General features: G+C 37.7%; 7 protein-coding genes across 12 annotated transcripts in view; 5 read left to right on the plus strand and 2 right to left on the minus strand.

The window, feature by feature from the left end:
- Positions 1–5,679, plus strand: part of LOC118699397 (programmed cell death 1 ligand 2-like) — an 8,456-nt gene extending 2,777 nt beyond the window's left edge. The window contains exons 4-7 of the mRNA XM_036403394.1: positions 610–891; positions 2,209–2,349; positions 3,110–3,151; positions 5,248–5,679. Of these exons, the coding sequence (XP_036259287.1) occupies positions 610–891; positions 2,209–2,349; positions 3,110–3,151; positions 5,248–5,273 (491 nt within the window). The 3' untranslated portion in view covers positions 5,274–5,679. The remainder of the gene's footprint in view (positions 1–609; positions 892–2,208; positions 2,350–3,109; positions 3,152–5,247) is intronic.
- An 18,779-nt stretch (positions 5,680–24,458) lies between these two features.
- RIC1 (RIC1 homolog, RAB6A GEF complex partner 1) lies at positions 24,459–71,165 on the plus strand. 5 transcript variants are annotated; one of them, XM_036403222.1, is made up of 26 exons: positions 24,459–25,002; positions 34,396–34,503; positions 38,633–38,709; positions 49,066–49,173; positions 50,236–50,378; positions 50,617–50,753; positions 51,678–51,769; positions 52,846–52,934; positions 53,784–53,928; positions 54,404–54,452; positions 55,577–55,729; positions 56,091–56,294; positions 57,725–57,763; positions 58,019–58,129; positions 58,723–58,812; positions 59,443–59,603; positions 60,606–60,744; positions 61,801–61,917; positions 62,690–63,418; positions 63,743–63,901; positions 64,012–64,145; positions 65,122–65,408; positions 66,195–66,389; positions 68,151–68,340; positions 68,470–68,658; positions 68,957–71,165. In XM_036403222.1, the coding sequence occupies exons 1-26, from the start codon at positions 24,862–24,864 to the stop codon at positions 69,240–69,242; spliced, it is 4,272 nt and encodes a 1,423-aa protein (XP_036259115.1). In that variant the 5' UTR covers positions 24,459–24,861; the 3' UTR covers positions 69,243–71,165. The 5 variants fall into 5 exon arrangements, with proteins under 5 accessions (XP_036259115.1, XP_036259118.1, XP_036259117.1 ...); XM_036403225.1 differs by having other exon boundaries at positions 68,163–68,340; XM_036403224.1 differs by having other exon boundaries at positions 51,681–51,769.
- Positions 71,166–75,092: 3,927 nt separating this feature from the next.
- Positions 75,093–136,704, minus strand: ERMP1 (endoplasmic reticulum metallopeptidase 1). Of its 2 annotated transcripts, XM_054517826.1 has the most exons (16): positions 136,627–136,704; positions 122,259–122,305; positions 94,916–95,217; positions 91,381–91,508; positions 90,949–91,054; positions 89,924–90,070; positions 88,236–88,328; positions 86,660–86,872; positions 85,283–85,503; positions 82,383–82,557; positions 81,656–81,846; positions 80,835–80,987; positions 80,143–80,345; positions 79,365–79,480; positions 78,665–78,828; positions 75,093–77,349 (listed from the first exon to the last, which is right to left on the minus strand). In XM_054517826.1, the coding sequence occupies exons 2-16, from the start codon at positions 122,273–122,275 to the stop codon at positions 77,185–77,187; spliced, it is 2,394 nt and encodes a 797-aa protein (XP_054373801.1). In that variant the 5' UTR covers positions 122,276–122,305; positions 136,627–136,704; the 3' UTR covers positions 75,093–77,184. The 2 variants fall into 2 exon arrangements, with proteins under 2 accessions (XP_054373801.1, XP_036259642.1); XM_036403749.2 differs by lacking the exons at positions 122,259–122,305; positions 136,627–136,704 and adding an exon at positions 95,821–96,101.
- Positions 108,684–116,681, plus strand: LOC118699654 (monocarboxylate transporter 13-like). The gene is made up of 4 exons (XM_036403750.1): positions 108,684–108,885; positions 112,525–112,668; positions 113,796–114,602; positions 116,455–116,681. Exons 1-4 carry the CDS (start codon positions 108,684–108,686, stop codon positions 116,679–116,681), a joined length of 1,380 nt encoding a protein of 459 aa, XP_036259643.1.
- MLANA (melan-A) lies at positions 125,979–131,575 on the plus strand. The gene is made up of 4 exons (XM_036402774.1): positions 125,979–126,052; positions 128,250–128,346; positions 130,423–130,524; positions 131,475–131,575. The coding sequence occupies exons 1-4, from the start codon at positions 125,979–125,981 to the stop codon at positions 131,541–131,543; spliced, it is 342 nt and encodes a 113-aa protein (XP_036258667.1). The 3' UTR covers positions 131,544–131,575.
- A 1,872-nt stretch (positions 136,705–138,576) lies between the features above and the next one.
- Positions 138,577–188,145, minus strand: KIAA2026 (KIAA2026 ortholog). The gene is made up of 8 exons (XM_036402773.2): positions 187,558–188,145; positions 185,083–185,283; positions 180,656–182,085; positions 173,569–173,645; positions 168,129–168,218; positions 156,086–156,201; positions 149,497–149,684; positions 138,577–147,338 (listed from the first exon to the last, which is right to left on the minus strand). Exons 1-8 carry the CDS (start codon positions 188,106–188,108, stop codon positions 143,728–143,730), a joined length of 6,264 nt encoding a protein of 2,087 aa, XP_036258666.1. The 5' UTR covers positions 188,109–188,145; the 3' UTR covers positions 138,577–143,727.
- Positions 188,146–200,766: 12,621 nt separating this feature from the next.
- Positions 200,767–221,622, plus strand: LOC118699838 (uncharacterized). The gene is made up of 7 exons (XM_036404031.1): positions 200,767–200,793; positions 203,774–203,941; positions 205,443–205,565; positions 207,602–207,643; positions 210,001–210,089; positions 211,913–212,005; positions 219,259–221,622. The coding sequence occupies exons 2-7, from the start codon at positions 203,833–203,835 to the stop codon at positions 219,445–219,447; spliced, it is 645 nt and encodes a 214-aa protein (XP_036259924.1). The 5' UTR covers positions 200,767–200,793; positions 203,774–203,832; the 3' UTR covers positions 219,448–221,622.
- Positions 221,623–254,535: the final 32,913 nt, after the last annotated feature.

Raw genomic sequence — 254,535 nt, forward strand, 5'->3', positions numbered from 1 at the left:
CCATTGAAGCCAAATGGGCATTAGTAATAAACGTATATGTTAATGGAAAGTAAGACAGTCTAGATCTTTGAAAGATTTTTGGTGTTTCCCACTAGTTGCATGTCTGTGTGATGCAAGGCAGCATTCATTTCCCACCCAGATATTTAAATAAAAATATTTATCAAATGCAAAAATGGACACAGACATTCTTAAGACCCACATTAGTTCCTATGAAAAGTCAATTCTTTTTCTAATATGATGAAAACATTACACTGTTTATAAGCTACGGTAAAACAAACATGAAATCAGGCTTTCTGGAAGTGGCATATTCTAAAAGTGAAAATAAGTCCCATAAGATTCCACTTGTCTCTTCTGTCTTAATAAATCATAAATTTAGTGTCAACTGTTGCCCTGCATAAACACACTGAAGTGTGTTCTTTTGCTGTAGGCATGGTAAGGATTGAATAATTCATTTTGCATTGTTCTACAAAACATCCTTCATAATTTTAAATAAGTGTTCCACAGATATAGCCAGAGACAATGCATAGGATTAAAAGGAAGCAGGGAAAGTGAAGTGGGAAAATGACTGTTGTTGCATACAACAATTTCACTCAAAAACTTCTCATGCAGCATCTTACAAGAGAATAAATACTCAAGTAATGAGAATACCAGGTGAAGACAAGTTTGTTTTTATGTGCCAGTCAGAAGGCTTTCCTCTGGCAGAGGTTTTCTGGCAAAATGAGAACTTCAATCTCAGCGGATCTGCAAATACCACCTATACACTGACTGCAGATGGTCTCTACAATGTCACCAGCATCCTGACATTCAAACCAAATATGAGTGAGAACTACACGTGTGTCTTCTGGAATAAAGAACTGAATGGAGAAACTTCAGGTCACTTTTCCACTTTGGGTTCGTATGACCTTGAACTTGTACATGGCAGTGTTCATACATATATCATGTGCTATGCTCTATCACTGGAGTTCAGTTCTAGAAATCAGTGTAATATTGATTCTTGTTTAACTGAACAAGCCAGTATTATTTGTGTCTTTGAAGTCTCAGCTAGCTTCCACTCCAACAAACCAGTCTGTATTTTTCTGTATATTTTAATTTTAGAGTAGCTTTCCTTATTTTCCTGCCAATACAGAGGGAATTTTTTCAGCTGCATGGGCATCTTCCTTGATAGTCTCCTACTTAATTGTTCTATCTAGCTGTCTACCTTGACTTCAGCAAGGCTTTTGACACTGTCACCCCTAATATCCTCATGGCTAAGCTCAGGAAATATGGGTTAGATGAACAGGATCAAGAACTGGTAAATTACAGAGTCCACAAGGTCGTGATCAGAGGAATAGAATCCAGATGGAAGCCTGTTGTAGGTGGCATTCCCTAAGGATCAGTACTGGGTCCAGTCTTATTCAATTTATCAACAACCCAGACAAAGGAATCAAAAGCACTCTCCACAGGTTTGCTGGTGACACTAAACTGTGTGCAGTGACTGATCCACCTGAAGGCATGGACCTTGATAAGCCGGAGGGCTGGGCAGAGAGAAATCTAGTGAGGTTGAACGGAGTCTAAGGTCCTGCACCTGGGGAGGAATTGCCTCGTGTGCTGTGCCAGCACAGGCTGGAGCTGACATCTGTGAAGTGGATGGAAGGACCTAGGAATCCTGGCAGACAAAAAGCTCTCCATGAGGCAGCCAAGAAAGCTAATGGTATCCTGGGGCACATTAGGAAGGACATTGCCAGCAGGTTGAGGCAGATGATCCTGCTCCTTTACTCAGCAGTAGTGAGGCCACATCTGGAGTGCTGTGCCCAGTTCTGGGCTCCTCAGGACACGAGAGAGAGGAGGTACTGGAGTGGGTTCAGCAACGGCCACAGGGATGATGAGGGGACTGAAGCATCTCTCTTATGAGGAGACACTGTTTAGTTTGGAGAAGACTGAGAGGAGGTCTCATCAATATATAGAAATATTTCAAAGGCAGATGCCAATAGGATGGTGACAAACTTAAATCCCATACAAATGAAAGATTTGACTGGCTTTTTTAAAGGCTTTTCACAGTAATAATTCAGAACAAATTATTCATAATATGAGTGTAAATCACTATGTTGATAAATTTTACAAATCCTTTGTTTAGTCAGAGCAAGACTTTGGAGGAACAGAACCAATAACTTGAGAAACAATGCCTGTTTTGTAAGTTATAAATTTACTCTCCTTTAATGTTTTTAACAGCTTTAATGAGTACACAGTATAGTGGACAAAAATTCCTGATCTCTTTAATCATCCCCACATGTGTGACTGTAGCTGTCCTACTCTCTGCACTAATAATATTTCAGAAGAGAAAATCATTCAAGAATGAGCAACCCAAAAAAGGTACATTTTACTTCACATAGTGAAACTTTTCACTATTTCTTTACTTTTTCCTGTGAACAACCTTGAGGAAATTTTAATAAGGCACACTTGCATGACTTCAGTCACATTTTATTTCTAGATGACAAGAGGGTAGAATATGAGATCTTGGATAATTTTAATTGGGTTTTATTTTCCTCACTGTGTTACTTATGTGAGACAAGGTGTATGGAAAGATACATTTTTAAAGCTGACCAGTTAGTATTCTGTACAGAGCACAAACTTTGCCTTGCATGAAGACTGTAAAAGCATAGTTTGAACAGTGTTTTCTTTATAGCTACAAAGACACTGTGGCTACAATATATTACACAGATTTTTTATTTTTCAACTCCATTATGCCTCTACAACTAAAATGGTGTGATACAGGACTATTGCAGTATTTCCTTCCTTGTTTGCATGTGCAGTAGTACAAAACTAATAAAGCTAGTATTTTCTTGCACATGAACAGACTCCAGTAAACCAGACTATATGTATTTATAGTCATGAAAGGAGAGTCTTAACATTATGACTTCAGAATTTGATTCAAGTTTTGTAAAGTTTTTGATTCAAGTTTTGTAAAATAAAAGAAATGGAGAGAAGTTTATTTATTTGATATTATTTAATAAAACAACTGTACTTATAGCTCAGTTTAATCTAAAGATTTGTTGAATAGTTATAGTTACAATATAGTTTCTTTCAAATCTAGAAATGTTTATGCTAAATTTGTATATATTTACTTTAACAGACAGGAAAAGAAAACTGAACCCTAATGCAAAGGATGAGAACAGTAAGTCATAGGCAATTTTTAAAATTTACATTTACAGATTTTTCCTTCTTACATCTAAAATCTTAAAAAATATGTAGATTGAAACCTAAATAATGTTACATCAGAATAGAGGGTAGTTTTGAGTTTTAAGTTTTGAGTTAAAAACTCTTTTATTCTTGAGTTTTTAAAAAATGACGTTTCTAAAGTTTTGACTTTCTCTTGGGCAATGCAAAAAATTATAAATATTGGTTCCCTTTCACTGAGGTACCAATACCTTTCATATACAACTCAGCATACACCTCTGTATACTAGCTGGGGTTCTAGTAGTCTTGGCTGAGAAGGATACTCACAGAAAGCTGGTTGTTTTGGATAGCACCAAGATTTTTGTGGCAATAGTCTGTTATACTTTTAGCTCAGGCTACAGGTTTTAACAACAAATAAAATGATACCTCATTTATCTGGAATATTATATCATCTCCTAGGCTACTTCTTGTCTTATGAGAATCTGACTTGCCGAGACATCCAGAAATTTTTATGTTTCAGAGGGAAGACAATACCTAAAAAACTGTCAGGATGCATCTAACTGTTCCATACTAAAACTGAACTGAAAAAAAAAAATGATATGACCATAGAAAACCATAAATCAATCTGACAAGAAAAGTCTTAATATACCTACTGACATAAATCAATTCTGTTACCTAGAGATAACAGTTTGACAGGCTAATGCACTGTGAGGTGAGAGGCTGTGGCCAGTGTTAGGTACAGAGGTGCTTGGTTCAGCCATAATTCCCTTGGTGTCCAAGCAGACCCTCACATAGTGAATTGAGGTCAGCCCTGAGGCTGCCAAGGAGGACAAATGGAGTAATACTGTGATGCAGCTAACCAAGTGAACACAGAGACAACTCAGGGCTTTTCCAAGGACAGGATTTTTTTGAGAATCCACCCATATTTCTCACTGCTAAAAAAATACATGAAAAAGTCACCAGCTTAAAAAATAAATTTTGTAGGTGAAAGCTAGAGATTGGATGAAGAGAGCATGAATTCGCTGATTTCCAAATCACCTCAGGTTGTCATGTTTGCATCTTAACTGTGTTTGATCCACTGCCATCAGTAGATATTACAATTGAAACAACACTTTCAGAAAGACACTTCCACCTTCCAGAAACCTTGCTGCAGGCAAAGTCTCATTCTTATTTTTCATGTGACAGTGTGAAACTTCAGTGGCATCATGCCATGCATTGTTGAATGAACACAAGCTCAAGGCAAGCAGCATTCTGGAGAACAGCGTTAGTGCATGTCCAGACATCATTCCATGGCATATTGTCCGAGCATAGCTTGGCTTCCCCTGGCTTTTTGTATTACTTTTGTATTTTTCCACTTTGTAGCCTCTTCTGTGCACTTAGTGAAATGAAGAAATTAAAGGAGACAAGGCCATTCTTTGTGGTTTTACTTCTTCATTTTAATGACAAAAAAACTTTGTCTTACTTGCAACATGCAGTAAGTCAGATGACAAACATTTATATTTCTCAGCATTGGATGTTTTTAAGAAACCCTGGAAAGAACCTTTTTTCCATGATGAGTAGGTAGTTGAAGCATAAAGCCACAGATAATTTACCACAGTGCCTTGGAAATGACCCATACAGTCCTGGTTACAGTAACAAGGACTGTTAATGTTACCAGTTTTAACTTACAGCTCGAGCTGTATCAGAACCGAATATATAGGACACTTAAACTCATCGCTGAAGTCCCAGTTCTGCACACTTTTAATCACATGCACATATTTACTGACAATCATTACCATGGATGCTCTCTAAACAGATTTCAGTTTTGTTATTTCATTTATATGGCTGAAAATGAGTGATAGCTTTGTTGTAATAGAAAATTCAGACTTTGGACTACAGATGAAAGAGGTAATTCTTTCCTGGGAAAAGATCCCAGCAGATGTTCTTTTAAATTATAACAGCTTTAAGGAGCCATGGTAACTTCAGCATGATAGTCTCCTGATAACCAGGAGACTGAGCTTTCACTCTTTACGACTCAGTTGTTAAAATCAGGCTTTTTATACTTAAATCACTGCAGATTTTTAAACTAATACTATTGCATTTTCTTTCTTTAAGGTGATGATTTTAACTCTCAGACTTAGGCTTTATACTTGTCAACTGCCACAGCTTCAAGAGACAGTGGGAGTGTGAGTCCGTGAAAATTCTTCATCTACATGCCACAATTTGCACTTTTTCCATCAGTTTTTGGGGACTTCAAAAGAAAATTACAGCACTTTAGCCTTAGGATAAAAAGTGGACACATGGGGATGTATTTACACTGCAGTGATGGAAAGATATGCCTCCTCAGATACCGTATCTTCTTGAAGTTACTGAGAACCATGCTGTCATGAAATGTGGTTTACCACTGTGGAGAGGTCAGCTGAGAGCATTTGATACACTTTACTTTTGGACTTACTGTTGCTCAAGGGATTTTTCTTTAAGAATGCCTTTATCAACTGTTCCAGTATCAGGAATGGTGCTTGGAGTAAAAAATCTTGTGGAATTTGAATAAAAGCTGTAAATGCTATCTTATGTCAATTATCTTTCTGTTGGAAGCATCATTACATGCCCATATCCCATTTCCAAATTTTCTAACACATTAAACTGCGTATTACCAGAAGTACCCTCTCGCATCAGTGTATGCACTTGTATAACTTGTATCATTGCAACAGCTGGAAGATATTTCATATCAAGAGCAATAAGAGGTTGAAATTAAATAAAATGACAGACAAAAAAAAAAAAAAACCAACCCAATACTAGCAATAAGTCAACATTATGTTGCATAAGAGAATTTTAATGTCTATATAAAACCTCACAAGTAAGTCAGGTAAAAAAACATGAACTGTGATATTATGCTACGTAAAAAGTTTCAAATTTGAACTGATTATTCAACAGAATTTTCTTTAGGAGGAATTTGGAAGCAAAAGTGAAAATGAAGCTCAGATAGATTTCTGCACTGGTTATTTTTAAACAGTAATTTTGCCTTTGTTCAGATGAAGAAGTGAGTCTTTTCCATGCCAGGCTGCTTTGCTTCCTAATACTGGAATGCCAGATTTGGGAAAACATCCAAAATGAAACACCTTTTCCTCTTAGTCAGTCATGAGATAGTGAAGTAAGGGCACTCGGTAAGATCTGTCATATTGTTTTGAAAGACCAGTGGCTTTGGTAAGCTGTGTTTTCTACTAAAATAGATGTAACAAGATTGAAGAAAGGTGTTCACATGGAAGCTACTTCTGTTATGACCTTGCTCTTAGAAGAGTTCCACTGATTGAAGTTTTTGCATAGTAGTTACTCTGAATTTGGATGGGAACTGGTTCTCCAGTGTCACTTTGCAGCTATTTATTCCAGCAAAAAGTGGACCTACAGTGCTGCTAGGAGACCAGAACATCAGCATTCACCCTCTCTTGTTTCACCAGGACAGGTGGTTTTAAAAAGCAGGACTGCCATTGATTTTTCTTTGGAGGAGAAAAACTAATCTCTCTCTGACATCATCTGTAATTTAATATCTATGTATTGCACCTTTAATTACCCATTTGTAGCCACTGGATTCAGCTGAGACAAATCCACACTAGGCTTGCTATGTCCTATGTCCTTGCTGACATGGCAAATCTGGCACATGTCAGAGAATCAGAGGCAGCTTCTTAAAGCATTGGTTAGCTTAATATGGAATAGCAGCTTGGGAACTGCCCTGGCTTGCACCATTTAGCAATACTTAAGGGTCAGTACATAAGGTCAAGCAATTTCTCTCTGTTCCAGATTTGTACTCTGCTGGGAACTATGAGCCCTTGCTCTTCTGTCAGCTGGGGTGAAATCTAACCCACTGTATTTCTGGAAAGAGTTAATTTTGCATTTTTCTGTTTTTTTCCTCATGAAAATGAAATCGAAGTAATAAAAATGAATTTATGTGGATGGACATAAATAGTACACTGCAGTCTTTGCAATTAGGTTATAGTGATTATCATTGTTCCTTGCTGAAATGGAAGTCATCTTGTCATTACTTTATACTGGTGAGTAAATGCTGCCTTGGTGTGAGCAATGCAGAACAAGTGTGGGTAGCATTTCCTGCCCATTTTACAGGCAAGGCAAACACCCTGCTTTCCCTCTTACTGGATTGTACACTGAAAGGTTTCACCTGGCATCCCTAGGCAGAGGCAGCTCAGCTTTCCACAACACTCCTATGACCTGTCCACTCTATTTCATTATGAATGGAACAATAGCACTGTTTACTGCAATAACTGTAAGAATACCTAGAAAAGCCAAAAGCTCATGAGTTTCTATTTTCACCAGCTCTTGCTCGATGCTTATGAAGCTGACTGTCACATCTGAGTATGTGAAAGGTAGCTTGTCAGCAGCTTGGCAGTCTATATATGTCTATGAATTCATGCAAGACTTGTCTTTTACTGTAAACCACTGAGCACATGATACACGTGTGACATGATGAGTCTCTGTTCTTTCTGCTTCACCTACTGTTTTACATGCTGTGATCTCCAAACAGCTGAAGTGAGTTCTCACATACACACTGCCTGCAAAATGTTTGAAGGGTTTGTGTTCTGTTTGTCTGTGGTGCTCTCTCTGTGTTTTTTGTTGTTGTTGTTTTGTTTGTTTGCTGGGTTTTTAAAAAAAATTGGGTTGTTGGGGGTTTTTGTTTGTTTGGTGTTGTTGTTTTTTCTTTGTTTTTTTTATAGTTTTGAACTTGATGGTGAGTCATGATGATGTTAGACCATAAAACTATTAGGTATTTTTAAAATTTGACTTAATTGTACTGTCATCTGACATTTTTGAATGGCAGAGAGGATACCTTGCATAAAAAGATACTGTTACTCTTTCTGATATGTACTGCCTCTATTCATCTCCATACATTTGTCTCAACTAGGTCCATGTCATAAGCAGCAGCATCTTAGTGTACTGGAAAAAAGTAGGGATTCAACTGAAGTTGGTGGAATGTTTGTGAAAACATGTGCAATGAATATACTCAGTGGTTTATAGTCACCTAAAACATAGTTCACTGAACTTTCATGATGACCATTTTTCACAAGCAAGTAGAGAGTTTGTTTTCAGTATTGAATTTTTCTGGTATGGCTAAGGAAAATCTACTTTTCCAATCCACTGACCTGCTTTACTATGTATGAGTGAGGTACATGCCATTTTAGCACAGGAGCAACTGGCAAATAGGGTGATTAGTCTTTCTGTTAATTCCTCACCTCTGCTATCAACCAGAGATTTTAAGGGCTTACAGTAGGTTTATTTCAGCTTTTCTACAACTGCAACATTTTCAGTAGCTGTGAACTGCAGCTTGGTCTGTGATTAAGAGCATAGAGCAGAATAAGATTAGCTGTTTGTACCAAGTTCACTTTCATACTGGTAGCAGCCTAAACCCATACTATTTTCTTGATTCCCATTACCATAGACACGTCTGAAAGCAACTGCTAACATCAAGAAGGTTAATATCTCTGGAAGAAGACTGAAGCAGAAGAGATATTCCTAACAGCCAATTGAAATGCCTTATAAGACTAAGTCGGCATACTAGAAAACCAGCAGCTGATTCTGACTATGGGAGCAATTGGAAATGCCTTTTAGAATTTTGGACATCAAGAAACCTCTATTCTTCCTTAAGAAATACTGCAGTCATCTTTTCTTAGAGAATTTCTTTCATCTGACAGAACCATACGGTTTACCACCAAAACTGATACCTACCTACTCCACAAAATAGTTACAGAGATAGTTTTACAAACCATCTCTATACAGTGAGGGTCACAGTTACAGGAATAAGTCTAACTTGTCTTTTCCTTCTGTGGGGATGGGGATCAACTAAGCAATCTTAGAAGTCCCTTCTAACCCAAAATGATCTTTGACTGTAAACCTGTTGTTCAAATTAACTTCCATATCCTTTGTAATTATCTGATTTTTCTTTTACTCTGATGAACACGTGGCCTTAAAGTATAGCCTTAGATCAATGACTACGATGTGGTTCAACAAGATATCCTGGTTTTCCTCACCATATGTCAAGCATGCTGTGTAATACTTTTTTATAGCCAGTGCTTGTTAATATTTCACTCAAACTCAATACACAGCCATAAGGTAAAAAGTAGCTGAAACAGGTAAGTGCACTGTACAAATATTGTTAAAAGCTGACTTTAATGAACTACTGAGTTCACTTCTGCATTTATTTTCAATGCAATTTTCAGCAGCTAATGTTTGTTTACTCACAAGCACATTTCCTTAATGGGCTTTTCCAAGTGAGAAGTGAAACATCTTTCATGTAAAGTCTATGTTAGAAACCATTTTACATAAAGAATGATGCAGTAGAAATTTGCACAGTGGGCTTAAGCTCATTCCTTAGAGGTGTTTTTCAGGCAGTAGGGTGAGATGATTGCCTGAGTCTCTGCTGGTGAAGGTGGTACTTTCACTAGTGAGGGGAGGAACCTACCTAGTCAGAAATTTGGGGTTCTAATCACAACATTGCTAGCAAGAGGACTTCTGTGCTACTGGACAACAGTATTTGTGTAGGAAGTCAACCTTTTTCAGGTGATAGGACAAACATAATCCTTACAGAAGAATAATAGATAATTGTCAGTCTTAACTATGCAAACCTGGTGAAACAGAGGCTAGGCATCAGTGAATAGATGTATAAACTTGAGAAAATCACTAAGAAAGGAGAAGCTGTTGGTGAGAATAGGGAACAGGAGAAGGTCAACATTTTTTTTTCAAGAGGGACACAGAATGTTTGTGAAACTAATAAAGTCAGATGAAGCACTGTGAGTTCAAAGGACTTCCCAGTTCATATAAGAAGTTATAACTGCTGAGCCATGCTTCTGTACAACCCCAAAATATTGTGGTCCTAGTGCACAGATCTCCCTCAGACTGGTATGAAAACTGAGAAAGCAAGACAGCTTTCTGAAAAATTTATAGAGCAGAAGCAATATTTTAGACCTCCAAGCAAAGTCTTTGATTTTCTCTATGTTTGCCATGCATGTACTTTATGCTCCTAAAGAGTTGTGAAGTAAAATGCAAGAGAGTAGACCTTGCTGAGATACTGGGGAAGATGTCAGGGGTTAGAGTCTGCTTCCGGTCTAGTTAAATGCCCAAAACCAGGTACAGAATCTAATTCACCAAACCTAAGAGATGGTGAATCTGGTGAATTCCCATCTGTGAAGCTTATTTAAATGAAATTTCACAGAGATGGATGAAAATTAGTATATGTGGTGAATGAATGATTTCTACTGTCCCATACATTCTTCTCTTAATATAGGTTTAACTTCAGAAGAGACTACTCACTCCATTGTTTTAATTGCCACTATCTTAGGTGTATGAAGAACTGTTTGTGTCCTTTATAAAAAGTCTCAAACTTCTTTTCTACAGAGTTGTTCAGTTTTCCAAAACTAAAAATGCTTATGACCACTGCTGTAAGAGGACAGAAGGTTAGAGCCCCTGTCCTCCTAGAACCTCCACTGGAAGAAGCTGGGTTGGATACTCCCAGTATTTCCACAATGCTGAGTTGTACAATTGTATCCGAGACTGCAGAGAGATGGGTGAAAACTGTCCAAGGCTGGCAAGCATTTTCTTTCTTCAGCCAAGGCAGACTTGAACAAGACATACTGTGGAAGCCAGTTGGGCACAAGCCAACTCTGCTCAGTTAGTCACTGCTGACTATCTGGTCTCTAATACTGCAGACACCACTATTCTGGAAGCCAAACTGTGCACTAGGATAATGTAACACTCCTAGTGCTTCAAGGTGACTGATTATTGTCTAAAACCAGTTTAGTTGTGAATTTGGCCTGACAGGAGAATTGATAATGGGTAGAAGCTAAAAGTTTCTTGACTCAAATATGGAAAGCTGTGAAGAATGATAGGAAGTGATTACAAAAATCAACTAGACAGACAGGATCCCAGGACCATGCAGAAAAGGCCAAGGATATTCTCCAGTCAAAGGTCATCATCTATGCATGTGCTGTGTGCTGGGTATTGATACAAGTCATGCATCTTTTGTTGATATGCATGTTTTGAGCTTCATTCATTAACTGATATGCCTCAGGTACTGCAGCAGAATGCTCTATATTGGGTACTGTCCACTCTGTCCTAGAGTGGACAGTACCCAGCTTGAATAATACCCTATTTGAAAAACCCACCAGCAATGGACAGAGGAGAGGGTGCACACTGCTTTTGGTATTGCAGAATGCTGAAACTAGCCTGACTCATCAATTCTGAACTTTAAACATTCTGGGGAAAAATAATGTTTCCTGGCAAACTGGCTACAGTGATACAAGGCTCCTAATAAAGGAATCAGTGATATTACTGGTAACTTATCTAAAGTTGCCGACTTGACACAGCTGGCCTAGAGACATTTGACTGATAGTCACTTTACCCTATAAAACCCAGTCTGCTTTCATAAAGTGTCTGCCCAAGAGCAGGCCATACAGCCTACCATCACAGTACTATATTTATTTGAACTTTGGGAAACAGTTGCAGGTAAAAGTAGCAGGAAAATAGCTGACTATGTTTCTGAAAAAGAGAGTAATTACATTGAGAACTCAGATGACTGCTTTCAGAAGGAATAAGGTTTGGCCCCATTTTCTATCTTTGGTGTGAGTTCTCCTAAGAAGACTTGAGAAAGGGACTACTTTTTTGTACTGAATCTTGCTATTTGTCATCTGATCTATTTCACAAGAAGTAAGAATTTCCTTAGAAAGGGATTCAATTAGCTGACTGCGTGTTTCTTAATTGAAGCAGCAATATCTCCTATCTGATAATCTAGAAATGTTTTCCAAATGTATTTTACTGATGGAGAAGGTAAGTATGTACCTTAATAAAAGCAGACAGAAGGAGATCAAAGAAATAAAAGTAATCTCTGAAGTTTCATTACAATCTTCATGTAACTAGTTTTACAGTCCTTGCAAGATAAACTGCCAGTGAGCTTCAAGAGCAGGGCTGCCCCATGAGGGGCTATGAGCCAGGAACAGATAGCAACCTCAGCACCACATCCTCCCCAGCAAAGCTTAACACCAAGGTTAAGTAGGAAAAGGGTTGGTAACACATCTCTAAACAAACCCTTTTCAGTCAAGGTGATTGTGTCAAGTTCAAAACCCACCCAGGAGTCCTGACTGGGCACAGCCAGCCACGCCTGGACACAGGACAATCTACAACAGCATGCACCAATGGCCCAGTCAGGAAAAGCAGCAAGTCAGGATGCCAGGGACAGAGCTGGGCACAGACCTACCTACAGCTTGGCTCCGGCAATGTTTGGGTGCCTGACATGAATTTAAAGAGGGTTTGTGGGCCCATGGGCAGAGGATGCACTGGCGGGGTCACCATTGAGTCTGGCCAGGGTAGCTAGGGTAGCTAAAGCCCTCTGTTAGACATAGCCACCCAACAAGGAGGAGTCCATTGCGTTCTATAACACATCTTGTGTTCAATATTCCTAGTTTTAATAGCAATCATCTTTCTGTTAGAGTAGGATGACTCCTATAAGTCCTATTTTTCGAGCAGCCACTTCTGGAGTAATCATGTGCCTTCTGCTTTAACTGTATTATTTAACCACTGCCCTGCATGTTGCCATTTTTAAATATTAAAGGGCTTGGAGTTTCTTTTGCAATAAAGAAACCCATATGCTCATATATATTTATTCATACTTACATCTAAATGTCTGTTGACAAAAGTTAAGTCAGTAAATTCTTCATTGCATGGCAGCGCTACTTCTTTCCTTTCTCAAACAGTTCTTTCAGAACTGTTTGAGATCTCAGCAGAGCTTTGGAAAACTCTGAGCAGAAATTTAGCTGACACGATCCCTGCACCCACTCTAGATTTTTTTTTTCTGAAAGTATTAATCAAGGAAAAAACCTTGTTCCAGCTTCTCTTACCGCTAAGTTCTGCTGAACTGACCACAATGCTGCTGACAGATCTTATCTCAAGTTAGGAGGATTGGTTACATGCTTTAGTGACCTATTCTCTCTTTTTCAAAAGAAACTTGGTTATATTTAAGGAAATGTCATCTGACATCTGCTTCTGACAGACACATAGTGTGACTTTGCAATTTTGCTGCTTCTCACAAGTCAGCAGACCAAAAGACTGGTAGGGCTGATAATGCAATATCAAGTGCTAGAGATCTTCTTTGCAGCAGTTCTGCCTTTACAGAATAATCATGTTCAGAAAAGGCCTTTAAATTAAAAGATAGTGTTATACAAGGTATCACAGAGTACAGAGCCAAGTGATTTTCAGCTGAATAAATCATCAGCACAGTTGACCACAGACAGACCTATTACCAAGCAGAGTAATGGAGAATTACAACAAATATCTCATAATAAGATCTCACCAACTAAAGAAAAGAAAACAAACCACAAAATGCAAGAACAAAGCAAGTACTATTAAAAAAAAGAAAATGATGAAAATAACTGATACTTTCCTGCATCATCTCCACCACCCCAACAGGGAATACACTGCTAAAAATCTGAAACAAGTTTGGCTAAAGCAGCCCTGAGGATGTGAAAAGAAAATAGTTAAATAGCTAAGCAAACTGTGCTCATATGCAGTTATTTAACTGCTGTGCTGGCATACTGTGTGCCTCAAACAGACAAAGGATTCTAATGGGGATCTTTAATCAGGAATTTGATAGTTAAATTAGTAAAGGTTTTTTGTATGCTACCCTAATGATTTTCAGTCCTATTTGCTGTCTGGTCCTTCTCCTCTCCTGCTGCCCTCCTCTGCATATTTCATATTTCAAATTTCTCTTGAGCACTATGTGCTAATAGCCACAAGAAAAGGAAAAAAAAAAAAAAGAAATGACAACATATTTGTTAACATTTTTATCTATATAACTTGCACCAAGTCAGAGCACCGCTGTCTGGCTGATGTTTCAAATAATCCCTTTCTTGCCAGTAAGTCTCTAAAGACTTTATTTTACTAATACAGAGATCTGAATATTTTATGCTGTTTGACTACGATGCCATTTCAAGTCAGAATTTTAAATACAAACAGACAAGCTGTCTGATGCCCAAGCACTGTGCTCTGTACATGGATGTTGTAGGCATGTGAGGGCGGTTTCTGTATGCCATGAGAAATACAGCTCAAGTTGCTTCTCATAGGAAACAGTGAGGTAAAACAACAATTATCACTGAGAAATCTGGTTATCTTTCTTCTACTTTCAAAAAAAATTCTTGCTGTGTTTTTACTCTTTTGAAGAATATTTGCTGTGCACTAGCAGCAATGTGTGCATGCTAGTATGTATTTTGTAACAAGAGAACTTTGGAATCTAGGTCTGGCGTTCCTACATTTTTAGTGAACACCTAGCCCTGGTCAAAGAGGCCAAACAGTGCTATCAACATGAGAGAGGTTTCTGTTTTACCTGTCATTTACATCTTGAAACCCCAGATTGCTAGTATTTTCACTGGGTTTGTCAATATTGAAATTATAATGTTCTCTTCTTGTGCAAAAACCTGTATTACTGCACCTCCATTATTCTACCGGCAGAAGCTGAATTTTCAGCTCCTTAATTCTAATTTGCATGTCACATTTGGAAATTTCTCTTGAGACCTTTACAGCAAAATACAGGACTTTGCCTGTAACATGGGAATTTTAGTTTGCTGCCTCAGCAAGAGGAACATTATTTTGGAATTTACTTCTTAGTGGGAGTAGAAGAAAGGAGGAATGAAATCTCAGTATTTCAAGGACTACATAAAAGTCTCACATGTCACCTGATTCAAGACAAGACTTCTTTTAAATACAACATTTCTTCAGATTTTGAATAGCAATGGCATACCTGCTTTTCTCATGTTTACACAGAGGTAAATCCTGAGGTGTGCTGAGCTGTCACAAGTATCTACGTTAAACAGCAGCTCCAAAACTGAACAGTTGCAGGACTAGATCTATAAACCTAATTTTTCTACTGACTTCAGTTATCAATGTCCTGTGCTTGCTTACAAGCCTTGCAAGTTGGTAAATTCTTCCAGCTGATAAAGCAAGGTTGTAAGAATAGTTTTGCCTGTATGCCGTCTTATAAGCTCTCAGATGTCCATCAGAGGAAATTAAAAAAAAAAAATTTTGCAAATCCATCCATTAAAAATAATTTGTAATTGGTGAGTCACTGAGGTTCTGTTTTTTTAATGCCAACAGAGATTAACTAGAAATCTATTTGTACAAGGTTTCAAAATGGATACTCTATCAAAGAATAAAACATGCCCTTTTGAAATGTGTTGCCTGAGTGAAAGCTGAAGGAAGATCATTGGACACTGTGATTGAAGGGTTAAAGTTTTACCCCATTTAATACTGGGGAATGCTTGTGAATTATGTGCATTCCAAATGGAAGCAACACAGGAATGACAGTGATTTTCATTCTGGGCATTATGATTTTTCACCTTTAGGCAATCTTGTTCATCCTTACCAAGTAACAATACATACTGGCTGATGAACTGATTTTGGAAAAAAATCATAAAATGGTGAGAAAACACATACCTGCAATGGAACAGCCTACTCAAGAAGTGAACACACCAAATTTGCCCTTCTGCTCATTTAGTACCTAACCAAATGTAAATTTCACTGGATACTTCCTAGGTTCTTATACTGGAAAGGACAGTGAATACCAGTCCTTGCTCATATCATTGAGTATGACAGATTTTCCAATGTTTCTCCCTCATCTCTTCCTTCTGTGTCTCACATGCAAACAGAAACTGAACTCACATAAGCATGGACACACAGGTGGCCTGATTCTGTTCCTCCTCTCTGGCTGATCAACATATATGCAGGCCCTCTCTCACATACGTCAAAGCTACATTCACCTTTGCAGTCCTTCTCATGTCATTTACAATATTTTTTCACATTTCTTTTCAATGAATTTAACCCTTGGTCATATCCTACTCAGCAGCCTGCAGTTCTGATGCCTTTAATCATTTCTTGTTGCCCTTGTTGACATCAAAAGGTGAAAACAGCCCACTGTGTTCATGTGACAAGACCATTTTGAGCTTACTGACAAAATAATGTTCTTATTACTATCAGTAAAGTAATATTGAGCTGGCATTTGTTAGGGCAAAACATCAGTTACTAAAAAAGTATTTAAAGGCTGATATTAGCCGTGCATTAGAAGTATGCTCCAGTGATTTTTAACTTATAAATACGAACCTCTCTCTTATCAGTACAGTATGTAGTACTTTCACACTAAAAAGTATAGCTAAACAGTTGAATCTATTTACATACTACTGAAGTCAATGTGAGTTGCCAAGGCACTCAAAGCACCTGCTTGCTAAATGAGTCTTCTGACTAAACATCTTCCTGCCTGCATCTCCATTTCCATTACATTTCCATCTACATTTCCATCACAGAGATATTTTCAATATGTTCAGGGTTGGTCAAAAATTTTCCCTGACCTAAATAAGTAAAAGATAAAAATAACATTTAATATGGCAGTATAATATTCTTAATAAAATCTGGTAGATACTCTTAATAAGACTGTAATCCAGTCACTCCAGGACCTGTGTTCCCCAAGATTATTTAAGAACAATTGGGGCTATGTTTCACCACAGGATGCCTAAAGAGATGAGTAATGGGAAGTTTTCTGCGTGTTCTTATTTATTTACTATAACTAAGTAATAAACCAAGTCAAAAAGCAGTATCCAAGCTGAAAAATGGATTGCTGGCATCCAATGATAAATTAACAGTTTTCAAAACCAGTAAGCCTTAGTGTACAGAACTGTATTTTCTTCTGCCAGCAATTCAGCCAATTTGCTTCCCATTTCATATTTTTGTGGGTATGGTCTACAAAAGCTGAAATGCTCCTCTTTTTTTTTATTAACTGCAAATGAGAGCTTTGATTACAATTAGGAAAATATCTATTTAACTCTGTCAAGGAACTGCTAAAAGGTTGGCATGATTCAGTGACTGAAAAAATGTGATTACTGCAGTATAGCCTAAAAGCAGAAGTTCATGTAGCACTTCTCCTTTCACTTCGCTGTTTTGATGCAAATTTAAATCTGCTGAAGAACAAGCTCTACAGCTCCACACAGTGTTGACTTACCAACGTCAAACCTCTGAACAGGCTACAGAATACCTACAGATTTTTCTAAATGTGGATAAAGTCAACCAGCTTTCTATAATTTTTCAAGTGCATTCTTATTTAATGGTTGTATTTTTACTTTAGGTTATTGAATATTTGTCAGGTCTATCTAAGAATATAACAGCATTCATGTTTGCTGTGTGTAATTTTAGCTAGTCCTGATGTCACACCTTTGCCACTTCAGATCTCCAGTTTCTGCTGAAGTATGAGCTTCTGCTTGACAAAAGCTTCCAATCTGTCTCCTTAAATAACTGACACACTTAAGTGTGGTGATACACATATTCTTAGTAAGATTTTAGCAACAAAAACTTTGATGATATCCTAGAGACCACAAAGATGTCCCTGCACAGTCTCAGACTAGAAGACAGAACTCTTGGCTTGTAACTGTCCTCATTGTTCTGAGCCTCATAATTAGAAAACATATTTTGTTTAATGTGCAGGGCACAGTCAGGAATGAGAACAATTTACTAATAAATACACTAATGAAAAGGCTCTATTTTATGTGATGATATTTTTGCACTCAAAGGGTTACCATTTAATCAATGATGATTTGGAATGAGCAATCCATTTTTATGTAATTTACCAAGAGAGGAATTATTTCCAAGTTCTGTCCTGCAACTGGAAAGTACATTAGGCCACAATACATAGATTATTAACAAATAGGTAAAAAAAGATTTGTATATAATTTCTTTTACATTGGACTTCTACAGAAAACAGCTCAAAATATGATGCCGTCTCCGACACTGTCAATTTCCATTGTATTCGCCATTGTATTTTAGAGAAGTTTGAACAGTTCTCTTTCAGTATCAACTTAGCTGAGAGGGACAAAAGACCTTTAAAAAAAAGTTGATTTTTTTTTTTTCAGTGTAATCATTGTTCACGAAGAACTAAAAGCTGAATTGATCACCTTTTTTTTAGACATAGCCAGGTCAGTACAGACAGACATAAGCTTCCCCTAGACATAAGCTCTAGGGGAAAGACAGGGGAGTTGGAATTCCTGTTGCTCAGAACTATATGGTTATAATACAAAAACTAATAAGAAACCAGGCTCTTGAAACAAGCATGTAATTTATGTGCCATTTCATGAATCACTTACAGCACTCTGCGTATTTTTCCAAGCAGCTTGGGAATAAAATTCCAAAGTTCAGGTGATGATCAGCCAGGAAAATATTTTAAAAGAACCTGCTCAACCACGACAAACACATAATCAAGACAGAGTGGAGCTACTACATCTCTCTCTAACCACCAAGAAAAAAGCCTGCAGAGGGCATTGCTAAACACTGGCATCTTAACATACTTTTAGAGGTTATTTAATACACATCTCAGTCCAAATAAGTGCCTACAATGAGGAGACATAGAAGACAAGGTTAAGATCCACAAAGATTATATAAGAAAATCCCAGTGTTTTCTTTCTTGTTTTGACTTGTTCCTTATATCTGCTCAAGAGGAAATCTGTGGATGTGTTTTACATCTTGTCACCTGAAAGTCAGGGCCCTTCCTCTTGGATATAGACTGTGTTCCAAGCTGCAGAGGATGTTCAACACACCACCAGATCAGACTCCTGCCTCCAGCATCTGTTGTCCTTTACTGTTCACCTTCAGACCAAAAACATTCAAATTCATCAGCAGAGTTGAGGCATGATCTATTACACGTAACACTGTATTACACGTGTCACGGATAACATGTATGGCTGTGTTATGTACAGCAATATAATTCAAGTGCACTTCCTTTGAATTTCAGATTATACAGATTATACAATAAAGCAGATGTTCACAAAATTTCAGAAACACCTAGTAAAAAATAGTAATTTAAACGTATAATACATGGCAAGTCTAGGCCATCCTATCTACCAACGCTTCCATATACAAGAGCTACTACCTCTCCAACTCTTTTGTCTGCTACTCCCATATCCATCTAATACACTCTAACCCTACTGTGCAGCCTGTAGTTCATGTAGGTGGTGTTACCTAGTAAAAACATGCAGTTATCACCCCAAAAAAGTTTCATTAATTTCCTCTACACACAGCAGCTTGCATGGTTCTTCAGTCAGTTTATTTACAGTGAACATAAACTGTCTTTCCAGCACTGGTTCATACTGAAAATTATGTTAGTAAATGCACACCTGAGTCAGTTAGCTCCTTCTACAATCCCTTTTTCCTCTTGCAAAGTCATATATAGTTTATACACAGACTCTTTATTGAGCAGCAGTGACCTAATGCAATTAAATGATCTGCAGTTCATTATGTCAGTGCTTGCATAGGAGGCAGCACTGTGTGTTCCACAATCTAAAATAATTTAATTATTTTCTAAAGTTGAGATTTCAAAAATGATCTGTGATTCTGGATGTTTCGTCTTCCAGGCATCAAATATTAAAGGAATGCAGCTCAGAAACCACAATGGCTTTTGGCAAAGTAATTGTGTACACAAAGCAAATACTTCAGTGGTAAGCTATTCACGAAACCAAGAGCATATTCACCAGTCACTGAAACCCAGATAATGAAGTCTGAAAGAACAGACTGTATTTCTAGGGATATTTTTACTGATGCAGAAGACTTTCTTTTTTTTAATACCCTCCACTGAACTTATAGCAGTTATGAAAACCAAACTGAATTCCTCAGAGCTATATAATGTGAAGAACCTTGATTTTCAGCAAATGTTGTGCTAGCTATGTTAAATCTGATAGACCATGGTTTTGGCATTCAAAAACTTTGAAATATTTGTCTCCCTTTTTGTCTGGTTTTATATATTGGTATGGTTGTTAATGCATAACCTCTGTCATGATTTCCTTTTCTATTTTCTCAGAGATAAGTAAACAAAAGAAAGTATTTTGAGCCCAAATTTATTTGATTTCTAACTAAATCATAACCATAACTTTATCCACTCTAAAATTCACTAGTAAGCTTGAAAATTTTAGCTTTGGGCTCTTGAATGCTTGGTGAAAGCCACTTTTCAATACTATATAAATTTAAGAAATTTAGAATACAACTTTATCAGTTGTTTGGTTTATCCACTGGAAAGAAAAAAAAACCCAAACCAAAACATTACTGCAATACACTGCTGAAAAACTCAGGAAAGTGGGTTCTAATGCTACTGTTTTATACTGCTGGTGACATAAATTGTTCAGTCAAAAACTGAAATGGTACTGTGTGATGTCTACAAAATACACTATAAAATGGATGGCAGCATATCACATATAATCAGAGAATGATCTCAAACCAATCATTATTAATTGCATTAATTTATAAATTATCAAAAGGTAAATAAATTTGTGACCATTTGTGAGTGACTACTAGAAAAATCAGCTAGAATTTCTCTAATTGATTTTATTAGTTGCATTTTCTTAGCTCAAAATTAGCTTTTTACTGTATTTAAATGTAGCTGGATATAGTAAACAACTTTGAAAAATTGTCAGAAAGTAAATCTAAACATTAGGATTAAGAACTGTACTGTATTCTGCACCGGAATTATTGGTTTTTGTCCCAGTACTTCAGGTCATCTACTGTACCTAAGCACAAATTACTACTCAATTGCTGCATTGAGTAGTAACAATATAATAAACTGTTCTTCCCCTTCTTCCTAACAGTTTCTTCACAGGAATACTCCTTCCAGCTCTCTCAGCTGATTTCAGAAATTGTCTCAAATAATCACAGTGATTTTCCTCTTTACTAATTGCAACTGACTAGCCTTAGCATCTAACCCACTGTTTGTTTGGTTTTCTTCCTTTTACTTTTAAAATATGCAAGATTTTCTTGTGGTGTTACAAGAAATCACTTCCCTTTTACTGGGTTGGTTTTGGAGTGTTTGGGTTTTTTAAAAATTTCTGGTATTATTATTTTGATACTTTAGATTTCATCTTTAAGGATGATAACAACCATTATAACTCACCCTCTGAGAACACCTCTGTGGATGGTCTGTGGGAAAATGGTTTGGATATTTGTCCTACCTCATCCGGTTTATCTGGAACTGTTTTCAACATAAACGTCCATTTAGTGGATCAGTGGATGACTAACAACATGGGCAGTTTAATTAACAGGCTAATCTATGGCAATCTTCACATTCCATCAGCAGAAATCTGCAAGGTAAAAAACTCATTTGTTCCACAACCAGTTTAAGTGAAGATGACTAAATGAAGACATTTTTATGTACATAACACAGATGCTCACTCAGTGTCACACATTTAGTGTGTTTTATATGACACAATGCCTGCATGTGTAAGCAGCATGGCAAAAACTTTATGACACTGACTCTGATCATGCCTCAGTCTTTTTGAGTTTTCTTCTTTTACTCTGAGTTATATTGCTAGCAGTGACAATAGCAGGGGGAGGAGTAATTGTTTTTTTTTAATTTAACATGCAGGAACTAATACTGTTACTGCTCATGCAAGAGCTGCAAACACATTAGGTGAGAGCTAGCTGCACAATCTAAGGAACAGCTCAGGCCAACACCTGCACATCTTAACAGAGGCAACTACACAGAACAGCTATCCTCATCCAACATTTTCATTCCAGACCTGCTTTGTCACCAGCAGTATCTCCTCCTTCCTTTCACTAGCCTGCTAATATCCAAACTTATGACAGTTCAATGTCCCTGCATGTTCCCACAGCTCTGCATGAGCTCTTCCTTACCAGGACACAATCACCTCAGGAGCGTGGTTTCCAAAACCACATGACTGTCACTAAATAGGCAGCTGCAATCAAGACTTATTTTCAACTTGAAGTTGATGACAACTGACAAGTGGACCTTTGTGTATAAAGGGCTTTCACAATTCCCTTGAGCTTTGTTATCCTAGTGTTGCCACTATCTCCTGTAATTGCGCCTTGGTATCCACTGCCGGAGCTGTTCAAGAAACTCTCTGAGCTTGGCCCACTGCACACATTTAATTTCTACACAACTTTTGCATCCTTGAGTATTTTGAGTTACACTCCCATACCGCAAGACTCATAAATGCTTTTCTAGCCAACTAGAAACAGACTATTATAAGAAAAAGTTGATCACTGCTGATTTACCATCCTAGGCATCTAGATCTGGTTTTGATTCAGTCTACAAAAAAGTACCAAAACCATTACATACTTTGGATCACAATTGTATTATTGGTATGAGGATTTCAGTAGTCACACTTTTAACAACATAGAGCAATCTTCATGACTTCTAACTTCATTTCTTGTGTCTTTCCACAGAGAAAAGAACAATAGCAGCAATCCAAAAATTGCAAAGGCTTCAGTCTCTACTTTTTGCCCAAAACCTGTAGTTTTTGTACAGTTACCACAAAATCCTACCATGTAGTGACTACTAAAAGCAGTAGCTGTTTTCTTCATTAATACTGGTCTTGGCACACAGCATGAACAGCACGATCTGAAGTATGTTTGCTTCTTACACAGCCATGTTAGGATGCTGCAGCATTAACTAAGGAAGCTATAAACAAGTATGAGGAACATGCAGGTCTCTTACTAACTGCTTAATGGAATTTCTTTGACAAATCTCTCCTTACTTTCAAGTAAAATGAACTTGGCTAAATGCAATTAATCCAGAAGGGTGATTCTATACTTGTAACTATTCCTCAGTGTGTATTTTGTACCATTTATTTCATAACCTGAATAACAGGAGAGACAGTAAAATGAGATGATGCCACATTCCTAACATAACTTCTATTTCCTAATTTAAAAGGCTAGCAGTCAAAAACACAGATCAAAAAGATTCTGAGAAAAGACTAAAGCAAGGAGGGTATTTGTAGCATAAAGCACTGGTTGGCATATATTTGAGAGTGGTGAATTTGATTTTAAGGCATTTCCAACTACCCTACTTAAAAGCCTAAGGTATGAAACATCTGGGTATTTTGTTCCATTACTACTATTTTTTTCCAAGTTATATTATGGCTTTGTTAGGATTCTAATATATGTGTTCTCTTAACTCACTTCTCTTTTTGTGCTTGTGTTCAGATGAAAATACTTCAGCTGGAAAATGGTACTCAGATGGTAACAAAAATTCATATGGTAATGTAACCAGGAAGCTGCAGGGAGAGAGAAGGCCTTAGGTGTGCAGATAACCTATGTTCTTTGAAGAGCACTGGGTAATTTGTGCAGTAAGACCAGTTACCAGACAGCTCAGTCCAGACAAACTTCTCTAACAGGCAGTGCAAGGGGACTGATTCATAAAACTCTTCTGATTATTTCTACCAATAGCCATTTCTTTCCAACAGAGGCACCGCCCCTGCAATGGCATGAAGAGCTTACCTTTAGTTCTCTTCTATTTCCTTTTATCTTCCAGTTATAGAAAAAGACTAACAAGCCTCATTTACTACCTCTAAAGCTACAGCTCTCTAATTTCCATTCTTCATACCACATGCTCCTGCTCTCTCCACAGTGTGTGAATAAAAGCATCTGGGCAATGATGGAAATAAGATTAACAAACCGGTCTTGGGTAAAAATAACACAGTGTGGATGCTCAGTCCAACACATCAGCTGGGAGAGAAGTTTGTGGTAGCACCTGTCAGAAGCCTGACGCCAAACCCAAGATGCAGCACACTCACTGTGTGAGCAACTGTGCCCTGCACTCATCCTTGTCCCCAAAACCACCTCAGTGGCAACGTTCACACCGGACACTCACAAGGCTGTCTCAGGTGGACTTCATCACAGAACCACAGAATGGCTAGGTAGGAAAGAATTTCAAAGGTCATCTAGTTCCAAGCCCCCTGCCACGAGGCCAGGTCGCTCAGACCCCCATCCAGCCTGGCCTTGAACACTTCCAGGGACGGGGCATCCACAGCTTCGCGGGGCAACCTGTGCCAGGGCCTCATCCCCCTCACAGCAAATAACTTCCTCCTCAGATCTACTCCAAAGCCACCCTCTTTAAGTTTGAACCCACTCCTCCTTATCCTGCCACCTCTGGCTCTGATTCTCTGTCCCCCCCGCCGCTCCCCTCCCTTCCGTCCCCGCACTCAGCCCCAACGCCAGGGGCGCCTTTTCCGCCCGGACCAGTGACGCGGCAGCTCTATGACGTCACTTCCTCCCGCTCGGGCCCGCCCCGGGCCCGCCTCCCCCCGTGCCGCTACCGCTCCTCGGGGCCTCGGACACCGGAGCGAGGGGAGGAGGGGGAGAAGAAGAAGGAGAAGAAGCAGGAGCAGAAAGAAGAGGAGGAGGAAAAGGAAAAGCGAGAAAACGAGAAGACGGAGGGGGAGGAGCGGAAAAAAGAGGAGGAGCGGAAGAAGGAGGAGTAGGAAGAGGAGCGGAAGCGGAAGGGGGAGGAGATGGCGGCGGGGGCCTCGGCGACGGCGACGACACCGATCCGGAGCGCGGGCGGGCAAGACACCCGCGGGAGGGCGGAGCCGCCGCTGCCGCCGCCGCAGCGACCCGACGCCTGCTCGGAGCAGTGACTGCCCGGCCGCGTCCCCCTCGCCGCCGCCTCCCGCAGGCCGCTCGGCCCTTGCCCAGCCCGCATCCTCCTCCGCCCCCGGCGGCTACGGCGCTCTCTCGTCCCTGCGCCGGGGAGATCTCAGCCCCCCGTCCCCAGTGGTGCTGAGCCCAGGGGTCCCGTCGGTGTGCCGGTGATTATGCGTGGCTTGCCGCGGACGCTGTATCTCTCCTTCCGCTGATGTCCCCGCTGTTCCCCCGCCTAGGCTAGAGCAGGCTGAGCGCCAGCTCCTCTGGAAATCTTCAGCCATGTATTTCCTCAGCGGCTGGCCCAAGAGGCTCTTGTGTCCTCTGGAGTCCCTGGAGCGACCGCTTCACATCCAGACGGATCCCCAGAGAGCTTTCTTCGCCGTTTTGTTCCCATCGCAGCTAAGCATCTGGTACTGCAGAGTGAGTATCCATCATTTTATAAGCTCTCGGACGCTGCTCTACCAGCTGAAAAGCCCCGTCGTCTGCTAATTTTTTTTCTTCCAGAAACGGTTGTAAAATTTGATGCTAACTTCACAGGATATTCACAGGTATTTGTGAAGCTGAGGGGTTATCCACGGTGTTTAGTGATAGCAGTATAGTCTTAAGGAAATATGCAACACCTATCTGCTTACAGTTAACACTGGTTTTTCCTAAAAAATTAAACTTCCAAGCAACTTTCTTTTTGAGACTGTACATTCTGCTTGTGCTTAATATAAAGAGTATTTGTAGCAGTGTAGGGTTTTTTGCATATATGTTTCATGTCTTTTGCCTTTGTATTTTCTGTGTTTTATATAAACGAACCTATGAATATAGAACATATGAAGCATTCTTTGTAAAACATGGAAGAAACGCTATCATTACCCCGAATGTGGTAGCACAGAAGTTCACTAAGTTTTCTTTTTATGGAAAGTTTGAAAGTTTTGTGGCTCTAAAAGAAGACTTGTCATGGCTTTTCCGTGGAAAGTGCTGGTTTAGCTAAATCTAGTTGGAAACTGTGTGAATAATTGACATTAATCACCTTGCTTTTAATTCACATTGTATTAGTCTGATAGCAAAAATGCTATTTGTCAGTTTGATTTGATGCAGTCAATGAAAACTGTGATACTGACTTTAAATTTTGATGCTGGATCCTTTTAAATACTGCCTAGATTAGACCCTAAATCTGTCTATAAATATCTCTAGATCCAGGTGGTTTATAGAGTTCATCTCAGATTACCAGGGAAAACCAACAATCCAGTTTTAGAAAGATGATACTGAAAGATGTCAAATGACAGTCATAGCCTTAAAATCTTGTTTTAAGTTATGCAGCAATTTCATCACGTTATGTTTTATTGTGCTCAGTAAGGCTGTTCACTAGTTCCTGGCTGGGGTGCTCATGCTGTTTTTTGAACCTAGACAGGTATCCAGCCAGCACATGGATTTCTTCGGTTTGTGGCACACAGTGTATATAAAGTGTACACTTCTTAGTTTTTGCCAGTTGTTGAACCTTTAGTTGTAGTCTGTCAGCACAGCAGAACTGATCTTTTTTGTGGAAAGACATAGAAAACAACGGGCTCATGAAATGCTTCACAAGATGTGCCCTGTTGTCTAGAATGTAGTTTACTTTATGGTCTGTTTTCAAGGACGAGGTTCATTAGCTTGCATGCTTAGACTTGTTTTGAAACGTTAAACATTGTAAGACTTGCTACAAACAGCACTAGAAGAATTCACTTGGTGCAGAAGAGTTGACTAAACTTACAGGCCATTAATATTTTTTAAATAGGTTTTGATTCTGTTTGTAATGGGTGCTTTTGAGGAAGGTGCCGACAGGCACCAGGCCTGACCCGCTGACTGATCCTAAACTGAAAAATATGTTACAGTCTCATGGCCTCTGTGGAAAACTGCCTGTTATCAGAAACCTGGAAGAATAAATGTTTTGGTCAAGGTCATTTTAAAAGAGAATTTCTTGCATTATGTTTAGCTGGGGTCCTGAATGTGGTTTGTTGGTTTTTTTTCCCCCAGGCTTTTCTTTTTTTCAATTTAATTATTGCATTCTAGAAGATGTTTTCATTGGTCAGAAGTACAGTTTTTGGAACAAGGATAAACCTGCCAGGTTGCACTAACTTGATTTCTTGTCACAGAAAAGCCTTCTGGCTGGTATTCTTGTTTAGACTTGTTACTATCTCAGCTATGTATCAAAGGTTTCATTTAAGAATGAGGTGATGAGACTGGGAAAAGTTCTGTTTTGAAATTTTCAGAAACAGCTCTTTGAAGTGCTTCCAGGTGTGTGAGTTTACATTCAGTATGTGTATTTTTAAGGTGGCATAGTCATGTTTAAAACTCCTTTTCACCTACTGTGGACTAAGAACTAGTGGAACTAAGGAAAGTTGATCCCAAAGTGTGGATTGTTTCCTGTTTTGGAATCATTGTAGGTATTAAGACTCAAAACAGGGTAACTGGTGTTGAAAAAAAACAGATGGAATTCTGCTAGTGTTTTTGAACCAAAAAGTTCTTGACTTTTTACATGTAAGGAGAGATTGGGTTGTAGACAGAGAAGACCACTCTGGTGAATGATTTTGATCATGAACCAGTATTGGTGAAAGGTTGTTGAGCACAGCCCCCAGATATGTTGACATTTATTTATGAATTATATGCCTGTGCTACTGTACTGGTATACACATTATCAAGCATACACAATGTAGTCTGTACACAAACTACATTTTGTATGCTTGATAATGTGTATACCAGTACAGTAGCACATGCATATAATTTTTAGTCTGTTTAGAAGGGAGCTACATTGGTCACCTAGTCCAACTGCCTGACCAATTCTGGGCGACCAGAAGTTAAATCGTGTTATTAAGAACATTATTCAAATGCTCTTATACACTAGTAGTCTCTGGGCATCAACCATGTCTCTTGGATGCCTCTTCCAGAGTTTGAAAAGGAAAAAGAAAGAATGGGGTAATACCAAAATGAACACATTTTAAAATTTTTACTTTATTTTATTTTTTAGTGGTATAAAAAAATCCTTTCTTGCTCCCCATTGGATTCTGTTAAATACACCCCATTGTGGAGACCTCTGCTCCAAACATTTTCCTTACATCAGAAGTTTTAGGTCTACTGTAAATAATACCTTGACACTTAAGGGCCAGCTTAACTATTTTCATTGATAGCATGGAAAAGCTTGTCAAACATTTTCATTCTGGTAGTTTAAGTAGTTGGATGCTTGAAATTAGAAACATCAGCAAGTTATAGAACCTTTCTGAAATGGTATAATGAGATAATTGCTGTTTGATAGATTGACTTGGGAACTGAAGATGAGGTTTCACAAGGCAGCTGTGCAGTCCTGTGTGTCATCATCTTTCCTGCTTGTGCCTCTATTTTAATGGAGCTTGTGATGGACTAGTGATGTTGTTTTACAGGGCTGTTAAGCCTTATGAACAAATAGAAACCTGTTTATTTAGTTGATGAAAGAATGAAAGGAACATTATAGTTGGCCCTTTGAAAGTGTTACTCCTTTGACAGTTGTGGCTTTAATTTTAAATTGGTTTAGTTACCTTTTGAATTCTGGAAATTCACCCATAGGGCTCTAGGTATTAAGAGACAAGATAATGTAGCTAAGGAAGAAGGTGTCATAGATGAGTGGAGTTCCCTGCCTAACTCTTGACAAGTGAGTTGTGTACAGCAAGAATAGTCTGCTGATGTAGTTGTACATATAAATATCATTCAGCGTTTCCTTTCTTTAGTGTTAACAAACTTGTGACAATGACAGGAATAAGTACTGGCCTTCAATATTTAATGAAATCTCCTGTAGGTTGTTGGGAATATCTGCTATGACTCTCATCAGTCAAAGCCAGTTTTGTGAGCCCTTTCAAGCTAAGAGTAGTTTGTCCCATCTGCTCATTCAGAGGAGAATTCTTGATTACCTATATACTTCTCCACTTATGATTTACATTTACTCTTGTTTTTCTTCCTTTTTTGGTTTCTTTTTTTCTAATGATCTGATACTGAGTCTGAGCACCTAAATGAACTATAATAGGCTTTTGAGAAAGCATGCATGTCAGAATCCTAAGTTGTCAAATAGTTGGTATTAATTTCAAGTGCTTTGTAAGTTGATGTTCAGACAGCTCTCACAGCTCTGTCAAATGTGCTCTTCAGTCTCTAGCTGTTGCCGTATTAGAGTTGAAGTCAATGTGTGCTTTAAATCTAAGCATACAATAGGCTAAAACAGAGCTTCTGTTGAGGAGGTGATCTCTGTAACCTGGAATTTTGCCACACTATAAAGGGAGTTACTTGTGACACAGTGCATGAAGTTCATAAGATATATTAATAAATGCATTAAAATTGTCTGCAGTTGTTTCTGTAGTGTTTTTTTACTTATGAGGGCTGTTAAAAAGAAATGTTTTTGCTATGCTTTCAAGTTTGTTTTCATCTCAGAACTGTAAGCAGAATAATTTACAGAATTATTGTGTGTGGCTTTTTCTTAATAGAATTGGATGCAGCCTCTGGAGGCTTTTCATTAGAATTTGACTGCAGAATGGGACAAAGATGTCTTGATATAAGTGGTTGTGTTGGCTGTGTATTGTGAACGATATGATACAGATAGCATCAGTGCAAGTTAAGATATCCTACCCCTTTACTGTGTTTTCTTCCTTAGTAGTTTAACCCCCAAAATGCTGATCTCTTATTTAGGCCCTTTAGACACTTGTCTGAGAAGGGGATTTCTTTTTATTTGTCAGCAACAGCAACAGTTGTGCTGTTGCTTCTATTAAAAAGATAAACTTGTTGTTACATAAGGAAAAAAATGTTGTATTGATGAATTTATCTGATGAAATCCAAAATTGTCATGTGGTTATTTAGTAGGATTTACAGGCTTTCAGTGTCTCCTGTGTTATAAAATAGATGACCCCTGAAAACGGTGTCATAATTACATGCATGATGGGAAAATGCATTTTCAGTTATGATTTTTCAGTGTCCAGTTAGTTGCATGTAAGAGAAAACCAAAGATGTATAGAATGCGCCTTTGCTTTTTGGCAGCATTTTTGGGAAGTAGGTTAACTGAAAACTTTCATTTGGGAGAGGTAGTGGTTGACAATTCTGCACTTTGTTTTTCTGAATTATTTCACAATAGCCATGGAACACACGATTGGAAGCTGTGTCTGCTCTGTTGGGTGGGTCTTCCCTTGATTCTAAGCTTTCCAAATACTTTCAAAATTAAATTAAAGGAGTTATGATTTTATAATTAACATTGCTTTTAGAAATTCGTCACCTCCATTTGTCAGTTACCATTCTGTTACTGACAAAATGGCCTTTTGTGGTCTATAGAAATTTTTCTGTTTCTTATGTGCACATGTTTGCTTTTCTCCATATAACCTTTCTGTTTTATTAGTTTGTAATTTTACAAAGCTTCAGCATTTAAAGCAAAGCACAGACCATATAGTGACAAAATAAATTGCACAGTGTCACCAGACTTTCATTCTGTTCTGTGTTGTTGTTTTCTCCCAGCCTTATCTTTGTCACTTAGATCATAAGCTCTTCTGAACAGCATTTTTGATTTTTGTGTCATGCCTACAGCCTAATGAAGCGTTAAAGCATTTGCCATATAAAACTAAACAGGACAGGTGTTTGTCAAAGAAATGGCTTCTTTATCCTCGGTGGGACGGATTTTTGATATCTAGAGTAATACATAGTCAGGAGATGAGAATACTAGGTTTGAACAATTATTCACAGTCATGCAGGTTCTTGGATTGAAGTTACATTAAGAAACCCGAACTTATACATAAGACCATGTTGCATATGTGCTGTCAGGTCATGTGTTTGCTTTTCAGACTTAGTAGTTTTCTACTGTATTTGCCAACCTACTTGTAAAATCAACAATACACACAGTTTGTCGTGAACCTGCAGTCAAACCAGAGAATCTGGTTTAAGGAAACTAAATTTTTTCATTATTTTATATTCTGTCAAATGATTGTATCTTTTTCCAGTTGGTTAATGTCAGTTTGATTTGCATTTTCATCAAATGTTGTAGAAAGCTTGTGTTAAGGTAAGTTAATTGGTAATTTCCCATATCTAAGCTTGCTGAGAGAATTTGCTGCAGGGTTTGTATACCTTAATAGATTTTTTAATAAAAATTATGTTATACATGGCTAAGTGTTCTGACATAGGTTATGTTGCTAATACTTGGTAAGTGAGCAAGTTGCTGTACTAGGTCAGGTAGAATTAAGTTAAACAGTAACAATTAGGGATTATTTCATCATGGGTTTGGCTGTGGTGTTTTATGTTGCAGTTTTTTTGATTGTTTGCATAGGTATTTTGTCCAGATGTTGATACAGATCTTGTATTTCATAGTGGAAAGTCCAGAGGGATTCTTAATGTACAACTGACAATGAAGCACCTGTGAGTTTTTAGGTAGTTTGAATTTAGGTGGCTTTGTGGATGGAGCTTTCTTGCTACCTTGCTGTTTTACTAAATAGTGCAATTAATTTCTGGTAATGTAAACCAGATTTGCTTTCATGTTATAATCTCACACCAGTAAAAAAGAGGCATGTTTAATTCTAGAAAAACCTTGTTGTGAAGCATAAAAACTTCTGAGTAACAACTGTGGAACATGTTCTTTTTCACAGCTGATTGATGGAAGGAGATAAAGTTTAGCTATGAGAACAAGTTCTTTTTCTTTTCAGTACTTTTAATTAGTGTACTGGAGAGTTTGTTTACACGTTAGTAATAGTAGTGCTATTGTTTTTAAGGTTGCATTTCTTATTTTTCTTTTCACCATTTTCTTATCCTGTAAACATCCACTGCCACAGTTCCTTTTGTAAATGAGTGGCAGCTTCTGTTTTGCCTGACCTTACATTCCTTCTGAGAGACAAAAGTACCATAACAAAATGCTAGAATTTCTTTGCAGCAGATTAAAAAATGCTAGATATTCTTCTTATCTATTTTGGGGAGCTTTTTTAATGTTAAATTGCAATTGTGACTTGCTTACTGACTTCTTTCTTCCTTAACAACTGAAGGTGTTTGCTTCTTCCTCTAAATAAATTTTTTACTTCTTTTTAAACAAGTCTTTATTTTGCTATGTTTCTGGAATCCAGTTTTTCCCAAAGCTGTGGCTCTACCATTAATATTTCAGCAAGTGGATTTTAAGTATTTTAAAGAAGAAGGATTAATATATTGTTTTTTTTGTGACAGTGGGCATAATTTGTTAGTTGAGCTTAACCTGCGTAGGTTCATAATGTTAGTAGCTGCATGCAGAAGTGAGAAGAGTAAAAGACTTGGAATTGTAATGAAGCTTATATGGAGGTATGGGGTTTCTTAACAGAAAAAAAGGTAAAGATTTAGGAAAAATTCTAATTAATAGAATCTAAACCCCTACTATTTCTATACAGGGTATGAATTAAATATATAAAACTAAAAAGAGGAGAGTATCTAACTAACTAGCCTTCCCCCCGACACTTTTGGTGGTTTTTGGTGGGTGGTTTTGTTTTGGTGTTTGGTTTTGATTTTTTGTTTGCTTTGGTTTTATTTGTTAAAATGAATGTTCAGTAGCTTGCTGTGCTTGAGTCAAGTAGTTAGGTGGACACATATTCCTGTTCACAGAAATATTCCTGTGCCAATATATGTTTTCAGTCACTTTAGATATAATAAATGACTTCAGATGTAAAATTACTGTTTCTCATGCATAAGAAGAGCAGGGTCTTGAGCTCTCCTTCTATCTTTGTTAATCCAGACCATTCACACATCTGTGGAAAGCTTTTAAACGGGGTTAGGGTTTTCTTCATGTCTGAATTCATGCTTTTGAGTTCTGGAGTATGTGGAAATTATTAGTATCAGTGCAATATTTCCTTATTTGACATCTCGCTAGGTAACATTTGTGACCTATTTAATTCGAAGTGGGTCTGCTTTCTAATAAGAAGCTACTTAAACTACAGAAAGATAACAGTTTGAATGCAAGCAATAATTTTTAACTGCTTAAGTCCTCATCTGTGAGTCACAAAGCCTAAAAATAAATTTGTATAAATCTTGTAGCTGATGTGTACATAGAATGTTCTTCCATCTTCAAAGATGTAATAGCAGCTTTATGTGAATCGGTGTCACATGAATTCTACACTATAAATACTGTAATTATATTCTGTAAAAATAGTAATATAGAAAGAAAATTGTGTATTACTGAGTTTCTAATTTTGCCAGCAGCTAAAATGCTTCAGGCATGGAAGTGCTTAAAAATGATCTCCAGGTTTGCAGTAATGATGCAGATTACCAAGACACTGCTTTTTCTCAGTATATCTAAGGCAGTTAGGGTGGTTCTAAGCCAATCAGTGAAAGGCTGTGTGGTTCATTGAGAACAATCAACTAGAATCTGCTAGTAATAATAATTAGTTATCTATTTAATGTTAAATAATTTGATGCAAAATAAGCCATTCAAGTTGAAAAAGCTGGTTCACATAGTTCTTAGGGTAAAGATTAATGTGCTTGTTATACTTCATAAATGTTTGACTTTATTTTTGATAATTCAGTTCTGTGTGGGTGTGAAATTTAAAGAATAATGCCATTAGCTGCACACCGAGTCATGCTGTGAATTTACAAAGCTAAGACTTCCCATCTGACACTAATTCAGCTGAAAGGAAACTGAAAGAAGTGATTCCAAATAGGATGGAATTCTAACTAGGATTACTAAATTCTGGAGTGATGGACACTCACAAGATTTGTGGATAGAATTAATGTCTTATATTTATTGTACTGATTCTCCTGGTCCATCAAGTAAGCAAAGAACAGTATTAAACTTCTGTCACCTGTGGTTGTTGTGGGGAGCTTTGCCTAGTGGTATTGTGGTTAATTTCAGTTAAATGAGTGGTTACTCTGTACCCTCTTGGTTCCCTTTCAGTGTGCTTTTTTTGGTACAATGTTTGATGATCCAAATCTGAATGACAACTGAAATTGATAAAGTTAGGTATGAAGATGAGGGGTAACTTCTTTGACAAAACAAAAAGTATGTCCTGCTTAATTTAACTTTTGTGTCCTTTAAGTGTTGGAGGATAATGGAAGGAGAAATACCCATCTAAGCTGAAAACTATTATTCATCCAAGAACAAGAAAATAGAAACAGATGTGCAATATATTTAAGGAGAATTAACATTTCTAAGCACTAGAGCAAGGAAGGGCAACTTTGCATTAGGTTTTTGTGTTGCAGCTCTCTACTGCATTCATGAAAGGGAATGAAGGCTTAGTGCCCATGGTAGCTTTGTCTGGTCTTCCATCACCCCAAAGCTTTTCTCCCTTCCCAGAAGGAAAGGAGCTAATGGGGGCACCTCATTACTTGCAAAATCCTTCCAGCTAACTCTAGAGGTGGATTTTCAGCAGGTTCTGACAACCTGTTCTAGAAAACAAATTTCCTGATTATCATTCTCTTTAATACAACAGCCTGCTCATTTAGTAGAAACTAAGCAAATTGTCTGTACCAAATATTCTATAGAATATTTCATCCTAATTCATTTGACAGTCCTTGTCATTATAGGAGCCTGTTTGAGGTGTGTCTGTTCATCTTAAGCATCAGTTACCCTTTATCTAAATTGAAACTATTTCTGTATTCTGTAATGACTCCTTACTGTGCTGTAATTAAGTATTTTATTCAAACATCCTGGATTTGAAAGAGATTAGGGAATGACAGTGTGGCAACAGTTCTCCATGAAGTTTCTTTAAAGTTCATTTTTAACCTCCTTCAAGGGAAACATGTTGTAGGTGTTTAAGGAGACATAGTTCTTAACAGGTATAGCACAACATATAAAGCATTTCATTCCTACTAGATATGAGATATAATGATTTATATTTTTTCCCCCAGCCAAGTGTATTAATCGTAAGCTACAAGGAACTTTCAAAAGCAGCTTCTCAGTTTGGACCTTACAAACAAGCAGAATGGCGGCCTGACAGCACAATGATAGCTGTTTCGGTAAGTAGAATTTTTCCTTCTTACTCTGGTTAAACTATTGCAAACAAAAGTTTGTTTTACCAATTTCTGTGCTTATAGAACCTTGCAGACTGTAAATACATTTAATTGATACTTGTCTTGTGAAAATATATAATGATACCAAGGACTTTTTAGACAATAGAAGCTTTCTTTTGTTAAAATTCATTAATTTTTCCCTGTGAGAATGAACTGCAGTTCTTTGTCTTAAAACAGTGGTTAGATGTATAGGCAGGGGGTGATACAACATCTCATTACTTTAGTAATCTGGTAACAAATAATACGGTAATGTAAAGTTATGTGAATGAAAGAAATAGTTGTGGACTTAGGTAACATAATTATGTTTAACTTGATAAATAGAGTTTAAAGGTGAGTCTTAAGAGATGAAACTGTGGTCTTATTACTGGCTTTTGGTGGTTAAAAAATATTGCAAGTCACTGAGAACACAGAAACAAGGGCAGTGATAAGTGATATGTGAACTCTTCTGTTTGGAATCTTAGAGATGAGATCTTGTCTCACATGGAAATAAAGTCTTGTTTCATAGCTGGTGCTGTGTTCACAGTACTTTGGACTATTTCAGCAGCAGTATTTGAAGTCTGAGGTGCAAGGTGAACACAAGAAAGGTGGAAGTACAGTTTTATAAGAGTTGCAATATGGGATAATCCTCTTGATGTCTTTTGGTCAGGTCTTAACATTATGGCCAGATCTTAAATTAGATATTGTTATCTTAGTGGAAAACACTAGATGATTTATGGAGGAGTTATTCTCTCTAGCAATATCATGATAATCATAAATCAGCTAAGCTTCCCATGGTCTGGTTTTCTTTTGCATAATGCAAGTTAATGCAAGTAAATAATTAGTCTAAAGTATTAAAATGGCCTAGAATATCTGATGAAATCAATGAAGTTAAGTATTTCTGTTAGTGCCAGATTATATTCTCAGTGAGTACTAATAATTATCAATAAAATCAGAAAGATCTCTGTAATTTTTGTTGTGGATCAAAAAGAGTTCTTCAATTTTATATTGCACCAAACACATTTTAATTAAACCTTTAAGTAGTAGTTCAGAGGAAATTTGAATTTTTATATTTAATTACTTTGCATATTGTGGGAGTTTTTTTTCTGAGATGTTGTGATCCATTTGCTCAAGAGACCTTGTGGTTCAGCTGACAGATTAGCTTTAGTTTTTGCCACTTCAGTACTGAACTTTAAAGTTTTTCTGCAACTAAATGTACAGTGCTCTTTTTGGCAGATAGTGTCAGAATGTAAATGCCCATAAAGTCTCATTTTGTAAGCTAAAGTTCTGTGAATTAAAATTCTAAATGATCATCATTTATAAAATAATGACTGTAATAAGATTTCTAATATTCTTTGTGTTTCATAGGATGGTATTTCATCCCTAGGTGTATGTATACAAATGATATAGTCAAGCATGCTAGTTATGGTGGTTTTAACATAAGCTGTTTTGCAGTATACTTTAAAAAAAAGATATAGTTTAATTTGGAACAGTTACTGAGTCCTACTGAAAGACCGCATTTACAGTATTGCTGGTTTTGTTGTAGTGAGACAGGGCAGAAAGTCAGTTTTTGGAGCTTTAATGAAGAAGGTGTTTCTGCAGATGTGTGATACTCTCAGCCCAAGAAGAATTCTGTCCAAGTGAATAGTTTTCTCTTTTTTCTTAACTAACACATTCAAATGAAGGAGCGATGACAAAGCAAGTTTTTAATGAAAAACCCAGTGATTTTGAACTGAGTTAGCATCACTTAATTACTGAAGTCCTGTGCAACACTTGAACATTTCAGTTTGAAAGCTGAGTTAGGTGATGTTTATCACCTATTACTACCTGTGCTCATGAGTACTTGGTTGTAGTAATTTTCTGTAGTAAGTCTTTGTTTTTAAGAAGGTGAAGATAAGGCTTAGTACGTACTTATTAATGAAGTGGTACATTCTTTTTTTTTTTCCTTTTTTTTTTAATGACATCATCATATGGAATGTAGTCTGAATTTTATGTTCACCATACCAGTGATACACCATGTTTTTTGTTTCTGACAGCCCAAATATTCAAAGTGTCTTTATGAAAACACATCACTTAACTGCATATGCTTTGAGGTAAATATTATTTGTACTGCAGGCAGACTTTGGGCCAGTATATCAAGCTTTATAACGTACCTCAAGTAACTGTAAAGGTATGCAGTTAAACAAGCTTAAGCAATTTTCAGTGTCACCATCCCCTACAAATTCTAACTTCTTTTTCCACTAGTATCTTCTGTTGTTAAACTGTTGGCACATTTCCTAGACAGATCTTATTTTTACCCCTTATATTTTGTGGTTTCTTTTTTCATATTGCTGCCTTTGTGATTTTTCCAGTGTTACTGGGAAATACTTTTTCTTGTTTAGATTAGTACATACATCCAGGTAGCTAATTCTAGTAGTAAATCAAACTTAGGAATTGGGTCAAGATGCTTCATTATGGAGAAATGTAGAAGGCATTTTGGTCCTTCCCACGTTACAGGCAGTCCTTCAATACAGGCTGCTCTTCAGCGTGCATTCCCATAGCTAAGGCAGAGCTTTATTAAACATGGTATCAAGAAACCATGTTATGAAATCCCTGGCAAGATTCTCAGTGTTTGTACTTCTGACTGTCAAAGATTAGAATGATCAGGGAATGGATGACAGTGATGGTTACTTAGTAAGTTTCACTCAAATGTTTTTAAAGCAATGAAACCTCTGTAAATGAATATGATCAATTTGCCAGAAGTCTGTGCTTGAATGCTTCTACACTTCATCCCCCTCTTCATGGAATTTGAGGCTCTATTTAGAAATGAACCTGTAACAATAGCAACTTTGTGCTTTGGATAGTGTTCAGTAAGGCCCTTTGTACCTTATTATCAGTATAAAGGTACTTCACAGTATTGTTTTACTCTTCTTTCCAGGATAAGGTAACTTAGGGGTTAAATATTTAATGATGTAATGGAATGAACCTGTAAAGATGTTAGAAATGAAGACGGTTCTTTACCACATAATACCTGAACATGATATTACAGCACACAGAAAGGCTTCCATTTATTGTCACCCTGTCTCAAGCTCACCATTATTATTCAGATTTTATTCTTGCTTGAAAAAGATACTCGCTTTGAATGAGAATAACAGTGTTTCTTGGAATTCAAAGCCAAAGCACAAATTTTCTAAAGCGAAATGTTTGACTGAAATGTGAATATCATCTATGAAATGATACATTAAGCTAACAAGAGTGTTGCTTTATTCAAAGAAAAGGAAACCAATCTTGCAAAGAAATGTGAAACCGTTCATTTCAGTGCTTTTTGTCTCCAGTGCTTTGGATACATGCCCAGCCCATATTAAAATAATTGGATGGAAATGCTATTTAACCAAAATGCATTTACCAATTTGCCCATAAAATAAATTCATGCTGTAAACAAATGACACTGCTTTGAACACATAACATTATTGGTCATCTACTTGTTTCAAGCTTATGCAAGCAGCTTCTAGGTATGACTGGAACATCAGGTAACTAAATGATTTGTATTTGTTCCCTGTATATAGTATGAAGTCATTCTTCCAGAATGACAGAACATGGCTTGGGATTGAATTTTTACAGGTTTTGTGGTAGCTAAAGATAAGTGATGTGAGGATTTTTGGTAATTACCTGGATGACCAACACTGAGAGGCAGTACTGAACTCTTTGCATTCAGTAGTGTCCGTTTGTGTTCAAACACTTGGAGAGTTTATTCAGGTACTTCCCACCTTCTACTTTGTTTTCTACATAATTCATGTAGTTGATAGGAATTATTTAGAAATATTCAGATATTTCTACATATCTGAAATAGTTGTCAGGTTTTATAGGTTTGTATGAGTTGGAGGAAAATTTCTGATGGACTGGTGCATAAACAGGATTGTTTTTCCGTTTTTCAATTCACTTGACTTTAAGGGTGGGTATGGATTTTATCTGGAATTAATATAAACACACAGTATTTTAAATGTCTGAATTAATGTATATTTGAGTTCAATATATGAGACATACATAGAAATCACATAAGATTAGCAGATTTTACTCATGCTGAGACTAGATATTTATCTTACCAGTATTTCTCTTTCAGACTGCAAATGGATACATCTTATTTTTTGAAATCCCATCAGCAAGAGACAAGTATCTTTATGAGCCAATATATCCTAAGTAAGTATTTTAAACTTTGGGTCCTCACAGTGTGAAAAAATATGACTAGACAACTTCTAAGCAGTTTTTATGACAAAAGATACTTCATTACAGAGTATGTTTTAACATTGATGAGTATATGAACCATCATTCCTATGAGTTAGAGTTAGTGTAGGGTAGAGTCAGTTAGAGTCAGTTCAAGTAGATTGCTGTGTGCTGGTGTGATTCCTTAGGTCCTTCTTACCAGCTCTCAAAAGCTTAATAGCAGGTAAAGTCTAATTTTATAATTTGAGGTAGTCTGTTGTGTTCATGATCTGCAACAAGATTTAATGATGCCTTTTGAATAACTCAGTTGAAAAAATCACGTCTTAGGAACTGTTAAGGTACAATTCAAAAATAGATCCTGTCCCTGATGTTTTCATAACTTAGAGGGTCTTTTTAAAAGAAATGGGGAATAACATCCCAGTATTTTTGAAAGCAAATAGATACTTTTTAGTAAGAATGGTTATGTTGTCGGCTTCATCTTATTTTCCATATTGTGAATGACAGAATACATCTTACACATTTAAATTGCGACTGTATTTTGGGTGTGTTTGTGGTTGATTTTGGATTAGTTGATTTTGGATTTTACGAAATTGGGAAATGCCCAGGACAAACTAAAACTTCAAGGAGTTTATGTGTACGTGTCTGTGTGTTTAGATAGACAGAATCTGTAGTCATGGGTTGGATTGAATTTGTCCATGCACATAATAGCACACTCTCAATTTCTAATTGGCTAGAAACTTTTTCTTTTTTTTTAATATATCTCTCTATATATCTTCATCATTATGATAGTACTAGTCAGTTTATTTTTTTTTCACATTCATAAAAAGAGTTAAAGTTGAATCATGGATCTCTCCACATGGGCATCTCTGAGGAGTATTGGATTACCTAAGATGTCATGTAAGAGGAAGATATTTTGAGTTCTTTTTCTTTTCAGTGTAACTGTTAAACCATGAACATTAAAAGAAAATAAAGGGAGTTTTCAAAAATATTTAAATTCAAAATCTGTCTTCTTTCACAAATATGTGTAGGAAGAAATTACTTAGCAGGTAGTAAATGATTTAAAACTGAATTTTCCTTTATTGACTAGAAAATTTTTTGTCTGTTATGGCTATAATCCATCTTTTGACCTGTGAAATAGCCCTCAAAGCTCTGGAATTAACTGGAATTTATTGTTGCAATTTACTTTTCTTTTTTCTAGAAACTTAAGACTAATGTAGACAAGTTATATTACTTTACTTGCCTCATTGGAGAACTGAATAGCAGTTTTCAAGCTGACTCTTCACATGTGGCTTACTGTCATCAGGGGAAGAGGCAGACAGCCTGCTGCTGCAACTTGTCCAAATAAATAAAGGGATAGTAGATCCTTGTCTGTACATTACATAATGCAGAAAACTAAGCAGTAGTTTATTACGAGTTTTTCTTGTTCTTTTTGAAAAGTTTGGGGGGTGTTTTAATTGGCAAAATCTGAACACTTATGGAAATATATATAAAACACAAAATAAAAGTTGAAAAAGAAGCTTTGTCAAGTTTGCTTAGAATATCACTTGTACGAAGGCTTGAAAATACCTATTAAGCCATCAGTGACTAACCAGTCTAACTTTGTAAACTTATATAAAACTTTTATAAAAGTTTAGTAATTGATATGAATTGTTGACCTGAAAATGCATGTTTTAGTTGTTAGTTGTGTGTTGAACAATCAGGGTTTTAAAATACATTTGTATAGCCCAAAAAGGACTATAATGCAAATTCCGTAGAGTAGGACAAGGTGTTTGTGTGTTTATAATAGGTTCCTCACAGTCTCCTAAGACTATTGTGTGTGCTTACCTTTAAGAAGATGAATGATCTCACTGAATTCACTGGGATGACTAGCTTGTCTATACTTAGCCCTCAATTTTGAAAACCTAAATAAAATTACTACTGTTCTGATTACATTAGATCAAAAGAAACACAGGTATTTGTGGATGAATTGTGCCTCCTGTGATTAATGTCAAATGATTCTTTAAGTTATTAAAATGGAATGAACTTCTTTTGCAGGTGCAGATACAGTGTGCTGCCTGTAGGCAGTCTCACTAATTTACATTGTAGAGCAAATACTTGGCAGAGGTTAATCAAACAAAAACCCTCCAATCTAAAATGAACAAACTGACAAATGAGACCAAAAGCTAGAATTGAAACTTTTATCTTTCTTTTGGCATATATTAATTTTCCAAAGGCATTATTTCATTGAAATGGTCGGATTTCACTTCTGCTGGGCTGAACAATACCAAATTAGTTTTCTTCACTCTGAAGCCATTACAGATCAGTGAAAGGCCTTGTATGTGACTTGCCTCATGCTTGAAAGGGGACATCTTAATGTTTTCTCCCCCTGTAACAGTGTGTTCTTGGCTCCTTCCTCTGTGTTGGCAGCAGTGATTATGCAGCTGTGCCTTAAGTGAAGTCGGGTTGTTGACCTGATGGGGAAACTAAACCTACCTATCTCCCTTTTTTAACTCTCCCTGTCCCCTGTCCTGGATTCTAGTAGCTTATTTTGCAAGTTGGCATTTAATAAAAGGCTGGCATTAGAAAATGGTGACTTTGAAGTGGTACTGAGTAGCTACACTGGAAGTTGAAAAGCATGAAGTGACTGTTCAGTGATACTTGTATAAATCTTATGGTTCATGGTAAAGCATTTGCTTGGAACATTTTTGCAGTCATGGTGATATTAATTAGGACTCTTCCAGCTCTGTCTTTTGTGGTTATTTACCTATGCTGGGCAAAGTGCGAGAGAGGGCGATGACTTTTGGAAAAAGTATGAGGAAATCCTTGCATTAGTGAAGTGACATCTGCTGGAAACTAGTTAGTAAAAACTGAGATGAATGTACAGTCATGTTTTACTTTATTATTACTAATTGTTGATGTTTATTAAGTGCCCATATCTACTAACTTTTTGTAAGTAGAATGAAGCCTGTTCTTTAGTAGCCTTTCTTTAAATAATAGTGGCCAGTTCTGGCAGAAATACAAAACTCAATGTCATGACTACAATGAGAAAGGGAAACCCTCTTAATACAACTTCTTCTTGAACAGATTTCTTAAGTTGTGCATATCAATATAACAAGATGGTCATGTGCTGGGAATACACACCAGTAAAATCCTCAGCTGCTCCACAGTACTGGTCTAGTACAAAATTTCCTAGTTTATTCAGTATCCTGAAATTGAAATTGCAGCTAGGTTTGTTAACATGCAGGTGAAAATACTGAGAATGGTTGTGTTTAGATCCTTTTGTCAGCTTAGCTCTCGTTTAAACAAACTGTGCATATTTTACCATAAATGAAAGAAAAAGTAGGTAGTCAGAAAAGCAGGTACTAGGTATATGGTAGATAATTTCTTGACTTCAGTAATTTTTTGCAGTCTTCAAGATTGGATTGGGACACTGAAGTAAAGTAACTTCATGTGGTATTGGTATATTTTAAATAACTGCTTTAAAATTTGCTTGATAATGGTTTAGCTTTGATTTGAAGAAAAGGATCAAATGACTTCCTGAAAGTCAAAATTGCATGTCAGTTGTCCGGGGGAGGGATGTTTGTGGAGAAAATGTTCCTCCAATTGATAGTTACTTTTATACAGAATTGTTACTATATGTAGCCTTTGAGCAACACCGACCAGAAGAGCTTGCCTGTATCTGGTGTTTTAACAGCTATTCTAGCATGCAGCTGTTGTGAAAACTGTAATTGCACTTATGAAAGTTTTTTATTGGTCCAGCTCAAACAAAATGCTTCAATGTGGAAAGCGAAACAAAACTGTATGAGAAGCAACAGAAATACTTGGGCTGTTTGTAGCTTAGTATGCATTCTAGCATATCTAATCGCAGCATGATTTTTTTTCAGGGCCAAGTCTCTCTTTTTTTCTCAATCTAATCAGCACACATTTAGTAAGAGAGCTAAAGTGTGAATTGAGGCTAAGATGCCATCCTGTTTGAATGCCAGAGTCTTTGCTTTTCCTTATCTTTCAGTATTATGAAATAGAGAGATTTTGGAAAGTAAGGTTGAGTGATCTTCTCTTGCACCCTGCTATTGTTTGTATTAAACCAGATGGAATCAGAGCCTAGGAAAATTGATTTCCTGTTTAAAAATGCACATTTCACATGATTGTCTCCTTTTCATATAATCCAGTTGTAATGGTCTTTATATTCTGAAATCCAGTGTTTTAATGGAAGTACTAAAATCCAAAATTAAAATTTGTTGCTGGAGCCCACAAATCTGTTGAAGCTTGTTGTATTAGTAACTGAGGACATAGCTCTTACAAAATTTAGAACATGTTAAATACTGAAAGAAAGTTTAGTGGGAAATGCTTCTTAAACACTATTTTATACCTTTAGAGATTTAATCTATATGAAATCTACTCATGTAGGTATGGTAAGAGTTAGGCAACTAACTTGTTCAGTATTATGCATATTATATGTAAAAACCTGTTACTAGACTTCTATGATGAAACAAATGCTCATGCTGTAAGTGCAACATATGAATATTTATGTATAAAAAAGGAAACTTTTCATTTTTCTTGCTGGAATCTATTGGGGTTTTTTTTTGTCATATTGTGATATTTTAGGAATGTAGTTTTTCTGTCAAAGAAAATTTTTCTGGCACTGTTGATATTTGGCTAGGAATTGCCAGTCTGTTCTTGGAGTGAACTGTCATTCATGCTTAATGAAAACTTACAGTATCCTGCTTAATTTGTGAGACTAAAAACAGGGGGAAGAAAGCAGTAATTGTATGGTGTTTAGTTTATTAAAATTGTGCCAGAGTACCGTGCAGTTTTATTCCAGCTCTTGGATGCTTTGCCCCAGTTCAGAGCAGATTTGGAAGAGAATCAGTATTGGCCATTAGCCCACATTCTGGGATATTTTCCTACAGTGAGCACAAGTACAAAGTCCTGCTTCAATTAGTTTGGTCTGGTTTTACCACCCAATTCCTAAAGTAACTACAAGACAAAACATGAAAAATAATGTATGTAAGGTAAGATTGTAGCATTTTAAAATAAAATTTATCTCTGCCTTCGATTGCTTAAGGAAAGTGACAGTGCATAAAAGCAAATTTTCAGCTTTGTAAGCTGCGGCAAGGTACACTGGAAACTTTTTGAGGATTTTCCAAATGAATTTGTATAGCTATTCTTATGCTTGACAGTAAAGAGGTGAGTAACACCATCAGAGGCTTCTCTGTACTGATCTGGTTGTTGTTTCTGTTTAGAGGTTTGCCAAGGAGAGTAACTGAAGTTTTTTTGCTTGAAGAGCATGTGTGACTTAGTGCTGAGGATATTTTTGCCTTTCAAAAAAGACAAAATCTAAAAATTTTACACGGCTAATTAACTAAATGTGGTAATTGGAGAGTCTTTTTTGTCAGGTTTCTTCATATCCTCAAGTGGAGCCTGCATTTGGAGAATGATAAGGATGTTGTGTAAATTTAGAATAAGACCTCAGTGGTGTAGGTTATTAAGTCTCTGAAAATGCTTTGAAAATCAGTTGTAATCTAAACAGTATGAATTTTTGAAGAAACTAGTTCATAAGATGGTTTTCAAAGCTGTATTGTTGCTTATATACCTGGTTACTCTATTCATGTCTTTCTGGCATTTTTAAAAGCTATCTATCTCCTTTTCTATAGCCTGATGGTTTATAGGTGCCATAAATTACCTCATCAGTGGACATTTTCTTCCTGATTCAATGACTGAAGATTACTATGTACAAAGGTTTTGAACTTCAAACTCTGCAAGGGTAATAAATGAGGTGTACGGTGAATTAACTTACTAGGTAATTTGTGCTCAGCATTAAGCTTCTGCTGAACTTTACCATTGTGGTTTTCCCTGTAAGATTTTAGGATTGTTTGAAAAATATATTTTTCAAACTAGATTAGCTGAAGAACTGTTATTAACCATTATGGCACTTTTATTAACCATTGGAACCGTATGGAACTTTTATTAACCATTATGGCACTTGCAAACTCTTGATGGTGGTTCAAGATGTTTTAACCTTTTAATTAAAGGGAAACACAAGTTGGATATCAGGAAAAACTTTTTTTACAGAAAGAGTGATAAAGTACTGGAATGGTCTGCCCAGGGAGGTGGTGGAGTCACCATTCCTGGATGCGTTGAAAAAAGATGTGGCACTCAATGCCATGGTTTAGTTAGGGCATGGATTGGATTCAATGACCTTAAAGGTCTCTTCCAACCCAGTGATTTTGTGGTTCTGTAACTGTTGTCAAGAAATCTTTGCAACTGAAATAATCATTTAGTAAACCATTTAGCCTTTTTATATGTATAGTTGATCAATGCTAGCTAGCTGTTTCTTAAACTGCAGAAATGTGCTACTACCTAATTGTGTTGTAAAGGCTATATATACTAAGAACTACTTTTCTAAGCACTTATTCTTCACAGTTGTTACCATAAACTCACTTTAATTTTGTTGGTGCAGCTGTTGCCAATCTGTATGAATACATCTCTGCATCCAGTCAGATGTATTTAATCCTCACCTGGTGGCTGCCTGGAGTGTGTGGTGGAGAGATGCAGGTTTAAGGAGTGAAAAGATGCTAGATGCATGAAAACCAAATCTCACAGGTGATGATACAGGCTTTTTGAATCAGGTATAAAAAAATGAAGTCCTCAGCTTTTCAGTGTGAACGTTAACTGAACTGTTCACATGAACCATTGTAAAATGGTTAGGAAAAATTGTGTAATTGTGCTAATGCCAAGATAATGGCTGTTGTCAGTTTTTTTCCTTCTTGACTTCAAGAAGAACAACTTGTTGATGATGTAAATTGTTTTAGAAACATTGCCCTGCTTTTGTCATATAAATATTGCAATTAATAGCTGAAGCATCATGATTTTTAATCTTCTTCTTGTCCCTTCCTTCCCACTCTAAGTACTACTGAAGAAGTAATTTTATCAGGAACAGCTAAGAAGATCATAGCCCAAAAGTAGTATAAAAATATTTTACCTTGTTTGTATCAAACAATTGTTCTAGAAATAATTTTAAGTGTCTGCAGTCTTTCTTATTTTTTTCAGTGAAATGTCTCCATTGCTTCTCATTACTTGCGTGGTTTAGCTAGTGAGAATGGATGCTACTGCCTTGTTTGTTGTTTGGTTGGTTTTTTAAGTAATACATTGTTTGCCATTAGCCACAGTATTTTTTGAAGTACTGTATTTTTTTACTGTGAGAGCATTTCTGAATTTTTCTAAACTATTATCCAACAATATCTGCCAACTATATTACTATGATTACCCCAAATAGTACAGTGGAAACTTAAATATGAATTTAATGCTAATTCTGTCTCCAAGCTAGAATTCTCCATTACTAAGCAGAAAGCAGTGGACATTATTTTAAAGTACTAAAACAGACTTAAATATAATATGTGTTGTGTATCTTAATTGCAATTATAAAGAAACTCCCTAATTACAGGCTTTCAGATTCTGCTATAATTAACTTCTTAAGTTTTCTTAGATACTTTTGGTAGCAGTGACAAATTTGTCTGTGCATCATGTTGTATGACTTCTGTGCAGTTAGTGGAGGCCATAAATGTAGTATTGTGCACCTAGAAAAATTAGCTGGCTGGTGTCCTGTTTCCTCCCTGGACTTCCCACCATTTCAGATAACAAATTCTTCCTACCAGAAGAGGCTGTCTGACTCTGCTTTTGCATGGTGCTGCCTCTTTCTTGAATTTAGGATGCTTTAAAGTTTGGTGTGTTGGGGCTTTTAAAAACCGCATCCCTAATCTTTCCATGTTTCAGTTTTTCTTGGGTTGCAGATTTTCCTCAGTTCTGAGTTTTAAGAGATTTATTCACAGGCTTTGTTACATTAACAGATGCTATGCAAATAGCAATGATTATATTTGATTTAACATGCAGCCGGTCAGTCGCTGGAATGTATTCCTCTCAATTCTTGTGCAAAACTTCAAGTTTGGCTGTAGCCATAGCAGATGCTGATGTGGCAACCCAGACCAAACATTCTTTCCTGCTTCAGTCATCTGTGTGCATTCTTCGTTTAAAGGTCAAAGGAACTCAGCCAGTAAGGCTGACTCATGCAGATGTGGACTGTATGAACACGGTGTACTTTTGGTAGCACCTCCTTTGCACCCCTACTAGGGGTTTCTTTTTGAATTGATAAATTAGACAAAATCATAGGCAATGAGTTGAAATAGTGGCATTTTTGGAATTTCAGTCAAGGTGATGTACCTCAACTCTGTGTGGATTGTCCTTTTGCAAGGTGGATAAAAGAAGCCTTTTTGGGACAGTAATGATAGTGCCCCAGTGGAAAAGATAAAGTACCACAGATGGTGACCAATTCACTAAAACTAGCTTATGAAACTGAAAATATTCAAATATTCTTGCAGGCTATTTTTTTATCAAAGGTGTTGAAGGGAAAGAAAGCCAGCCTACGTGGAGACTTGAAATTTTTCTTCCTGGAAAACATGTCTTTTAAACCATGTTGTTACCATTCTGGCTTTGTAGTTTGTGCTGTGTAGAAACATTGAGTTTACTCTTGGTTATGTACTTCAGTCAGTTAAAACAGACATGTTAAGTTGTGTCTTATACCTACCTAACAGCAACATTTCTGCATTACTCAACCCTTTCATCTCAGTTTTAGTCACTTGCTTGCACAATTCAGTTGTACCACTGATTGTTGATAAACCAGAGTAATTTCATCTAGTTTGGGAGTATACTCTCTGGAACTGTATGTTCACATGTGTTGAAAAGCCTATCTCCAAACATCTGGGGTTTTGTACATTTTTAAAAATACCACAACAACCCCACCATGCTAGTATTATTAAAAAAAGAAATTACTGCTTTTTTCAGGGTTCCTGTCAGTCCATGACAGCTAGCTTACATGAAGGCCTAGATCTTTCCTAAGACAGCTGCCTTCTACAATTAATTTTTGTTCAAAATGCAAACCAAACATTCTAATTATTAAAATTTATACAAGTTGCAAATCTTTTGGTGGTAGATAACTAACCTTAAAATAATTTTTTCTCATTTTTCGATGTAATTCTTCACAGCCACCATAGTTTTGTTCTGAAAAAATGATACTACTTCCATCTGCTAAATCCAGATTGACAAAAGTTACCTTGGTCTTACCTTAGCTGGCATATATCTTTGTCCTTGCTACACAAGGAAAGGTATAGTGCCCATCGAAGAATAACAGATATGAATATAGCATTGCTATAAAATGGTAATGAATTAAGGAACTTGATATCTACTGAGATAAACAAGACAGGGAAGAGATTGATGCATCCTTGTGCTGTCAAACTTCTCTAAAGCTGCATCTGCTTTGGTTTCTGCCATGTCTTAGGCAGTTACACTTGCTACACTGATGTAAATTAAAATAAATGTTCTGTCAATTAAAATACAGATAAAGATTACATGAATCTCTGTGCTTCTCTATTGTTTCTGACTATTGAAGTTACTACAGATTCTAATTCTACTAATTCTTGTCTGCAATGCCTGCTGCATTCATAGTTTGCTTTGCTTACTAGCATAATGCTCATTAGATAAATAAGCTGAATGACATGATACTTATGACTGTAGGTCAGTTTTCATTAAAAAAAAGTTTAAAAAGCACATGGCATGTCTGATAACACAGATAAATAAGGAATACTTTAATGCTGTGTAGTAATGTATAATGATGTTGTGACATAATCAATGGAATGTGAAATTTAAAATGAGGAAGACAAAAATAAGATGCTTTCTACATCTAGAAGTTGATACTTTGTAATGGTTTGTTTAAAGGGATGGAATCAGTGTTCAGTCAACTCTTCTTAGTAGGTCTTAGGTTAAAAACTAGTTAATTTGCTTCAGGGAGAAATATTCCTATGAAATACTGTGATAGATGTCTACTTGTATTATGCATACTGAATTTATATTATAAACATTCATCTGGCAAAAGGAATGGAAGAAACCTAAACATTTTGAAGTCTGTAATTTTGAAGTCTGTAATGCATCTTGAAAAATAATAAATTGGAGATACTTAAGAATTCAGGAATTTAATTACTGTAAATAGTTGAGTAACAATTTATTAAATCAGATTTTTCACTGATACATATCCCTTATTTTAGGAGTATTAAGGCAGGCCACACAGCTATTGTAATGTTCATTCTCTATTCATTGTCTTATTTTGTCTATGTATTAGACTAAGCTTTTAGCATCAGACTTACATCCTAGATATTCAGTGCTGCTTGTGGGGGTGTGGGTGTATACATATATACACACACATATAAATATGGGGAAAAAAAGACCACAGGAATGTAAGTCTGTAACTCTTGCGTCTTTTGAAGGACAACCTGTTTCAATTAAAACATTTCTCTTGTATTTTAGAGGAAGCCCTCACCTGAAGGGAACCCCACATTATAAGGAAGAGCAATGTGCTCCTTCATTAAATCTAGAAATGAAGAAAGTGCTGGACTTGCAAGCCTCTATCACAAGGTATGCTCATTAATTGGGTCTTGAGAATTTTTCCATATGTATCAATGCTTTTTAAAAAGTGAAGGGAAAACTGGATGGAAGAAAAGGCTTCTAGTAAGTTTTTACGCTTATTAATACTAATGACTAGTATTAGTAAGTTACTATTAGCAGCTAGTAAGTCTGAGGAGGTGAAAAAGTCAATTGCTGTTTAAGAATTCTTTCTGTGCTTGGCTATACTGATATTTCCAGCATACAGAAGTATATAGTATGCTCAGTATTACTGTGTATTACTATAAATGAGTTTGTCCTTCAGCTCCAAGTGTGTATTAGAGATTTCATGGAGGCATTGGTCAGTTAGAGAAAAACTGTATGCAGGATTTCAGCATTTCTCCAGATGCCTGCAGAGGGTCCACATTTGTCCTTTTTCTTTACCTCTTGCTTTTTTGTGGTGATGGCCTGTCCTATAAAGAAATTTTGAACATGATAAATAAGTATGCGTGAAAAGTTGCTGAAACTTCATAGCGTTGGAGGAGGGGAAAAGTAACAAAGTGAAGTTTGGGAAGAGGCTCCTTAGGACAAAATGGCTGTTGGAAGACATGCAGTATATACTGGAAAAAGCTTTGTATGCAAGTAGATTAACAGTAGTTGTCGGGAGTTTGGAAATGTTTAAGAAAGGATTTAGAAGGAGTCTAATTTCCTTCACCAGTTCATTCCAACCACAGATTAAAATGTATTGGGAGTTATTTACAGCCTAGGCAGTATTGTTAATTTTCTGGGATAGATGAATAATTAATTGTTGTCAGCAATGTCTTATGGTTAGTCAAAAGTATTGAAAAGATCTTCAGCAGTTAGTATCCCAGTTAAGCAATTACTCTAACAGTACAGACCTGTTCATGAACAGTGATTGCTGGAGAGAAGTTGAGGTGTATACCATATTTTGTCAGCCTGGTAAATGTTTGTAACTTTACAATGCAGTTGCTGGTACAAGAGGCAGTAATACAGTGTTCATGATATTAATTGATACTTCTGTGACATTGATTTAATATGAAGTGTTTTTAGGGATTAACAAATATCTTTTATTAGTTTGCAGTCCATGTTAGAAGATCTACTTGTGGCTACTGCTGATGGATTTCTCCATCTCATTCACTGGGATGGGATGACCAATGGGAGGAAGGCCATCAACCTATGTACAGTTCCATTTTCTGTAGATCTGCAGTCTTCCCGAGGTAGGTTTTAGGGATTCTATTGGTTATAACAGTTACCTCTTAGTGACATACCATCTGACATAAAATATTTTCTCTGTTCTTAAGCAGAGATGGGAAAATTTTGCCATTTGTAAATGGGAATGAAATAGCCTGTTTAAATCAGGTTTTCTCATTGAAGTAATAAGTAAATATCTGAAATGTCTGTTAGTTTGCAATATTTCTGTGTTCACTTATTTTTAAATTGCTCATACTTTCTCAGCAGGTTCACTTATGGGATTTGAAGATGTTTACATCAGAGATATGGAATACTGTGCCACGCTTGATGGCTTTGCTGTTGTTTTTAATGATGGCAGAGTTGGTTTCATTACACCGATGTCAAGTAGATTCACTGCTGAGGTATATTTCCTTTAGCATTTCTACCATGCACAATAACTGTGTTTTCCTTGGTTTCTGCATTTCAGTCAGCTTTTTACTTTACATTCTGTTCAGCTACAAAGAAACTAAAATTTAACATCTGCTTAAGAGATGACATAAGAACAAGGCTGCATTTTGTAGCATAATTTGAGCTAGATTTTTATAGAGTTGGTACCAGTGGGAGGCCATAATTGATAATAACTTCCATTTATTCATTGAAATTGTCGTTACAGACTGTGTCTTATTGTGTCAGACCAACAGCCTTCCTGTTAGAAGTTACAAGTGGGATGACAGGAAGTGGTATCTCCTAAGTACTATGTCTAGGACTTAGTTCTTATCAAGTCTGTCTCTTTCTCATAGTGACAAGCATACTTCAGAATTTCTTTTACAGGAATCTTTTCCAAGTTTTCTCACCTGTAATTCAGCCTAAAAACTATTACATTTTGTTGTTAAATATCTGTGTTTTAGCTACAGAATACTGAAAAGAATAGATCTATATCAGATTCCTTTACCCACTTAAAACACTTGTGATCTCAGCTGTTGCAGATGGAAACTTACTTTTATGTTTTTCTTTCTTTCTTCATTCTTAGTACCATCTACCATTTTTTTTCCCTAGACAGTGTTAGGAACTTTTTTGCCTTACAGGTATTGACTTATTTTGTTATTAATAAGTTTTTCTTACATACTGTTATCTCTCTCTAATTTATATTAAAAAGAATGAAACCAGTTTTGCATTTACTGGATTTTATTTGTTTGAGCCATGTCATTTGGTCTCGACATGAATAGAAATGTTGAGATCATAAAGGTCAACTTGCAGATGTGTAATATGGTGGACATGGATAGAAGCTGACTGCTATTAATAAAAGCACTGTTTAACAAAAATCTTCTGAATTCCTTTCTCTACAGCAGCTCCATGGTGTTTGGGCACAAGATGTAGTTGATGGAACTTGTGTGGCAGTGAATAATAAATACAGGCTAATGGCGTTTGGATGTGCCAAGTAAGTTTTTTAAGGCTGGTTCAGAGCAGGGGGAGATTGTTTCATTATAAATCTGAATTAGTAGTTACTTCTTACTAAGTTGGGTTGCAAGAACTGTAAAGATGAAAATAATCAGTCTGCCTGGAGATAACATAATGTGCTGTCAAGGAGTCAGGAGAGAGGTGGAAAGAAATGGTTGCTTGGTTGAACTACAATTGAGATTCATGTTTGCTGTTCACGTCTGGGGAAAAAAAATTGAAAGATGGCTTGACCAGTAGCAAGGATTGGAAAGTGCTGCAATCCCAGCTAATCTCAAAGCGGGATTATAAAGTGAGTTTTAAGTAGTTAGTCATAGTAATATTGGACAAGAATCAGCACTTGGCACTCAACTGAGAAGATGCTCTGTGCAGTTATGATTTGGTCAAGAAAAATATTGCCTGTTAGAGTAACTGTGAATATTTGTAAATTAAATCTTGCAGAAGTGCTTTTAGTTGTGGTATTTTGCATACTGCTCCTTCAGGTCCCCCCTGTGTAATACTGCTTAAGATGGCCTTGGAGTGCAGCCTTTTATTTTCTTTGATTGTATTTTACTTAGGTTTCGTTTTATAACATTTTTAAAAATCTGTTTTATTTTTCATCTGTCCTCTTAAGAACCAGTACTCTTGTTTGTAGTAACAATACAGTGTGTTGGTGTTTTCTCAGAAACAGGAATAGTTACTTTGATTAACTGATCATAGTATGCCTTAGTACATCCCTGATGAAACTTTGGCACTGAGTAACTACTGCCTTCCCTCATGGATTGTCTGGCAGTTGGAAGCCATAAATGTATGTGGACTGTATGTACATATGTATCTTAGGAGAATGAAGTCTTTCCAGTACATGAATTATTCTAGGGCTGGTGGTTTGGGTCCTCTGATGCCTTCTGGAAAACATCTTAGAAATTTGTTTCACAAAGTTCTTTGACTATAATTTGATTCAACATCTCTGTTCTAGATAAATTTGTTACTGGTGAGAGAAATAGCATCTTTTCTTAGCCTCTTGAAACTGGTAAGAAATCCAAATGGTCCGTAGTCTAAAGCATGTGTAATGTCTTCCAGTGGCTCTGTGCAGGTTTATACAATAGATACCACCACTGGCGCCATGCAGTTTTCTCATAAATTGGAACTGACACCAAAACAATATCCTGGTGAGCTACTTTTATTGCTAGAATTTTCCAGCTGCTTTTAGGGTATACTCTATTTTTTATCATTGGCTAGTTAACCTCTGTTTGTTTGCATAATCACTGATGTGAATAGTATTTACTCCTGTCTGTTTATAGTAATTAACTCTTGTGTCTTTGCACTTTTAGCGGCTTGCTTTTTAATTAACTCTTGGATGTGTTTTGTGTATGTGAGGGTTTGGGTGGGTGGTTTGTGTTTTTGTGGGGTTTTTAACTAATTCTTAGTCTTAAAATTAATTTTCAATAACCTCAGGAAATTAAAGGTTATTGCCAAAACTGATAATGAGTATAATAGAACTGTGAATTAATTTGAAGTGACTGATATACAGAGTACAGAAAAAATACTGAGTACTGCAGCTTTCTTCCTGCACTGCAGTGTATTTTTTCATGTAGTATTCTGTGCTTGAGAGTAAGGAGCATATGAAGTAGGTAAATTGCATCCTCAACTGAAAATGTGTGTGTCTATTGGTTTTCAGTTAAAAAACAAATCCATAAATAAGTTTTACAGTTGTGTTAAGTGCCTCTATTGTCTGAAAAATTACTTTATTAGAATTGTGGTTCTGTGGTTGTCTTATAGCAGTGTACTTCTGGCATGTTTTCCTGTATTATTAGTTTCTTATGAAACCAAGCATGCATTGGAAAGAAACTGTTTTTTGTTTGCTACTTATTCACTTTGAGAGGGTCAGTTTGATAAATGCATCAGTTAATTGAAAAATTAAATATTTACTTCCATATATTTTTGTTTATACTTTTCCAGTGAAACCAGTTGAAGGACTTTCACTGTTTTCACTTACTTTGTTGTCTACTTTTAAACAGATATTTGGAATAAAACAGGACCCGTTAAACTAATCAGATGGTCACCTGATAGCTGTGTTGTGATGGTGACCTGGGAATGTGGAGGTTTGTCCTTATGGAGTGTTTTTGGTGCTCAGCTTATCTGTACTTTAGGAGGCGATTTTGCGTGAGTATTTTTAATGACATTGTAAAGAGATTATTAGAAGTGTTTGTTTTTATAATTAAAAGAATTTAAGTAGAAATTAAATTACCGAATTAGCTTTTTAAAATTCTCTTTTTCCTTTATGATTTCTTAGATATTGAGATATCTTGGAAAATATTTAGGAGGCGATCATTTAAATATAAAGAAAAATATATTATTTTTATTTTATAATGGTCTTTTTGTCTGTAAAAGAAAATTACCCTAGAAGTAAGCTTGGGCCAAGCAAATATTAAAATTCCCTCAGTGCCTGTATTTCAAATAGTTTATGCTAGACATCTGACAGTTGCATTGCCTTTTCTGTAGTGTCGTGGATCAAACAAGCTGTACCATTTGAGATGAGGTTCAATGTAGAACCATATGAAAACACAAGATAGGAATTTAATTTATTATTCTGATGAAGTCATTTGCAAACTCAGACTTGTTCTGTTCTGTTTTTAAGGTATCAATCTGATGGTGCCAAAAAGGACCCTCTAAAAATCCGTTCCATGGTAAGCAGGAATGTAAAAACACTGTAGTAGGATGACTCTTAATGTTTTTAATTGTTTTTAGTATAACAGATTTTCAGAAAATCAAACTTTCTTTTGCCTAATTAGTTTTCATAGTATGATGAAATGTTTTATTGAAGGACAAAAGGACAACTGATGAATTTTTTTCATGAAGTATGCATGACATGCCTTTTCTTGACTTTGCTTTTAATATTAAGAATGAACACTTGTGATTTTTTTCTTAATTTTGCTTTTTTATCTGGTCTGTATTTCAAAGTGCAGTCAGACACAGATCAACATTAATTGTAGACTTCCTTATTTCTCTAAATTTACTAGCTGGCCTTTGACACTTAAAGTAACTTCACTAAGATTATTAATTCCAGAGAAACTGAACTGTTTTTTTTAATACAAACTAGTTAACATTAAATCCAATCCTGCTAGTCTGTAAAATCAATAAATAAATAGAATAAATTGCAGTAAATTTTAAATTAGAACAAATTTCAGACACAGTCTACAAGGCCTCATACAAACCATGATGAATTTTTTGTAGTATTTCTAAAACAATTTGGTTTATTCATCATGACATAGTTGCTATGAAGATTGGCATAGTTGCTATGAAGATGCATCCCAAGTGAAGGTACATATATGCAATGACAGTACCTTTTAAATTTACCTCTTAAAAAATTTCAAAAATTGAAATTCTGATATAATTGAATTTGATGAGCAGCAGCCATTGTAATTTTGGAAATCAGGATTGTTTCATACCTGGCTCTTTGTTTGAATTTTTTTTTTTGTTGCCCTAAACGGCGAACTAAGCAGTCTTCATTACTTATGTGGGTGTCTTTGCACAGTTACGCTTCATTTAATCATTACTTTTTTAACATAAGACAAGAAATTATTCAAGCTAGATTCTTACTGTACCTTGTGAATTTTACTGTTTGATTCTTATAATAATATGGTTTAGAACAACAAAATGTGTGGATTTTTTCCAGGCTCATGTATATCATAAGATCAGTTGCAATCAGTTTCTGTAGTTCTTGTTTTATGAGAATATATAGTATTACATTTATATATGTGTATGTAGTGTTGGGCTGGTAATTTTATTATTGTTATTCTTTTACCTTCAGACCTGGGGATCAGAAGGGTATCATCTCTGGGTTATTGATGGGAGTTCTTCTTCAAACATGAAACTTGAAAGAAATGCAAATAATGAAGCTCAGCAGTTTGGTATTCTGCAGTTTCAGTTCATCAAGAGTGCACTCACTGTTAATCCTTGTATGGTAAGTTTTTTTGTTGATAAATATATCCTTGTTTTAGATCATACTTCCAGTTTTGGGTGACCTCTGAGTTGTTCTCTCAGGTTTAAGTCTGTTCTGCAGCCATTAGAGTTGTCTTTCTTTTTTGTCATAGAGCCTTTAAAATGGTACTGTGAAAATATTGCTATGCAATATTTCATATTGTTTACCTAGAATCTCTTAATATATTCATCATGTAAATATAAATACATAATTATATGTATTTTTACATTTATATGTATTTATAATACATACAAATACATACAAATAAACCTTTGTTTTCTGTATGTGGAATTCAAAGTTGCTTTTTTTTCTTTTGTTTTGTTTTTGTTTGGTTTTAATATAGAGTAACCAGGAGCAAGTCCTCCTTCAAGGAGAAGATCGCTTATATTTGAACTGTGGAGATGCAGCACAGACTCAGAGTCCCAGAAATACTTTGGCACACTCTGAACATAACCACACCAGGGAAAGAGGCCCATTTTCAGATGGCAGTTTAGATTCTCAGGGTTTAAGCACTTTACTAGGACACCGGCATTGGCATGTTGTACAGGTAATTGATCCTGGTTGCCCGTATGTGCTTCGTGCTTGCAAGAGTTTGTAGGAATAGAATATGCAGCTGATCTCCTCACTCTCTGCCGGACCTTTTTACTCTGGTATGAGATCATTGCCTTTTTATTGTCGCTGGGGGTTTGCCATGGTGCAGCTTTTTCTCATTGACAAAAGGTAAAACAGTGTTGGTCCTATCAGCCTTGTGAGTATGAGTTTGCCTCCTAGCCAATAAATACAGTCTTAAAAGCTTTTATGACTTTGGGAAGGAGTAGTTAATTACTTTCCTGGGCTTTGAAAGAGAGAATAAGTGCAACACACAAGAAATAATTTAGGTGTTTGTTTTTTTATTTATGCAAAATGCTTTAAAATATATTCAGCTGATGTATATAGTCTTCTGACTCCATCTGTATTTTCAAACATAAAAAATGGCATCTATTTAAGCATATAACTAAAACTTCACAATATCAGACTTTCAAAGAGGAAATTGTTTCCAGGGTAGTAATGGGACTTCTATTTTTACTGTAATATAAATAAAAAGATAAATATCTTTTAATCTGTAATTCTAATGTGTATTCTTTGATGGTTGAATTGGTGACACTTTTAAAACAGATTTCTGAAGGATCCCCAGTATTTTGTTCTTCACATAGCACATGAATCAGTAGTATTAAAAAGTATTTGATTCTAGGCATATCAGGCAGGTTCTAGATACTGTTGAATTTCCACTTTAGCTGGCCAAGTAGCTCTTCTGTCTTCTAAAACTGGTATAGGAAGGAGATATCTTTGTTCTGTGGTAAAAGTAAAGCTGAAACAATTAGAATTACGGTGCAGAGCAGCATATCCATGAAAAAGGACAGTGCCTTGGTCTCAAGAGTACCTACCTTCCTTGTGTCAGATTGGAGAATGGAGTTCTAGGCTGATTTTGTATCATCCCATGTGACGTGAAGAATACCAAATTGAGATTGATCTGATGTATTCCAGTAAGGTCCTCTCATAGGAAGGCTTTTGGATATGCTGGTGTGTATTTGTGACAGGATTAGAAATTTCATCCCTATACTGAAAGTCCTCTCTGAAGACTGTATTTATCAAAATCTTTATGTTCCTTTGAAATATTCTCTTAGAGAGGGAAGTAGCTGGGAGGAGAGCTGAGCAAATTGTGACTATTAATCTGTAATATATTATTAATTGGTGTGTGTTGCTAATGCATTTTGATGTTTTGTGTATTCAAAACAGGGTAGCATTTAGGCATCAATAACTTTTGGTGTGTGGGCTGTAATTGTATTTAAAAACAAATTTCCAACATTAAATACCTTCATGATAGTGTTTTGAAAAGAAACCGACATTGTCCAAATTGCTGTAGGATGTGGCAATTAATCGGTACTTTAATGGTAGTTGGTGTAGTCATGTGGTTTTCATTTTCTTTTTTTTTTTTAGATTCATAGTACATATCTAGAGAGCAACTGGCCTATAAGGGTGAGTTATTTTAAGAATATGTTCATGCTTATTTAAAAATATTGGAGGGTTATCCTTAGGATTGGCTGAACTCTGAAAATGAAATAATTAATTTACATTACAGAGAGAAAACTGTGTTAGTAAAGTATGAAACGTGAAGATACTTTACACGTTTTGAGTCTGATGTTGTTGCCTTGTGGTGCATATTTGGATAGGATATGTAGTTTAAATAAGTTCCCATCTGAGGTTCTGGCGGCTTTTATTTCTTTTTTACAGTTTTCAGCTATTGACAAGCTTGGACAGAATGTAGCTGTTGTTGGCAAGTTTGGTTTTGCACATTATTCTTTACTCACCAAAAAATGGAAGCTGTTTGGAAACATTACCCAGGTGAGAGGTTATGGAATTTTATTCTGGTGCACAGGGAAGATGTTATTTGTTGGGATGTGAGACTTGGAGAAAATTAAAGAGTATCATTTTCAAGTAAACAGCCTGTATACACACTTGGGATTAGGGTTGCTGGTTATACATGTGTTTCTCATAAAGTGTCTGAAACACAGGTCTTGTGGTTTTGACACACTTAATTTGTGTCTGAATATTAGCAGAGTGTTCCAATTTTGCATGCATATAGTCAGTCACTTAATTCCATTTGTTTTATCTGAGAGTTCATGTGATGTAGCTTTGGATGTAAAGCTTATAAATTCAGGCTAGAAACACAATTGAGAGAGTCCAGGGATGCCAGTAGCATGAAGAACTGTGGAACTATATTTTGTAGGATGAGGTTTGTCCTTCACATACTACTCTTTAGTACTTTGGTTATTTTAAACATTAAGAACTTCTTATTCATAGTCTTGCCACTAAGCATAAAGCTTACAGAGATCATGCATGACTTTAAGAAATTACCCATATAATGTATATGTCTGTGTGTGTAAGTGTATAAAAATACATACCTATATGTCATCTGCTTGCTTTTTTCTTTTCAGGAGCAAACTATGATGGTAACAGGTGGCTTAGCATGGTGGAATGACTTCATTGTTCTTGCATGTTATAATTTAAATGATCACCAGGAAGAGGTGAGATACTTTTCTTCAAAGTAAACATATAATGATTAAAATATCTGATCTGTATGACAGTAGTATTATAAACATGAAATTTATTGTGATATTGTGAACATGTTTATACATGATAAACTTCGGTGGCTTTTGGTTATATTCAGAGTTTATATATTAATATATAAGTAATTCTTTGCAGAAAATTTTTGTTGTTGTTATTAAAAACTGTTTACTGCTGACTACAGTGAATCTACTCGTTGTTCTGAAAACTTTGTGACACTTTTGCATATTAGCATGAAGTGTGTTCTGAGATACCTGTTTACAGTATTTTGGGAGAATTTTGCAAGCTTTTAAACTATATGGGCAGAGGAGATTTACTTACTCTTTGCTTTTTAAAACTGGTGAATAAGGTTCCTTCCTTATGATTGTGTTCAGTATTTCAGCTTTGGCTGTACTGTGCTTTAACTGCTTTGGTTATAATAATAGAATGGATGCAAAGGATAAAATACTTGGTGAAACAAAAACTCAGTAGTGTGTCTTGGTAAAAATTCTTGACAACCATTCCACAATAAAGAAAATAATCAAAAGTGGAATTACTATTACCTTCCTGGTAAACAGAACATGTTTACAAACTACTCCTTTTCCTTTTAGCTGAGAATCTACCTGCGAACGTCTAACCTTGACAACGCGTTTGCTCACATCACCAAAGTGCAGGCAAACACGTTACTACTGAGTGTCTTCCGGGACATTGTGATATTGTTCAGAGCAGATTGTTCCATTTGCCTTTACAGTATTGAGAGACGGTCTGAGGGGTGAGTGTCACTATTTGAATGCTTTTGCAGTAAGGTACCTGTAGACCTGCTCTCAGTCTGAGTAAAATCCTACAGTAATACAAAGGTATTTGATAACTGGTGGAGTCAGATTTTTAAAATATGGAGTGGTGTTATCTTTATGCACAAGTTCATGAGTGTTTTCATTTGCACGCATACTGATAGGCCCATGCAAGGTAGAGGTAGGTAGTGGCTGATGTATGCACATTTCCAGCTGTCTGAACAAACATGTTCATAAATTGTAGGAACTTGAAAACTGAATATGAATAGGAAAAAAAGGGACTAAAAGACACCCACATATTTGAATATTTTAAAATAAAAACATGTTTCTAATATTAGAAGCACTAATTAGTGAAGGGAAGGTGGTAGCAGGCTTGCAAAGATGAAAAGGTTTGGTCTTGGTGAGGTGTTGAGGAATTGTTTTAGTACAAAAGGAGTAGCAATGTGAAATATGCCAGGTGCTTTCAGACAATTAAGATTAGTGAATCTAAGGAGGAGATAAAGATTCAGAGATGGGGGGTTTAAGTCCCTATGTAGGTGATTTTTCTTACAGTAATGGTATCTTCTTTTTAGCAAGAGGGGACCTTTTTGTGGTAGAAAAAAGCAAGTTGTTGATGAACTTCAGAGAAAAATATTTTTAATGCTTTTAAAAAAGCTCCCAATGGAACCTGAACCTGGAAACTGTCTCATTGAAGAGTCAATAGAGTCATATTCTGAAGTATCTGATGTTGTCTTCTATCAATGCATAGCTGTATTTCCCAAAGTATCAAGATCAGTAACCCATTTTAGGTTTGTTTGGTAACTTTATATAGAGTAGATATGTGGGCATTTCTACTTATTCCTGATTAAAGGAATGTCATTTGTTTCATAGAGTAAATTGTTTGCTAAGGGTAAGTTGCTTATTTTTGTTAGGTTTACTTCAAGGTAGTTATTTCATGTTAAGTACTGTTGTAAAATTTCTAAGTGTAGTCATTTTCCTTTCAGTCTTAATCCTACTGCCAGTATCCAAATTCTTCAAGAAGTATCCATGTCTCGGTACATTCCTCATCCTTTTCTTGTAGTGTCTGTTACCTTGACATCAGTGAGAACAGAGACTGGCATCACCTTGAAGATGCCTCAGCAGGTAACAGATCTCGAAATTTGATAGAATTGGTGCCTGAATTTGTTAGCTTACTCCTTAAAGATTACCTGGCTGATAAATCAGTCATGAATCAGTGACTCTTCTATATGGTAAAATCCAGAATGTGCTTTTTCTGATGTTCACTATATTGACATGTTATGTGGGAATTGGGGATGAGGGGGTGGATAGAGACCTAAGAGTTTAGATTTTATTTCGTACCTTCTCTTCTTAACTTGAAAAGTTTGAGACCAAGTCTTGGTGAACAAATTAAATTTAACTCTATCAAGGGTATGTTGCTCTATCATGTATTAACCGTCAAAATCCAGAACAATCCATGGCATTAGGAATTACCTTTCTTGCAACAACATATCCATTACTCAAAGAATAAATAGAAAAAATTAAAAGATGGCATATTGACCCTATGAGGCACTCTTTGTAAATTCTGCAACAGCCAAACAATGACTTAAGATGTGAAGATCCCTGTCTTAACCTTCAGAATTTTGTCAGGGCACTGAAAGCACATGCGAAGAGAACTTGGATTTTTGTCGTAAATCAAAATGGGAGTAGACTTAACTGAGCAGAATAGTTTGCTTTCTTGACACACCTTAAACAATTTTTCTCTAACTGCAGCTAAATCAAAGTTCAAGATGCTGTACAAGTGTGGCTCAGCTCTTTTTGGCTCAGCTCTTGGGTTGTGTACCAATGTTGTCTTTGGAGTCAGATACTGGCAATCATACTGTGATGATACTGATAAGAATACAGACTTTCATTTTTCTTGGAATGCTGGTGGATTGCCCATTTTAAGACACATGGTTGGAAAAAGTCCATATTAAACACATGGAATGAGTTTGCTGAATAAGAAACCTTCCAGTATTTACTCCTTTGCACAAGAACTTGTTCTTGATTTTTCTGAGTCCTTCTATATTGAATTCAGCTGTTAGTCATCTCTGTAAAGTGGGACATTTAATTTACATTTTTTCTGGGTTTTTAATGTGGTTATGAGTAAAATTATAATTCAAAAAGCTTAAATAATTTGCATAATATTCTTTCTATCCTTAGGCTTGTGAAGCTGAAAGTATTATGCTTAACTTAGCAGGACAACTTATCATGTTGCAAAGGGATCGATCTGGACCCCAGATACGAGATAAAGATAATAATCCTAATCAAAGAAAGCATGTGAGTAAATGTATGTGGAGTACTGTGTATGGCTTCAAAGATGGCAGTGATGGAAGAAGCTGTGCAAGAGAGTGGTCCAGACATAAAGAAAATAAGACCATCAGCAAGGCAGTATTTGTGCTTACTGACAGAATTGTTGGCTGGAAGTATATGAGCATTTGCTTGTGTTCGCTAGTTATATTGAAATAAAATAGACAAGTTTTAAGATTAAAGATACTGCCCAAAATTTCATATGCACCAATAACAGAAAATCTCTAGTCTGTCCAGAACAGTTTTGTATGTTTATGGAACATTATCATTTTTTGCAGAGTACATTTACAGAGTTCTTGGCAATAACAACAATACAAATCAATTACTGAACTTTCAATTCTTCTGAGCTGACGAAAACCAATTCTATGTGAAACAAGCACATTGGGAGACTGAAATTTGGAAAATTCAGATAAAGATTTGTCAATTCTAGGTTGGACTTGGGGGCTAACTGAAGAAGCAGAGAACAGGTTTTTATTTTTCACCTTTATTCTTATATCTCTGCTTCCTGACTAACTATTAAGGAGGTTACAAAAAGAAATGTCTTGAGTTAATAGTTATAGGTGTTAAGTGGTGTTTTGTCACATGCTAGGATGCAGATAAGAGAGAAGCAGATTTGTTTCTTCTATGTTAGAAGAATAACATGTTTGAAGACAATACTTAGCTGAAAAATTGAGTTCTTTTGAATAGGGTAAAAATAAAAGGAATAATGGATACTGATTTTTTTTTTTTTCATTTTAAATAGCTGCCTTTTTGTGCTCCAGTTGTCCTAGCCCAGTCTGTTGAAAATGTATGGACTACTTGCAGGATTAACAAACAGAAACGCCACTTACTGGAGGCTCTGTGGCTCAGCTGTGGTGGGGCAGGTATGAAAGTCTGGCTTCCCCTGTTTCCCAGAGATCATCGAAAACCGCATTCCTTTCTGTCAAGACGGATCATGCTGCCTTTCCACATCAACATATACCCATTGGCTGTTTTGTTTGAAGATGCCTTGGTTCTTGGTGCTGTTAATGACACTGTGCTCTATGACTGTTTATACACTCAAACCAGTGCTAGAGAACACTTAGAGGTTCTCTTTCCGTTCTCCATTGTTGAGAGAACCTCTCAGATCTACCTCCATCACATTTTACGCCAGCTCTTGGTTAGGAACCTCGGTGAACAAGCCTTGCTTTTGGCCCACTCCTGTGCCACATTACCATACTTCCCTCATGTACTAGAACTGATGCTTCATGAAGTGCTGGAAGAAGAAGCTACCTCGCGGGAACCCATTCCCGACCCTCTCCTTCCCACTGTGGCGAAGTTCATTACAGAATTCCCCCTCTTCCTGCAGACAGTTGTTCATTGTGCTAGGAAGACAGAATATGCCCTGTGGAATTACCTTTTTGCTGCTGTTGGAAACCCGAAGGACTTATTTGAAGAGTGCTTAATGGCCCAGGACTTGGACACAGCTGCCTCTTACCTTATTATCCTACAGGTAACAGCACCAGATATATTGCAAGAGTACTGATATTTACTAATATTGCAGTATTTTTAAAAAAAAGTAATATCAAAGTTGTGCATGTTCAACAGATCTTTAATGTGACAGTTTTCTGTTGATATTATATCCAGTTATGAATGGTGGTAAGATCATGCAGTGTAAGTAGTTAGTTTACTGTTTTAAATGGGAAAATTATAGCATGAAATTTATTGTTTATAATCTTTGGTATACTCGAATGTGAAGTAGTGTGGCTTGACTTAATAGAACTTCAGATCTTCTATAGTAAAACTAAATCACTTAATTATGCTTTGTTTCTTGCAGAATATGGAAGTTCCAGCAGTTAGCAGACAACACGCTACTCTCCTATTTAATACTGCCTTAGAGCAGGGAAAGTGGGATCTCTGTCGTCATATGATTAGATTTCTTAAAGCCATTGGCTCTGGAGAAACAGAAACACCCCCAACTACACCAACAACTCAGGTTTGTGATGAGAAGAGTAAATACTGAGCATCATGCCTTGTATGATTAATCTTCATATTATATATAATGTTTGGTACTTTCAGTGTATGTTTTGGTTTTCTTGCTTTTAGGAACCTAGTTCAAGTAGTGGTTTTGAATTCTTCAGGCACCGCAGCATTAGTTTATCCCAATCAGCGGAGAATCTCCATAGCAAATTTAATCTGACAAAGACTCTGAGTATGCCCTCTGGCCCGTCTGGAAAAAGGTAATGTCTTCTCATTCCCCACTTTATTAGGTAGAGGACTAACTTCTTACTAATTTAAGTTATAGAAATAAATTATTTGATAGATTTGTCATAATCTCCTTCCACATTTTTTGCATTTATAATTTCACAACTTTTGTACTGTTTGTGTCTCATAACATTCTTGGGAAAATATATTCTCACATGTGTAAATACATGTATGTATGTTTGTATGTATGCACAGGTATGCTTACATAGATATTGCTGACCCAAAGACTCTGAAACCACTGGATGTGGTACATATTACATGTGTAGTAATTTAAGTAGCTAGTGAGATCACGTGCCTCATATTTAAAGGACCTGTTTTTCTGAAAAATGCATTTTGAACTGCTCACAGTTCACAGTGTACTGCTCTGCTACCGTGCACATCTTGATCTGGCACTGTGTTTCCAAGCTACAGATAGAACCTTTTATGCCTTGGGGTGAACTCCTCTAAAGCTGCTGTGTACCGACTTGATATTGATAGGTATTACAGTTCAGAAGTAGGATTGAACTGAAATTATTATCTTTGCTTTGGCGTTTTTCCCCATCCTGATTTCTAAAACCATCCTAGTATAAATTCTGAATTTAGGAATTTTTAATAGAGAGTACTGTCTTAAAGGTTTGGATAGGAAGGGCTGTGGGCCAATACTTGACTATTTCTCTAAACTTTGCAATGTCATCTGCCTTTTATCTCCTACTTTACTTTTTTCTGCATTGCTAATAGTTTAATGTTCTATAAAAACTGCTGCTGTTGTAACTTAAATCCTTTTTTTCACCTACCTGTTGAGGCAGTGGGATCTTTTAGAGAATATAAACAGCAAGGAACTAGGGAAACTGCTTCTGCTGTTATATAGAAAGCTCCCCTTTTACTACTCTGGTGACTTGATGTTCTGCAGTTGTGGCCTTTGTGACTCAGCTTTATCAGTGTTCACTTGGCTGTTCTGTGCTGTGTGTGTAGGTGGAGTAAAGACAGTGACTGTGCTGAGAACATGTATATTGACATGATGCTCTGGCGGCATGCTCGGCGTCTGCTGGAGGAAATCAAGCTGAAAGACCTTGGCTGCTTTGCTGCACAGTTGGGCTTTGAGCTGATCGGCTGGTTGTGCAAGGAGCGAGCCAGAGCTGCCCGTGTGGAGGATTTTGTGTGTGCTTTGAAAAAGCTACACAAGGATTTCCTCTGGCCATTTCCAGTTATACCAGCTTCATCCATTAATTCACCTTTCAAGAATGGAAAGTACAAGACAGGTACAGTAGCATCTGAGTTTGATATATTTCAAACTCAGATTTCCCTCCTGCAATGCTACATCTGTGAATCTCTGTTCTGGTCTGTTCTGCCTCTGTTTAGCCAAGATAAGAACAGGCTGAGGCTTGCCACCTGCACAGCTTTCTCACAGAGAGTGTATTTTTTTAAGAGATTCTGTTTAGCATAGACAGTACCTCTCCTGCTTTCTCAGGTGTACTGAATTGGACATCACTGTAGATGTTGAACTCAACATGGACATTGCTTCAGTGTAAATTCTGCTGCAGAAAATAACTAAAATCAATATTCTTTTGTAGTCTCTTGATGAGCTTTTAACTTCTTAAAAAATAAATAGTAATGTTCCTAATGTTTGAAATTTACTTTGTTAGACAGTAAGAACTTAGAAGACTTCTAAGCCTCCTTTATGTTACTGATCTCTCAGTTCACTACCTTACCTCCTTACGGCAAAGTTGACATTTGCTACCTTATCTCCATATGGCAAGGCTGACATTGCTGCCAAGTCTTCCTCTTTTTAGTAACAGCATCATTATTTACTTCTGTTGATGCTAACACTTTATTACATCATGCTTCTTTTATGCCAGTGCTCTCATAAAAAGCTAGTTAGAAATTCCTGAAATGCCTAAACTTGCTGCATTCCCTTGAATTTCATTGGTCCCCTTAATATTGACTTAGATGCAAATTTTAGCTTCCTGAAATGCCAGGAGAGAACTGTCTAAATTTCCTTCTGGATACTTGCATGATTTTTCTATGGTGTGTTTTGATTTTTCTAGCTGTGGGGGAACAACTACTAAAATCTCAGTCTACAGACACCTTTGTAAACATGGAAATGGACACAGGGATTTCAAACACACCTCGCAGTCGTAGCTGGCTTGGTACTATCAGCTCTTCTCAGAGAGAGATTGATACTGTTTCATCCCATGGACCACACATGCAAGATGCATTCCTTTCTCCTTTGCTAAGTAAAGGTTAGTCACTCTTCCTTCTATCTGCTCATTGGAAGAATGTGAAGTGTGTGCTTATATTTTGATATTTGTGTGTCACTGTTGTATTGTCCCTTCTCAACTACTGATAAGAAAAATTCAGGAAAAAAAAAGGACTTATTGAAAAGTGAATCAAATTTTTTACAGCAGAAAGGTAATGCCCATGTTGTACATCTCTAAGGACATGAAGTTGAATATGGAATATTTGCTGAAGTTTCTATCTGTGGTGATAACTTGAAGTTCAATATTTTTTCAGTCTGGATAGGAAGAGTGTCCTACGTTGTGGTTTTTTGTTTCCTTGTCTCTTGCATAAATCAGCCTCTTGCAGGTGTTGGAACAGCTCTAATTGCATGAACTTTGTGCTTTTGGGTTTCCTAAGAATGATATTAGATATATCACTTATTGAGGAAGTTGAGGAAATTAGAGATCCATATAGTTGTATTTTTTCCTAAGGCTTTATGTAAATTGCTTTATAAAAGGTGCAATGTATGACGAGCTTACTAAAATAGAAATTGTACTTTGTATGTATTTTTTCTGAATACAGAAGGATATGGGAAAAGTTTGTCAGACCATTGTATTCTTTTTAAAATTTTGTATACTTCTTCTTGTCCTTGAGCATAGAGCGTTTTCAACAGTATCTAAATCATGTGATTTCCACTCCATTAGGGCAAAGATCTAAGTACATAGTGTGAGCTACAGTTTTTTTTCTTAATTTTTACAACTGTAGAGCCTTCTCTTCTGTGAGATTCAGAGCATTTGGAGATGTTTTCTGTCTGCTTGAGCACGGTCTCATTTTATTTTCACTCCTGTTTCTCTTGTTTTTTAAATCTGGAGACTGCAAGAAAATAGTTACCTCTTTTCATTGCATTGACTTTACTGCTGTCTGCCACTACTGGTCTTTATATAAATAGGTATATGTGGGGGTTTTTTTCTGAGCTGGATGAAGACCTTTGAGTTCAATGGACTTTGCTACACAGTTTGAAGCAGTTTATTTCTAAAGAAACGAAATTAATAGCCTTCAAAACATTGCAAGCTGAATTCTAATAAAAATTTCATAAATTACTAATCCAGCACTGGTATTTATGGGCAAGAATATAATCAAATAACCTTTTGACTTCCTAAACTTTTTCCAAGAAAAGATGCATATGCTTTAATATGGAAATAGTTCTCAAGAGTAGGTGCCTTCATGACTCACCACTGTAATGTTTTTAGCTTTGTTACTGTTCCTCTGAAAATTCTGTTACTGCATGTGCTCTTCATGTTTTTACTGGAAATACTTCTTTTTGTATTTTGTGCTGGTAAATATTTACATTACAAAACGTGAAATCTTCATGGTTTTGTATGAAGAAAATAATTTTCTATTGAAACTTCATTTTAACAAAATTTAAAGTTAAATAAGCAGAATTTTAGACAGACTGTAACCCTTCCTGGACTTAATTCTATGACTATAGTATGCAAGATGCTGTATTGGTGCTTTTATGATGATTGCCAGCAGATACTAGGATGCCTTACTGATAATAATTCTCCTGAATTATTTTTACTGGATAGAAAAGCTATTGCATTCCTGCAACATTAGTTCTACCATCCAGTGTGACAAGAAGAATGCTGAAGCGGGATGGACAATATGCCTGAAGTAACTGTGATGCACTGTAAAGCATTACTGTTTGTCAATTTTTATAGGAAGTAGTTCAGAAATTCTGAGTCTTACTAAAGTAAGTAGTTTCTTTTTTCCCTTATGTTTCTGAGTGTTTTTGATAGGTGATGAATGCAGCATTGGTTCAGCAACGGACCTGACTGAAACAAGTTCTATGGTGGATGGAGACTGGACCATGGTGGATGAAAACTTCTCCAGTCTAAGTTTAACTCAGTCAGAGCTTGAGCAGCTCTCTCTAGAGCTGGCCAGTAAAGGGCCACACAAGTCACAGGTGCAGCTGCGGTAAGTAATGACACCTTTGAGACTGAGAATTGCTGGCTTGCGGCATTTGGAGAAAGAAACAATCTGCACAATCACACTGCAATTTTTGTCTTGGGAGTAGAAAAATAAACAGCCTTTCTCTCCATATAGGTATTTGCTACATATCTTCATGGAAGCAGGATGTCTGGATTGGTGTGTTGTCATAGGCCTTATTCTCAGAGAATCTTCAGTTATCAGCCAGGTTTTCAGTATCATGCAGTCCTCTGATATTGATGGAGAAATCTGTCAGAATATTAAGACTGGCCTAGATGCTGTTGACAAGTGGGCTTCTACAGATTGGTAAGTGTTACTTTCTATCTTCATTTTCATTTGAGCTGTAGATATTTTGTTACCTAAAAAGTAACAAAAGTTATTATCTTTTCCTTATCTCAAACCTCACTTTAGAGAGTTGTGATCAAACTGGGAAAAAAAACCCCAAAACACAAACCAAACCAAAACAAACCCAGAGCTTTCCAACTTTTATTGTTTGATCAGGGTTGCCTTTTTCTCTTTATTTATAAACATTTCTGATTTCAGGTACATGACAGAAGTACTAATTTTAATTCATTTATGGTGTTTCATCCCATTCTCTTCCTAGCCCTGGGTACAAGCCATTTCTAAGTATCATCAAACCACAGATCCAGAAACTAAATGAAATAGTAGAAGAGCAAGTACAACCAGAAGCATTTCAGCCAGTGAATCCTTCTAAGGTTCCTGAACAAGCGAACCCAAGAGCTGAGGAAAGCAGGACTTCATCTAGCCATGGCACTAATCCTCAGAGTGATGCTGGAAGCAGCAATGCAAGCAGACATGAAGAGGACAAGGCTAAGACAGAGGATGAGGATTCATTCCAAGAAGGCAGTTATGACTGTGTTGTGTCTTAAATGGAAGGTGAACAACTTCCATTTGTTCAGGTGTGAAAGGAAGCAAACCAGCTCTTAGATCTGCTTCTGTGTTTTGGATTTGAACTCTCTTTTTAATTTTGTTTGTTTGTTTTGGTTTTTTAATATTTCAGTCTTTGAAATTTTTAGTGGGGATAACTAAACACCAGTTTCATCAAATAATTTCAAAAGGAGGCATGACTCTTTTTTGATGCAACGGCCAGACTGCAGCTTTACATTTTGATACTTTAAATAGTGTTGGAGAGTGAACACACATGGAGACAGATTCAGCCTGTGTTCATCAGTACCTTTACGTCACCAACACGTTCTGAAGAAACTACTTATATCTTGCTTGAGTTTAAAAGGCGAACAGGGGATTAAATATAAAAACTGTTTTCTTTGCAGCTTGCCTGCCTAATAAATGTCTGATCAATGCAGTTCAGATTGGTTTGATACCGATATTTTGTATTAAAGGACTGTAAAATATATTGTATGTTTTTGTGAATAATCTTGTACAAATACTCAAGACTGTACCATATTTGGAGGTACCTATGTGTGTTTGCATGTTTCTAGATGACTAGCAAAGTTAAAGCAGAGTTGCACTTCTTTCTGGATGAGGCATACTTTACTGACCTAACACTGACACAAGGTGGCTTACCTGTTTTTTTACTGCCACTTAACAGATCTTGTAGTTGGGTTAAGGGACTGCTGAAGGTTATTTATTTAATTGTAAATTCTTTTCTGATAAATGGATTTTTAAAATGTAAATAATCATCATATACTCTTGCTATGGAAAACTAGTTTAACAGCTCATACTTAAACATTTTTCAAACATTTTATAATATGCATACTTCTAACTAAGACATATTTAACTTTCATACAATGTTATGAAAACCTGGCTGCAGAAGTCTGTTGCTTTGAGGTACTTATTTTTTCTAGCTGCTGTCCCTATGTAATAACTACCTGTAACAGTATTAATTTAGATATTAGCTTGTTTGTACTGTGCAATCTGAACAAAAATGCAACATTACTCATTTTATACACGATAAACTAGTTTATTTTTTATAACATCATTTGATTACTGACATGGACCAAACTAGTCATCCTATGGTAGTTACAGCATCTGTTGCTTTTCTAGTGTAGTTACTAAATGCACATCCATTTAAACTCTGAAATTAAGACTATTCACAATTAAGTTTTAAATGAATTGTGGTTTCATCATCTTTATTTCCTTTGTAGATAAGATCAAGTGCTTTAAAATGTACAGATATTAAACTGTTGCTTTAGAATGGCTTTTCTAAGCCAATACAACCAGTACAAGTGCAATAATTGCGAGTATTACGTGGAAAGCTGGAGCTATTAATGAATGCAACTTGAACTTCATTTTAAGAGTTGAAACTTGAGACTGAAGTTAGAGGAAAGAAACTCAGTCTGAGTCCCAGCATTAAGCTTATTCTGCATTGTAGCTACTGGTTACAGATAATGTCTATCATACCTACAAGCCTCTTGTGACCTGACGTCAAAATTCATTATTGTTTTAAGGGGATAATACTTAAAGCTTTTTTTATGATAAAGAAACCTGCTTAATCTATGTTAAAAGAAATAAAAACTGTGCTTCAAGTTAATATTTTTCTGTGGTTCTGTGGTAATGATGTAAGCCAAGCCCATCCTGGTCAGCGTTCTGCTGTTCAGGTTTTGGATCTGTGCAAGTAAAACATACATTAACTGATATATTAACATTCTTAATATTCATATCTTACTACTGTGCTACTGTTGTTTAGCAGGTAAATCTTTTTAGTTGTGAAATTTTAGAAGTTTGTACTTCTTTAGTAGTAATTATCTCTATGCAAATCTTACATGCTAATTTTGTATTTTGATTTCACTGCTGTTATACTTGTAATTAAAAGACAAATATATTCAACTTTACTTGAAGTTACTCCTGTGAAAAAGAACTATTTCTGACTGCAAGCCATTCAGGTAGGCCATCTTAGAGAGACAAAGCTCTCAGAGAAACCACCTGATGAAATTGTTTTTTATACTCCTGCAGCTTTTTTTTTACAGGATGAAGGAATCAAGCCTTTGCCTTATTAGTGCATCTTTGAAGTTACATCCACCTGCTGCTGTGAAAAGAGATGTAGTGCGTTTAGGTGGCAAGGGTGTGGTGGCAAGGGAGGCCTGTGTCAGACAGAGCCAGTTCCAACAAACATAAGCTGGTACCTCCTCTCTGTAATGTATTTAACAAGGAGTAAAAAATGCTGTGGAATATGAGTGAGGAAGAGTCCTGCACAGGCAGCCAGGCCCATAATGGAGGAGCAGGTGGAGGTAGTCCAGGCACTGGAATAGAGATTCCCTGGAGCCTGTGGCTCAATGCAAGTAAATACACACATTAAATTATATAGTCTTGCTAATCAGCCTCTTACTGCTGTGGTACTGCTCAGCAGCTCAGTCCTTTAAATGATGAGGAAGAGGCTCTACACCTGCAGCCCACTGTGGAGCACGCTGGAGCAGATACCCACAGTGGCAGCCTTGGAGCACCCACACTAAGCAGGTGGATGGATGAGCCCTGAAGGAAGCTGCAGCCCAAAAAGCCCACACAGGAGCAGATTTCTGGCAGCAACTGTGGCCCACAGGGATCCATGCTGGAACAGTCTCTTCCTGAAGGACCACCCCAGCAAGAGGAGAATGAGAATCCACTTTGAAGCAGTTTATGAGAGACGGTATCCCATGGAGCGGACCCCATGCTGGAGCAGGGCAATAGTGAGGAAAGGAAGGAAGCAGAGAGGAAATTGTATGGACTGACCATGACCTGACTCTTAACTGACTATCCCCAGTTCTTCTACACCATGGTGAGAGAGAAGGCAGAAGAATGAATCTGGGAAGGAAGGGGAGGTAGGGGAAAGTGTTTGGTAATCATATTTTAATTGGTAATAAAATAATTTTCCCAAGGCCAGTTTCTTTCATCTGTTGTGGGTACCAGTGAGTAATGTCCCTGTCTCAACCCATGAATTTTTCTCATCCCCTTTTCTCCTCCTGGTTTGCTGAGGGGAGGGTCAGCTGTTTGATAGGTACCCATCAGCTACCCAGGGTTAACCCTCCACAAAAGGTCTAGTCATCCACAAATATGCACTATTTAACTAAAGATAGGAAAAATGGGCCACTTAACCAGATGAGGATAAACATCTTTTTATGAAATCCCAACATGTTGACACTCTTTTCACTTCGTGTATCCAGCTCACATAAAACTGGCTGATGTAAGATTTCCTCCTTCACAACAATTTGCACATCATCAAGTTTTCTTGATCTGTTTCTCATCCTGTGCAAAACTGTTCCAGAAAAACAGGAATACTCTGTATTATTTGCTATTAGATCCTTTCACACCAGGTATACCTACAAAACTGCTTGAATCAAATTGCATTTCTGAAGGTACTTTTTCACTATCACTTTTGTCAACCCAAGTAAACTAATTTTTCCTCAGCATGTTTTAGGTCAAAGAAACCAGTTCAAATGGTTTTCAAGCCAAAGTGTCTCTAAGCTACAGGTTTGAGACCCACTGTAAGCAGAAACACCTGAATTCATAATCTAGCCAGAACCTGTACAACGGAGGTCCTTTTCATAATAAACTGAGGGGAGAAGTTGTGTGGGGCGATAATGATATTATAAAAGATGATGGGTAACTTGCTGAGGGTGGTAAGCTGGGTTCAACTGGAGGATGGATTTCCCACAGTAAGAGGGAACATAAAGGCAACCGACACAATCTACTGTTTCAGCTTCGTCTCCTGTCCTAGAGCTGAACACTGCTGAAGTACTCTAGTAGGCAGGGACAGGAATGGCAGCACAGGGTGAGTGGTGGAAGTCATCCCAGTGTTTAAACAGAGAAAAGAGAGATACAAACTTGAGTGTTCTGTTTATCATGTGGCCCCTGAAATGGGAAATTCCTTGGGTTTACTTATTCAGAGAGCACTGAGAGAAGGCTTTAAGAGTCCAGAGCTGGAGCCTAAAGCTACTACATAGCAGACACAAAGCACCTAACTACTCTTTCCTTTTTTATCCAAAAAACTCCACACCCCCAAAAAAACCCAACAAATACAAAAGAATAAAACAAAAAAATCCTGCCCGAACAATACAAAACAAAAACCTCAAAACAAAACCACCCAAACAGAACAAGCCACCACCTTCTCCCTTGAAAAAACCATCTCCAAATAAACTCTGCATGGGCAGCCTTCTAAGATGGTTACTTAAATTCACCTGTCCACTTATTGGCTTTGAAGCTTCTATTTGTTCCATTCTCAGAACAGATTGAAAGAACTATTCCATTTTAGATGAATCACTGCTAGTTTTTAAGACTGATTCTTTAATCTTTCTGCAACTGAATTTTTTTAAAAACATGTTTGCTGAGGAACATTGATACTTGACACCCTGCTTGAAATACAGATCTCCCTAAACTGGCTTATACTTCCTGCTCAAGACTCTGCTTTAATGCTTAGCATGTTCTTAAGCTGCACCCACAGTTTTGACAGAACCATGAAGAGTTGCAGCCCAACAGAACCTCTTTCACAGTGAACAAGAGAGCCTGGCTAATTTCTAGGATCAATTTATTCCCCCGAGACTGAAAGGGATTTACATGAAGGTTGAGAATGAATGTTCTGTGTTCAAAACGGAAGCCAGTTACATAAATTAACAGTAACCACAGAACGTAGGTTGACTGATCTTGCATGTCTTTCTACCATTCTCCACCAAGACCACATACCAAGTTCTAAAATGGGTCATCCTGCAGGTCCCTTCCAGACAATTATCAAAAGTCAGATTATGTTAGCCCTCAAGGGAGAAAAGTATGGAACAGCTTTGCCATGCAGACAAACTGTTCTTCAGCTACATCCCACCTGCTACAACTACCTCTGTATAGACTTGTCAGATCTTATCTATTTGATTGGTGTTTCTCCAGGAGAACTGCAATCCAACACAGACTGACAGACATCAAAGACAGGTCTTACTAGCACAGAACAGCCCCACTCAGCTCAACAGTTTGTGTATGATAGCTGAAATTTTCCTGTTCATTGCACCTATCCCAACACTTCTTTCTTCAAATGCATGCTTCTACTTGAAAGACAATCTTGAAGGTATGGTGACACACTGTAAGGATGCACTAGATTGCATAACAACAACATGTAGGTAGGGGTCTCCTTTGCTTAAATTGATAAAATGCTTAGTACTCAGCTTCAGAAATACATATTTTAATAGAAAACATAGTAGATTCTCAAAGCCATCAAAATGAGGGGAAAACCATAAGAAAGCAATTGAGAAAATGCTGTGGATGTAAATTGTTTCCAATGAGCACAAGGTAATTTTAACCAACTGTTTACTGCCTCTACTAAGAATAAATAATGTTTCTACTCTATGCCCTTGTATCCTTAAAGTTACTAGCTGCTTGCATTTCATACATTTCAGAGAGTAAATCACACATAGCTTTTCTTAGGAGAAATAGTAACCCACAGTAGCAGAAGACTCATCTGCTTGTACTTGAATAGGGAAGCAGATGGACACAAACAGAGAATTTTTCCATCCTCTTTTTTTGTCTTAGATTAACAATAAAACTGGTCTCAAACATCAATTTTGCAAAGAGCACTTAGCTTGGCTACCAGTGACTCCTCTGTATCACATCTTTTTCAAAAACCACCCTCCTCTCCAGGAAACCAACCAGAATTCCCATTTTGACTTTTCTCAGCTCAGATGATTTTTGCATTCTTTGGCCAAGCTTATCTTCCACACAGCTCTAACACCAGCTGTCAGACCCAGCAGTATTATACTGCTCTTAGCAGTATTTCTACCCCAAGTTCAAGTAAAACATTACTGCAATGAATGGAAACGCAAATATATAGCCTTTAATCATGCTAAAAATCAAGTGTCACTAATCAAGTTTTGCTTTTATTTACAAAGACAGAAACTTGCAACAAACCAGATATACCTCATAATAAATTTATTTAACAAGGATTAAATCCTGAGACAGCAGAAGTTATTGCTTCACTTAAAGTTTCAGAAATTGCCAACAGGCATTTTTATATTTTTGGCTCCCCATATGAATTCTTCACACAGCACTTCCAAAGCTTTAAATCATAAGGAAAACACAAAACTCAAAACTGAGAAAGATGGTAAATATCAGTGCAGCTTTAGTTAACTAGCTGTGCATCAGCTAGAGTACAGTACAACACATTCGTTGAGATTCAAGACACAGGAGTTTATTAGTTTATAACTCTGATTTTCAAATCATTAATAGCACTTTTAAATAATATAGGGATTGTACTTTCAAATCAGATACAATCAAGTGATGATTAATGCACATTAATGTATAAACCCCCAGGTTTTAAGATACTGATGGCCAGTTCATTATGATTACAGTAATTAAACCTCTTACCCTAGTCCATGAGTTAGTTGACAATCTTTGTTAATGTCCCTTGACCAACCAATGAAACTGGTTCTTTCCACTATTACACACTACTACAGAACAATCTAAAGGAAAAATACCTGACTGAAGATCTGTTATCCATCACAGCTCACACAAATTAACTGTCACACAATTTTCTTTCATGTGCTCTGCAAACTTATCAGTACTAGCATGTTTCTACTCAAAATGATGCCTGCACAAAATCTGCTCTGCATGACATTAGGCAATACTCATGAGATTAACTATTTAAATTTGTAGTGTGATATTGATATAGCCAAATGTTTTATATATAATTTGGAAAAAACCATTAAGTTCCTTCAGATATAGCAAGTTCTTTGAATTTTAAAAATTACCCTTAACTATTAACCACTGCACTAAAAAACCCCAAAAAGATGGTAAGTATAAAAAAGAGGTCAGTAGCTTCTGGTTTCAAAGCTTGCCAATTAAAATTGGAAGATACTCTAAAACACAGACATTTATAAAAATCCATCCTATGAAAATAAAATAAGAGCAATCCAGAATATTAGACATCTTTTCAAGATTACTCTTTTAGGTGCTTTTCCTTAAGGAAAGGAAACTTTATTTTAAGAAATAGTAAAATGTATTAGCAAGTGCAATACCGACACACTACCAAAAGTTTCTCCAGAGGAGATACCAAAATTAGCCAATTCTAATAAATTGGAAGGAAACTAAAAATTTAGAGTAGGTTAATTATAAGACATCCACTTAAAGGAGTAAGGACTTAGCACTCTTATGTATGAGAGAGCAAGTCACATGCTCATGTGCTGATAGTGAAAGATCCCAACAGGAACAAAACCACAAGATGGTAGTTAGGTTGAACTTAGCCACTCATGCTGTAACACCAGAAAGACAGGAAAAGGGGTAGGACTAAGTTTTTTAACAGAAACATACAATTTGGATAAACAATTACCATGTCCCATCATAATATTGATTTCTCTGCATTGTGCATTTGCCAAGGACTCAATGCAACCAACATGAGTACCACAGCTATCAGTGACTTCATCCAGTGACAAAAGTAATGCCTGGGACTTTGCCACCTCTGCCGTGCTTCCACAGGAACAAACACCTTCTAGCTGGAGATCAGACTTGAATAGGACGGATAGGATTGGTAGGTGATACTCCATGTATCAGTCAAGTACAGTTGTATTTTACACAGTATCAAAATAATTCCATTAAGTCCTCCCATTACAATTGCCACTATTTATTATGCTAATATTACCTCGTCAAGTGTAGTTTTCATTTTAAGAAACCCACTAGCCAAACTGCCACTTCAGTGGAAGAGCCAAGGTGAACTGCATTCAGAAAAGTATCATTATATCCCCAAGATAGCAGTAGTCTTTAAACAGTCAAACTGCCAAAGAAACGCATTTGCTGAAGTATTTTAAATTCTTGCTGAAGTCTCTGGCATCTTGTTAGAAAGTGCTTGCCATAAGGGCGTGCTGCATCAGAGATAACCCTATCAGCCCTGCAGCATTGCTGTCAAAATTAAAAGACAAAAAGATCATAGGTACAGGACCAGCCAGAAGAAAACGTCCAGTTTGGAAACCTCTCCAGTAAGGCATAGAGTTGAGGTGACTTTTGATCTTCCCCAAAAAAGTAATGTGCTGCTATGGCAAGGGAGACTATTCCATCAGAATGCTTCTCTGGGGCCTGAAAATGAGAAAAGGACAACACAATCTTTATGATTGCTCCTGACACTTCAATATACATCAATTCAGATGTAGTTTTCTATAGACAGTATCTGTCCTGCAGTTCTTTGTCCATCCTGCAGCTCTTTGTCTTCTATGTTAAAACACTCCCTATCTTCAACATATCAGTCTGATTACATGACGAGTTCAATTTGAAAGGAACTGGCAACCAGATGTTTAGATCACAGTGCCTCTGATGTGTTACACAGCTTCCACATGCTCCTGCTTCAGTGTTTGTCTGTTTTGCTGACAAATCAAGACATGGACTCCAACACAGTGTTTACACTGATCCTTCTACAGCAAATCCCCTTCTGCCTAGCTTTGCCTCTATTTGGCTCGTGAGGCTTGTCACACTTGAGACTCCAATCTACCTTATTGAGTACCCTTTGAGGATTATTTGTGTTTAGACTGCCTGGTGCAGGAAGGAAAAATGGGCTTTCTGACCTTTCAAAGATACTTGTAATATTTACTCAAAGGATAAGTGCTAAACCTATAGTAAAAACATACATACAACAACATACCGCTAAACCTATATTAAAAACATACAGGTCTGCAAAAAATTATTCCTTTGCAAGTTAGAAGGGTGGGGAGGCAGATAGATAATAGATGGACAGTACTATGCTCTCTAAACATGGTAGGGCTGAGATTAGGTGGGTTCAGTGGAAGGCTAGGCCTGGGCTGCTTAGGGCAAAGGCTGAGTAGAAGCTTAGGTGGAAGCAGGACATAAAGTTATAGAGTGAGAGGGTTATGTTGAGTCGAATCCCACTCAAACAGGAAGGCTGGAAGCCTTGCTTCCAGCTGAAAATAAGGCAAAAGAAAATTTAGGAAACAAAGCTTTTACAGCTCTCTTCAGCTTCAGGACAGGTACATTTTCCACCAAGGATTCTATAATTCCCCAAAACCAAGCAAACAAGAGAAAAGAAAGGGAAAGAGAACTACTCATAATAATAAAAAACAACTTTGAAATAACAGTAGTAAAGGTAAAACTTCAGGAACTGTGAGGGGAAGATCAGAGAAATCAAAACTTATAATCAAAGACCATGCAGACAAGAAAAGTATTTTTCCCTTGAGTGTTTACAAGCTGGTGGACTATCATGGGAAATACATGGGAGCTGATGTATAAAGCTGACCTATCAAAAGAAGGATACTAGAATTAAGATCTACCAAATAAACCAAAGCATTAGGAAGTTACAGTGACACTTTTCACACAGGAATGCAGCCGTGGTGGGAAGAGGGTGGACCAAGGCATCACCAGTTTCCAGCAGTGCCGCACTCACCGTCAGTTCCACCCAGAAGTGCCAGGGAGCTGCATGCAGCCCATGGGAGTAGAACACAAAGTAGTCTCCCCCCAGGCTGGCGACCGGCATTCCATCCCCGAGGGACCAGCGGGACAGCGCGGAGCCCACGCGCGGCCGCACGTACAGGGACATGTGGCTCGGGCCTGCAGGGACAGAGATGTGTCCACAGGGATCAACAGGCAGAGGCAGAGTAACCACCTGCTTTCCCTTGGAACAGCAGGGCATCCTTGAGCTACTATTCATGTCTTCCAAAGCACGACAGAAATGTCTTCTATACAGAAGATGCTCCAATTTTTCCTAAGCACTGGGATAAGTGTGATGTTAAGGTAACAGAGGAACACAGAACATTTTATAATAATAAATATAAAAAAGACTTATACATACTAACATATAAAATACTACAAGATCCAGCTTAGAAAGGACCTTCTGTAAAATCAAGACTTACTCAAGACAGATGAAGTTACCAGTCACAGAAATAAGAACTGCAAGACTTATTTCTCTTCTTATAAAACTACTCACAGTTTCTAGTATGCTATGAAACTGAATTAATTCATGCTAATCTGAGAAAGCTCGCTATCTTGGGAACTGCACTAGAACCTGCAGTACTGGAGTCAAAGCCTGATTTATTATGGGCATAAAAATAAACACAAATCATAAACCAGAAGCTTCAGTCACTCACCAGATACTTCAAAGCTTAACCTCACAGAATTCCAAGGCATCAGCTTCTTGGACAGAAGTTTAAACTGAATGGGGCTTCTTGGCAAAATTTCTGGAGCAGGAAGATACCAGTTTTTCCTGTGGAGAAAAAAAAGTTTCATGTTATTCTCAATGCAACACCCTGAGGTCAGAAGACAAGAAGTTTCTCCATAGTAAAGCTGACTGTGCTGCTGCTACATGAAATATTCAAAAGATGTTGATTCTAGCAGAAGACAGGTAAAATCAGCTTTTGGCCAGACAAATATTTAAAGGTCATATTAATAGAAAAATTGTCACTAGTGTGTCAATTAATTACCTTCATCTGCCTTAAATTACAAAACAAACAAGTGAGAACATTTTCACCTTCAAACAGATAAACTTTTGCTCTCAAGATTCTTGTGGTGTGAGAAATAGCCACAGCAGCTGGTTTCCTTCTGTAGAGACCTGCTACTGTAAACATCCTCTGCTGTCAGCTGCAGTGAAGGAAGGGAACAAGGGAGAAGACATATATCCTCCTCCTCTGAACTGCCCTTTAGGAGGCCCCCCCTTCACCTTTTTCTCCTCTGGTGCCTACATCTAATTTCCACACATTCACTTCTACAGCTCCTGCAGCAGACCCACGGCAGAAGACACAGACGAAGGATTATTTACTTTTAGACCAAGATTATCCTTAGTTTTTCCTCCCTTATGTAAGTGAAATTGCATAAATGACCCCTGTACTTTGCAGTAAAGTGCTCAAATGAGGCAGAGTTCACACAAACCGGAACATGAAATGGACTGGCAGAATCCAAGGAAGGCCACAGAAGGGAGCCTGCTCCTCACATGGAGTTCTAATGGTGTCATTGATTTCAGGTACATGGGGAGTTATGTGAGATATTCCATTATAATCAAACCCATTGATCCATATACCAGAGTCACTTTTAACCACATTTCCATCTAGATCATGAAATCTTCTGCTCGTATGCTAGAAGGAAAAAAAAGAACAAACACAGAAAGATAATGGAGCCTCTGGAGTTTGCAAGAGCCAGAGGTGATTCTGAAATATCCTTAAGGTCTGAAATACCTTAAGGTCTACTGCATTTTCAGTAGGCTTTTCAGCACTGAACATGTATCTGAGTATTTATGAATGTAAATGCAAGAATTACTCAGATAAAAAACATATCATAAAAACACTATCAGAAGATGACTGTTTTAGCCCACCTCAAACTATATTCACTTTTTAAATTACCATTTGTTATACAATTCACCTACTTAAACCCCCCTAAAACACCCTGCTCTTCTGACAAAGGTGAGCTGAACACAGAGTGAACAAGAGAAACATTATCAATTGTTTCAAAACCAAGAATAATCATTAGAGCTTTTAAACCAAGAAAGAAAGGGGATATTAAGCCTTGAAAAAACTAAACATTCTTGCAACCAAAAGAGGTCATACAACATGCAAACATTTTCTTACCTGGAGAAAGACTCGCTTAGGCTTTGGATTAGCTGCATCAGAACTGTAAGGAAAGAAGATTCCACTACAAACGAGAATCAGAGTGACTACAAACACAGTAGTTAAAGTTACTAGCGTCGTTTTTGTACTTTTGACAAGGTAAATGAAGTTAATCTAGAGAATAAAAAAAATAGTCCAGTTATAAAACTGCAACATATAAATATAAAACACTACTTGCATAATTCTAAAATTCAATTATCGAACTGAAGGTACATTAAAAAGAAGTGTCTTTGTGAGGTGATACTTGCAATTATGTCTTTTTAATCTCAGTATTTAGAACTAGTATTTTTAAGATGATTTCTTTTTTAAAAAGAAATAAAGTGAGTAGTTCCTGGAACTTTCAAAATTTTCTTGTTTTTAAAACATCTGCCAACAAAAAAAAACCAAAAACCAACCAACAAACCAATTTTTCCAGGTCCTATGGCAGCAGAAAAAACCCACAAATCTGAGTATTCTTTTTGAAGTTTGTATACGTATTGTTCAGTCATATATTACACCTAAATCAAATTTCTACTCAATCTCTACTCAAAATTTAGCATTACATTTCATATTTTATATCAGCCTGTACTACATCACCATAGAGCAATATAAGCTCCTCTTCAATGATCTTTCTTTGACTAACACAAACTGTGGAATCTTTGACATATGTTCTAGAAATTCCCTGTAATGTTTAAGACACTGTCAAACTATCACTAACTTCCAGTATTAATTAAAAAGCACATCTTACTCTAAACTATAGAGAAAGCTCAAGGGTTTTAAACAACATTTGCAAATTTACTTACAAAATAGGAAGACAGGATTACAGTGAAGATCACAATAAATCCTGCCAACACCATATCTGGTGGAATTTCTGAACCACTTCGTCCCATGACAGGTGTAAACATTTCAAACACAGTCCAACTAAGATACAGCATATACAGATAGGGAACAAACATCCCCAGCATGTACATCGCAATAAACTTTATTGTGGCACCTGTACAGAACAGGAAAAAACAAAAGACGAAAAAATAAAACCTTAGGACATAAACACACAACTTTATTGAAATATCCACAAGGATATACTGCTGCAAGTCCCAATACACAATTCTGGTCCTCATCCCTAACATGGATATGGGACGATCTCATTTTGCACAGGTAACACCAGTATAATTTTCAAAATCACCACAAAATTAATCTTGTATTACAAAAAAAATTTGAAACGTTTACTGTCCCAAGCATCATTTAAATATTATTATATTTTTATGAACCTTACTATTCATCAAAATTCTGATCACTTATTAATATAGTCACATAATGTTCTTACAGCCTGAGACCTGGGATGTTTTTCAGTGTATTTTTTTAAAGCTTCTCACACTTTCAAACTGTCTTTAGTTCAAGAACACTTTTTTCATGACAAAAATGTGACTTAGTTAATTTGATTACTCAAAGTCAATGTTTCGATTTCTTTTGCTTAAATAAGAGTAGGGGTACAAGTTTAGAAACATAATATCTACCCGTCAAAATCCATACCCTTTTGGCTGAATTCCTTGTGGATCATCAGCTTAGTGAGTAAAGGAAACGCTACCCACAATGTACAAATGAATGCTGAACAAAGGCCCATGTGAGTCATCACAGCCAATGCTATGGACCAAATCATCAATGAGGCATCGAAAAAAACATCTCCCAGGAACTGCTCATTCACATTCTGTAACAAAAAGAAGTAAAAACATTCCATAGGTCCCATCTCATGAGAACACATAAAAAAATCCACATTCTTTGTATACAATTGTTTTCCTTGGGCAAAACAATTTTGAATAGCACCATCTCACCATCCTCTTACCATAAAGAATTATCCATGACAGTATAAGTTTTTTATTAATTTTCTAAATCTGCTGAAATAACTTGAAAAAGATATTACACAGGCTGGGGAAGAAGGAGGAAGGCGATGTACAAATGACAATACCAAAGAATACACAAGGCTAGTGTTTCAGGCAAATAGAGCCTTTTTTAAAAAAAGTAACACAGCATATTAAAAAACTGTGTAATACTTAAGGGTGAAAAATTATCTGGACCTCCTGAGAATGTAAACTTGTTTTTGAACAACTATTAAAAGACTTATTACACAAGCACTGTTATTAATGCACAAATATTATATTGGTCCCTCTTTAGGTCATGCCACAAGCTGTCACTTCAGAGGTCTGTTTATTAAAATATGTTACTTGTTTTGAATAAAAGACATAATATGTGAGACAACAGCAGATATGTTTCAGGGGGCGGGGGGGGTGGGGAGAAGAAATTTAACCATCAAAAATATGATTTGCTTTGGGTTTGGTTTTTTTTAAAATTACATGGGCAATTCTGCAGTGTTTGCATGGCATGATTCCTAACTGCAAATCCTGCTAGTAGCACAAGGGACTGCTTGCATGAACAATGGTTATCAGAAAGCACCTACTTCAGTTTCGGGGTTAGAAGGAAAAAAAAGAGGAGAGTGAAGAAACATAAAAGTTGCCAAACCTATTTCAAAACATAAAGCTTATCAACTCACAAGTTGTTGAGCCATGAATCTGCTTCTGATAGTTAAGGAAGAAACTGGCTTCCAAATTTTTTATGCAACTTTTAAGTCAAATGCAAGCAACGTTAACTGTACAGTCTAGTGCAAGCTACAGCATGCAGCACTTCTGATTTTCAGATGGCTGATCTGATGATTAGGCAATCAGTAGCCATGAAGTAGATCCAGAGCCTGAAATGTCTTAACAGCTAATGAAAGTAACAACCAGCTCATCCAGACAACTGAAAAACGGTAACATTGCATCTATTTTATAAATGGCTCATCTTTTCCACAAAGGGAAAACACAAAATAAATACATTTAGTAAGATATGTGTACCACTTAACACTCCCCTTCCCCAAAAACTTTCAAAAAACCTACTTCCAGAGAAAGACACAATGGATCCACTCAGAATTTTTCATACAATCAAATGGCATGAAGTTCTTAAAACTTTTTCAAACATTTGTATTTGGATGACAACTAAGGCTTCCTAAATTCCCTTGCCCAAAACCTACCCAAATGGCCGAGACAATATTAGTAACAGCAAGCTGAATGACTAAATATTACTGCACCTAAAACCTCAACCTAGCAGGCCTGAGTAGTCAACTTCTGCCCTGGAGGAGTGTCATCTATCAGATACCTCAAGATTATTCGTATTTAACACAAAACCATATGAGACTGTTATAATCCATAATTATGAAATTATTACACACATTAAATCACATTGGTTAGTCCATAAAAAAGAATCCTAAGCAAAACAGGTAAACAGACAGTACTCATGACAAATGACAGCAATGGAAAAGTAACACACCAAATCTTCACTGAGCTTTGCAGGGGCCTAAATGACTTTTACCTATTGCAGAGAAGAACACAGACAGAGCTCTGTTACATCTCCAGCTGTGGTCAAAACAACCATAAATCAGAATAATCACAGAATTGTTTAAGTTGGAAAATACCTTTGAGATCATTTGATCTAAGCCTTGCACTGCCAAGACCACTGGTAAACCATGTCCCTAAGTGCCACATCTTTTAAATACCTCCAAGGATGGTGACCCAACCCTTTCCCTGGGCAGCCTGTTTCAGAGCATGATAATCCTTTCCATAAAGAAATGTCTCTTAATATCTAATCTGAATCTCCCCTGGCATAACTTTACATTTCTTCTTGTCCTGGTCCTGGTTGTCTGGGAGATGAGACCAAACCCCATCTGGCTATACCCTCCCTTCAGGCAGTTGTAGAGAGTGAGAAGGTCCCCCCTGAGCCTCCTTTTCACCAGCCTAAACAACTCCAGCTCCCTCAACTGCTCCTCACAGAACTTGTGCTCCAGACCCTTCCCCAGCTCCACTGCCCTTCTCTGGACATGCTCCAGCACTTCCATGTCTTTCTTGGAGTGAGGGGCCCAAAACTGAGCACAGGATTTGAGGTGTGGCCTCACCAGTGCCCAGTACAGGGGGACAATCCCTGCCCTGCTCCTGCTGGCCACACCATTGCTGGCACAGGCCAGGATGCCATTGGCCTTCTTGGCCACCTGGGCACTGCTGGCTCATGTTCAGCTGCTGTCACCAGCACCCCCAGGGCCTTTTCCTGTGGCAGCTTTGCAGCCACTCTGCCCCAGCCTGTGGCACTGCCTGGGGTTGCTGTGACCTAAGTCACAAAGGCTCCTGTCTTTTTTATGAAACATCTCCTAAAGGTCAAAGCTGCTTTAAATCACATAGCTCTTACCTCTCTGATTTAGCAGAACAATCTCTATGTTTAGATGAAGCAATTTTTCACAGTGACACTTTAAATACTAAAAACTTTTTGCTTTTTTTTTAGCAGCTCAAATTTATCTTCCACAGATTAAACACCTCATTGCCCTTCAACAATAACAACAAAGCCTTGCCTACCTTGTAGAAGAACTTCTTGGCTAGCATGTGCACAAGAATGAGCTTAGCTGCAGCTGCAGTGCCATAGAGAGACACAGAAACATAGAAATGGGTGTACCAAGAAAGAGCCCGTCCAATGAAGGAGACAAACATTGCTACCATAAGGACTGCCACCAGTGTGCACACCCAGCTTGTCAGGGTTAAGCTGAATGCAGTCAGTAACTTCTTCAGGTTATGAACAGCTATGAAGAAGAAAAAAGAAGTCTCATTCAATACTTGTGCATTCTACTGCAGACTATCATCAAAATTTTAATTACCCCATAGTGTAACTACTTTAATGACCGAAATAAAGGGATCCCCTGTGAAGGTATCTCAACAGCATAGTTTGCATCACTTAGCCTAATTCTTTGCATGTCTGTTTGCAACATCCCTGCTGCAATGTTTATTCCCAGAATACTGGTGTATTTTGCAGATTACAGCTTTCTTAATTTTCTAGCAAAAATTTTACTAGGGGGCCAGTGGAGCCATGGTTCCACTTTTAAGTATACAGAAAAGCCCAACAAGAAACCCAACAAAAAATGAACCAAAAAACTCCAAACCAAAATAAAAACTCTCCCCTGAAAAAATACAAAACCAAACCAAACCAACAAACCACCAAAAAAACCCACAAGTCCCTCTCCTCATTTCCCCCAAGAACAACAAAAAATTTGAGTTGCTTTTCTTGTAACATTTTCTTACTCCAAAAATGTATTCTGGATGTTGAGGAGAAGATGGGGTGATTTCTTAAGCCTTATTTCTTTTAAATAAACATGTTCCTACACATACTAAGAAGGTCTAACTAGATTTAAGTTGGTTTACACTATTAAATTTTGCTGTCATTTTCCCTATTTTTTCCTTACTCGGTCCTGTCTACAGACAAGTGATGAAGAAACATGGTTCTGACACCATATCTGAATTAACAAAAAAAACCCCATAATATGGATACTTGGCTTTTTTTTTTCAATTTCCAAATCTTTAAAAGATTAGATTTTAACCTTCATGAAATGATAATAGACAAAATCATGATTCATAAATGCTAGACATCTAGGCCTATCATATTCTTTCACCATTATTAATATTCAGATATTAATATTAAGATTTAAACACAAAGCAACCCCTATGGCATGCTGCACACCTAAAATTTATTTCTGAAGTTCAACTAATCAGATGCTGTAATGGCCTGAACACTTTTTCACCTGCGCTTTTGCATCTTGTAATTACTATTTATTGATGAATAATGCAATTAAAAAAACAAAAAAAGCAAAAAAATAACCGACGAAAAAAAAACAAACAAAAACACACCCAAAAAAAACCCCAAATACAAACAAACAAACAAAACCCAAAATCACCTAGACTTACCTCTGGGTTTTGGCTGTAATACTTTTTTGCTTAAATAAAAAAAAGCAATTGCTGATGTAATATAGTTCATAATTGTGCCAACACGAGCAGGATAAGCCAGGACAAATAAACCAAGTATATCAAAGAACACAACATTTCCATGTCGATACTCAAAAGATTTAGCCAACTTTTCTGATGTAGCTAGGTATTTTAGGACAGCCAGAATATTGTCACCTATTAAAGGAGCAGAGGCACAGTATAATTATATCAAGGTTAATAAATTACCACACAGCATTTTTAATATAACCATTCTGAAAGATTGTATAGAAATATCCTCAACAAAGGCATGAATACACAAATGATTATACTCAAACAGGTATTTGACAATATACAAATATTATCTTCATGAGTTATTCTATCCAGCTGTCAAAATAAGTATACCCGGGAAGTCTCATGCACTTAGACATGACCTCAGTGAAGGCAACAGTCAAGCTTTCGGCCCACAAACTCTTCTTCACTTCTGATATTTAGCACTGGACTTGAAGGCTAACCCAGAGAAGAATTTATAATTTCCTAATCTTCATCCTTTCCTAACTACTAAGCAATCCCTCCAGGTTTCCATGACTATGAATTACCTGCCTTTCCTTCCCTATATGACTGTAAAGACAAGACCACTATTTTACTCTGTAGCCTCCAGGAACCAATCATCTTTTGCTTTTACACAGCACAGCCAAATGAGAGCAATCATTCTAAACTTTGATTTTGCTTTTTTAGACCATTAAAAGTGCTTACCGGCTGTAAAGTTTGTCTTTTTTTCTTTTTAATCTGTCATATATTTAATGGGACAAGTTCTACATATAACCATCATGACCAGTAAAATCACCTTTCCAACAGGAATTTAAAAGCATTATTTTCTGTCCTGCAGCTAAATTGGTGCAAGGAAGTGTTTAAAACCATAATTCATGGTGGTCATCTAAGCTGGCTTCTGTATGAACTTGAAGAGTAAATAGTCAAAATCCTGGAGACATTTAGGATTATGCTAGCTTTTCCTGGGAAATTAAAGTTCTTCATAATTTTCTTTACTGCATTCTGTCAAATAGCCTGCTATGAGCACAACCTGTTGTAGAAAATAAATCCTGTTTACACAGTCTGCGTGCTACCACATAAGTTTGCCTGAGGTCCATTCTAATCCAAAAATCTCTGTTGATAGATCAGTCTCTATTCCACCAAACTACTCAAAAGCTTCTGATGAAAAACATTAACCAATAATGGGACTTAGTGAGATAAAAGGAACAGAGAATGCTGAATAATCAGGTATCAATGGAGAGACAATAACTTTGATTTGAAAGCAACCGTGGAATCTAATGTCACTGGATGCTGGTAAAGTTTATCTTCCCAAGCTGACCAACTATATTTCTTTTTTATTTAAAATGTATGTATTCAGTTAATTCTTTCTTTGTGTTCTTGAGAACACAAACAACATGTATTAAATGTGTCATTAAAATTATTAATTTATGCTACAGCAGTCTTACAGCAAAATGAAAAAGCAGCTACAATACTACTCTTTGGTAAATTATTGAATCCTTAAAATACCAACCTGCTCTCTGAATGGAATCTGTCAAAATTCTGTCTGATGTGTCATATTTTGTATGGTAAATGTAGCCATTTTCAATAAAAGCCAAATCTATTCCTACAAAAAGAAAAGCAGCATTTTTAAAATCTATACAATCCTAAAACCCCAAAACAAATACGTGAAATCCTCCCATATACTTTACAGAAAATGCTGCTCTACTTTGTAACCCAGTCATTATCCTTAGAGATGAACAAAGTAGTCTTCTTTACAGAAGGAAAACTAACTGGACTTCCAGTGTCTTTAAAAGAGAACAGCTTTAAAATAATTTAATGTATCTGTCCTTTTGCATGCACCCATTCCCAGGACATCTGTACCTAACTGGAGAAACACATGAAAACACCAGATCATCTCAGTCTCATGTACAAGATGTACAAGGTGCTTGCCAAATGCTTACTTGCAACACTTCAATAAATGTTCATGCTGAAAAGTAATAAAAAGCAGCACTGTGAAACTACAGAGCACCTTCTCAAAATACCAGGTGCGCTCTTTGTACTTCTAATGTGCAAACAAAAGTATTTACCAAAACCCAAAGGTTAAACCCTCTGCTTGATAAGTTATACATTCGGTGTATCCCATTCACCTGTTCAGCTGCATATGCAAAAAGCTGCTACCTGCAATCTGAATTCTCACGATTTTTAGCAAATTAGGTCTCAATTCTGAGAAACAAACCAGTTGTTAAACTTAATTATTTTTTATCGGTTTATAAAAGAAACCCCAGAGGTCAGTGAGAAATCATTTACCATCCAGGTATGATTCTGAACAAAGAACACATTGTACAAAATCAGCTACTTTATTTTCAGACGAGAAGCGTACTTCAGAACAGTACAGAATATGTCAGAACAACTGCTTTGTACCAATAATCAATTAAAAAACATCACTTTTCTTGAAAGTGACTCCAATGACAACCTGTCCTGGACAACAAGGACTTTACAGAAATTTACAGTCTTTTGAACTGTGTTCATTGAGTGAACATTTCACATTTCTTTCCCATGGTTCATTCTCCACAGAAAGGACAGCAAGCTGTACACAGATTAACAAAACTAAAAAGCTTCTGTCCAGTCCTTGATTATGGAAAAAAACAAACAAAACCCACCAAAACCCCCTAAAAACCAACAGCCAAATCCCCCCCAAAAAACACCACCACCAGTAAGGGAAAAAACCTACCCACGACAACCAAACAAAAACAACAAAACAAAAAAACAACAACAATAAAAATCCCCAACCAAACAAAACCCAAGGAAAATGAAAATGCATTAATGACTATGTCACTATCTCTAAAGAAGATGAATTTGCTTTATCTATTAGGTACAGACATTTCATTTTCATTCCTGCAAGCAGGTTATTAACATCATGTACCAAAATATTTCAAACCAGAATATTTAATAGAGTACTGTTAATTCCTGGAGTATTTTCCTGATTTTCAAGAAACTTTTCTACCAGGAAGCTTCTTTCTGGAAAACACCAGTCATCTAAAAACATCCCTAGCAAACTATATGACAAACTCAATCTAAAAACTCTTTCCTTAGGAAAGGAACAGGGAAATTCCCTCCCACTGTGACAGATCAAATTTGAGGATGTTCAATAGTCAACCAGAGATGAGTGTCCTTGTTATAAAAATGTAATGTATATTGACATGCCTTTTGATAACATACCTGGAACATTGCCAAAATCCCTGTAGATACGGAAGTCAGTATCTGCTGGGATAATGCCACTCTGAAATATTTCCTGTGCCACCACAGAGGCAAAGGGATGTTTGGCTGCAACTACATACGCTTGTACCAACCAAGGATTCTCAGGTCCTAACAAAAGATGAGCAGAAAATTCACAGCAAATATATTTTGAACTTCAGTTAGGATATGCATTCTCACGGTAACAAATAACACAAAGTAACTCACTGGAGATTTAACACTCTTGCCCCGCAGAGCATATAGTAAGCACAATTGTGTTGGATGAATGACTCACACTTGAGAGAAAGAATTAGCTACACCTGAGGGGAAAAAAACTAAGCCACTGTTGCCTCCCGTGCTGGAGAGCAACAATGGCAGAGCAGAGAAGCCATGTCCCAAAAAGACCTAGCATTAATGAAGAAGTCACAACCTTTAGCCAAGCTTCTAATCCATCATGTATCACACATCAGTACTGCTGTTTAGAAAAAAGTCTGTCCCCCTAAAGCATTCAGTGCAAGTAAACACCTAAGGGCTTCATCAGGACAAGAATGTCCGCAGTCCAGCTAGGATGGGGCACAGGTCTAACCGCAGCCTACAAAACACAGAAGTTTTGCTGCTTCCTGAGCATGAGATGGAGTTCTAATGCCAACATCTTCCTGATTTTACAAGAACTTCTGTGAAAAATAAATAGAACATGTGAAAGTATGAGTGTTAAGATATATGTACTACCAAAACACTTTTCTCCTTTTTATCCTAAAGTGAAAGGGAAACCCAATTCTGTTATTCTGCCCTCCACAGGCTTCCCACCTATGAAGCAACTTCTGTGGTAGAGCTTTAGCCTATAACTATCTAAAGACTAAGAACAATTTAAATGGTGCACAGGACCAGGAAAAAGGCACAGATGTTCTCTTGTCTTTTGCTTATGAGTAATTTTCAATATTCCTTCAAGTCTGCATAATTTATTATCAAATTATCCTAGTGTAGAAATTGGACACAATGCAAGCTCATACCTGTTTGAAAAACAAGTTCTTTTCCTCCTACACCTGCTGCCTCCAGGTTAATAAAAGCTCTGATTGACTTGGCCCACTCATGTTGTGTAATGAAGCCATGACTAGCCTTGATGGGGAAACAAAAAATATAGGTCAAACATCTACCAGACAAGCCTAAATGTTATTTTCCATCATTCAAGACTGCATATAACTCAAGGCAAAAGGCAGAAAACACAAAGAGATGCAGAAAATGCAGGTCTTCTATTTAAACTAATATATACAATACCCTTAATCCAACTGCATGCTTTCCTTTGAAATTATACACATTCTACTCAGAAAAGACAGGTAATCAATGAATATTTCAAGAGATTAAACACAAGCTACATCTTTCATTTGTTAAGAGCTTTAATATACTGCTTTGATGTATAATTTTTAATTCTGGCACATTCTCACCTGTAAAATATTTTCTTCTGCACCATTAAACAAGAATATGACAGCATGCTGCAGGGACTGCGATGATTTTGAAAGTGTGTTAAGTATTTCAAGCATCACTGCACAGCTAACAGCATCATCGCTGGCACCTTAAAATAATCAGCAAAATAATAAGGCTTACAACAAACACACAGATTTGTAACAAAAACGAGAGAGAAAATGGTTTATGCTATTGCAGTTTTAATATAACTGCAGTACAATTGTGTTAAGCTTTAGTATATTTTTTGGTGCTGCTTGTACCCTCTGTCTATACCAGTTGAAAGCAACAGATGAAAGAAAAAATAAATTCAGAAGTTGGGCAAGTGAATGACAAGACATCAGATTCAACACTACTGTTCCAGAGAAACAGACTAACCAGGCTACTAGGAAAGCAATGTGATAATTATCTATTTTCCTAAATACAACATGAACAAATAAGGATATAATTTTCATTGACAGCACTCAAATTTTAAGAAATATACATTCCCACAAAAGTCACCCTGAAGTGCTCTACACTGTTACAATGCATTCAATTAGGAGGACAAAACCTCAAAGTAACATAAAGCTAAGACTGCAAAATAAAGCTAAGGAAATACCAGAATTCACACCTTTAAAAGTCTCCATAAGGTAAACATTATATAAAAGATTTTCATGATCAGATGCTTTTCATTGCCCTTCTTTCTTTGCAGAAACCCCTTTCACTCTAATCTCTGTTGTCTTTGAGTTTCTCATCCAACTACAATCTCACACCTCCCACGCCCCACTGGTTTTTTATCTTGATTAAGCAGCCATCTTTGAGTCAAGGCCTCCCATTTTCCCACTTCCCTCACTTTGGTGCAAGCTGTAGCACCTCCCTATCCTGCTCTAATAAATAAAATCTGGGAGAAAACAGAAATTTAAACCTCATTCCTGTGGGCCTGGGTTGCATGGATGTTGCTGACATGCACTGAGATGCCAACAAGTTCAACACTCCTCAAGTTCAGGAGTCAGCACGCTATTTAGGTACACTTGTTAGCTGCTCAAAATGTTCAATTTACACATTAAAGAAAAAAAAGAGCAGCTTTTCCAAAGCTTGTCACCAGGCAAAACTTAAGAAGTATCTGCTACGAAAACAACATATTCCTAATATAAACAAACATAAATCTTAGTCTAGGTTTTAGCTTTAGTTTATTGCATAGAATAAGTAAATTTGAAATCCTTCCAATACACAATTCTCTATCCTATTTCTCAGAAATTATGGCCTTGTTCTGACAAAAGCTTTCCATAGATCACCACCCAAATACCTGATTTAAAGCCCTGATTGTCACAGGTTTTCACTAATTTCACAAAAACCACAGAACATTCTGAGTTGAAAGGGACCTTAACTGCTACCCCAGTTTATCAGGAATCTGCTCTTAGCCACATCTAATTATTTTATTTAAAATGCTGTATTGAAAACTCAGCAGATGCATATAGTTTACAGTGAGGTTAGTCATTTACCTGCCTTGCTGTGAGGCTAAGAAAAACAAAAGTTACTGGCTTCAAGAGATATACATCTGACAAAAGCAGCCATGCTGCCATAGACTATTACACAAACTTGCAGAGAAAACATACCCCAATACCTCATACACAACAAAACTGACAGGAGGTTGTCACAGATTTTACAGCAGATATCGTTAAACTAAGAAAACCACATCATGTCTGCAATGATAATTTCAAGAACGTTTTTGCTGTCAAGTTTATCAGAAAATAATCAAATAGGCCATATAAACTAAAGAGTAGTAGAATCAGAACAAGAGACATATTTTAGGACTTCAGAGTTTATGTTTTTTTCTTCACAAGGAACACAAGCTTTCTATTTTTTAAAATAAATTATTTACTGAGATTTGCTTCACACATTTTGTGTCTATAAGCACCACAAGCAGATTATATTTTATTATCTGATTTTCAAATGTATTACTCGCTGATCTTTGAGTCATGCTGATTCTGGTTAAAAGCCCACCTTTCTGGTAATGAAAAAAAGGGCTGTAAGCAAATAGCTAAGAGAACACGGGAGAAGAGAACAAAAGACTCTTGCTTAGGTAATGTGCAAGTGGCATACTAAGAAAACAAAAGGCAGAGCAACTCCTTGCTGCTGTAAAGGGCTAGGCTGCTTTGTGATTAAGAACAAGCACACAGGATGATTTCTGGCTCCTCTGCAGTTTTCTCTAAAATCCTATACAAACCACTCCTATGTTTTTGGCACTTCCGAGCAAGGTTGGTGAAATATTTTAGTGTCTGAGTAACTGTAAAGAAAATAACTGATGTAAACATAATCCTGTTTTATAATCCACAGAAATCAACACACAATTTACATAGGACATCAATTTGAAAACAATTTTTAATTATCATAGTACTATGCTTGTGAAATACTCTAAGTCTTGGTAGACATACACAGACTATACATGCAGTAATTAGCATCTCTGCAGTTCCTCAGTCACAGAGCATGTATAGTAATCATGCATTTATTAAGCTAAATTTAGAAGCTCATGTTGTACAAATACAATTGAGAAAGAGACGTTCAATACACAATTTATGTTCAGAAAAAAGGCAGGAGTCCAGCAAAAGCTTTGTTTCTCTAGCTAACACTCAACTGTTTCCTTAATAATGAAGACTAGTCACATGTGCTACAAAACAGAAGGCTTGCCACCAAAAAAATAAAATATTGTGTGGGATGTAAATGAAGAAACTCCAGTAAAAGCTGTACCATTGGTGAGTGCCATCTGTGGGTGTTTTTTAACTGTAATAACAGGCACACACCTGTGGCTGAGTGTTACAACAGATTTCGTGTTTTAGATCCATACCTTCCTAGCTTTGTTAAACCCACAAATTTACAAAGCAGTTTACACCCTTGCTGCAATAACAATTTTAAAGGATTAGATTTTAAAAATATAGAGGAACAAGAATAAGAGAGTACGCAAAAGTGACAATCAAACTAGCAGGTAAAATATATTCACACTATCAAGGTAATAGTACTCCAGCCTTTGATGACTACAGTCTTTTGAGATAGAAGCTTTGAATATGGAAAGAAAAAAAAACAACTGGCGTATCTTAAGCATATCAGACTGAAAATCTGAGATACCAGTAGGAGGGGAAAACAGACTCGTTAATGCGTGTGGGCATAATCTCTGGCACAAAGCATCCTGTGAAAGGAAAACCAGGATTAAATCAGTACAGAAGTATGAAAAGACCTGGACGATGGGTGGAAACAGCACATAAAAAATATGCATAAGCAGTGAAGTACAAGAAAGGCAGATACATCCAAACTTCCCAGAAATCCAGATAAGCATCTGTAAATCACTGCCTACCAGAAAATGAGAGTGAAATCCTGAGTTTAACAGGATCAACCTGTCACTCTAAACAATGAGTTTCACTGAGACCAAGCTGACTAGTTGGCACGTGCATTATTCTAGTGTGGCTACTTGGTAGGAGAAATCCATGAGCCAAGCCCTGCAGCTCATGTCACACACAGAAACATGGAACAAACACACGGACCCACCTGGGGTATTTGGTACGGAATCAAAGTGACAATTGGATAACACTGCATGCTCAGCTCCATTGCGAGGTTCCAGCTTTACTACCACATTGGTTATGTTTGCATAGTAACTAGTAAAGCCCCCTAAAAAGTCAATGCTGAAGGAGCCTGTGGGCCTCTGTATGTCTACAGATATCTTGTGAGCATCCGTGCTTTCTCTTTCTATTCCCCTGATTTGTTCTAAGAGGTAGTTAACTGCAAGAACTTCATTTTCTGGACTTCCAACTGTTCTGGGCCCAATTGCTGTAATGTTGTCAAGATATCCCCTGTAAGACATAAATTAAAACTTAAGCATCAATACATTTAGTATGTAACTTATCTACAACTGTAACATTTTTGTAGATGGTTCTATTTCAAAACTCAAGGTAGGCAGAAGAGGCTACAGCCAGTTAGATGGTAACTTGTAATAGGAATATAGGCCTGATTAGGACTTCTTCTTTTTAACTATTTACCATGATAGTAAGCCATGGTATTGGTTTTCTGATCTGAACATATCAATTTAAAAAGAAGCAGAAGGGTGAATGGAGAAGCTAAAGATTTTACCTTTAGCGAGGTTCTGTATATGCGTATATGTCTTTTTCTGAATGTCGGAAAAAGCACACTTTTATCAAGACATACACCTGATGCTAACACTCCAAAACTGAAATTCAAGTGACAGTTTTAGTCTTCCCGACGTCTCGGTGACATAACAACTGAAAACTTGAAGCTTTCCCAGACACTGAGCACTACACGAGACTACTGGAACTGAACTATGGGGGAGGCGCTGCTCCATCAGCTCCGAGCACTCGCCAGGGCACAGCGCTACACGACCCCTCTGCCAGGGACCGCCACCCACCCCGGCCGCCTCCCGCCCGGCGTCCCCGCCGTACCTGGCGCGGGAGGCGCTGAAGTCGCGGGGTCCGGCGGCGGCGGGCGGGCGGCTCAGCAGCTGCCGGTGCGACACCTGCGCCAGCGCCCGCAGCCCCAGCAGGTACAGCAGCACCAGCGGCGCCCCCCGCGCCTCGGGCAGCGGCAGCAGCGGCCGCCGCCCGCCCCGCTTCTTGCCGCCCGCGCCGGGGTCGCCGTCCTCTCGCGGCGGCGGCCGGCGGCGGTCGCGCTGTGCGGCGGTGGCGCGGAGCCGCCACCCGGCCGTGTCGCCGCCGCGCTCCATGGCCGTGCCGTCCGCCCTCCCGCCGCGCAGCCGCCGTACGGGCACGGGCGAGGGTCAGAGCGCGGCCCGGCCCGGCCCCGCCCGCCGCTCACGTGGCCCGGCACAGGCCCCGGCGGTGGCGCTGGCTCTGCAGCTCTCGCACCGCCGGTGGGACGGTCGGGTTAGAGGGCAACGGCAAGTCACCTGGTCCAGCCTCCCTGCTCAAGCAGGGTGATCCCAGACACATGGCGCAGGATTTGTCCATACTGTTCTTGAATATCCCCAATGAGGGAAAGTCCACAGCCTCTCTGAGCAATCTGTTCCAGTGCTCAGTCACCTGCACCTTAAAGATAAAGGTTTCTTCCTCGTGCTCAGGTGGAACCTCCTGTGCATAATTTTCTGCCCATTGTCGTCTTGTCTTCTGCCCTCTTGTCCTGTTGCTCAGAGCTGCTAAGAAGAGCCAGGTCCATCCTCTTGGCACCCTCCCTTCAGAGACTTACACTGAGAATGCCATCTCACAGACATATTTTTTTGAGGCTGACCAAGCCTAACTCTCTCAGCCTTTCCTCATAAAAGAGATGCTCCAATTCTTTAGCCACCTTTGTTTCTCTCTGTCAGACCTGCTCCAGGAGCTCCATGTCGCTGTTGTCCTCAGGGGCCTGTAACTGGGCACAGCCAGTGCAGCTGGGCCTGGTTTGGCTGCACACTGAGGCAGGGAAGCCCTCAGCAGTGACTGTCCATGGAAGTGGTGGCCTGACAGAGGTGAAGCCCTGGGCCCTCTGTGCAGCCACAGCTCCAGGGGGAGCATCCACCTGACCCTGCACCTGACCAAAGACTGCCCCATGTGATATGTGCTTGCTCACAAAGGTGTTCAAGGCTTTCCCTGGTTTCTTGCTTCTTTTAGTTGTTTTCAGTGGTTGGTTGGTTTTGTTTTTGTTAAAGCAGAAAGGAAAGTTCACAGTTCACAGAAGTAACAGTGGTGCCATGTAGGGGAGCGGCAAAGTGCCTCAACCCTAACCCCCACCCTAAAAAAACGTAACAGCACTGATGGTTCTTGCAGGGTTTCACCCTCCACTGCATTATATCTTTGGCATTTCATAGTTGTAGCAGTGCCCAGGCTGGAGCTCAGGTAGGCTGGGGTGCAGAGCAATAGTGCCAGGAGGTGCTAGTGAATAGTGGCTTCTAGTGAACTTATGCTAAGGAGAGCACCTGCGAGGATGAGGCCCGAGCAGTGACAAGGACCGTCACTCATGCAGCACTCCACATGGTTCTCCTTGGGAGAGAACACTTCCTCCTGCTCTCACACTGCCTTTGAATGATGGCACAGAAGATGACCACTTTTTGTGGTCATTTTCCCTATGTTTTTCATACTGCTTTCCAGTGTTCTTCACCATTTTTGAAGATATCCTAAAAGATACCTACTTTTTGCTGCTTTGTGATGTAATCTGGAAACAAAATATGTAATGATCTAAAGAAATGGCAGTTTCAATAAATCCAGTGGTGCAGATAAACACTGAACACCGCTCCTTTCTACCCTGCCCTTATTGGCATATGAACACTAATAGGATTTGCAATACTCTTTGGAATTAAAAAGTCTGAAAAAAGTGGTGCACTGAAAGGTGATGACTATGCTCTTTGCACACCCCAGGTTCTTTAGGAAATTTCCATACTCAGGCTTAGCAAGTTTTCTGATTTGCTTCACTGCATCCTCAGTACAGACAACATTATTAGTGATGATTTATGATTTGCAACTCCCAATTACGCTATGACCCAGTAACACAGTTCTAGGCTGAGAGTCTTGGTTTATTCTGTTTTGTTCAGTTTTTCTTCCTTTCTGCTTTTGTCTCACTTACCTATGTTACCTCTCCCTTCACAAGCAGACAAACATTCCTACAGGTTACATTCTCAAAAGTAGATGTTACATTAGAAACTACTATGAAAAATTCCAATATAATTTTTTTAAAAAATTTTCAAATATTTTTTAAAAATACCAGTGCAGAATTAGTCCAGTGAAAGATTTGCAACACAAATAACAAAATAAACAAAACAAATCAAATGTGACCCCCCCCAAATATGTCATGGAATGGAAACTGCCCTTTGACAATGTCATATTAATAACCTGTATGAATATACTTAAGTATATTCATACAGGTTATTAATACTTTTTAAGTATGAATATACTTAAGAAAACATGGTTTTAAAGAAAGACAGGCTTGCTATTGAATGTAGGTCTCTATTTCTCCTTTGAAATTCTTGTGTAGGTCTTGAAGTTATATAGAGAAGACAATCAAGGAATCAAATACAGACTTTCATCTCTTATTTTGATTTAAAGCATAATATCATCAGTGTTAAAATACTGGGGGGCCACCACTCCCAAAAGACTTACCTAAGCAGCTTTAGGCAGGGCCAGTAGCTCTCCAGCAACATATTTTGTTTCGCATCAGTTTTACTATGTCTACATTATTGATCTGAAGCATTATGCACACTTTGAGAAGTAGGAGCTACATGTCATTTGTTAATGTGTAGCTTTCTTTTGGCTCTAGGTCTACATGAGGATTGGAACTCTAGAAAAATTTCATTGTTTTCCTTATAATTCTCCTTTTATTTTTTGGGCAATATTTGAACATTAAACCACCCCTTGTTAAGAAAACGTCTTGAACATACTAATTTTTGTCACAGTCATATTCTTACAGATCAAAACAATTTTAAAAATTCTGCCAATTCAAAATTCGGAAGTAATTTCCTGCTTTCGATCAGAAAGACTTTGTATGCCTGAAAGAGCAACAGCCCTTTTATCTTCTGTTCTGAGCACAGCATTTGGGAGGGCACTGCGGGGTATGAATTAGACTGGAATTATAGTGCTTACATGTTTTGACATGACTGTAATTTCAGGGTCAAATTTATCAACAATCACAGTGCCCTTTATTGCTCTGTTAGTCTGGAATGACCAATTTAAGATAATTGGATCTGATTTCCAATCAAATTATTCAGCATAAATTCAGTTTGACTTTTTGTCAAGAAGGCTGGTGTTTAACCTAGTATCTTGCAATCCAAGCTGGCTTTTTTTTGTCAGCTCACAAAATAGGAAAAACCCATGTTCACTGAGCATTAATTATACTTGTAAACCTTGTTTTAATCAGAAAAAGTAAAAAGACAATTCCTTATTGATAAGGACTATGGGTTGGATTTATTTTCTAGTTTAGTAGCAAAACTAAGTTAAGTCATAGCAAGTTAGCATTCTTGCTTTACAGAAAAGTACAGATATAAATGTTTTATATGCTAAGGCCACCATCAGCTACTTAGGGCAATAGAACTAGAACACTATCTTCAGAAGAACATTCAGTTTTGACTAAAAATAAGCAGTGATGAAATAGCAGGTAAATTGTTCCCATTGTCACCTTTCTTATTCAAATGTGACTTACTGTGGTATTAATTTCTTAGCTTCCATTTTCTATCCGTCGAATCTTCATACATCATTGACCAATAAATTGAAAATCCCTTTGTTACAAGTTGTCTAGTCTAGTGTAGGTGTTAATACATCATGATCAAGACCCCTCTTACATTCATCTTCAAGCTTAAGTTTTATCAACTGGTGATTTTCCAGCCCTTTCACATGCTCCTGCTAACCATTCTGATGATTTCAAGTTTTCTAGTAACTTACCTGCATTGCTAAACCAACAGAAGTAGCATTGCAGCACCTACACCAGTGACACATACAAAGGTAAGATCATTGCTACTCTGCAGGGAGGCAGAGATCTTTATTTGCTTTAACATAAGTATGTTGCCACAGCTTTGAAGTGACAGTTCTGTCTGGCTGTCTTGGGAATCTGGTTCTGTCACTGCAGCATGTTCCAGCCATCCACTCAGTGTCCCACAGTTTCTCTGACAGACCAGCTTTCAATGAAATTTGGACTCAGCAGAAAACTCTGTGAGGAAGAAGAATCAGATTTTACATTCTGAGTTTCCAGGACCTATTATGTCAGCCTTTCCTTAGTGTCAGATGCGGGCTTGGAAAAATCTTGCTTCCCTGCACAGAAGGTGGTGTTGGATCACTGAGCCTTGCTGCTGCAATAGAGCTAGATCTTTATTCCTCCCTCAGGCACAGATCTTTCATCTCTTCAACCATACATCCAGCAGTTACCTCACTCCTGTAACCACAATGTTATAACTAGAAGCTCATACTAAACCAATTTTCTGCCCTGTCTTCAAGGTGGATGTTTTGGGCACTACTACCAACAGTCCAGTTGCCGTCCCTTAATTGTGGCCTGGTTCTTATTCTGTGTACTGCAAATGTTTGCCTTGCAAATTTTGTAAGTGTTCAGTATTGCTCTGAGACAACACACAATCTTCATTATCTGTTGCCATCCTAGTTTTAAAAATGAAACTAGGAAGAATATTTTCAAGAATATTGAAATTTCAATAATCCATCCTTATAGAAATACAGGGCAGCCTTGTGTAGCCTTGTATTCAGTTCAATACAAGCTGATGTCCATTCTCAGAACTCTTCTATACAGGCACACTTCATGCTGTCAAGGAAACTGGCACTTCTTCTTTTTGGACTTTATTTCCTCACTTTATCATCTTTCCACAATACAGCACCTAGCCATGGATAGCACAGTGTGTCACAGGTTGGTTTAAGAAAATAGGACAGGAAGTCTAATGAGCTTATATCCCTTAATGTCTGTGCTCTCAGCTGAATCCTTGCAAAAATCTTTCCCAGACATCAATGGTGGGACATTTAGGGCTAATTTAGCCAAACACATCCATCTGTTTCCTAAGCTATGAAGACAGAAAATGCCTTATTGACACTCCAGATATACCCAAGAATTGGGCATTTTCACCTTCATGCTATAATTAAAGCAGAATGATTAGACCCTGGTCACTCTTTTCAGAACAGGAAGTGGGAGAAGCCACCCACAGATGCTGCTAGATTGATAGGGCACAGAGAGACTCTTGTTTGCATCAGCACTGTACTTGACCATTTTGATTTGGTAAGCAGTGCATTACCCTCTTCCCTGTTTAGCAGTACTCATTTCCTGTGTCCCCTCCTCTTCTTACCCTATAATTTTGTAATGGAAGCTATAATGACAACCAAGAATTACACAGAGAAAATGAGCTGATTCTTGCTTGTTGAAAAACAAAACAACCTTTGTTCAGATAAATATACCCTCCACTTGCAGCCAAGTCAGGCTCTATGTCACCCTCTTCCCTGTAGATACTCTGCCCCCCATTCCATGCAGGCTGAGCATTTCCTTTGTTATAAAGGGAGGCCAGGGATTGATGTTTCCCTGGGGAAGGGAGCAATCAGCACACGTGACTGTAATTTCAGGACAGCTTTTTCTTCATTTGCTCCCAGCCTGTAAAACTTCAGTCAATCTTAAACTAATAAGAATTTGTTTAACTGGTAATCAGATAACCAGAACCCAGTCCAAAACCAAGCCACTTATTCTTCTTTTATTTGTTAAATAGCTTGCTTTTTACAGTCTGACAACTTCTAACAAACCCTAATCACTCACTTGCTTATTTGCTACCTCTTTCTGCTCTTTAGCCCCTCTGATATCTGCCAGCTATCCTGTCTCCACAAAACACACCTCTTTTGTAATCCTAACTTTATGCAACTGAATCACCACCCTGGTTCTTCTTCTCTAATCATATCAAGATTAATTTTTTCCTTCAAGACTTTAAGTACGTCTGTATTCATCCACATTAATTACGCAGGTTCATTTATCATTCCATTTCAGCTATTTTGGCAGTGATGTCACCATGTTTATTTCTTACATAACAGTTTTCCAATCTTTTCATATGCTATCTCTCCTGCACACAGTTCTCTGAATATTTATGTTCAGGCTACCTCTATTACATTAGTAATCACTTAACACCACAAATCAAACAAAGTCATTTTGATTCAGTCATTTCAATCAATATTCTCTTAGCTGATGGATCATATGACCTGGGAGTGTTTTATCTTGGCTTACTATCTGTTTATCAATGCTGTCAGAAGGCTTTGGTCAAAAAAAAAAAAAAGAATATGTATGGGATAAGAGCAGGTAGTTCCAAGCAGACGGACAAGCATGATCACTACGAAAGACTGATGAATGCAGGAGGCATGGTTTCAATAAGCTCTCTGCTTTCCATCTGAGCACAGCTGACTATGAGGAGACTTTATGCAAGGCTGGCTTTCAACATTTGTGCAGTTTTTTAAATAAGAACTTCATTTCAGAGACTTTTTTACCATATTTTATATATACTGCAATAATAACAATTAAGAGGCAATAGGTAGGTATGTTGTGTCTTCTTCAAAGACAGCCCTGTTCCCATTGAGAAATCAATGAAGAAATTCTCTGGTGGTGAAAGGAGTGAAGTAAAAGTATTTTGAAATCAGTGGAGATGAAATTATTTACAGCAGCCGAGAACACAATCACTACTTTCAGTTTCAACAATACTGAGAAAAAGGCGTTTTAGAAATACATACATATCGAGCCTCTGTTCCAACCATTGACAATTTCATTCTATGAGCCTAGTAATAAAAGCCAAGACACACTAACTCCTGAATGGTTCAATATATTCTTTATGACTTGACAGACAGCATTTAAGCATAATCTCTTCATAATCATGAATCACTGTTATTGAAGTACAGATGTTCCAGGGAGATTCTCATTTCACTCTACACCAAATATTTCATGGAGCAGTCTACCTGTGAATGTATTTCGTGCTTACTCAAGCACTTAACTTGGAAGCTAACTTGGAACTAGTGAAAACTGAGCTGACAAAATAGATCTGAGGAGAAGTGACTCTTCTTGCCACCTGGAATAAACTTTTTTCCTCCAGTGTATGAATGGAAACATGAAAGTTCTTGTAAGAGTTTTCTAAGATGCTTAAATGTTGAACAACAAATAATGTAAGCAGTTTAATAGAAGTGCAGTCTACAATTTTTTTTCTTACTTTTTAAGTAGAAATAAAAGATAATTAAATTTTATTTGTAAATTTAACATGTGGAGAAAACCAATAGATGATTAAGGAGAAGTACTGTACACAGGTATAGCATAAAATTTCTTCTGTATGGTAACAGAAAATTGTGAAAATATTTTAGCCTGATCAAATGAGCAAAATGTACTGTGGTCTTAATGCATAATAGTAGTTCTGGATAACCCAAACTACATAGTATGAGTAAAGACTAAATGTATTTAGTAGGAAGGACTGTAGAAAATGAACATTCAGTGTAGTACCGCTAAGACCATTCTGGTTTTAAGAGAGAGTCATGACAGGCCATGACAATATTCCTTTGCACATAATCCCCAGTAATATCAGTGAATATAATGTTAAAAATAACCTGATGGAGTGATCAGTGAAATATTCCAGACTTCATTATTTTGTCCATAGACTTGAATTCCCATAACTGTAATACAATATTCAAGGCCCACCTATTACAAGCATCCTGACAATGAGGAAGTCAGGCAGAAACACCAGGAGGCTCACTGGGTGAGCCGTGGGTTCTGAGGGATTGGGCAGAGGAAGTGACTGAGCCACAATGTCACATCTGAGAAGTAAGTCATGGCAGTGAAGCTGGTGGAGCTGTCAATGACTGGCAAAGGGGAACCATAACTACTGTTTTTAGTGAAGCAATAAGGAGCCAGTGGAACTGCAGGCGAATCAGTCACACCCCTGTGCCCAGCAACATCATGGGTCAGAATGTGGTGGGCTCAAGGGGCATGTGAATACATTGGTTGTATACAACCACCATGTGAATTTTGCCTCTGGATTAAGCATCTGTCAAGTTTCATTCCTGGCTACTTTTTTTTTCCTGCCTTCTGCATTGTAAAAGCACACAATTAATTTTGCCAAATTGGGAAACTGCACCAGTGTAGCGAACAGCAGGGTCAGTTCACCAGTCTAGTTCACTGCATGAAAACTCACATGGTAGTGAGAAGGTGAAGTAGGAGTGGCAGCAACTTTTTTATCAAGACTGCACACTAATTCAACTTCAAAAACTACCCCATAATTTTCCTTTGCCATATTTTTGTCTTCTCCAGCCCTAAAACATACTCTAAATAATTTTCCCAGCAAAAGAAAATTAGAATGTCATGTTGCAAACTTGCTGGCTTCGCATTCAAATATGCCAAAATATGAAATATATCTGTTTCTCTAGTTATGCAGGTCAACTGCATATTTATACTTCCCTTAGCACACACAAACTACACAGATTATTAATCAAGTAATGAAGTAAGTATACGAACATGTAAATAAAAATACTACAAAATGGAACAAGCTACTGCCCACCCTGCCCCCCCCCCCCCCAACAATTACAATAGCAGTGTGGCCACTACAACCTTAGTGCAAGGTAAATTGGTAGGAAAGGGAATAAGTTCCAATAAACCAACAGTGACAGCTGTGAGAGAAAAGTTTTACAAGGACCAGCAGTATTTAACTGGGGGCTCTAAAATCACACAAGTAAAGGACTGCTCTGGTGTGGTGAAAGGTTCAAATATGCATATATCATGCTCAGGAGAGCACATTCAAGCTTCCTGTAACTTCTGTAGTTGCTGCAGGCTATGTGATGCTCACTGCAGCCAACATCTGCTCAACAGCACAAGCAGAGGGGAAGCCACAAATGAATTTCAAATTTGATAAACATTTGCAGTAAATGCCCCAGAACACAGGGGAGTCTGAAGCCAGCTGACACATCTGAACTTTCTGGTTGGTCCCATAGTTGAGTTCAGTAGAAAACATGGACAGCAGTCCAAGGCTAGTGTAAGTATAGTGCAGATAAATAACAAAATCTGCATTCCTCTTGTAAGTTTCCTCCACCCATTCCTAATTTTGTTTCTCTGATCTCTAGTCAGGACAGAACTTTGTTTTTCTGCGTATAGGTGGAGTCAAATGATTTTTGAGGAGGGGAGGAGGGGATTCTTATAAAATCCAATGCTTACACATCCTGAAGGAGACAAATTGGTTTGTTCAGCTAGCCAGATGGTAGTTCAGATGAGAGAGATGACCTGGTAGTTTTCAGCACAACTCAAGAACTTACATACAACTGGAAGGTGAAGGAAGAGTTTCATATCCCATACAAGCCTTGGCTGAATAAGGTAATTTCTTGATACTACACTTGATTTTTGTTACTTCTAACTGGTTGCTCATAGCATTCAGCCCCTCTTTACCATCCTAGTATGCTTTATCTATAAATTGCTATAGATCATACTCATTAGACTGACTCCTAAAATGATGCTGTGAAGTTAGAAAGGAAAATTTAATGAAGAATTCCTCCTGTATTTGTGTCTGAGGAGAAGTAACTAGTACGACCCTACTGTAGTTGAAGCTCTAGTGACAAGTGAGCATCAGCAGAGCCAGTCTGAGTGTTAGATGAAAATTATAAGGTATCTGAATGTGACAAACATAGCCTGATCCTTGCCTGTGTACCAAGTCACATGTGTAGAGGAAGTTTCAGCATAAATTACAATTGATTTCTTTGTTTCTTTCCATCTTTCTTCTAATACAACCAATAAAACACAACTATTTAATTAATCTGTTGTTAATTTATTAAAGCTATATTTTGTACTTAGTTTTACATAGCTCCTGTTTCATGGTATCAGCCTTTGGTAAAAGTACTTTTGTGTCTATGTATATTAAGTATGTTTTTCTTCCTTTTCTCTTTTTTTTTTTTTTCCTAAGTCCAAATTCAAGGTAATAGTACAATATTTGCACTGGAAACCCAAACCAAAAACCCATTACAAAGTCACATTTTTTATCTAAGTGTGGAAAAACTTAATACTTGCCCTTTTTTGTCTTCTTGGGGGACCTATATCTGTAAAGTATCACCAGCTCACAAGGAGCCCACTCAGCCTCCATTCAGAGACAGTGAATACATGGGAGTGTTAAGTATGAGTTGCCTGAAAACAACAAGCTTAGGATTCATACTAACAAGAGTTTTTTCTTGATTCCACCACCATGTTGTTTTGCAATGTGCAGCAAAAGTATTCAACTAATTTGCTCTTTTGTAAAAAGCAAATTAGAACATGGAGCACAAGATAACCAAGTAGAACAAGTATCCATCTTCACAAGTTTATGTGGCACCCTAAAATGCAAGCAATGAGATAAGCATTTTATAATTTATTTTTATTATTGTCTGATAAGCTTTTTGAATAATTGGCATGAATCAAAACAGAAATAGCTTGGAGAACTTGTAGAGCATTAATAGAGGAACAGCCCCAGTGCCTCAGAAAGTGTCTTTGTAGCTATCCAGGTGCAAAGATAAAGGTTGCACTCTTGCCTGTGTGTTCTTGCTGGCAAAATTTGCCATGAGCATAATAACACTACTAACAGAGCTGTCTGCTCTTGCTGATGCAGACACCAAGCACAGGCTTTCCTGATTTAAGTCCATGTCTCACAGGACATCTGTTCCAGCTGCCATGAGAAATTTTGGAGGTAGGAGTCAGTGGGATGCTAGATAGAATGCTTATGCTTCCAGGCACAGCTTTACATTTTTGAGGCACCTTGTGTATGACCAGGCACAACAGAAGGAGCAGTACCCTACAGGTACTCCTTTTTATTTAGAAGGTTAACTCCAGGGACAAAATGAGTAAGTGAGGATATTAATACCTTACTGTTTACCATTACTCAATAGTTAAGAGCAAAAGGAGATCCTATGTGGCTTTTTTCAGCTTAGGGTGTTTGCAATTACATAATCTTATAATAAACTTTCTCTTGCAAGTGAAGGAGGAAGAAAGCAAAGTGTGGTGTCAGAAACATGTTCCCTTATTGTAATATCTATGCTTTCTTCTACCCTGTTCAGGCATTCCAGCAATTCCCTATAGGATGTAGCTGCACTGCTTTCAAATCCATAGCGCTGCTGGAAAATAACTACCTTATTAATTAATAATGGAACTGAAATAATAATTTTATTTGGGAGTTACATGTAACACTGTGATCATTAAAAGGAACTGGAAGATGAATTCTGAGCTGTGACATAAAAGATATATTTGTCGTAAGGAAACATGCTGTTCATTTAAGCATAAATTGGGCCTTACTGTGTGCAGTAAGGCCCAATTTATTCTCCTCCTGGGACAGAGTTTGCCTAATGAAAGTGAAGGGTGCTGGGTGGTGTCATGCAGATTTTATCATGCCTGTTTTAGTCTGGGTGTTGCCTGGTAAGCAGCAGGATTTCTTCTATCTGTCTTGTGGCCCAAATTATAATCCCTTGCCCAGGCATGTCTTTGCAGAATGCAGAAATATCAGTATCACTCTCCCTAGGCAGGCTCATTTAGCTTGAGTGTTGTGTCCTTTTTGTGTTCTTCCAAGCCTCAAACAAAATTATGACCATGCTACTTGAGCTCAGCATTGTCAGAATGCTACAGCTACAGCTTGATATAATTTCTGTATTTTCTTATAGTAAACTGAGCACTAATACAAGTATTAATGCGTCCAACTTTACAAAATTTATGACCTTTGAAAGTATTAGCTACAATTGACAACTGAGAAAACAGGCACAGCAAGATCTGACAACTTGCTTAAGATGACCCCAGAAACTGTGGGTATGAAAACCTGATTCTTTCGTACAGACCTCAACACAAGGCAGTCTCTCCCTCTCTTGTGGCTGTTCTAAGATTTTTTAAGATGTGCAAATGAGTCCAGTGCCTTGTCAGTCTAGATATGGGGCAGTAGAATGATTTTGTTTCTGATCCCTACAAGGCTCTGATGGCTTCTTCTCCCCACCCTGCTGCAGTGATTCAGATCCTCCTGAGATCATGCACCTCAAGGGAGCAAATCACAGGACTAGTGACTGCTTCTTTGTACTGGATAACTTCAAGTGGTGCGGGTTCCCTCATGCAGCTCATTTTTTCCCAGGTGCACAGAGGGTAGAGAATTTTAAGTATAGTATATCTTCAGCTATCTCAAGTTTCCCATTCTCCTCCTGAGACAGGTATTTTTTGGTCTTCTGTATCTTGTACAATATCCCTGCTCAGCATTTAGTGTCCATGAAGAAATCAGAAAAATGTATGAATGTTTCTCTCCCTCCAGCCAGATCCCAGGTCCTCCATGCACTGCATGATTGCTGCATGTTTGCACAAAACTTTTAAAGGGAAATATGCTTTTTCAGTTTTGTGCTTAATAAGATATTCTTGCCTATGAATATATCTTTGCAAGGATGGATGTGCACCATTTTGGCAAAAATGCTTGGCATTACAGGAATGATTAATATTTATAAATGCTAAAATGTTGAGGACCCTAAAATTCTTCTATCTTTGAAAATCTTCATGTCTGAATATCTTCCCATTATCTTCTCTCCTTGGTTCACATCTGCATACTTCTTTTGTTTTCTTAACTCTGTACTTGAATTTTTTTTAAAATTTCTTTATTCAGTCTTCTGTGTCTTCAGACCTCTGTTACTCAGGTAATATTTTCAGTCAAACCACTGTAATGAATGTTGTATTTTAACTTGATAATTACTTGTGTAAGCCATTACTAGAATATTTTAATTAATTTCTTTAACCATGGGCCTTCTACCAATTTGCAGATCTGTTAAAAAACCTCATCACCATCACTACCACTCCAGAAAAAAAAAAGGAAAAAACAACCCAAACACCAGAGAAGAACTAAGAATTAGAAAAGATGCAGGCTAAAGACAGCAATCCACCAGACGGTGGCTATGGATGGGTTGTGGTAGTGTCAGCCTTCATGGTGATGGGCCTCACTGCTGCTGTCCTCAAGACTTTTGGTCTGTTCTTTGTTGAAATCCAGCAGCACTTTGATGAACTTGCAAGCACCACTTCTTGGATCACATCAGTAACCATTACAGTCTTTCATTTAGGAGGTAGGTAGTAGTACTCCTCTAGCATTTTATTTTAATATTAATCACCTGAGAAAGTTTGGAAGTCTTCCTTAAAAAAACCCCAATCCCAGCAACATATAAGGTCTAGATTTCCTTCAGAAGTCTCTACAGAAAATACAGAAAAATTTCAGAAAATTGGCATTTACTGCCTCATATTTGGAATGGGTTAATAACAAAACTCTATAAACATAGGAATCTGATTGCTTGAAAAACATCATTTACCTAAACTCATGATTAAGTTTTGCTACAGGCTTTGAGTTAAACTCACTAGGAATAATAGCCACAGAGCTAGTTGAATCAAGCTCTTAAAACAGTTTGTGCAAGCTCACTGATCTCAGTGTGACTGTCTGAAGTACTTTTTCAAAGTACTTCAGAATACAAGGATTGTGACCCCATCCATCAGGTAAGCCATCTGCTACCAAAATTATTCTCAGTCCTGCTTTTTCCCACTTCTTTTTATATTCACCAAGATCCCCTTTCTTTGCATGTATTACCAACTCTATGTCTTCTTCACCCCTCTTACTATGATTCCAAGTTACTGATCTACCAGAAAACTCACAGGGTTAAAAAGAAAAAAACAATCTATTCACACAGAGAGAACTCAATAAAGACATGGCCATGCAAGCAGAGAGTAGAGGAAGATAGAGTGAAATATCCCAGTCAAAGGCAGTGAGGTCAAATACCACATGACATCAAATGAAGGAGGGAAAAATAAGAAACATACTGCATTTGACTCAGCTTGGTTGTTTAGAGAGTCCTTAGTGCCCTGCAAACTGCATGATCCTTCACATGATGTGAGGATTCCAAACATGTGCAGGCTTGAACTGTACAGAATTTGTGAAATCTGCTCTGCATATTCTCATAGAGATATATGGTTGCTATAGGTAAATATCCTTACATAATAAATGCTATCATAATTTTCTTTCCGAAGACACTTCTTTGCATAGACACCGTATAATTACATGCATCCTACTCAGTCCACACCTATCAGTATTATTGCTTGGAACTCCAGTATTTCCAAACATCAAGAGCAACTGATCCTTCTTTGAAAAATGTATTCAGTAGGAAAAAAGAGTAACCCAAAGTCAAAGTAAAAAGATAAAATAAGTCATGAGTTGAAAAGATTTTATCAGTTCCATAAACTATTATCCTTGATGCCTGCTTGGCAGTGACAGATATAATTAACTGAAAAAAAAATTTGAAAAACCTGCTTCACAGACCGCAGAAATTAATAAATGGTAATCTATCAATTTGGTTAACAAAATAGATGTATCACTGACATATTGTGATACTATTGTGTCATTCAGGCATTTGAAGTTCATGAGAAGAAAAACGCAGCACAGGATGGAAAAACTTAACAGTCCTGTTTTGGTTAGGTTTTGTTTTGTTATAGCATATATTTACATTGTATAGGAATGTATGAAGGAATAGAGCATTTAACACAATAATATCAAGTATAAACCAGAAAAATAATATATTTGCCTAGCCACATGGGAGGCCAGCCTACTTCAAGGAAGGCAGCTATAATTTTCAGCAGAAGTTGCTTTTCATCCTTTGAAATCCATTGAAAATAATCCTCTTTCAGTGAATAAAGCTTGGTGGTCAAACATTCCAAACCCCCTCTATATAGTAGTTTATAAATGTCTCAGGTCAATACATAATTGTCCTCATCTTCTTCTGCCTTGCTTCATTTATAGGGACCACAAACTTCCTGATGAAAATCACCTGAGCCTCCAGTTCTTTGAGCATGTTTCCCGGCCTGCTTAGTCTTTCTTAATGTCTCTCTCTGGGAAACCTTAAGTGTCACTTGGCTCAGTAGAAGGATGATCACTGAATTATTTTTTCCTATTTGAATCCTTTCAACAGCAGGTCTGTTTCTTGTGTTGAAGGAGAGCATGTGCTTCCACTCCCAAGGTCTGCACTTGCAACAGGCTGTTCAGTTTACCACAGTAAGGATTCTCCCCATCACCTTCACCAGCCTTCTCTGGCTACTGATGTACACCTCCCAACACCTTTCTCTTTGTACTCTTGTTGTCATCCCTTTCCATTGCTTGTGCATTTTCTGTGTGTTGCCCTTGTCCTTTCAAACTCTGGAGTCAAGCTATTTTACCCATTTCCAGTTCTGTGGCTAGCTTCTTTCTTTCTCTTGCTACTCCATGTTTAATTTCAGCCTGTTTATTCTTCTTATTTACTATTTAAGAATTGAGATTTAGTAATATTTCTGCTCCAGCTGCAGTTCTTTTTCTTGTCTTCAAGAACTTTCATGGATGTTACCCTGTGTCAACTTTTCTCTTCTTTTTTTCATCATATTTTATGATTCACCAACTGCATGTACTTTATCATGTCTCATGTACTACATAGTAAGATAATGACTGAATTTCAGTATCATTTTAACATGTTTATAAAATTATCAGATTTTTGCTGTAAAACCTGATGAGACATTTGAAGTTTATGTAACTCCTGCCAGGTCTTTCTGCTGTCAGGCAATGTACATGCTGAAGATTTTGCAACAACTAGTACTCTGTCAGGTTTATTTCACTCATCCTAGCTACCAAATTCTCTTAATTCTTATTAGCACAGGTTAATGTACAACAACCTGCCCCTACAAAGTACTGTGAAACCTTACTTGCCGGCTGCTCTCTTTTAATAATTGTCTTCCTACTTATTTATATTTAGAAGCGTGGTCCCTGTTAACTGAATTCGGTTTTATGCATGAACTCCAGTTCCCAGGATATTTAACAGATTTTAGGGAGCTGGTTCATGCCAGGTGGTACTTGGGAACCCCCTAGTGGCCACGGCCATTTAAAGAAATCCTATGGCTTTGACCTCGACTCTTGTGATGCTGATGGAAAAAACCAGCCAGGCAGTAAAACTATCCGTAATTAAGCAAAAATATCTCTGACATTTCAGGTGTTTCCAGACAGTGACTAGAGACCAAAGCAGCTGCTGCACCATCAGATCTGTACCACCTGCACCTTTGCCCTTGTGTTGAAGAGCCCCTGCACTCTGTTGTGAGAAACTGTACAACTAAATAAAGATTTAAGAAATGAACTGCCAATTTTCTGTAAAAAGTATTACCACAAAATAAACCCTAATTTTTGGTCCTTTATAAACTTTTAAAATTCCATTAAGGGTTGATTTTTGCAAAATTCTAGAAAACAAAAGTTAGTTTTCTTCAGAAAGTTTTCATGCCAGACATATCAATAACACATTCTCAATAGTACAGTTTTTATAGATGAACCTATAGATTCCGTGGCTGAATCTTCATCTTCTGCTAAAACAGTCTGTGAGGTTCTGTCTTGTTGGTAGCTGTATCCTTACACGAAAGTCAGTAGAACTGTCCTACTACAAGGAAGGCACTAAAATGCTCTTTCCCTTTAAAAGAGTCCACATATGTTGAATATATTTTCAAATCTGTGCCTCAGGAACAGTAATTTCTCTATCAGCAAGGATAAAATTTTGAAATTTTGATTGACCTCCTATCCCATCCAGCAGAATTAAGGCTGTTTGTGTCAAGCATTATAAGGGTAGTCACCGTCAAAATGTTTTATTTATTTGGCCATGTTGATCAGATTAATGTTCAAATGTATTTTTCTTTCTCCGATTTTTCTGCTTATCTAGCCCCTGTTGCCAGTTCACTGTGTGTACAATATACCCATCGGACAGTTGTGATCACTGGAGGACTTCTGGCTTTTTCAGGAATGGCATTGGGATTTTTTGGACTCAACATGGTCTGGTTGTATGCAACAACTGGCTTCCTACAGGGTATGAATTTATGGCTTCATGGCTTTCTTCCACCAGCAACGTATTTGAGGGTGCTAGTGGTAGGAGTTTTAAAATCTGCTATCTATTTTGACTTTATGAGCAGCCAGAACAAGCAATGTTCTTTAAAAGTGATTTCCCTCCCATTTCACTCTGGAAATAAGAGTTTGTACAGGAAATCTGCATCAACAAAGAAGACAAATATTTAGATGCCAATAATTTACACTTGCAAATTATATGCAAGCAGAAAATTAAATGTTTTGTTTTTCATTCAGAGATAAGAGCTTTGTGAAGGTTTAAAAAAACTTCATAAAGGGAACTGAAGTAAAAAGACAGGGAGATCCCAAATTCTATACTTTGTATCAGCTTATCTTATGGTTTGAACAGAGTCCCAGGCTTTCATTTTATTCCAATCCTTTCCTTTACTTCAGGCAAAACCAGGCCAGAAAGTTGTCTCCAACAGCTAGCAGACTTTCCTGGAACAGGAAGCAAAGCTAGCAGGGAATAAAATAAACCATTCTGAATTCTGCACTGGATGCCTGAGAAAATGTCTGGAATTTGAACCCTTTGGCAGTCCTGGGCTGCCAAAGAGTCTAGGGAGCCATCAAAATAACTCTAAGTTAGAGCAGGTTTTAAATTTGCTCAAAGCAGTTGAGCAAGAAAATGAAGAGCAAATAGAGGCAATACACCAACTTCCCTCATGTCCCACCTCACTCATGTCTACCCTGAACACAGCTCAGCTTAACCAGCTGGTCTGACCTAGTACCAGCCTTAACACACACAGCATGGACACTGGGATCTGCCTAGCTTCAACCCCATGACCATGGGATTTCTCATGCACTGGCAGAGCTGTGAAACCAAATTCTTTTTTTTTAAGTGCAAATGTAATAATGTATATACTTCATGTTCTGCTTTTTCACTTGAATATATACAATGTACAGAATATAATATAGCCACAAGTATACCCTTACACCTACTCCAGCTAAGCTCATGCTTCTTCTGGGCAAAAATGTTTTCTTTCTAACACTTTTCAACTTTGCAAATGTAGAAGCACTGACTGCTTTAATTTCTACCTTCACAAAATACCTCAATAGTGTCTAACCTATGCTATTTCTATTGATGTTTTTCAGGTCTTGGCATTTCTTTTTCGTGGACACCAGCCATTAGCATTGTTAGCCACTATTTCTCCAAGAAAAGGGCTTTGGCCAATGCTATTGCCAGTGCTGGAGAATGTGCCTTTGCATTCATCTTTGGGCCATTTTTCCAGTGGTTGATTGGTCAATATGGATGGAAAGGTGCCCTCTTGATCATAGGTGGCATCCAACTCAATATTTGTGTCTGTGGAGTACTGATGCGACCCCTGGCAAGCAGCTGCTTCCTTGAGGCCAGCCATCATGAAACTGAAACACCACCTGGCAATGGTGCATCCAGGACAGACAAAGAAGATCAGTCTACCATCAGGCCCAAAACCTTCAACTGGATGCTTGTGAGGCGACCAGAATTTGTACTTTATGCCATTTTTGGTATATTAGCTGCTATGAGTTTTTTTGTTCCTCCATTATTTTTAGTTCCACTTAGCTACAGCCTGGGAATAGATGAATCATGGACTGCATCCCTCCTATCCATTTTGGCTATGGTGGACTTTGGAGGCAGATTGCTGTGTGGCTGGTATGCCAACCTCCACGTTACCAAAAGCATTCATTTGCTGGCAATGGCGATTACATTGATCAGTACTTCCCTGATGCTCTTGCCACTGGCTAACAATTACCTTTCCCTGGCAATATTCACTGGCTTCTATGGATTCTTCTTTGGTACAACGGTCGCCATTCACATTACAGTGCTAGTAGATGTTGTAGGCATGCCAGAATTTGACAGTGCCCTAGGACTTTTCATGCTTATTCGAAGCACTGGAGGTTTTGTGGGGCCTCCTCTTGCGGGTAAGTTAAGACAACTCACTGCCAAATACAGTTTAAAAGAGGAAAGGGGAGTGGTAATCTGAACTGAAAAGATCTGGATCTGCACTCAACTTCCCCCCTTTTTTAGCTCAGGGGCATCTGAGCCAAGAAGTACATAAAAACAAATAGTCAGTTTAAATCCTCTTCAAAATACACTGCTCCCTCTCTTCTGTGTGATTTTGGAGATGCCTTCACACAAGAAAGGAGGGATGAAAGCTAGGGTTCACATGGTGGTCCTGCTTCCTGAATCCCACATAATGCCACTTGATGGCCTCCAACTATCTAGCTAAGAAAGTGCGCCTTTGGGACAAGCAGCAGACACACACTTTCAGAGAAGAAACTGAAATTTGAGAACACTGATGTTGCACAAATGTTGGTATTGTTGGGAGGGTTTCTACAGAAGTTCAAATTGAACAGCCTGAAACCTTAGGCTATGCAAACCTCAAGGAAATATTCAGAGAAATGCCTGCTGGTTTTAGACAGCATTTGAGCCAGCTAGTATAATAAACAGGGAAGGCAGCACATAAGAACAGTGGGAAGAGGGAGCAGACAATGAGACAGCACATGGATTTATGGGCTGGCAAAAAGATATAGTCATCTTGGAAAAATGCAAGACAAATGAACCGCAAGATGTAGAGGCTTTGAAAAGTGATATGGCAAAAAAAAAAAAAAAAAGACCAGTGTGACTTGTACAATGCAGATCTGAGTCCTCATCCAAAGACCATTGTTCACTCACTACAAGTGACTTTTGTGGTAATGACATTGCTAATGGGTTGCAAATGAGTCCAACTGAATACTGGAATATTTTAATTCACTTTTGAAATACAGGAACCAGAAGATTTGTAGAGGGTTTGAAACAGAACAGTATCGAAAATGTGTTGGAAAGATCTGAATAAAATACAGTGTATAGTGGCTGGTCACTAGTACTAATTATCCGGGAATCAGTGCGACCCCTTTTTGTATACTTAGTGAACTACAAAGAAGATATGGAAGAGCAGGGAACCCTAAGTGCCTCTCAAGCTCTCCTCTCCTCCTTTGAGTGTAAAATCTAAAAGATTTGAGTTCATGGTTCCTGTGCCTATATAGGGCTGATCTTAATTTAGAATAAGGGCGAGGAAGTACCCTAAACATGGACAAACTTCCCAAAAGCAAGCAACCTTCATCAGCCCACAAAGGAATGTGCCATCATACCCACAGGACAGCTGACACACTGCTGCAGTGCTACTACTGTACTACTGTACTGTAGAGATTTTTCAGTATAATACACAATGGCATCATATATTTTGGTTGGTTTCAATGTCCCTGAAAACCAAGGTCTTTTTGTTAGCTTCCGTGACTCTTTGTAAAATGATGGACTGGAAACCCATAACACGTCAGACAAATTCTCCAATTTTGTCTCCAGCAGATGAATCTCCTTCCCTTCTTTAAACTCGCTCATGCTGTAGTTGTGGTCCAAATTACAGCAACTGGTGACAGCTACCCCACAGAACATTGAGTTGCTCACATACACAGCTGCACAGTCTGTCTTTCTGCCAGTACCTGCACTGTCTGCCACACTTTTGGTTGGAAAGTACTTAAAACTGTCTAATATATTGTTTCACTAGCAATTCACAAATGAAAAACAATGAGACATTAATTGTGTTTCAAAACACAAAAATGAAAAATGAAAAATGCTATACTGGGGTGATATTCCTTGTGCTTACGGTGTAGAAATCTGCCAGACAAGTATGTAGCCAGTACACTGCCTTTGTAAGAGGATATATTCACAATGCTGAGCTAATTTACATTCATCTGTTCTCCATCAATCATATTCCTGTCATTTGTTTCTCTCCAGGTCTGATTGTGGACATGGCTGGAGATTACAGAGCAGGCTTCTACATGGCAGGAGCCATTCTTGTCCTATCAGCTGGATTTTTAATTATTTTAGATCGACTCCAACAGAGAAAAATAAGAGGAAGCAAGATTAGAAACAAACCAGAAAAGTCAACGTTACCTTACCCCTCCCTCCATATCCCGAAGCATCAAACCAGAAGGTATGGAGAGCACAATGTAGTGGTGTGACTACATGAGACCTCTGACAGCCTCTCAAGGACACATGGAAGTGTTTTGTTTTTGCCAAACTCACTATTATTAGCATTTAGAAGAACAGAAATTTTGGGTACAACTGTTTGAAACAAAAGAAGAAAGTAATTAATTTACATGCAAAGTAGAGCAGTAACCATTACCATATTATTTTGATATTGAAGTTGCATTTTGACTACGCAAGCCTTCAGTAGAGTCCCAGAGGGCTGTGCTAAATGAAATAGGCAAACCATAGCCTAAATTAAATTGCCATGAAGCATGTGTGCAGCAGATACAAACTCTACCCTCAATCACAGACTGCAGCTATTGCTAAAAAAAAGGAAGAGGCATCAGCTCACAAATGCTTACTTGGGGAAGTGGTGCCCAGTATTTTCAGTAAACAAGTTGTATCTGAAAGCACAAGTAAATGAATACAGTTTTGAGCTGAAGGATTTGCAGGTACTCTACAGAGCAGTGCTGGAATAAGATAAATAAATAAACAAACCTGGTAAAAGGTAAAAGTTATATGAGTAACAGAATACAGTAGAGAGAAATGCAGTCCTAGATATCAGAAGTAAAAAGCAAAATACACCCACACAAAATGGAGAAGGATTAATGAGTAGTATAGGAAGAACTAAGGCTACAGTGGACTTCAAACTGAGTAGAGAATCTCAAATGCAACCCTGTATTTAAAATAGCAAATGTCTTTCTGTGTTATGATAATATAGAGGAGATAACAATGGTAATGCAGAGGAGATAATGCTTGCAAAACAGAGTTAACTGGAAGAAGTACATGAGTTGCAAAGAATTAAGTTCAACATAAATGAGACAATTAAGAAATTAAGGGAAAAGTATAAGAAATAAAGTTTGCCTGATTTAGAAGAAAAAATTTTTATAGGGCATGAGAACAGCATTCAAATCCATAATAGTCTGAGATGGAAAAAACGTGATTAATTCCTTTTCTTGTTAAAACAACTGGTAATTTATATCATTCCCAGAAAGGCAGTTATGTAATATGGGAAAAGCTTCATTGTTGTCTGTTCAGATACAATGCAGGATATGAATGCAGAATATGAAAATACAGAGACATCAGAGAATAGGTAACACATAATCAAGGATATAAATATATGTGTTTCAGAGTACTAGAATGGGCTAGATGACTTCCTGATGTCCCCTTCAGTCCCACATTCCAATTTTCCTAAGGCAAATACTTTGACTAAAGTCTTTATTTATAAGAATAAAAAAGACTCTGTATCCAAACAACTGGGTTTTTTTGTAATTTTACTGTATTAGGGAAAGACAGAATTTAAGGGAGAAAAGGTTGAATAACATCTAGAAAGAAACACTGAAAGGAAAAATATGTAGTACTTTAAAGCCTTCAAACTATTATGAATATCATATCTGCCCTACTTAAAAACTTCAGAAATTTTCACCATTGAAACACTTCCTCTGTGAAGTTGAATTTACTTAAATCTCTCATCTGAAAGAATTACTTCTTGTCTCATAAGAACTAAAATTTAATTTAACTTACAGGGAATCAGACGAACCATTAATAAATCAACTACCTGTGGGGGCTTGACTGAAGAACACACATTGGAAGGAGAGCAACTGAGTGTGCAAAGTCTTGTAGTAAGGCTCTGACACACCTGACAAAAATCCTTTTTAAACTTATCAGTTGAAAATTTTAGATTTTTCTGAGTATTATTCTACAGTCTTCTGCAGCGTTCCACTACTTAAAATAACTCTTCATTTTATAAAGTGGAGGTGGTATTGCTGGAGGTGGGAAGAATGGGGAAATGTTTAATAGATGCAGTTTCCAGCTCTGGCACTCTGTTAAAATTCTGTATTTTATTTACAAGCCCTGTCACCAATTTATTTTGATATAGGCAGCAAAGAAGGCACTTAGTGGCACACTGTGCTGGAAGAACAGGGGCACAAGGAGTAGGTCAAGGGAGGGGATTGTTCCCCTCTGCTCCATGGTTGTGCATGCATTTTGGAGCAGCAAAGCACAGGAAAGAAGTTGACAAAGATGACTGGGTTCAGGAGAGGATCACTGAGAGGCTGTGGAACCTCTGGTTCAGCCTCTGTGAACCTCTGTGGGCCGGTTCAGCCAGGGGAGCAGCAGCTTTGGGGGTAACAAACAGCATCCCTGGCACCAAGAGGAGGAATAGAGGAGATGCAGCTGGGCTGTTCACAGCAGTGCATGGTATGAGGGTGAGGCAGCAGCAAAGCTGAAACAGAGAGAGCTCAGGCTGAAGCTATGAGGAGAGCCTGGCAGCACGGACATAGTCCGGCATAGTTGGGCTGATAACATCCTTGGGGCTTTCATGGCCTGAATGGCTGAAGTCCTGAGCAGCCCAGTCTGAGCTCAGAACTAGCTTTGTCAAGGCTCAGGCTGGAGATTTCCCCTGGTTCCCACCAGGCTGAACAGTATCTTCTGAGAAATACTTTAATTTTTTTGGCTAAATGCACTAAATAATATTAGTCCCTTGGACACACTGTCAATCTTGTTGCTATGTATCTGTCTAATGGCACAAAAGAAGTCAAATCATAGAATCATGGGATACACTGAATTGGAACGGGTCAATCAGGATCATTGAAGTTCAACTCCTGACCATCCCACGAATCACACCATGTGCCTGAGAACATTGTCCAAATGCTTCTTGAACTCTGTCAGGCTTGGTGCTCTGACCACTTCCTTGGGGAGCCTCTTCCAGTGCCCAACTACCTTCCGGGTGAAGAACCTTTTCCTGATATCCAGCCTAAACCTCCCCTGACACAGCTTCAGGCCATTCCCTCGGGTTCTCTCACTGTCACCACAGAGAAGAGATCAGTGCCTGCCCCTCCTCTTCCCCTCATGAGGATGCTGAAGACCCCAATGAGATCTCCCCTCAGTCACACTGAACAGACCAAGTGACCTCAGCCACTGCTCACATGGCTTCCCCTCCAGACACCTCATCCTCCTCATCACCCTCCTTTGGGCAGGAGGCCTCCTCATTACCCTCTTTTACTCTGGCACCCAGAGCTGCCCCCAGCACTCAAGGTGAGGCTGTCCCAGAGCAGAGCATAGCAGGACAATCCCCTCCTTTACCTGGCTGGAGATGCTGTCCCTGATACCCCCAGGACATGGTGGCCCTGACTCATGTTCAACTTTCCACAGACCAGGACCCTGATGTCCCTTCCTGCAGTGCTGCTCTTCAGCCTCATTCCCTAGTCTATACACACATCCGGGGTTGTCTCATCTCAGGGCCAGAATCTGACACCTTCCCTTGTTAAACTTCATTTGTTTGGTGACCTGCAATTTGTCAAGGTAGCCCTGCAAGGCCTCTCTGCCTTCAAAGAAGTGAACAGCTCCTCTCAATTTAATGTCTTCAGCAAACTTAGTGTTCAAGTCCTGCGTCCAAATCATTAAGATGTTGAAGAGCACCTAAGCCGTAAGGTGGAGCCCTGTGGAACCCCACTAGTGACAGGTCACCAGCCTGATGCCACCCCATTCACTGCAACTCTTTGTGCAGCCCATCAGTCAGTTGATCACCCATCACATGATGTGTTTACCCAGCTGTGGGCTGGACATTTTGTACAATTTCAGGATCATGGGAGCTGATCATTCTCATAGCCAGGGTACTCCAGCTCCAGGCAGTGGGATCCCCTTTGTCCCTTACTGGTGTTGAAAGTAGAGACAAAGAAGTGTTGAACATCTCTGCCTTGTCCATGTCACTGTTTTTGAGATGATCATCCTCATCCTGTAACAGGCTGATGTTATTTCTACATTGCCTTTTGCCATTAATATATTTGAAAAAGCTTTTTACTGTTTCAGCATGACAAATTTTCTCTCTGCAGTGGTGAGCAGCATCTCTGTAATCCTCCCATGTCATCTGACCTTGCTTCTGCTGAGCCTACACCTTCTTTTCTTGCCTCTACCTCCCAAAGAAGATTCCTGCTCAGCCAAGCCATCTTCTGCCTCCCCTGCTTGACTTCTGGCATTTGGGAATTGCCTCTTCCTATGCCCTTAGAAGATGGTGGTTAAAATGTGACCAGCATTGACAGACTCCAGCACCTGCAAAAGCAGGTATCTTTCCAGGGTATCTAACTCACTAATTCCCTGAGCAGCCTGAAGTCAGCTCCCCTCATATCCAGAGCTCAAGTACTGAGTGTTTGTATTTATTTTGGAACTGCTTTTACTTCAGCTGCAGCTCCAAGTAAAATTAATTAATATTCCAATTTAAATTTCACTGGACTCTTAATACAGGGATTACTTAGAATCACAGAATCACCAATGTTGGAAGAGACCTTTAAGATCATCAAGTCCAACCATCCACCCAGCACTGACACTGTCACCTCTAAATCCAAACCACATTGTCCAGTGCACATGCCTCTGAAACATCTTCAGGGATGGTGACTCTACCACCTCCCTGAGCAACCTATTGCAAAGGACTCTTTTGATCCAAGTTCTAAGAATGTAGTCAGTGTTGACTATACTAACTTTCTTCAATAGATGGCCTCAGAGGCCTAAATCAGCAGCCCACCTGTAAGGAGTTTCTCACCCCAAAAGTTAGCAAAGTTAGTTTCAGTGGAAACAGGGTCATGAGGCTTTGGAAAGCACTACCATTCTCTTGAATCCAGGTATGTCCTTCTGAAATTAGATGCAAGGGAAACAATTCAACCTCACCTTGATAGCATCCAACTGCATCCAAAAGTTTTTCACCTATGGCTGATCATTCTGCATCGCACGGAGAAAGCCCCACAAATCTGAACAATGCCCTTGTCCAGTTTACCACAGACAAAATAGGCTCAAAGGAAAACTGCCAGAAAGCTGTTCAGACATTTTTCTTTAGAAAAACATGGTAGAGTAACAAAGGCACCACTGTAATCACGACATTCTCTTGGCACAGCTTCTACGGGATTAAGACTACCATTCCTTCTTTTACTGTAAGATTTAGAGGTGGAGCAGAGGGAGATGGGTCTGACAGTAAGGACCACAGCTTCATTTGGAAATTACTTGAGGAGGAAGTTTCTGTCATGAACCAGGCTTTCAGGATGAACATATTTATGGTGCTTGTGCAAGGCAGTTGCACAGGACATGTTGCTCCCTGGAGGGGCCTGCAGTCAAGGTAGAAGCAAGTTGAGGAATAGCTTCTTTTCAAAAAGCTTCAAATCCAGCCTATAGTGGAGTTCTTCAGTATGGAAGCCAGACAACACCTCCTTCAAAGTAAATCCCCAAACCATGGACAGACAAGGATCCTCAGGACAAACTGAAAGGATATAATTCCTTATTTTCTCTTACTGTACTGTGTTACTGGTAATGTAGATTTAGCAGTGAAATACCTGTGAGTTTCCCATAAAATTCAAAACTAAATCAGGTTGTACTTGTTTTTCTTTGCTCTATGTGCTGTAGGAAGCCTCAAATATCAGAGAAAAATAATTATCAGTTAAAGGAAGTAAATTAATAAAAATCCCAGAATCTTGTCCTAGAAAGATGGGATCGTAATGTCAACAGCACAAAACCATCTAACAGCTATTCTTTTTCAAAGGTCAAGCCTGTTATTTATAGTTACACCAGAAGCATTCATTTCCTACCTTTCACCAAGATTCATCAGAGCGTCCTGGATTTGCCACAGGTTTGGCTGTAAGAAAAAAGCTGGGTTACTCTGGGGTTTCTCTAAAGTACTCCTCTTCCATCCTCTACTCCTGAAAAGTTATCTTTGAAAACAAAACACCTTTGGAATCCATGTGTCAACCCTAGTGACTTTACACTGATGGAGTTAGCAGCACTGTATCAGAGAAATAACATTTTGTAAAAAGATTGAGATCAAAAGCAGGATGTGGTGTTTCGTTTCTTCATCCATCCAAATCCTCAATAGCAGCATTCTGCATTTACATTGCAGAGGGCACCACAGATCCATGACAAAACTGTTTGTTTTTTTTTTTTTTTCCCTTTCCTGTTATACTATTAACAAGAGATTCATTCAGAACACATAATACTCAAGCAGTTGACATTTTACCCTACACGTCACTTGAGGGAAGTAAGGGTCAGAGACTGGTTTTGCTACATGAAGAAATCACGTGGATTTTCTTTATTAATGTTTTGATTCTCACAAGATCAAGCAGCTTGATCAAGCAAGCTTTAGTTATCATCCTCTTCCAGAAGTGAAGCTTTTCTTCAGGAAAACACATGATTTGATAAGGAACTTTACAACATTTCAGAGTGCACAAGGGCTGGCATGTCTCTTAGGAACTTGACAGACTGTAATAGCGTCCACTTACAGTTTTACATACATGGATATTTACAGAAACTTCCCTTCTTTCACCTTTGAAATTCCTATTGAGTTCATCTGAGTTAACTTGCCCAAATTAGCAAATTTATGCTCCTCACTGTTCATTCTTCCTGTACCCCTTGTTTTCCCCTCTGCAAAAACCGTGTTGCTTCAAACTTTTACCGGGTCTAGCAAAACCAACTAGATCTGGCATTAATAACAGAATGACAGAGTTTGGAAGGCACCTCTAGAGGTCCTGTGGTCTAACCCCTGCTGCAGCAGAGCCATTTGGAGCTGGTTGCCCATGACTGTGCCCAAATGGCTTTTGCAGATCTCCAGTGGGGGAGACTCGACAAACTCTCTGGGCAACCTGTGCCAGTGCCCAGTCATCCTCACAGAAAAAAGGGTTTCCTGATGTTCAGAGAGCACAGCCTGTGTTTCAGACTGTGGTCACTGCCTCTGGTCCAGTCTCTAGGCACTACCATGAAAAAATATATAGACAGGTCAGGTTTTTACCATAATTAGGAAAAATACAAGAATCAGCCCCATCCTAGCTAAAAAATACTGATGTTAATACTTTTTATCTGACTTCCTAATGAAATGAATGTTGGTCAATCACACTGTCTGTTCTTTCCTGTGGAAACCTTGGGAATATTTCTCTGTCTGCTCTGGGGTGCCCTGACCCCCAGGGGAGCACTGACTTTGACCCTCATTCATGGAGAAAGCTTCCTAGACTTCAAGATAGACTAGAATCCTCAAAAGTATGAAATAGATTATAGAGAGTAGTGTACGTGTATTACTTGGTGAGAAATTTAGGTTTTGGGATTTTTAGCATGTTGTGGATGGAAGCAAGATGGAGGGCACAGGGTGTCATCCTGGGTTTCTTCTTCATGCTTCTTCTTCCTTCTTCTCCATGTGTTTGGGTGGCAGTTTGTAATTGGGCAGAAATTATGCGCTGCGGGCTCTTTGGGATCAGTTATTGGGTCAAAAGGGAAAATAATCCAGGTGTCAGTTCTTAATTGGATAGTTTAGTCTTAAAAGACCTTGTAACAAGACATTGTTAGCCATTTGGTGCCTTCTAATGAAAAGCTGCCAAACTCAGAGAAGTGAGACTGTTTTACTGATAAGAAATAATAAACACTTGAGTCCAAACACGAATTACTGTCTCAAGTGCCTTCAATGCAGACCCACAAACACCAATGACTGGTATTCCCACAACTGGTGCCCTGTGTGAGGAATTTTCTCTTGAGTCTGTCAGCCATTTTTACTATATTTAGAACCCTGTGCACAGCTTCAAAGACAAGTAAAACCTTAAAAAGGTTTAATCCTTCAAACTTAAAAAAAAATTTTAGAGGGACAGAGAGGCTCAGATTAATGATTCATTAGGACAAATGACAAGCAGAAGATGGCTCTTTTATCTCCTTGCTCTTTTGGCTGTAACTAACTGCTGGTATATCACAGTACCCAGACCTTTGAATCAATCACAGGCTGCCATTTCTTGCCTGACCTTGTTAATGGAATTACTACAGCGTTAACAAAGGCAAAAGCCCGGCTTCATTAGTTCTGCAGCCCATGGGATGTACCCTCTTTTTGTTGCAGTATTTGCTTCTCAGTATAGAATTAAACTCTACTTACCTTAATCAAAGACACTTCTGTCACAGGGTAATGAGTTTTGGTCTACATATACTATATTGCACAGTGTTAAAATGGTGCAAAAAGACTGCACAAACAAAGCTATAGTAAATACATGCAAAAATATCAGTCCTCTCTAATAATATAAGCAGCCTTAGATGAAAACATGTTTGAATCTAGAAACAGTCTGCCCACTCTAGGAGCTTGTGCTTATTGGGCAGGTAAAAAGGTGTTGGGCTGTCTCTCAGAGCACATGTAATTAATCAAGAAATAACAGATTTTTCTGCTGCTTTTTAAGAGGGAAGGATGCAGAATAAAATGAGAAGTTGTCTCCTTGCCCCTTTCATGCTAATTAATGCATTCAGAAGCTGAACTGAAAGGAATTTAAACTCGTGATAGTCATAAGAGGACAGATCAAAGGAGAAAAAAACAGACCAAGTAAAAGAAAGCTGCATATGCCTTCAGTTAACAGACAGAATACAGGTCTGAAGAAGGTAAGATTTATATTTTTTGTTTTACACAAAGTTTTCAGCTTTGTTTAAAAATTATGCTTTAGAAGAGGCTTGACTGTCTCTAAGTGAACTCAATATGCTTTATTTCCTTGGCTAGAATTATCTTCAGTAAAGCCATTGTGTTTTCTAATTTACTTGTATAGGGTGGGTAGATTAGTGGGATACAATCAAGTAAGGATCTGTTGTTGTGCTCTTCACATTACAGAAACATGATTACTTGAGGATTTCTTCTTCACTACATTTGATGGAATAGATTTTTAACTGTTCAGACAGCTGTGATTACCACCTTAAGACTGGGAATGAAGATTGTAATATAAATTACAATTTTATTTACAATAAAATTAATTACTACACATCTGAGTTTAGATTGTCAGCAGACATGAATCAGTATTCCCATCTGAAATTCAACAGATCTCTGAGAGCATCCAGTGACTGAAAACCTATCCCCTGAGTGTTTACAGGGAATTACAGAATAGAAAAACAACTATTGTTAAGATCAGTATTATTTTTTCTTCTAAATAGTTTTTCTTGTCCAGGAAAATTGCCTTTTTTTCTATATTCTCAATTTTGCTTTAGAAATCTGCCATCGCTTGGTACCTAAACAGACCACATCAAATTCTGCAAACTCTGTTACACTCAGTTGCAAACACCTTGATGTCAGTGATGATACTAATATGTAGACTTATAGTTATGGTTTTGAGCTTTATCCTAAATTGGGATTTAGTTGTGTGTATAGGAATCTACTTGATTCTGAAAATATCAGATTATCCTGCCTCTCTAAAATGCTCACATTAAAACAAAGAAGCTGAAAATATTAAGCTTCAATGGTAACAAATTATTTATCACACTGACACACTGTGTTTCTACCCTGTAGGTTTGAGCAGGACCAATCTCACAAAATGCCCAGAAGATATAACCACCTGGACAGCAACCACTTTAGAGGGAAAGGACATGTCTATTTTGCAGTGGAAGAGTAAGTGTAAATGAAAACCTATGTTAGCATGTAAGCTGGTGAAAGAATTTGTATTGAAAGAAAACCAGAAAATTGTATCCAAAAAATTCACTGTTGTATATAGATGGAGTGCCTTTTAACTATCTTATAGGTCTCTCTAATGTTTGTCAAGGGGCAACCTTAGAGAGCCATCAATGATATGAAAAATCAGAAATGCAGAATTCAAGAATCTAGAGTTAAATAATATGATCACAAGTCATCATCCTTTACCAGGTTTATTGAGGTTTATTTAGAATTTACTTCTAAGGCTGTTGCAAGGTGATCTGTACCCTAAATCTCTAGATTCACAGACCTCTCTTAGGAACCTCAAAGAGACATTGTCTCACCCTAAAGAATGGCGAAAACCCCCCGGAGAAATGGTTAAAAAAAAGAGCAAAAGACTTCAGTGCCATACAAACATGACTCCTAAATTGTTTCTGCCAAATATTTTTTATCTTTGAATTACAATAAAATATGTTTGGTCTGGGATTATTAGAGACACCACCCAACTGCTCATGTTTTACTACATAAGGCAAGTAATTCCAGTGTGCTTGGAATATCTGTATGTGAATTGTGTTAGTACTGGCTTACTGGGCCCCAAACTATGACTTGTTGCAAACACTCATACTGTAAGATAGCTGCTCTTCCATCAGCCCTGGTGGAAAGAATAAACAAAGGGGAAAGCTCTCTAATAGTCCATCCAAAGCAGTTCAGTTCTTATAAAAAAAAAAAAAGAAAAAAAAAAAAAAGGCTGGCTAGTCATGTTTCAGCACTTGAGACTAGGCATGCTCACCTCTAACTGCTGTGAATTCTTGTGGCTGCATCTGTAAGTAGTTTTTCTAGATATGTGACTCTCTCCTTCCAGTACCAAAAGTGACCTTCTCCTTCCAGTACCAGAAGTATTCTAGATATGAGCCCTAGATTCTTAGCAGCAGAACTTCAGCTTTAACTGGAATGGCAAGAAATTGCATACACACTTTCCATACTATCCTGTGAGTAGTTAGGGAAGGAGTTAGATGGCAAATGTGCAGTCAGAAGTACCAGCTCCAGAAACACATCCTGGGTTTTCTCCTAAATTTGCCCTAAACCAGGACAAGGGCATACAGGCTAATGGACAGCTAAAACAACACAACATGTGACAAGCAAGAAGTCTAAAAATGTAGGGAGGGCACCAGTTGCCTGGAGAAGTAGTCCCTCCAAGTTTCAACTGTGCTGGCGAGAGTAGGAAAACCAGTGGAGCCATCTCACAACTTTGGCTGCATCAGAAAGTGACTGCTGTGAACTCTGTGTATGTTAGAATGGGTTTATCCTGATTCACACAGCAATTTTTCCCCATACTCTTTTCCCTTTAATCATTTCATATATTCTTCTGTTCCTGAACAGGGAAAGAACAAAAAATTGGGGAATGAATTCAGTATTTCTCAACAGGGAGGATATTAAAACTAAAAGAAGGCTTTTTGTGACTAGGAAATTTGAAATTACTTTGTCAGCTTGCTTTTTGATGTAAAGTGGAAATGTGCTGCTTCTGCCAAGTCCTCAGCAAGCAGTGAGGGAAGGGTGTTTTACAGCACAATTTGCAAAACATATTTTCCCTAAAATGACCCAGTGATGCCAACAATGTGCCTGGTATGTCATGCAAGAACTAAATCCTTATAGAACTCTTTATGAATAATTCAAAGTTTCTTACTCATGTTTTAAGGTTGCAATGTGTTTTATGCATCAAAAAAAACTTCCTTCATTAAAAGTTGTTGCAATATGATGCAATTATGATACATTTTAAATACTTGCTGCCCAAAGAAATTTAGCAAAGAAACATGAGCTGCATCATTGCAGATGTGGCATTTAATTTAATTCACATTCACTTGCAATATCACAATGCTGTGATTTGAGAGACTTACAGACAGGTATGATTTTGGAATTAGTAGTCACTGGTAGATAATTATTTTCAAATAAATATATTTTTAAAATGTTTATAAGAACTTGGTAGAGAAATTAGCTAACAGGTAAATCTACAGAAACTAAATGAAGTTATTGATACTTTGCCTATTTTCTGAAGTAAATTCTGCTCCATGGCTTCCTCTGACAAAAAGTTGCTGACACAAACTTTTGGTCTAACCATACTTGCTCCTGGGAGGATGCATTTAGTTGTGGTGCAAATTTTGTTTTGCTTTCCCAACAGAGCTCTGGGTATTGGACTTTTCATTTTGGTGCTGGCAATTTTACTTGCCTTCGGCTGCTGGTATTACAAAAGACGTAGTGGCTACAAAAGTCTGCAGGTAAGTGTGGCAGCTCATTTTCTCTCATGCTATTATTTTGACAACAAATTACCTTGATTTGCATAACAATAATGCAGAGAACATAAAATCTGTAACAAGACATCACTATCTCAAGCAGTATTTACACTGACATATGTCACAGACAAAACCACATATGAAACACAACCTGCCCCAAAGAACATGCAAGTCAGACAAAGGGGTAAGAAGAACCAGAAGCAAAGGGACATGAAACCAGTTGCCCAACTCTGCACAACATATCAGTAAAAAAATTTATCTGTAAATTTTGTAAGATCAGTAAAAAAAATTATTTGTAGAAAGCATTCTATTTATATTTACACAAAATGAAGAGACATTCAGTGTCCTTTCATTTAAATAAAAGTAATATATTCACTGTTCATAAGATTTACCCCTAAATAAGGGGTAAATTAGAGTAAATCCAGGAAGAAGAGAAGGTAAATACGCTCACCTATGGATGATGTGAGATTCATCCATGCAAAATTTGACTTGCAATTTTAAGATTTACAAAAAAGTGGACAGGTTTGAGATTTGTTTTCTAAAGACTACTTTAAAAATATTTTCATCTGTGTCTTCTTAGAAGCTATTTTAAAAATAAGGTACAATCTCTCTCATAACAACTGCTGTTAGAAGTTCCAAAACTTTATTTTTTAAGTTTTGCTCCGTCTTCTATGAAAGGGAGGTCTTTTTTAATTCTTTCAAGTGAAAGCTTGTTATGGTTTAACCCCAGACAGCAATTAATCACTGTGTGGACACTTGCTTATTTCCCACTGCCACCCTGGTGTGGAGGAGAATAGGAAAGAAAAGGTGAACTTCAGGGGTTAAATTAGAACAGCTCAGTAATTGAAACAAAATATATTCATCTACTACTAATGATCATCATAAAAAAGGTGAGAAAGAGAGGACTAAAACCCCAAAGGAACAAATGATGCCCAAAACAGTTTCTCACCACCCCTAACTGATGTCCATCTCATTCCTGAGCAGCAATCAACTCCTCCCAGCCAAATCCCTTATTTTTACACTGAGCGTGATGTTCTCCAGTGTGGAATGTCCCTTTGACTAGTCCAGGTCAGGTGTCCCAGCCACGAGCCCTCCCTGTTTCTTGTGCATCCTCTCAATGGCAAAGCATGAGCGACTGAAAAGTCTCTGACTTAGAGCAAGAGCTACTGAACAAAAACCAAATAATCATTGTGTTACCAGCATTAGTCTCATAATGAATCCAAAACAAAGCACTGTACCAGCTGTTTAAAAGAAAATGAACTCTACTCCAGCTGAAACCAAGGCAAAGCTTTGGGCAAATACGTGTTTTACAGTATCTTTTAGTTAACCTAATATTTTGAAGAAGATATAAGTAACTGTTTGTGACTAAAAAACCCAGCAAAGGTCTCATCTAAGTCAGCAACTCCATTTCCTTGCTGTTTCTGGTCACTTTGTCTCAGTCTCTTTCTATCCAATTATCCAGTTATCTATCCAATACATATATCAACTGGCAGAATACCTGAAAGCTGAACTTTCTTAGTGAAATGTTGCAAAAAATGAAGACTCAAGACTCAAAAAAACCCTTCAAAAATCAAACCAAATGTCTGTTTTGCATGTCCTGGCAAAAAGCATAATCTGTTTTTTGATTCCATCTCGTGAGAGATTTCTACTTTCTGGTTTTGAAAATCAATTTTTTCTTAGGCTATTTCTGGCTAGGGGAGAATTGGTACAGAATGTGTACAAAAGAAATGCTGAAAAAATGGAAAACAAAAAAGTTCGGGATTAAGGAAAAAAATAGCTGGCATAAAAAATAGGAGGCATTTGGGTACATGAGATGTCATTTCCTGCATCAGTCTGAAAAATGCAGTACTTATTTTTCTGTCAATGTAGCTGGATTACACAGGAGAGAGAGCATATGTCTCAGCAGACAGCAAAAAGTGTTAGGTGAGGTATCTTTCTTACTTGCATTGTGTCTAATCCCAGATTCTAATACATACTGTATATGTGCTGTCAAGTTTTGCTCCAACTTCACAATCTCTTCTTCCTTTCACCTCCCCCATATTTCTTTATGATCTGTCACAGAGCAAAAGCTCTAGTGTGAGCACAATACGAAACGTGGTAGGTGAGGGAGAAATACTGGACTGCAAAATGGCTCTGCAGGACTACAGAGACTTTAATTCTGTGGTAAGTTGCAAGTCAAGACCTCACTTAAAACTGAGTAAGACATGGTGAGATAATATTGTTAAACAGACACTTGATGATTTCTCCCATGGTGTATTCCCTCCTACTTTGAGTCTTCAGTGCTTCAATATCAACTTAGAAAGTAGTATTTGGAAAAATTTGTACTGTGAAAAACTAAAGAAAAATATTACATCTACTATTTAAAATGCTTACTTTAAAACTATTGTCTTCAATTTATATTTATTCTTAAGCTGTATGATCATTTTGCAATCTATTAGAATGATGCAACACCTGAATGCTGAAAAATACTGAAAAACCCCAAACATCTCCCTAACTGATTTTCTACCATTCAGACAAACAACAAAATTGTGTCTGTACACACTATACTCTGATAAGCATTATCAGAGTATATTATAAAACTTCAATGTGTTAGCTCTTCTAATTACAGAAAGATGATTGTATTTAAGATTTCAATTTTCAAAAAGGTAAATTAAGTGATAAGTATATATAAATGGGTGTGTTTAAATTGCTTTAGAATTGAGAAGAGGCTAACCTCAAACATTTAAAATATGCTGCTCAAATTTTTACCACTAGAAATACGACAATATGCCTGCATCAAGACTCTTAAAACCTTCAATATTTGTCTGAATTATCAATCTAAAACCACCCCATATATATCAGAAAATTATTCCTGCCTTTTTAACATTGAAAATTCTCTCTTTGGATGAACAAGAGCAATAAAGTGAATCTGATGCAAAACCAGAAAACATACTACCAAAAAGTAACCTTAAAAAATAGACACAATGAAGGAGCTTGGCTTCTTTAAGTCATAGAACTGTATCTAATATGGTGGTAAATAGCTTGCTGTGTGTTTAAGGTCATTTTCTTGTCATTTTCCTTATAATTCAATTGGGATATTTTTTGATCTTTCATACCCATTTTCCTTACCACAGGTACCTGATGCTCCACCAGCTTATGACAAAATTGCTGCAGATCAGTCACCACCACCTTATTCACCATGATAAGATGAAATTTGAAACCATCAACATACTGATTCCATTCACTCATGCTCGCTCTTTATTTCCTGTATATGCTTATATTTCCTGTATAACTTGCTTAAAGCTACAATCATACAAAAGAAAAAAACACGTCTTCATTAGCAGTTGCTGAAAAGTATTCCTGCCTAATTTACAGAACTGGTCCTTGAAATGCCTTAATAAATCTGAATGTGCTTTTGTTTTAAGCTTTTCACTTCTTGCAGTCAGATTAATACATTATGGTCTAGTCATCTTGAATCCTTCACAGGTCTACATAGATCTGTAGTGACACACTGTTCAGTATCAATTAGCGTAAAAAGTGACAGCACCTTTGTCTTCATCTTTCCCTTTCTTTAAAAAAATAACAAAAAGCCCCAAAAAACCAAAACAACAACAGACACACAAACAAAAAAAAAAAAACCACAAAAAAAACCCCCCAAAAAACCCCAAACAACTATTCCTTAGAATGTAATGTAAAAGAATCTGTCACAAAATGAACCAAACAATTTTGACTACCTGTCCTTTTACAAACTGTTTTCCTCACCAGCAGTTTTAAAATCTACTTCCAAAAAGTGACTATGTTTTACAACACACTTTAACCTCACATTACTTGTTTATGTACCTGTAATGAATTAATTCCTTATAAAACATGATCAATCCAGGCAACTTGGAGTCCATATTATTTCATACTGCAATGGATATAATGACATCCTCTTTCATTTCCTTGTGGCAGTCATGTGAGAGAGCAAAAGAACTTTGTAAATTTAAAGACTTACATGTAATTTCTTTCTAATATGATGAAACTATATAAGAAAATGCACAAAAAACATGTTTCTTGAAGAATACAGAATACAGCAGACTCCTAGATGTTAATTTCCCAAGCTTGTCAGAACACTAGCAGTAATACAAAACTAAGGATTTTGATTTGCATAAACTAGCTACATACATTTGATAGTTACTGTTTACTCAACCTTTTTGTTATTGCTTGCTTGCCAGATTATTACTTAAGATTATATGCAGATCAGTAAATTTATACACAAGGCGTAATATCTCACAGGAGACAGCTAGAATGGTACAACATTCATTAAAATCAAAAGTAGTTAAAGAAGAAAACTGATTTCATAAAGCAATTATTAACTGATATTAGTAAAGAATCTAGTTCTTTGTCATGAAATACACAAACACATTAAAACAAAGTAAGTTTTCAACACAAGGCACGGGTTACTTGCCTAACATAAACTCCATTTATGTTGACAAATAATAAAGATGGGTTTTTTGAAATGTTTCTTCTGTAATAAAAATGTTTATATAGATTAAAATTGTTGGAAGGTAATAAATATCAGTAATTGCTGTGAAAGGTTATAATCCATCCATATGTCTTTATAAACTTAGTTTATATATTTATTTAAAAACTTAGAGACATATTTTTGAATTTTAACCTAAAAAGCTGCTTACCTGTGTCATTTCCAATATCCGCCTCTCAGGAAAAAATTGTGGAATTATTTAGCAACAGGAAGAAGAATACACAGGAAAACATAAAAAACGCCATCTTATAGCTAGTAAGCACTAGAGATGTAGAACACAATGGCCGACTAATTTTCTTGCAGGACTGGTAAGATAAAACTCGGTGCTGATATCTTTAGCAGCTCAGCACTCAGCATTTCTCTACTCTAGGGCAGCTGCCTTTCAAAAGACTGTAGCACTACAGTGGAATAGAACTGACATATGCAGTCATTTTCTCATGTCTGAGAAAAAAAATCAATTAAAAATTAATAGAGATTACTTACTATGAAGAAGTGCTTAGAGTTCAAAAAGCTTTACTTGATTGCACACATTTTCAGTAGTGTCAGAATTAAATATATTACCAGATGTTGCAAAAGCTCATGAAGAAGTTAATACTGATGAAGTAGAAATGTGGAACTATGTAAGGCTAAATTGTTAAAACTCTTCAGCAGCCAGAACTGGGACAATTAAACTTTGAGCTGAATTTATAGATACTTAAAGAATAGATAAGCCCTCCTGGTAACGTATCCTTAGTTTTCAGAAAGTCGTCTCCTTTTTTCTTATGGTGAAAGTAGTATTTTTACTTGATAGACACAGTCAAACAGTGGTCTCAGATTTAAGTGCATTAAAATAAGAGCATAAAATAGAGCTTCACAGAGCACTCAAATAGTTGTAAACTTCATTAGTCGTGCTGAATGCCATTCTAAGTTCCATTTTTCAAATCTGGCTCTATACCCAGTGATGGTACCTGGCAGAGTCTGGCTGCTGACTCATTAAAACAAAGAAACACTGATACAAGACAGGTCAGACCTTGAAAAAAAGGGACCTGTAATTGCCAAAGTTGCATGATGCAAGAACTGGTACTTTCTGTATTGCACTCAATAACACTGCACTTTACCAAAGACTAGTTAAAACATTCCAGGACATCTGCTCCTTTAAAGAGAAATGGACAGAAGTGTTTTAACTACTGTACATGGAGAACATGGTATAGGGTGGGTGTTCAACCTTCCTGGAAAGTGTTTCAGATTAGACAGTTATATGACCCCAGCAACTGGTCACCAAAATTTAGATTCATAATTTCTTTAGTTTGGTCATGTATGTAATAGAGAGGACATAAAAGTCAAAGACCTTCTGTTCCTCTGGTTTTCACCCGCTTTGCAATCAGGCTGCTATCAGATGCCTTGTATTACAACTATAATTTTGAACAAACATGATATTTGTGCTTCATTTTCTGCCATCAAAAAAAGCTAATGAAGAAATTCATGGGCAATTTGAGTTTTTCCCCAGAATGCTGATGAAGAGGTGGCTGGTCATAGCTGGAGAATGATGCTCTGCTTGCTGCTTATCTGCACTATCAGAGCAGCAGACACACTGTTATTACAGCTTATCTGTACAAGAGGATCTTAGGAACTTCTCCATAGCCATGCATGGAACCCTGACGTAGATGCAGAAACACTTCAAAAACAGACCCCTTCCTAATATAGTGTGTTTTGGTTAGATTGGTAAATTAGAATGGCAATAGTAGTTACACTGTCTGTGTTTGGATTCCTGGTATGAGCCTGTTGGAGCATCTACTTTCTAATGCAGTTACAAGCCTTAATGTAGCCTTCAAAGATATTGAAGAAAGGTAAAATGCAGCAAGTCCCAGGAGTTCAATCTTCCTGGCATACTGCACCATGCAGGCAAACATCCTCTTGAGCAAAGAGTCGAACGGTACAGTCTATACATGTCAGAAAGTTATCATAAAAAAAAGTATCATGAACCTTCCTTAGGAAGTGCTTGCTTTTTTAGAGTCTCACTAGTCTAGTGTAAATGACTGGCATTTGGAGCTGTTTGCTAGGAGAATCCAGTGACATTCACCTCAGCAATGTCCTTTGACTTAACTTCTGCTACAGCTGGAGATGTATGTATATTATCTTGGCTCTAAGAACTGGATTCGTATTAGCCATATTGCTTGTAATTTTTCAGTGATATATTTTGCTTCATTTTTATGTCTAACATTGGTAGAATATCCATTACTTTGTTGGTGTTATGTCCATGTACTCACATGACATAAGAGTACATTTTTTGCCTTAAAAAGCAACCTTCTTTTCACTTCTTATGTAAAGGAAAAATGTTAATGAATTTCTTTGTCTTTGAGAAGTAGCATTTCTGCACTTGTACTTTTCTGTTGACTATGTACTAAACTGTGCAACAAGGCTGAAAGGTTGTTGTGTGTTCATGCCATTTCATTAAACATATTTTACAGCCCATTAGAGCTGAACAGTGCTTGAAATTTCCAGTGTTATCTTTTGGACATAGGTCTGCACTGGACTTGACATGCAGTAATAGAGGCAAACTAGCAGCAATACAAAGTTTAAAAGGCTATCTACCAGTATTATCTAAACATCCCATATATGCTGCCAGCTAAAATCCAGCACTTGTGCACTTTTTGGAATTAACTCTCTATATTTTGCATCCTTAGAGAACCTCAAATTTTTACATTACTTATTTTATACAAAAAGTATTTGACTCAAAGGCAGCAGTCTTAGATTTCTAATGAACAGAATGCTTCCATTGCTGCCAAAATCTAGCTCTTCTAGATGTTTTGTCCACATAGATTTTACTCTTGTGCCAACACAAAAGACATTTTGGGGATAGTGGTGTTCCGAACTGCCTCGTGCTTACAGCAATATGAAGAAGAAAGGCTCATCCATCTTACCCTCACCCACCATGAACCATCTCTCAAATCCCACTGGGTCACAACTCACAGTGGAACAGATTGCCCAGAGAGGTTGTGGAGTCTCCCTCACTGGAAATATTCAAGGACCATCTGGAGCAATCCTGTGCAATGCGCTCTGGCATGATCCTGCTTGAGCAGGGAGACTGGATGAGGTTATCTGCTGCGGTGCCTTCCAACCTCACCCATTCTCTGCTTCTGTGATTCTATGACATTTATTCATCAAAAAAGAACCAGAGACTACTGGGCCATATTTAACTAGAGAAAAAAGGACAGAATTTATAATCCATTGTGACAACACTATTGACATTAAATGTCACAGTTACTGCCTCCTCTTGTTTCCCCAGAAAGCTCTTTGCATGGGATAGCTGCAAACTCCAGTCTTGGTGGATTAACATGGGTGAAAATCTGAACAGTGCTTAAGCAGCACATGTGCTTTCACATTTCCAAACCATTTTAGTACAGCCTCAATTGGATGTTTGGACCACAAGCTTTATTTGCTCCTTTCCTGAGAGATACATTACATGAGTTAAAATCAGTACAAAAAAAAGAGTGATGGCCTAATATAAATACTTCAGTCTTTCAATACTAGTTTTGTGAAGTTTTTTCAACTCCACTACCTTCCATCTCTGGATGGGAGAAACAGAATTCTCTGCTGCACGTTTGCTATGTTCTCTGCATACACAGAAAAGCAGCCTTCTTTCTTCACAGTTCTTTTTTTTCACTTACCTTACCATCATCTTGTAGCTATAAGGGGAAAGATCTGACTCATTTTTGTTGAAAATAAGTTTCTTAAGAAAAAAGTATCATCTTCCAAGTTCTATCAATTTGTCCTTTCCCACTCACCTTGGCAAAAGTAATTGACTTCTATTTCTCCATAGCACCATGTACGCCTCAAGTAACTTACTGCTTCTGACATTCTGGAGCAAAAGAGTGGCCCTTTTTAGACATAGTTCAGTGCTAGATTTGATTCTGCAAGAAGAATTTTAGGATGGTTATCTGGAAACTATAAAAAAGAAAAACCTTAGAACTGCTTCAGAATTTGCATTAAAACAAAAAAAAAACCAAAAAACATATGGTAAGTATGACTATTCCCTGACATTAATATCCTGTAGAGAAATCCTTGCAAGGATTAAAAGGTGTCAGGTGTCTACCTTGTTATAAATTACTCCTATTTCTCTATCTCCAGGAAACTCAACCTGAACATTTTTGGTATCAACACAGATTTAAGGAGCTTGTCTTTCTTACATTCATAATTCCCAGGATATGCAGCCCACACGATCTTCACTCCCTGGATTTTGGCCCCATTAACAACTTCAGTCAACTCCTCATTCAAACCTTCTGCCATCAAACACAATTCATGCATCGCTCCTTACAATAGATAAGCAGTTTTATGCTTTTATATCGCTATTACTGCTGCTCTGCCTCTCTGAATTACTGCTCACATTTTTGTAGTACCTGATTTTTTGGCTGCAAAATCTGCCCTTTCATGTCAAGACAAGCTCAGGCTGAGTTCACACAGTTTTGCTGGAATTATTGTTGGCACTGTGTATACATACTGGGAAAACTAACTCATACTTGATCTATTTCTTAATTTTTTCCACTAAGCATTGCCTACTGGCCACTACAGCAAGTGAAACACCCAGTCCAAGGTGCAGCTAATACAAGGACAGGTGTGCTGCACCAGCCACATCACTTGCATTTCATTTGCCTAACTAAAACATTCACTTTCAGACATGGGCTCTCTTTTAAAAAATGTATTGGTTTTCCATTAATTTCTTAGGCCATGGAGGAGGGAAATACTTCAGATAGGCCTCTCCCACTTTTTGTCCTTCTATGATCACATTGCAAAAAGCACTCTACTGGCAAGAACAATATTTTGAAGGCATAACGTAGTTGAACTGTAGAATACTGTCCAGACAAGCCTCAAACAAATTACTGCAATTTTAGTATTGCTGTGTTGCTAATACGAATTGTAAATGTTCTTTAAAAATACATGCACACAATTCCTCCTTCTCAGTAGTAAAAATTTATTATAATTTTAAATTTTTAAATTTATTAAAAATACCAGCTTTTAATATTATGTAAATGGAATCCATCATGATACTATCCTTCCTTTATTATAAGGAAGACACCTTGTGACTACACAGTAATACCAGTCACTAATTCCTCTGTTATTCAATTTCACTGCTGCATGTGATTAAAAAAAAGAATGAGCAATGATTCCATAAATAGCAGTATGTTATGAAGGCAGATCTCAATGTGTATGTTGGTACCAGATGGCAATGACCAATTGACAGCTGAAATAGTCTTATTTTATCCTTATTTATTCATTCTTGTGTATTTATACTTGAGATGGAATCAATATGAACAACTAGTTAAATAAGTATATTGTCTTCTCTTTATGACATTGGCATTGAAAAGCAAAGTTCTAAAGCCTGAAGACAATCAAAAAAATCACAATTGTTTCTTTACTATCTTACTTCTCTTTGCTATTTAATTTTTATAAATGCTATTTTTCAATGTTCCTCACATTCCTGAAATAATTGCATTTTCCAAATATTTTCTTCATTGTAAAAAGTGAGAATAGGGGAAGATAAAGCAGTAATCTAGGTGTCTAACCTTTAGTTATGGATGGGATGCTGGAAGGAGTCAGGGGACCAAGGATTCTATTCCCAGTTTCTCCATGTTGCTATGAGAACTCAGAACTTCATTGTCTTCATCTGCAAAAGGTTGGAAATCATATTTATGCATATTTTAATGGACCTTCTGAGTAACAAACAATTTCAAGAAATATTATAAGCAATAAATTATATTTCCTTTGCATTACCTTTACATACCATTTTCATTAAATGTGCTTAGTTCAGCTGAGATTGTAATAAAAGACTGTAAGGACACCAAATTTCTGAAGAATTCCTGGACCAGTCACATATGAAACAATGAACTATCCTGATTTCCAAGTTTACTCAAGACATTCAGGTGTGATTACTGACTAGACAATTCCATAGTTTGACAAAATAGGAAAATAGACCAAGAATTATCAAGATTTTTAAGTTTGCTTTTATGCCACTGTAGTTTCAAGGAAATTTTTTTAAATAACATTGCTCTTTGTCACATTTAGAAAGTGGCTTCTTGAAGAACTAAAAAATCCTTATATGGATGCCCATCTGGTATGGTATAAAATGACCATATACAGATTTTATCTTATATCCTATGCACAAAAACAATGAGATTTTAAAAGCATCATGTTGAAAATCATTACAGCAGTTTGCCCTTTTACATCTTCAAGAGACATAAAATCAAGAAAAATAGGAACAGAGAGTGCCAGACTTGCAGTGGTTTCAATAACCTGTTTTAAAGATCATGTCTTTACAGCTAAAATATTCTGCAAGTGGTATAGATTTATTGGATGAATTAAATGGACACTGATGTGAAGTTGGTTTACAATTCATATATCTATGAAAAAGTTAGTACAAGGCTAAATAATAGTCAGAAACCAACCCACAAAGACTGAAATAATTATTATGAAGAAAACTCATCAACACACTGCTGAATAGCTCATAGGACCTTTAGAACATGCACTCTTCTGATAGCACATCTCAAGGATACGGTAAAATTGAAAAGGTATACACAGCAATGACAGCAACTGATTACTTCCATGAAAGAAATAATTGAATTCACAACTTCTCTTTATTCTGGAAAAGAGACAATCAACATGGCAAAGGTCTACATAGGCCATATGGGAAAATAGCAAAGAGCAAAGGCTCATTTTATCTTACAATATAAATATTATTTGCATCAAATTAAACTAGCAGGTGCCAGGTTTGAAAACCAGAAAGGAGATTTATTTACTAACTCTTTACCACTGGATGCTGTGGATAGTAATAGTCTTTTTATATACTTCCATGAATTCTTGAAAGGATTGGTGTATTTCATCAAGAGAAATACACTGAAAGCTATTAAATAGGAAAAAAAAAATCACAGCTGTGTGAGGAATACTCTGGCTCACAGATAAGTGGATACTAAAAGAGTATTCAGACCTGGTTTTGTGCTCTTTTGGAATGCTACTGTCAAGTGCTTCAGGAGACTAGCTGATGCTGGGATTGATGGCCATCATAATAGGATAGATGGATCTTAATTCTGATGCAGTATTATTAATCTTATTTTTCTTACTATTTTGAGTCAGTGAACTCATCCGAGGTGCAGCTTACAGAGAGCAGTCTACATAAATTAAGTTTTTGTGAGCACCTCTGGCCATTCTATTCAAAGGAAACACTCCTAACATAAGAAACATTCATGCTTCAATAAAAATTATTAATTTACTTTAAAATTAATTTGGGCTACTAAAGTTCTGCACTACCACAAAGTATAAGCAAAACCAACTATGAACCACACACACTGTGGCAGCTATGGATGCCCTACAAATGCTACCTTTTAGTATTTTTCTGACCTACTCCCATGAGACATATTAGTTTCTCTTCACTCACCAGGAGAATTTTTGCTTCCCTTTTCACATTAAACCCTTTGCCATGTTACACAGTGAAATCAGCACAGGTTTGAATGACTTGGCAGAAACACTTGGTTTGAATAGGTACTTCTATGACCTCTAAGACTTGTCAAATATTAATTGCTTCTAAGGTGGCAGAATCCCTATGAGAAAATGGCAGCACACACATAAGAGTTTGAACAATGAAGCAAAATTAATGTAATTTTCTATTCATAGCAAAGCAAAACTATTATGCAGAACATGTCCATTCAGGTAAATAAAAGGATGTCATTCAGAATATTCAAAGTCATTAGTGAAGCTAGAATTTTGCATGTAATATAGTGTTTGAATATTGTATACAATATCAGAGGGTGTCCAAAAGCAAGGCATTTTACAAGCTCTGAAATATTGAACATATTTTCTTAAAAGGCTGATTTATACATCTATGTTTATATGTTTCATTAAATGTCTTTTTAATTTCAAGTCAAGATTCAGGCAGTTTTGCTTTTTCATTGTGCCTGTGAATATAATCTACTTTTTTACAGTTCTTTTTGTGCTACTGGTAGCACTATTCATTTGGTGGAGTGCAAAAGGTACATCGCAAATTGTCAACGGGTATTTAGGTTCGCTTGAAAAAAAGCCTTATCCCTGACTGAAATTCATACTATTCAAAAAGAGTATTGAGAATAGGAATTTTATTCACAAAAATTACTAAAATTTGGTTTTACATAATGAATTTGCAAGCCTATTACATAGCAGTCTCAAGTCTTTCTCCAGTAGGATTTGGAATGTGAACATATGTCTGAGAATAAAAATCCATGAAAACTGTAATCAAACTAATCAAACTTCTCATGTTGTAAAGTTTATGTCTGCCAAATTATAAAATATTTATGAAAATCATAAAATATTGCCATATTAATTCAGAAAATTTCTTCGAAATCATTCAAGCAAGTTACTTGAGTCCTGAGTTCCTAAATTCAGCCTTTCTAACTTTTCTCTTTATTAGAATTATAGCATAAATCTTTCCATTACATTAGCACACAGAAAAATGTCATGCAAGAATTTTTTCTCCATCAAGAACAACTTCAATATTAGAACCTTGACTTGAGCTTTCCAAACAATGTAGACAATTCACTCTACAGTAAGCATAAATTAGAAAAAAGGAAAAAACAATCATTGCAAGAGAAAAATCAAAAAAAGCAAATCCCAAGGTTCAAGCAGTGAAATGGAACTAAAATGAGTTGCTGGTACATATGGGTAAAATGTCCATGAAAAAACTGCCATTCTCTGCCATCTCCCTGTGTTGGAAAAGACACCTGCAGCATTCAACTGTAAAATGCAGTCAGACTTAGAGATCCTTAGTACTGTAAACTCTACAAGGGCATGCAGACACCCTTAGTACCAGGTGTCTTTAAAATCAATTACAAAACACCTTCCATGAGAAGTAGGAAAATTGTAGCAGGTAGCTTTTTCTGAATTTAAACAAACCTTCTTTCATCCCAAAACTGACAGCTTCCATTTTTCCCAGCTCTAAGATAAGATGGAGATTTCTGATCCAGAAAGATGCAATTCCCCAGTGAAATTCTTTTAATTAGTGCAAAAGGAAAGGTTCCCATGGAAGGCACAAGCCTTTCTTCCCTCCAGTTTCCCAGAACTTCAGCTAAATAGCTATCAGGTTACTTTTCAGAACAATTTAAACAGCAGCTGACAGAGGCAGTAAGATGTGGTCCTATTCTTCAAGTCAACATCTGAACTGCAAAACTGTGTACAGCAAAAGGGGAAGGGAAGTAGAAAATTCAACAGGATGAAAGCAAAGGTTGAAGCTTCATTTTTATGAAACTCAGTCTACAAACATGGCTAAATACAGATATGTAAGCTTGTATCCCCTTTGTCATAGCTATTTAAAAGGCAACTCTTATTCATAAGCTTTTCTGAAATCCTCCGTTCTAGTTTCTAAAAAAACCCAAACCAACAAACTCCACAAAAAATCCAACACATACGAAGACAACAATTCTAAAATTACCATCTTCCATAAGATAAAATGGGCACCCTTTCTCTATATGCAAAATCACAAAAGATATAAAAAACTTATCTCCATGAGCAGGCAGCTGTTAACTCAGCAGATCTGCAAAAAATAACCCAAAGGTTTTATCAGATCAAATGCTGAAACTAAGCCAATAAATACTGAATACACTGTATAAAAAGGGAAGGTTTATGCAATATGTAAATTATCCCCATTCAAAGTACTAATAAAGCTTCTTTTAATCTTGTATGATGTTTTAGCACTGTCCTTCCAGATAGACCACTTATAAGCTAAAGAAAACATACAGAGCTAGAAAGCATGACCAGTGGAAAAAACAAATGGGTAGTTGTTATGGCTAGATGGAAGATTAGTGAGTGACCTTCTTACAGTTCCCAGATAATGTGGAAATACATACAAGGCTGTAAAACAGAGAACAATGAATTGTTCAACAGATCTTTGAGCTTTAAGACAAAGCATGGCAGTCCTTAAGAGCAATCAGTGTGACTTAGACTGGTGTATAGGAAGCCATTTGTAGCCTTACCATTTCACTCCAGTTATTTAGGCAACATAACCAAACCATTAAGAATGGATGAAGTATGGGTTATCCTGCCCTATATCATGAGGAACAATAAGGAGGCCTTCCTTCCAAATCCTGTCAAATCACATGAAATGTAAAATCAGAGAAGAACAGAAGAGATTAAATAATTTCATTCTACCATACACCAAAGGAAAGTTATGTATGTATGTATGTATGTATGTATGTATGTATGTATGTATGTATGTATGTATGTATGTATGTATTCTCCCATGGTGTAACAGATACACATATTTTTAACTACTGCCAACACAAAGCAGTACAGCAACTTGATTTATTACATGCAGATTATTCTGCATTGTTGCTAAACAGTACACTGGTCCAAAGTTACTAAAATACTTAAAAAACTATACATTATGTAAACAAAACATAAATAAGACAGCATAGTTCTTTGTACATATTATTTAGTACAGGTTTTTAGGAGTTCAGGAATATGTACAATTCTATACTGTAGATTGCATTTTTACAATGCATAATTTTTTTTAAAGAAACAAGTCAAAAATAAATTTGACAAATAAAAAGGAGATATGTACTGTCATTAACACACTGGCTAACAGTCCATAGTGTAAGATGGAACATGTGCAAATTGTGAGATTTCTTCAAACTGTTAAATGAATTAATTGGTCATCTCCTAGCCTTTTACTAGAGAACTTTCTGAAAACTTCTCACAAACTAAAATTTTTGTTTCTCCACATCCCCTCAGGTAAACAGGTAAGAACTGTAACCTTGTTATTATTGAGTAAACCAATTGCTTAAAACATTATAATAAATTTTTCAATAGTTAACAACTTCCAAAGTTTGAAGAATGCCCCAGAATTTCAAAGTGGCTCATTTGTAGTAAATTCAGGGTGCAGCTTTGTCAGGTTTATCAAGGCAAGATGACTGAGATGCAGGGAAGACCGCAGTAGCATTTCTGTTTGTGGAACTAACAACAGGAAGCAGTGATGAACACAGGGAAGGAACTTTTGGTGCTGAAGTATTTAGAGCATTCAGTATGGCTCCCTCTGGACTGACCAACAGTTTTTTGATAGAACCATCTAGCTGAAACATTGATGTGTTGCTTGGTAAATGAGAGTTCAGAGGATGAACAGCAGAAACAGAAGATGCAGCTACATTAATGGGAGACTTTGTCACTGAAGATACAGACAGAGTTACTGCAGACAGTGGAGTGCATGAGCTAGCTGGAGTATCAAATATCTGAGGTGTTGCATGTACGATGGGTAAAGCATCTGGAGCTCCAAAAGAGTTCACAATTTTTGTAGAGCTTTTCAAAGGATGTTTTGGTATTTGCCAACTTAATGAATGACTTGGTGCTAGGATGATTTTTGAGGTTATTGGATTAACAGTTGGTACACCTTGAGGCTCTTGACCATGGTTAATTGTTAAAGGAGTCTGTTTTGTATTACAGGAGAGAAGAAGAACATGGCTGCCAGCTCCAAGGCCTTGTAGTGGAACAACAAAGCGAGTACCATTAATCATTATCTGAGTTCCAGGTGCCAAAGGCATGCAAGTGTTAATGACTATTTTCTGTTGAGCGGAAGGTTCATTCAACGGAATTCCTCCTGTTTTGCTTGTTACAGGGGGCGAAGCTTCAGACATCTGAACAGCAGAAGCACAAGCATAATCACGACTTTGTTTCTCTGTACTGGGAGGCACCTGCTGGCATTGTAGGGTGGAAAGACTGGGAAAACTAATTATTTCACCTGTATTTGGCGATGGAGGGGGCAACACACTCTGAGGTTTGTGAATACCTGCATGACTTGACACAGCAGCCGAAATTCCTGATGACTGAAACTGAACCAGCGTGGGTAACTGTCTTTTTGGTACTGGAAGAGGAGCTGGAACTGCTGCCAATTGAGGAACTGTATGTAACACCTTGTGGGGGGTGGCTGCAGGTCCAGGCAAGCTAATGACTGGAAATTGCAGAGCAGATGCTAAGTTTTGTGGAGATACTGTTGGCTGTGTTGAAATCAGCACAGACGAAGCAAGATGTCCTGTCTTCACAGTTGATATACCCACAGTATTTCCAATATTTGATGTACAAAGTCGATTACTCAGAACTGGCCTTATTCTTGAGGGATCATTGCCACCAATCAAGACAGTAGGCTGTGCCCCAGAGGAAGTTCCACTTGATGTAACTGAAACAGATTCTACTTGTGCATTTGCTGTTGTCATTGTAAAGGCATTTTCAGCTTTTGTTGCAACACATACAGATTCATTAGCTGACACAGCAAAACTTGGAACAGGAACCACAGTACTACTTGTCAAGGATAGGGCCGAGGCTGTCCTCTTCTTGTCTTCTCCTTTAGAAATGCCAGAGTGCAATATATTAACTGGTACAGCCTCCTGTGCACTGCCTTTAGTATTTACAATGGTCTGACCTATATTTAGTCCAATTTTCACATCTTTTACTTGAGCAATAGTTGGTGATGAATTTATTCTTATTGGTGCTCCTACTGTAGATGGGATCAAAACCAACTGTGGGCGCTCTGTGGCATTAATAAAGGTTTTGGTCAGGGAAGAAGGAAGTTTCTGTTTCAATGACTCTGCAACGAGATTGGTGGTTGATGGGCCATTGGCAATTTGTGTGTTAATGAAAACCAGCTTCTGAGCATTAACAGCAGTGGATGCTGGACAAGGTATAATATTGACCCCTGATGCCCCAGAGGGAGATAAAATTGGTGGATTTGTGATTAATGTAAATTTCTGGACTGGAGTACCACTGATTAACTCTCCATTTGTTGTAGAGTTGGACTCAGATTGTGTAACAGATTTTGTTTTCACTTTAGTATCCCCTTGATGCTGCACAGAAGAATTTGGAGTTTTGACAATATTACATTGTCCAGTGCTAGTCACACTAACAAGGCTGTTTGGAGCTGCTGACACCAAATTGCTAGCTAATGGAATGGAGGATAAAGAAGAAGACACATGGCAGGAGTCCTCTCTTACTCGACACAAAGAATCCCAAACAGCTGGCTGCTGTAGTGTGAATTTGGTATTTTTCTCCATTGCCTGGGTAAAATCAGCAGGAGAAGCTGGAATGTTAACAAAAGAAGTTGTTGAGGGGGCAAATCCAGAAGGAGATGATTGTCCACTATGTGGGAGACCAGACGTGGCTGTTGCTACGAATGGAAGACTAGAGCATGATACGGCTGTGGTTTTTGGCACAAGAAAGGCCTGAAGTTGAGACGTGTAAGTGAAAACTGAACTAGGACATAAACTACTAGGTGAAATCTGGTCAGGGTTTGTTTGCACTTTAACAATTCCAGTGTTCCCACCTCGTGTTGTGACCAGGATAGATTGTGATTCTCTTACACACACTGTCTTTAGCTCTTGCTTAGTTTCAAGGGAGTCAGTTTGCTGCTGTGATGCTACACTGTGAGAGGCAGAATCAGTGTTTGTAGATGCACTTAATGCTGTTGCTGGTGTCAAGGATTGGCTAGCTGTGGAAAGAGTAGGTGAAGCCAAAGACACAGGCAATGTAGCAGCCAAAACTGTAGTCTTGAATTTGCCACTGTCACTTTGGCTTACCTTAATTATTGATAAGTTATCTGCTGAAGTTACACTAGACAATGGTTGTGTAGTGTTCATGGGACCAGCCACTTGTGATGAGGGGGTAGTATTCTTGCTAAAAACTGTAGTGGGTGACTGAGTGCTATTTGCAGGGCTTGTTACCAGAACAGGTGTTAAAGAAACACTGACGTTTGGCATTTTTGGTGAGGATGTACAGTGGATCTCAAATGACTTTTGTTGTAGTGACTGAATATCCTTGGACACAATTTTTTCTTCCTTCTGCTGAAGAAGAAAATTCTTAGGTAAAATAAGAACTTGTTGCATGACTTTTTCTCCATTTTTAGGGTCAATCATAGCTTGCATTTGAATTTTCACTGAGTTGTTGGGAACATCTATTGGTACGCAGTGGCCATTTGGCATTTTGTATACCATTTGTAAAGGAGTCTTTGAACTGGCCTGGCAGGGCAATGCTGGTTTGATCAGTGATGATTCCAAAGCTGGTAAAACTGATTTTTCAGAAGTAGATACATTCATGCTTGCAGGAGGCAACAGTCGATTTGTTAAGGTCACTTTGTTCCCAGTATTCTTGGCAAGCAAGGCCTGGATGGGTTTGGTCCCTTTCAGAAAGTTTGATACCGATGTTGCAGGATCTGTCAAGGAAAGCAGCTCTAGAGTTGACCCTTCAAATTGTTTCAGCTCAGTCAAGCAACTATCCAACTGCAGGCTACTTTCTGAACTCTGGACCACAGCATCATCAGTGCTCAGTTTCACTTTCTTCCTTGGTGAAAGTTCAGTAGTGCTTTGATCCAGACAACTATTTTGCTTGAACTGTCGTTTAATGCATTTAGGCAGTGTCTTCTGTATCTCTTTAGAAGCTGATTCTTTTTTCAGAATTCTGTTTTTTCCTGCAGGTAAATTCATCTCTAATAGTTTCATTTCATCTGCAAGGATATTAAAACAGAAACTGTGTTTTACATGCTTGCAACTGATACCCCTATAAAACAGTTTTACAGTGTCTTGCTAAAGGCAATACACTAGTTTACAAGACTAAAGTTATGTGGAAGGAAATGTCTAATTTTTTAAGGCATCTGTTCAAGGATCTTTGCTATACAAAAAGGGGGTAATAGGGAAAGGAGGAAGTAATAAACAAGAACATACATGGACTGAAACCTGACCAGCAATGGGAGACAGTTAGGAAAACCAAACCTTGTCAGTTAGGTTAATTGACAACAGTATGTGAAAGCACAAAAATGTATATTCCAGCAAGGTTATCTTGAGGGGAGAAAAGGGAAAAGCCAGGAAAAAATATAGAGACATAGATCTAACCAAACAAAAATTGAGACAATGTCAAGAAACAACTTCACCAATCACCCCAATTAATGGGCTATCAGGAAACTGCAGAGGCCTCTTGCACGAAGATAACTTTCTGAACCTAATATGATTATAAACCAGGGGAGATCCTGGAGACAGAGGCAGGAAGGGTAAGGGAATTGGTACAGCTATACAACCCATGAAGCAATCTGTAGAGATAAGGGGAGCTGCAAGGACAGCTGCAAGAGGTTACAGCCTGTGGGCCTAGTGACAGCTGCCGGGGGGTGAGTGTCTGTATCCTCCCCAAATCCAGTGAGTGTGTATTCACTGATAAACTTCAAGCTAGACTAGCTGGTGAGCAGGAGGTCCTGGGGGTCTAGGCTGGCCTAACAGTTGGACTTGTGAGTGGGGGATGCCTGTGCGGTGATGTGAATGCCATGTTTCATAGTGAGCATCAAGCTGGACTAGCCAGTGAGCAGGGGATGCATGAAGCGGTAAGAGGGCTGAAGATGCATGCAGGAGGGCCAGGTGGACAGAAGGGCCATGCATTGAGGTTTTGATTGCACGGGGCTGCAGGGGGTCCTCTCCAAGGAGAGAGGCCAGGAATTGCCTTGTGCCAGACACAGCTGACTCCAAAACAAATCCACTGCAGGACATGGCTGAGCCTGTCAACCAAGCTGGTGATGTCTCACGGATAATGCTTTGTAGAAGCATGTGATAGAATGGACCGAGGAAAAAGTGTAGAAACACAATTCTGTAGGCACCAAGGTAAACAAAGAAGGAGGGGTAATAGGTGCTCCAGGCACTGGAATGGAATGGATTCCCCTGCAACCCAGTAAGACCTCTGATCAAGCAGGTTTACCTGCTCCTATGGAGGAACCTGCTGGAACAGGTATGTATATTGAAGATACTTGAGAACCCCACTCTACTGCAGGTGAGGAGAATGCCTTGAAGGAAGTTACAGCCCATGAAGAGCCCACTCTGAAGCAGGTTCCTGACAGGAACTGCGGCAAATGGGAGATCCACACAGTCTTATGCTGAAAAACTCTAGCCTACGGAGAGGACCCACAACGATGCAGTTTGTGAAGCACTGAATTCCATAGTGGGGACCTCACAATGGAACAGGGATGAGGAAGGAGCAGAAGGGACTAACTGTTAAGAACTGACCTCAATCCCCAGATTCAATCCTTCCTATGATATTTGACAAGGGAGGAGGTGGAAGAATTGGGAATGAAGATAAGCCTTAGAAGAAGGTGGATATGTGAAAGGGAGGGGTTTAGGTTTTGTATTTGTTTCTCACCATTCTACTCTATTCTTAATTGATAACAAATTCAATTTAATTCTCCTGAAGTGAGTCTATTTTGACTGTGACAGTAACCAGTGAATGATCTCTCTTGTCTGTATCTTGACCATTAAGCTTTTCCACATTGTTTTTTCTCCCTAGCCTCTTAAGGAAGGTAGGGGTGACAGTGATAGGACAGGCATCTGGCAGCTGGCCAAGGTCAACCCACCATAAAATTCCACACAGATCTAACTATGTTTTCACAGAGATAGTTAAGCACAAAAAATGGCAAAAATTTCAATAAAGTAGAATTTTCATCTTGGTCATGTTTGCCTTCTTCAAATCTACATCTGACAGATATGCACCACAAGCCATTTTCATATTATCAGTGGTAGAGTTAAGGTAAAAAGTAGGACTCAAACTCACATGGAAAAATTTGGTTCCCAAACGAACTCAATTCAGCTCCTGAATCAAGTTCAAGCTACTGAATTCCAGTAAATGCTTACCATTGTCTGCGTGATCTTTTTTGGGAACGTCTATATGTTCTGCAGACTCTGATGATTTACCGCATACTACTGCAAAAGATTCTTTGCCAGAATCAACTTCACTTTCATCATTACTCCACAATTCTCTGGTAAATTTATCATGGTCTGGATGTCTTTTAAAGTCATCATAGTCCTTCTTCAATCTAGACCTTAAAAATAACAAAACTAACTTTACTAAAAAAACATACTTTTAAACATTAATTTTATTTCTGTTTGTTGCCAAACAAAAAGTTGGTCTAGATTTAATTGCCTGTACCCTTCAAATAATTACAGTGTAGCCCTGTCTGCAAGTCTCTAAAACCAGAAAATGTGAAATGAGAGCAACGTCCCTTACTTTACCAAAACTGAATTCTATTTCATTAAGTCCTCTAACAACAGCAAAAAGACTGAGTCAAATGACCATTACTGTTTTACTGTATCCATATTCCTTTCCCTCCTTCATCTTTCCTGTGACAAATATACCTGTACAGACTTGAGTATTAACTGTAAAAGTTATAGTTTCTTACTTTGAAGGCAACCCCAAGAAGAGAATTCAGTAAATATAGTTTTTCTTAAACACATCATGCCTCTGGCTCAGTTATGAGACTGTATCGTAACTTTCTCCTTAAGAACACTTTCTTATCTCTGGCCCATTAGAACAGCTGCTGCTATGATTTCCATAGGTTCACACTCCACTAAAGAATGTGCATATGACAGAAATACACAGGTACTTCACTCATTTGAACACCATTCATAAGCACATCTACTTACCTTGATCCTGCTAACCTGTACGTGTTTTCATTGTCCCTTCTTCTGAACCATTTTTACATCTCCTGTTTACATGGGATGTAGTGGCTATTTTAGTGTACCAATACATTGAACTTCAGGATTCAGCTGGTGCTAACCAACACAATGCCCAGAAGGATTATTTAGGAAATGGATAAATAGATTATAGCAATTAACACCTTGTGTGGAATAGAATCTAGACTATTCTCGACCTAACCCTTATGACAGTAACAGTAAGATCTTAAATTTACTCATTGTTCTGCATTAGTATAACAGTTGTTTGCATTGAATGCAGCAATGGCCAACTGCTCTCTATGAGTTGTAGAGGGAGGAGCCATGAATGATGTCACAGCTGGTAGGGCATGAGCCTCACCAGTCAGCAAGCTATTCCACTCCCACTGAATGTGGCTGCAGGGCAGGTCTAGGGATGGTAACTGGCTTCAACCAAGAGCCCAGATTAACAAGCAAGTTTCTGATGCTGAGGCAGGTCTGAGATCAAACTGGAAAGTCAATTCAAAGTTTAAGATCAGGACCAGGATCCTGCAGTGATGGCTGCCAGGGCCAGGACCCAGTTGAGTGATTTCTGGGCAGCTCCACAGTAATGATGCAGGTAGAAGGTCAGTCTGCAGGTCAGTCCACATGAGTGGGATCTGCAGCCAGGCACAGTAACTGCTGCAATTGAGCTGGAGACTGGCACACCCCCAGCAGAGACTGAAGACTGCAGAATGACCTGAAATGGGATCATAGACAGGCGGCATAGATGGAGAGCCTGGTGGGGCTTCTAAGGGTCAGTGAGATCTAGTAATTTACTCCCAGCTTTGACACTCTCACTGAGAGCAGACACTGAAGCCTGTATGAAGATGTCGTGTGGACAATACTTCAACTCTGCCATCAGGATTTTGAGCTTGAAGTCTAGGTGTGGAACAACTATAGGAGCACATTGGGAACTACTACTGTACTAAAGTTTGCGGATGTAATTTCCTTTTTTCTTTTGAGGAACCTCTGCTGTGAGGCCAGCGAACAATTGAAATCAGTGGGCACAAGTCACTTTCTCTTTTAAACCTTGCTGCTATTCAAATACAATTCAACATTATACTCTGTCATAATCTTGAAAAGACAGAGGATCTTTCAGAAGGGAAAGAAAAGGATTTTGATCATAAAGTCTGCTCCTCCTAGTTAAAGACAATAATAGGGGGACGGAGGGAGGGAGGGAGGGAGGGAGGGAGGGAGGGTCGGTCCAGATGTGGCATCTGGAGGAAGAAGTGTTGCCCAGCCCTTCACACCTTGGAAGTTAAACACCGTTATTTAACTAGGAGATGTTAGTACCTCGCTGAGACACCCTGTAGACAGCTGCAGTGAGACACAGCAGCTGCAGTGAGACTTATGGGGGAACTGATGTTTACAGCACTGTAGCAAATTTTCTTCAATTGCTTTTTCCCTTTTACGTGACACCTTTCTTCACCACTGTCACTGGTGCTACACAACTGCTTAGCAGCTGCATAATGAATCAGACCAAGACAGTGACCTAGAATCCTCCATACATCTTTCTTTTCTCCCCATGATTTGTAAACATCGCTCTTGAGATCGACCTGGTCCCTAGTATGCTATGTGTATGTCCAAAAAGTTATGTCATGGAAATACTGAGGATTTCCTCGTTGAATAAACTAGGGTTACAGCATAAAACACACATACTAAAGACACAAGTTGAATTCAGTTAATTTGGCAAGTTATCTTGCATTCCAAGTGCACGCTTCTCAAGCTACCAGCACACACATACGTAAGATCTCAACTACACTGTCCCAGACTAAAATTTACTCCTATCAATCACAGCTAATATATAGCATTTAACACACTTTGGATGACAGTTCTGTGTTCTATGACCATATTGATGCAACACTGGCAACAAACAGAAGCTGGAAGCCACTGTACTCCAAGAAAGTTATGATCTTCTTGCCATTACTGAAACCTGGTGGGATGTGACTGGAGTGTGACTACTGATGGCTACAGGCTCTCCAGAAGAGACAGGTGAGGAAAGAGAGAGGCAGAGGGGTGGCCCTCTACATCAGGAGGTAGACTGAGTGTGAAGAGCTGTCTCTGAAGAGCAGCCATGAGCAGGGCAAATGCCTGTGGCTAAGGATCAGGGACCAAAGCAACAAAGGGAACCTTGTGGATGGTTTAAGTGCAGACCCCTGATCAAAGGGACTCTATTGATGAAGCCTTCTTGCTCCAGCTACGGGAGCCATCATCATGCTCACAGGCTCTTGTCCTGCAGGGGCACTTCAACCATCCCAAACTCTGCTGGGAAAGCAGCATAGCAAGCTGCAGGCAAGCCAGGAGACTCTTGGAAAGCATGAGGGATACTTTCTGGAGCAAAGGAATACACAGCAGCCCTACCAGAGGGGATACAATCCTGGATCTGAAGGGCACCAGTGGAAGTGAGCTGATGTTGAACATCAGGGTTGGAAGGAGTCTGGGCTGCAGTGACCACACATTGCTGGAGTCTGCAGTCCTGAGGGGTATGGGCCAGGTGAGGAACAAAGTTAGGCCCCTGAACTTTAGGAGAGCAGACTTCCAGCTCTTCAAGGAGATAGCCAGTGAGATCCACTGGGAGACTTCCCTCAGGGACGAGGGAGTGGAACAGAGCTGGCAGATCTTTAAGGAAGTCTTCCACCAAGTGCAAGAGCTGGCAATCCCCAGGAGCAAGAAACTGGGCAAAGAAGACAAGGGAACAGCAGGGCTGAGTAGGGAACTGCTGGTCAGACTGAAGGGAAAGAAGCAAATGGACAAGCAGTTGAAGTTAGGATGGGTGGCCCAGGAAGAGCTTGAAGAGACCTGGAATTGATCTTGGCAAAGGACACAAAGAATAACAGGGAGGGCTTCTACAGGCACGTTAACCACAAAAGGAAGGCCAAAGAAGGTGACCCCCTCTGATAAATAAGGGTGGAAACTGGTAACAATGAATAAGGAGAAGGCTGAGGTACTCAACATCATTTTGCTTCAGTCTCCAAGGGCAACATTTCTTCCCAAACCTCTTGAGAGGATGGACAGCAGGATAGGGATTGGGAGAATAAAGTCCCTCCCACTCTAAGTAAATATCAGGTTCATGATCACCTGAAGAATGTGAATGTACCGAAGAGAGGGAGTTGGCTGATGTATTCTCCAAGCCACTCTCCATGATATTTGAAAAAATCTTAGTAGTCAGGTGAAGTCCCAGGTGGCAAGACATTGTACACATCTTAAAAAAAGGTAGAAAGGAGGACCCTCAGACCTGTCAGCCTTTCCTCTGGTGAGGAAGATCACAGAACAGACTCCTAGAACCTATGCTAAGGCACAGGGAGGTGATTTGAGACAGCCAGCACAGCTGCTCCAATGGCAAGTCCTGAGTGACAAATTCAGTGTTCTTCTAGGATGGACTGACTACATCAGTGGACAAGGGAATGGCTAAAGTTGTCTTTTATCTGGATTTCTGAAGAGCCTTTGACATGGTCCCCTGCAAGATCCTTGTCTCCTAAATCAGAGAGATTGGGATTTGACAAGCAGACCATTAGATGGATAAGAAATTAGTTGGATGGTGGCATCCAGAGGGTACTGGTCAATGGCACAGTGATGGACATCAGTGACAAGTGGTGTCCCTCAGGGGTCCATACTCAGACCAAAGTTATTTAATATCATCACTAGTTACAGAGACAGAGGGATTGAGGGCCCTCTCAGAAAGTTTGCAGATGCCACCAAGCTGAACAGTGTAGCTGACACACCTAGAGGATGGAATGCCATCCAGAGGGACCTAGGCAAGCTTGAAAAAATGGATCCATGGGAAAATCTCATTTATTTTAACAAGGCAAAGTGCAAGGTGCTGCACCTGGGTTGGGGAAACCCCCAGTCTCAGCACAGGCTGGGGATGAACAGATCCCAGCAGCCCTGCCCAGAAGGAATTGGGGTGCTGGTGGGTGATGAGAGGCTGGACATGACCCAGCCATGGGCACTCCCAGCCCAGAGAGCCACACGTGTCCTGGGCTGCATCCAGAGCAGTGTGGGCAGCAGGGCCAGGGAGGGGATTCTGCCCCTCTGCTCTGCTCTGCTGAGACCCCACCTGCAGGGCTGCATCAGCTCTGGGCTCCCAGCACAGGAAGGACCTGGAACTGTTGGAGTGACTCCAGAGGACGCCACCAAGACGATCAGAGGGATGGAACACCTCCTGTGCAGAAAGACTGAGAGAGATTGGTCAGTCTGGAAAAGAGGCAGCTCCGGTGAGACCTAATTGCAGCCTTCTAGTATGTGAAGGGAGCCTTCAAAAAAGGAAGGGAGAGAGACTTGTTCAAGAGCTGGTAGTGAGAATACAAGGGGCAATGGCTTCAAATTGAAAGAGAGTAGGTTTGGATTAGAAATTGGGAAGAAATTCTGAAGTGCAACCATGGTGAGGCACTAGAACAGGCTGTCCAGAAAAGTTGCTGAAGCCCCATCCCTGGAAGGCCAGATTAGTTGGGGTTTCATGGAGCCTCATTTACAAAAGGTGCCCCTGCCCAGGGGGATTGGAATTGGATGATCTTTAAGGTCTCTTCTAATCCAAACCATTCTATGATTCTTTGATTTGACAGACAAGAATACTGAGCACCAAACCATTCCACAACAGAATTTACTAAAAGGGTATAACTATAGACTTCACATACTGGAAAACTAAATTCTTCCTGACAGTAATACTATCTGCCAGGTATCCAGAAGGATTCTAAATTGTGAAAGACAGGAAGAAATTAACAGCTAAGGAAAATGAACAGGAATGAGAAGAGAAAGGAATAGGAAAAACCCAAAACTTGTATTTGGGTACATTATTGAAAGCAAAATATTCAACAATATCCCAAATTTTCAAATAAGAATTTTAATTCATGGATGATATTCACAAAATGAGCTACTGAGGAACCAATGTAATATCTTTTGTATTATGTTTTTGTTTTTTTAAACATAACACCTTTTACACTTTCCAGCATTAGCTCTGCACCACAAAACAGTGTAACTTGCTTCCTTCACACCCAACATTTAAGAAGCCTCTCTTCCTATCCTTTGTTACAGAGTTCAAACCTCTAATCATTCCTTGCTTTTTAATTGTCTACATGGCAAAACTAAGGTACAATTATAGCAACAGCTGTACGGTTAACAGGAAAAAATGGCAGAGCTGAAAGATAGTATCTAATCTCTCCATGATTTATAATCAGAGTAGTAGTTTCACTGTTACTAATACTTGCACTTTACTAGATTTAAACCTGTCACTATTTCACTCATATTCCTCTGACATACTTCTTTCCAGATGCATTTCTAATTTATTGTGTTACAAAGACCTCAAAACAATGCTTCAAGAATTGCTCTGTGGAGAATTCATTAATAGTTAATATAGGTTGCTTTACATAGTAGGTAGTTAAAGTATTCTAAGAAGCCCTGATATATTCCTCTAGAGAAAGGTTTTCAGCACCTCTTAACCAAATAAGCAGAAATACAAATCCTAGCGGTCTTGCAGTATACTATTGATCAGCATGCTTAAGGATTCTAGAGTGTTTTAGAGGAAAAAAACACTACCACTACCGGGTTAAGCTCAAATTTTTTTGGAGACAGTAAATCTGGTATATAAGATACTTCTTCCTACTAAAGTATTGCCAGTGCCTCACTCCTCTCCTCAAACTATTTTACTTTTATTTATTTAAGAAGCCAACTTATAGATCAGTATTTAAAAGGTGAATTTGGCTCTGTTTTTCATCCCATGCACCACTGTTGAAAAAAAAAAAAAGCAGGTAATTACCTGTTTCTCTGAAATGCTTTAATTAGCTTTGGTTCCCATGGTAACAGTTCATTAAGCAGTCGTAACAATGTACCATGCAATTCCTTTACTGCTTGCTTCCGGTGGAACCATCTTCCCTGAAAACATAAATTCCATTTATTTATCATTGCATTAGACTTAAATCTTGTTAGATTTTACTAGTACTACAATAATCCTGGTACATGGATATAGCATATGAGGAAGACAACTGGAAGAAAAGATTAGGAACTTCCAGAGTTACATCCACCCTTCCAAGTTATATCTATCTAGGACATTATAACTTTTATTTTAATACTACAGAAGGCTAATGTCATAGTTGGAAAAGTAATACTGCAAGGATGCTCACTTTTCACAGGTCAAAATTAAAATTGAAACAGGATTCTACAAATACTCCATGGGCTTAAAATTACTTAAATGAGTAACCAACATGGGTAGTAATCTATTCAGTTCAGGGAAATCAACCACATTTGTACACTTTTCCAAGTTAAAATTTTTACAGAAAATTGCACCTTAATCTCATTTAAGAGAAGTGGTATAAAGTATAACATTATTATTTGCAAAAGAAACCTTACCACAATTTTCAAGGATAAAAATCACAATGTTTTTCTGTTACATTTTATTTGAAGTTCTAGAAAAAAAGCTTTTTTTAAAAGAGAAGTTTAGCAAATTTGTCTTTTATGAAGCAACAGACTATGCCCCAAAGCCCAGTTTTCCAACATATATCCCTTAAGCTCTTAATTCAAACATAAAATTAAAAGTTTTATTTTCAAAACTGATATATGTAATCTTATATTCATGTTTTCATAAATCTAGAAAGTCTGAATAAGGAGAGAAGACATTGGGAAATTACAACCATGCTGGCCACGCTGCTGCAGAACACACCCCTTAACACTCACACATACCCCTTGTACATATTTTTTCCCAAAACTTTATACTGTAGTTCATTGCACAAAAGACTGAACAATGCATATATATGTAACTGTTATAAAAGAGATGTAGTATAGTTCAACCAACTCTGTGCATTTTATGTAAATGAAGATTTTAGCTCTCGACTTGTCAAAGAAGATGTAAAACACTAAAGAGACTATGGTTCTGTAAGAAAAAGAAGCAGGACTTGAGAACTTACTTATTTCATATACATATTTAGCTTTTCATAGTGCACATATCCTTCACAGCTTCCTGTGGTCTAGTACACCAAGAAAGCTAAGACAAGAAAATCTGGATAAAGCTTGTCACAGCTCCCTTTCAGCAGTCTACAAGAAAACCTTCCCAAGGACTTTGGACAATTTCTCTCTACACACTTCAGCAGATCTTTTCAATGTACAAGATCACTCAGCTTGAATGCTTGTTTGAAGACCAGGTATCTATTTTTTTTATGGATAATCATTTACATGTTACATTACAAAACAAACAGTTACCTTCATTCTTCAATTAAAATTACAAAAGCAAAGATTTCAAGTAGGATCATTATGCCACATTACCACATAACAACCAATGCTGAACACACAGACAAGCCAGTAAACTGTATTATAATTTCCTTCACTTGTGGCCAGTCTCATGCATAAAACCCGTCACTAATCACTACACCAAAAAACAGACCTTGTGCATACTGTAGTCTACCAGAGCATTTGGCATCATCTCTTAAAGTCAGCAATCAACAGAATTAATTGTTAACATACAAAAGAATATTACATGCACAGACATCTTTTTCTTGTAAGGTAAACAAAACATTTTGCAGACTGTTTAAAATAACATATTTATGTACTGCAGAGCATTAGTGCATTGTCTCAAAAAAAAAATCAAATAGCAAAACTAAACAATGCTACTACTATTGTGAAATAGAAATACTCTACATGCAGTTAACATAGCAAAAAAAAGTGTGAAGATGCAATATTAAAAATACATGAAAAATCACTGCAAAGTAAAAACTCCAAGAAATTATTAATTTCTGAGCCTTATTTATCTTTAAATAAGGCTAAGGTCTTGGCTTTAGGAAAAAAAGAGTATTTAAGAGAAAAATAAGTATCAGCTAACCACTGAATAAATTTGAAGCAGCAACTGTTAGGCAGCCAGCACATGTGCAATGTTTAGTCAAAAACAGACTTCAAGACTTTACTGACTTCATTAATACTTCACAGAAAAACAAATATATTACTTTTCTCTCTGCTTACAAAAACAAACGTAAAAAGCTAGCCAATTCCTGCCCCCTAATTCTAAAGGATTAGCAGCTCTAGTAGGAGGCCTGTCTCTAGGGCTGTCCCCAAGAGTTCAGTACTGGTCCAGTATTGTTTAACTTGTTCATCAGTGACTTGGATGAAGTGGCAGATGCCTCCTCAGTGAGTTCACCAATGACACAAAGCTGGAAGCAGTGGCCAATACCCCAGAGAGCTGTGCAACCCTTCAGAATGACCTCAACAGGGTGGAGAAACAGGCAAAGAGGAACCATTCTTCCAAGTAATTTCAATGAAAATTTTATAGCAATATCATTTTAAAAAGCATAGATTAATTATTTTTCTTTGTTACAATTACTTATTTTTCTTAGTGGGGTTTTAGAATTGACCAAAAACCTGTTAATAGAAGAATGAACAAATTTTAGCCATGAGAAGAATCTTTTTTCCTCATAAGTAGTCAGGACTGAAGAGTATAGGCCAAAAAAGGCTATAAAAAATCCTTCTCTTTTAAATTATTGTGGTTTAGTTGATTTTCTGTGCAAACATATAAATGCTAGATGTTATTATTCCTTAAATATTACACAGTAAAAAGAGACATTAAAAACATTTATATAATCTTAAGATCCATCACAACAAAATTTAACATTTCTTTTCATGTGCAATTTGATTCTCTAACACAGTCCAGTGCTAGTCTTTTATTCAGAGGGGGGAAAGGCAAATCAATAATTGATAAAGCTATGACTTAACTCCCTATTACATAGCTGCCCACTAATTTCTATAGATAATACACTTGTTTTCACAAATATCTGCATTGTAAAGTCTCAAAAATACCAATGATACATTGTAAGAAATCAGCTACAAACTGAGGCTTAGGAGGTTCAGGCTGGATCTCCAAAGGTATGTTCATCAGAAACATACAGCACTTGTTCCCTGGGAAAAGATGCCAACCCCCACCTGGCTACATACTCCTTCCAGGCAGCTGTGGTCTCTCCTACGCCTCCTTTTCTTCAGGCTCAACACCCTCAGCTGCTTCTTACAAGATTTATGTTTCAGACACTTCACCAGCTCCATTGCCCTTCTCTGGTCCCACTTCAGCACCGAAATGTCGTTCTTGTAGTGAGGGACCCAGAACTGAACACAGGATTTGAAGTGTGCCATTGGCCTTCTTGGCCACCTGGGCACTGCTGGCTCATGTTCAGCTGCTGTCACCAGCACCCCCAGGGCCTTTTCCTGTGGCAGCTTTGCAGCCACTCTGCCCCAGCCTGTGGCACTGCCTGGGCTTGCTGTGACCCAAGGGCAGGACCCAGCACTGGGCCTTGTTGAACCTCACACCACTGGCCTTGGCCCATGGTCCAGCCTGCCCAGACCCCTCTGCAGAGCCTTCCTGCCCTCCAGCAGATCAACACTCCCACCCAGCTTCGTGTTATCTGTGAACTGACTGAGGGTGCCCTTGATCCCCTTGTCCAGATCACTGAGAATGATATTAAACCAAATTTACATACCATGTTGTTCCAATTAGTGACAAACAAGACACTATTTTTTTTTCTGGAAACACAATATAAGGTATTAACACAGGAAAATAACAGAGGAAAAAAAGGACTATATAGAGAAGTTTACAATGTGACTTTAGGCTATGTCAGCTTACAAGTAAATTTCAAAAATAAGAACACAATAAAAATACATTTTACAAATGGGCTGAATGTTTCCGTTTAAATGCAGAGAGACATTCAACACATTCAACTGAAAACTCACCTTTTAAAATAAGGTTTCTGACATCCAGAGCAGCCAGGAAATGCTGACTCCACTCTCTGTGATCGATGCACCAACATACATTATTCTGGTATACTTATCATGGAACCCCAAAGCAGACTGGAGCCAGGATATTGATACATGGGGTAAGGACTGAACTTTTTATATGAGTTTTTGTTTTGCTTTTAAATAAACACACACACACAACACCACAATATTAAGCAGTTTTATAAGATTGTCTGTAATCTTTACATTATATCCCAGGGACATAAAGTAAAGAAAATTAGTAATCTTATAAAACCATGCAATATTGTTGAAAAGGGGTGGTGGTGGAGGGAGGAAACTTACCCTTAATAGGCCTGCTCCATTCTGCTGCGGGGTTCTGTGGTATGTGTGACATCACCAGTCTAGCGTTTTCTAGTGATGTCACACAGAGAGGGAGTTGGCGATCACCAGCTGCTTTGGACAACAGATACCTAAAGAAAAGACATCAGTAACTTTTTCAAATCATATATGGATAAATGCTGAATGTTCTTAATAACTTATTTATGGGCCAAGTACTACAATTTCAGTCACTTCCAATTTTGACTGAATAAGAATGCATTACAAGATCATGTTTTCATACTATGCAAACTCACCTGTTATTGAAAGTGTTTTAATTTTGAAAATGCTTAGAGTTATCTTCTACAGTAGAAGTTCCTGAGAGTCAGTATCTTGCATTTTACTTTCAGCAACATCATTCCAAACAGTATAAATATATAGCAACAGCTAACCAACCTCTGACATTGTTTGAAGACTGGGATTAAGTAGAGTCAGGAAGAATGGCTTGTAGTAAATTATAAAACAAATTCACTTATGACATCTCTTAATCAATTTTATCTTTTAGCATTTACCAGCAACTAATGAGAAGTCCTGACTCCAGCATGCACTTCCATGACCTATATTTCTGATCACACAAAGTTATATCCTAAAATGATCTCATACTCTCTTCTTTCTACTATAGCCAAATAAAGTAAAACAAACAAAAAACAACATCAAAACAAAGTGCAATAAATTTCTTGCTACCAAGACTGTCTTTGTCTCCTGATTCAGTTCATTACTATGAAATGATTTTCATTCAAATGTTTAGCCACATTCCAATTTTCTTTAGGCACAATTACTACACAATCATCACAGTGTTGATCAATATACCACTTTTTTTAGAAAAAACATAAATATATATAAAATATATAAACCACAAAACCACAAGAGAAAGTTTATTATCAGCATGAGCTTACTGTTGAACCCAGAGCAGTGAAATTATCCACCACTGAATTGTCGCGTTTTACTCCTCCATTAGAACTTCAAAGTTATCAACTAACTTACACCTCTGGAACTTACAAAGAAAATGGATGTATGTAGCATCTTAAACTGTTTACAAAACATCTATGTTTTTTAAGTTGTACTTAAGTCCCTCTCATATATCTGAGTATTTTTCTCTTCTTAACTCTGGATATAGGAGTGTTTCTGTATTCTTCAGATGAGTGTCTTAAAAGCAGCTGTTTTGCTAGTACTATGCGCTGACAGGAATGTCTTGAATTATTTCTTCAAAGAATATACTGATTGACCAATATCTAAAGCATTGTGAAATGTTCTGAATACATAGTAGTATTTCTGTAACAAAAATGTATGAGTACACATTGATGTCTCATGCAGAACCCACACTTCCACATTTGGAACTGTAGAAAGGTATGTGGCAAAAGTGGTTTAAAGACAGCTTCTCCAATAAATATATTTATTGGAGGTTTAGTCAGTCACACATGGAAAGGCATGAAAGTTCAAGAGAAAATAACTGTGCAAAAAGTAGACAATAAAGACAGAAAACTGGAAAAGCTTAGAAAAACTGAAGACCATGAAAAAAAATATTGAATGTTAGTGAGATGAGCCCAAGTTAAAAATATCAGAGAAGATGATCAAGTATTGTGGAGAAGATTTCAAAAACCAAAGCCTAAAATTGGCCTTATTCATTTATATTATACAACTAAATATTACAAATGATCCACATCTTCAATCTGTTCTCAGAGATAGAAGAAGCTGCATGGATGTAAATGTGTAAATCTGTCTCAAAATTCAGTATTTTGGGCTCATATTAGTGTTTCCAAGAGATGCAGGCAAGACATAGAGAAGCAATAACAGAATTTTGAAGTGATTAAAATACAAATCAAGTTTTCAGGATAAGGATGCAAAAAGAGAGCATGTAAGATACATAACAGATGAAGATACATACTAACAGAGAAACTAAGCTTAAATTAAAAGAAAATGTTTCAGCTGCAAGACTTGAAGTCTATCTATTAATACCCTTGAACCCAAGCATTTATTGGGTTTCTCTTTTATTGTAGCTCATTTTACCTGCAGTTTAAACCTGCAAATAGGTGTGCATACACAGATTTCTCAGATTATAATATTTACTGTCTGTGTGCATATCTATGTAAATACAGTAATGCTGATGAAAACAGCTATAACTGAAAACGCTTTACATGCAAAAGTCCCAAGCATGGCACATATTTCACCAGGGAGGGAGGAAGTGGTCAGGACAAGAGGGGGCAGGGATGGGGAGAGGAAATCAACCTCTGAATAAAAACTGAATAAGATTTAACCCAATAATAAAAATGTTTTCCTAGGCTGCAAATGAGAAGACACAGTAGGTTTTTCCACTTCATTGTTTGCAAAGTTGAGGTCTGAATGACTATTAGTAAGAGCCCTAAACTATTTTTGATGGTTACATGAGTTTCTGCTGAAGGGAAATTCTTCAGAAGTCCCTTTAGATTTTTGTCTAAACAGTTTCCCTGCCAAACATTTTCAAACACATAACAATATTTCCTATTTCCTCACAGAACAGAGAGAGAATATTTTATAAACTTTTAAAATGAACCATTTTGCATTTTTTTTCCATGTATTAACATATTTTTAAAAATAAAATGTAGCTAATCAATGAAAAACCTCAGAAAGCGGTCTCTGAGTTTAGATACTTACACCTCATGAACGAATTTAACAGCAGCTTATTCAGAATCTCATAAAAAACGGACAAGGAAAGTATGTTCCAGGCTGCATCAATATATTCCTTTTAATAGCCCCACAAGTTAATTTGTCTGAAGTTCTAACTATTTCTGACCTAAACCAGTGGGTTTTTCACTTTAAATTTTCAGGTGTAGTCTGAAATATATATGAGAGGGTGTTTTTGCAGGTAACTTAATGCTGCAGAAAACCACAGTTTCCTTTCAGGCCTTTTGACTCACCTGCTAAAACAAATATCCATTTCCAAAGATAGACAAAGGCATTCAACCCCCTGGGACCATTTCATTATAAGCTCCAGGAACAATAGCAGAACACAAAACCTTTAAAAGGGAGGATTTTACTTTTTTAGCTACTTAGTCAAGGACATCAGGGTGTTACAGACCTCTGCAAACAATAACGCCTTTTCTCCAAACCACAATTAGTTGTTACCTTGGCTGGTGTCCTTAGACTAAGCAACCTTTGTCTGACTTTTCTCTCTCTCTAGGGACGATGCAGTCTCCTTTACTTTAGGAAGGTACTGCCCATTATTCGGTTTAACCTTCTCAGCTTATCTGTGGAAATCCTGGGCTCCAGCCTCCCTGTTCACCCTCTACACAGCTATGCATTTAACCATCAGACTTAGAGGGCATGAATCAAATCCAATAGTGCTACCAAAATAAAGTCTTGCACTTAGTAAACAAGACATCTTTCCAGGTTCATGTTAAAAACTCCATTCATTTTACTGCAAATTCAGCTAGCATCTGCAAAAAAGCCCTAAGTTCACTATTATATGCAAGCGCCAGCAGTCCTGTCACTTTCATACTACACAATGTCAAGTAGGGTTTGAAAAAATAATAATAAAAAAAATCTGCTATGATATGCAACAGTTAAGTACATAAAACTGATCAACCAAGCAGCTTAATTAACAGTTTCATACACACACAAAAAAATCCTTCACATCACATCAGAGGCAGATTATCTGAAAGGCAGTAAGAAGATTTTCATTCACACTGCAAGTCCCACTGATTTGACCAGACAGAGAAGACCTAGGGAAAAGTGGGATCCAAAATGCCAGAGACTGATAGTTCTTACCCTGTGTAGTGATACAACATAATGCATTACTTTACTGCCTCTTCTCTTACAAGAAACTTTCTATATTAGATTGAAGTCTTTATGTGATCCTAAATATACTAGCAAAATGCCTCCCTACCATGTGCGTTTGTCAAAATTATTTTTCCAACAATACCACTTCAAGTGTGGAATTAAGCTACTTTACAAATCTTGGTCAATTTGCTAGTTATAGAAAATTTCTAGGAGCTCACATTCAACAAATGACCATGAATATTATATATACAGACTAAATACTCAAAAAACTTACAAGAGCTAAAAACTCAACAAAATATCAATAGAATTTTTAGCCAGTATGTTCTTCTACTCCTACTTTACTGACTGCATGTAATTTTACCCACACCTTATCTATGCAAGTATTAGCAACAAAAAAGACCTAATTTCTACTAGTATCTAATTTTCATTGCTGTAAATTCTGGGCTTTTTCTATTGATTCAACCTTTAGTCCAGTTTTTAAAATTAAAGGATGCAGTTTCACATGTCCTAAGCAATATATAAGAGCTAGAAGACATTCTAGCTTAGACATTCCTTAGGGTATCAGCCTTTCACTAAGCGCAGATCATTAAACTTTAAGTCCTTTAAGTCCCCTTTCTGCACTTTTAATATTCTTCCTTATATTTATATTTCCTTCACTTATTTCCAAATGTTTAAGTCAGGTACAATACCAAATCTGATTTCTCCTCTCCCTCTGGATATGTAATACGCAGTAAGGAGAGGAATTAGTAAGTAGCTGAAGGAATAGACTTTTTAGAGCAGCCTGATAATAACATCACATACAACTGCAAAATCAGTCCCATTTTCTTTTGCCTGAAGATGGACATTTCTGTTCTTACAACAACCACTTAACCTGTAGCAGAATACAAGCACAGGTATTTGTGCAACTCCATGATAAATTGCATTAGAAAACTGGTCTGGCTTACAAACAATTCACCAGCCCAAATAAGTAGGTAGGTTTACCATAATCTAACTCTCACCATGCAATAGAAAAAAAAATTTTGCTAGCCTCTCACATGGGATAGCACAGAAAACAGAAGCTTCCAGAGACACAGGGAGTAGGAGCTATTTATTTGGCAGTAGTTTTGGCTTATATCAGTTGAAAGCATATGTGAAATTGCAGAATTGCTTCAGAACTGTGTCTAGAGTTCAAGTACAGAGTTGAACTCTTCAAAATTAAAAAACTTAGGTAAAATTTAATTTTCTACTCTAAACAGACACAGCAAACTAGCACAAAGCAAATCTCATCATGGGTATAACAAACTCACCAGGATTCAAGAAAAAGCGCAAAGCTTTTTAAAAGGAAAAATACTACTCATAGCTAATCCAAAGACAATACAGGTATAGAAAAGTAAAGAACCAAACTGTTTTAATCAACCAAACAATAAAAATACTTTCCAACATTTCCAATACTTTCCAACATTGTTGTGAAAGGAACTTGTAGAAATGCCAAAACTTAAAATTATCCATTACTTTCTATTACATAACCCTATTCTAATTTTATTTTAACTTGCCAAACAAAAATCTGTCATGTCATTTGTTGTCTCAAGTTGATGTTGTGAAAAGTATCAGATACAACCAGTCCAACTACCTACAAAAAATGAGGGAAAACAGTGTAAGTTTATTCATACTAAAAAGGCCCTGTAGCTCAGCTCTTTCATTACAGTCTCCATTACTTCCAAGTTCTGGAGAAGGAATTCCTTTTACGTACTCTAGAATGGTCTTCAAGGTAACAAAAGGGAGGTTACAACTAAGAAAAGGTTACACCTGAAAGTCTTAATTTAAAGTTAAATAAGCTGTACTTCTAAAATATGTTATTATTTAACATAACAGTAAAGCTTGCCTTGAAAGTTTTTCTCAGCAGCCTGTGCTAGCAATTTCTACAACTGAAATTACCAAGGAGGTTACTTGTGAAGAAGAAAGATTCCTATGGCTTCACCCAGGTCATTATTGCAAACAAAAATCAATATTAAATTACCATGAAGTAGTAAGAACATCACCATCTTTCACTTAAAACAAGAAAGAAGTCAATGAACAGCATGTAAGTGCCATCATTAAAATAGATTTTCACATTAGGTCAAATTTCCATTATCAAATTAGAAAATTGTTTTATTTAACAGAATATGCACTTAAAAAAACCAGGACAAACTCAATTCTGGATGCTTCTGATACTGCCAGTGTCATTTGGTTAGAGCTGAAGAATGAAAGTCTGCATTTTCTCCAGTTTTTCAGACATCAAACATAATGACACATGGTGTTAGACTTCAAAAATGAAATCCTAAAGATTTTCCTTACAAAGCAAAAGTTCATTTTAACAAGTTCAAATTTATGACTATTCACCTAATTTAACATTTTTCTATTTGAATGTTTAAAAGGTAAATATAATACTTCCCAGATAAATATTTTTTTCAAAACCAGTATCTCACTTTACTGTTTCCTCATAACCACTTCTTCAGCAATTAATCCTAACCCTTTTTCTCTACATTTCTAACAACACAAGTGTTTAGAGACACAGAATCATTATGTGATAGGTCTATAAAGACACAACAAAAGATTGTCCTTACCTCACAACTACTGAATGCTGAATGAATTGTATCTTAATTCCCCTGTACTTAACTGTTTGAGTTTTTTAAGACGGTGCAATTAGAACTAAACATAGTATTCCTGCTGAAGTCATGCAACTTACTTAGATAATGACATTATCAAATTTCAGTTTAAAGTGCAATTATGACATATTTAGCATTTGTCTACCCTTGAAGAAGTCATGTTCCTACAGTTTTACTAGCAGACTGAAAGTCTCACCTACACTAAGATTATTGATATGCTGTAGCATATCAATACAATCTATATGCTATTTTAGCATATATATACTCTAACTTTGGGCTTTTTATCCTATTGCTGATGTAGCTCTTCTGATAACCTCTTGGGATTCTTATGATAAAACCAGTTTACAATTTAGCAACTACAAAATAATTTCAAGATTAGGCTGGTATTATTCCTTTGTCTACATTAACAATTATGCTAATTGCACTGATACTTCTCTTTTAGAATCCTAACTTATTTGTCTCTCTTCTACCACAGCTCTCTCCCCTACTGAAATAACTTCAGAATATATTGATTCTTCATGAGACTATAAACTTTCACTTGAATTAGAAGCAGCCTGATTTCTAACATAGAAAAATCAACACTTCTAACTACTACTTTTTCATAGAAATTGCCACCATAGAAGTCCCTACCAAAGGTTCAATAAACAGAACTACAATGAAAAAAGTAGTAAGAGTTCTGTTGAAGGCTGTTTCAACTATTCACGTATTTAAACCCAACTACCATTCTAATAAGAATCACTGCCTTCTACAAAAGGCATGCTGGATTCTCTTGTCTGTTATTCCTTTGAGGTTTTCAGTTGCACAGACTCAGTGATCCGGAGTATATTGGTAAAATTTGTATCTCAATCTGATATCAAAAGCCAGATGGCATGTTTTCTGCTACAAACTCCTTCAATAAATATTAAACAAAGTAAATTTTAATAACACATGCAAAAAAAAAAAAACAATTAAGAATTCTAGCTCAGTAGAAATTCTGATCAAGACTACATAGGCAGATATGAGAATTCTATCCTGTAATTATTTGTTGGTAAGAACTTATCTTCAGGGCAAAAGAGTCACATGTTTAATGGAGATGAACTACTCATTTTAAGGTATTACCACTATCTATATTTTGTTTTGGCATGGATAAGTGCTAACACAGGTACTGAATTCATAAAAATATAATAAAAACATTGAGAACAGAGCATCACACACAGGAAAGATTAAGATTACAGTCCCCAGGTATCAACTTTAGGAGGTTTTCATGCAGTTACTGAAGAGCATAAAAAATTGAGTTGACAGGCCTCAGCAGGTAACTGACACTGTTTCATATCAATACAAGAGAAAGCTTTTAATGTCACATACCGATTTCTTTTTAATGTCCTCCAGATCTTTGAGTTCATTCTCAATCTTTGTGATTAATTCCCTGAGTTCATCAAGATTAGTGCAAATAAGCTAAAAAACAAATGAACACAAACACTTGGTGATGTGGGACTTGGAAAATGTACATTGAAATTAAATAAAATTTAAAAGCACATTATTACTTAGTGCCACCATTTCATTTGTATTTTCTTATAGTATTTTTAAACATAAAAAAACCCAAACAAAAATCAGGACTTGTTGAGAAAAGGAAAATCTAAGTAGAAAATTCTCTTATTCTTCAGACATAAACCATATCTCTACCTGTAAGCTTCCATTTCAAAATGTAGGTATTTTCTTAAAACTTCTGTGAATGACAACTACCAAATTTCTTTCAAGTACAGTGATGACTTAGAACAGCTTTAAGTACCAAAAAATTCCCTGGCAAAATAAGTATACTAGCTTTGTAGTATGCTGTGTTTATAACATATTACACTTGGTACAACTTTTCCTGACCATAACTTTATATGCTTACACAAAGTATTCCATCCCTGGATATGTTCAAGAGGCATCTGGATCTGGCGATGTGGTTTAGCGGTTTCAGTGGACAGTGGTAGTGCTGGGTGGGCAGTTAGACTGCATAATCTTGAAAGTCTCTTCCTACCTTGATGATTCTAAGGCAACCTAGTCATCTACCAAATCTACCTACTTAATGTATATTTGGAAAAAGTATTATATTATTCTTATTCTTTTCTTTAGAAATCAGCTTATTATATTTTTTCCTTTCAGAAAATGGATGCTATTTCCTTGAAAAAATTGTCAAACAAAGGTGATCTGTATATTTTGTCTTACCATCATCTAGGGCAAGTTAAGACTAAAAAAACTAGAAATTATTAAGATGTTAGGTTCTGTTGAATTATGTTATAATAAGACTTGTTTCTTCAGAACACCCTTAGGTGGACACGTTTTCCTTTCTACTGAAAACATGTAGCAATAATTTAAGAAAATGAAATTAAAAAAACAATACAAAACTCACCCTCACAAAAATGTTTTTATCAAATAACTGCTAAGTATTTGTCCCAAATCAGTAGTTTATAACAACATATTTTTACTTAAAATTCAAGTGCGGTTTTAGATTTTCAGCAAATTCATGTTAGAAGCAGCACTTTTGCTAGTCACTATTAAAAAAATGAATTAACACTTTTAGCAAAGTAAATTTCAGAAACCTCAAGTGCACACGTGCCATTATTTCCATAACATTGTGTACATTTGAAGCATTGAGGAAATTGAGTGACTTAAATCAAAGTTTACCATTTTTACATTTATCAAGTTTAGAATAACAAATTAATAAGGAAATTGGCAGTGTCTTGCCACAGACTGTGTATACAAAATTTACTTGTGAAAGGCATCTCTCTTGACCCAGAAAACAGAATGACTATGGGTAACTCTATGGATAATTAGGGTCAAAATGCATGTCCTGCACTTGAAGGACTTGAAGGAGTCCCAGTTACCTAAATTATAAACTGAAGCCAAATACTGGCTGTGTCTGGCCTGTGAGGAAATCCATGACACTATATTATTAAGCAAAAAAGTACATCACAAAGTCCTTGACAGAAGTCAATGAAGGCATGGATAAAGGTTTTCCCTACACAACTATAATCAATTTTTTGACTATACACCTGACAATTCAATTACTAAAGTCTATTTGCTTTTTATTTTCTCCTACGAGACCAATCCAAACCACATCAATGCAAAAAACAATGCCAATAAATAAAGTTTAATTGCCTTGGGGTTGGGAGTGACAGGCAAGAATAATCAAATCTCTAAGTGACAATTTTCATTAGATGAGAAGTACATATGAGGACCATAACTGTGTGTCAATTACCTACTGATAAAATAAGGAAGGTAACAGCAGCTGAACTTGGAGGATTTACAGTCAAAATGAGTTTAGCATTTTAAATACTCCAATACTGAACTGAAAAGCACTATAAAAAGGTTCAAGAAAAAACTTAAATTTTTTCATTCCAGTACAATTTGAGATGAGGAAATAAAGATGCACACTGACTGGGAAAAAACTAATTCTGAAACTTCTCTCACATCATCTATCTTAGAGAATGAAGCTAGTGTTTTGAAGGAAGGATGAAAAGAACAGTGATGAAAATAACAAAGTGTAGTGTACTTTATACATTTTGATATGGACTCTAGATGCTATTTCTCCCAATGAGATTCTTATTTATATTTCAGTGTTCCTTGCTAATGGCTGGTAATTGGTGGAATTTAGCAATTCAATTTTCTGCAAACAACATTTCCTTCTAATATGTTTTGTATGTTTTAATGGATAAGTTAACATAAAGGCAAAAAAAAAAAAGATACTAATGTTACAGTCTAATAATTTTGTCACATTTTGATAGCTTACTGGTAGTTTCACATATGGCTCTTGAAGAACATGCCTTCTAATCACCTGAAGAAAATAAGTGAAAGTGAAGCGAAGTGAAAAAGTGGTTCCATTTTGAATTATCAGAGAGAATGAAAGATTAGTTCCTATTCTGTAGAACACTACATGGTGGCTTAAAGATTTAGCCTGTAAATATTTATATTAATGTAATCTCATTAGTTGTGTACATGTTAACTGCAACAAAAAAACCACCACATGTGGCACAGTACTTACTACATAGAGACTTATTTTTCATAGGCAATAAGCATCCTGGTTTTCAATTGTATACCAATTATACTCCAATTGAAGTGGAAGATTCAGATATTCAGTAAAATTTCAAATTCAGTGTTCAACTTTCATGTTATGATGCAACCTCAGATTTCAGTAATCTCTCAAAGACCTTCATTGACTCCTAGGACTTCAAGGAAGAAAGACAAAAAAAATCTGCCCTGAACTTTCTAAGGGAAGACAGGGGGCTCAAGCTCCATTCTAACTTGGGACTCTCCTGTAATCAACTTACAAATGAACTCTTTAGCATCATAGAACCCAGTGCATTCCCCAGATCATTGATGCTCCTTCCTTGCCCCCTTAACTTCAGACAAACTTTTTGCGGAATTTTAACTCACTTCAACAGGGTCTCACGCTTTATTTCAAGTTAGTTGTGTAATGACTGTTAATTATAATTGTATTTCCTATGAAGCTGCCCTTTTATCACTGACATCTATATGTGGAAAAGGTCCAGATAGCCCTCTCTTGGGATCTGCATTTAATATAGACCATAGATGATAAAACTGAAATTGTTAAAGACACACTGAAACAGAGCATGCATGCTCCTTTTCTCCTTAATTATCATACATGTAGGTCTATACAGCTATGTGTGAATGTACATGAGCTGAAAGGAGAAAAGACTAAATGAAACACTGGGTACCAAACCTAAATGTACTCTGTAACTGGGAAAAAGCTGCAAAACACTTTAGTATCTCTTCTGTAGAGCACTATAACTACCATTAATTTCTTTAAAATGTTAATGAGCAACTCAGAACAATAAGCAAGAGACAACTCAATAACAATCTATGAAGCTGTAAACCCACTTCTCCAATAATTCTCGAAATATTAAAACCAAGACTTGGTTTTGTGCATTTTATTTGGTAAAAAGAATTTAATTTGCATCTCCTTTTGATTTGAGTTTGTTTTGTTGTTTGCAGAGCTTTGGGGATTTTTTTCAAGCAGTCTTGAGCTATATATTATAAAAATGGTATTCTAAATGTTAGATTAAGTAGCACTATTACCTTCTGAATTTTCACTAATAATTGATTTTGATTTGTATCACTGCACATAATCAAACACTTATTAGTACTCTTTTACTCAGCTTTAAAGCCAAGTCATGATTTTCAGAAGATCTATACTCAAGTATAAGAACTTAATCTTAGAAACTGAAGCGCCTTCTGGTTGGGTATGCGGGTTTTTTACATTTGTAGGCTGCAGGCACATGAAACATATTATACTTCTTAATTTATTAACTTTCACTCCAAAAGAACTAATATATAGACATGAATAGCAAAATTCTTGTGGCTATGTCCTCCCATCATATCTCACAGGGCCTGAAAGCTCTAAGCTGTTTTACCAAATATTTAAAAAATATACTTGTGCCTTCAACTACTTACATAATTTCATAAAGTTTGGCCATTTGTGTATGTGAGGCAAAATATATTGAAGCATAAATTACTAGACTGCCAAAAATCTTAGTATTATTCCAAATATAAAAGGTTTAATACTTGCAAATTCTTCTAACAGTCATACCTCTTGAATTAGTCAGGTTGTTAAAAAGCTCCCTAGTAAGATTAAAACGCTCAATACTAATCAGTTTGAGCCTCACCTAAAACAGATATATGAGTCCTAGCTTTGATCAAAAGAGTCAGAAGTCTTTTGCCACATTTTAATTAAAGGTTTTACAGAAGATAAGTATACATTTAGATAGATATACATATGTTTTATCTACTAAAGCTAAAAGGTTGGACTACATTTTAGATAGACTACTTAAATGCAGTTGTTTAATCATGCAAGAAATTACTTCTGAACTAACTGTATATATCCATGGCCTGCAGACAAAGTGCATGGGAAAAAAAAATTAGACACCCACCTGTTTTCTGGAGCTATTAGAAAACATTTTAGTCACCACCATTACAATATAGATAAAGTCAGTGTACACTTAAATATCAGTTATCTCTCAACATTGTCTGTTACTACCCAATTTTAACACAAGAAATTCTACTAGCTCCATCTGAAACACATGATCATGATGGAACCAACTGATTCAGGATGAGGGTATTACAAAATAGCCATGATTCAATGCCTACTGGCCAAACTTGCACAGATTGCTTTCTGAAGGGAAAAAAAAAAGATAGCCAAAGGAAAACTTCAATCCAAGCAGCCTTGAATACATAAAGAGCAACTTAGAACTGAAGTAATGTAACACTTCTACTACAGTACAATAAAATGATATTAACATAATTAATACTCTTGTTACTTTCTATCGCCTAAGAGGTCCTAGAGGCCTAGAAATCACATGCTGATAAGGAATAACAGCTGCAAGCAGGGTAAGCACAGTTGCCTATAAAGTTTTTGCAAGTCCCTTCACTTAACCAAGCCAGATTTCAATTCAAGAATCACATTGTCACACCTCATGAAAAACCAAGTAATTTTAACCCAAACAGTTATATTTATCATAAAAATGTCTTTAACAAGTCCTAGTTTTTACAGGCTTTTTACTGTAACAGATATATCTGAGATCATAAACAATACTAAAAATAGTGTTTCAGCTGCACTTCATAAAAATGGTAAAATATTTTCTACCACAAGAAGGTGAAATGTACTTCCAAAAATATCCGTTTAAGCCTTAAAAACTAGAAGAAGCTTCAGTTAGTATTTCCAAGGTCTCTATCAGAAACTAAAGGACTTATTTCATAGATATTCAGATTTCAAGTGCTTGAAACAAAAAATAAAATAATTTACCTGAAATTCTGGTATGGTAGACTTTCTGATACCTTTCCTCTTCTTTGTGATTGCTTTTTTAGATAACGATTTTTTTCCTTGTAAGATTAAAAGAGAAAAGCTTCATAATGCTGTTCATTGTACTTTATTAATAAAACTAAATTACATACAGGCTTGTAAGTTAAACTGCAACTAACAGATGGTTTTCAGTCATGTAAACTTGATGAATCAGAACTAGACTCAGCAGAAGTAAGCATTGAACAAGTATCTGTGTACTGCAATCTTTTGTGTGGAGTAGAAGGAAAAAAAAAGAAGAAAAAAGCCTACTACAGTTTCAATAATACAGCATCTAAAAATCTAAGTCACAAAAGTAACATTGACACCACTCTTCTGAAAGAAGTGAAATCCAAAACTTAAGACACAAACATAAGAAATGTAGCATCTTACCTGCAAGATTTGTTTCTTTGACACTCTAAAGAATTACACTTTAGGATCTAGGATATCTGTATCTAATGGTAAAAAGATACCCGGAAAACACTAGAAACCCTAGAAATCCCTGATTGAACATATTGAATTTACCCAAGGAAATTAGATTGATTTGTTTTTTCTGCCTGTGGCAATACCTAAAATTTTTAGAAGGCAAACAACTTCCTATAATGCACTTCACACATAGCTGTGCTATATATAAATGGATGTAACAAAAAAATCTCTGTGAAGGTAACGAAGTGCTTTACTGCCTACAGTAAAAGAGTTCACAAATCATATATATTTCTCAAATCAAGTAGTTATGTCACTAAGCAAGACAGCGAAGTTTCTTATATGGTTATTTCTACATTCATATGGTAAATTCAAACAAGATCACCTTTAACCTGTTCACTCAGGCCAAAACCATCATTCTATCATTATCACTTGTTCACATTCAGGAGTCCCAAACAGTAATTTAAAAGCTTAAACATAAAGAGAAGAAAATAATTATTTAATGTGGAATTTGTTGTCAACTAGCATGACTGCAGGCACTTGGTAAGAATACAAGCACAGGCAGATTCAATATTTAAATTAATGAAAATATTGCACTGAATCTTCTTCCTAACAGATGCTTTAAGTGTGTGCAAATGTGTATGTACACATGCATACAAATATTCATAGATGCCCATGCATCTATTGTTCCAGTTTCTTACACTGTGAGTTTCCTGTACATCTTACCTGACTCTGAAATAAACACACTTATGGGACAAGGCGCAGGGCTTGAAGAATCTAGATCTGAAGCTCCACATAAAATCAAACTATATTAAAATGAATAAAGCAACCTAGAAACTACCCATACTAAATATATTTAAAAATTTAAAGAGCCCTCAACTACTAAAAATAAATACTTACATATTTCACATTAGAGAACAAGTGATAAAACAGAGAAGCTTATTTACTAGAACAATAACCCAAACATTCTGACAATGGGCAAAAATGTCCACATTTTTGTTATACGCTCTATGAATACAGCTGCATTCTACTACTGAAACCAATGCTGTTCATTGCAAGAACTAAAGTAGACGCTTAGAAGCATTTTTGACAAAATGACTCAAAAAGAAGTCTGGTCATATGGTGGCTCCTTGCTACAGCCCTTTTAAAAAATGTTATCTGGAAAGAAAATGAAATGACAAAAAAAAAGGCAGCTAGATTTTCTTGTTTCTTTACGAAAAGGAAAATTTTAATGTTTAAAATAGAACTTTCATTTAACTTGAATACTTTCAACATATTTTTCAACAAATATTTACTTGACTATTTTCAGCATACAGTTCTATATGATGTATGATGTAGTGTAATTTAAGAAGTAATAGTTAAACAGAAATATTCTCTTTTTTCCCTAACATATTCTTATGAAAAGGAGGAAAATTTTTAGAAAGAGTTATAAATTATTAGAAACCCAAATAAAATAAACATTTCTTTCTTCACATCAGCATCTGAAAAGCATGAAGTAGGAAAGATTCAGAGTTATAGACAGACCAAGAATTAAAAGAAACCATCTAGAAGCATAAGAAAATGAGCCTTACTCATTAAATTATAAATAGAGTCTGACATATCATAAAGCATAGCTGTTGGAATACATGTACCAAAAGACCTACAGAACTGCTGGTAATTGCTGTGAGCTAAGCATGTATGTGTATAGAGCAACATCACAGTCTTCTTCCATGTTTTTGACACCAAATGTCCTATGGTGTAGGTGTTTTTTGATATCATGTATTAAAAATGTAAAAAAAAACCTTACACATACTTATATTATGGGAGGGAATTCACATATACAGCAAACTACTTACGGCAAATTCATCTTCTACCTCAGTAACACCTTTTTAAAATACAAAATTGATATTAAAAAGAAGTTTTAGTGGTAGTACTGATAATTTCTCCCTTTTAGAAAAGCTTGTATCTGGTTTTCCAAAAATTATTTCTCAGCTTTAAACAATGGTAACAGAAACCAAATGCTTCCCAATTGGCAGTTATCTGTAATTCATATATATTACATAGGTGAAATACATTTTTAGTAAGTACATAAAAATCCAGTTTTGTGGTCCGGAGGTGTTATGTTCTGTGGCTATCCCCCTCAGCACCCAGACTTGCAACTGTGTAATAAACCTAAGTATCTTTTCTATGTAATTGGTTATAAACACCCAGGTACTAATGCCGTCTTGGGATAACAAAATCACTGGTGAGAGGGAACTTCTCAAATCAGTCACTGAGGTCTGCTAGAGATCTTTTGTCCATAATACTGGATGAAGAAATTATCTCAAAGACTTATATTAATTCCTGAGCAGATGAAGTAATGTTTCTGACAGTAGGTAGATCACAGTGCATTTTGAAACATGGCGCACTGTGTCTTTCAGAGCATACTCAACATACAAATAAACTTAATTATTGACTAAAAGCAATCAATAAGAAAAACCTTAGAACTTTAGCATAACCTTACTAAACCTTAGTTAAATATTTATAAATTAAGAATCTCATATACATAATTTGCTTAGTTCACCTACTCAATTCAACACAGCCTACTTCCTGTCCACATTTAAGGATATTCCAGTGCAACTTTACATTCACTAACAATTTACTGTGCCACAATCATTAATTATGTCTCCACATAGCCTTTTCCAAAAGGCTCCATATCTCAGTTTGGTTTCAGTTTAGAGTGGAAGAGACTATGAGGCATCTCACTCCCAAGAGGAGTTCATAGGTAATCAACATTTTATTAACCAAGAACCCCTTAGCCAGCTCTGTGAAAATTCTTAGACATTAAACTAAAGTTCGGTAGGTCCAGGAGAAATCTGACTGCCACAGGTTTTTCTTTCAGGCTGAAACAAATTCTACAGACACTGTCAGTGAATAGCAATTAAAAAAGTAACATAACTAGGATCTGAACACTAATTAAGACCATCCAAAAACCACACTAGGGAGATTAGATGCAACTAAAACATAAGCCATCTCAAGTTGGTCTTGCCATCTAAAGGTGAAGAAGGGGAAACAAAGAGATAATTCAGATCTGTTCTAGTACTATTTTTGGCATAAAAATGAGACTAATAAAACATGAAGCCCCACAAATGTTCTTGATGCTTGTAAATTACTTCAGCAAGAACAATATCATCTATAACTTCTTCTGCATTGGTATCAATGTGATTTGAAAACAGAAACGTTTTTACAGATCTAGTAAAACTTTTTATTATGAACTGTGGTATATGAGTTCTTGTGGCCTCTCCTTGAAGAACAAAAGCAATGTCAATCCATGCTTCAAATTATAATGTGACAACACAGTGGAATTTTGAATAAAAACTTATTTTAATAATTTTTTTATAAGACTGCAACTTTTTTCTTGGATATGGAGGAGGGTCTTGTTATCCCAGATGAGGGAACAGATGTTTTTAATATCAAACACTAACTCAGTAGTATTTGTCATGGTAGAATACAGTTAAGTTAGCCCTGTCCAATTGCAAGAATTTCTGTTTTTTTCACTAAATTCTAGCAGTAACTGCAGTGTTCTCAAATTAAACAACAGGCCCTGTTATCTTTCCATTAACAAATTTGTAAGACACACTTTATGTCTTTCAGAGATTTGGCAACTACTATATGTATCCTGTTTCCTTTTAATCTTCTATTCTTCTATCTCGCTCCCAACAGCTCTTCTTTACAAAATATAACATGATACAATCTGGAAAATGAAGCATTATTATCGAGTTTTGAAGCTTCCATATTGACACAGCATAAACTTTTATACAGTCAAATGAGCTAAGTCGGTCTGAACAAGTGCATTAATATTGCTGATTTACAGAACAATGTCCGAAACCCGATAAAATCTGAGTGGTACATGTTTCTGAAGACATGGCACTGAAGCTTAAGCATGGAGTACATTGTTACTTGCTGGAACACCTCACTTAATGTCTTCAACATGATCAACAGGCTGCTCCTTTATCTACAGGTTAGACAACATGCCAAAGTTTTTACAACACTAAAAAGTCTCCAGAAGACTTCTGAATAAAAACTCTCAAGGACAGTAAACCAGGCACTACAACATTGCTGCCAGGCTGTTGAATTAATTTTCTTGAATTCATCCAAGCAATGCTTGACTTCATACACAAAACGTAATGGTACTCTAAAGAAATAAAATATATAGTAAAATGGACTTCAAGCAGGTAGACAGCCATGAATTTTCCAGAGCATGAGTATATGGTACAGAATTTACATCCAAGGTTCTTCTAAAATTGTGTGCTGTATTGGTGTTTTCTAGATCAACTGGAATAAAAAGAGACTCAATTTACATTTACTACAACCTCTGCATCAGGCACATGACAGTTATTTCAAGCAGCCTCTGGTCCCTTCTATTTTCTCAGCCCTACAGTTGTTTTGAATTTCATCCAATCCCTGTTTCAAACATGCAATTGTAGGATTCTCATGCTCTTGCAGCGTGCCTTGCACTGAAACTTATCGAACTCCAGTAAGAAAATAACATTTAAGAATTAATGCATAGCATGCACTTGTTTACAGAACTGGTCTGACTATCTTTCCATAACATTCAGTACTACTCTGTCAATAATTCTGTCACAGAACACTGCCACAATAATAACCATCACCTTGTTTCAAAAACATAGATTCAGTACAGTGGTCACACCTTTTCATAAATTGTAAGAAAACTCTGTCACTATGGTAAAGGTCTTAACATAGCTGTATTCTCCACTAAGTTCTGCTCACAATATTTCTGTGAAGTTTTCAGATGGAAAAACTGCATGACCAGTCTATATTCACTATGGGTACCACTGCCACAGCAAGTCAGGAATATGCAAATCATCTCAATAGAAACACAAACTGTGGGTCAGTTACATTTAGCTGCCTAAGAGAACCAATAGCAGGAAAAAATAATTTTGTTGAAAAGTACTCACTCTTACATTCCTGATGTTCTCTTCTACTTTCTTTTAAAGAACATTGTGAAGAGTTATTATGACTAGATCAGATTTAAGTCAGGTGTCTTTGGGGACTCAGAACAAGCTTTACTAAACCACTTTTTCTGCTCTATATTGTAAGGGAACCTTTAAACAGAAGATTTAATTTCAGACAGTCTTTAAGAAATACTACTTAGCCCTTAACATTAGGAAACATTATAAAACAAGTTATTGTAACGAATTGGATCCAATCCTATCCATTTCAGCCTAGCAGCATAGGACCAATGGAGATTTAACAACCATAGGAAGAAAAGCGCTTTCTTGCAATGCTGTAACGTTATTGCAAAATTTTCTCCAGCAAGGTCAAATGAAGAAGTAGTCAGAATAAGATGGGAAATGCATCAACATATCAGGAGATAAAGGACACACTTCTCCAAACTAAAGTCCTTGTTTGCCATTTGGGTTGTTATTCAGTTTGCTTGGTTTTAAGAAGACTGAAAACAGTGACACATTAGGAGAGCTAATTTACAAATGCAAATGTAAAATACGTTAGTTTCCCTGAATACTACATATATGAACTTCAACTGCAACTCTTGAAACTTCTGTTTAGATGTGGGCAGAGGAGTATTTTGGAAGGAGGAATTTGTGATTTAAATAGTAAGACAGTTCTTTGGCTGTTATGTGCAAATATTTATGATCTAAATATTACTTAGCTTTAAATTTCTTAGCTTTAACTTTTGACTTCTAGCTACATGCACTGCCATCAGATCTTGGCTAGTTTCTTAATCTTTACAAGATTTTTTTGTCACTCAGATTCTTGGTTTTGGCTTTCTGCTTTTCAGATGAAATCCAATATTTATCTGTCAGTCTACACTGCTCTAAAAAGCACCCTGTCACTTCAAAAAATATAATGTTGGAAAGAATCTGCTAAAATCTAGCACAGATAGCTTAGCTCAGGACTCAAAAGGATTAAGCTTTTACGTTGCTTTACGTGATATCAAAAATACTACAGCTACCTGAACAATTTGAACTTAAGGTTTTTGTACCTTTACAGTTTGCAAATACCTTTGAAACTCTTTTCCAGTGAGTTAACTGAAATCTGGATTGTGTATCACTTACCTGAAACACTTAACCAGATGCTGCCCAATTCTGTAATAAAAATGTCATCAGCATAAATTCTGATGCTGATGCATTCTGATTGTTGGACCCAGGCCCACAGTCAAAGCAGTACTGTCTGGTGCACAGTTTCACTATGAATGACTTTAGATTCATCATCTCATGTAAATACTCTGTGATTCTTCATAATTTGGATAAGATAATATAAACCAGAAAATGGAGAAACATTTCCACAATTGCTATAATATAAGATACCATAAAATGCCTTCAAGTGACACTCTCTGACGCTAACCAGTCGGCTACATTTATTGTCCTGAATATTTTTTCAACAAATTAACTCTTGCAATGAATTTTGTTCTCTAAAGATACATTCTGCAAATGAATCACAGTTTGATCAAACGATGTTTTATATGCTTGTGTTATCAGGTAGGTAACTTTGACTCTAAAGTTAATATCCGAATTGTCTAATGCAATAAGACTCTCCTTTTTCACAAAATAAAGACTTATCAACTAGAAAACAACTTTAAAAAACATCTGTATCCTCCTAATTTTTACTATAAGTAAAAATGCCAACTTACCAGACTTGTGCTTCTTATGTTTTGCTTTCTTTTTAATTAAAAACAATTTGTTCTGGATCTCAGACTTATAAGATTTGAATGGATGAAGATGAATCTCACGCTTTCTTTGCAAGTCATCAAGTCTTCTCTGTAGATTTTCATTTAGAATATCTTTCAACTTCTTTTTTTTCTTTTTCTTCTTTTTTGCTAGCATCTTACTTAGTTTCTTCTTATTTTGCAGTAAGGTCTCTAGCACCGTTTCTTCAGCAGATTCATGGTAATTTCTGCCTTGGTTTTCATTATAAGTGCCGTTGACATGCATTTGGCAAGCTTTCAGTGTGTTCCCCTGGAATGGACTCAGCTCAGGTCTTATTCTGGACATTTCAGCGCAACCTTGTCCATTCTCCACATCTGTTATTTCTTTGGAGCTAGGATGACCACCCATATCCACAATCTCTCCTGAAGTAATCAAATTCCTGAAGTTCTCTTTATAACAACCAGATTTTTTGATGTCACAAACTCTTGAGGCTTTTATTTCACAGTCAACCTTCATTTCCTCTGTAGTGACTCTGAAGCCACCTAAACGTGTTTTTTTTTCTGGACAGATAACAATGTCCATACTTTTCTCTCCTTCTGTCTTGGAATGACACAGCAACTCTCTCCCAGCAGAACTGACCTCCCCATTGCTTTTGCTTACATATTCATGTTTTACTCTTTCCAATTTAATACGTGGCACTTTTTTAACTTTGATGGGAAGAGATGGGAATTCAGGAGCCTGAAAAGGTTTTTGTTTGTAAATTCGAACATCTGCACCACAGAACTGTGGAAAGTGAACATATGCATTTTCCAAGCAGTCATAACCAAGAATTACTTCTCTGCATTCATGGATAGGCTGACCTAGCACTGCATCCTGAACATCCTTTTGTGTTTCATATACGAAGTCACAAAGACCTTTTAGCAGCCATACTTTTTGATAGAATGGTAGCTCATGAAATGGTTTTTCCTCCAAGGGATTAACTTCTCCAAGAACTTTGAAAAACTGGGGACACAATCCAAGTTTTTCTGCAGCAGCATTAGGATTGTCAGTCTGCCCCACAACAGTATACCAGTGTTGCACTTTCTTTCTGAGTGCTGCCTCCCAAGTCCTGTAGGAAAATGTAGGCCTGCGATGTAATGTAGGTCTGCGATGAGGAGGACTTAACAAAGAAGTCATTATTTTAGATAAAAAAACATTACACTGAGGCATCAGAAGACAACGTTCCAATTCATAGAATACTATTTCAGGTAAATTTAAAATCTGTTGGGCCAAGCAAAGAAAATGACCAATAGCTGGAATCTCCCACATTGTCTCCATCCTTGTAGGTGCTGCTTGAGCTAAAAGTGATTCTTCCCATTCTTCTATTTCTTTCTGACTAGCTTCTTCTGCTTCTTTTCTTTCTTGATCTCTCTGCCTATTAAAAGAAATTTCATGAAAATTCAGATAGTAGGTGAACAAAAGAAAATGAGAGAGGAAAAAAACCAGAACTACAGTATGTCAAACATACTTATCTCGAAGTTAAAAAGAGCACAGTAATATTAAGTTTTACTTAGTTTGTCTTACTTTGCAGTGCAGAATGCATCAACCAAAATGGGAAATTACTGTCATTTTTTTCTATTACCACTAGTTTTAAACAAAGTCCCAACATAACTCTACTCTTGTGATAATTTCCTCTGTTATTTAAGGCAGCCAACACATATTACCAGCAAATTCCTTCTTACTTGCAACAGATTTCTTGGTGGGGAGAGGAGACAATGACTAGATTTTATTTTGTTTTCCCAATTACCACATCTAACCTACTTAGGTGTTGATTCACAGGTAAAAGGTCAGAACACTGGAACTCTTAATGACAAGACACAGAGAACTGTTTTAGTTAACAATAACTTGTTTTTACAAACTTACTTTCAAAAATAAAATAGGAAATTACATACAGATTAACAATATTACACCTTACTCTAAAATAAGCCAAGATACTCCATATTTTTCATTGGATCCAGTTAATTCCATGCTAACACCCTCATACAAAGCAAAATTGACTATATAAGCAAACTTTATTCCACAAGTTCCTTAATTAAATTACTATCTTGTAGCCAGAATTCAGTTATTTAAATGTTTTAATGAACATGTCTGAAACCTATCTGAGGATCATGTTTTCAGAGATAAAAGACACAGAACTGCCTACATAATTTAATTTTAATTTTATTTTTATTTCTATACAATATACATGAAGATATTTATTCATATGTTTGAGTATTTTAAATTTAATTTTATTTTTATTTAAGTCTTACCATAAAATGTCTGTGTCTTATGAAAGTATCTAAATATCTAAAGCAAAGAATTATGTATAAACTTGGACTTCAACAGGCAATTTCTTTAGATATGAGGCTAAGTTTTATAGAAAGGCCCTTGCATTTGCAGTCTTACTTTTCTGGGACTGAAAGTATGCAACTCTTAGACATTCTAAACTAAGATGAATTATGGCTACAAGCATAAATCACAGCTACAAGTACTTTGAGTCGCCCACTAGGTAGCCAGAAACTGAGCCCTTTTTTTATGTTCCTGATAACTCATTTTAAAGTTGGGTGAAGAGCAGATGCTGCCTATCCAAATACAACTCATTCACCAGCACTGTGCTCTCCAACTAAAACACCCAAAGCTGCAGTCTTCCATACTGTTTAGAAAGTACTTCTTCTGTGCCAACTTCAGTGTATTAGATTTCTAAAGAAAACAAAAAAAGTAGCAGAATAACCATTGTCTCTTCTTAATAACATTAATATATACTTTAGTGATAAGCCAAAAGTTTAGAAACTTGCAATACATTTTCAAATAAAAATAGTGTTGAAAGTATGTGCATTTATATGTGCACCACTTTGAAAATTTGTACATACTGTAAAATGTGATCCTCACTGGAAATATGCAACTAACTCTATAGGCCTTCCAATTGCCAAGCCCTTTTCATGAAAGCGCTCAGAAAAGGTACTTCCAGAACATTTTTGGTGAGCTGAGAAACAATTGGTACAGAGAGGTCCAAATTACTTTAAAAACATGGCGCGATTAAGAAACAAAACTGAGATAAGAAATTTGAAGCAAAATTACTTGGAGAGGTCAATAGATTCAAAGAAATATTAAACCAGCTATCTACTGACAGATTTTTTTTTTACTTAATAAGTGGTACAGTTCAAAATTTTAGGGTGTAAAGAGGCAAGCCAGTTGTGGGTTTTTTCTGTTATCGTGGAACATTCTGTAGAATCAACCATCTTTTGTCCAGGATCTGGGACTTTTGAGTATATCCAGATACATGGACTTAACAGTTAATTAGTACGGTTTTGCAGCAATGTACTTAAAACAGGTGTATGAAAGCATAATTTTTATCTTGTTTGGTAAACTGTTCTACAGACTCTAGCAATAAATTAAAATCCAATCAAAATACCCTTTTTCAAAACATCGTTATCAAGTTCTAGAACACAGAGTTGAGCAAAAATTAAGAGAATTTTACCAAAGAAACAATTTTACCCTAGGGATCTTTGATTTTTTTTGGCAAAGTGTGATCAGAAGATTGGTGGATTAGAAGAAAGTTCTACAGAGAAAAGTACTGTCTAACAGCTAAGTCAGCCACATAGCTTCAAATCTGCTGAAAATGAAGACGACCTGCAAAATTAAAAGTGAGCTGGTCACATATGGGGAAAAGTCTACAAAGCTGTAAACTTTGAAAAAAAGCTAGAAATATTTTGCTTCCTGAAGCAAATACTGTCTTACCATTGTGAGCCATGTTTAGACCCAGTCACACAAATTACTGTTAAAATAAACTTCAAAGCTTCATTTTCCCCAAAGTAAAACATATTAACATTAAAGACTGGCTGGAATTATTTAGCTCTTAAATTTAAGAAGACCACAAAATCTCAGAGTTATTTACATGAACAATCTAAAATTATTACCTAACTGACAAGCTGAAATGCTGCATCAGTGAGGTAACAGCAGAGGAACTGACAGACATGATTTGCTTCTGGCTATCAGTGAGAGAAGCAGTGACAAAATCATGGAATTAGACCGTAGTTAAGCATTCTGGTAGTTTTTTATCTAATTATTGCATGAAAAACTGTCCAAGGATACATATCATAAACCATAATGCACTAGCAGGAAATTACTGTGGATGCTTTCAGTTAATATTAGAAGTTTTGCTACACTAAAATAAGAGCAGCTGTAATTTAATTCAAAACTTAAATGACCTCAGCAATTTTTCAAGGAAGTGGTACTAATTTTTTGCTTTGTGGATGCACTGTATTGAAGCCATGAACTTGAGACTACAAGAGCGCCACATTTATTTACCTGAAAAAGCCATAAGGAGCTAGCCTCTTTAGAAAACTAGGAAGACAATTATTTAAAACTAAAAGTAAATAATCTTTCTTATTACCTCTTTTCCTCTTTTGCTCTCAGTTGCTCCTCTTGTCTTAGAACCTGAACCATCACAGACTCAAACATGCCTGTTGACAAACCTACTAAATTGCGAGGCGTGGAACGACGTCTTGTAGAAATGCATGCTGTTGTTTTTTCATCCTCCTGCCCATAGCATCCTCTAGATGTTACAGCTAATGATGTTTTCTCTCTTAAATGCCTAGGAGAAAAAAGCAAGCCAATTCACAACTATGAACTTCTGTACCAGTGGCACCTCAATACCTAGCCTACCAACCATGGATCAAGCATGCTTACTCAGATAAAAGCAGTTATTTTTTCCATTTTGAAAATTCCTTTATGAAATTTTAAACCAAACACATTAATATGACCTATGTTTTCACACCAGTTAAAACTGCATATTTACCACAAGTTACCAAATATTATTTAGAGATGGAATTCTCTATCTTAGTCCACAAGTATTTGGAAAGAAAAGACTTCCACAATACCTATGATAAGAAAGTATCCTTTTTAGCAGATACCTAAAAATAGGGGGCAGGGTGGTGGGTCTATTAGGGGAAGGGTTTGGGGATCTATTAGTTGGTTTAGGTTGGGGAAGCATATGTTAAACACCAGTTTCTTCCTATTTTAAACTCCAAAAATTGAAAGACAAAACACTACAAATTTGTCTGCAAAGTTACATTTTTTCTTACGTTTTTCAAAAGACTCCATTAAAACTTGTATGAGTTTTTCACAACCTGTGAAAACATTTGAGGGACAGAAGAGAAAAATCCAACCTCCATTCAACAGGAACCTCCATTCTAAGGTAATTTTCTGTGGCTTGTAGTATTCAGGAATTATACAACCACTATTAATTGATTCCATTGAATCACTTGAAGGGGATCATTGACCTAAACACTACTCTGTAATAACATAAGAACGACTGTTGCAAGAAGTAGCTCTTCAATTTCATTTTACAAATAAAATTATGTTAAACACTTCAAACAAATTTTTCTAATTAAAAATTGTAAAAGAACTTTGAGACTTCTAGGTTCTGTAATCCTTCATACTTACAGGTCCTAGAAACTTTTATTAAGCTAGTGCACATAGACATAATGAAAAAATCTTTACAAATCTCTGAAGAGTTAATACAAGACAAACTCACTATATACTGAGGCAAGATTATCTTTAGAGAGTTCAATATTTCCTAATATTTATCTGAAAAAGACTGTCCATTAAATGGAAGAAAGACAAAAGCAATTGAATTTATTTTTTAGTAAATACCTATATTGCTATTTGACAACACAAAATCTTCCAAGTTGTATTTGGTTATTTATCTGCCAGCTGTAACTCTATTAAGCCAGGAATTTATTCTTTTTTAAAATCAGGTTTTACTTTAGCAAACTAGGAACATTCACGCCCCACTACGTTCAGCTCCTTCCTTTCTACCATCAGACTGTCCCAAAACTGCCGTTACACAGAAACAGTTTCAAATATACTGTTGCTACAGCAGCACTGAATACATTCACTCTGCTTTCAGGTGACTTCTGCACCACTTTCCTGAAGTGTCCTTCCTACACGAACAACGTTCTTACCAGCTCGCAGTTCACAATGTCACTAGCAAACATAATGCTGATGGACACACAGAGCTTTACATATTTCCCAACACTGTTCCTTCTTTACCTTCATCCTTCACCAAAAACACCTCTTGGTTTTTTTTACATCCAGAATACTATGTTATTCAGAAGACCAGTGGGCTTTTCACTGTAAGAGGCCACCATGGTTTTCTGATAATGACTAAACTATGACCAGTTCAAGAGAAAGCATGTACTTCAGTTGTGATTAAAATTGCGCTTTCTACCATGTATCTCGAGAGCTTTCTGTGTTTCAGCTGCTTTGGCTGATAAGAAAGAAGTCCCTGCCCGGGACTTACATTTCAACTTACCGCGATTTCCATTTTGCCATTTAAGACTATACTATGGCAAGCACTGTCTCTCATTTTATGATTATGATTACCATTTCAAAGCAGGTAACTTCGGCTTAGTATTTTATTCCTATGTATTTTAAGGGCGGTAAAAATTTCACAAATTGTAAAAATAACAATTTCAAATTATTGCTAAATATTGCTAAATATTCATACAGAGTTTACGCAGTTTTGCGACAAAATAAAATAAAGAAAGAAGCATTTGACATCTTGACAAGTGTTCCTCCATGCTCACAAAAGGCTTCTTTCAGAAGGAAAATCTTAGTCAGGAAATGCTGTGCTCTATTTGGCATTTTGAGGTTTGGAATTCCAAAGCATTTTGAATTAAGATTTGAATAGTTCCCAGCAGGAAACGTTAATCTTCATCAAAGTACTGAAAGTTTCAGGGTTCTTTCTGTTGGGCGGTTTTGTTCGACGCTTGTTTTCCTTTAACGGAATTTAAAGAAACACACCCTCCTGTTCTACTTTATGTAAAGAACACGCTGCGCGGCCCCTATAGTTTCCTACACCTACCGGGATAGCAGCGCCAACTTCTGTTCCAGCATCATCTCCAGCTTCTGGGCCTGTTTGGAGAGCCAGTGATCCACACCGTGCAGCCGATAGCAAGTCTCCAGCATGAGCCGGAAGTCACACACGAAATCTGCTATCCCTGTGTACTGCCCACTGGAAAATTTCTCTTCCATTTTCAATAGCCATATTCCAGCGGGCATCTGCTGCAAGGACTGGCTGCTCTTACGGCCCAAGAGGGAGCCAGAGCCTTCTTCCCCGAAAAATGCCTGATCCGCGAGGGGCTTCAGGAACGGCGCCGTCAGAGGCCGGTACTTCTCCAGCAGGAACTCGCGCAGGATGCGGTACCCCTGCTGCAGCTCGGGATTCAGGCTCTGCTGCAAGGCAGTGTTCCCTCCCTCATCATCTGCCTCCTTCTCAGGCTCCTCCATCCCACTCTGAGGGGCCGAGGGCCGTTCCGCCGGGAGGTCTCCGTCGGATTCCATGTCTCCCGCCCCAGGCTCGTTTTCCGGCACCTGCCGGGGACCGCGGCGCTGCGCCTCGCTCGGCCGCCGCATCCGCACCGGGCTCACCTGCGCACACAGACACCGCTCAGTGCCCCGCCGGCCCGGGGGGCGGGACGCGGCCGCCGGGGGAGAGGCACCGACTGGGCTAGCGCGCGGCCCCGCCCGCCCGGGGACAGCGCCCTCGCCCTCGGGGCCCGCCCCCTTCTCCCCCCCCCGCCGCCGGCAGCACCGGCGCATCCCGCACCCCGCGTGCGCCGTTCCCGCCGGGCTGGCCGGGACCTCCCTCCGCGCCGCGCGCGCGTTCCCGACGGGCAGGCGGCGCGTGCCGGCCCCGCGCGGCGTCCGTCGGGTAACGGGCGGCGCGCGCGACAGCGCGAGCAGAGGGGAGGGTGGGGGCGCGGGTACCCCCCCCGACGGGGAAAGGACGCGGAGCGTCTCACCCCAGCGCGCATGCGCGCGCCCGGCCGGCGGCGGTGCGCCTGCGGTGGTGGCGAGCGCCGGGTGGGATGTGACGTCATCAGAGGGCGCCCACCTCGGAGCCGGCGGCGCGACTCAGGGGCGGCCTCTGGTGCGCGCGGGGCTGGGCGGGGCCTCGCGGCGGCCGCGGAGCCTCGCAGCGAACACCCTCGGGTGGGCGGGCGCGGAGCCTCGCAGCGAACCCCCTCAGGGGCGGGGCGGGGCGGGACGGGGCTGCTCCATGGCGCCTCCCCGCGGCGCCGGCGGCGCCGGTGGCGCGCCCCGGCCCCGCAGAGTGCTGCTGCCGTGCTGCGGCGGCTGAGAGAAAACTGTCACCTAACGGGTCTGTCGTCTCCCGTCAGAGGTGTGCCACAAGTGTTCAGCCGCCGAAGCGAAGCAGCAGCTCACAAAAGCACTCAGTTCTACACTCGGTTCTGCCCGACTTGCCTTAGGAGCTGGTGCGTTGTGAGGGGAGGCTGCTACTAACGACGCTGTCCTAGCCTGGGGTGCACTTGTAGTGCTCTCACGTGTGCCCTCACGTTTCCTCCAGTCCTGCGCACCCCTGTAAGAGATCCTAAGGGACCCCAGGGAGCCCCACAGTTGTAATGGTCTGCACAGCACTGCAAAGCTCTTGGAGACACACCTCCGTGCGTGTCTTTGGTTTTGTCCTCTTCACATTCCGAACTGTATGAAAAGCTGAGGGCACCCTGCTGAGGGGAGTAGAGGGGAAGAGAATGAACGTAAGGGAGCAGGACTCTACTTCTCTACTTCTGCCTCTACTTCTGTAATGGCATTCTTGTTCTTCAGAGATCACTCCAGAGACAGACGTTGCTCATAATGGTGTTCCCTTAATAGGAATAAATGCCTCCACACTGCAGGAAGGTGGGCCTGCTTGGAAGGATCATTGTGCGTTAAGACTCTAGTGATCCATGCAATAGCTAACCCAAGTGTAGCAACATACAGGATGGCCTTCAGGTCTGTGTTCTGCTGTGTGTATCGCATGCCCACAGGATAAAATCAAGCAGTACTCTGTTAGAGAGCCATGGGCAGCTCCCACACTGTAGTGGCATCTCTATAACTTGCCTCTTTCTAAAACTGCAGCCAGAAATCCTTATGCAAACATTCTCTCTGACAGTAGAAAGGATTAATAAAGTTGGGATTTTTAAAGGAAATCCTCTTATACCTTGAATGACCATCATGGGATAGCCTTTCCACAGACAGAGTCTTCATGATGCACCCTCATTACAGATCCATTTGGTGCTGCGCTGCTTATGGTTTGTGGAATCTGAAATGCTGTAAGATAACCGTTCTCACTTTCTTTATAATGTTAACTCTAAGAAATTGCGTTTGAAATGATACTTCGCAGAGTCTGAATCCCTTTCTTGTACTGGGATCATAAGGACCAATATGTCCTGTTGCAAAACAGAGGGAATGCTGTGTTGTGTTTTCTTTAATAACTGATCTCAGGAATAGTGTTCATCTTGTCTAAGTCCCACTCCAAGCTGAAAGTGGAGAGTCATCATCTGAGGGGCAAGTGGTGGAAGGATTCCAGCAACATGTGCGGAGGTTAAATCAACTGTACGAAAAACATAACTGAGGAAAGCAACCATTCAAGTAACAGTGGGAATTTCTAGTGTAAATTAAATAAAACTAGATGAGGCTGCAGCTCTTTTAGAAGTTTTGTGCTTGTTGGATATCTGGCTTGCAGCACTCATGTCCTGGCTCATTTATACTCTCTGCAGCAATACCCAGTAACTTAATAGACATTTTTGCTTCTTGCTATATATGTGGCCTTGCTTTAAGAATATAAGAACTTGTAGTCATAATTCTGCATAAAATTCATAGGCTGAGTGGCCACAAAATGTGTTCAGAGATTTTGGTGTGATAACATCTCAGCTATATTCAGATCTCCTGTCAAAAATTGAAATTTATGGTGATGAAAGAAATTAAGATATCGAGTCAACACTCTGAAATTAAATTTCAGTGAAGAATGGCCCGCATATGACAAAACAAGATAATATCCTTTATTGGGAGCTCTGACTTGTATCACCAAAGTATTTGAAAGAGGATATTTTTCCTAGGTATGCAATCAAAGTAGGCTAAAAAATAATTTTAAAAAAAGGATTAGAGTGGGAAACATCATTGTATCAATCTATAAGAACTTTTTTGTATTTTCTTATGTAATAAGAAAAATACATTTTATTCAAGAAGTTCTGTGATACATTATCTATGTACTTCCGAAGCCTTGCCACACGAGTGCACTGTTGAATAAATGCCATGTGTGATTCCTGCCTTAAATCTGAGGTGACCAATGTACCAGGGTAGAACTGCTGAAGCAGAAGCAAACATTTTGGAAAACTTGTAATAATGGAGTTTCATTTTATATACTCAGTGTTAGTAGGAGCTATGACTCACATATCATTAAAAAAAAAAAACCAACAAAAAAGCAACCAAAACCAAAAACCAAAAAAAAAAAAGACAAAAAACAAACAAACAAACAAACAAAAAAACCAAAACCCCTCCCAACCCCCCCAACAATTTTAAAAAAACTCAAAAGTTTTCAAAGAATAAATAGAGCTGATAAATATTCTTACAGTTTCTGTCCATACATCTGAATTGGATATACAATTTTTGCAAAATGGTGTGATAGAGATTTGCATACATTTTAATCATGTAAGTTTGGATATGCATGATAATTTCAAAGAATATTACACCAAGTGAGCACCTCTGCCTTGATATTACCACAAAGACAGCAAGAAATTTTGTCATTACAATATTACCCACAATGTCTTAGGTGTGTACAGAACAGTGCAAATGTCAAGTGGATAAGCATACACCATGAGAAAGAAATGTGACATATGCTTGGGAAAGAGTAATCTTCCATATACAGTTCGCAAAGGATAGGATGATCTAGCAAAGGAAAAGAGACAACTGTCAGAGATGACCACGTCTGATGTAAATTTTGAGTGACAGAGCATCGGCATGTCATGGAGGTCACATTCAAGGGATGTAAAGTAAAGAGAGTATCACAGCCTGACCATGAAAGCATCCATGACTTCTACAGAGACGCAATGATGATGTAAATAATTAGTCTCTTCCTAAACTTTGATTTGAGTATAAGTTTTTATCATATGCCCTAACCAGATACTTTGTCTTTACATTTGCTTTCAATCTGAAATCAGTGTTATCAAACTACAAAGAAGTTACAAATACTGTATAGACTAAGATGATGAATAGCTAAGCAAACCTCAGCTGGTTTAAATCCCTGAGTTACTTGTGGCCATTTTTAACACTTACCAAGATTTTATATGTGCATTTTCAGAGTTTTATATACAACTCTCAAAAAATGTGTAAAATATATACAAAAAGAATATTTTAGTCTAAAGTTCTTAAATCCAAAGGTCCTCTAGTAGTTTTCTATCTTATAGATAAGAGATCTATAGCATTTTTGTAAAAGATATTACCTCAAAGAATTGTTTAGACTGGCAGAATTATAATGTTCATGTTAGGGCACTGAAGAGTTGTTTTCTAACAGGTCAGAGCTGCCTGTTACAGGATGTAGAATGAAAAAAGAAGGATGGTTTCTGTAGCAGCAGGACAGAATGCTAGAATGCTTAGGAAGATAACTAAAATTGACTGTGAAGGCCTGAATTCTTGTACCTTGAAATCACATTCCCTGCTTCAGGCGTAGTAAAGGGGGATTAAAAAGTACCTTCCACCTTCAACTTTAGGTTATACTTCACAAGTCAGAAAAAAAATCTTTTTTTATATAATACACATTCACTCAGTGTATAATTTACTTCTTCTTCTAGCAGTGTCATAAATAGTGACTGAGTGGCTCCCATTTTCCTTCATTCTGCTTCTTCTATTTCATACATTAAAGCCAGGGGTCCAAAGTGCAGGTTTCTGCTCCTGATGACCTCCATGGTGACATAGAATATAGCCCACATTAAGGGTCCTTGAACTCTTCTGTGAGGTGAGTGGATTAACATTGCTACCGGAGCCATTCAAACTGCATGCTCAAGTAGCTACATGTTCCTTCTGCTGACATAAAGTAATGGTAAATAAAATGAACACCAAACTCTAGAAAACGCTAACAATGTGCTTTCCGTTTGCAGGTCTGCCACCTGAAGTTTCCTCTTATGAGATGCACAAAATTCTTGGCAAAGAAACAGGGGATATGAAGTGTGAAGAAAATAATCAATCTCTGAAATGTTTCAGTTGAGTTATTCTGCTATCTTTTTCATCCTCTCTCATGTTCCACCACCTTTAATTGCATCTTTCTCCCTTTTAGGGATACGGTGCTACTTTCTAGCACCAGAGATACCATCATTGACAATTAGAATACAAACAGGCAGAAAAAACTGAAACTGTCTTTGAATTCTGCACTTTAGAGACTTTCCTCCTTTTTTGAGTCCTCAGAGCTGAAAGCTGTTTTGCATTCAAGCTTCTGCACCATGTAGTACTGAAAAAGTACAGTTCTCCTTAAAATAAGTAATTCTCAGCAACTTCAAGAAGAATTAAAATTTTATGATGTGTTACAATGCATAAAAAATCCATTCTCCAACAAAGACCATGACTAAATATTTTTTAAATTAACATAAAATGATATGATCCAAATTTCTGTCACGATGTCTTTTTAGAATTAGAGAAAGAAGAAAGCAATTGAGCACATTCAAATGGTTTCTTTCTTGATTCTAGATGGCATGAGAACTGTATGGAGATGAATGCTGTAGGATGCCCAGGGACTTTGACCACTAATGCCTAACACAGATGGCTGCTACAGGAAGTGGCACAGCAGGAATCACATGATTTCCTGCCCAATCATGCCAGATGACCAGCAGAGACCGTCCTTTAAAGGGCACAGGTTGAGAGCTGGAAATGTGACGAGGGAATGATTCTCCCAGATAATCAAGTAGGGTAAAACATCTAATCTCTTGGTTCAGTAATAAACTCCAGAGTTCAGATCCCTTGTTTTTGCCATTTACACCTGACGTCTGGACATCCAGTACGTACAGGCTGATAACTAGGTCCTTAGCCAAGCTGGAAGAATAACTGATGAGATCAGGCTGCAGTATTTCATTTAGCAATGTTTGTCAGTCGCCTGCTGCTCAGCTGCTGATGTTCACAGAACTTTAAAAAATGTGTATTTTTTTCATCTAGGCTTCCTCCTTCCACACTCTTGCCAAACTTAGTCAAAATTATCCAGCAGATTAAAAAGTGGCTGGAGAGGACAGACAGACAACACAACTACATATGCCTCAGAAATATGCCTAGTCCCTTAGAAAACTAGTAGCAGGAATTTAGTAATCTCCAACACTGTTTATTTTCACTCTGCTGTCTGTAATTGTGCAACACAGGAAAGGCAAAAAAATGCTTCATACAGACCTAATATTTATTTATGTGAAAGGTTTTGCAATTATACTTTATTGTGTCTAATTGTGTACCTGAGGCTTTTTAAAAATTTTTGTGGTATTATAGGAATGGCAATTATTTCCTCTTCCCAATGCTGGAGAGTGGAGATAAAATACACAGATATAATTTTCATATCTAAGAGAGGTTTTGAGAATGATTAGTGCAGAGATTAAAATGCACAGAGAGCCAATGTTTGGATGACTTAAACATCTGTTCCATTCACTGCCCATTCAGTTCTTCTATAAAAATTAACTGTAAAGACTGTCTTATACAGTATCAGAGAAGATAAATCAGGACAAGGGCTAAACTGTAGTCACACAGATATGAACGTCCACTTCTGACAGGGGAAAGAGAACTCCTCCAAATATGTTCATGACATCAACAATTCTAGAGTATGTGTTGTATGTCACTGTTCCTGGTGGATGGTGTGAAAGAATCTGTGGCAACGCATAGTCACCTTACATATAGACACACCTTGCACATACAGCACACCTCAAGACAACTCTTATATGCTATTGTCCATCAATGAGGAATATTGGAAAGACTGGGCAATATTCAAAAAGCATAAATTAAAAGGATTGTCTGTACAAACACCGACTCTTGTTCTGAAGTGTTGTTGCAAAAGTTACAGGAATCTATCAGCAGAATTTGATTAAAATATAACAGTCTTTCGTCTCATTCAGCCACATCTCTTCTACATATCTGGTTTTATTATACATTCAAAGAGAAAATATAATTGTTTCAAAATAAGAGATTTATAAAAGTCAGAGTAATTAATTAATCAATATAAACCCCATAATATTTTCTTAATTTTTATTTCACAGAATCACAGTATAGTGGAGGTTGAAACAGATCTCTGTGTGTCTGTTGCCTCCATGCCTCCATGCTCAAAGTGGGGGAAAACAGAACTGTTTTCTCAGGGTCTCATTCAGTTGGGTTTTCAGTACCTTCAAGGATGGAGGCTCCACAAAATATTTGCATGCAATAAAGACAAACCACTGTAGTCCAAGAAGATATTCTGACAGCCCCTATATTTTCTTCTATTTGCTGGCTTACAGCACCTCAGGGTGTTAGAATTATAGACCATCCTGAGTTGGAAGGGACCCACAGGGATCATTCAGTCCACCTCCTGGCTCTGTCATACCAAGAGTCACATCATGTGCCTGAGAGCATTGTCCAAAAGCTTCTTGAGTTCTGTCAGGCTGATGCTGTGACCACATTCCTGAGGAGCCTTGTCCAATGCCCAACCACCCTCTGGGTGAAGAACCTTTTCCTGATATCCAACCTAAACCTCTCCTGACACAACTTCAGGCCATTCCCTTGGATCTTGTTACTGGTCCTGTCACAGTGAAGAGATCAGTGCCTGTCCCTCATCTTCCCCTTGTGAGGAAGTTGTATCTGCAATGAGGTTCTCTCCTCAGTCTCCTTCAGACTCTTTTGCCATCTTGAGTTCAAGAGGCATCATCCTTCTCTTATTGCAAGAAATACCAAAAATAGTTAACCCTTAATGAGTAAAAAACATTTACAGTAACATTTGGTATAAGAACTCTAGACTTAGAGAAATGTTAAAAAATAGTAATTTAGCACTGAGCAGAAATAGTTTTCATTTATACACATCACTTTTCCCTTTTGTGTGTATCTTTTTAAGAACAAACTTCCAAAAAAGTGTAGATTTTTCAGCAGTGGTCAGCATAGACCTTACTATGTCATAAGCCTTCTGCTGTAAACAGAAACACATGAAGGTTTAAATAAGTCCCCACTCTTTTCAATAGTAGATGTCTCCACTGCACATAAAACAGAATTATTTAATGACAGTTTGGAAGTACTGGGAGCAATAGATAGGTTACAGTGGGCTCTGTTTAGTCATATAAATGTCTTTAGCATGCCATGTTAACAGGATGTGAAGCAAGATTAAGTTGGAAGTCAAATGCTTATTCTACAATGTTCTTAAAATATTCTAAAAACCCAACAATTTCCAAGAAAATGCATTAATAAATTACCATGTCAGTTTTGGTCAGTTAGAAAATATATTACTGCTAACTATATTTGGGTTGGTTTTTTATACCTTTAGGGGAGAAAGACCTCAGTGTGAAGAAAAACAAGAACTTCTCATTCAAATGTTAATATATATTCTGGACTTTAGAATAGAAACCCTGTACTCTGAACTAGAGCAAGTTTTTTTGAGCTGACATCTCCATCCTATCTCACACAATCTATTTTAATGTTTTCAATCGCCTCCACTGAAAATGTTTAGAAAAGGCTTTCTTCACACTATTACTACTTGCAATTGATCTTTTCCCCAGTGTAAATCTGTCTATGCCCTGGAGTACAAATTATACATATCTGATCATTTTGTGTAGTACAGTCTATTGGCTATGTTCCAGGTGTTTTTCCAGCTCGAGAGGTTTTGAATTAGATCTCCTGCAAATTGTTGGCAAATTATATGGCTGATAAAATAGCTAGTATTTACCGTATGCTCAAAATTATTCATGCAGTGGCATGTGGTACCGGGAAACTTTTCTTTCTTCTCTTTTCTGCAAATATTTACTTTTTGCAGATGAATTTCTAAAGACAAAAAACACAAACCAGTTGTAGGCAGCTGTTTTTCTCGCTACTCCCATGCCAATAGTTACACATAAAATATTTTTTCAATAACTTCATTGATGTTTTTCTCTCTCTCACTGTTTTCTAGAGGTTGTTACCTTTCAAGACAATTTAATATGACATATTAATTTGAATTAGAAGAGAATTTTGAAAGCCTGTCCTGTAATGGACTGAACCTAATGTTGCAACTGTAGGCATAAAGTTATTAAGGGGGGTCCATGATCAATGAAAATCATTAACTCTAATGGTGGAGCTTGGAGAATAAAGGCAAGCAAGCAAGCAAAGAAAGAAAGAGAGAAAGAAAGTGTGAGATTGAGCAAGAGAAAGGGAGACATAGGTGCCAGGAAGTAGGAGCGGGGCAGGCAATGTTGGAAACAGACAGAGAATGGAAAATGCTTCTCAGTGGCCAACCTAGAAGAGAAGTGTGCAGAGTTGCCCAGATGAGTGTCCTCCCCTGTTTCACTTCTAACATGGTAACTTGATAATTTTCATCAGGATCTGCACAAAATCATCATTAGGTTTTTCTACTGTTGGTGCTGTTATTGCTGATGGGACCAATAAAACAATGAAGTTTAAAAGAAACTGTAAAGGTCAAGATGGAAGGTCAGCTTGACTCAGTATAGCATCTGAACAACTGTATTAAAACAAATAAAAATATTTTTGCCACATAATAAATTTTTCATTGCATTTCTCCTTATTGTGGTTTAATCTGGAAGGTAACCTAACAGCTGTGGGCCCACTTTCCACCACCACCCTTCCCTGTTTCCCCTCCAGCTTATTGTGCCCCAGATTCCTCACAGCTGTGGCAGTGGGAAGACCTGCAAATTCCTTCAGTTAGTGTCAACACTGCTTAGTAAAATCTAAAACATCAGTGTGTCATCAACATTATTCTTATCGTCAATCTGTCACTCAATCCTATACCGACTAAGGCAAAAATTAACTCTGTCCCCAATAAAACCAGAGCAATATCCACCCTTTATTCTGTATCATTTATGTCATGTCCAGGTTCCACACTTCCCAATGCATCCTTCCCTGTCTTTTGATACATACACAGAGATACCTTTCCCTTAGTCTATGGGTCATCCCTCTAAAATGGAGTAAAATTAGTCCATAGCTTCGGGCTTCGTCTCTTGTAGTAGACTTTCAGAGCTGGAGAGATGGTCCATGGTATTGGATAATGTCCATGATAAGTCCATCCCCATTCAAAAACCCATTTGTACATTGCATCTCTTCTTCGAAGGCCCAACGTGTCAACGTGTCATAGGCCCACTGAGCTACCCATCTTCCCAGCTACCTTGTGATGACCCTGCTTGGAGCAGTCTGCTTCCTGACCCCTCTTAGAGGCAGCTACTTTATTCCTTATTAAATGTGTCCACTTCTGTCGCTGTTGGGACAGTCACAACACACAGAAGAACACTATACAATTTCAAAAGGCTTCTCTCTTTATTATAACAGCATGCTGTCCTTTATACATTCCCAACAAAGTTTATACTTCTTCATTGGTTACAATAAATCAACACATTGTTACAGAGCAGTCTACACCACTGTTTCCAACTAACATTCAACTGCAGGTTTCTTTTGTTTATCTTCTTCTTCTTAGTTTCCATGTCAACAACCTTGGCAGAATTCCTTTCAGGGGTAAACACAACTCTTACCAGCTTCTTCTAGCTCACTCTTCCTAGCTCACAGACCAGCTGTCAGCCACTTCCACACACTTCTTCTTCCAGTATTTCTCCTTGCATACAATCTCAGATAAGACTGGCACAGTTTGGTTTTCTGTTTCAGCCTTGGACTCTGTCACTTTGCTTCTAGTTCCAGAGACCTTCCCTCCTGCAGCAGGCACTGAGCTCTGCTGAACAGATCTCAGTCAGCCTGGACCAGGCCCCAGCACATTGCAGTGATTTGTGTCTCTCTGGAATTATCAGGTGACAGCTCATCTTGCCCAAATATTTTAATAAATTTTTCTGCATTCCTCACTTTTTTAGAGGTGAAGTCTTAAAACACTGTGAGATGCCCACTGCCCTAGGCACTTGCTCATCCTATCCCACACTCCTTGCCACTCATAACTATGCAGCCTTAGGGCAGACCTGTGGGTGATGTTCTTACCTAGTTGTGTAACCTTACACAAGATCTGAGACATATTCATGTGTCATAGCAATGCAAAGGTGCTGGTTTGGACACCCTGGGGATACTTTCCAAGAGGTAATGTAACTCACCTGGAGGAGAAGGGAAGGATGGCAGAGAGTGTCATTCCCACGGATGGACCCCTGGAGGTGTAGTTATGTGTCATTCCCAACAGGCAGCTCCTGCCGTGCAGGTGCAGCAGCGATGCTGGGTGTACACACTGCCTCAGTCCTGCCAAGAGGCATCTTATATCAAAAACCCACGTTACAAGGGTCAACAACATCATAACCCTAACCCAGAGCTGAGAAATGACACAGCACGGAACACAGCAAGTAAGGTGTTACCCAATGCAACTCTGAGAACACACAACAACATTGAGATCAAATAAATCAACATTGTGGCCAGTAACTATTAAACCAATGCAACTAATTGCTTATAACGATTTTGTTTTAACATGTCAGAACAGTGGTTATCTTAACTCTTCACACCCATGGGTTGGGTGCCAAAATGGACTCTTGTGGTTTAACTCAGCAGGCAGCTAACACCATACAAAACACTTGCTCACTTCCCTGTCGCCACCCCAGGATAAGTAAGAGACCTGGGGGAAAAACCATTAAATTCACCCATTGAGATAAAGACAGCTTAATAGGCCAGAAACAGAAGGGGAAACAAAAATAACTGTCATTAAAATTAGAGTATACAAAACAAGTAATTCACAATGTGACTGGTAGCCACCTGCTAGCAGATACACAGCTGTTCCCAAGCCCCCAGCCAGCTTTATCTGCAGCTGATATTACTGAGCTTTACACCATATAGTATGGAATATCCTTCCAGTCAGTCACGGTCAGCTATATCACCTCTGTCTCCTCCCAGCTACTCGTGTCTCGCAGCCTCCTCACTGGTAGTGTGATGTGAGAAACAGAAAGAGTCCTTGTCTTAATGCTTAACACTTCACCCATCAGTCTGCTATCAACATTATTCTCATCCTAAATCTAAATCACAACATTATGCCATATACCAGCATGAAAATTAACTCTATCCCTACAAAATTAGGACTATTGTGTACTGAAAGGACAATCTTACACCATGCCATTTAGAAACTTCCCCACATTTTGCAGACTGTTTGGGTAATAGACAAAGACCTGATTTCAAAGTATCACATTGCTTTGTCACTAAGTATGTGTTTCAATAAAGTTTTTCTGTTGACCCAATACATTACCAGTGTTTGGTGAGGGCTTGGAAAATGAAAAAGCCTTATCCTAAACCAAACACAGATAAATTATGTAACCTTCTTTATATAGTAAACAAACTCTAGATAAAAGCAGTAGCTTCTTGATTTTAAGAATGCTTTGGCCAAAAAAGTAAATGTAATTGGTTTTAGGGGATTTTTTCTCATTTCTGTGAGTAAATAAAAATGTTACTTATTCCTGTAAAAATGCAAGGCTTGCTAATTAAAAAAGGGTTAGATAATATGAATAGGAAGGACTCACCAATAGGAGTGAAGGGTTTGAAATGCAAACAGGTAGATAAGGCCAACTGAACGTGCTAAATTTGTTAACGAAAACCTACGTATTACGGGGGCCTCATGGGCAAAGGCAGGAATCACATCCACTTTTAGCAGTCCACGTATGGGAATTGATGCCATACAGGCAAAGCCCATTTGATAGCTGGGAAAATGTTTGTTTTGAGTTCCCTGAAACAGAGGCTACACTCCTACTTTTAATGTGTCTGTATTACTATAACCCTAGTATCTGCACATGACTCAGCCCTAGAAGAATGACAGATAACAAGAACAATATTAGTGACATAAAATATAGGAATAGAATACACAAAACTAGTGGCTAAAAATTTGCGTGCAGTTCTAGGCAGAAAAGCTTCTGTGGCATCACACAGAAATAGGCATTTAAAAGTTTGCTCCTACAATTTCCAACCCTTTTTTAATTCCAGGAATAGTTAGAACAATTGGAATGTTGATATAAATGAGAGTGTGAGAGATCTAGAAGATTAGATCCACGTCAGACTTTTGTTTTATTCAGAGGTTTGGCTTCCTGCCCTCTGTTCAGACAATAAATTGGCTGTAACAGAGCTGCTTCTAGCATTCTGTTCAGTAGAAGTATCCCAGCAGAGACGAAGTAAGGTAAGCAAGAATGGCAGATTACAGCAGGATTAAATAATTTAAGATTATGTTATCAGACTGTTGAAATTTTATGAAAGAGTGATTATTTCAGTTGATCCTAAAGTTTTCTTAAGAAAACTCTTTCTTCATCTAGTTTATGTTCATTTTTGTGTATTCCTGTGTCTAGTTTAGATAATAGATTTTGTAAACCTCACTTTTTATTAGCTAGAGGATGCCAAAAATTCTTTTTAATCCACTTTTAAATTGGAATAAATGTGGAGGAGTTACTACCTCTGCTAGCAGGCCTGACAGCTGTGACCCAATATACTCAACTAAAACAGTTCTGACCCTGTAAGGATCTTAGACTTATCATGTTAGGAATTTGTCAGCATGGTATGAGATAATATTTGGAACATACCACCATGTGGATGAATTCCAAAGTTTAAATGTTTTTATGCACTGAATTTGATTTAATTTAATTTTGTAATCACATGTATCTTGGGGTTAAATGAAAGAGAGAGCAAACAAGATCACAACAGGAGCAAGAGAGGCTATATAACAGGTTTTCTTTGCTGTCTTCATATCAATGAATTAATATAATCCATGTAGTGGTAAAAAACAAATTTCTTCTGCTTTTAGTATGATCTTGTTGTCTTTGGCCACAAACATACTCATTAGTTTATTAAGAGTAATTAGACTGCTGCTAGTTTCAGCAGTTTAGAGACCTTTAATTCCTTTATACTTAGTTTGGATGCAAAATGAAACTAATCAGATCCAAGTTATGAAAACAGTGGTTGACGCATCTGCAGCCAAGAACAATATCCAAGTTTTCTTAGTCCACTTCAATGTATACCGTACAGAAGAGAGAAATTACTGAAGAAATAGGTATGAAAGACATTAGGATAAAGAAATCAACATAGGAAGATATACACAGCATAAAAGACTATGACAAAGAGTGAAAAATGTGGGCATAGGTGACATGTATATAAGAACATGTAATGACAGGAAAAGTTTCTTGAAATCGGAGCATTTATACGTCACTCAGTCTTAAGGAATATATGGCAATTCAAGGTGTGAACGCTTGTTTTATTTATTTTAGGGAGTTTTAATTGTTCTGGAGAACAACTAATTGGCTTCTGGAGAGCCAACAGAGGTGAAGTTCTACCACAGACTTTTCTATTTTCTACTTGTTTAAACAAGACAAACTAATTAAAATTTAGTACAGTCCTTCCTAACATCAAGGTTACCTGTCCATAGTTCATCATAGAAAGTTACTTCAGAATTTATCCACTTCCTAAACATGTTTCTGAAAATGTCTTTGAACTGGCCTGCCCTCTTCAGGAATTCTTCAGTCCTGAATTGTGGTCATTCTCCTTTTGTCTTACCGTTGTGAGTGTAAGTTATGCAGGTACAAGACTGAAGATAGATCAAAACCAGGAATTGGGATCTTCAGAACTTATGATCAAGAGCAGCCAAACTAGAATTACACTTGTGTTTAGTAGGAAACTTGAGTAAGTGATTGTGTGGTTTTGAGCCTCGCAGACCCAGCAAAGTCTTGAGGCTCTGTTAATGAACTCCTAGAGATTTACGTCTCTCAAGATCCACAAGGTGGCACTACTGTCCACACACACCATAGAGCCCGATTCAGGTGGAAGTTTCCAGAGACCAGTTTCCTAGCGAAAAAAACCACAAAGAATGTTTTCTTTTGTTAAGAATGCTCAGTGATAAAGCAGTTTCAGCAGGATGTGGGAGACCCAGCCTTTTCGTTCTACCTCTGACTGCCAGTTATCATAAATTATCTGAGCCCTATTCACAAGGAAGAGCAATCCCATATAACAAATGTTTCACTTTTCAGTGATCTAATTGAATGTTTTTATAACTAGAGTTGAAGAGACTGAATAAGAGCCGTAGTTATCCCTTTTAGTCTGGTAACAAGAGAACTGCCGGGGCAGAAGTTTTTCATTTCATGTAAAAAATTTAATACGAAGCTTTGCATCAGGAAAGTGAGCCAAACCAGGAAACAGAACTGCCCTACTCTTCCTTGGGTGAATTTACAAACCATTACACTTGTGTCAGAGCCATAATCTTTCTTGTCTGACAGATATTTAATTATTCTGTGCAAGGCTGCATGGGGCTAAAATCATACCCATTTTCAGTTGTTTCATTCTCCAGGATACCTGACAGAATTGAAGCTTGTTGTTTTCTTTGGTCTGCACTTGCCATAAACACTTGCCATAAACAAGTGACTTCAGGAGAGCACGTAGACTTCAGAATTTCAGCTTTCCTTTCTTTAAACCAAAGTAAGGTCCTTAGCTATCCTGAAATGCAGTGATTTGAATTACAACTTTGGATTACCTTAGTAGCTGCCTGGGTGGTTTCACCATCAAAGCAGTTCACATTCTTAGATATCAAGCTCTCCTTCAGGTATCTAATCTGATATTCCTTAATAATTATAACATATTCCTCAAGTTTCCAAATTCAAGTCCTCATTTCTGAGGCAAGATTTCCCGAACCTTAGTTTAAGACTGCAATATACCTATGTATACCTCTGAAAGTCAGATCATGCTGTTTTGTAGTTAGCATAATTTTCAATCACTTATTAATACTTTGACAATTATCTTATGCTGTATCCACAGAATGGATGTGATTTTTCAATTCAGTTAGCAAAATGTAGGTAGCTTCCTATGATTGACAAACAAAAACTGAAGCCACAAACACTGCTTATATATTATCCAAGGGGAAGTCTTTCAAAACATATTCGTTCAACACAACTGTGTTATCCATGTTGGCATGCATCTTAGTGAAAGTTTAGGTAGTTAACTGATTTACCATCGCTGGAAATGCAGTTTTTTTGCAAGACAAAGGCTTGGATCATGCAAGCAGTCAAACATTTTTAGAGTCCATCTACTTCTATTAACTGTCATTTATCAAAATTATATTTGAAAACTTGTTTCTCAATGGAAACACAAAGTCTTGTGACAAATTCTAACTCCTGCTTTAGGACTCAAAAAGGAAGTCAAGTGAGATCATCGTCATCAGTATTTCTTCAACGCCTCGACAATGCTGCTCCGCTCAGGCCGTAGAAAGCCGTATCAAATGCCTCTCCGTAGAAGGCTGTCTGTGAAGAAGAAATGTCTTGGAAGTACGACAACAGCTCCTGGAAAGCCAGGTAACTCTTCCCTTAGTGACAAATATGTTTGTAATCTTGAAAAGAGTATTCCAATCCAAGGCAAAACCCAACAAAATTAAGCATGCGAAACAGCTTTTCTATAATTCTGTCAAAAAGAAAAATATTTGGTGAAAAATAGACACCCCAAAGCTACCTTTAAAATAACCAGAACAGAAATACTCCTTAAAATACTGACATTACATTTTTCACCCCACCATGTTCATACCAGTAATTCATAATGTACAAATGTACCTCCCTGGAGAAGGATGAATGATTAGCAGACCTGCCAACCATTCTAGTTTGGGCTAGTACTAGTTCTTTGGGCACTGTAATTCTAGTTATAAGTAGAATTCTTACACTATAGCTACTTCAAGATAAAATTTTTAAAAAGTTTGCTGTATTGATTATTGTAGTTGCTCTGTTGCTTTTTAGAACACCACATCTTTTTTTTTTGGAAGCCTGATTGCCAGCTGCCTTTGAAGAGAAAATCTTTGTCCAACCACAAATCAGCTATACATATAATCAAAGGTCCAACACAGAACCTGCCACTTCTGGAGTGTGTGATTCAAGCTGTCAGGATGTGCATCATCCTTCTCCCCCTCTTACTGAGCAGAGGAGTTTCTGCTCAGCCTAAACAGGGTGGAAAGAAAGCTTCTTGAAAAAAATGCAATTTTTTCAAAATATTTGCCTAGATACAGATGTTTCAGAGGAGGTATCTTATTATAAAATAAGTAAAAAAGTTTTTTGTGAAGTCAAGCATTCCTAAAACATTATGCTACTGCTGATGCATTCTGTGTATCGTGTTGTTTTGTTTGGCTAATTATTCTGGCAAAGGCAGGATTTTTTATCTCACAGCATACCCTGGAGGTCTTTGTCATTTCAGAAATGTCTTAACTGCATTTGAAAGTATCAAATCTCTTCCAGTAAAACAATGTTCAGCTGAACATAATCAAAATTGTGATTTATAGTGTTATTCTGGAGATGTCTCATATCCAGGTGTCCAGACATACATCCTTCTGACATCCAGAACAACACAGTCGCATTTAGGAATGAAAGGGAGCAATTTCCCTCCTGGAAGCTTTTAGTTAGAAAGACCTGGTTTGTTGGTTTGTGTTTTGGTTTTTTTTTCAGGACAAGATATCTGATCCCCAAACTAAATGCTGCTTTTTAGCTAGCACTCTTACCTAAAAGTCCTATTTATACCCACATCCAATATTCAAAAGGCAAAACTGGGAAACAGGCAAGTTTCCTGGTCAGGTCACTGACATAACCTTCTAAGCAAAGAAATATTTATTGTCCTTCTTCACACCACTACCAAGTCCTCAAAACAGCTGCTTAAGCCCACTAGATAATTTCTAGTATGTTGGCTATACTGCTCATAGTTCAAATATACATAGATTATCAAGTAAAGATTGTTTAAAAATGCCCTTGATCTTTTTCTAATGGAATGATGTAATTTCTTTGTTGATAGTAAAATGAAGTATAACTCATTTTTTATTAGGGTTTAGCCTGCGACAAACATTGAAATGCTATATACTAACTGAAGATTCAAAAACAGTGCATTTTGATATAGATGAAGATGGTCATCATGAAATATCTACCAAGGATTCACAATCCCATGAAGGTAATACTCCTTACATACCGAAACTCACCAATTGCATGTGTAGTACTCAGGAAATTCTCAAATGTACTATTATGTGTCATGTGTCCCTGGGCCCCTCTCTCCAACAAAGACATTGAGGTGCTGGAGCATGTCCAGAGAAGGGCAGTGGAGCTGGGGAAGGGTTTGGAGCACAAGTCCTGTGAGGAGCAGTGGAGGGAGCTGGGGGTGTTTAGCCTGGAGGAAAACAGGCTCAGGAGGGACCTTATCTCTACAGCTGCCAAACCGGAAGGTGTATCCGGGTGCGGGTCTTGTTACCTTCTCCCAGGCAACAAGAGGCTGGATGAAGGGAAACAGCCTCGGGTGGTCCAGGGGAAATTTAGATTAAATATTAGGAAAAATGTCTCTGTTGCAAGTGCTGCCAAGCTTTGGAACAGGCTGCTCAGGAAAGTGTTTGTGTCTCCACTCTGTAGGGATTTAGGTGTTTGGATGTGGTGATTAGGAACATAGTGTACTTGGCAGTGTCAGATTATGGTTGTATTCAATGATCATAAGGGTCTTTTCCAACCTAAATGATTCTGTGATCCTGTTCTCTGTAGACATAACAATATATTGGATCTGTATGAATATTGATAATGATACAAGAATACTTTTATCCTGATTTGCAGTAGGTTTATTATATATTTAAATGATAAGATGATTTTGTTTACACTCATTTGATTAAGTGAGAAGTCTAGACATTTAGCTCAAAAGAGAGACAAAGGAAAGGTAATGCTCAAAAACAAATGCAAAATGGAGAATAGGGCACATTTTGGAATTTGTGGGGTTATTTTGTTTTTAATTGAAATCTTTTGTTTTTAATTGAACTCTTTTGTCTCAAAAAGGGCTTAAGTATTTGACACCAGAGATGTTAACATAACTATCATCATCCAAAGACTTGTTAGAGGATATGATTTCGGTAGAGAAAAATTAAATAATATCAAATGCAATTATTCTAGAATGATGCAATTATTCTAGAATGGTATCATTTCCAGAGATGTGAAAGTAGGAAAAAAAACTCAATAAAACATATTTTTAACCAAAATAGAGGAAAAAGTTGAAATCTTTTAGTTGGATTAATTGATTAATTAATCTTTAATTGAATTACTAAAACTTTCATTCTATTAAATTGAGAATAATGACAGCTATACTGATAGGGTACTTAAGTGTGTTTTATATATTTTTCAGTATCTTTTCCTTGATAACTCCATCAAATTTTGGAGTCACTCAGACAATTATTATTGTTAATTTATGAACTGAACCAAAACCAGTATAGGTATACAATGGAAGCAGTTTGTGAACAGATACATGGTCTGACAAGCCTGATGTAGAAGATACTGATATTCCTAGAACACAAAAATGAAACCAAAATCAAACCAAACAAAAAAGGCCCAAAAACCCCAACAACAACAAAAAAGGAAATGTTGTGTAATATAATTGCACACATAAGCACCAAAGACATATATTCATGACACAGTTGCAACAACATAATATTAGGAAAAAGTTGTATCAAGGATGTTTATGACATTTTTACCAGAAGTGGATGATGTTTTCCTCAGCTGACTGGCTGTGTGATTCAGGCTGATGTTAGAAAAGCCAGAAACAATCTGCTATTGTTACTTGTTGCCTTCCAGTCCCATACATTTAATATTAAGATACTCACTTTCATGCCAGAGGACTTCAGGCTCCTCTTTAATAGCACAGAAGGCTTTACAGCTGGTTACCAATCCCTTGTTTCTTAGGTGCATTCTCTGTTGCAAAATAAAATTAAGCAGTCAATACACTTTTTAAGCTCAGTGTTCAGGCTTCAGTGTACCTGTTCACAAGTCGAACTGTACGGCCTTACAAGTTTGAGTGAATTCGGAGACTCTCAAGAAAAGAAATCTGATGTCTGTTGCAATTACACATTTTTTCTCAGATTGTGTTTCAAAACAATTCTTGAAACTGTTTCTATTATTTTTAAATCTGAGGAATGCTTAGATCTCTGATTCCACGTATTTGTTAAATACCTTCTATTTTAGATATTGCGTGGTTAAGCGTGTTCACAAGGAATGAAGCAGCAGGTAAGGAAAAACATCTTGGGGGAAAAAAAGGTATCATCTCTTTGTTAGGGTGTGGTTTTGAAGATATATTAGAGCATAGGAAAAGAAGGTAGTAGTGTTTTACACATAGACTTGCCATTAGAAATTACATATTGTATCAGATTTTTCACTTAGCTCAGGTTACTGGACAGGTCTAAAAATAAAAGAGCCTTCCTGTGTTCCATAAGAAGAAATCTTCAAAGCTACAAAATTTGTAAATTAGGAGTAGTGACTTGGACTGAAAACAAATGTATGTAAGGGAATATATTGTATACAAAATTGTTTTTGTAGAAAAATGTGGGTGTTCCATTGCTGGCATATGAGTCAAAGTGAAGACCTGTTTTAGCAGGAGAGGAAAACCAAAGAGAAATTAATATGAAGAAGGAGGAGGCTTTGGGAACTTTCATATTGTACACTTACGAAATTATTGAGAAAATCAAAGGTATATTAGTTCAGGTATTACAGTGGAAGAAAAATGCACTCTAATTCCAATCATCAAGGGCTCCTGTAACAATAAAAACAAATCTGGTCCAGTACCAGATGTACCTTGAAGAAGGGACAAATGAAGATTTCTAAGGAACGGTATAAAAATACTGATAACCTCCCAAATCCCAAAGCTTTACATTTTAGGGATATCCCTAAGCAAGACTTTTTTTATTTATTTAATTTCAAGGCATTTTCTTTGCATGGATTTTTAAATTGCCCCTTAGACTCTGGTAAGGTTTTAGTGACCAGAGAGACAAGGTAATTAATTCAAAATCCATCAGAGTGGAAGTATCATTGATATACAATCACAAAAAGGTTCCTTGCTTTCCTTGCCATTCTCTGGCTGCTTGATAGACCACTTGTGACATCTTTTAGAGGTGATAAAGTTGGGCTCCTTTGGACTTACTCAGACTAAACAATGTATAAGCAAGTCACAATAAACTCTAGATGGAGAAAGATAAGGATAGTTAGGATATAAGTCATGTTGATGGATGTCCCTGGTGAGCTGGATGGACTCCTGCATACCTCCTTTGTTGTCACTCTTGCCTTCAAGAGAGAACACTCTTGACTTTGATAAGAAACCTCTCTTGCCTGTTGATGTGTCTCTTAAATGCTACAACTAAAACTGGACAATTGCCCCTGAGGCAATCTAAGGTGATATCACAAAAAGTAATACAAAATAACAGAATTGTAGACCTGCTATAGTAGCCTACTATATTTATCTAAATACTCATTTAAACCAAATAAAGCATAGTCAGTTTGAGTTTTTCTCAATTTTTAACAAGGATTTTTAATGCTATTTTCATGCTAAAGCAGTCTCAGAAAAATTCCTTCAGAAGAATAATACAAAAGTATTACAGTTAAGGAAAGTTAAGGCAATTAAATCAGGTCCAAGAGAAGCTAAAATTAGTCAAGTGAGATGAATACATTCGGCTAATTCTGCATATCCTTAAAAAGCTAAAACATGCCTTTGGTAACACATAAAAAACCTCCAAACTCCTTAACTGTAAGTGGTAATGCATAATAATCTAACATTTTTAAATTTGTATTCAGCTGCAGTTAAACATATAGATCAACTGCCACTTTCTTTTATATTTTCTGCCTTAAATGGAACGCTTGTCATACTTCTAAAAGCATAAGTGGTGTTTTTTGAAGTAAGTTTGCGAGTCAGTCAGATAAGTATAGCATCATTGAACAATCATTGTAATATGTAATTACAATGTATGTAATACATATATATTGGGTTTTGCTAGGTAATGTTCTTGTGTGCTGTATGAGTTGGTAAAGGGTACCTTAATTTATTTACTTTTTGCTGACATCTTGAAGTACCAGAAGGTAACAATGAACATTGTCACTTTAGCATTGTTGTCTTACTTCCTGAAGGTAAAAAACAGTATTAGCTCAAAAATGGAATTTATCCAATGTACCCACAATTATAATAGTAAAAGGATTATTATCTAGAAACATGCAAAAAGTAGAGGGGAAAAAATGCTACATTTTGCATATTGACATATACATAGCCAGGTGTATACAGTAAACGTGTTTACTACACATATGAGTTATCTACCACTACATTTGCCTTTGTAGTTCATATGACATGTAGTAATGTACAACTGATATTTCATACATTGACCATAAAAGTAGAGAAATTAACTATATATATGGGAAATTTAAAGTCTCACAAAGTCACAGGCGTTAAATACTTTAGACAAGAGAATGGTATCAAGAGTGATTGTATTTATTTTTATTCCCATGTCTTAAGTATGTTTTCTCTTTGTAGAGCATATTCAGCTCTTCTTTATTTTATAAAGTGATACTCATATTATTACAATATTATCTTCTGTGTAAAACAGATTCTAAAAATTTGGTGAGCCTCACACAGAGATCAAAGCTTAATGAATTTGTCTTGTTGTGCAAGGGTAAGAAACATCTCTCCCTGAAGGTAAGTTGTTTATTTTCTTTATAACATGTGGGTGCTCTCTCTTACTGTAAGACAATTTCCCCCACAGGACTTTTCAAATTCATTTTTCTTACCACCTTCCACATTTCATAACTTCTGAGTATGTCCCCTTATTCTTTTTTGTGAAATACTCAGAGAAGATTATTGCAAAAAATTTTGGGTTGGGTAGTTGATTACTGCCACTAGAAGACAGTCAGGGATGTTGGGGTCCAGTCTCTGTGGAGGAAGAGGGAGCTTCTTAGCCGGAAAACATGCAGGAAAATAAGAGGAGAGTAAAAAGCAGAAATCTTGCCTTGGAAAGAGATGAGTTTAAGATGGAAATTATTTTCTTCCAATGAATACACATCACAGAACAAGGAATGTGATGAAGAGAAAACACAGCTGAACATCCAGTTTCAAACATTTGCCATCTGGTGTCTAAACATTCCCATTTTCTCCAATCTTGTGAAGGTTTGCTTCTGATAGGAAGGGAAGGCAAGGCTAGTCTTCCCCAGAGAGGGACTATAATCAGTGCTAAATCTGTCTGAGGAAGAATGCTATGTTGCAATTTACCGTCTACAGCAGAGCAAAGGTCCAGGAAGCTCTGTTTATACAGAGATGTTGAGATAAAGAATAACCCTCTGTCTAATGTCAGCCATGCATGATGGTGGAAATCACCAAATGCTTTCTCAAAAAGTCTTGGATTTTTTCATTTGTTTTTAACTCACAAATGACTCTTCATAAAATCTATTTCCTGAATTTTTCTAGGGAAATATATATTGTAAGACACATAAATCATATTTTACCCTATTACTCACAGAAAGGGATTTTCCTTTCTGTCCCTGAAACAGCAACTATTTTTAAAGGATTTTTCTGGTTCAGAGGTTGCCTTCTCATAAATCAATTTTTTGAAGGGTGTTCCACCAAATCAAGAGAAGAACTGAGTGTTGAGCCTTAATGGATTTATCGTAGCATGGGTCCCCAGTGGCGTGATAATTAACATTGACGCCATGATTTCAGAAGGCTGATCAATTGCTTTATTATACCATACCATACCATACCATACCATACCATGCCATGCCGTGCCATGCCGTGCCATGCCGTGCCATACCATACTTCTAAGAAACTCATCGCCCTCGCAAACAGTCCGACATAGCTTGGACCAGATTGGTCAATTGAATCCAAGGGCCATCACCAGTGGCCAATTAAGAAATCACTCTTTGGTAAACAAATCTCCATAACACATTCCACCTGTGCACAACAACAGGTGCACCAAGTGAAATAAGAATTGTTTATCATTCTTTTCTTTTTCTTGACACAATAGAAAGCAGTTCTTATCTGAAGATGAAGACATATTTAGCATCTACCAAATGTGTAAAACCTTGGAAAGATCACAAACCTTTCTTTTTCCAGCACAATATAAATAATTTCCTTAGTCTCAACAGGAATTCTGGTATGGAACAGGACAAGGCTTCTTATCTGGAAAAAGTTTTGGTATCCTGGTACAATATGGTTCAATAAGGGCTGCATTTCTAGATAGGACCTGGGCATTACATAGTTTGAAGGACTGTCTTGAGTATTTGCTTTCAACCCAATTCATTTTGCAGTGCAAATTGTGAAAGAGGAATATATTAATGAAATTTTTTAATAATTTATCAATTTATTAATCTGGGATTATTTGAATGTAATAATTAATGAACTTTAAAAAAAAAGATAGGTTTTTTTTAGAACTAACGCCGCATTTGATGGGTTTGAAAAGCAAAATATGATGAAAAAATTACCAAATTAAATTACAAAATTAATAAATCTGTTTGTTGTAAACACAGGTCTTAAAAGCATCCTGTTCAGAGCCAGATTGTCCTTCAGTGAAGAGATGTGATATGAAAACTTGCAACCATGAAGATCCTGACTTTAAACAGGTATACAATCATGATCAAACAAATAAAAACCTATGTGTGAGACTGTGTATGCAAATACAGGTGTGTAAAAAGGGCATCTAAACTCATCCTGTTACTCATTAAGTGACAAATTGCTTACTTTTCTTTGAGTTGATTTTTTTTTCTCAGAAAAGGGAAAATACAATTATGACTACATCCTTCAATCTCCAGGCAAAATATCTGACTTTCTATTGAAACATGAAAGGTGGATATGTTTCCTGTATTATTATGCTTATACAAAATGATGGGAGACACAAAGTAGATTTTATCTGGTGCAAATTCTTCGGCAAGATACAGAAAATCTGGGTGAGTACATTAGCAGAAGGGATCTAGAAGGATCAGATTACAAAAGTTATGATGTTTAAAGAACTAATGAATCCATCAGTCATAAACTTCTGGGAAGTAATAAAACCCTGTCATTTTCAGGGTTTTTTCAGATGAATCAGAAATTCATCTGATGGATTTCGTGTCATCAGATGATTATAAATTGGGAGTAATGTGTTGTGGACAGAAATACAGATAACTGAGTGGTTTCTTCACATGTTTTTTGACAAAAGCTTGGTTTTGTTGACTCTTCTCTGTATAGAAATGATAAAACATAGTAGGCACATGAAGGAAATCAGTTGCTCTTTGGGATACCTAAACTTTAGGATAGTAGATGTTATAACCTAGAGAAAATGCAAAACTAAGGAAATATAACTAATAATATTTTTAATTAGGATTGTAGCCCTGTGGCTTTATTATTCAACTGAAAAGCCAATCTTTCCAATTTCACTAGGCAAAATTAGAACTCTCTGGACCCAAGTAGTTTCAGAACTTCATAAGAGGGACTGTGAAACCCTGAAAACCTGAAATTCCCAGCCTAAAATTTCTAAAATGCTGACCTTTCTCCTAAATCAGAAAGCATTGAATTTCCAATTCCGGTAAATTGACATCTATCTGAGATGGTTTTCAACAGGTATGAGCTACACTACTGATAATTAATGAACAAATCTGCTACATTCTGAGCCTGGAAAATCTAAGTGGGTCCTTCAGTTCAAGTTCTGCTTGAACTGAAGGTTCTCTTCTGCCAGTAATATTCTTTGGCTCCCCACAGGAGAAAGCAGCAAAGCTTAGGAAATTTTTAATGCAACTTTTAGTCCCCGCCTTGTATGTTATAAATGATCACAGTCATATTGACTTTTGCTAATTATATTTAATACACTTTTTTATTTCATACAGTTTTTAAACTGGAGCTGTTCACAGAGGTTTAGTGTCCTTAGGTCAGCAAGTTTTGGGAGACATCTGGAAAGAGCTGTAACAATAACTGTAGAGATCTATATATCACTTTGGGTTTTTAAAAAGTGTTAAAATCAAAAATTCTTTCTGGGAACCCATTCATTACGTAGTAAGACAAACCATGATGATCTGCTCATCATGGTTTCTTACTGATACCCTGAAATAGAAGAAAAACAGTCACTCATTTGTATGAGGAGAAATCAAAAGTCTGCACTTGAACCACATCCAGTTGGGTAAAGAGGCAAAGTCATAGGCAACTCTGAATCATGAGATTCTTCATAAACCTTCTAAAATGAATGTACCGATCAGTAAATAATTCCTGGTGTGATGAATAATGCCTGCATTGTCCTTAGGATGAGAAAGTGTGGGAGTAGTGCAATGAGATGGAGAAATACTTCTCATGGATAATGACAAAGCTACTCAGAGCTGCAATGTGATATTTAATCTACTAGCTTTGCATAGCTAATCTTAAAGACAGGCATTTTCTTTTTTTCTGTTTGAAGACTGCCAGTAGAATTAGCAGAAATGTGAGAATCTGTGGACCCTATCGTTATACCAGGAAGAGTTGTATAGCTGTAAACAAGTTGTATGTGTTGTAAACATTCATTTCTGTAACCAAGGCAATTGAAACATTGAGACATGGTTCACAATCAATATTAATTGAAACATCTTTTATTAAATTAAATTTTAATATGTTAATTAGATTGTAATAACAATAAAATAATTATTTAAAATTACAGCAAGTAATAGTTTACAATAACATCTGATTCTAATTGGGGATTAAGTCAGAAAGGCAATACCAATATTTATTGCAATGCTGTTGTGGCAGGAGTGGAAAACTGCACTGTAGGCACAACTATGGCCTCACACATTTCACACAGTGTCAGCATCCCAGCCAGAGCAGTAGTGCACAAGCCAACCCCAACAGTTCACTCAGGAGCATTTGCTTATAACTGTGATTATTCTAACTCTATAATAGACCATGCTTATCATAATTAATAATATCATAGAAAAAAATGCAGTTAACTACACAACAGAATGATCTCAGGGCTACAGAACAGTATTTCACTTTAGATTCTCCACTTAAAAGGTTTTCGCTGTTCCCCCACCCATCGCTCATAATTCTCCCAGTAGGTAAGACAGCTCCCATTTTATCATTTGCGTTAATTATGTGCGAATTTTTTACTATTTCTCTTTTTTTTACTCTTCTGGAAGTGCAGAAATTTGTGAGCATACAATGGTTATCAAAGAAGCACACATCTTCAGTACATATACACTACTACATCTGTAGTATCTCATTTTAATGTAATTTCTGTTCTGGTTCAACCATAATATTTAATGTATTCTTGACCCATTGCTACACTCAGACTTTTGATGATGTATTCATCACCCTCTCATCTTTTCTGAAGTACTAGTAGCACTCAATTTTCCCTCTGTTTCAAATCTTCATTAATTAACACATATGCATAAAAGAATACTAAAGGATAGAATTCAGCAATTTCAATTGCTGGATCAGGCTGTTTTTCTTCAAGTTATTGTTCCTTGCTGGACAATGCAAGGCTATTAGATCATTGTATCTGGACAGCATTTGCCAAAATTTTGACTGGAATATCCCAGCCTGGGTGGACTGGGACCTGAAGTACTGCAGCTGTGAAAGTTCTATTAAGAGCTGTAAAAGTTTTTATTCCACAGTCCTCTCTGTTTTACTGAGTAGTTTGATGAAGACAAGAAGGAAGGAGATTATACCAGGGGCTGTGCATTCATGAAAGACTTTATTAAGACACTTATTCTTTACTCCAGTAGGCCAAAATAAACTCTAAACATGTAAAATCTGGTGAGGCCCACTAAGATACCTTGATCCTGAAGTTTTTACCTTGTAAGTACTGACAATGCCATGTTTACTGTGCTTGGCAGCAAGCTGATGGTCCTTTTTGGCACCCAGCATGCAGCCTGAGGTTTTTGGGGTTTTTTGCTCCAAAAGTTGATTCATCTATTGAAAAGCCAAGGAGTGATCTGCAAGCCTCACTCACTCTTCAGTGGTCACATATGGCCAGTGTAGAAGTCTGATGGATGTTGAAAGTGGACTGTTCTGGGCTGAACATTCCTTTCATTCAGGGCTGCTGTATCAGAGATCCTGCACCTTCAGTATGAATGGAATCAAAGGTGGCAGAGTGAATGCCACAGCTGATATTGCCAAAGCATTTTTATTGATCACTTTGGCAGCAGTGTACAGGCCAAAGTTTACTTTCAGTGGAGGGATGTCCAATACACCTGAAGCTGACTGACCCAGGGCTGGAAGCACAGCCCTACTATTTTTCAGGAAGGACCAGCTGTGGTAAAAAAATAGACTGAGGTGTGTTGCTCCAGCCAGCATCCAAGCCCCTGCACCAGACCTACTCTCCTGCCAGGGGACAGAGTATGTGAGAAATGACACCTCACTTCTTAACATTTAGAAAGGTTTATTGAACCACAACAAGGGACTGAATAAGGAAAAAGGGGCAGTGCTGGGTGCTTAGCTGCAGCCAGACACACACTGCCCACACCTGCAGTAATCCTTACATATGCTATTGACAAGCCAACCCCCTGGTAAGCCAGCCCTCCCCACACTCATCCATATGTCACTCTTCCGACCCAGCTCTTCCTTTGTCCCACCTTTTGGAGTCTGTGCAGTCCTTCTTGCTTCAACTTTCCAGTGGTCAGATATTAACTTTCAATATTACAAAACTTATATGAAAAGACACCAGATCTTAACAGAACTTCTTCTAACCTTATAACATACATTTAACATTTGCAAGAGCCAACACCGCACTATCAGTTTATTAGAGAACAGCAAGAGCAAAAGTAAGGAAATTTTTGAATTAAGGAAAAAACTCAAAAGTAAAACATATGAAGGTCAGAAAAAACCACAAATGATGCAAAAGCACTTAGTCATCTCCTCCCCTGACCAATGCTCAGACAGTGTCTGAGTAGTAGTCTTCTCAGAAGCAGACACCCATCCTCCCAACCCCACATTTCCTATCCTTTACATCCTTTATGACTGGCCATGACATCACATGACATAGAGTATCCCTCTGGCCACTCTAACACAACTGTCCTCCCAGCTGTGTTCCATCTCATCCTCTTGTCCATCCCAGCTTACGCACTGAGTCTGAGTGGAAAGAACGAGAAGCTCATGGTGTTGTGCATGCACTGCACAACAGCCAAAATTTTCAGTGGTGTGTCATCAATCCTGTTTTAGCCACAAACCACATAACTAATTTGTAATGCCTTTCAATGTCCATAACTTCTGTGATACAATTGAGGTGGCAGCTCAGTTTTACTAGTTTGCTTATCATCATTGCACGACTCATGTCTCTTTGATCACATGCTCTTTGATTCCTTTGATTCTCTTTGATCTGAGGCAAAATGTAGATTGCAGTGTGCCCTACACTCCTTTGTGTAACACATTATAATACCACAAGATGTTCTGTTTCAGCTGGCCTTCAAATCCGTTCCTTTTTATCTTCTAGTTTCTTCCTAGGTTACAGTGCAGGATTTGAACCTAGCTTGGAGTAATGCTCATTGTGCCATAATTGATCTGACTTTATATAATTTTGAGTCTATTCATTTTAAAACTTGTATACTACTCTCTGACCCGTTTTTCTTTAGCCTGTAAGACAATATTTGTGGCATTTTTCTGACATGAGCATATGTGTTCTATTTCAAGTGCATTGTGAACCACCTGTGGGACATGAATAAAGGTGAATTTTTTGTCATTAAATGTGAGACCTAAGCTGTAAATTGGTTCTTCATTTAATGCAATGGAAAGCAAAATATCAGATTGTAACTAAAAATCAGTAGCTTTTTTCTTGGAACTTGCAAATTGTCTTGAGTCCTACTGTAGAAACTGTCCTCAGGAGGAACATTATCTGGCAGTAGTCCACCACATTCTCCAGGTTTTCTCATCATCTTCCTTTACAGGTTATAATAGAAAATCACCTCTTCCATGAATTCTTGCAAAACATTTTGCTCTTTCCAAAGACCTACTGCACATCCGAGCCCTAACGGTGTTTCATTATACTTCTATTTTGAGTTCTTCCTTCTCCCAGCCAAATAGTGTCATTCTCCAAATCATTTTCCTCTTACAGTTTTCCATCTAATTTTCCATCATTTCATGCAGGTACAGTAGGTATTTTTAAATTTCTGAATCTCAATTTGCCTTTGCGAGCATGTAAATTTTGCTTTACAAAACCCCTTTGGAATCTCCCTTGCTCTAGCGTGAATTTCTGCATTATACATATGAATCTCTCTCCTTGCTTCTACTGGTTTTCTTTCACCAAACATTCTTATTCCTTTTATGTTTACTTTTTACCATTCTGAGTCCCTAGTAGGTATTTGTTTCCCCAAAGACAAATCTTTTTCAACTTCCTTAGCAGTATTTTTTAAAACTGTAATTTTTTTTTGAAGCTGCAGACACTGTTGTTACATTGAATTGATCAGGACAGAATATTCTAGCTGCTTCCCATTATAGCTTTGCTGATAACAGGTGTATTCCCCAAGTTTCCTTGAGGTATTCTGCAATAACTGCAGGACAATTTCTTTCCATCTCCTGTTGTCATACGGGCTAAAAGGACGCATTTCTCCTTCTGCCAAAAGGTGGTTATTGCCAACACTGTTATCTCCAGCAAGCTAGTACCTTTACATGCACTCCTGCTTTTCCTCAAGGATTCTGTTTCCTTTTAGAGCTCCCCTTAAGGAATGATAATACACCAGACTAGTCAGAGTTATAGAACTGGGAAGAACATGGGCAGACTTATAGAACATAGGCAGAGCAAGAGTGTTGAACAAGGTCATTCAAAAGGAAAGTTAAAGTAATTTGATTTTTATATGTTCAGTCTTTCCCAAAAGATACTCTAAATTCCCTGCCCTCTGGCAGGAAGCTGCCTTGGGGGAAACAAAAATCTCAACCTTCTATTAATTAATGTCCCACTATTAGCATCAGGTAACTACTCACACAGTATTGACAGTTACTCCTTCTCTCAGCGCACAGAGGCAGGAGCAGGGGCTCATACCCCCAGCCCAGCAGGTTCCAGGAGCTGTGCACAGTCACACCCAGGGCTGCTGGTTCCAGCAGCTGTGCTCACACACACTGCCCAGTAACCTCTGTCCAGCTACAGCAGCTGCTCGGATGTGATGTGGATTACACGACCTGTGGTAGGCGCTGGAGGAGCGCTGGAGACCATGGGCAGTTTCAGCAGCCCTTTGGAGCCCCAAGCTTAGCAGTTTCTGCAGATTTCAGTACATACTCTTCCTCTCTCTAGCACGATGGTTTTTTGTAATTCTTTTTCCATCCCCACTCTGAGATGCCCAGTCAGCACAAATATATACACCCACCCACCCACTCACCCACCCACACACACAGAGTAGCTCCTTAGACAATAGCTACTGCTCCAGAGATGGATCTTTTTAAAAAGTGCATTGGAACCTGGAGATATACAGAAAAGCCACAGGTAATAGAGCTTAAGTTGTTTAAGAGTAGTTTCTACTGTAACATTCTAATTTTATTTCAAAAGAGGCAAGCAAAACTGTGGATGGGCATTTTACTGCTAGTGGCAATTGATAGGGTAGGCCTAAGGTGAGAAAATAACCAAATGAAAAACTTAAGTTATCATAAATACACTGAGGAAACTGTGCTGGTGTTTTTGTGAAGCAAAGGAATGCATCTATTAGTCTGGTATTACTCAGTCTTTTGAGGGACATGGGTATTACTTTTATTCATAGTTATCACAGAATCTATCCCAAAATTATTAATTGTTGCCTAAGGTTTATTTAAAAATTGGTAAATATGAGTCACTGGAGAAAAGTATAACAAGCATAAAATATAACAAACCAACAGCATATATGAATTTTTGTCACATTTGACATTATGGAATCGCATTAGAAATACAATGTGTTTTTTACTTTGTGTATTTTCATAGCTGAGTGAAGATAATAACTTTTTCATCATGCATTACCAAGGAGATTCAGTGCAGTTCCAATGCTATGAAGACAGAAGTTACTATCTGTGTGTGAATGATGACTCACTTGATATTCGCAAGCTGGAAAACAAAGAGCCCAATGAGGACAAAAATTTTTACTTCAGGGTGTCGTATTTACAGGAAAAGTAACTTGTCTACCTTTCAGTGGCCTAAGTGCCCATACATCTCCTAAGAAGATGAGGAAGTTTGACACCAGCTAATTTCTGTTTGGGCTAAATTTTTACATTTTCATAATTTCTAAGCCACCAAAATCCTTTATTTCTGGATATTCAATAGCAAAAGAGGAAGGCTAAGTTTGAAAAGCATACTAACTGATCAATCTCTGTGTCCTACCTTCCAACTGTGTTTTTAAGGAAACAAAATATTCTGGTGTGGGAAAATATACAGGGGATATTTCAAAGATGGCAACAATAAGGAACATATATTAATATGATCATAAAATATGCCATTAGTTTTCCATGCGATAAACATTTTACTTTTTATAAACTGTGTCTTATAAGCTCACCTGAGTGTGACAAGAAAACTTTCAGAAGTTGTTAAATGCATATGTGCATATCCTGACTGACTGACTTGGAGAAAGAGTAAGAAAAGGTGTCTTGACTCTATCTGAGAATAAGGGAAGATGCTGGAAGCTAGAAGATGTCTCTGCACCTGTAGCTCCAAGCCAGCCCATGTAGCACACTATGCAATTTCAGCATCTCTCCAGCACGGCAGCTCTCTAAGAAAATGTACACAGAGCATCAGATGCACAATGTGCAGGCAGAGGGATGGAGGCACATTGAACTGATGGGCCATAACAGATGCCTGCAAACACAGCAGAAAATTGCTCTGACATATTGGCTTCCACTTCTGAGTCATAGAGGGAAATACAATTGCATGTTAAATTGCAAAGCAGAGTGCAGAACAGCATCAGAAAAACAGTAATGTTCAAAATTACTGAACAAAATAAAGTGTTTATGTGGGCTACACTGGAGGACCCATAAGAGTACTTAACTTTGGGCTACAGGGTCTGTCAATGTCAAGTGGAAGATGTTGACACTTAAATGTCCATAGACCATGCCCCGCAAACCATAACCTATTTGAAATACATGAGAAAACAACCTGAAAATTATCAGGATCACTAAGGGTTAAAGATCTGGCTCTTCATTGCTGTACATTACCTTCCACTCTGATTTAGTGGCAATTTTCTGTGATGCAAGTAATTTGAGACTGTATGTGTCTAAATAGTGCACCTACACCAAGAGACTGCTGCTTAATTGCAGCAAAGCAGCCTACAATATAACACACTTGCAGGAGTAATCCTGTGTAAGTATAATAAACAATGCACAGCTGAAATAAGAATCCTAACACCAGTCAGTCAATCACACCAATGCACATTGCAATAATGCAATTTTCTGTTGTAAACTAAACTCCAAAGGTCTGTGAGACCTTAAAAGATTTCATAGCTTGCTTGTTGTATTCTTCAAATAGCGAAAATCTTTATGTTAGTTATAATGCTCATTGAAGAGAGCTTTTAAATATTTTCTAAATAATACTTACAAGCTCTAGACCTGCCAATAAACTGCCAAGAGTTAGCATGAAGAAAAACCCAAAACTCTAGATATTAATATAATAAATCAGCATTTATTACACTAGAATCAAGTTAACTTAAACTGCTTAAGATGTTGCACAAGAAATAGATTCAGTCGTAGTAAGTACATTAATTTCACTATCTGATACACTAACACTTCATAGTCATACATTTATTATTGGTAGTGTAGTGTAGTCACCTCACTAAATTATAGATTGTGGATCTATATGGCTAGATGGGAAGTTGATGAAAAGACAACAAGTCACCATAAAGCTTGTACAAAGCATATTAATGAAATCAGCATTGCTGATATCACCACAAAAGTAACATTTACCTCAGTTAAATTTTAATCTGTTTTATAGTTAAATTTTAAATTATGGTTATATGCAGAATTTTGTACATTTACCATGTGCCATCTTTTTAACAATTCAAGGGAAAATAAACCCTTATGGAATACAGCAGTCATAATTTTGTAAAATTTTGGATTTGATATCTAAGATAGTAATATCATTTGACTTCTTTTCTCATAAAACACAGTAAAATCAGACAACTTCATAATTTTTAATGTACAGAGTAAAGCAAGTTTAAAAATTCTCTATCCTGATCTTTGCTGAAGTCTTATTTTTGATCATAAAATCCCTTCAAATTGACATTTTCCAGTTCCCACTAATCTAAGTGTCTTGTGAGTGGCAGAAAAGTTTTTAATATGTGAGGTGGAAATAATTTAGAAATTTTATTTTAAAACAGAAAATGAAAGCCATTTCAGAATGGCTTTCATTTTTAGCCTTTCAGAAAAATATAGTTTCAAACACTTTACAATAAAATCCAATGTGTCTAACATTCAAATATGAAATATAATTAGTATTTTGCTGTTTAAAACAACAATTATATTCTTTAACTTTCATTTAACAGATGTGATAATTATTAAAATAATATATATATGTCACTCTTGTATTTCTGCCCTTCCAAAGCTGTGCCTTAAATAAAGTACTGCATTTTGTTTGCTTAGACCAATGTAATGCAAGTATTCTTCATATATTACTTGTAGTATTTTGACCATATTTGTGACTTCCTACAATAAAACCTGTGAGAAGAACTACAATAACTGTAAAGCAAGTGATATTTCTCTGTGTTACATACACTTCCTTCATTATAGGGAACCAAAAGAGCTAGAAATTGGAATTAGAAGTTGTCATTTTTCTTGCCTCTATTTAGCATTTTTTCAAGGCTATGTCTGCACGTGATGGTGTGTCCCCACTTCCCCCATTTCTGCTCGAGCAATGGCCACCAGTGATGTTTGTGATTCAGGGCCATAACTCCTGCTCAGCAGCCAAGGGCCATAATCCTTGTTCAACATTCAGTAGACACTGAATGTCTCTACAGTCTAAACAAATTTTTACAATCTCACATAGGTGCAATTACAAAACTGCTAAAACTTGTAAGCAATCCAAATTATGCAGTTTCAGCTAAGGATCTTCAGTAACACAACATCTCGGTAGAAGGACTCATTTATGCCTCTTCCCTGGTGTTAAATGCTCACCGTGCACTCACAGTCCGATGTCAAGGGTTCTTTTTTCTTAGACAGGATGATGTGGTCAGGGTGCCATCCCAGTAAATACAGTACATGTGTGTCTTCTAATTCCCAGCTGATTCAAACAGAAAAATACTCTCCCTTGAGTGTTGCTACTTTTACATGTACATGGTATGAATTTTGAAGATGCATATAAACAGACATTATTTTAGCATCACTTTGGTTGTGATTCTGCTTGTCCATAATTTCTCTAACCAAAGAAATCTGTTTGTGTGCTGTAAGTGTGACTCTCCATATTCCCTGTTTATACAAAGAGACTGCAGAAAAGAAGATCCTCTACCAGGCCCTCCCTTCATTGCCTCTGGCCTGACTGGTGCCCAGAAACAAGACACAGTGGCTGCTACTGTACAGCTCCTTGAAGTCGTCCATCTCTAGCACCATCTTGTGGTCTCTTGTAAACTGCTATCCACATTTCATCACATCATCAACTATAAAAAGTTCTCATTTAGCTGAAAACAAAAAATATATTTCTTTTTTCATACCTCAATATTAATTTCCAGATTACATAGAGCCTAGATGTCCTGGATCTAGCCTAGTCTGGAATGACTGAAAGGTGCAGAATAAGAGGTCAAGGAAAGAACTTTTCCCTCTATTTGGCATTTTCAAGACTATGTCTGCATGTGATGGTGTGTCCCCACTTCCCCCATTTCTACTCGAGCAATGGCCACCAGTGATGCTTGTGGTGCATCTGACTGACAGATACAATAGTTCAGGGCCATAACTCTTGCTCAACAGCCAAGGTCCATAATTCTTGTTCAACAAGGCAAGGGCTAGTTGAGCACGTGCCAAGCCCAAGTAGAGCTGGTGCAAGTCAGCCATCCTCCCCCACAAACAAAGGACAGCCCAGGGCCCATTGATCTCTCCATGGGACAGCAGGCTGCAGCCAGGACCTTCCCTTGAGCAGGGACACCTCTCAAGGTTACTCCTCAAGGCTGAGAGATTCCTTGTTGTAACAGATCCTTGGTAAGGGATCAATAGGATCCTAAACTTTGAAATCCTGCCTAAGATATAAGGGATTGATTGTGCCCATGTCATCATTCAGACATGGACTAAGTCTGGGACTAAGTCTGGATGCAGCAGCATGTGAGCTCCCCTCATGAAAGAAGTTTAGAAAGCAACAGGGTCCTTTCTGAACCTCTGAGTCAACAGCAAGGTCTCTGATAGTTCTGCCTGACCCTGTCCTTTATGCAGTAAACACTTAAGAGCTCCTTGCCACCACTTCTGATTTAACAACTCTCACATTTACTATGAAACTTTGGTAAATCACTGGTTAAGACCAAAAAACACATTGCTACATTTCTGTTACAAGTGCAGCACATCAATCCATCCATAACACAGTAGTACTGTGTTCAATTTTGGGCTTTCCACCACCTACTGGAGCAAGGCTGAGCAGAGGCAAGAGAAAGTAAGGAGGACGGAGCACCTGAGGAGGAAGAGCTTGGACAGCAGTTTTTGTTTACACTGGAGATTAGAAGGAAGCTCTTCACCTACCTGCAGGGGGATTGCAGAGAAGATGGAACCAAACTTTCCTTAGAGGCGCACATCAGAAGAACAATAGGCAGAAGTAACAAGTTATGAATTTTCACTGCCTGTAAAGAAAAAGAAAAACACAGATGATTGGAGGAATTGGAGCAGAATACAAAGTATTCATCTTCTAAATTTTTCTAGATTCAGTAGAAGATGGCTCTGTGCAACCTCACCAAAGCTTCTTTGAACAGGTGGTTTGACAAAATGACCTCCAGCAGCTCTTTCCAACATAAAGTATCTTGTGATCCTATAATTCAAAGGAAGCTTCTGTGTCTTGGAACTCACAGAGCACTTAATCCAAAGAGTGAAAGGATGCAATAGAACGTACATGAACACACAGATGAACAATATAAAAGAAAAAATAAATCCTGTTGATTTAACCTCAAGGCACAATGTTTTCAGGATTACATACAGGCTTGAGGCCAAAGAAAACACATTCAGAGTCAGAAGAAATGTCATCAGAAGTGAAAGATTGCTTCTTGATCTCCAGAAAACTCAAAACACGCAGGCCATTTCAAAGCAGAAAATTGTATAAGGAGAGTAAGAGGTCATTTGGAAGATAAAAAGTAATTGCAATATGATTAACAGTAATATTTAAAAGTTAGTGTCATTTCACCTGATTGTTTCTGACATAGTTCTTGCAATAATTATCTTCCCAATATTTGAATGATCTCAGTAAGAGCATTTCACTAGAGTGAACTCAAGCCTATTGTGTAAGGATCTACTCCATTCTCCACTGCAACAGTGAAAATAATGAATAAACTATGATTTTGTTAAAGAAATCAGAATATACATTAGGTATTAGGTAACATAGGTACAATTAGGTACATTAGGTAACATAGAGATCAGATAGACCAAGCTGTGTTACCTAAATTTCACAAGCTGCAAAAATTACTATCAGAAAAATTCATTTCTGGCAATTAATATATTTTTCTTTTATATATATTGAAGTTGGGGCTAAATATAGGCATGACCTTTTCTTAAACATTAAGATGACCTTTTTGGGCTCTATAACATCAAACTTGACATTTTAACTGCTTTCTCATAAAAATATTTACAAAGAGAAAGCCAGAAGATTTTCAGTGTTCTGGTGAAGTTGTTTGCATCAAGCCTGGTGTCAAGGCGGGTAATAGAAGCAATTAGCAGGAATTGATAGAAGAAACAAAATTGTTGGTTAATCCAACTTTCCTGCCACTTTATTGACAAAGGGATGTGTTTTACAGAGACTAAATATAAGAAGTACACAAATAATGGGGCAATGAAGTCTAGAAAAAGGATTGACATTTGAGAGAAAAAACACAAAATAATTTTTTCCTGATATCTAATTGAAACCTACTGGTTTTCAATTTGAAACTATTGCCCTTTGTCCTGTCACTATATGTTCTTACAAAAAAAAAAAAAAATCTCTCCATGTTTCTTGTAGGCTCCCTTCAGGTACTAGAAGGTTGCAATTAGGTCTCCCTGAAGGTGCATCCTTTCTTGGCCTTTCTTCTTCAATTGTCTCAGCTTCCTCATAGGAGAGGTTCTCCAGCCTTCTGATCATCTTGGTGGCCTCCTCTGGACTCACTCCAACAGTTCCATGTCCTTCCAGTGCTGGGACCCCAGAGCTGATGCAGCCCTGCAGGTGGGGTCTCAGCAGGGCAGGGCAGAGGGGCAGAATCCCCTCCCTGGCCCTGCTGCCCACCCTACTCTGGATGCAGCCCAGGACACGTGTGGCTCTCTGGGCTGGGAGTGCCCATGGCTGGGTCATGTCCAGCCTCTCATCACCCAACACACCCAAATCATTTTCAGCAGGGCAGCTCTGATCTGCTCATCCCAGCCTGCGCTTGTACCAGGGGTTGTCCCAATCCAGATGCAGCACCTTCCACTAGGTTTTGTATCATAATTTGATCCCAAACAGCAGCCAAACCCCAACAGTGTCTCATTCACTCTCATCAGCAGGGCTGGGGAGAGAATCAGAAGGGTAAAAGCTGAAGAGCTCAGGGGATGAGATAAGAACAGTTTAAAAGGGAGAGCAGAAGCCAAACACAAGTAAAACATGGGATTAATTCAGTGCTTCCCATGGACAGGCAGGTGTTCGGCAGGTGTTCAGCCAGCTCTAGGAGAGCTCCATCACACCTAACAGTGACTTGGGAAGAAAAACACCATTGTTCCAAAAGCACCCCCCCACCCGATTTCTCCTTCTTCCTCTCACTTTATACACTGAGGATGGATTGTCACAGGGTCTGGATTATCCCTTTGGTCAGTTTGTGTCACCTATTCTGGCTGCATCTCCTCCTGACCTCCTGAGCACCCCCCACTCTCCTCCCCAGTGTGGCTGTACCAAAAGCAGAAAAGGCCTTGGCTCTGTGCAAGCCCTGCTCAGCAGTAACAAAATTATCTCTATATTATCAACTCTGTATTCAGCACAAATCAAAACACAGCCCCATAGCAGCCACTGTGGAGGTTTACTCTACACCAGCCAAAACAGTATTCTTTGCTAAACCTTGTGAGATTCCTAAGGATCCACTTCTCAAGCTTTTCCAGAGCCTTTTGGATGACATCCCATGTTTCAGGTGTGCCAACTGTATCACTCAGCTTGGTGTCACCTGCTAATTTGCTGAGGGTGCATCCAATCCATTTGTCTATGTCATAATGAAAATGTTAAATAGCACTGGTCCCCGTATGGACCTCTGAGACACACTACTCATCACATTGGCCACAACCCTTTGGATGCCGCCATCCAACCAATTTCTCATCCACCTAACAATCCACTCAACAAATTCATCTCCTTCCATCCTTGAAAGAGGATATTGTGGGAGCCTAAGGCTTTACAGAAGTCCAGATATATGACATCTTTTGCCCTTCCCTTGGCCACCGATGCCGTCACCCACCACAGAAGGTCACTGGCTTGGTCTGGCAGGATCTGTCCTTGGTGCAGCTGTGCTGGCTGTCCCAAATCACCTCCCTGTCCTATGTGTGCCTTAACATAGCTTCCGGGAGGGTCTGTTCCATGATCATCCTAGACACAGAGGTGAGGCTGACAAGCTGGTACTTCCAGGAGTCCTCCTTTTTACCTTTTTTGAAGATGGGTACAATATTTTCCTCTTTCCTATTACCCAGGATTTCACCTGACTTCCAAGACACTTTCAAATATCATGGAGAACAGCTTGGTAAATACATCAGCCATTCCCTCAGGATTCTGGTTTGCATCTCATTGGGCCCAACAGACCTCTGTACCCTCATGTTCCTTAAGTGGACATGAATCTGATCTTTACTTGCAGTGGGAAGGACTTTGTTCCCTCAGTTCCTGTCCTACTGTCCATCCTCTCAAGAGGTTTGGGAAGAAATGTTGCCCTTGGAGACTGAAGCAAAATGATGTTGAGTACCTCAGCCTTCTCCTTATTCATTGTTACCAGTTTCCACCCTTATTTATCAGAGGGGGTCACCTTCTTTGGCCTTCCTTTTGTGGTTAACGTGCCTGTAGAAGCCCTCCCTGTTATTCTTTGTGTCCTTTGCCAAGATCAATTCCAGGTCTCTTCAAGCTCTTCCTGGGCCACCCATCCTAACTTCAACTGCTTGTCCATTTGCTTCTTTCCCTTCAGTCTGACCAGCAGTTCCCTACTCAGCCCTGCTGTTCCCTTGTCTTCCTTGCCCAGTTTCTTGCTCCGGGGATTGCCAGCTCTTGCACTTGGTGGAAGACTTCCTTAAAGATCTGCCAGCTCTGTTCCACTCCCTCGTCCCTGAGGGAAGTCTCCCAGTGGATCTCACTGGCTATCTCCTTGAAGAGCTGGAAGTCTGCTCTCCTAAAGTTCAGGGGCCTAACTTTGTTCCTCACCTGGCCCATACCCCTCAGGACTGCAGACTCCAGCAATGTGTGGTCACTGCAGCCCAGACTCCTTCCAACCCTGATGTTCAACATCAGCTCACTTCCACTGGTGCCCTTCAGATCCAGGATTGTATCCCCTCTGGTAGGGCTGCTGTCTATTCCTTTGCTCCAGAAAGTATCCCTCATGCTTTCCAAGAGTCTCCTGGCTTGCCTGCAGCTTGCTATGCTGCTTTCCCAGCAGAGTTTGGGATGGTTGAAGTGCCCCTGCAGGACAAGAGCCTGTGAGCATGATGATGGCTCCCGTAGCTGGAGCAAGAAGGCTTCATCAATAGAGTCCCTTTGATCAGGGGTCTGCACTTAAACCATCCACAAGGTTCCCTTTGTTGCTTTGGTCCCTGATCCTTAGCCACAGGCATTTGCCCTGCTCATGGCTGCTCTTCAGAGACAGCTCTTCACACTCAGTCTACCTCCTGATGTAGAGGGCCACCCCTCTGCCTCTCTCTTTCCTCACCTGTCTCTTCTGGAGAGCCTGTAGCCATCAGTAGTTAGACTGCAGCCATGAGATTTGTCCCACCAAGTTTCAGTCTGGCACTTGTCACATGAAAAGGGAGATTTTCTCAAACCCCTAATGTTTGATTAGTCTGTCCATGCCCCAGGAAAGCTGAGACCCTTGTGCCTGACCAGTCTGTCAGTGTCTCATTATGGGGACCCTTCACTGAGCCATTCACCAGATTGGAAGGCGGTTCAACTGACTTGTTTAGGGTCACAGACCAAAGAGAGACACCCTGTCCTGGGTCTTCTTACCTTTACCCACTGCAAGTGACTGCCAGTGCCCTTGAAGGACTCATGTTTCTCATTTACAGAATAACTCTATTTATTTATATAATTATGACAGGTTCAAGGGTTCCTGATGATAGCATCTGACTGCAAAAACATAATTAAAGCAATATAGTAATTCAAAACAGTATACTAACAAACTTTAATCCCTAATAAAAGCTAACTTGAGATGATGATTCAGCATGCATTAGAGTACAGCTCTTACCCAATTGGCATCCCTAAGGGGGAGACCACAGGTTTGGCCTATTGACTGAATTTGCAATGGAATCTTCCCTAACTTCTCATTCTTGACTCACTTTTGTACTACTTCTTCAATTTTACATGAAGAGTGACTTTAATCATATGTCTTAATCAGTGCAGGTGGTCTTACCTTGGGGGGGGATATCTCAGTATAGTACCTGAAGCAATTTTGGGATGGGACACGTGTCAGTCCTAGGAGAGTGATTTCACCACAGTTGCTGATTCAATAGCAGGCCATCTCACTTTACCTCACCCACCACCATGCCTGACTGTCTTTGGGGGCTTTCCAGTCCTCATTGGGCTCTGGGATGCTGTTGGGTGTTTGTGAGCTTGGCAATCCCCTTATAGAGCCCAATTTGTCCCTCATACCTGGACTGACCTTGTGTGCCACTGCTGCTGCTCACCAACTAAGAGAAACAGAACAGATGAGACCTAAAAGAAGTATAGAGAAGAAATACACACAAGAAAAGGGAAAAAGGATAGCTAAAAGGTACAAAATATGGGGAAGCAAAGAGAAGTACATTTTTGTTACTAATAAAATTAGGGCAGGATAATGAGAAGTAAAATAAACACCTTAAAAAAGCCTTCCCCCCTTTGCTCCTTCCCAGCTCTACATCCTACCCTGCAAGGAGAATGGGAATGGGGGTTATGGTCAGTCCATGACAGTGGCTTCTCCCACTGCTCAGGGAGAGGAGTCCTTCCCCTGCTGCACTTTGGGCTCCCCTCCCATGGAGACAGATCTCCATGAACTTCTCCAGAGTGAGTCCATCCCATAGGCAACAGTCATCCCTGGAGTGCTGCAGTGTGGGTCACTCTTCCACAGGGTGCAGTCCTCCAAGGGCAGGCTGCTCCAGCCTGGGAGCAGGGCCCCTCTTTCCATAGGTTTCCCATAGGATTGCAGCCTCCTCCCAGGTATCCATCCACTGCAGCATGGGCTCCTCCATGGGCTGCAGATGGATCCCCATGGATCTCCATGGGCTGCAGGGGCAGGGCTCTCTCACAAGGGTCTGCACCATGGCCTGCAGAGGAATCTCAGCTCCAGTACTTGGAGCACCTCCTCCCTCTTCTTCTTCACTGATGTCAGTGTCTGTAGAGTTGTTCTCACATGTTCCACTCTACTCTTCTCTGGCTGATATTAAAACTGTGCAACAGTTTTTTGTCTCCATTTCTTCTTAAATCTCTTATCACAGAGGTATTACCACCATTTCTACTTTGCCCAGCCTTGGCTAGGTGCAAGTCAGTCTTTCAAGCCACCAGGGATTGGCTTGGCTGGGCATGGAAGAAGCTGCCAGCAGCTTCTCACAGAAGCAAGCCCTGCAATCCGCACATATACACACCACACACGCACATCCCCTCTGCTACCAAAACCAGGCCATGCAAACACAACACGGTTGATGAAACTGGAGTTTACAAAGTGTAGCCTCACAAACCTCAGTTCTTGCACTAGATGAAAAGAACTCTAAGATTTACTGATGGTCCAATGGATCGCCAAGTCAGCTGTGAATTAGCCAAAAAGTGATGGTGTTCGTAACAAGCAAAAAATTGTGTAAAATTTTTTGAGTAAAATTTGTGTTCAGCCTGCCTTGGACAACAGAGCTGACTAAGTGATTTCTGGAGGTCTCTTCCCACCTCAGTTACTCTATGATAACTGCTGCCGGACCTATTCTGTAAGAGGAATTTATACCAGGGAAAAATGCTTTTGGGAGAACCCCCAAGGACATGGAAATGGGATATAAACACTTTGGATGAGAATAGAACTTTTTTTCTTATGGAATTTTCCTTTCAGAAGGACATTGAAATAAATCCTCAAGTATCAGCCTTGAGTGATCTCTTTGTTGGTAGACTAACTTACTGTAAGAGTTCTACAATGTCTTCTTCATTCTGTGTCCAGTGTTTTCAGTATTATCTACTTTTTTAGAGGTAACTGAAAAATTCATTCTGACAACAGTCAGAATCTGTGCAAATCAGTGATGACAGCATCACTGTCTGTACTAAAACCATAAATTCAGCTCCTTAACTCTCATTGTATTCATACATGTACACCTTTCCAAGATATAAAATTGAGTATGTATCGTGCTCCAAACATACTGATTTGGTGAAAATCCATACCTACTCCTCATGCTAGAATTGTAAAAAAGCAGGATAGCTGAAGGTGGGGTATTGTAAACAGTGACATTGCCTGCATTGGTATAGCTTGCAATAACACTCACAGTCTGTTCTGAATCAGTTTCATAAATGTAGATACAAAGCTCATTGTGTATATTTTAAATAAACTACAGACAGAAAAATTACTTAGCAAATACCAGGCAAATCCATAATTCTAACTTATGACTCCCAGATTCCTACACACATTTCTCTGCTTTTTCTAATGCATAATTGAAGCTCCATGGTATGTCTGACATCTGTGTGCATTCTCACAGCTAAACAGTAAGGTTTTAACAGGTTTTCCATATCTATCAGAGAATAAATACTTTAGAGGATGAATTCCAAAGCAAAGCAAAGCAAAGCAAAGCAAAGCAAAGTGTCTTGTGAATGCGTCAATCAGGATTGATTTTGACATTTTAGTTGACTTTTCATTTTAGTTGACTTTTTTTAGTTGACTGTTGACTTTTTGAAATAAAGTAATTTATATGTTTTTTGTTCTAATGAAATGTAACAAGTCACTGGCAATAAGCTAGAAAGAACTTCAACCCCAAATAATTTTTGGAACTTAAAGCAATTTAATAGATGAGGTGATTGGCAATGTTTAGGTATATGTGTACTATATAAAAGTGAATACGTTTAGAAAGTTTTAACTGTGGACATAGATAAAGTGTTTGCCAGCATTGTGTTACAAAGTTTCATATATGATCCTAATTGTAAAAAAAAAGAAGTTTAAAATTAGAAACTTTGTCTGCCTTTACTGTAATGCAGAAATTGTTATTGATAGAAATTCAGACCCCAAAGAATTGGTGAGTTTAACAGCAGGTTCATGCATGCTAGAAGGCAACTGAAATTTGCTATCAAATTAGTAGTTGTGAGTCTTCTAATTGTACTGTACTTAGGCAAACTCTACTGAAGTAAACCTGATCTTCCCTTTCTAAATGCAGCTTTTTCTTTTCTTCAGAGAAACAGAGAAAAATTATTTACCACAAACCTCTGTCATGAGTCTTCATTAAGCTATTTGTTATACTTAAGAAAATTTGTTCAATTTAAGTTAGTATGACTGTGAAATAGACATAAGAAATGCAGAGGATTTACATTTATTTTTATTTAAAAGTTGAGATACATTTTTGAGGGACTCATTACAGACATTTGGAGTAACGAGTTACAAACGGGCATGTTAGTAACTTGTCAAGGTTAGTAACAAGGGTTGCATTTTTGGCAAGGGAAACTGATTTAGCCTTAAATAAAAACAGCCACTCAGTGAGGGGAAGAGTTCATACAAGAGGCATAAAGTGAAAGAGGGTTACAGGCTTCTCATGGCAATTAGAACCTGCTGATGCGCTCAAGGCCATGACGCAATTTTCCTTAAAGAAACATTAAAAAAAAATTGGTTTGCTATAAAACAACTAGATTAATGTGTTTTGTCTTATTACCCATATTTAACTGTGGTTTTGCTTTAATTTCAGTATTTAAGCTACATATAATTGTCTTAAGTCTGTTACAGTAATTTCTGATATGTGGCAAAGATCAGGAAAATGAGCTCAACTTTACACAGCTTTCATCTTGATTACTCAAAACATATTTAAGGCTTTGATGACTTTGAATTGACAATTTAGAAACACAGTTACACAGTATTCTTACTATAAACTTTCTGCAAACCTCAGTGACAGTATATTTAGCTTTGCACTGAGGTTTGCCTCTCTTGGGCTCCAGTCCTGTAGTCTTTATGGAAGGGCATGGTGTTTTTATGGACAAACAGATGCTATAATTGTGTTTTGTTTTGTCTTTTCATCCTGTTCAATTTTTTAATTTATGATGATGAACTCTTTTTATTTAAAAAGATTAATCTATATCTTTGTCGGAATTTTCCAGCTTCCGTTTGGCAATACCCTAAACCTAGTAGTAAGGCTTGAAGTTGACTATCAAATTGAATTTCATAGGACTAGGAATTTACCATGCTGGATTGCTGAAGTTTATGAACTACCTGTGCAAATACATAACAACCACGAAAATGGAAGGAATCAGCTGAGCAATAGATTCTGGTTATGATATTAGAGACATAATAGACACTCCGTTTCTAGTAATTTAACCCAGAAGAACTTTCACTCTTTATGCTTCCCCTTAAAATTTAAAATGTACTAAAATCCGCAAAAAGTACAATGCTCCACAGGAGAGACCATGCCAGACAAGGAAATGCACTATAAGCCCCATTCTTTCTTGCCTGAAATCTTAGTCTCTCTATCCTTTGTTGTACTTTCCTATAATGTCTGACCTTAAACAAACATCTAAACAAACTCTGTTGGAATAACATTTCAGTGAGGTCCAAGTTCTGATTACAGAACCTTAATCATTCAATAAACACAAGTGAATGTGTTTACTCTTTTAACAGCTCTAATAATTATGTATTTATTAACTATAAGGATAAGGTAATTTGCTGACAAGTGATTCTCCCACTCCTACCCAAACTAGCTAATCTGTGGGCAGTTTTGTGGCATCATCACCAACAAACAGCAGAGCTGCTGTTTATCTAATGCTGATAGGAGATCAGCAATTATACTAGTATGTATATATATATATATATATACTAGTATACTGTATATACCAGTATACTTGCACTTGCATCACATATACTAGTATAATTGCACTGTTATACCAAATCATACACCTAATCAGAGTGGGATATGCTTTTGGAAAACAAAGAAGGTTATTGGTTCTACACTGAATTGTTAATTTATAAATGGTCAATATTTTTTTACATAACTCTACTATATGAGTTACTTGACTATCATTGAGAGCAGATGGCATTCTGATGAAGGTATTTTGGGGGGGATTAAGACAGAGAGATTGCAATATCAGTTATAACCTGAGATATAATAGTGAAGTTAAAATGCTTTTTGGCTAGTCCCCTCCTCCTTGGGGGATACAATACCATCCTTTTCTGTGAAGAATGACCTTATTGCTGGCATTTAGACTGTTTTTGTCTTGCACAAAGAAAATAATGATATTAACAAGGTGACTTCTATTAAAAATGTGGTGGTAATGAACTCTGTTGTCCTTAATGGGAGATCTGCCTCACCATCCTCCACATTCTACTGCTGAACTGTAAATTTCAACTACATTTAAAATGGGTAAATACAACTACTGCTTAAGGTAGTAGTACTGCCACTATCAGTTTCCTTAGGTTTGAATGTTGTGCTTCCACACGCATTAGAACACAAATATTTTAAATTCTGCTCTTACTTCGGTCTTAAATAGGGCAAATCACGAATCACACTTTTACCAAGGTGATGCACACTAGTAATGCCTGACAAAATTGAAAAATAAGGACAATAATTTTCTTGGCCAGATCAACCAGTGTGGGGTAACACAGCTAAGAAGTTGGCATTTGGAAAACAGTGGCTCTGAGGTTTTTCATTTGAAACCTGCTAGTGTTGGCAGAGGCAGACTCAGAAAGGCTTTAGGGCTACTGTGAATTACTGTTTCTCAGATCTCCTAGTAACAGTTCTGCTTCTTGATCCCTTGCCACTTTAGCTACACAATGAAGACTGTAGTTGAATTCACTTCTGTTTGAATGGTTTTTAATATAAGAGAATGACCAAAACATGAAAATATGGCACTAAAGACTTGTCGAGGCAGGTCAGATGCAATTGTAAAACCTGAAAGAATTTTACCTTATGCTTTGAAAACAATTTACTTTGAAAGTCGGTAGTTAACTGGAATGTGATTTCATCGGCTGAAAATTTAATCTCAAAAATAAAGTGTCTCTTTCTCAGGGTACCCTTTGAAAATGTTTTGTATTGGCCAGTAACTGATTAGTTCAGCAAACATGAGTCAAGTATAGCTCGGTGCTGTCTCATAACCAGAAGTCTAAGAAAAGATCAGCTATTTGGCTTTTTTTTTAGCAGGAGAATGGGAAGATGATAAGGACACTGAAACCTGAGATGGTAAGACCCTTTTTTCTGTAGATGCTGGAAGAAGGAACTGCTTGACATTCTCATCTAGAGTTCATATAGTTTTCTCATCTACATTCTCATCTAGTCTAGTTTATATAGTGTAGCTGCTCATACAGTAGCTGTCAATCATAAAACATTCCGGTGTATTTCTAGTAGTAAAAATATATTAATGAAATATTGTCTATGTCAGAACAGTCATAGTTTGTTTATCAGTTTCAGTACTTTATGTTCTTAATTACCATTTTTTAAACTGTTATTACATTTCAAAAGCAGACTTCATCACCTCCCCCAGACCTTTGCAAAGAGATGCAGGAAGAATACGTTTTGGACTACTTACTTCCTCTCAGTTCTTTTGGGAATCAATACAGAAGGTCTATTTGTTGACCTTTCCTCCCTCAACGTACAAAATAGCCCAGCACTGGCAAGGAACTGTATTCCTGTAGCCAAAGCTACTCTCCCTAGCCCGCCTCCTGCCCCTACACACCACCACCCCCCACCCCAGAAAAAAAAAAAAAAAGAAACAGAAAACTAGAAAATAATGAGGCTAAGGAATAAAATCACCATGAAAAAGGAGAAACCATTCTACACTTGTTTTGAATTATCAGGAAATGCATCATGCAGAGCATACTATAACAGGTCTGAAAACCTTTTTTCCAAACAGTAGCATGAATTGTGCTGGTCTTGTAAAGAATTGGAGACAAACTGCATTTAAGAACAGCATCCACTCACTTACCAGCCAACCATCGCCAAATTACAAGTCAGTAAAAAGCTGAAAAAGGAGGTTTTTCTCCTGACATTCATTATTTTCAACTGCTTTATTCTCAATGAAAATGAATTATTAGTACTAGAATAACTATACAGAGAATTCTCTAATCCACTCTTTCTTTCTCTCTGAAATATAAAATAACTGTATTTTGAATGAAACAACCAGAAAACACATTTTCATTAAATAGGGGAGTTCTTACAAAATAGTCCTACAATCAACTGCTACAGTAAAAAAAACCCGATTGCAACAGTTTTACAGAAAGACAAATTTTAGCAGGGCTTTTATTGTTCCGACAGGCAAATTTGCATAGACCTGTATGGCAAAATTCGCAAGACTAAATTGTTGACAAAAATTAAGTAAGGCTTTGCAATGCTATGTTAATCAGAGGCAGCCTTTGTATACTACAGCATTAAGAAATTATATCCTGAGCTACTGGAGCTCCTGCCTATGAAGTACCCAAATTTGTATGTGCATTTGTTTCAGGCTTGTAAGAAACTTATGGGCCTTCAGACACAGTAGTAAAAGAAATAAACAAAATTAAAAGAGCGATTAAAACATCCTGAAAGACCTCAAATTTTGTAGCAAATAGACAGTGAAGTAACACGTAGTATAATCTATATTTCATATTGTATTTGTAACACAGGAATATGACATTTTTTGAATATGATTGCAATCTATTTTTTGCTCATTGTGGAACTACATTGATTATTTGATATTCTAACTTAGCTAAACTCAGCAGGTTTTGCATACATACCTAGACTACTTATTAAGATAATTGAAAATTTGATTTGCTTATCATTTATGAAAATGTGAATAAAAACTCTTGATGTTCTTGGAGTTGCCTGAGATAAAAAGTTTAAAACAGGCCTACTTAATAAACTATATTTACAGTTATGTCAGATGAACTTCAACAAAAGATTCTGTGCTAAATTACAGACTTGAGTGGTGATCAGAAGAGAAGCAAGCCTCCGAAATGATACCATACTATTATACTATTATACCATACAGGGAGCAACAAAAATTTGAAATCCATCTCTGGTATTGTGCATTCTTCTTACTTTTTCAATTGATAGTTGCTCGCTGCTTCTTTTTTTGTGATTATATCTCATCTTGCAACTATTTAAGACATTCTTTGTCAAGGAACAAAGTCAAGCATTTTTACTGAAGATCGATCCCTGATCAATTTTGGATGAGTTAAATTTTTAGGAAAAAAAGGTACTATGTGCTAGATTATTTGCAATAAAGATAAAAATTAATCTTCCTTGCAATTAGTATTTTCTCCAAGATTAGAAAGGAGTGGTGATTTCTACTTATTCCTTGAGCTATAATGTAAATTTTTCTGGATTGAAGACCTTCAGTTGCTGTAAGCATTAGAAGTCATAATTTCCATTATTTTTTAGTTTCCTCTGGTAAAGTGAGTGTATCATAGAAAAATCATCCATAAATGAGCTGTAAGAATCTTTCAAAAGAATCTAAAGAAATCTTTAATAAGAATTTGGAAATTTAAATTCAGTTAAAATATCATCAAAACCATTAGGATTAAACTGTCTTTCAAATAGATAGCAAAGGATTAATTAAATGACTTCCAACCTTATTCATTATTTTATTCATCACTTTCTATTATATAAACTGAAAAATACCCCCGAGCTTGGTGTTCAAAGCTTAATTAGAGTATTTAGAATGAGTATTTAGAAAGTGCAGCTCCATACCTGATCTTCAGAGATTTTTACATTTCAAGGAAAATTAGTTATCCACAACAAAGACAAAAAGTAAGACAGAAACTCCCCGGTGATTAGTCAATTTTAACTTCTTATGACTGTGTGTCTCACTAGAGCCCACTGGATGGCTCCCTTACCACTCTCAGGGTGTGTACTTTGAGCACTGTGTATTCCCATATTGCAATGGCATTTGATGACTTCCACTGCCTCAGGAAGCTGCTCACAGTAAATGAAAAAGCATCTCCACTTACAGTCTGTGGGTTTGCAGCTGGAAGGTGTCCCCCAAAACATCGAAGAGCAAGTTCTGTAGAAAAGAGTGGCTTCTAATATGTGAGTGTAAAAGATGTCTGAAATATTATAAAAAATGGCTAAAAAAAACCCCAAATCAACCCAAGCCAAAGAAAACCCCAAACCCAGATAATACACTAGGAAAAAAAAAAAAAAAAAAAAAAGAAAACAAAACCAAAATTGGATTGGATTATTTCATCCTCTAATAATGCACCACAGAAAGAGCTAGGCATAGTCATCCTAACACTGAGTAATCCATCCTCCTCAGAAACCTTGTAAAGGCAACAGGACAAAAAAACCTAAGGAACAGAGAAGTGTTGATAATGCTCAGCTTAGGAGAGTCAAGGATAGCAAAAAGGAGAGGTGTCGTCAGAGTACACTCTGGTTCCTGCAGCAGTTTGAGTTTACAGTTGAGATTTACATTACTTTTATCAGCAAGTTGATCCTACAACAAATGGTGCTTTCTTTAATTAGATCTAGATATATGCAAGATGTGATATATCAGAGAGCTGATTACATTGACTTTTCTGATGTAATAGTTTTAAAGCAGATGGTAACATTTGCAACTGTATGATCTCCACAAGTTAACACATGGCAGGGCCTTAAGTTATTAAGGATAACTCATAACTCAGGTCTGCATCTTGTATTGAAAAGCTAAAGCCCTATTTATTTTTGTTTTGCCATTTAGTTAGTAAACTACTACCATTTAGTTAGCAATATTCCTAGAGAGATTTTATTGCAAAGCCTTTTATGTGAAAAAACCAACAATGTGAATTAAAAGGTTCCTGAATATGTCTGATAAAATTCTACAAATGTTTTCAATTTCTAGTCTATATCCCATAGAGCAGTATGAAATTTCTTAATTCTCCTTTTTTTTATTCTCTGCTAATCCCCTTAAATGCAGGTAACTAAAAACCATTTTAAAATAAAGGCATGATGAAAACAATAGAAATAATGGACCAATTCTGTCACCAGACACAGATTCATTCTCTTGAGAAAGAAATCCTCTTAATCCCTTACTCATATGAAATTCTACTGATATCCAAGAATGTTTTTACTCAATATTGTAAGGTCATATATCATTCAGCCTTTATTTTTCAGTCTTAGCTTTTTTCTTACATTATCATTTCTATCTGATATGTAGAATATGTCATTCTGTGTATGTTGAACATAACATTCTGTGTATGTTGAACATAACAGATATGTAAGTGTGAGGAGATACAGACTCCTATTTTTTCCCCAGAAATTAAGTTTCACTGTCATGGTGTATAAAGGCTGATAGTTTTATACCACACTGGACACATAGATGCTCAGAATGCCACCGCAGCAAACCAAAATCACAATCACTTATACCAAGTCAATTAAGTAGCTGGAAGAACTGACTTACATTACCTTTAGGAGGTGATACCTACCTGTATGTATAGAATATGTCAAACACATATGTTAGTTAAAGAAAATTCCAACCCATTTATTGCAAACTGACTAAATGGTTATCTAGAACTAGCTATTTGTAGCTGACCGTATTAGTTGCAAAACAGAATCTAAGACTTCCCTTAGTGTTTCTGCCCTTCTAAATCAAGACAGATTTAGTAGGGAATCTATTGTCCCTACTGAATTGAAATCATCCCCTACTCATCATGTTGTCAGTTTTGGATGTACTTCTTGGGTATCTCATTTTAGCACATGATGTGCAATTAGCCTAAATGTTTCACTCATAGGTCTACACTTGACACCAGAAGTGTTAGGTGTTGAATTTCTATGAGATTACTCCCACTTAGCCTACCCATCATTGTAAAAGTCTAGATGTTTAACCAGAAAATTTTGTGCTGTTCAGTGATTTCAGTACAACTGTTGGCAGAGGAAAGCCCTCTTTCTCACAGGCCCCTAGGATAACCTGGGACAAGAGTGTTCTGCATTTTCTGTGTAATGAGGAGCAAATATGAACTATTTAGAAATGTCTTGCTCGTTGCTGTTTTGTGTTGCACACAATTAATGAACCTCTTCTCTGATATTCAGGAACAGAAGTATTTCTAAAAAGAAAAATCCTGTTGCCACCAAAAAGTACTTGATGAAATTATAATATAGCTTTCTAGGGGTAAAATTGTTATCTCCTCTACAACTTCAAAAAATGTAAATGTTTAGATAAGCAGCATTTGTAATTACAGCTAAGAAAGACCCAGCCCTGAGCTTGGCAAGATATATAAAGTATAATAAGTACTTCTGAAGGCATGTCAACCAGAAGCGGAAGAGAAGGAAAAGTAAAGTGTAACCCCCACCCCCTAATCAGCAAAGCAATAAAAACACATGAGGAGAAGGCTCAACAAATTTAAATGCTCAACTAATTTTTTTGCCTCATTCCTCTCTGGCAATCTCTCTTTACACACATTGAGTGGATAGACCCAGATATATGACTTTGCGTTTGAATTTGTTGAGTATCATGATGTTTTTGTGGGCCCATTTCTTAAGTCTGTCAAAGTCTGTCTGTATGGCATCCTCTCTCAGGTTTGTCAACTGTACCACTCAGCTTGGTGTTGTCAATAAACTTGCTGAGACTGCACTCAATCCCTTTGTCTATGACAGAAATAAAGGTAGGAAACAGTAGTGATCCCAGGAAGGACCCCTGAGGAACACCACTTCTTACTGATGTACCTTTGGACATTGACCACTATTCTCTGGATGAGATCCCCCAGTCAATTCCCTATAGAATCAACCATCCATCTATCTAACCATGTATTTCCACTTTAGAGGGAAGGCTGTTCTAGGAGCACCATGTAAAAGACCTTAAGAAACTCAGACACATTTCATCCATAGCTCTTCCTTTTCCACTGATGGAGACACTCCATTGTAAGAGACCAATACATTATTCTGTCAAGACTTGTACTTCTTGAAGCAGTGCTGATTTTTTCAAATCACCTCCCTGTCCTCCATGTGCCTTAGCACAGCTTGTAGGAAGATCAGTTCCATGATCTTCCCAGGCATAGAGCTGGGGCTGACAGGCTGGTACTTCCCAGTGTGCTCTTTCCTACGCTTTTAAAAAATGGATACAATGTCTCCTCTTTCCCAGTCACCTGGGACTTCACCTAACTGCCACGCCTGTTCGAGTGGTTTGGCTACTGCATCAGCCAGTTTCTTCAGGTCTGTGGGATGCATCTTATCTGGTCTCATATACTTATGTACATTCAGGTTCATCAGGTGGTCACAAGCACCTGATATTCTCTTATGGTGAGAGAGGGTTTTCTTCCCCACTGACCTTATATTACTTACATATTTGTGACACCTAGTCATTTTTAGTATGCATCATCTTGATTTCTATTATAATTTATTTTCTCATACTTATTTTTCTGCATTTAAGCAAAATACAGTAGTGACCATTTGATTATGAATTATATTCTTCCTCCTTTACTTGTATTTTCTGGAGCTTATGATGTTGAGAAGAAAAAAAATCTGCCTTTGGTACACACAGTTTCAGCTTTGAAATACTTTTCTAGCTGGCCTTTAATTAATAATCTGATCACTATATAAGAAAAGATACACCCTTACAGATGAATACATTTTCAGCAGATCAAACTTCATATATTATGCAAATAAAACCCAGTAAAGTTTGGCATGCATGTATTCCTTAACTGATGACTCATTGCTTCAGCCTTCATAAGTAAATATTTTTGTAATTAAGAAATAATTACTGGAAATGTTTCTCCTATTTGTTCCTTTCATATTTTTAAGCAAATATTGAAGATCTTCTTTGAGAAGTACCAACTTTATTCTTGGTTTTTAATGGGGTCAAGCAGATAGAGGGGTTTTTTACTAATTTTCAGAGGTCAGCTTATATACTAACACAATTGCAAACCCAGAACCTTTACTCCTAGGTTAACAGACACAAAAGAAGCAATTGTCTTTAATTAGACAGTAAAATGAGGTTAGCATTTCAGTTTGGAAGGGTAGCAAAGGATGAAGTTATACAGGAAAGGCTAGATATGCTATGAGTGAAAAACTAGATCAGTCTGGAAGGTGGGTCTGCTGAGCTAGCATTTCAGGGAGAATTAGCTGACATTGTTGAGCCAGTGAAAGAGCTAGACTGCTGTAACACATACTAATACTTATAAACTATGGAGACGTCATTGCATCGAGGTTTAGACTTGAAACTAGTGTCCTGATATGTGCTATTTCTAGTCTTTACGCTTGCAGATTTTGGTGTAATAGGATTATAGTTTTATTAATCTGGGCATAATCTTTAGGAATTATGAGCTACTCTTAGTGCTGTTTTACCGGGAGCTGTTCTAAGAATTAGAGTAAATGCTGTTGCTTTTGCTGATGAGACACTGTTAACCTACAGTCATACCTGGATCCACAAGAAATTGCTGTGTTTGGTTAAACATGATGCAATGCATCTTATTGAGTTTGAAGAAGAACTGGATCTTGAAATGACCTTGTTGATGAGGTAAGTCTACAGAATCGTTTAGGTTGGAAAGGACCTGTAAAATTATTGAGTCCAGCTGTTAACCTAGCCCTGCCATGTTCACCACTAAACAATGTCCCTAATTGTCACATCCACACATTTCCTAATAGCCAATCTAAATCTCCCCTGGTGCAACCTGAGGCTGTTTTCCTTTATCCAGTCACTTATTACCTGGGAGAAGAAAGTGATCCCCACCTTCGTTTCAGGAAGTTGTAGAAAGTGATAACATTCCCCCTCAGCCTTCTATTCTTCATGCTAAGCAACTCTGGCTCCTTCAGTCACTCCTCATAGGAATTGCCCTCCAGATACCTCACCAGCTTTGTTGCCCTTCTCTGGAAACACTTCAGCACCTCAATGCCTTTGCAGTAAGGAGGGGACAAAAACTGGACAGAGGACTTGGGGTGTGGGCTCACCAGTGCTGAGTGCAGAGGGAATATGACTGCCCTGGTTCTGCTGGCCACAAGCCAGGATGCCACTGGCCTTCTTGGCCACCTGGGCACAGTGCTGGCTCATGTGGTGAGATCATGGGACAGTTTCAGTCCTACAATGATGACTTGTGTCTTGGCTTAGAGAGAAAAAATATTTTTTCTTTAAAGAGAAGGGCTCCAATCCCCTTTTGCCAACGAGAATAATGAATATTAGTCTGAAAGTGGGGGAAAAAAAAGGTTAAAAAAAATTGAACCTTATATCCCACCCCCACCTCACTGAGTGACCAGGAGGCAAAAGTGGCGGCTGGCTCTTTGTCTCAGGGGAAGGGAGAGAAAAAATGTTTACTCAGCAGCTGGGAACCTGTTGGATTTCTGGCATTGGTCTTCTCCTCACAGCAGGTGAAATTGGTAGATTTTAGTGTAATTTCTCGTGTTGGTTCAGCTTCTACGAGGTCTTGGGTTGGGTGCAGCCCCCCACCAGTTCCCTGGACGGACTGAAAAAAAAGTCAACAAAGCAAAAGCCGAAACATGTCAAGCAAAAAACCCAAAAACAGCGGAGAGGATTCCCGGTACAGCGTCCAGGCTAGGGGGAAGGGAGAGAAACCCCAACTTTTTGCTTCAAGCAAGCAAAAATTTATCCAACAAAAGCAACAATGTAGCATCCGAGTCCACACCCGGTGCGCTCCGGAGAGCAAAGGCTGGAACCAAACCGAGCAGAAGCCAAAGGCTCCCCACCACAGCCCAGGACCCATCTTAAAGCTGCAGCAGCCATTTCTTGGCATAATGCAGATGATTAGGGCATAAAGTCTCATCATAAAATCACCCCAAGACAACTTAGTAAAGAAAAGGTGGTATCTCACATAGTAAGGCTCCAAACTACCTGGAAATTTTTAAAAGGAATTTGGTTTGTACTCCTGATTAAGACAAATTTTGAGGACTGAATACAGCTCTATGTTAAGACTGTGTTTACACCATTCTGTGTTTTACACAGAAACACCAACATGCATAAAAGCCAATGGTATGGTGGAAAGCTCTGAATGGCCTCATATATATAATCCTTTCATATAATTTCCAGAATAACAGAGGCTCAGATTTACAGAGACTACCATTTGTGAGTCAGAGAAAGAATGGACAACAACACAGCGAGTAGATATGCCCCCTTCCTTTTACATAACAGTGTGAGAAATAATAAGTTTTACTCTCAATTTTCTAACTTCTATGCTTACATGATGAGTTGCGTGTTCATCCCCTAATACCTCAAAATGCCAATTGACCAACTAAGCATTAATAGCACTCCTTGCCATTTAAATTTCTCAAGTAATTATGAAATACTTTAACATTCATCTGCCTTGCTAGAGAAGACTGGTTTTATGATACACATAAAATATTTATTTATATTAAAACAATAAACTACGTAACTATGAACACTATACTCAACAATTGTTTTGCTCTTTAGCATCTTTTTAGAAAGATGAATGTAGAGAATGCAATATGATTAGATGTGGCAAAAACATCACAGAATTAATAAACAAAAGCTTGAAAGAAAATATAATGTCTCAGCCATTTCAATGATGACAAAATTGAAACACAATTAAAAACCATAATTCTTTAAAAAATCACTACATTTCCATTAAAAATGAAATATTCCAATATGCTGCAATATATCATATTGATACCTAAACTGACAAGAACAATCCAAACCAAGAAAAAGGTTCTAAATCATACATAGAGCAGAAATTACTATCTCATGAAATGTTAGTTTTCACTACAAAGATTAGTGACATCTGAAATAATTAAGGTCAACAACTTCACTATCAGGAATTAACAAGCTTTTAACAGACAAAAGTATATAAGGAGTTAAATTCTTAAAGCAAGTTTGCTAGAAGGAGCAGAAATATGTAAAAAAGCATGTGAAATTCTGAATCAGTTCTGGAAAAGACTAATTAGAATGATGTAGTCTCCTTACTTCTTTTTACCTTTTTCACCATTCAGAAAAAATGTTATGCAAATATATAAAAGCAGATTGTAGAAAGACTTCCCTGAGCTTTAAGTACACCACTCCATGGGCAGGTACAATGGTCCCTAGCACCGGGACTCTTCTCAATGTACATAAAAAGAACTTTTATTACTTCTAATCAAGGCAAAACACTCACTTCTCTGTTGCCTTTAACTCTTAGGCTGCTTATTGTAAGCTTCTCATTCCAGCTGTCACAGAGCCCACATCAATGATAACAACTTTTGCCTCAACCCTTCTGGCAGAAGAATCATTGCTACAGTTATTGTTTTTAATGAGGCAGAGTTGTTAGCAGTTCTGTTTCCATTATAATCAAAAAGAAATATTTATGTTATGAACTCTGTCACAATTTTTCTCTATTTCATAACTTCCCTGATGGAAAGCACAGTCAACTCTACATATAGGATACCATGCTTATGCACTCTGCATTATTTGTAACAATTGTACTTCATTTGCTTCTGTTCTTTTCATCAAGTTTAAATTAGTTTAATGAAGTCAGCCATCCTGGTTTTCTCTCTTCTTTCCATGCTGAAATAGTCACATTGACTTCATGGGAGTTAAGAGACACATTTCTATTCAGCTCAGCAGAAGGATAGTTTCAATTTCCTTCTTCTCTTCCTCTTTCCCAGAAGACACATCTGATAAAAGTGAAATACCCACAGAGATTGGGGGTATTGTCTGCAAGTCATTACAAGACTGTCCAGAAAAAAAGTCCTTAAAAACTCCTATCTTTTCCTTCTTCTGCTCCCCTTGCATAGCTCCTTCTTAAAACTGTGGCTCATACTTCCCTCTTCCAGGGGCTTCTTTCTACTTTCTTTGCTTGGCACGATGCTTCCATTCTTCCACCCCTCCTCACACGTCCTGCACATTTGTCTCTTTGTCAAGTTAATTGCTCGCTTCTTCTGCTACCACCATTACCCTATCCACATTAAGGTCATTACAGAGGTCTCCTACAGGCAAAGATAAAGTTTGCAAAAGGATCTACAGTATTCTTAAGAATTCAGGCAGCATTTCAAATACCAGTACAAACATAATCCTAAGTGACCGATTATCTTTATTTTCATGCTAAAGCAACCTGCCCATGGAAAACTATGAAAACTCCTACATATGCAAAGGTCCCTTTCTAATAGTTCCCACTTTTCAACCCATATTTTTAATTTTTTGATATTTTATCTCAAAAAACAAACCAAAAAAAAGCATAATAGTTTTCTCTTGAATACTCCATTGTAAAAAGAACTCCATTTTAAAATCAAATAATGCTTATCATTGTGTCATTCTCAATTTATTTGTTTCATTTTGTTCACTCTTGTTCTATAGATTTTTCTAAGAAAACTAGCTTTGTCTTATAAAATACCATGTCAATTTTTTCTTTTCTATTCAACTCTGTGTTTTTTTGTCACTAATTTATTAAGTTTGCTCCCAATTAGATCTTAGCACTTTTCTCACTTCACCCATGTTTTACCTTCTTATTCTTGACTCATTTCCTTGCTGTAATAATTCCAATAATTTTTGAGCTACTGTCACCTCCATCCCACCCTACACACTGTGCTACTCACTCAGTTCGCCCTTTGGCATTACCTACTTTTCTCATCAGTACCACCATTGACCAAAGAGGACACTATTGCTTTCTAAATAATTTTTCCTTTTTTTCCTCCTTTTTTTTGTAGCCATCTGGGTTATATTCTGGAAAGTGTAAAAGGGGATGAGATATGTTGGTGCCATGTATTGAGGAGGAAAACCAGCAAGTATGCTGTGGAGGGGAGGAACTGGAATATCTGTGAGCATTAGTTTCCTCCTTTCCACCACATATAACATTGGGGCAGGGATGGATAAAGAGAACATATATCAAAATAAAAAGTATATGAAAGGTAGTGCAGATTTTAGTCCTACTGTGGACCAGACTCAGGCCAGACTCCCTCCCAGCCAGTGAAACAGTCACCTTGCAATCCAGCAAAGGAAGCAGAGGGTCTGCTAGTCTTTCATACATGTCCCTTTTAATACTTCAGATTTGTTGAACTGCAAATGATCATTGGTTCCTACCAAGAGAATCTTAAAGGAAGTTTTTGGAAATTATGGTGCTGACTTTTAACTCCAATAGAGGGGATATGTAAGCTATACTGAATACCTTTTTATTGTGGAAGAAAACAGAATGGTATTAGAAAAGGTGAAACGGGAGCAATTAGGCAGGGGTCTGAAAGAGGCTTCTTTGCCTTGCCTTTGCCCTAAATCCTTGCATTATTTACAGGCAGGATGGGTTAATCAGAAGATGTAGTTATTGTGATATTGGAGGATTTTTTGACAATGACTAAATATGACCAGGGGAAAATATCAAGGCATGTCCGGAAGTAAAACCAGGGAATTAAACAAGAGATATTTGATTTGTAGAGGGCTCTCATGTTTAGTAATAACTATCTGTAAGACTCTGCTAAGCAAAGTTAAAATAGCAATTACTGGGACAGTGGAAGAAGAGCTTTGCAGCCATTCCTATAACTCATAAATTGTACAATTGGAGATACTAAACTGACTAATTAGTTTCTACATATGCTAGAATATCCTCTTCCCTTGTTAGGATGAGATTTACTAATGCAAGTTAAATGCTCAAATGACTTTTTTTTTTTTTTTGAAAACTCTCTATAGCTATATAATTCACAAGTAAAGTCATGGAAGGCTTGAACCTGTTTACTAATGACTCAGACCTCAGAAGAGCCTGAGAATGACACCCAGGAGGCAATATTTAATGTGGTAATCCCTCCTTTATGAGATTCAAAGAAACCAGCTAAAGCAAACACGATGACTCCACTTAAAAGTAGAACTCAAACCAGGAGCAGACCTGGTGACAATAAAACAATGCCTGATCAAACTGGAAGCACATGAAGATCTGAGCCTTTTACAGAATCAGAGAATGGGTGAGGTTGGAAGGGAGCACACTGGGACATCTGGTCCAACCTCCCTGTTGAAGCAGACTATCCTAGAGCACATGGCACAGGAGTGTGTACAGAGGGTTCTTGAATATTGCCAGTGAGGGAGACTACAAAACCTTTCTTGGCAATCTTCTATAGTGAATGGTCAATCACACAGTACGGAAGATCTTCCTTGTATTCAGATGGAACTTTCTGTGCATCAGTTCCTACACATTATCTCTTGTTCTCTTCCTTGGCATCACTGAGAAAAGCCTGGCTCCCTCAACCTGCTGGCAATGTTCTTCCTAATGCACCCCAGGGTAGCATTGTCTTTCTTGTCTTTCTTTCTTCAACACTGCTTGCTCATGGACAGAAACTCAGAAACTCTTGACTCATGGACGGGTTGATGTGTTGACAGATGAAAAATCATTTGCACCTAGTGGGTTATACAAGACGTTTTTTCACAAGACATTGGCTCAAAACTGCTGCTCACTTGGCTGAGTATTGTAATAATTGGTGGCTGAAGTATACTTCAGCAGTTTGTAAAGAAAGGGGGCATTGGAAAAGGGAGGGGTCCCAGGCCAGGGGAAATCAGACAGGAAACCTAAACCTAGCTCTTCAAATCATCAAGCTCATAACCATAAATGAAGAATTTCCCCGAAGGGGACCATCCTCAGGGATGGTCCCCGCCGAAGGGGACCAGGGAATCATCCTCAGCTGAGGCCCTGGTTACATTATTCTTGGAGAATAAACAGGTAATTTTAAAACAGGTAATTTTAAAAAATTATATTGGAGCACCTTATTTGGTACTGAATACATGCAGAAGAAAACTTCGCTTGGAACCAGTAAGTGTTGTGGGTGTGGGAGAGAGGAAAGAGAAAAGGCCTTTTTTTTCTACAACAGTTACCATTTAAACTAAGAAAACAGTGGGAGACACATCAGTTTTTGTATAAGCCTGAATGCTCAATTCCCTTGTTGAGGAGAGATTTTTTGGGAAAATTGAATAATCATATAACTTTCCTGGATGAGGAAATATAAATTCAAATACCTGAATGAAAAGCCATTGAGACAAAGATTTTTATGTTACAGCAATCCAATGAGGTAGAAGAAACACCAGAGGAAGTAGAGAGTGCTGTAACCCCAGTGGTACAGGTAACTGAGAGGCCTGGATGATCAAAACTGGAGAGTTCAATTTTGAATGGGAGAATTCAAAATTTGGGTGGAAGGTTCAGCTAACATGGACTCTGCTATCCCAGGGCTTCAAAACAGCCCCGTGTGTCCGGCAATTAGCCGGCAAAAGAAAGCGGAAAGTTGGAAAAGAAAAATCTGCACAGAGTTTTACTACAACATATAGATTATATTCTACCAGCAATCAATGAAGGAAGTGCCTCAGTCCTACTAGAAGTCTGTTAAATTTCTTACACAATCTGGATACAGGATATCAAAGAAAACGGCACAAACAGGAAAAAAAGTGAGGCAGTAATATAACTTGGTTTTGTTATGTTGCAAGGAAAAAGCAGCCAAAAAGCCTTGGGAAGCAGCCAAAAGGAAGCCATTTGTCAGACTCTGGAGCCAAGAACTGTACAAGATCTATGACCCTTCTTAGCAGGATGCTAAAATACCAAGTTGCCTTACTGGAGCAGGGAAATGTTGAACTTAAGACTTCACCTCAATAGTGATTCTATCCAGGACCCAGAACTGGAGCTGGTGGGAGCAGCATGGTACGAAATGGAAGATGTGCAGCTGGGTATGCAATGGTAACCTTGACCCAGGTGATAGAAATCCAGACTTTACTTAAGAACTCATCAGCACAAAAAGCAGAATTAATGGCTTTACACTTAGTGCTGGCAAAGGGTCAACATATGGACTGACTTAAAAATGGTTTTGGGATAATACATGCCCATTAAATCATATGAAAGGATAGTGGATTGTTACCAGAGTCTCCTAGGAAGTATTAAAAAGAAAATAGTTAACTACTACAGAGTGTGTAAAAGCCAAAAGAAGTGGCTGTAATGAACTTGTGAAGCCCATCAACTGTCACAGTCAATCTTACTGCAAACCCTAGTCTGGCTCAGTTGGGGGAGCATGGCACAAAACAGAGGAAGGGGTGTGATGAACTTGCCCAAAAATAAAGATCTTTAGTAGCAAAATAACAAACGCAGAAACCACACAGTCTGAGGAGCAAGATCAAAAGATGTGGAGAGTGGTGAACATAACAAGATATAGGGATATTCTGAGGGTAAGCTTCCAATCACGAACGTAAACTCAGAATGTGACCTTACATGTGACAGGTTCCAAACCAACTGACAACAAGAACCAGAAACATGACTTAATATAGAATAGTTCCATTAACATATTGACCCATGACCACACTCTTCTTGCCATGACCTGACTAGATATTTCCCTTTCAATACCCTGCTTCCCATGGCCTCAGGTTGATGCCTCCTGTATATGCTACTGAGGCAAAACCACTATTTATCCCAGATGGCTGTGTTCCCACAATCAACCAGTTTGGAAACTCCCCAGTTAATGCAGGGAATCAATTAGCTGATAAAACAGCCAAAGAAGTAGCTGAAAAATACCTAGCAAAAAGCTGAAAAAGCTAGAACAAAAACCAAATTATAAAAGTCAGGACAGGCAGTTAGCTCAATCCTTAAAAGTTATGAAAAATCCCAGCAGCTGATTGGTAACCTCATGTGGGCAGATAATTGTACCTCCACAATTTAAGTATAAGATAAAACGTCAGGAAAAACTTTGGGAAATAGAGAAATAGAAAGGAAAAGTCGAATTGCCTCAAATATCTGTGTGCATCAGTAGGATCCTCAGGTAAAGAAGCTCATATCTGTGGCCCAGGTTCTAAGGTTGGGATGTGTTTGTAGAAATTATTCTGCCTTTCTTAATGACACCTGGTCTGGCCCAAAAAACAATGAGACTTGGAGAGATATAGACTGTCAGCAGGACATTGTAAAATCATTAGGACCTACAGCACAGGTAGGAAGTAATGGAATTTGGACCACACATTTACCCTCAGGAGAATCAAGAGAACAGTGGACATTAGGAGTACTAATGTTCTGTCCCTTGTGGAAGGAGTCACCACTGGGAACCCAGCTAAGGGGAGAAGTTAAACATGACAAAACTTGGAAACATCCCAATATGCAGACTATAGTGAGATGGCCTTCAGAGTCTATCTTACTCCTCAGTTATCTACCTTTAGGAATAGACCAGCCACACACATTTGACTCTACAAATGGAAACTCTAGCAAATGCAACTCACTTGGGCTTTGCAGAAATAAATGAAAAGTTGCAAGCCACAGCTAAAACAACCCTACAAAACAGATTGGCTTTAGATCCATTGCTCTTACATGAAGTACGTGCTTGCTTGAATTTAAACAATAGTTGTGTGCACATTCCAGATGTGACTGTTTAATTGGATGATCAGCTAAATATATTGCTGCATCTCAAAGAGAATTAAGGGCAGGATTAGAAAGTAACTGGTTAAATAACCTATTTAAAGGACTTGGATTTTCTCTGACTGGTTGCTGGGCCTCCCTTTTGCAAAGTATAATTGTGACCATATTAATAATTGTGATTACGATGCTTGCTGTGAGCTGCTGAAAAAACATGATTTCTCATTTAACACAAGGAAGTTACATGGTGTTGGTAAAAAAGCAAGGTGGGGCTTAGGAAGGCTCAAGGAGAAGACAAGCTTCACAAGCCTCAAAGGGTGGGAAAGTTGCCAGAAGAAAAATCGTTTGTACCTAGTGGGTTAATACAATGCTTATTCTTCAAAAACCACTGGCCTATGGAACTGCACAATACTTATCCTGTAGGAAGAAGAACTGGAATGCAACCAGCCCAGTTGTGCCAACTTTTTACCAGTTCACCAGGTGGCCAGGTATGACTTAGGGGTCAGTGACCATCAGGGACCACCAAAGAGACCCCCAGGACAGAAGAACACAAGTGCAAAAGGGAGAGAACATATATCAATGATTTTAGGGAAATTATTATCATATGTATGTTAATTCTAGGAAAATCAATGAATATTATTGGAGCTTTTTCTGTACTTAGCTTGCCCAGTGTTTCAGAGGAAACAATCCTTTGTGCATCTGGCTGAATAAAGAATGCCTCTTTCTTAATGCTATAGTGGTGTTAACGATTTTTAATTTTGCAAATTTTTGTTAAAAATCGTTCAGCAGGATCCCCAGCTCCTCCTGAAAGATACTTTCCAGAAGGTCAGCCCCCAGCAATGATGCATAGGGTTATTTCTTCCTGGGTTCAGGACCCCTGCATTTGGCTTTATTGAGTTTCAGAAGGTTTGCCAAAGTGTCCAGTTAAGTTGAGAATTAAAGGAACTTTCCCAGCAGCAGGGATGAAAGTGAAGGGATCTTTCCCAGCAGAGAGATGTGTAAGGTCTGTAAATTGCATGAACAGCTATAAACATCTCGCCAGCTTCCTGGTGCTCTGTAATATAAAAGAAGAGGTCAGCTCTGCAAAGGCACATGCGGCTCTCTACCCTTCTGATGGTTTTTGATATGTGACCACAGAGCTTATTTGTACATCTTGGCAAATGTCACAGGCAACCTATGCATTTATGCCATCAAAGGCTGATTTTGGTGAAGAATTTAAAAAGGAACTGTCTGGACCAAGGAGAGAGATAGATCTGAACTGTGACCTGGAAGTTGTTCTTTTTAGCCTGCAGACCTGAATGCAGTGCCCTTTTTGATCACAGGAGCAGGGGTGGCAATGAGTTACTACACTCTTTAAATGACTCACATGTAATATGGTAAAAAGCATGGTTACCAAATAAAGGATAGCTGAAACAACTGTGTTGATGATTTATCCTTTTACTAGTGGTACTTATTGTTTATTGTGTCTTAAGTGTATGCATATATTATGGAAGCATGTAAAAGTGTACTTTCTAGAACATACCAAATAATGATGATGGCTAATATCAATGCTAAATGATTCTCAAATTTCATTAATACAAAGAACAGTAAGAGGGGTGCTAACAAAAAGAGGAAATATACAGTGGTACTTGTTGGTGTGAGGAAATCCCTTGGAATTTGAGAGAAAACAAGAGGAGATTTTTTTGATAAAACAAATGAAGCTCAAATGGTCTCATATTCAGATTGAGAAATTTAGGTCTCAAAGGGGAGAATCATGAATGGTGAATGACTTAAGGAAAAGATTTTGCAGAGTGAATAACTGAGAACAACAGATAAGTAGGAAACTGTCTGGCAGTATATAATAAATTTTACTCAAGTTAGCAAAATCAGCTACACCTGTGTCCTTTAGCTTAACTTAGCTCATTATTGCATGAAAACCACACCTCTAAAGTTTAGGCTACCCACCTTCAGCTGAAGTCCCTCACACACTGAACATGAGCAATAAATTTAAAATATATCCTGCCTTTACATCAAAATGGGCAAAAGATCATAGAATCATAAAATGGTTTGGTTTGGAAGGGACTTTAAAAAACATCTAGTTTCAGTCTCCTTGTGATGGGCAAGGGCACCTCCACTAGCCCAGTTCCTCAATGCCCCATCCAAACTGGCTTTGAACACTTCCAGGGATGGAGTATCCACAACTTCTCTGGCCAACCTGTATTTCTGTCTCATCACCCCCACAGTAAAGAATTTCTTCTATATATCTAATCTAAATTTCCTTTATTTGGGTTCAATGGCTATTAAATAGGCATCTAATTAGAAATTAGGTATGCTTATACTTCTGTGTTATGAAAATAGAGATTTTTAGCCTGACTGTAGCTGGTTTTGTGCGTTCACCTCTGCACAAACATGAAAGAAACAAGTATCTTGTATAGGTCAGCTTCTTACACAACAGACAGAAGAATTTGTATTTGGGACAACACTGCCAGCCAGTAGGCTGGAGGAGTTCACCAGGAAGAGACCTGTAGCCCCACACTTCTCTTCACAGAGAAAAGCAAGGCACAATTCTTCCCAAGAATATTTCTGGGATTCACAATCTCTGAACCTCAGAGAAAGAAAACACAATTCTTATCATTTGCTGTGCCTGTGCTTGTGCAAACGTAGAATGCAATATGGAGATTGTTTACCCAAAGTGATGGTGTTTTGTTTCCTTGGCCTATCAGGGCCAAGAGTGTGTGTGTGTGTCAGGACTGTTGGCTGACAGTCACGAGATTCTGTGCAGTTGGAATGCAGTGTGTGCAGGGTTGAGTGCTTGGCAGATTCAGTTTAGATGTATAGAATAATACAGTATAATAAAGTAGTTAATTAGCCTTCTGATATCAGTGTAGTCAGATGCATCATTTCTCTCTCCCCTTGTCGGAGTTGCCTGAAAATACAATAGGGACCCAGTGGGGAAGGCTGGTGACACCACACACCTCGTGTCACACTCAGCAATGAGAGCTGGGATAAGAAGGAGAAAGAGCAGGGTATTATTAGGAGTTAAGGTGCTTGTCTTCCTAAGCAACCTTTAAACATGACAAGGCTCTGGTTTTGTAGAAATGGATAAATGCACAGGTGCCTGTCAATTTTACGTACTCAAATACTTCCTCATTTTGTCTTGTGTGCACAACTTTTGTTTATAACTAAATTTTAACCGTTTTAATTAAATTGTTGCTATTTAGATGCCCATTTTCTCACTTTCAACCTTCTTTCTTTGTTTTCCACCTCCCTGTGACAGAGTGACCAAAGGAATGTGTGGCGCCCAGCTGCCCAACAGGGCTAGCCCACAACAGCTGTGTAATTCTAGATTTACCTAGTGGTTAATTAGCAGAATTACCCGATACAGAAAAATACAGAGATCCAAACGTACACCAGATTCGCGGCGTAAACGAAGGTTCTTCTTTCCTTTTCTAGTCTCGCCCCGTATTTGTATCGACCGCTAGTATTAATCTGTATCTTTGGGGCAGGGTTACATGTAGCTTTATATCCTGGGAAGCGCTGTTCCCGGTTGCCCACGTACGCCGGGGGCTGCCCTGCCGCCAGCTCCGGGC

Source organism: Molothrus ater, chromosome Z (genome assembly GCF_012460135.2).
Source record: "Molothrus ater isolate BHLD 08-10-18 breed brown headed cowbird chromosome Z, BPBGC_Mater_1.1, whole genome shotgun sequence".
Taxonomy (NCBI): domain Eukaryota; kingdom Metazoa; phylum Chordata; class Aves; order Passeriformes; family Icteridae; genus Molothrus; species Molothrus ater.

Bases quoted from the DNA above. Each gene is read 5' to 3' on its own strand.
- RIC1 (XM_036403222.1), top strand. From the start codon at position 24,862: ATGTATTTCCTCAGCGGCTGGCCCAAGAGGCTCTTGTGTCCTCTGGAG. The intron at 58,130-58,722 runs GTGAGAGGTTAT...TTTTCTTTTCAG, and splicing joins TGTTTGGAAACATTACCCAG to GAGCAAACTATGATGGTAAC. The intron at 63,902-64,011 runs GTTTGTGATGAG...TCTTGCTTTTAG, and splicing joins CAACTACACCAACAACTCAG to GAACCTAGTTCAAGTAGTGG.
- ERMP1 (XM_036403749.2), bottom strand. From the start codon at position 96,101: ATGGAGCGCGGCGGCGACACGGCCGGGTGGCGGCTCCGCGCCACCGCC. The intron at 90,071-90,948 runs GTATGAGCTTGC...ATCTTTTGTTAG, and splicing joins AGAACTTGTTTTTCAAACAG to GACCTGAGAATCCTTGGTTG. The intron at 85,504-86,659 runs GTAAGTCTAGGT...TCTTCTTCATAG, and splicing joins ATTACAGCCAAAACCCAGAG to CTGTTCATAACCTGAAGAAG.
- LOC118699654 (XM_036403750.1), top strand. From the start codon at position 108,684: ATGCAGGCTAAAGACAGCAATCCACCAGACGGTGGCTATGGATGGGTT. The intron at 108,886-112,524 runs GTAGGTAGTAGT...CTGCTTATCTAG, and splicing joins TACAGTCTTTCATTTAGGAG to CCCCTGTTGCCAGTTCACTG. The intron at 114,603-116,454 runs GTAAGTTAAGAC...GTTTCTCTCCAG, and splicing joins TGTGGGGCCTCCTCTTGCGG to GTCTGATTGTGGACATGGCT.
- MLANA (XM_036402774.1), top strand. From the start codon at position 125,979: ATGCCCAGAAGATATAACCACCTGGACAGCAACCACTTTAGAGGGAAA. The intron at 126,053-128,249 runs GTAAGTGTAAAT...CTTTCCCAACAG, and splicing joins GTCTATTTTGCAGTGGAAGA to AGCTCTGGGTATTGGACTTT. The intron at 130,525-131,474 runs GTAAGTTGCAAG...TCCTTACCACAG, and splicing joins ACAGAGACTTTAATTCTGTG to GTACCTGATGCTCCACCAGC.
- KIAA2026 (XM_036402773.2), bottom strand. From the start codon at position 188,108: ATGCGGCGGCCGAGCGAGGCGCAGCGCCGCGGTCCCCGGCAGGTGCCG. The intron at 182,086-185,082 runs GTAATAAGAAAG...TTCTTTTAATAG, and splicing joins AGAGCAAAAGAGGAAAAGAG to GCAGAGAGATCAAGAAAGAA. The intron at 147,339-149,496 runs GTAAGCATTTAC...ATATCCTTGCAG, and splicing joins AAAAGATCACGCAGACAATG to ATGAAATGAAACTATTAGAG.
- LOC118699838 (XM_036404031.1), top strand. From the start codon at position 203,833: ATGCTGCTCCGCTCAGGCCGTAGAAAGCCGTATCAAATGCCTCTCCGT. The intron at 205,566-207,601 runs GTAATACTCCTT...CTTCTATTTTAG, and splicing joins GGATTCACAATCCCATGAAG to ATATTGCGTGGTTAAGCGTG. The intron at 210,090-211,912 runs GTAAGTTGTTTA...TTGTAAACACAG, and splicing joins AGAAACATCTCTCCCTGAAG to GTCTTAAAAGCATCCTGTTC.